The 288,358-nt window shown below is 35.2% G+C and overlaps 4 protein-coding genes across 6 annotated transcripts; 1 reads left to right on the plus strand and 3 right to left on the minus strand.

Annotated features, from left to right (window-relative positions):
* Positions 1-11,575: 11,575 nt before the first annotated feature.
* Positions 11,576-62,899, minus strand: LOC136031994 (alkaline phosphatase-like). The gene is made up of 9 exons (XM_065712057.1): positions 62,793-62,899; positions 60,363-60,413; positions 53,514-53,567; positions 49,874-50,100; positions 39,330-39,503; positions 26,419-26,610; positions 23,049-23,367; positions 19,687-19,878; positions 11,576-12,004 (listed from the first exon to the last, which is right to left on the minus strand). The coding sequence occupies exons 1-9, from the start codon at positions 62,851-62,853 to the stop codon at positions 11,604-11,606; spliced, it is 1,671 nt and encodes a 556-aa protein (XP_065568129.1). The 5' UTR covers positions 62,854-62,899; the 3' UTR covers positions 11,576-11,603.
* An 11,993-nt stretch (positions 62,900-74,892) lies between these two features.
* On the minus strand, positions 74,893-97,844 carry LOC136031995 (uncharacterized). Its single transcript, XM_065712058.1, has 4 exons — positions 97,715-97,844; positions 82,717-83,003; positions 81,151-81,534; positions 74,893-75,149 (listed from the first exon to the last, which is right to left on the minus strand). The coding sequence occupies exons 1-4, from the start codon at positions 97,762-97,764 to the stop codon at positions 75,091-75,093; spliced, it is 780 nt and encodes a 259-aa protein (XP_065568130.1). The 5' UTR covers positions 97,765-97,844; the 3' UTR covers positions 74,893-75,090.
* A 79-nt stretch (positions 97,845-97,923) lies between these two features.
* On the plus strand, positions 97,924-157,585 carry LOC136031997 (short coiled-coil protein B-like). 3 transcript variants are annotated; one of them, XM_065712061.1, is made up of 5 exons: positions 97,924-98,009; positions 108,269-108,354; positions 124,482-124,593; positions 134,575-134,658; positions 155,920-157,585. In XM_065712061.1, the coding sequence occupies exons 3-5, from the start codon at positions 124,503-124,505 to the stop codon at positions 156,066-156,068; spliced, it is 324 nt and encodes a 107-aa protein (XP_065568133.1). In that variant the 5' UTR covers positions 97,924-98,009; positions 108,269-108,354; positions 124,482-124,502; the 3' UTR covers positions 156,069-157,585. The 3 variants fall into 3 exon arrangements, with proteins under 3 accessions (XP_065568133.1, XP_065568131.1, XP_065568132.1); XM_065712059.1 differs by lacking the exons at positions 97,924-98,009; positions 108,269-108,354 and adding an exon at positions 114,059-114,316; XM_065712060.1 differs by lacking the exons at positions 97,924-98,009; positions 108,269-108,354 and adding an exon at positions 114,059-114,310.
* A 49,241-nt stretch (positions 157,586-206,826) lies between these two features.
* LOC136031998 (neurogenic differentiation factor 6-A-like) lies at positions 206,827-207,736 on the minus strand. Its single transcript, XM_065712063.1, has one exon. The coding sequence runs from the start codon at positions 207,612-207,614 to the stop codon at positions 207,009-207,011; it is 606 nt and encodes a 201-aa protein (XP_065568135.1). The 5' UTR covers positions 207,615-207,736; the 3' UTR covers positions 206,827-207,008.
* Positions 207,737-288,358: the final 80,622 nt, after the last annotated feature.

Raw genomic sequence — 288,358 nt, forward strand, 5'->3', positions numbered from 1 at the left:
TTTTCAACTAAAAGCTGATTCTGACTTGTTACATTTTTTAAAACTATAGGTATGTCTCTTAAACTAAAATAGCATTAGGCGTACATAATAAATTCAGCTGGTTTCTTTTGAAAACTTTGTTTTAGATAAACATATAAAAATCGAAGGAACACAACGAAATCTACAGTTCTAAGGCACGCGACAGCGAGAATCACAACGAATCAGAAACAAAAATGACACAAAACGAAACATGTGGTTAGAAGACATGCGACTGTTGTTGCATGTCTTCTCATCATAATAAGGATTTTAAAACAAAAGTGACGCACAACAAAATTTGTGGTTAGACGAACGATGGAGTCGCAATTTTTCACTGTAACGTGCTATGGCACAGAATCCGGTACTAACCTACAAAGAAGCCATAAGCTACGCAAGAGTTAATTATAAGTCATTGGGACTCTTGAACGTGGAGCCCTCCACAGTTTGTACTTATCGGTTATATAATAGACACTATACAATCTTCACCGCGAATGTTGCGAGAATGACACAAGAAATTGGTCAAGCAACTTCTTTATACCACACAATTAGCTTTGGTTTGGTTGAAAAAAATTGTAGATATACTTTATTTAAGTATTTAGTTTGTATTTTAGTTTGGTTTGATTTATGCAAACAAATTTGGGCTATATATTTGCACATTAGGGGGAAGGGTAAAGCATAGCATATATTAAATACAGCAATGGTTAGTTTAAGCATTTAATATATGTTATGCTTTACCCCCATCCCCTCCGCCTAATGTGCAAATACATAGCTCAAATTTGTTTTTAAACTATTATATATTCATCATATTTTGTTTCACTTCATTAGCATTAATCGAGCTTCACTTCCCGAGTGTCTATTATATAACCGATAAGTACCTGTAATATTTCTTTTTTCTTCACTTTCATTTTTGATGGATCTGATTTTTGCTGTCGCTTTTTTTTTCTAACAACAAAATTCTTTTTTTCACTTCGTTTTTGACACGTTTTGATACTAGTTTTCTCGCGATTGCTTGTAATTCGCACCGCTACTAATCTTTTAATCCATACTTCCTTGTTCTCTCTGTTTCATATCTTTTAGCAAAATATTTCTTTGTTCGTCACTTTGGTTTTTGAGTAGTTTTAATTCTTGCTGCCGCTTGTCTTCGAACCGTATGTCTCTTTGTTATTCACTTTTGTTTTCGACCCGTTGTAATTTTTGTGAACGGAAGTATTTTGACAGTATATATTTGTAGTTTATTTTCGATTATCATTGCTTTTCGACATTTTTTAATACCCTTTACCTTAGCTGGTCAGGTTGGTCTTGTCACGTTTGATGGTCTAGATTCTTCAATTGTCCTCCAGGCATTATGAAACTAGTTAAAACACCTTTTGTAAAAAGACTAATTAAACTTGGTATTTTATACTAAACTATATTCCTTTTGTGATGCTGTTTCCGTCATAGATATAAAACGAAACTTTCACTCCTGAGAGGGGAATGAAATGATTTAATTTATTTTCTTGAAATGTACTCATAAATATGACGTCGATCATAGGATTTCTCTTGTTAATCATATGTTTCTTGCGTATTTTGCCTACATCATAGACACTGACAAAAAGACAACTACAGCTGAGGCATTTATGACGTATGTATGCTTTTCGAATATATTCGTAAAAATGATGTCACTCATATAAATATTTTTCCAAAATTAAGGCTTCCAACGAATTTTCTCAAACTTCTAACCTATATGGATCGTTTTTTAGGCCAGAAAATCCCAGGGTTGCCAATTTTCCAAAAAAAACTATTGAGCAGTTTTCGAGAAAAGTAAATAAATACATACACAATTATTGCTTGTTTATATATATATATATATATATATATATATATACTAGCTGTTGGGGTGGCGCTTCACGCCACCCCAACACCTAGTTGGTGGGGGCGCTTCGCGCCCCCCACGCGCGTAAATCGTTACGCGCCATATTAGTTACGCGCCATTGTAGTTTTGTCCCTGTGTCCCACCTGTGAATAGATATATATATATATATATATATATATACTAGCTGTTGGGGTGGCGCTTCGCGCCACCCCAACACCTAGTTGGTGGGGGCGCTTCGCGCCCCCCCCAAGCCCCCCCGCGCGCGTAAGTCGTTACGCGCCATAATAGTTACGCGCCATTGTAGTTGTGTCCCTATGTCCCACCTGTGAATATAGATATATATATATATATATGGTTTTAACTACGTAAAACTTGCGAATATACAACATTCTTTGCTGTCCCATTGTCTTTGCATATAAATAGATTGTCAGGTTTACCGACTCTTGAACATACAACATATAATGGTCCATGGGAAAACAATCTGTATTCAGATCTATACCTCATGATTCTAATGATTGCCCTTGAGCTTTGTTGATGGTGATTGCTAATCGACCATTCCCTGTCCCGGTGTCCCGGTCGTCATTTACATCCCCCTGTTTCCCCCGGTGTCCCCGTTGTAGTTGTGTCCCTGTGTCCCGGTCGTCATTTATATTCCCTGTGTCCCGGGTCCCGGTCATCATTTGTATCCCGGTGTCCCGGTCTGTATATACATTCGTTTTTTAGTTTTGTTTTTCTCCTTTATTTTTTTCCTTTTTTTTTCTTTTTTAGCTTATTTAGATTTTTAGATTTTTTAGTTTTTTTTATTAGTTTTTAGTTTTTATTTCTTTTTAGTTTTTTTGTCCCGGTCGTCATTTATATCCCCCTGTTTCCCCCGGTGTCCCCGTTGTAGTTGTGTCTTTGTGTCCCGGTCGTTATTTATATTCCCTGTGTCCCGGTCGTCATTTGTATCCCGGTGTACCGGTCTGTATATACATTCGTTTTTTAGTTTTGTTTTTCTCCTTTATTTTTTTCCTTTTTTTTTCTTTTTTAGTTTATTTAGATTTTTAGGTTTTTTAGTTTTTTTATTAGTTTTTAGTTTTTTTTTTCTTTTTAGTTTTTTTGTAGTTTTTACCTTCTTTTTAGTTTTGTTAATTTTTTTTTTTACTTGTGTCCTGGTCGTCATTTATACTCCCTGTGTCCCGGTGCTTTGTTGATTGCTAATCGAACATTCCTTTTGTCCTGGTCGCTTTCTCTTTGAGTGTCGTCATTTATTTTTTTCTTTTTTAGTTCTTTTAGTTTTTACCTTTTTTAGTTTTTTTTTAGTTTTTAGTTTTTTTAGTTTTTTACCCTTTTTTAGTTTTTTTAGTTTTTTTAGTTTTTTAGCTTTTTTATTTTTTTTATTAGTTTTTAGTTTTTTTGTAGTTTTTGCCTTTTTTTTAGTTTTTTTAGTTTTTTAGCTTTTTTATTAGTTTTTAGTTTTTTTTGTAGTTTTTGCCTTTTTTTAGTTTTTTTAGTTTTTTAGCTTTTTTATTTTTTTTATTAGTTTTTAGTTTTTTTTGTAGTTTTTGCCTTTTTTTAGTTTTTTCAGTTTTGACGTCACCTGATCCAGTTTTTTCAGGTGACGTCACCTGATCCACGATCCACATATCCACAGACAACTTATTTTTATATATATAGATAGTTTTTTTTTTTTTACTTATGTCCTGGTCGTCATTTATACTCCCTGTGTCCCGGTGCTTTGTTGATTGCTAATCGAACATTCCTTTTGTCCTGGTCGCTTTCTCTTTGAGTGTCGTCATTTATTTTTTTCTTTTTTAGTTCTTTTAGTTTTTACCTTTTTTAGTTTTTTTTTAGTTTTTAGTTTTTTTAGTTTTTTACCTTTTTTTAGTTTTTTTAGTTTTTTAGCTTTTTTATTTTTTTTATTAGTTTTTAGTTTTTTTGTAGTTTTTGCCTTTTTTTTTAGTTTTTTGTCCTGGTCGCTTTCTCTTTGAGTGTCGTCATTTATTAGTTTTTTCCTTTTTTTTTTAGTTTTTTATTGGTTTTTACCTTTATTTTAGCTTATTTTTCAGTTTTTTCCTTTTTTTTAGTTTTTTTTTATTTTTTATTTTTTTTAGTTTTTTACATTTTTTTAGTTTTTTTAGTTTTTTTAGTTTTTTAGCTTTTTTACTTTTTTTATTAGTTTTTAGTTTTTTTTTGTAGTTTTTGCCTTTTTTTTAGTTTTTTCAGTTTTTTTTTTAGTTTTTTATTGGTTTTTACCTTTATAGTTTTTATTAGTTTTTAGTTTTTTTTGTAGTTTTTGCCTTTTTTTAGTTTTTTCAGTTTTGACGTCACCTAATCCAGTTTTTTCAGGTGACGTCACCTGACACATCCATCCATCCATCCACAGACAACTTATTTTTATATATATAGATATATATATATATATATATATATATATATATATATATATATATATATATATATATATATATATATATATATATATATATATATATATATATATATATATATATATATATATATATATATATATATATATATATATATATATATATATATATATATGTATATATATGTATATATATGTATATATATGTATATATATATATATATGTATATATGTATATATATATATATATATATATATATATATATGTATATATGTATATATATATATATATGTATATATATATATATATATATATATATATATATATATATATGTATATATATGTATATATATATATATATATATATATATATATATATATATATATATATATATATATATATATATATATATATATATATACTAGCTGTTGGGGTGGCGCTTCGCGCCACCCCAACACCTAGTTGGTGGGGGCGCTTCGCGCCCCCCCCCAAGCCCCCCCGCGCGCGTAAGTCGTTACGCGCCATAATAGTTACGCGCCATTGTAGTTGTGTCCCTATGTCCCACCTGTGAATATAGATAGATATATATATATATATATGGTTTTAACTACGTAAAACTTGCGAATATACAACATTCTTTGCTGTCCCATTGTCTTTGCATATAAATAGATTGTCAGGTTTACCGACTCTTGAACATGCAACATATAATGGTCCATGGGAAAACAATCTGTATTCAGATCTATACCTCATGATTCTAATGATTGCCCTTGAGCTTTGTTGATGGTGATTGCTAATCGACCATTCCCTGTCCCGGTGTCCCGGTCGTCATTTACATCCCCCTGTTTCCTCCGGTGTCCCCGTTGTAGTTGTGTCCCTGTGTCCCGGTCGTCATTTATATTCCCTGTGTCCCGGTCGTCATTTGTATCCCGGTGTACCGGTCTGTATATACATTCGTTTTTTAGTTTTGTTTTTCTCCTTTATTTTTTTCCTTTTTTTTTCTTTTTTAGTTTATTTAGATTTTTAGATTTTTTAGTTTTTTTATTAGTTTTTAGTTTTTTTTTCTTTTTAGTTTTTTTGTAGTTTTTACCTTCTTTTTAGTTTTGTTAATTTTTTTTTTACTTATGTCCTGGTCGTCATTTATACTCCCTATGTCCCGGTGCTTTGTTGATTGCTAATCGAACATTCCTTTTGTCCTGGTCGCTTTCTCTTTGAGTGTCGTCATTTATTTTTTTCTTTTTTAGTTCTTTTAGTTTTTACCTTTTTTAGTTTTTTTTAGTTTTTTAGATGAAAATTTTTTTTAGTTTTTTCCTTTTTTTCTTTTTAGTTTTTATTGGTTTTTACCTTTATGTTAGCTTATTTTTCAGTTTTTTCCTTTTTTTTTAGTTTTTTTTTTATTTTTTATTTTTTTTAGTTTTTTACCTTTTTTTAGTTTTTTTAGTTTTTTTAGTTTTTTTAGTTTTTTAGCTTTTTTACTTTTTTTATTAGTTTTTAGTTTTTTTGTAGTTTTTGCCTTTTTTTAGTTTTTTCAGTTTTTTTTTAGTTTTTTATTGGTTTTTACCTTTATTTTAGCTTATTTTTCAGTTTTTTCCTTTTTTTTAGTTTTTTTTAGTTTTTAGTTTTTTTAGTTTTTTACCTTTTTTTAGTTTTTTTAGTTTTTTAGCTTTTTTATTTTTTTTATTAGTTTTTAGTTTTTTTGTAGTTTTTGCCTTTTTTTTAGTTTTTTTAGTTTTTTAGCTTTTTTATTAGTTTTTAGTTTTTTTTGTAGTTTTTGCCTTTTTTTAGTTTGACAACTTATTTTTATATATATAGATAGTTTTTTTTTTTTACTTATGTCCTGGTCGTCATTTATACTCCCTGTGTCCCGGTGCTTTGTTGATTGCTAATCGAACATTCCTTTTGTCCTGGTCGCTTTCTCTTTGAGTGTCGTCATTTATTAGTTTTTTCCTTTTTTTTTCTTTTTAGTTTTTTATTGGTTTTTACCTTTATTTTAGCTTATTTTTCAGTTTTTTCCTTTTTTTTAGTTTTTTTTTATTTTTTATTTTTTTTAGTTTTTTACCTTTTTTTAGTTTTTTTAGTTTTTTTAGTTTTTTAGCTTTTTTACTTTTTTTTATTAGTTTTTAGTTTTTTTTTTGTAGTTTTTGCCTTTTTTTAGTTTTTTCAGTTTTTTTTTAGTTTTTTATTGGTTTTTACCTTTATAGTTTTTTTAGTTTTTTAGCTTTTTTATTTTTTTTATTAGTTTTTAGTTTTTTTTGTAGTTTTTGCCTTTTTTTAGTTTTTTCAGTTTTGACGTCACCTGATCCAGTTTTTTCAGGTGACGTCACCTGACCCATCCACACATCCACAGACAGACAACTTATTTTTATATATATAGATATATATATATATATATATATATATATATATATATATATATATATATATATATATATATATATATATATATATATATATTTATGTATTACTTTCCTCTTCACAGTAGCCTGAATATATTTTTCTTGCAATCTTTACCAGCTGAAATTAGAAACCCAACAACCGAAAAAAACTGACAAAAAGAGGTTTGATAGTTGGATAAGGATGTTTGAATCAATCAAGCCGTTATTATTCTTAATGGTTCCTAACTGCAGGATGAAGATTTGGAGCTTTTTCTAAGGGATTGCTCGGTGCTTTCTAATTTCAAGGTAAAAGATTTACAGGGGATTAATTTGTAGCTTCCTAAAATTCTTCAATGTTGTAACCCAATGACAATAACTCCAATCGGTGTGTACACCCATAAATGCTTAGAAAGAAGAAGTTTTTGTGTTAGTTTTATTGAATAGATTAAATATAAAAAAAAACAATTTTTTTAGCTGAAAGTAAGGAGCGACATTAAAACTTAAAACGAACAGATATTACTCCGTATATGAAATGGGTTGTCCCCTCCGCAATCCCTCGCTCTTTACGCTAAAGCTTTTAATTGTTTTAAAAAGTAGAATTGTGGCAAAGAGTCAAACTTTAGCGTAAAGAGCGAGGGATTGCGGAGGGGACAACCCATTTCATATACGGAGTAATTTCTGTTCGTTTTAAGTTTTAATGTCGCTCCTTACTTTCAGCTAAAAAAAATTAGTTTTTTTTATTTAATTTCTGAACGTTTTTGAATTAATGCATGTTTGGTTTTGGCTCTCCGCACATAAATTATTAAAATGAAATTTGTATATTAATTCTTTTTTTGGCTAAATGGCTTTCTCTTAGTTTTGATCAGACGATTTTGAGAAATAAGGGGTGGAGAAGGAGGCCTAGTTGCCCTCCAAATTTTTGGTTACTTAAAAAGGCAACTAGAACTTTTAATTTTTAACGAACGTTTTTATTAGTAAGAAATATACGTAACTTAAGAATAAACTTACGTAACAAACTTTCATAACCTTATATTTTTATTATGTATACGAGGGGGTTTGTACCCTCGTTAATACCTCGCTCTTTACATTAAATCGTAAGTTTTGTCCCAATTCTTTAAGAATGACCCCTGAATCAGAAAGGCCGTAGAATAAATAATTGAAATTACTAAAAATACTTTAGCATAAAGAGCAAGGTATTTATCTCCTCCTAAATACCTCGCTCTTTATGCTAAAGAATTTTTAGAACCCCTCATACGCGTAATAATCTCTGTTCGTTTTAAGTTTCAATGCTACTTCTTCCTTTCATTTGAAAAAGGAATTTTTCTTCCCCCATGACAGATTCATCCAAGGAAAGATCCTCCAACATAGCCCCCTCTCTTCAGCCCCACTCCCAAACAAAATAAAATCCCCCTGAAAACGTCTATACACTTCCCAATAACCATTACTATATGTAAACACTGGTCAAAGTTTGTAACTTGCAGCCCCTCCCCCAGGGATTGTGGGGGAGTAAGTCATCCCCAAAGACATAGTTCTTATGGTTTTCGACTATGCTGAACAAAATGGCTATCTCAAAATTTTGATCCGTTGAATTTGGGAAAAAATGAGCGTGGGAGGGGGCCTAGATGCCCTCCAATTTTTTGGTCACTTAAAAAGGGCACTAGAACTTTTCATTTCCGTTAGAATGAGCCCTCTTGCGACATTCTAGGACCACTTGGTCGATACGATGACCCCTGGGGAAAAAAAAAAAACAAAAAAAAAACAAACAAACAAATAAACACGCACCCGTGATTTGTCTTCTGGCAAAAAATACAAAATTCCACATTTTTGTAGATAGGAGCTTGAAACTACAGTAGGATTCTCTGATACGCTGAATCTGATGGTGTCATTTACGTTAAGATCCTACGACTTTTAGGGGTTGTTTCCCCCTATTTTCCTAAATAAGGCAAATTACTTTTGATGGGTAAGACTAAACTTGATGAAACTTGTATATTTAAAATTAGCATTAAAATGCGATTCTTTTGATGTAGCTATTGATATCAAAATTCAATTTTTTAGAGTTTTGGTTACTATTGAGCCGGGTCGCTCCTTACTACAGTTCGTTACCACGAACTGTTTGATAAGGCATTTTTTCCTTTGTACTCCGTTTTTGTGTGCTTTGTAATTTGTTTCGCTGGTGATTTACTCATTTTGTATACATTTTTTGTGTGTGGTCCCAAAGCTTTTGAAATACACTTATCTCTCTATCTATACTCAACTAAAAATAATGTCATTTTAAACTTGATTTTTAGTAAAGTAAGTTTTTTTTTATTCTTTTGCGTAGTTTTAGGGCACTAATTCACGAATTGAATAGGCAAAAAACAAACTGAATGTCAATGCAACTTAATCAAGAAAAGATTGCACAAAAAAGACTTTTCTAGTGTGAGACAGGGCACAGGGGATGACAATTTGGAGGGGGACATTTTCTGCAGGGTGGGGGGTTTAAACGGGGAAGGGGGAATACACCGGATACAAGTTTTATGTTTAAAATCCGCTTCACAAACAGAAACTTGACCCCCTGGTACTCCTTACATTAAAATAACAGAAAACCCTAAAACATGCTACAGTCTACCGGTACAAGGTGAAAATTCTGGGATTGTTCAGAGGAATAGGATTTAGTCAACTTGTCAATATAATTGCCTAAAAGAATTCTCACACTATGAAAGTTGAACAATTTCTATTCAGCTCCTTTTATTTCTAGTACTTATTGTTTACACTTGCTAAGAAGAAATACAGTTTTGAAGTCTTATCTTGGTAGATTAAGTAAAAAAAAAAACAAGTTTTTTAAATGAAACTAAGGAGCGACATTAAAACTTAAAACGAACAGAAATTACTCCGTATATGAAAGGGGCTTTTCCTTCTCAACGCCCCGCTCTTTACGCTAAAGTTTGACTCTTTCTCTTAACTCAACATTTTCAAAGAGTAAAAAACTTTAGCGTAAAGAGCCGGGCGTTGATTAACCGAATATTTTTTCTTCCTGAAAAGGAAAGCAATTGACATATTGACATTTGACATATCTAAATAGAATACTTCAGAGATTGGTTAATCACGTAAAATTCTGACTTTGGCGCCATTGGCACTACCTGGCATCTATATAAATAGGCTGTGAGACGACAGTGGCCACACATTGTTATAAAATTATCCGTGTTTCGTTTTGTCATTTTGCTTCCTTCATTTTTTGTCCTAAAGTAAAGGTTTTCTTAAGGTTATTTGTATCTTTTATTCATTTATTATTAACTTTTACCTAAATCCTCTGCTTAAGAGAACCCTTTTTGTTCGTAAGGATATATAAAATCAGAAACTTTCCTACCACAACGAGACTGTAAAGTAAAGGTTTTCTTAAGGTTATTTGTATCTTTTATTCATTTATTATTAACTTTTGCCTAAATCCTCTGCTTAAGAGAACCCTTTTTGTTCGTAAGGATATATAAAATCAGAAACTTTCCTTCGAGACTGTATAATTTAATATAGTTATAAACTTACTTGTGGTATTTTTTTGTCCCCCGTTATGACAGGAATACTATGGAGAAATTCAATATGTTCATATACATCAGCCGTATTAAACAGCTTACTTTATCTAGTATCATTATAATGACACTCTGTATGAAGATATTCCCAATTCTTCAATTTTAAAAGCCCCCTAAAATCACAGCAAGAAAGCCTAAATTTTGCGGTTTTAATTTTGGACACCGACTGCACTCTTTTTTTCTTTTTCTTGTCATTTACTGTTTATTCTTAATTAAGAATTCCTTTAAGGAGAACCACAGCTGCGCAAAGTCTCCGACCCCCAGCTCTTTAATATTTTATGACAGTAGAGATCGAGGCCCCTTCTTAGTCAAGCCACCATATGTAATCGAGTGGAAGACTCAAATCCTAGGGTGCCCTACCTCAAGCCAAATTAAAAAAGCAAGATGTTAGTTTCACACTAGATTTGGACATTATCTTATAACAACCCGGCCTTTCAAGTCTTTGACATTACCAAAGGGTACACAGAGCGTCTATGTTTTTATATCACTTTCTTTTATAGCCTGTCTCAGCCTCCAAGAAGAGCTCCCTTCCTCGAAGTGCCTCATCCCTAGGTGTGTTATTGGAGGGAGGAGAGTTCCTTCTTATTGGAGTCATATAAAAGGGCAAGCTAAGTTACTGAGCTCATACCCCGAGGATAGAGGATCTCTCTTTTGCTATGCTTATTTTTCTCCTACATTCTCATAGTGTCCTCCCACTCTTGGTTGGTCCTATGACCTAGAATAGAGATAAACTTTTTATTCCCGTTGTAATTGAGGAGAAAAAAGATTAAAATGCAGAGAAAAAAGAAAGCATATAGTAATTTTTCCTGGCGAGTGTTCTTAATGAATAATTTTCAATCCGAATTTCCCTTACCCTCTTGGCTAAAATTGGGGCGATAGCCTGGAAATATGATTGTTTTATATGAAAACAAAAAGGGAGAAGAAACGAGCTGGAAAAAAAGCAATGTTTTTGCTATACAAGCTGGTCAGAAAGGGATTTTCATATTTATCTGGTAAATGCGATTTTAGTAACTTTTTTGGATTTATTCCTGCATTCAAAAGTAAAATAATGGTTGGCCTGATGTGATTGTTTGTACTTTTTGCCGAAATAAGCTTACCTTAAATAATTTTGGTCCCCTTTGTGACCTGTTTCTCAGAGAGTTAATGTTGACTGTAAATCAGGCTATTATAGGCAGCTGAATGTGATTCCGGATGAAAATACAAGCTCTTCTGAATATAAGCCATCTTCTTTTCCCGGCGTATGCCATTCGTAACGATCAACACTTACCATGGGTATGACACATAAGCAGATAATATTTCTAAAATCCAAGATGGACTATATTCATTTTTGCTTTCCTCGGGAAAATGCAGATTAAGCACGAATTGGAGCAACTACGATGATAATGAGTAGGGTAAGAAAAACGCACTTGCGAAAATGTAATGATAAGAAATTTATGAGTACAACTTTACGACAAAAACAATAATATATAAAATAATGTTGTAATGAGCACTGAAAATTAAGGAGGTACCATTGTTAGTACCTGCATCACAAAAGTGCAATCCTGGACCCATACAACCAGCATAACCAATGACATGAGCAATGTAGTTTTGTTCATAAACACCCTGGAAAAGATGTGCTTGAGGACCTCTTGCATATATTGTCACATCTTCACCTCCATGACTCTCAGATGTATCAGGTGCAGTTGCGATGGGTTTGTAATTTTTGTTTTCTCGGTCATCATTAGTTATATCAACTCGAGAGCCGTTTTCTAAAGGTCGACGATATCCAGGTCCATTGGCGTAAGAAATAGTTGGCCAAGGCAGCAGATCGATATCGGAATACGATGCAATACCTTAAAGCAATTCTTAACGTTAGGACAAATTAACATTGGACTGAAATAATTTTGAACATTTTCTAGCATAAATCTTGACAATATACACTTGGAAAGAAGTACCCAAATTAAAAGACACTAAAGCCACGACAGATTCTGGGAGGCAAAAAATATTTGGTCTTAACCACGCCATCCATAGAGCATTTCAACCTTACAATGCCAAAAAATATTTTCTTCGTCTGTTTCACTAAAAGTGCCAAGAATATTTTTGTTTTAGCTTTGGCATAACAGTATTTGACTTGTAGTTAAATATTTAATGCAATGAATGATCTAAACTCAGCTAAAACAGATTTTAACATTTTTCACGAGATGATGGTTTCGGTAGTTTAACACATCAAGACCACTTCTTCATCTTGAATGCACTATAGATTAGTAGAATGGCACAAGCAAATTCAACTGAAGTCAAAAGCATACTAGTTTAGACAATTTAGGCTGTTGTTATTATGACAAGCGAAATTTATTAAAGATTTAAGGATAAAAGGAAATTGTAAAGGGGGAAATATCTTCTTTCAGTGCGCTGATAGAGTTTAAAAAATCGGCGTGCTAATAGAGTCAATAGATTTTATTGTAATTACTGTTGATAAATTACAAGCCCTCTAGCTTAAATTGGTCGTCAATTAAAACCATCTATTTTAGCATCTGGCCCTCTTTATCTTAAATCTGTTGCAAAAATAAAACACATTTGCTAAGGGAAAAAAATGGGAAATAACTAAAATATTTGCAATTTTGGAGCCAATTCGGTTCTTAATCTCTTGATAAAGTACTACTATAATTTTCCTTTCTTTTTAGTCGACTTCCTTTACATAGCTATCGAAAGCAATATATTGCTATAGATAGATAGATAAGTGCATTTCGAAAGACCATGGGCCATATACAATATGTGATTGTTCAAGACAATTTTATATTGACATGCCCACATGCACAGGCCTAGATACATGGGGGAGGAAGGAAGAGACGTATTACCCCGTACGGTTTAGGCCCTTTTTCGCCTATTTATACTTGTAGAGCATTCCCAAAGATGTAACTAACCTAAATAACTATATGAAGCGGGGGGGGGAGGGATGGAAAGGGTCAACTGACTTTACGGACTGGGTGCTTACTTTACCGACTCGATCAAAATAGAGATTTCAGTAAAATAGTGAAACTTCGCGTTGCGATTCTTTGGAATTCTGTAAAATAGAGGAAATGTAAAGGCTTTTTTCCTGGGGAGATAATCCAAAATTAAATAAAGTGCATCCTGATCCCGTTATTTTTAATATTTTGAGGGTATCCTAAGGACCAAAGTTAAGAGGAGACTTACTTCAGTTGCATACACTCGCTATAGTTAAAAAGCTGCTTTTTTGAAAAGAAAAAAAGCTTTTAGCTTTTAGCCTAGCTTTCTAGCCTAGTCAAAACTGCACAATAGCTTCAATGTCTGACTATCATTTGAAAAATTTCGTAACCCAGGGCCAAGATAACACTAAAACTGTCAAAATAAAAAAAAATAGTATATTTACATTTAGCAGTCTTGGCTTGCATTCAACAACGATGTCATTTCTAGTGTATCGATTAGCAACGTATTAGTCACCAACAAAATTTAATTTTTGATTTTAACGATTTTACTGGTGTCACATAGCTAATACATTTCAAAGTGCAACATTATATAACTTTATTATTTTTATTGATGTATTTTTGTTTTGCAAGCAAATAGTATGCATTACACAGACGCCATAAACAAACAAGAGCTAAGAGCTCATTTGGCACTTGTGACGAGGTCGGAAGATCCAAGAGCTCATATGGCATGAGCTCTAGAAAAATTCTAAGAATCAATAGATTAATTTAAAAGGAAAATCAGAGGCTTAATGCCGGTCGGGATTTAAAATAAGAGCTCTGAGACACGAGGTCCTTCTAAATATCAAAATTCATTAAGATCCGATCACCCACTCGTAAGTTAAAAATACCTCACTTTTTTCTAATTTTTCCTCTCCCTTCAGCCCCCCAGATGGTCAAATCGGGGAAAATAACTTTATCAAGTCAATTTGTGCAGGTCCCTGACACGCCTACCAATTCATATCGTCCAGAAGCACCACACTCACCAACGCGCTGGACCCCCCCTAACTCCCCCAAAGAGAGCGGATCCATTTGAATTATATCAATCACGTGTCTAGAAATTGTGCTTATTCTTCCCATCACGTTTCATCACGATCTTTCCACTCTAATCGTTTTCCAAGATTTCTGTTTCCCCCCTCCAACCCCTATGTCCTCGGATCCAATTCGAATTAAAAATAGAGCATCTGAGATATAAGATCTTTATATATATCAAGTGTCATTAAGATCTGATCGCCTATTCGTAAGATAAAGATACCTCGATTTTCACTTTTTCCAAGATTTCCGATTTCCCCCTGCAACTCCCCCACATTTCACCGGGTCTGGTCAGAATTTAAAATGAGAGTTCTAAAGCTCAAGATCCTTCCAAATATCAAATTTCATTAAGAACTAATCACCCGTTCGTAAGTTACAAATACCTCATTTTTCTAATTTTTCCGAATTACTCCCCCCCCAAACCTCCCAAAGAGAACGGATCCGGCCCGGTTATGTCAGTAACCTATCTTGGACTTGTGCTTATTCTTCCCATCAAGTTTCATCCTGAGTTCTCCGCTTTAAGCGTTTTTCAAGATTTCCGCCCTCCCCCCCAACGCCCCCCAATGACACTGGATCTCCGGTCAGGATTTAAAAGAAGAGATCTGAGTTGCGAGGCCATTCTAAATATGAAATTTCATTAAGGTCCGATAACTCTTTCGTAAGTTAAAAATACTTAATTTTTTTCTATTTTTTCAGAATTAAGCCTCCCCCCAACTCCCCCATAGAGAGCAAATCTGTTCCGGTTATATCAATCACGTATCTGGAACTTCTGCTTATTTTTTCCACCAAATTTCATCCCGATCCCTCCACTCTAAGCGTTTTCCAAGATTTTAGGCTCCCCCCAACTCTCCCCAATGTCACCGGATTCGGTCGGGATTCAAAATAAAAGCTCTGAAACACAATATCAATCTAAATATCAAATTTCATTAAGATCCGATCACCCGTTCGCAAGTTAAAAATACTTCGATTTTTTCTAATTTTTCCGAATTAACGGTCCCGTCACTCCCCCAGATGGTCGAATCGGGGAAACGACTATTTCAAATTTAATCTAGTCCCATCCCTGATACACCTGTCAAATTTAATTGTCCTAGCTTATCTGGGAGTGCCTACACTTGCAAAACCGCGACAGACCAACAGACAGACCGACAAAATTTGCGATCGTTAAATGTCACATGGTGAATACCAAGTGCCATAAAAAGCGTCACTATCACACGACCAAACAGCGCAAAGTAATTATCCTGTTTTGTAAATTTTCCCATCTAATAAATGTTTTTCTTCTAACATACGTTTTAAAGATAGCAGAATAATGAAAGCCAAAGAGCATAGTATGATCCAGTAAATATTCAATGAGGTTTTAAAGAATATTAAGGAATTATTCGGTATTCGACTCAAGAGTTAAACAGTTTTTTTTCGACTTTTAGTATTAATGTTTGAATCAAATTTAGATTTTTTTACACAAAATACAAGTCCCCAGATAATCATACATTCTAAAATACCTAAGGCATTAGATTAAGGTTTTTTATTGCTTTTCTCGACTAAGTCATAATAAACCGAGTAGGCAAGCTAAGCAAAATATCAGTAAAAATGTCTAGCCTGCACAGAATATTGCCAAAAATAAGGCTCCTTCATGTTTTAGCAAATTTTTAACTCAGTAGGATATCTGTTTTCTCTTACAAAGTTTAACAGTCAGAAAGGGGAAGAAATAGGCATTGAGTTAAGATCAGTTCTTTGGCAGTCGACTCTGAAATCTAAAGATAAACCCAAAACTATTTCGTAATTAAAAAAAAATGAATAATAACTATTCATGCGGCAAACACAACGGGTTGTTCCCACAATCAGGTAAATAGAGTAAACAAACCTAAAAATATGAGGTAGCGTGGCCCTAGTTTTTTCATTACTGTAGCATACACGTCCCAACGGGGCTTTATTGCTAATATTCTTAGCATTTTTATTTATCTATTTATTTTTATTATCACTTTACGCATGACTGGGTGGTGTTAGGGTGCCAGGCTGATACACAAATTTTTTTCTTAGATGAGAATTTTTTTTATCTTATAGTTTATTGTGTCATGAATGCCCGATTTGTTTGTATGTTAAACTTGTCCGTTTAACTGTGCTTTTTCATACCCTACTTTACGATTTCTTTTCTCTGATGGGTTCTTTTCTTTTATACTTATCTGAAAATACAAGAACCTGAACCTGAATTATTATTAAACTTAGAAAAAGAGCATAATTCGACAAATTTTTTAAATTTTAATTGAAAAAATCACGAAACCAATATCTATGTGCATCTCAATATACAAAGTGACAGAATAATATATTTTACAAAGAAAAACTCAACAACTGTGCCATGATTGTTGAGCTTTTTAATTAGAGTGATGGTTTTCCCAAATAGACCCAATAAAATGTAACTGAGTTGAAGATCACAAAATTGCTTTCATACCAAAACACCGAAAATTTAGCTTTTAAAATATGTTCATGATGTTTTTGACATCCTCCTATCATGCCAAAATCTCCGTCATTTTTTTTTTATTTAAAGTTTACCAGCATTTTGAAACTAGGAACTTTGTGCACCACTCATTAATATTTTCCAATTTCACCTTTGTTTGATTTCCATTTTCCAATAATAAGTTCAGGGGAATTCGTTGACTTTTGCAGCTGAACTTTTGTTGACAAATACATGAGCCTAAAGTTATTAGTTCATGCAACCTGATCCAATACTGCTAAACTTCTAAATTTGAATAAATGTGTGTACCTGCTTAGACAACACACTATACACTTTTTCAAATAAACACGTGTCTAATTCTCAAAAGTTAAGAAAACTTTGCCTACTCTACACAAACTATGATTACTTCTCTGATCGCTGTTATTATCAGGTCGTAGGCATGCTCCCAGGTGGAAAATTCCCTCCTGCAGATAATCCCCCTGAAAATTCACTCCTGCGGAGAAATCCCCCCTTCGGACCCCCCCCCCCCTATGCGAAATTGAGCAGCCGAAGAGAAAGCATGACAAATAAAAGTAATGAAGAATAGAAGGAATTTTGAAACATTCTACCTATGTTCCAAATACAAGCTGAATATAGGGTGTAGAATTTTAAAAAGTATTTAATTTCACATTCTCATTTATTTTGATTTTTTATCATGTTTTTGGGGGTACAGTTATCATAGCAGGGTGAGATAAATGTTAAAGAGATTAACTTGAAAATAGGACATTAGTAGCAACTGTAGAAGAGCTGCCTTACGATAAAAGTGCACAGAGATAACAGGCTGGGACTAAAAAATACAAGTAATTATTCCCGTCGACTTGGTTTGGTACCGACCAGAGACGTCACAGGGCAAAATATTTTGGGGGGGACAATGGATTTTAGCGACTGGCTGGTCATCTTTACCGACTGAATTGGTTGATATTCCTATGAAATTTACTTCATTTTTGTTCTCTACCTACTGAGACTGATCTTCTTTGATTTATTTTACGTCATATATTTCCATTAGACCATTCGCCTTAATAAAAAAGAAAAAGAAAAAAATCTCCCACCCCCATACGTAAGATCCCTGCCAACAACTATAATACATGATACCAGTTCACCCCCCTGCGATCGGGAATGTGTCCACTAGGCAAAGATCAGAAACTTTTCTCGTCTGAAGTACCTATAAGGGGCATTTTTCTAATCTAATTTAAATAATAATGATCCAAAATCTTGAGTCACAACAAACATATTTAAAATTGACAGAGTTCATAATTCCAAATAATTACACAATAGTTTAAATAAAGAAAGTTTTCAAAAAGTCATCCAGCCCTGTTCACGAAAAGTATTCCGCATTTTCGGCTAGGCGTGCATCAGAAAGTTTTCCTGTCCGAAGTGCCTTTACTTTAAGGACTAGGTGAACTTTCAGGAACGAATGCGTAACCATACGGCATTATTTGTTCTGAAGCTAGGAAGTTCATATATAGTTTTTTGATAATTTGAAATCAATTGGCTATCTTAGAATTTTAACTATCAGCCATGTGGCAAAATCGTAATTTGGCACCAAAAAAGGCAAAAAACGCCACTTTTCCGTGTCATAATCTTGTTGTTCCCTTTGAAGAAGCTCTAGCTTTCTATGTCTTTCTATGTCAAATGAACACTTTTTCGATCTTCTAGGACGATAGGTTCGGTACGATCAATTAGCCATATTGGACACATAAATCCGACAACAAAAAACACGCATCCATGATTTTTCTTCTGTGAAAAAAGAAAAATGCATAATTTCACATTTTTGTAGACAGGAGCTTGAAACTTCCACAGTAGGGCTATCCTGAATCAATATACTAATCTAACGGTTCGATTTTCATTAAGATCACTTGTCCTTTTGGAAATGTTGTCCCCGTTTTTTGAAAATCCGGCAAACTTTCTCAGGCTCGTAGCGGTTGATGTGTAAAATTAAAATAATGAACTTTGTATGCTTGGAATCAGTATTAAAATTCAGTTCTTTTCATGCATTATTGTTATCAAAATTCCTAATTTAGAGCCTGGTTTACTATTGGCCTGAGTCACTCCTTACTTACAGTTTTTTTTTTTTTTTTACCACGAACTGAGTGATCCTACACCATATATTCTACCAGTACTTCGGAATGTAGGTAGAATATCCCAAACCCCCTTCTTTTATCTATTCTTTTTATTTGTCTTAATTCCCCTTTGGTTGTACAATTTTACATATGGGGAGAATTTCCCAGGGTATTTTTTACAGGGGTAATTTTCTATAGGGGAATAAAATGGGGGGACATTCCGTAGGGGAATTTTTCGTGTACGCCGAATTTTCATAATTGTTATGAAACAGAAGCCAGTTGGATTATTATCCCAGTACTGGATTATTATTTATTTTTGTTTGTGTGGAAATTTGCGTTATGAATTGAACTGCTTTATTTCAATTCAATTTATATAGCAATAAAAATTGCTTTCCGTCACTATAATTGAAGCAAGAGTCAAACTTTGTTAATTTAAATGCCCTGAATTAAAAAAAAGGTATACCAATAGCAGTTTTCTGTGTGCTGGTCACGATCATGGGCAACTTGAATTCCACCAACAAGTAAAAGTAAAAAAGAAAGTAGGAATAATGAACCATTGAATAAAGTTTAACTATTATAAATTACTCATCAGCGTGGTTCGAATCCAACAATTCCTTTTTGCTAGGTATCTCAGGACCAAGATATAACAAAAAAAGGTACCAAAAGTCAATATAAACCGGTAAGACTACATTTATTGTTGACCTATTGTTGATTGACCTATTGTTGATGACATATTGTATGATTGACTACATTGTTGTTAATCTAGTGAAGTGTTGACTTTATCACTTTCTCCGATGTGTAGTACAACAATATTCCACGACGAACTAGAGTATAAACACTCTACTAGCGAGTAAGAAGTCAATAACAAGAATCTGACTCATATATGACATTTTACATAAATATGTTATTTAAAAATTGCTGTTTTAACGTTAGAAAATATACTATGGTATGAGGGAAAGAACAATCCAAAAATATACCAAAAATTGAGTTTCCTCTTTCGGGATAGCCATTGATAGTCATGGTATGCGAGTGATCAGCAGTTACAATAATCAACGTATCTTGTTCATTCGTTTTAGTGGATGCATAAATAACTGCCTTTTCAAATTCAAGTAGTTCCTCAAACGCAGCCTTTGCTCTTCCATCATGATGAGCTTGGTCAATCCTTCCACCTTTAAAAAGAAGAAAAATAAAGCAGGTTTCTATCTCTTGAAGTGTTAAATAAGAGAGGAAAAATGTATTCAATAGCAGGTAAGGAGTTTACTCACAGACGGGGTGAGAAGTAATTTCCAAGGATAATTTTTAATTGCAGAAGAGTCTAATTGCTGGGAAGGTGTACCTTTCTCATAACACCTCTGGAGTGATGAAGCTTGACTGAGAAAAAACAACAATTTTTAGCTTTGTCAAAGAGAGGCATTCTTGGGCAAAATGTTATTGGAAACGAGAGTTCTTTTTTAGTTCAAAAAACTAATTTTGTTACTTTCCGTAAAATGAAAAAATCTATTTTTTTATAGTTAATATATTGACTCATTTTTTGTTTTCAGGATTCTTAGTAAAATAGTATTGTTTATTTGATTTAGCTGTTTTTTATGAAGCAAAAGATGACTACTAGACAAAACATTACAAGATTTAACAGTTTTGCAGCTTTCTGCAGGGGTGTTAGCTACCCAATCTGTTGCTGGTTAATCTATAACACTTATTACTACTAGTAGTATAGTATAGGGGGGTTCTGCTGCACTTATCAACTCCATTAAATTTACCCCTTTTCAAACCAACATAAGCGATTTACAAAGGAAAAATCTACATTTTCAAGCATTTCCCAACATAAGTTTTACCATCAAAACAAGTGATGTGACAAAATAAAAATCTTTAAAAATATAAGAAATGGATATGATTTTTTAAATGTTTTTTTTTTATACAGTAGTACAGGTTATTAGAATTATTAAATATAGAAGTATTATTAATATACAAAACACCATATTTTTGATAATTTTCTATACTACTTCTTCGATTTTCAATTTAATTATAAGATCGATATCTAAATAATCTATATCATCTTTATTTTTACTTTCGATAACCTTTAAGTCATAGCTTTATCTTATTTTTAAAAATTCTTTTCAAGACTAGCTGCTTAAGAACCAATATCTAAATCTTCTTTCCTAATAGTTCGATTACATTTATTTTCCATTCTCATTTAGCTTAATAGTTTCTCAGTTTATTAATTCATAGTCTTATTAAACAAAGTTTTTGAATCGGAAATTATTTGCATAATAAAACGATTTCTGTCTAACTTTTAACAAGTCTCCGATGGCAAAAATGGCTAGAGCACTTGACTCCGAAGAGGCAGGTCTCAGGTTCAATATTGGAAGCCTGCAACATTTTTAGTCATTCTATATGTCAAATAAAAACACAAAAACATTGCAAAAACTATTGGAACAGGTCATCATGGTCCAGTTGGTAACGCGAATGTTCTGATCCCTTAGTGGCAATTCAGTGCAGTTTGACTTTCACTACTCCCTTGGTAGCAGTTGATGATGTTGATTAGATCTTGCCTGATTAAATTATACAATGTTGGGTTAATGAATATAATTTTCTAGATTTCACGTGCCGGTAATTTAAGCTAGGAAAGGAGAACTTATTAAAATAACTTACAAATAAAAAAGTTCCGAACTTATTTTGAGCCCAAATAATTTTTTCAAAATTTTCTCTTATGTTTTGGGTCCCCTGGGTGTTACATCCTTCATAAATTGCACCTCTATCAGAATCAAAAAGTTATTGGATTACACCCTTTTTTACAAATATTTTTTACGAAATATTCTTATGAAAAGGAAAGTTTTAATTTCACGGATCTGATCTTTCTAGAATGAAAACTGTCTCGGTTTCTTATTTTGCAATTCTTCTTTCATCAAGTATAAAGCCTCTCATAACATGAACACTCGTTTAATACTTTTGAAACACCTCAACTGTGTTGCATTTTCAGGTTTTGCCCACTAAAATTATACATTTTCTTATACTTTTTATGCCTTTTCTACGCTCTTTATGTCTTCATTTTCTCTGTAGGTCAGAAACTGCATGAAGCTTTTTCACTTTTACGCCGTATAGGTAGCCTTCATATTGACAATGCTTGAAAGCAAAAATTTATTCCATTTCTTTCCTTCATGAGCTTCATAGTCAACATTAGACAGGTTTCATCTTCTGAGCAACACTGAAAGGACTGTTTATTCTTTTAGTATCAAAGTGTTTGCATCCATTCTTTATCCATTCTTTTTCCAGTTTTCATCCATTCTTGAAGGTTGTATACTCAATACTGGGATTTTAGCAGCCAACAAGCAATGTATCAGCTAAACTGATTTTCGAGGAGATCGTTTACACTAAGAGGAGTGTCATGAATATAATCGTAATGAGTAACGTAAAATTACTTTTAGCAGTTACAATTATTCTCAAACTCAAAAATCAAGCTTGGTGAAGCTAAATGATTATAACTGTAGAAAATTTTCTTCAAGTTCTAGATTCAATAATGCTTACCAGGGATGGCTTTCAATGAATATCTTTTTTTTAACCAGTTGTTAAAATTGAAATTTCATAAAAGCAGTACAATCATTGCACAACATATATCTAATTAACATATAGTACACAAAAGAACATTTTAAACTCTTTTTAAAAGAATTTTGTACACATTTGCTTGACTTCTTCACCTTCCACTGTCCTAGTGAATGATATAGATGGAAAGGTCAATCTTCTTTATTACTCTTGATTATTAAGAATAATTGTTTCTTCGGGAGTTCAATGACATCAGCAATGACTTTCGTAGTTCAAAGATGACTTTCGTAATTATTAAAAATTCAAAGATGTTAGCCACCCAAGTTCTTTTGAAGGACGTTCTGGTTGGTTAACCGTGACCAAGATTGAATTAAGCAAACTTTGGTTTTTCTTCGATCTAGGTTAAAAGGTTAGCCTACGTAAATCGTTGTTCTGAATTGCTGTAGATTTAACTGATTGCAAGAAATTAGTAAAAGTCTAAACCTTTAAAGTTGCAAAATCTTACTGTAAATGGGATTTAAGCAGAAGCGTCGTTTGGAGGGTGGGGGGCCAGGGGGGTAGTTACCCCCAATAGTTTGAAAAAAATACTATACAGCCCATGCCCCTTGACCATTCAGATATGAACCCCTCTTACCTCCCCCCCTCACAATAAATATGCTGGATATTCACCCATGGCATTATGAGTGTCCCTCTGGTAAGTTAAAATTTATTTTGGTAAAATATCCTTGTCAATACTGAGCTGCAATGGAGCTGACAGGCAGCACTGATGAGATTAAGAAATCAAAATGATATAAACATTTACCTTCAACGAGCAAAACAAAACCATTTGGCTCTCTGGACAATATGTCAATTGCTGCTTGTGTCATTTCTTCTAAGCTTGGTTCGTCCATTTCCCCCTTGTCAATTGAATACTCTAAATGACTACGTGAAAATAAACCAAGAAGGTAATCAGTAGACTGTGTATTTACGTTCAATAATTCTGTTCGGTTTCTTACATAGGTGTATCTGACACCTTCAGCTTCCCTCATCTCCTCCCATAAAGAGGTCAAATCAACTTCATCATTCCTTGAGCCACCTTCACTCGCAGGGATAAAGGCACGTCTTCCACCGCCTAATATTACCTGTAAAAAAAAGAGATGTGAATAAACGGAGAAATTCTGGTATCAAACAGTTCGTGATAACGAACTGCAAACTCTAAGAAACAGAGTCTTGATAACAATAGACACATCAAAGGAATCGGATTTCGATGAAACTACGTGAAATTCATCAAATTTTATGATACCCATCCTAAATTACCAGCCTGAGAAAATTTGCCCAATTTTTGAAAAGAGGGGGAACACCCCCAAAATATCAGGTGATCTTAATGAAAATCACTTTATCAGATACAGCATACAAAGAACCCTAATGTAGAGGTTTCAAGATTCTATGTAAGAAAAATGTGGAATTTTGCATTTTTACCCAGAAGAAAGATCACGGATGCGAATTTATTTGATTGTTTCTTTTCCAGGGGTGATCATGTCGAAAATTTCAGTGCTGTTTATTGTGTGCATGTGTGTCCGTATGATTGTGTGTGCTTGTGTCTGTGCATGTGTGAGTGTGCATGTGCGTTTGTGTATTTGTGCTTGTATGTGTGCGTGTGTGTGCGTGTATTTGTGTGTGTGCGTGTGTGTATGTGTATTTGTGCGTGTATATGTGTTTGTGTGTGTGTGTGTATGTGTGTGTGTGTGTGTGTATTTATGTGTGTGTGTGTATGTGTGTGTGTGTGTGCGTGTGTGTGTTTGTATATATATATATATATATATATATATATATATATATATATATATATATATATATATATATATATATATATATATATATATATATATATATATATATATATATATATATATATATATACAAACACACACACGCACACATACATACACACACATACATACACACACACATACACACACACACACACACACAGACACACACAACAACAACAACGACAACAACAAGAACAAACTAGAATGGTACGAGAAACTACTAAAATACTGTTTTGGAGAGGTGAGTGAGTATAATATATTTCATAATAATCATCAAGTGGACTTGCGCTCTTATATCGAAAAAGATCCAGATTAGCCCAATAAATTCTTGAAAGAATGTTTTGGAGATGCGAATGTGACTCCCCCCAATATTTCAATGAACATCATCCCAGCTTAGCCGGGTACCTTTGAATAAAATGATTTTGCTAGGGCTGAACATTTCTGTCCCGGGACTCTTGAAGATATGCTGAGTGAGATGGGTGATTTCAAACTGTACTCCGACCCTCTTATAGATATTGATATAGAAAAAGGACAGAGTGGTAGTAGTGCAGTAGAGGAAACCTCTGCAACGCCCACTGTATTGCCAGACTTTAATTTGTCAAACTCTGCCTTGTACAATACATATTGTTTATACGGCCGTATTTGGAGATCCATTCAATACATTGATAACGGTGGATATTACCTCAGATTTAATTGATATTTTACACTCCTAATTAGGCAAGATAAACACAAATGATGCTCTGATCTTTCGGAGGTTAGAGAGAACTGAAAAATTAAAGGGTTGAGAACATCATAGGAAACAGTTAGAGGAAATGGGGGGTTAGAAGGAACGGTTGTCATGATAGCTTCAGGTCAACTAACTTTTGGCTTCATTGTTTATTGTAATTTTTGTTTGATTTTGGTACCATTTCTTCATTCTTTTTGATATCACCTAGTTTTAGTTTAGCCTATATATTTTCCTTGACCTAATTTCAAGTGCCAGGTGCATCATTATCTCCTCGATCAACTCCCCGAGGGCTAAGGTTCCGAGAGAAAATGACGTGAGCGTTGATTATAAATTTGCATGATTTTATCTAGATCTTGAATAAAAGGAGCAGTAGTTTTCAATGCGTGATTGATCCGTTTGAATTTTTCTATAACAATCTTGGTAAAAATACTTTCTATAGCTTTAGCAACTTCAACACCTCTCTTTGGCCGCAATGGAATAGTACATTTACAGCGAGTAAAGACACAGATTGCAAGTAGAACATATTTTTAGGGTATATTGTTACGCCTTCGAATCTAAAGTTAAGAGATCTGCTTGCATTATATGCACTGAGAAAAGGCTTTAGTTTTAGTTTTATGCACTGAGATTTGCCCCCCAAAAGCTTGTTTACGCTACACTACTGTCATCTGCAGCAGCTCATTGCTGGCAATTTTAGTACTTATTTTTAACACTTATTGACACTTATCGACACTTAGTTTTAAGATTGTTTAATGTGTGTTTATGGTTTATAATGTGTTGCGTAATGTTTTTATATTCACCTAGTAGCATATTTGTTAAATAGTTACTTCTATTCACTACCACTTGCACCCCTCTTGTGTCCCATTAAAAATACTGTAGCTACGCCCCTGTATTTACCTAATTTATGTGTTTATCTTTTTGAAATAGCCTTTTGTTGTGTATTTATGTTTAAGCGAGAAATTTACTCTTTTACTCTCTTTAAACGAGCAGTAACTGTGCAAGTATTTGTGTAGGGGTTTGCTCCAAAACGGCTCCATAGTTTTTTCGGAAAATTAGGGCCCTGAGATTTTCTGGCCTGGACAAAATCACCTTGATAGGTCAGGAGTTTGGGAAAAATTGTTGAAAGATCTAATTTCGGAAAAAACACAACCCCCTTATATAAAAAGGAAGTTAGAGGAAGAAACAGTAGCCTCTTTGACTTCCCTCCGATTACTTTGTTTACTAAGGTTAGCACTATGGGCGCTGGGCCTTCAAAAGTAAAAAGGTCCGTTACGATGGGCCTAAGCCTATGGCCCTCATTTTTTTTACCTCCTTCTGCTTGCTTCATTTGCTCCTGTGTGGAGCTAATGTCTTCCACCTTTGTATGGCGTAATTACAATGCCATTCAAGTATTTTTTTTTAGTGAGTCGTCTATTGAATTTATGTGGTCTATAGTGATTCACAGGGTTCCAAGGATATTCTACAAAATTTCAACCTTTTTGTCTTGATTTGTTCAATTTTTTTTTCAGTGTTTACGCGCTCATAGAAACAGACGTGTACACAATTAGTCAAATATTTGTGGACGAAGAAAACACACCACTATTCGCCTAATCTCCTCTGCTAGACTTTAGAAAAGATATTTTTAGTTTCCCTCTTGCCTTAAAATTCTTTCCAGTGTTGTTTTTAATAAGCTGTTCTGCTATATCATCACACACAGTTGGATCTGCTCCGTTCCATAGCACGTCTCTATCTGATTCCCAGTTACGATTGGCTACATGAGCATACGCACCAGCAGGTGTCGCATGAGTAATCCGGGTTGTCGTAACAATACCAGTGGCCTTGCCTACATCCTGAAAAAAAAAATAGTTATTTAGTTAATATTATATAAACAAAATAATTTTTAAACGAAAGTAAGGATCAACATTAAAACTTAAAACGAAGAGAAATTATTCTATATATGAAAGAAACTGTCCCTTCTCATTTTCTCTTCCTTCACGCTTAACTTTCAGTAGTTTAAAAAAGTTTTTTTTATCATAGGCAGCGCAATAGCCTGAAATAAACTGAAACTTCCAGGACTTGATGAGAGGGATGCTCTACTGACCAAAAGGCAATATGCTAATACTACTGCTGCTGCTGGTACTACCGCTACTACTGTTAATGTTATTATTAGTAATATCAATACTACTATTGTGTCCTGTGACTACTATGAAAACTATGCCTAAGGGTATTAAGGTGAAATTTTCAAGGAATTTTGTGGGGGAAGGTGAACTGAATCACAACACGCCGTCATGTATGAAGTTTTTCAGAAGGGTATAACAGCAACATCTTAGGAACAGTTTCGTGAGTGAAGTTGAAACTAACAGGGCTTGTTGTGAGGGGCGTTGAACTAACCAAAAGAAAATATTTGCATCCTAATGCTACTACTTCTACTCATAGTACTACTACTATTACTATTATTACTATTTCTGACTACAACTGCCACTAAAGCTTAGGTTATTAAGATTAATTCTACTGCGACTACTACTACAACTACTGCTATTAAAACTAAGGTTATTAAGGCGAAAAATTTGGAATATATACAAGCAGTATGGAACTAAATCGAAAAACAATATGCCCACAACGGTTGTAAAGCGGACGTATCAGAAATGCTTCAGGAAAGGTTGATGGTATTGAGCTGAAACTTTCAGCGTCTGTTGAAGGGGATGCTAAGGAAACCAAGGGTGCTATGCGTATACTGCTACTAATGCTGCTACAACTATTGCTACTACGCAGGCTAAGGGTATTAAGGTGAAGCTTTTAAGGAATATTTAGGCGGACTTTGAACTAAATCAAAACAAACCATGAGCATGTGGACTTTCAAAATGGTGACGAAGCAATATCTCAAGAACAGCTTATATTATTAAGTTAAACCTTTAAGGGTGATTTATGGGAAATTCTGAACTAACCAGAAGGCCCCATGTATATACTTTTAATGCTAACACTACAGCTACTGTAGCTAATGAAGCTAAGGGCATTAAGGTGGAACTTTTAGGGAATGTTTAGGGGGAATTTCAATTAAACGTAAAAATTTTATGTATGCAGGTTTTCAAAAGACTATAAAAGCAACATCATAGGCAACACCATCTATAATAACTATAAATATCTTTAAAGTTTTAAAGGAGCTAATTTGATTAAAAAGTAAAAGTTTTGGTACTTGTGTATTATTCAGATCACACTCAATAAGTGAAGTTAGGTTCTTTCGTGAAACAAACTACGATGCGAAAATCCGGTCTCGTAGCCACAAAGACAGAACTCAATTTAGTTTGCTACGCATAGTGATAGAAGATAGTGTCTGAACATGGATTTAAAAATGAAGATTTGGGATTTGTCAAAGACTGAAAAAGAGGCAATAGGCTAGGTTAGGTTCTGAGCACACATTCTGGGTACATAATTCTAAGTTGTAATTTTACAGTCTTCCTAATAAAGTGTTATATTTTCATCATATTTTGTTTTATTTCATTAGCTTTATTCAAAGTTTGGGCTATATTTTTTGTACATTAGAGGGTGGGGGGTGCATTATATCAAAAACCTAACCTAACCTAATCACCTCTATATATAAAATATTTAATTAAAATGTACCTGCATTGTAGTTTGTTTCACGAAAGAACCTAACTTCACTTATTGAGTGTGATCTGAATAATGCACAAGTACCAAAGTTTTTGTGCTTTTTTTAAGAGTAAAAAGAGACTGGAGGGGGCAAGCAGCCTTTCCATCAGGCCCGTTCATTTTCCAAACACATCCAGTCAATATTTTAAGACAGCCATTTTGTTTCACATAGTAGAACGGTCTTGAAACCACATACTTCTAGGATATTGGGCTTGTCATCCCCCACAATTATGCATTTGGCCTATTATGCTTTAAAACTAAATATTCCTTCAAAAATAAATTAAAAGGTATTGCATTTAAGGGTGTCAATAAGCCACCTCAGCTATATATCGAAAACGACTGGGGGTATTAAGTTGAAACTTTCGGGGCTACTACTATTACTACTTCTACTCCTGCATTTTAAATAAACAAAAAGAGTCTAAGTGTATCCAGGCTGTTAAAGAACGTAAATAGAATCTTTTGGGAAAGATAGTAAGTTTAATTTTTCAGGTCAACTTCAGGAGGTATGAAATTAAATTAAAAAATAGTGTTTGTGTCAGGAATAAGAATTGTGGAAAAAGTTTCTCCAGTATACAAAAGCCAAAAGTCTTGGTTTTATCTCTAAACGACATTTTTGAAATGTAAATCGTATTTATCCACTAGGTGAAACTGGTATCCAGGTAGCTTGGCTGATATTTAGGTAGTTACCACTGAACATTTTCCTCGTCAACAAAAACTTTCCCTGTATTTCACGAGATAAAAAAATAATTTAATGACATATGACCCAAACATAATCCTATACCTCACCTCATCTGCGAGCTGGTAGATGACATGGAGCGTTTTTAATGGCCAGAATCTTTTATGTCAAAAGGAGGATGTTCCGTTCACCCTTTTTAATAAAAATCTTACCAGTAGGGACATTTCCTTTCTCAAATAAAGCTTTCATTCCAAAAAAATGCAAATATCTCTAATTTCTTCCTATACACGCTTTAAATCCTTACCATTCGAATTAAATGGTTTTATTTCTTTATCGTTAAAACGTTTTTCCTTCATTATTCTCAATGAGTGAGAAAAAATCTTTTTTATCATATTCAGACATGTTGCAGTTTGCACCTCAATGATAACAATCAGTTTCTTCACGATTCTCGTCTAACAATAAAAGAGCCGCATCAAAGATAATTCCACAAGATGAATTTTTCAACCCAATGCATTCTGAATCAATCAGCCTGTAAATGATGAATTCATGCATGAGTGAACTGTCAGCGTCACGCAGCGACCGTGGACCAGCAGAGCGTCACCATAGGGACCACCAGAGGGTCAAATAGTAGTAGTAAGCCACCAAATTGTCGCCACAGGGGTTGCCAGAGCGGCGCCAGAGTGTCGAGCCAAGGGACCACCGCGAAGAGAACAATTCACTCCAAAATCATATTCCAAGACCAAAAATCTTCTTTGACCAGTTTTTCCATTAGTGGACCATAAAAAGCATATGAAAACAACTCTAGATTTGAAATCATACGTTAATGGAACGATTGAAAGAGAAAGCAAATTATTCCGCTTGAGATGAACACGGAATATTTGAAAATATAAATCATACAGCCCAAAAACAATGTGACCAGGCTCTTGTTTAGGTAACTAAATAAAAAAAAACAAGTTTTTTTTAACTGAAAGTAAGGAGCGACATTAAAACTTAAAACAAACAGAAATTACTTCTTATATGAAAGGGGCGGGTCCCTCCTCAACGCCCCGCTCTTTACGCTAAAGTTTGACACTTTCTCTCAACTTTACTTTTTAAAACAGTAAAAAACTGTGACAGATTAATGCCCTATCTCAAAACAACGTAAAATCTTAGATAGCATAATGCCGTTGGAAACTGCCCACTTCTATCTACTTATGGCTCATATGATAGACAGCGCAATAGTTCTGCCTAAGTAAAGAGTGGTGTGGGCACCATGTATTATTATTATTATTTTTATTTTTTTCAGAACAGAGTACTTTGCATTGAAGGAGTTGTCGTAGAAACTTTGAAAAGGGCCCATTCGATTGGAAATCAAAAGGGCTAGCGCCCTTAATGATAGTCGGAAGTGATTGGAGGACAATTAACCCCCCTCACGCTCCCATTATTTCCTCAAACACATCCAATAAAAATTTTGAGATACCTATTTTGTTCAACCTAGTTGAAGGGTCCAGAGATTATGTCTTTGATGATGACAAACCCCTTTAAACCCTCAGAGTAAGGGTTTTAAGTTATGCGCTGGAGGCATATAAGGCTTATATAGAAAGAGTTATCGTATATACTTGGGAAGGGGTTCATTGGATTGCCGATCAGAAGTCTTACTGCCCTTTATGACATTCAGAATGATGAGAAGGTGGACACCCCCCCCCCCCTACATCTCGTATTGTCCCTAAATGCATTTGATAGAAACTTTGAGATGGCTATTTGTTGTCGTAGAAACTACGAAAAAGGCTCATTCAATTGGAAGAATAGTCGAAAGTGATTGGAGCACAACTAAACCCCCTCCCACGCCCACCATTTGCCAAACATATCCAATCAAAGTTTTGAGGTGGCCATTTTGTTCAACGTAAATGAAAGGTCCAGAAATCATGTCTTTAAGGATCGGCAACCACCACATCCCTCAGGGCAAGGGTTGTAAGTTATGCCCTGGGGGCATAAGCAGTGAGGGGTCAGTCTTTTTAAAGAGATACATAGGGGGGTATACTATTGGAGCTACTAATCGACCAAGAAGTTATTGCGTATACCTGGGTATTGCACAATACTATAGAGTACTTGTTTGTTATGTAATGATAAAGTAAACCTGATTTTTACGTAATGAGTGCTTGTTTGTTTACATATGCAACTGTTTTCTTCAAGATGTGGGTGATTGTTACAAAATAGGGAATGTTTGTTAATATTTTCATATACAAATATTCTCTTCAAGATTTCTTTTGTTGTTACGTAATAGGGGATTCCACGACATACATATCCCACCATTCCAGGACACACATATCCCACCACTGCACGACACACATATCCCACCATTCCAAGACACACTAATTCCTCCATTCTGACGACAGCCAGCAGGTGTTATGGATTATGCGCACCTGTATGTGACGTAATACTATAGTACATCTATACGTTATGTAATAAGACTTGTTAGAGCTCAGGGCCCGCTAGTCAATTGAGGAACCCTTCCTTGTAACTGAAAATGGCGTAATCTGACATTACATGTTAGAGCTCAAGGCCCGTGGGGGACCCCTGCTTGTAACTGAGGACGGCGCACATATAACACTTTAAGAGATGTTTTTTCTTTGGGATTTCATTTTTCTTTCAAGACAATTTTTTCTTAGAGATTTCATTTTTTTTCGAGGTTTTTTTTTTTCTTCGAGACATTTTCATCAGGATTTTGCTCTCAGGGAACCTTTATAAACCAAAGAATTTTTTCCGCTTTAAAATTGATTGTAACACCAGAGATTTCTCCAGCGACCAGACCAGTGCCTTTTACAGCTGAACCAATCTATTCATAATATTTTGTTTTTGGAAATACCTTCTACGAAATAACCTATTCCCCACTCAGAGAATTCTATGTACAGTTTCTAGAACAATTAAGCTATTAATTCAATCTTTCTAATCCTTTCCACTCGAGAGCACGCAAGCATCCAAGTGCTACTTACTATTAATCTATTAGGCACACCTGTTTGTTAAGTAATGGTTCAGACGGTGTTATTGTTATACATCTGACACACACGTAAATGTTACATCATAGTATTTTCATCCCGTTTCATACTGAAATCAATATTATACAATGAATTTAAAACACTAAAAGGGCATTTAAATGGAAATAGAATTTATAACATTTCTTGAATGGGCATCCCCCTTATCTCCACTGATTTGTTGTCAAATTGCCTGCCCCGTGACATTCTGTTATATATATTACAATTCCTAAGGCGTTCAAAGATATTTTCACGACAGAAATATTTTCTGGCAATTCCCAGTCTGTGACACTCAGTGACTGGCATACAGTACTCTCTGGCGCGTATTATCACACATATGGCATTTTTTTCAGGCATTTTTGTGCAAAAATTATTGTTTACACTTGAACCGATCGTCATAACTAAATGAAAAATCCCCAGTAGCGTTTCTTCTGATGACTCCTGACTATGAGGCCACCGTGGCACAATGTACCCGCCCGATGACACCCTCTGGCTCAAACTATCACACCTAAGAGAATTTAAACCTTTTCTCCATAAAAATAAGGATATTCAACTTTTTTCCCAAAAAGATAACTTTATAAACTAAAAATGACCATTGTTTTTATTTGAACAGCGGGAACCTGCCCTTTCATTGTTAGATTGTGATTTTCCTTGACATTTCACGCCCCCTTCTCCTTATTTCCAATGATTTTGTACAAAATTCTCCTGTATTTTTAAAAGGATATAGAATTTAAAACATTTTCTTGAATAAGCCCTTTCCTTATTCTAACAACATTTAAAATCCAGAATAATCCTTAGAAATCAAGATCACTACATAGGAATCCAAAATAATACTGCGTGGAAACCCTTACTTTTAATCAATAAATATAGATTCGTTGGGAGGAGATGGAGACTTATTAGAGCTGAATTCGAGGGGGGCACAAGACATTTGACTTAATTCTATATTTTGTTCATTCTTTGTTGGTATTATTTTCTGGGAATTCCCAGCCTCTGACACTAAATTGCTGGCACACAGCACCCTCTGGCATGCATTATCACACATACGGCATTTTTTCAGGCATTTTTCTGCAAAAATATCTGTTTACACTAGAATTGATCTTTCAACTTAATGAAAAATCCCCAATAGCGTTTCTTCTGATGACTCCTGGCAATTGAGGCCAACGTGGCACCATGTACCCGCCCAATGACACCCTCTGGCGCACATTATCACAGTTAAGGGATTTTCAACCTTTTTCCAATAGAAATAAATATATTAACTAAAAATGACAGTTGTTTTTATTTGAACAGCGAGAACTTGCAATTTCATTGTTAGATTGCGATGTTCCTCGACATTTCACGCCCCCTTCACCTTATTTCCAGTGATTTTGTAAATAAATTCCCCTTTTTATTTAAAAAGGACATAGAATTTAAAACATTTTCTTGAATAAGCCATTTCCTTATTCCCATAACATGTACCAATGCACAGAAATCCAGACCAACCTGTAGAAATCAAGAACAAACTGAATAAGTCTAGACCAGCCCACAGAGATAAAGTCAAAGCCATAGAAATAAAGAGATCAATATGTGGAAATCTAAAGTAACCCCATAGAAATCAAGACTAATACATAGAAATCCAGACCAACTAGCAAAAATCAAGAATATGTAGAAATCCAGAACAATCCTTAGAAATCCACACCAATACATAGAAATTAAGACCAAACCATATAGATCAAGACCAAATCATAGAAATGAAGACCAAACTATAGAAATCAAGGCCAACCTCTAACAAACCATGACCAATGCATAGAAATCATGACGAATTCATTAACATTAAGATCAATATGTAGAAATAAAGGCCAGCCTCTAAAAATCCGGAAAAATTCACAAAATTCAAGACCGAACCGTAGAAATCAAGAGCAACCCCAAAGAAATAATTACCAATGCATAGAAATCAAGTCGATCTTTTTCAGGAATTTCCCTGAAAAACATCCTTTTACAAAAGAATCGATTGTGTAAAATTAATGAAAAATCCCCAACAGCGTTTCCTCTGGTGACTTCTAGCAATTGAGGCCACCATATCACAATATACCCGCCCGATGAAATCCTCTGGTGCACAGTATCACACCCAGGGGACTTACAATTTTTTCCCCAGAAAAATGCCTTTATAAACTAAAAATGACCATTGTTTATATTTGAACAGCGGGAACTTGCCATTTCATTTTTAGATTGCGATGTTACTTGAGATTTCAAGCCCCCTTCCCCTTACTTCCAGTGATGGTGTAAAAAATTTCCCCTATTGTTAAAAACGACGTAGAATTCAAAACATTTTCTTGAATAAGCCTTTTCCTTATTCCAAAAACATGTAGAAATCCAGAGCAATCCTTAAAAATTAAGACTAATACATAGAAATCCTAATTTGTATGTATTGGTCTTGATTTCTAAGGATGTTTCTGGATTTCTACATATTGATTACTTGATTTTCGCGAGTTCGACTGGATTTCTGTGATGTGGTTATAATTTCTATGGGGTTGCTTTAGATTTCAATATATTGACCTCTTGATTTCTTCAGTTTGATCTCGATTTTTATCAATTTCTACGTATTTCTAGGGCCTGGTAATGATTCTTATGTATTCGTCTTGATTTTTAGATGTTGCCCTTGATTTATTCGGATGGGTCTTGAGTTTTAGAGGTTGACTTTCACTTCCAGAGTTTGGTCTTGATTCTTATGGTTTGGTCTGGATTTCTATGCATTGGTCATGATTATCCAGTTTGGTCTTGATTTCTATGGTTTAGTCTTGATTTCTTAGTATTGGTCATGATTTCTGAGGGTTGTTCTGGATTCCTAAATACTAATATCTTTATTTTTGCGACTTCGTCTGATTTCTATGCACTGGTTATTATTTCTATGGGGTTGCTCTGGATATAGTTTGGTCTTGATTTTTATTAACTTGTCTGGATTTTTAGAGGCTGGCCTTTATTTTTACATATTGTCTTGATTTTTATGAATTCGGCTGGATTTCTATGCATTGGTTATGATTTTTTAGAGGTTTACATGAATTTCGACAGTTTGGTCTTGATTTATAGGGTTTATATGTCAATTAAACTGACAATCCAAGGACATTTGTTTTTTTTTTGCTTTTCTTTAAAAGACTTCTTTTGTGGAAAAAGCTTTTTAAATAAATCTCAGTAAAGCGTATTGTGTTCTCCTTTATACCACAATGTCTTTCATGAGATCCCTGTTTTATATTGGCTATTTGCATAATTTCCGGTCATCACCTTTGGGGCTGTACTTAACGCATTTTTCACAAAGGTGTATTTTTTAGACCTTTTGAACATTTAAATTTTCATTCTGATGCCATGTAAAGCTACGGGGATGTCCAATGGCACCTGCGGTACTGAATGGTGGAATGTTATGCTTTTGTCCGTTTTTCCTTTAAAAAGGAACAGGAATTTTTAATTTTGATCTAATAGCCCCCTCCCCTCAGCATATACGACCATTCGTCCTATATTATAAGGTCATAAAAAGAATACATGAGGACATGTCCCTCTTTACTATGTCAACATTACTGCATTCACTGTGTTAGACAACATGGCCTTCTCTCTCAATGCTGGCTGATATCCCCTCTAAACGCCAGTGGCCTTTTTAAATCCCACCCATATATGCCCGTTTTAAAATAGCCTCCAATCCCCAAATTTCATTTCCACAAGTATCAAACAGTTCGTTGAAACGAACTGTAAGTGAGGAGCGACTCGAAATAGTAACCAAAACTTTGAAAATAGAATTTTGATAACAATTGATCAAACAGTTCGTGGTAACGAATTGTAGTAAGGAGCGATCCGGCTCAATAGTAACCAAAACTCTAAAAAATTGAATTTTGATATAAATAGCTACATCAAAAGAATCGCATTTTAATGCTGATTTTAAATATATAAGTTTCATCAAGTTTAGTCTTAGCCATCAAAAGTTACGAGCCTGAGAAAATTTGCCTTATTTAGGAAAATAGGGGGAAACACCCCCTAAAAGTCGTAGGATCTTAACGAAAATGACACCATCAGATTCAGCGTATCAGAGAACCCTACTGTAGAAGTTTCAAGCTCCTATCTACAAAAATGTGGAATTTTGCATTTTTTGCCAGAAGACAAATCACGGGTGCGTGTTTATTTGTTTGTTTTTTTGTTTGTTTTTTTTTTTTTTTCCCCAGGGGTCATCGTATCGACCAAGTGGTCCTAGAATGTCAAAAGAGGGCTCATTCTAACGGAAATGAAAAGTTCTAGTGCCCTTTTTAAGTGACCGAAAAAATTGGAGGGCATCTAGGCCCCCTCCCACGCTCATTTTTTTCCCAAAGTCAACGGATCAAAATTTTGAGATAGCCATTTTGTTTGGCATAGTCGAAAATCTTAATAACTATGTTTTTGGGGATGACTTACTCCCCCACACTCCCTGGGGGAGGGGTTGCAAGTTACAAACTTCAACCAGTGTTTACATATAATAATGGTTATTGGGAAGTGTACAGACGTTTTCAGGGGGATTTTTTTGGTTTTGGGGGTAGGGTTGAGGGAGGGGGCTATGTGGGAGGATCTTTCCTTGGAGAAATATGCCATGGGGGAAAAAATTCAATGAAAAGGGCGCAGGATTTTCTAGCATTACTATAAAAAAAAAAAATGAAAAAATAAACATGAAAACGTTTTTTCAAATGAAAGTAAGGAATAGCATTGAAATTTAAAACAAACAGAGATTATTACGCATATGTAGGGTTCTAAAAATACTTTAGCATAAAGAGCGAGGTATTTAGGAGGAGATAAATACCTCACTCTTTATGCTAAAATATTTTTAGTGATTTCAACTATTTATTCTACGGCCTATTTGATTCAGGGGTCATTCTTAAAGAATTGGAACAAAACTTACGATTTAGTGTAAAGAGCGAGGTATTAACGAGGGTACAAACCCCCTCGTACACATAATAAAAATATAAGAATATAAAAGTTTGTTACGTAAGTTAATTCTTAAGTTACGTATATTTTTTACTAATAAAAACGTTCGTTGAATATTAAAAGTTCTAGTAGCCTTTTTAAGTAACCGAAAAATTGGAGGGCAGCTAGGCCTCCTTCCCCACCCCGTATTTCTCAAAATCGTCTGATCAAAACTAAGAGAAAGCCATTTAGCCAAAAAAAAATTAATATACTAATTTCATTTCAATAATTTATGTGCGGAGAGCCAAAATCAAACATGCATTAATTCAAAAACGTTCAGAAATTAAATAAAAAAAACTAGTTTTTTTAACTGAAAGTAAGGAGCGACATTAAAACTTAAAACGAGCAGAAATTACTCCGTATATGAAATGGGTTGTCTCCTCCGCAGTTCCACGCTCTTTACGCTAAAGTTTTTAGTTGTTTTAAAAAGTAGAATTGTGGCAAAGAGTCAAACTTTAGCGTAAAGAGCGAGGGACTGCGGAGGAGACAACCCATTTCATATACGGAGTAATTTCTGCTCGTTTTAAGTTTTAATGTCGCTCCTTACTTTCAGTTAAAAAAACTAGTTTTTTTTATTTAATACATCAAAAGAATTGGCTTTAATACACAAAATTAATTAAGTTTAATTTTGCTCACCAAAAGCTACAAGCCTGAAAAAATGTATGCGACTTACGAAAAAAGGGAGAAAAGACCCCCCCCCCCTTCCAAAACGCTAAGAGATCTAAAAACGCTAAAATCACACCATCAGATTGAACACATCAGAGAACCTTAGTGCCAAGGCTTCGAGTTCTTGTCTACAAAAAGGTAGAATTTGATGTTTTTTCCACCAGAAGAAAGATCACGGATTTGTGTTTATTTATTTTTTCTTTTTTTTCAGTGGTGATCACATTCAACCAATGGTCCTCGAAGATTCGGAGAGGGCTCATTCGAAAAGAAATAAAAAGTTCTAGTGCCCTTTTTAAGTCACCAAAAAGATTGGACGGCATCTAGCCCCGGTCCCACTCCCATTTTTCCCCCAAAGAAATTCAATAAAAATTTATGAGACAGCCATTTTATTCAGCATAGTTGAAAGGTCTAATAACTATGCCTTTGGGGATCACGAAACCCCCTTAGCCCCAGGATTAAGGGCTGTAAGTTATACAGTTTACCTCATTTTCACAAACAGTATTTGTTTTTAGGAAATATACGGTTTTTGATTTTTTTGGGGGAGAGGGTGATTTTTTGTGGGGGATTTTCCAAGGGGAAAATTTCGCGTGGAGAAGAAAGTTTCCGGGGGAAGCTTTCCAAGGGAAATTTTGTATGAGGGGTGAATTTTCTGGTATGACTTGAATAATGGTCGGAAATTAAAAGCAACAAACAGGTTTTTCGATTGAGAGTAAGGAGTAACCATAAAACTTAAAACGTAAATTAGTTCATATAGGAAGGAGGTTCCCCTTCCTCGACCCTCGATCTTTACGCTAAAGTTTGAAATTTTGTCACAATTCTTTAAAAAGACTTCTAAAAATAAGGGCCGTTAAATATGGAAGAGAAATATTTTTAAAGAATATTAAGGTTTTAGCGCAAAGAGAGAGAGTCTATGGAGGGTAGCCCCCTCCCTCATGTACGAAATGATTTCTGTTTGTTTTAAGCTTTACTGCTGCTCCTTACTTTCAGTTGAAAAAACTAGTTTTTTTGTTTAATAAAACATAGAAGTAACTAACAAATTCTTTGAAAAAACAAATTCGAATATTTTATAAGTATCTAGACTTTTAGTGTGAAATTGCAGACAAGTAGAATAATAATATCGAAAAATATTAAGTAACAAACTTGCTTCTTAGTTTAATCAGTGAATAGAGCTCAGTCAGCTGAAGGATCTTTCATGGCTTTTATACTAAAATGAAATATTTTGTATTTCCTTAAAAAATAAACTTAAAATGTTCCATATAGGGGGTATCTGCGTTTAATTTTTTTTCCTACGACAATGTCTTAGTTAGACGTTTCCTTTTGATATCAGAGCCACTACGGATGCTTTAGCAATCATATGAAATTCCGATCATATGCTTTGATCCTTATCTTTACTAACTGACTAATGCAATTATCACAGATATTATTAAAGGAAATTTGCATTTTTTATAAACCATGACAAGATCAAAGTTTTCCTCTCAGCTGGAATACGAAATGTGCTAAATTTTTAAATGAGAAGAAAGCAAAATATTTCCATTAAAATGAAGATTTTTACGGAGCGAGAATGACAATCCTCTTGCAAAATATATAGACTTATTTATACTAGCTACAAAACCTTGAATACCTGGGCCCACTTCATGATTGAATCCACATGGTTTTCTGGCTGATTCTGAGTGCTGCAGTTATTTTCTATGACATTAGCATCGATACCAATTGTGTCAATATCTGTTTTGACACCACAAAGAAACGCCGTTGCAGAACATGCAGAATCCGCTACTTGGGAGTCAACACAGTATGTCTGCAAATACAAAACACAGATTAAGAATAGATTAAAAAAAAGCATTTGACCAATAGGCACTAAGCTTGCATACCACGAAGTAAGTAAAACTACATTAACATCGGATATTGAATGAATAAGAAGTAAAGGAGAACAAACGAAAAAGAGCTGTTTGTTGTGTTAAACTAATCATAGGTAGCGCAGTAGCACTGCAAGAGTGATGTGGGCAAAATGTATTATCTATTTTTTTTCACCAAGGCACTTTGCGTAGAAGGAATTATCGGAAAAGCTTCGAAACAGGCTCATTCGATTAGAAATTGAAAGTTCTAGTGCCCTTTTTACAGTCGAAAGTGAATGGAGGGGAAGCAGCCCCACCCACACCCATATTTCCCCCAAAACTGCCAATCAAAGTAAGCCATTTTGCTCAGCATAGTTGAAAGGCCCAGAAATTAGGCCTTTGAGGATACCCCCCCCCCAGACAGAGCCCTTAGGACAAGGGTTGTAAATTATGCCTTGGGTGCATTTACAGTTTTTATGGAAAGGGTGATTGCATAAACTTCGGGAGGGGCGCTTTGGATTAGAAATCAGAAGTTCTAGTGCCTTTTTTAAGACTCAAGGCTTTTAATAGTCAAAAGTGATGGAGGGGAACTAGCCGCCCCCCTGACATCCTCTTTTGCCCAAATTCATCCGATCAAAATTGTGAGGTAGTCATTTTCTTCACAATAGTCCAAAGAACATATAAAAATGTCTTCAAATGAATAAAAACCTTCCAGAGCCCAGGGCCTTATGTTTTAAGCTATACCCTGGGGCATGTAAGTTGTTTATGGAAAAGATGGTCGTATAAACTTTGGATCGGATGGAACTCATTTGATTGGAAGTCCCAAGCTCTGGTGCCCTTTTTAAGAGTCAAAAGTAAATAGAGGGAACCGGCCCCCTCGCCCTAGTTTGTCATTCCCCAAAACATATCCAATTAAAAACTTCAAAAGAGCTTTTTTGCTTGGCATTGTTGAAAGGTCCAGTAATTATATCTTTGGGGATGTCAACCTCCCACAGTCCTCATGGCAAGGACTGTAAGTTAGGCGATTTGTTTACTATTTACGTATAGTATATATCACAGGCAACGCTGTACCGTTGCCTGTAGTAGTCATACGGCTCCAATGTTTTATTATTTATCATTATCTATGAAGTGCCCGGAGGCACTTCATATGGTAGGGGTGGTCGTATAAATTTCAGAGGGAACTTATTCGATTGGAAATTGGAAGTTCTATTGCCCTTTGTAAAGAGTCAAAAGGATCGGAAGGCAAGTGGCTTCCCACGCCCTTATTTCCCCAAATGTATCCGATAAAAATTTTGACTCGGCCAATTACAGAATGATAGCCTTGAAGTTGTAAATGGTTTGTGATAAAAATAACAGAAACTCCAGGGTTGACACAACCCCTCAGAGCCTGGGGACAGATTCTGTAAGTTAAGCAACGGGGGATATAAGATTTATATGTTAGGAGTGGCCGTATAAGCTTCAGAGGCGGACCATTTGATTTAAAATTGAAAGTTCTAGTTACCGTTTTAAGAGTCAAAAGTGGATGGAGTGCATATGCCCCCTCCCTCACAAGCACCCTCTTATCTCCAAACACATTTCATCGAAACTTTTGAGATTTCCTTTTCGTTTGAAATAGTCCAACGATAAGACTTAAAAAAAAATCTGGGGTTAAGATACCGCGCCAGAGCCTGGGGGAAGGGTTGTAACCTATGTCCAGGGTTATATAAAGTTTTTACGGACAAGGTAAACTTCGGAGGGAATTAAAATGACTAGAAATCAAAAGTATTAGTTCCATTTTTGAGAGTCAAAAGTAATCTGATTGCAACTAATCCACCCCCCTTGCCAATCATCTTTTCCCCCAAATTCGTCCGATCTATTGTTTGAGATTTTCATTTTGTCAAAAATAAACCAAAGATCATATATCAAAAACTCAAGAGTTTACACAACCTCTGAATGAAACCCGAGCGGTTTCATCCAGAGGTGTACCGTTGTTTGATTAAAAACTGAAAGATCTAGTTACCGTTTTAAGAGTCAAAATCGAATGGAGTGCATCTGCCCCCTCCATTACAAGCACCCCCTTATCTCTAAAGGCATTTCATCAAAACTTTTGAGATATCCACTTCATCTGAAATAGTCCCACAATCAGAAAAAAAATTCGGGGTTAACATACCCTCCCCCGGGACCCTGGGGGAAGGGTTGTAACTTATGCCCGAGGGCATATAAGGTTTTTATGGACAAGGTAAACTTCGGAGGGAACTCAAATGACTAGAAATCAAAAGTATTAGTTCCTTTTTTGAGAGTCAAAAGTAATCTGATTGCAACTGGCCCCCCCCCAACAACCGTCTTTTCCCCAAATGCGTCCTATTTAATGTTGAGATTTTCATTTTGTCAAAAATAGACCAAAGATCATATAACAAAAACTCAAGTGGTTTACACAACCCCTGGTTTTCTCTGCACTGCCAGACCCCCCCCCCCTCCAAAAAATCCTGTTAACGACATTTATTCTAAAAATTATGGTAACTCACCCTGAGTCCTCTATGGCCCAACTCCCCCTCCCTCACGCAGAAAATATTAACGATATTCTTTTCCCAAAATTACAGGAAATTAGTTTATTAGCTCTTTCTAAAACTGTTCAAGACGCCTAAATTCTTCGCTACAAACATGGCAAAAGCATAAGGCCTACGGCGTATTTGGCGATTTACTAAAATGAATTATATTACAAATATTTTCTTTTGTACTTAATTACAAAATTGAAAATAAAACGAAATTTTCAGTGAAAGCAGACCAGACCAAAAGGCCAACTAGACCCTGCTGCCTTCACTATTCCCGAAGTTTTGGGGATTTCCCCAAAAATCTTGCAAAAAGGAAGCGACAAAACCGCTTAGGCCTAGAAGTGTCAAAGCTTTAAATCTGGGCCTGAGTAAAACAAAATGTTGAACTAGTGAGCTTTCAGCAATTAATATTATTATATATCGAATGTTCAGTTTAATTCTAATAATTCTTGCCAGGACTGTTAATTTATTTTGGAATAAAAAATTATTCTGAAATAGAGAATTTTGAAAAACTTGAAACTTTGGCAATAAAAAACGAACAAAAATCAATTTAAAAAAAAACTTTCCAAAAAAAAGTTTTTAAAGAAAATTAAAGGCCATATTTTTTCAACTGAAAGAAGGAGCATCATTAAAAATTACAACGAACACAAATTATTCCTTATACGAGGGGTCTGCCCCCTTATCAATCCTTCGCTCTCTGCACTAAAGTTTTTTAGTACTTTAGTAAAACCTCTTAATCCAATTAAACTATCCTTCTGTTTCAGGAGTCGTTATTAAGGGACTGAGACAAAAAGTCAAACTTAAGATCCTCATTTAGGAAATAATTTCTGTTTGTTTTAATTTTTAATGCTGCTCATCACTTTCAGTTAAAAAACTTGTTTTTTATTTAATTTCACCATAAACAAAAATTGGCGGCATTGAAAAAAAAAGGACAAAACCGAAGTGTTGCTCAGGCGACGCAAACAGTTGCAAAAAAAAAAAAAAAAAAAAAAAAAAAAAAAAAAAAAAAAAAAAAAAAAACAGCTATAGCTTACACCTAATTTGTTTAAGATTGAATGTTTTTTGAAAAGCTACTGTTTCACTTTTGCTTGCTGAAAGATTTAGTTTGAGTTTTAGTTCTTCAAATCACATAGAGCAAGTTAAAAAAGTATGAAAAATGCTGCAGCTTTCGATTTTTGATTTTGTGGATGGAGTGATATCCGAGTAAGTGACTTCCCTTAATTTTTCCATAAGTTAGAATAATTAAATGAAACAGTAATGCAGCTTCCAATTTTCTATTCGTGGGTTATTTTGTCTTGTTGAAAATAATCCTTGTACCTCTTACTTTTTCAATTATCCTGGAATTAAAATTGTTGACGGTAAAGCATTTGGGGAAATCCAACCCTAAAAGCATAGAAGCGAATGCAGGAGAGGCGAAAACTAGAAAGCACTGGAGATCTGGTTTTAGGATATTGCACGAGACTAAAATTTTTCCTTTAGTAGTTTTAATTTACAGAAGCCTTTTTGACAATCAATTTAAAAAACTTTCCACAAAACGAGTTTTTCAAAGAAAAAACATCTATAGCTAATACTATTAGCTATAGCTGTTTTTTGCTTTACTGTTTGCGTTGCCCGAGCAATCCTTCGATTTTGTCCTGTTTTTTAGTTTTCCAGTGCCACCAATTTTAGTTTATGGTAAAATTAACTAAAAAAGAACTTTTTAGCTGAGAGTAATAAGTGACATTAAAAATTAAAACAAACAAAATTATTCCCTAAATGAGGATCTACAGTTTGACTTTTTGCCTCAGTTCTTTAACAACGACTCCTGAAACAGAAGGGTGGTTTTATTGGATTAAGATGCTTTACTGAAGTACAAAAAGCTTTAGGGCAGCGAGCGAGGGATTTAGCAGGGGGTCGCCACCCTCATATACAGAATAATTTCTGTTAGTTCTAATTTTTAATGTTACTCCTTAAATCAGTTGAGAAAACTTGTTTTTTTTTTATTTGATTTCTGATCGTTTTCAAATTAAAGCCTACTACTACGTGGAAAATCCACCCATGAAAAAATCCTCCTTCGAAAACTTACTTCTGAAGAGCAATTCTCACGTAAAATCCCCCTAAGAAAATTTTGCCCCTGATGATGCCCTCCTCGCTGAAAATCCCCCTCCCCTGGAAAACAATCTGCGGGAAGTTTCACCTGAAAATTCTCCTTAATTTCACTTGAAAAATAAAGTTATATTTTATTGATTTCTGATCATTTTTGAAACTATACCAGAAATCCCCTCATCCCCCTCCGTAGAAAACTTCCCGGGAAAAATTCCCCTCAGTGGAAAGTTCCTCCCACAAAAAATTCCGTATATAGAATTTCTACCGTGTAAAATCTCACCCCACGGAAAAATCCCCCTAAAAAATACCCTCCCCGCTGAAACTTTCTTCAGGACGATTCCCCCCGAAACATTCTCTCAAAATGTAAACTGGAGTAGCCATAGAGAAATTAAGACAATTAAAAAGAAATTCGTATATAAATTCTGACAAATTTCCCTGAAAATCATCCCCGGAACCTTTCATCCCATTGGAAAACATTCCATCTCCTGCGTAAAATTACCCCCGTGAATACCCGTATATTAACCAATAACAAAAACTATATGTAAACAATACAACTGCAGAGCTTACGGCCCTTTCTCCAGAACCCGTGAGGGGGAATATCATCCCCAAACACATAGCTATTGGACATTTGAACTAAGCTAAAAAAAAACGGTTATCTCAAACTTTGATCAGATTTCTTTGAGGAATAGGGGGCGTTGGGGACCTAGCCCTTTAGTCATTTTGGTGACTTAAAAGGGCACTGCAATTATAAATTTCCATTGAATGAGCCCTCTCCCAACCCTTTACTAGGTCAATACGATAACCCCTGGAAAAAAAAGGACAAAAAAGACAAATAAACACAAATTCATGATCTTTCTCCAGGCAAACAAAAAACTAAATTCAACATTTTGTAAATAGAAGCTTAAAACCCTGCTATAGGATTTTCAAATATGTTAAATCTGACTATGAATTTTCATTAAGATCACTTGGCTTTTTGAAGTTGTTTCCCCCTTTTTCGAAAATCAGGCAAATTTTCTCGGGCTCGTAGTGCTTCATGTTTAAAATTAAATTAAATGAATTTTAAACATTTTGGATCATTTTAAAAAGGCAATTCTTTTGATGTATCATTTGTTACAAAAATTCCTTTTTTAGAGTTTCAGCAACTATTGGGCCGAGTCACTCCCTACTTACAGTTTGTTGCCAGCAACTGTTTGAAAGTGGAATTGGTCCGACTTCCGCGGTCTTAGAAAAAGTGTGTGCTTCAGACTGGGTTGATAAATATGACATTGCATTTCGGAGTCTTATAGTCTTCATCAGAGATAATTATCTGAAGCTGTTGCGTCAAACTTTCGTTTTTCGATCCTGGTTCAACAGCAAAGCAGACAGTTGCCAGTTTTAAGTGAATTTATACTATATCCAAGGGTATTAACATAAAAAAATATGGTTTTAAAATAATGAAGATAAATTTCTGAATAGAGATCCAAACAATTCTTCAAGTGCGGCCAACTTTAGTTATTAGACATTTCTTTTCATGATTTCGGTTGGAATCCTTGTTTTAATTTCCGACGTTTGTAATCTCTTCCAAGTTCGCCTGTTTTAGAACTCCTTGATGACCTCTGTGGTGGTACAGTACGATTAATCTCTGCTTGGTAACACTTGACCTACAGTTCTATCTTTGCAGTAGCCACCCACTGCAGGAGCAAAAATTTATTCCAGTGATCAGATTGTGTGAAAGAGTCTCCAAAATAATCAAAACAAAAAGAAGAAAGACAAAGAAAAATACTTGGTGAGGTGACCAAAGAATATAACATCAGTTTTTCGTAAAAAAGAAAAAAATCCAACTTGAGATACACCATTTTGAAAATTTTGATGAGTTTTAAATTTCCTTGATGTTACGCGTCGGACTGACAAATTGGATAATGACTGTATACAAAAACTATTTAATTGCTGTCTCGATACAAAAAGGATGTAAATCCAGGCTGAGCTTCATTCTGTCTTACTAACAACTTTTAGCTGAAAGACAGGCAGGGAGAAACTTCTTTGAATTAGAAACATGCAGGATTTTCGATTCGTAAGGTCAGAGGAAAGAAGTGACCCCATGACCTTTTCACGTCCACCTTCTCTACTTCGACTATTTCTAAAAACATAGGTATATTTGACCAGGATTCTGCACCTTGTTTGAGCTGGAATCCCTTAATGATTTTCAATCCATTTGATTACAAAACCAAAAAGGGTCATTGGCTGCTCAAATACCCCCACCCTTCCCACCACAAACGTTTTGGATGAAGGTTATACAGGTTACTGCTTGTTTGAAAAGAAACTATAGAAGGTTTTTCAATTTGAAAGAAGAGAAAACCAATTTGGGCCCAGGGCCACTCCAACAGCCCCTCCTTTTCCGCCATTAACCTTTAAGCAGGAAAGTAGGCGTATAATACCTTGTTTTAACGAGGATAATACAAAAATTTCCAATAAGTATCATTGGAGATATAATGTTGGCTTGTGGCCCCTCCAAAAACCCTTGTACCACCAGCTTCTTAGTAGAAACCTAGGTATGTTGCACTTTGCAAGGATTTCGATGCGTAGGATTGGAAGCCACAGTTGACCAGGGACACCTCAAGCATCGCTCTCGCAGCCAAACGTTTTGGCACAAAAGTAGTAATGTTACTCCTTTGTTGAACCAGAACAATACCAACAACCTTCTTACTTACCAAAACTTTTAACAGATAAGTAAGAATCTCGTCTTTCAGCTTAATTGTTACAGGGCAAGTATCTTGAGGCAAAGCGATAAGAGAAGGGCAATTTTCAGAGGCGTATGCTCCTCCTTCGACCTTATCACGAAATTGCTCAGACCCACTTAGAGTTTTAGTGGCAAGACCTTGAGCATAGAGCACTAAGGGTAAACATGTGAAGACGCATACACAACTTCCAAGCCCCGGCTAATTACTGCAAGATTGTCCTCTGATTCACTTAAAATTTGATAGCAAAATAGCAAAAGCCAAAAAAATATTAACCAACATGGTTTATACTGCTCTTTTTAACACTACATCACGGTCCTTAAAATTTCAACAACATGAAGCCTTACCAGGCTTCAAAATTTCAGCAATTACAGATTCCCAAACTATGAAAATTTGAAACCTGATAGCGCCTGACCTGTAAAGGCCAGCAGTCTAAACATATTTAGGCCAAGTTTATGTGGCTATAGAAATCGCACAACGGATTTTAGGCGAATCTTTTCACTTTTGATAACTCGGTCAAGTCACCAATAAACGACCACGGATGAAACTAATCTTATACATTCAATCCCGGGCAAACAGTTCAATTTTTGGTTCCTACTTTGGTCTACCATACTATAGTCTACCGTTTGTCCTCTTTGGTAGTGATGGGTTTTGAGCCTTTTCCATCTGTGTACCTATTATTGGTCTTAGGCAAATTTTAGCCAACAAATCTTTTTTTTATCTTATTACGGAGACTGACTTACAAGAAATAGTCATACAGCAAGTTTGAAAACAGGCAAGAAACGTTAGATTCTTGTACTGTGTACATATTGTTTATTTCCAATTTGTATTGAGGCTAAGAAAAGGAAGTTTATTGAGCCAAAATGTTCTTGCCATCAACCTGACAAAAATGATGTGCTTTGCGTTTGAGGATATAGCATCACAGCCTCAATTTCTGTGTGTTGTATATTTTCAAAGCTAGTACCAATAAGTGTGGGTCAGGAAATAGAGAATAAATCTGTTTTAAGCAGAAACAGTGAAACCGTCTTTTAAAAATGTGTCATGATTTTTCTGAAGAAAACGCTTTTCTTAAGGCAACAATTTCAAAGCTGGAAGAAATTCGCAACTATAGCTTTTGATCGATAGCGAAAAAAACCAAACCAAAGGATTGTTCCCGCTTGGAGAAGCCAACTTTAAGTTTCTAAAACACTACGTTACCCAATCTCTTAAATCTAGTCCTACAAGACAGTAATAAAACAATTTTGCCGATTTAACATTGTTGTCAATGCTATCACGTTGTCTAAGCTACTTTATTGACTGAAACAAGCAATCAGAAATCTCCAGTTTTAGATATCTTGGAATTCCCAGGGTTCAAAATTAGTAAGCTGCTTCGCCGATTTCCGGGTGGCAAAGAACCGACTTACGTTTTGTCACAACATCTGGCAGAACTGGGAGCCACAGGTTGGATTCTGCAACCTAGATAGACATCTTACACACTACAGCTAGAGAGGCAACTTACACGTCTCTAATATCAGGATAATACAGAAAATAATATAGAAAATTTAATCGATACTTAGAAGCTCTTTCCCCAGCCTTATCACATTCATCATCGTTTAAATAAAAATTACACACCCATCAATAGTCCATGGGCGTTAAGAATCTTGGGTGGGGTCTTGCATCCTGAGCCCCCTGCTACCCCAAGTTCGTATATTTATGCACGTTTCAGTATGTACTGACAATCGTTCAAGGGCAGAAGGCTCAGCTACTAAGCGTAGCGAGGAAGGAGAAAAGGTCATTCTATACGTAGGATGGTGAAAGGCCCAGTTGAGCAAGGAGAGGAGACAAAAGCCGGCCAAATCGACATTTTTGCACTTCAATTTATCTTAGTGCTATCAGGACCAATTTTTAAAAGTTACATGTATATTAGCATTTGCTTTTGAGCCGCTAAGCATTGACGCCTCTACGCCTTTGTGGTAGGTTCCTAGGTTTGACAAAAAAAAAAAAAAAAAAAAAAAAAAAAAAAAAAAAAAAAAAAAAAAAAAAAAAAAAAAAAAACAGATCCATTGCACCTCAGTGCAAAAAAAAGAATTTTACAGGTTTTTCAAGATGAGGTGGTTAAAACCTCTTATTTCAGGTTTTGGAACAAGGTGATTCCAGTAGTTCACCTTTCATTTCGATCCGCCACCCTTTTTTGGAGTTTCAAGTTCTTTTTCAAAATTAGTGAAAATTAGCTTGACAAAATCTGTTACTATTAAGATATACCTATGTAATAGTTTTCATTCCTGAATCATCTTTAAATGAAAAATTTTACCCACTTGATATTTTTTTCTAAATGTATTTTTAAATATTCTGTTACTATGGGCTGCACCTCACTCTTTACTAGGTTGCAGCTGCTGTTGAAACTACAATATATAAAAACCAAGTGTCTACCTTTTTTTCTGTCCACTTAATTTGTTACTACATGTTAAACTATCCAAGAAGTGTGAAAATTAATGCAGATAAACTTTGGAACCATTTGAATTAACATAGGGTATACAAAATTGGAAAATATAAACTAACAAAAAAACAGTAAGAGTTTCTGAATATTACTTGATATAACTTTACAATTGATAAAAATATGGACTATCACAAAATCAATGATAATAATAGAAAAAACATAAAATTATTGATATAAATAGCAAAAATACGCCCTAATTTATTAGGTTTACTAGTGATTATGAACCAATTATAAATAGATTTAATTCATTACCTAACGTAACAATATCTATAAGTATATGTTATATATAGAGCTAAGATCAGACCGTCTATTTAAAGAACTATTTTTCTCTTTGTGTTTGACGTTCAGTTCCAGAAACAGTTAATGGTGTTTAGAGATTATTTGTATCTTTATGTATTCATTTATTTCTAGATTTGTGAAAAACACATTAACCAGTAAGAAATATGTCGCTGTTGTATTTTTGTGAGTTAATGACTTTTCCTCAAATAAAATGAAAGAAAATCTACAGAATCTTGATGAAACAATACCTTTGAAAGCGCTGTAAACGGAAACTTTTCAAATTCGAGTTCTGTTTCCTCTCCAGGTTTTCCTTCAAGTTGTCCTTTGTAAATTCGACTTGCCACAATTGTTGGATTTGACATTCCATCGCCCAAAAATAATATTATGTTTTTTGCAGCTCTTTCAATGGGTCTATTTGTTATAGACAGTTGCTCCGCAAGAGTATCTTGACCTTGTTTTCTCCAAAATTCAGCATCTGGAATACCCAGTTCAAAGGTTAAAATTTAATTTCTGCAATGAATACTTTTATTTTCGTTTTTCGACAAATGCACAAGAAAATACGCTGTCTTCTATAGAATTTCAGCAGGTGGTGTCAGTAACAAAAGATTTAGAAATGAAACTAATATCCTTAAGGCACTGTACAGTAAAACTGTTTTGTAACATTGATCTTGTGTTAGAAAATTCGTTCTTAATACATTAGGGGGAAATTTTCACTCATTGAATATAGATTTCAAAGGATTGCAGCCCTCCCACATATATATAGAAATAATTCATTTTTACAAAACTTGAAAAAAAAATGTGATAAAATTTGTAATTGTTGGTCTGCATTTGGGCGTTTTATTTCTCATTCGGGATGCATTGCTAGATAAGTGAAATCCAAGTCGAACCCACGTTCGACAAATACAAAACGTCCAGAGGTCTCAATAATTTTTTTTACCAGCGTCTCAATTGTCCCAATAGTTTTCTGTTCTTTAAGCAAACTACATTTTACCCGGAACATAAATAATCATTTTTTAAGCTTATATGTTCTTTAGAATCTGGGTTGACAAAACATGTAAACCCTAAACTTGAATTTGTCTAAGCCAATATCATATTTGGAAAATGTTTTGCTTTTAACAGAACTAGCGTCTATATTTCTGTCCCCTTGGTAGTATTATTAGTAAAGATGGTGGGAGCAGTGAAGATGTTAAAAGTAGAATAGCTAAAGCTCAGGGTGTTTTTTCACAGTTAAAAAAAGTTTGGAAGAATAGAAAGATAAGCCTACAAACCAAGATTAGAATATTGGAAGCTACAGTGATGACAGTGGTCAAATATGGCTCTGAAGCATGGACACTCCGAAAAGCAGATGAAAATTTACTAGATGTTTTCCAGAGAAATTGCCTACGGATTGTTCTGGGTACCCGGCTGACTGACCGTATTTCAAACAGTAGGTTGTACGAAAAGTGTGGTTCAATCCCGCTTTCTGGGGCTATAATGAAAGAAAGGTTGAGATGGCTAGGCCACGTTCTACGGATGAAGGATGACAGATTACCGAAGATTGTCCTTTTTGGCCAACCGTCTGGGGCTACACGGAAAGCAGGTCGTCCTTGTCTGGGTTGGGAGGATGTCATAAATAAGGATTTAAAGGAAATGGGAACTTCCTGGGAGGGTGTAAAGAGGGAGGCTTTAAATAGATTAGGTTGGAGGAGGAGCGTGCGTAGCTGTGTTGGCCTCAGGCGGCTTGGTGCTGCAGTGAGTTATTATTAGTATTATTATTATTATTAGTGTAACTAGTCCTTGTCTAGTCTTTCTGTCTCTTTCTAGTCTCTGTCCTAGTCTTTCTGTCATCTAGTGTAAAGTCAATTCCAGAAACCATCTAATTTTGATGATTCTGTCCCTTCTGGGAAATCATTTTCGTTTTACGAAATTACTCATCAAGATGTAAAAAAAAAACTATATTGAAATTTAAAACTAATTCTATTGCAAATGATTTAGAATTTTCTACTCGAATTGTCAACCAAGTAGCATCAGGTAATTCTTCTCTCCTTTCCCATATTTTAATTTATCTTTAGTTAACAGAATATTCCCTGATTTGCTTAAAAAGGCAAATGTTTTTGCTTTATATAAAAGTGGGAGTTCCACTGACCCTTCCAATTATAGAGGTATATCTATCGTTTCTATTTTAGCAAAGTTCTTGAAAAATTTTCAAATAGGCAACTTCGTAATTTTCTTTTGGATCATAAAATCTTGCACACATCTCAATATGGATTCATCAACGGTAGGTCAAATGAGTTGGCACTATATGATCTTTTGCTTGAGGCAAATGATGCTCTTGACGGTGGTCAGAGTGCCTTGGCGATTTTTATTGATGTTCCCAAGGCATTTGGTACTGTCGATCACCGTTTGCTTCTTATAAAATTAAAAAAAAATATGTGTTTTCATCAAGTTCTCTTGTTTTTGTTTTTAAATCGTATCTTTCTGATGGGAAGCTAGAATGTTTTGACCGTGGAAGTGTTATTTGGTCTAATCGTTTTCCTATATCATGCGGCGTTCCTCAAGGCTCTATCTTAGGACGTATCTTGTTCCTTTTTTTTATAAATGATTGGCCAGAATTTTTACCGCTGTTCAGAAATTTTTATGTTTTCTGGTGACATGGTACTTTTCGGAGTCCATTCTGATTTGGCTAGTTTATTTTTAAACCTTAATGAGACACTTCCAGCTGCATCTGATAGGTATCCTAGAAATCTACTTGTTCTTAATAAAAAGAAATGCCAATATATGTCGTTTTCACGTACAGGCACAGTTCAAAGCGGTTCTTTTTCTGTTTATTTGAATAGTGTAGAACATGAACGTGTTCGCCATTTTAGTATCTTGGTATTTTTATGGATGAAAATTCATCTTTCCAATTACACACTAAAATCTTGTCGCTGAAGATCAAGAAATACATGGATTCATTCACGATTGCGCTTTCATTTCCCTAAAAATAATTTGAAGATAGTTCATTTTTCTCTTGTTCACCCGTGTTTCCTTTATTGTGCTCCAGCTTGGTCATCTCCATGGGGCCTGTCCAGCCAAAAAATTCAAGGGAATTCTCTGTAACTTTCCATTGTCTTAATTTGGTATGAAATAGAAACAACTGCACAAGTAATAGGGAAGAATAAATTTAACTGACAGATTGCATTTTTTTACCTAATTAATTTGCAAATAAGTGCTAATGGAACTATCAAGGTAATTTTAAATAGAATCAACAAAGAATAATAAATGAATTATGAATTAGAGAATCTGTTAAGTCTCTTTTTCAAATAGCAAAAAAGCAAAAAACGGTAACTTGTGTAAAATTAAAAACCCTCTTCAACAGAAATACTGATTTCACAGCTAAATGTCAACTGAAAACTTTTATGTAATGGTAAAATGGAGAACAACTATGAGACTAATTTGACGGTAAATATACGAGTTAATAGCTATTTGACTATTAATTGGAATAATAATAGTGTAAAAATGAGGAATCCGAAAATAGAGTCAAAATAATTTACCAAATGGGCAATCAACACATCTGGGTCACTTTGTCCCAGGAGGGAAGCTTGCCTCCTCCTGGAGGCATGTATCAGGGACTTTTTTACCATACGTCAAATAGCCCACTCGGTATTTCGGTTTGGTCCGATGCGGAGTCATAAATGACACAAAGAGCAGATAAACACCTTTGATTGGTATACTCACTTAAAAAGGACACTATCTTAGAATTTTCGAGAATAAACCCCTCTCCCAATCTCAAATTATCACTTTTCTATTTGAAAAGCCTGAGAAAAAAAATAAGACAAAAACTGCTCATTACATGGTCAACCCATTTGTGAAGCCTATGATAATCCACAATACAAGGAAAGTATGTTTTGTCATTCCTTTGTCCCTTACCTTCAACTACATTTTTCCCGTTGATTGATCTTCTGGAAAGCAGGCGTCCATGATCTGGAATTAGAGAGGGTAAGTGAAAATAAAAAATTACGAAAGAAATAAAGATTAGTAAAAAATACAATCGACCTATGATGAACTATCAATAACGTTGTTGAAGAGTATTCTTGGAGTTATTTTGAACCACATGTTCATATTTTCAGTTTATGTATCATTCAGGTATATTTCAATTGCCCAGGTGATTCTGTTCCACAAGACAGGTGATAAATCTTATGAAAGTAATTATCGTCCTATTGAAATTTTATCGCCATTATCTAAAGTGTTTGAAAAAAAAAATTCATAAGAAAGGATTTCTAATTATTTGGATCAAATAATTTTTTCTTAGTAAATACCAGATTCGATTTAGGGCAAGTCATTTGACAGAACACTCAGATGCAGCTCTTCTATTAGAAATTAATTAAATCAGTCATGGAAATTACGTATGTTTTTGCAAACTTAAATGTCTAAAAGCCTGATGCATCCTATGAGCCAGGTAGGAGAAACCCTCTGAACTTTTTTCCAAGACGTTGTTCTATTGTTTATTTATTTAAATTTAATCAATCTTGTCAATGACCTAGGTTTGAAGATTAACGACAATTGTTTGGATTCGAGAAAACCTCTGTAATCTGATGACAATGATGTTTGAGGGTCAACGTCATTTGTTTTGGTAGGACTTACGCAAGAGTTTGTTCTGATTCCAAAAAGTCTCATTGATAGAAACATCGGACATTTCCTGTTACCTGTCTTGTGCAAGAGTATGTTGACCCTCTTACCGGGTGATGGACTGGTTAGCTCTTTGTTTCTCCAAGCTATATTTTTTTTAAGAATAGTTATGAGGAAGAGTTCAGAACGATAACATCATGAATATATATTTTTGTTCAAAGAAAACATGTTTTGCTATTGGGTATGAGTGGTTTTACTCTGTTGGATGGTGAAGGTGCTAGTGGCAGTGACATGAATCCAATGTTCCAGCGGCAGTGAAATTACCCAATGTTCCAGTAGAAATTACTAGGGGTTGTCGGCTAACCCTTGAATAGGTTAAGATGTTTTCAATATATGTGCTATCATTGAGCAAGTTCAAGTTGGAGGAACAGTTATGTTTCGCAGCAAAAGTGAATAAAATGCATTTACATAGACCACAAGAGAGATTAAATGCACTGGTGAAATATATTGAAGACAATGAGTTGAATAAGAATATGAAAAAAGATTGAGATATCCATGTTGCTATTCTATTTTTGGAAAAAAAATGTTTTTTCTTCTTGGATATTTTAGTAGGTAACGCATCCTCTTTTTACGGAACCAATAGGCGACGAGAGTGTACTTTACTTTTTCTTTCATAATTTTCTTGTCTAACCTTTCGAAGAATGCTTCTAAACTTAAATGTTTCAGAAGAGGGTTGTCTAAAAATGATATAGAAGAAGTGGGGCAACAATCTAAATTTAAGTAGGGGGCATGATAAAATTAGGCTTAAGCTATTTGGAAAAACTAAATTTCATCTTCATTTCACACAATCCCCAGCCAGGAAGAGGTTCCTCTCCAAAAGAAAGCAAGGGTAGGAACAGGTCCAAGCATGCAATGCAATGAGAATGCGGCACCCTCAAGATTTTTGGGCTCTTTGAGACCAGCGGTCCCCTTGCAAGGCGAGAATGCTGCCCCTTCGACCACATGCAAGATGGGGTTGCCAGAACCTCTATACCATACAGCCATGGTGAAGTTGACAGTCCAATAGTAAGTAAAATTAATGATATTCTTTTATATTTTTCGAAAATAGCAGGAACCTAAGCACTCATTATGCCTGACTTATTTACTATGTGAACAGCGTCCTAATGACAAAAAAAGTGACTTAATATTTTAATTTTGGTGTCTTACACATGGCAGGATTCTGAAAAGTTTTAATGATTTACCACGATGATAGAGCGTCGGACCCCTCTTGTTTGGAAGACCTAAACCTCCTAAAAAAAGGTGACAATCTTTTAAACAAGATGTCAGGAGCTTTGAGGAGTCCGTGCCCTAAAAAAATTGACTTTTCATCATGTTTTAATGCTAGAAACTTCATGTATTTCGGTATGGTGAATCCATTCTTTTAGAGAATAATTCTTACGTTGTCGTTACGTAGATTCGCTTAGAGATATATGAACAGCATTTTACAGCGTTTTACTCTTGAAAAGGTCTCATTTTCCCCCGGAGGAAGGGCGTTTTAGGTCCTTGGTCCTCAAATTAATAATTACACTTTTTTAGCCTATTGTATTGTTTTTTTAGGATAAGGTAACAATATATTTCATTTCAGAATATTATCATAAATGTTTCAAGGGAATAAAAAATTCGTGTTCTTTTTCCAGATCCCAAAAAACGATGATGACGAATGGATTAACAAATCGATAGAGGATTTCTTTGGTACATCATTTGATGGAATAATGGGCGTAAGAAGGGGGGGGGCTGGTTGCCCTCCAATCACCTTTGACTCTTCAAAAAAGCTCTAGAACTGTCAATTTCTGATCAAATAAGCTCCTTTCGAAGTTTCAACGACAACTCCTTTCAGACGAAGTGCCTTAGTAAAAAAGAAGTTAAATAATACATTTGTGCCCACATCGCTCTTTACTTAGGCAGCTCTATTGTGCTGCCGGTGATTACCTTCAGGAATTTCTTAGGGGGGAGTTTGAATAAAATCAAATCACACTAGATGTAAAATCATTGTCCGGTATCCGATAAAGCTCCTCTATCAACATAATCGAACGCTTGCTCAGAGTCTATAAAACTAAGGACTAAAGGTGTTTGATAACTTAGGCACATCTCAATTATTAACCTAATAATTGACCTAATAATTATTAACCCTTTTTCAAAAATCATATTCATTACCTTCAGTAACTTATGTCTAGCCTCAGAGCCACCCTATTTAAGAAACTCATTTACCACAGTGTCAGCACCTGGAGCCTTAATATTTTTTAATCCTTTTAGTACTGTCACCAATTCTTCCTCACAAAACAAATCTTCCTTCACATGCAAGGTGAAACATCTTACATCTGTAAGATGTTTTGCTTGAAGTTTTCAGGGCCACTACTACTATTGCAGCGCAACCACTACAAACTGCGACAGCTTGCGACTGTGACTGCAACTGCTTGCTACTGCTACTACAGCCACTTAAGACTACTTCTAGGGAATGTTGAGGAGGATTTTGAACAAAGTCAAAACATGCATAGTGATAGTCAAAAAGGCGCATCGGCGATATCTCAGGAATGGTGCATCATTAATGTCTCAGGAACGGCTGAGGGCATTTAGTTGAAATTTTCAGGGCATGTTCAAAAAGGTGCACCTGGGCATATTTATATTGATTTCAGGAACGGCTTCGGGTTTTACGTTGAAACTTTCATAAAATACTAAGGGGGAAATTAAACAAAATCAACACAGACAATATGCATCTAGGTTGTCAAAACGGCACGTCTGCAATATCACATGTATAGTGAAGGTATTAAGTTGAAAATGTCGGAGAATATTGAGGGTGACAATAAACGTAATCAACTTAGGCTACAACTATGCGCATTCCGGTTTTGAAAAGGGAGTGTGTGCAGTGTATCAGGATTGGCTTATGGTGTTAAGTTCAAACTAAAAAGGTATGTGGAAATAATTAAAAAAATACTATTTTTTATATATATATATATATATATATATATATATATATATATATATATATATATATATATATATATATATATATATATATATATATATATATATATATATATATATATCCATTTATATTTACCATTTTATATCCATCTATATAAAATGATATGTGCAAAAGGTGAAATATCTCGGAGCAGTTAAGGGTATTAAGTTAAACTTTTGGAGAATGTTGAGGTAGATTTGGCACTTGAGTAAATAAAAGCATGCGCATCCTTGTTGTCAAAAGGTCGTATCTGCAAACTTTCAGGAATTGCTAATGGCATTTAGTTGAAACTTTCCAGGAACGTTGAGGAGGATGTTGAGATAAATCAAAAGACACTAAAGAGAAAAAATAAATTGGAATTGAATATTTTAATTTCTTAATCTGAAAACGTAAAAGCTGGATAGATATTCAGTATATTAACCAATAAAAAACTTTGGAAACAAAAAACGAACAAAATTAATTAAAAAGAAAAATAAATGTGAAAAAGAAGTTTTCCAAAGAAAAGTAAAGGGCCATGTTAAACTTAAGGTCAGCAAAAATAAAATCTTACAATAATTCCACCCCAAAATGACCAGAAATTATAATCAAAGAATAAATAAAACCTAACACGAACAAAAATTAAAATAAATGATTATATCAAGCATAAAGATGATAAAAGATACTGATATAGATGAATAAATAAAAAATCTTAAAACTAGTAAAAATAAAATGAATATTCTAGTCAAACTCAAAACGAACCAACATTTCTTCGAGCAGGAGTTTAGTTACTTCTCTTTTCCCTCTACTTAAACCGTAGAAGTTCCAAAGCCTTTTGTATCATTTGTGCTTTACTGAGAACATATTCTACTGTACGCATTTTTGTTATATTTACAATTTTGAAAAACAAAAAATTAAAGTAAAAAAAACATCTTTAATTGCTGGGTTTCCAGGAGTTAATACTAGGATATAAATTCAATATTCAGTTTATTTTCTTAAGTTCCTTCCAGTCATCTTGATTATAATAGTGATTTATTCTTTATTTGTCGTCGATGTTTTGATTACAAAACAGACAATTGAAAATACAAATAGTTATCAATAAAACACAAATATCAAAATACGTTTTCGAACTTTTCTAGTTAGAGCAGAGTGAAGGGGGTACCGATTAAACTCCAGCTAGAAGGGATTTTTGTTCGTTTTGAGTTTGAACAGAGTATTCAATTTAGTTTTTATTGGTTATAAGATTTATTTGTTCACCTATGTCAGCATCAGTTATCTTTACGTTCGATATGATTATTAATTTTAATATCTGCTCGTTTTGGGTTTCCTTTACTGTTTAATTATAATTTCTAGTTGTCACGAGTTTGAATTATTATAAAACTTTATTTCTGATGGCCTTAAGTTTAAGAAGGATCTTTACTTTTGTTTGGGAAACTTCCTTTTCAGAATGTTTTTTTTTATAATTAATAGAAAACGACCTTTTTTGGTATTCTCAAAAAAATTACTCCTCCATATATAAAAAATACATTTTGCCTCAGTTAAATTTTCATGAATTTACATAACTAGACTAGGCTAGAACGAGCCGGTAGAAATAGCCTGGTTGTGTTAGGCAGCAAAGGATTTATAAAATTTATTAAGGGAACTGGGAGGAGAAGTATACAGGATGGGAGTCGTAAACCTCAGTTTTAGGGTTTTGCACCATGGAGGCTATGATGGTATTCTTTTCATGTTTCCTTGCCTTTCAACTCCAGAAATGGCATCAAGGAACCATTTTAGGTACCACATGGAATTTCATGATGGTGTTTTCAAGGGAAATTTTATAAAAAGCACGCAGACAGAAAAAATAGCTTTCAAATGACCCCTTAAACGGCTCGCTACTGTGTTCTAATGCTCCACTGGCGGTGAGAAAAAAGGAAAAACAAAGACAGAGAACAAGGAACGAATCAGCACTTTCTATGCAACAAGGGATTTTAATTATTGCTCGAAATGGGAGCTGTAGTTTCCTTGTATTGTGTTTCTGACATTTGCAATTCTAATGGTGTACTTTCATTTTGATCCGACACAATTTTCAGGCACTTTCTTGGAATTCATGTAAATTTGTTTTCAGTATGACATTTTACTGTTAAGAGTAATCGAAATAATAGTTACCATTCTTAAATAAACTGCATATAGCAATTTTTATTACTAGCACATTCTTAGACTTTCAGTTACTATGGGCTGGAGTTCGCTTTGGGTCATTTTTGGGTATCGTAAACCGATCCAGCCAAAATTAGTTTCAAACTGGTTTTTCTGATTTGGGATCTACTTCGCCAAAGAACTCGTCGTTTCAAGCTAATCGACGACAAAAAATTTTTGACCCGTTTTGGGTATTATGAATCTTATAGTCTTTTGGTCTGGAAAGAGGAATGATTAAAAATATTCTAATACTCTTGTTCTGGTATCGCTTGTGCGATGGTTGGCTGAGAAATTCATGTTACATTTCAATTTTCTGCGCAAGTCTCTCAGAAATCATATCGAAATTGAAGATAAATCAGAAAAATAAACTTTTGTTCTGAGGTCAGAAGAGATGGACAAATTGATAGTTATGATATAAAAAAATATATTCCACAATACATATCAAACATTAAGTCCCCGCTAGCATTTTTGAGGTTTTAATATTTTATTTTTATGCTTAGGTATATGTTTCAGAAGTCCATATTTAATTTTCACCGAGTAATCACCCGCTCATTATTGCTGCTGAGGTCACACAACCACATATTTTATTTTTTTTTAACTTCAAAAAAATATTCCCGAAAAAATTATGTAAATAGTAAGCAAATTTAAAAAGTACTAAATTTCACTTACCTTAAATCAACATTAGAGAGGTTTTGTTGAAATACATATTGCTTCCCAAGTTGGGTAGTATTTAGTAGCATTGGTAACTCGTTATTTACAAATTGTAACGAGAAAATGTTTGATGAGTAATTAGCAATAGGAAAAAAATATACTGAAGCACCCCTATACTTTAAAATATATACATGGTGCGAGACAGCTGATCCCCGTTATAAATTTAAGCCCAAGACCCTGCGCGAAAAATCAATATTTTAGGTAGGAAAGAGAGCAATGAAGAGCAAAGTTATAAGTAAGAAAGAATAAAAAAAATATGAGGAATCATACACAATCATTCTACTTACTGTATTCATTTTGTTCTGCTTGTCTTACACGAGGTTTGTGATAGCTATCACCTGAAAAAGGAGGGGGCAGCATTAAGGTTAAGGCATTTTTTTTGCAGAAATAAACGATCAATCAACATTTAAAGAGCTACTTCATACAATTTTGTAACATTAAACGTTCGGTTTATATTCGTTTTGTCTTGTTCAGTTTGGGTGACAGCAGTTCTGGAAGTGATTTATAATGTGAGTTTTATTTATTTGTTCTTTTTATAATTTTTTCTGCCTTCTCATTTTTTATGGCTTTATTGAAAGAAAACTGTTTTTTCTTACTGAAAGCGTTTTTTTTCTTTTTTCCGCTGCTTAAGGCTCCCGGACATGGGGCCGAAACATTTAATTTTTTTTATTATCTGATGTTTTGTTTTTGTTTTATTTAAATTAAACCTTTTCTTTTTTAATTTTTCGTAAAACAAGAACAGCCACTTTACTTGAATTTAGCTTAACTCCCAAAGCGTTTTCCACTTTTGTTGGCCCGTAAATTGTGTAAATCTGATCGTGAGGACGGAAAAAAGCAGATGGCAAGAAACAGAGAGGATGAGAGATAGATAGATTGAGAGAGAGAGAGAGAGAGAGAGAGAGAGAGAGAGAAAGAGAGAGAGAGAGAGAGAGAGAGAGGGAGGGAGATAGAGAGTGAAAGAAATAGCCAGCGAGGGAACATTCAGAGGTTATTCTTATGCACGAATAATGAAAATTAATCAGAGCATTTTCTGAGAACATTTTTCTCTGGAATTCAACTACATAAAAATGTAAAATATGAAATATACCCAAAAATGTAGTGACACAAATACATAAACAAAAAGAATCAAATCCATTATTTCATTTAAGAAACCATAAGAAAATAATCTATTAATGGCAAAACGATAATCCAGGTCATACAATTTTAAGCGAATCTGACATGATTATTTTGAGGAGCCATTTAAATAATCGCAATAATTGTGTATGTTTCTTTAAAAATTTCCTCCAAAACGGCATTACATTATTACTTTTTTTTTAATTGGCGTACTACATTGGATTGAATGTAATGGCGGAAGAGTTAAATCAGATTCATCAAAAATTAGATTCTGATGAAACCTATAATATGTCTATTTTTTTATTATCATGGGTAGTAAAATATAGTAGATGATTATAACTAGCTTGTAAACTAAATTCATTTAGGGCTGTAATTTTGAAAAAAAAAAAACAGTTTTCATAGGAATGACACCGTAAATACTTGGAATGGCTATGATAAACTTTCCGGAAGATAGGTGGGTACTTAAGTGTTATAGCGACCACACTTTGTTCTTGATCTGCAATGAAACCGGTTTTATGCGTCCACTCGGAGATAATCAGCTTAGCCTGAGCGAGATAAACGGTATCTATGCAGACATAGTTTAAATAAGTATTTGATAATATAGACAAGGTTAGGTTAGATATTTAATATAATACGTTCTGGGCGGCCTGCTTTCCATATTTTTCTGTTAATAAAGTTTTATACTTTCATCGTATTTTGGCATATTTTAATATTATTAACCTAACTTCACTTTTTTGGTGTGGTCCCTATGTTACCGATGGGTGTCCGTGCTAAATATTTTCAATTTGATTGTCAAAAGTATAGAATATGCATGGCAATAGAAAAGACACCATATTAAGACCTGGTCACTGTCCCGTTTCCAATTTCTAATCACGAAATAGATTTACTCCCATTGACAAATTTAGTACATACAGGAAAAGCCTCAACACTGTTTTAGGAGTAGCTGGATGCACCTCTTAGAAGGGGTGAGAGGGGTCTGACCTACCAAAGAGTTCAACTTACACTTAGTAGATTTTTTTTTCTTTTTCACACTTTAATCTTTTGTTAGATATTTTTACTCTTTACGAAATATTCGATTAACATATTTGTTTTGTTTCACAGAAAATAAGGAATGAACAGAGAACTTATAGGATTTAGAAGTTCAGCCATCAACTTATAACTATTAAAAGATTACTGAAATTTGTAAAGAAATTAAAGCTCCTAGATATGTTATTTATCGAGTTATCAACTGATTGCAGCGGATCGCATGTTTTTACTGCACTTGTTACTAACGTTTCTTCTTTTGTTGCAATCATTTATTATTTAACGGCTGTCACTATTCGCTACCACCGAAGAAAGTGCTGCTGTTACTTCTTGCTTAACTTGACTTAATGCTCTTCCTCAGCAGGGACGCCGGCGTAGACGAACTGGTTAACTGGTGGTAGCGTGTAACTGCTTTCAATTTTAGTTTAGATTTAGAAGTTTGAATAATTAATTTAAAAACAAAAGTAACTACCTTTTCTATAACGATTATTTGGTAGGAAGAACAATAATTCAAGTAATGTTTAAAAAGCTACTACATCTAGAATAAACCTCTCTCTCTTCCACTTCAATTTATGCATTACCTTCTGCTGTGAGCACTAGGAATAAAATTCCGAAAGCTGCTTTCAAACCGGAAACGTACATCCCAGGAGCTTGAGACAAACTACCGAAAACAATACAACTAGATAAAAAATCATTTTGATTTATTGAAGTATCACGTATAAAAGAGTCTAAATTCCAAAGTCTCCTAAGCTTAGGACTATTATTCCTAAAGTGAAAATAAATAAAGCACCTTTTGATCACGCAATTACCTATTGTATAAATATGAGACAAATTACCCAAAATAGTACAACTAGACAAAAAATAATTTTGCTTTATTGGAGTATCACGCATAAAAGAGTCTAAAGTCCAAAATTTCCTAAGCTTAGAACTATTACTCCTAAAATGAAACTAAGCGAAGCATCTTTTAATAGAGACCACGCAATTACCTTTTCTAATAATACGCAGTTTCAAGGTGACTTAGCTCGTTATTGCATCGTCAGCTTATAATAATAAGCTTATCAGCTAATAAGCCAAAGCTTATTTCCTCTTTAAACTGAATTAAGACTTATAACTTAGCTTGTTTTGCATCAATTCAGGACTTTGCTTATTTTTAAACCGAGTCAGTCGGCAGCTCCAACTTAGTTCATGTTTTACTAGTTAAGAACTCGGTGAATAAAGACTAAACACTTCAACAAAGCAAAAACATCATCTGCTGGGAGTTTCAGGATAAATTGGAGGTCATGGAAGCGTGAACAGAACTATAACGTGATCCAGGTCAAAATGAAGCATAAAAATAGAAAATTTTATTTTCAAGCAAAATCTGTAATCAGTAAACACTTAGAAAACAAGCAACACATTTCGCACTTTAAGATAAAAATTTAATCACTTATGTGTGGTTTCCTTCCACCACTTTTAAATGAATAAATATTTGCCCTTCATATCAAGTCCAAATAAAATCAATTTTTTCCCAAGACAAATTCTATGTATTTTAGTCTGAGATAAGACAAAAATGCTTGATTAGCTTCACAGGAATACTTAACGGACCTAAAGAAGAGAGCAAAATTAAAGACACGAACAGCACACAATACAATACCTTGAAAGAATTTAAAGTTCAATTTAGTAAACCGATACTAAATTTGAACATTATGCTGAAGATGCTTAGTGATATCTAAGCTAGTTTTAACAATAAGGTACTAAGTTTGTCCAACTTGACTCGCTCGTTTTAATGATTATCGCCCGATTACTCTCACAAATTTGTTTTAATATTCTGAGGCTTTGTTTTAAGCTTCCGTATATATAAAATTGCTTCATTCACTTTGGAATAATTTCCAAAGTTATCTTGACACGTCAATTAGCTTTTATATCCTAGAGTGTTTTTTTCTAGACTGGCTCGATTGTTTTTTGTTTTTTTTTTTCAGCACAGATAGACAGGTCTTGTTCTTCTAAGAGCTAAATTCCCAACATTTTGTCCATTTAAAAATATCCTAGCTTGGAAGCTTAACTTTTTAGAAATCAAATAACCATGAATACCTGATTTTATTTTATTTTTGCGATAATCTATGCAAAACTTTTCTATCTCTGACAACTTTTTTGAGGGAATAAAACCAGAAATCCTGATTTTGAAACAGAAGTTTCGATTTCTAAAATGTTCAATTTTATTGCTTACTTTTTCAGACGTTTAATGCCATGAAAAGTAAGCAAGAAGTTACTCACCCTTCTATATTCAAAAATGAACCATACACTAAGGAAGAAAGGTTCACACGATGAACTGTTTCACGGATGTCCCCTAACCCCAGGAAATACTGCACAGTCGTAATATACGTGAAAATAATAAGGATACATAGTTTGAGATTACTTCGTACAGACAGAACTTATTTCAGAAACCTTTATTCGCAAAATTTTGAAAAACAAATTTGTGAGAGTAATTGGGCGATAATCATTAAAACGAGTGGGTCAACTTGGACAAACTTAGTACCCTATTGTTAAAACTAGCTTAGATATCACTAAGCATCTTCAGCATAATGTTCAAATTTAGTATCGGTTTACTAACTTGAACTTTAAATGCTTTCAAGGTATTTTATTGCGTGCTGTTTGTGTCTTTAATTTTGCTCTCTTCTTTAGGTCCGTAAAGTATTCATGTGAAGTTAATCAAGCATTTGTCTTATCTCAGACTAAAATACATAAAATTTGGCTTGGGAAAAAATTGATTTTATTTGGACTTGATATGAAGGGAAAATATTTATTCATTTAAAAGTGGTGGAAGGAAACCACACAAAAGTGATTAGATTTTTATCCTAATGTGCGAAATGTGTTGCTTATTTTCTAAGTGTTTACTGATTACAGATTTTGCTTGAAAATAAAATTTTCTATTTTTATGCTTCATTTTGACCTGGATCACATTATAGCTTTGTTCACGCTTCCATGACCTCCGATTTACCCTGAAACTGCCAGCGGATGATGTTTTTGCTTTGTTAAAGTGTTTAGTCTTTATTCACCGGTAGAAGACATTTGATTAACTGAGACCGAAAACACTTATCGTTTGTTAAGTCACAATTTAAGTCCAGATGACCCAACAGCGAGAATTCCTCCAAATTGACTCCTTTGTACATCTTACAAGCTGCTGAGCCGCTGTGTTAAATTGAATTTCGGATGCTTGGTCCCTATAATTTGCCGAGAGATACACATTTACTACAGTTAAATCATTAATTACCATCGCGACAATATATTCCGAGGACTTAACGGTGGTTGCTGGAAGCCACAGGGAAGATCACGGGATTTTCACCGGTTTACTGGAGAAATGAATTTACAACCATTCAGCAAATTCAAAAGACCAGCTTTATCTTGAGAAAGGAAATGCTCCTGAAGACATAGGACATTATACTGCTTGGATAGGCATTCTAATAAAAGAGACTTTTTCAGAGACACCGGCACAAATGTTCCATGACTATAGAAAGTTTTGTTTCACAGATCATCTTGGCACTTTGCAGGTTTATGTTCTGTACCTTTTTTATATTCTTTTATATTCGACTGAACAGTAATTGCGCCTAGTGGCCTTACTAGAGACAAAACATATCTTATTCTGACATAAAAACGATTAAGAACTCAAATAACCTTGTTGAGCGCAGTGCGAACAGACATCGGTATTTGGACAGGCTGCCGCTACGTGACCATCAAACTTTCGGCACTTGAAGCATCTTCACGGAAGGAAACGGAAGTGTTTCATCGGAAATTTCTCCTAACCAAGCTTCGAATAATTAGCCAGGGCTAGTTTTAGTCAGCCTTGGCTAGAAGTAAGTTTGATGCACGGGATTTGCCGCAGCTTTCTACTGTTTCACATTTAGGAATCAAGCTAATTGGACAATTCTCGATCTCCACTGGGACTCACCCGAGCAATCCCAAGAATTATTTTGTCTTGATTTATACGGTAGCGTTGACATCTCCTTTATCATGCAACGTTTTCTTTGCATTGATTATGTCGTCTTTGCCAAAGTGTCTTTACATAGAGCGACTGACATAGTTCAACACCGGGTCGAAAACAAGTTTCTCACTCATATTTCACAAATCCATAAGCACAGGCGTTCGAAACACTTACTCAGACCTAGTTTCTCCCATGCCGGTTGGCGCATAAGGGGACAACGGTGCCTCTCCACGAAGACCTCTGAAGAGCTTGCGGCCACAGGTAATGCAAAGAAGTACCCACCAGCATAGCCTCCCTCTTTCGGCATCGGCCAAGTGACGCTTTTTGCTGTCCACTCCTTCTAATGCCGGGGGAACCCAGCACAAAACATTATGAAAGAGCCTGACCTAATACCGCCATCTGCTACTTCGAATTCTCCCAACTATCAATTGTTGCTTTTTTTCACGTATGACGGTGTTCGTAGTCCTATCAGACCAGTGGATACCCAGAATACGCCGTAGGCAAATTGTTTTCAAAACTTTGTATTCGTTTTTCAAGCTGTTTTTTTTTTAGAGCCCATGTTTCGTCATTCGAGGGAACGGTAATAATAGATGGAAGATCTTCATTGTGCTAACAGAAACCTCCAAGGGGGGTCCAATTAGCAAGGAAAGTGTCAATTCCCGTTACCTAAAACGGAAACTCTCTCGGCAGATACTAACTGCCCCTCTTCTGCTTGTCTAATCAAACACTGATAATGTACTCTAGCCTTCTTATGTAGGTCGGTAAATATATGTCCAGATTATACGTCACCATAATCTTTACTGCGAAACAGTATATTTCTTCATATAAAAAGAATTTACTGAATTAATAATGTTCATACAATATCCTTCTTGTGTAGGCCAGCAAATATTGGTAAGGATTATACGTCACTACAATCCTTATTGCAAAACATCGATTTCTTCATATTAAAACTCACTGATTTATTAATGTCGGTACGATGTCTAATTTAGATCTTTATATTTTGAACTCTGAATTGATACTGATTATGCCCCACTGTCAAAGTTTCAAGATGTTCCATCGGTCTGAAATGCCTCTCACAGCTTGTTGGAAAGAAAGCCAATGGATTGGGGCTAGAGTCAAAACTTTCTTAAGAGAACATGGGTGAGCACTTGAAACTGCTTGAAAAACATACATGCACGCAAAAGTACTTTAAGTGACCAGTCACAATTCAATACAGATCCTCGAGACTTTTACGCGCCTTTTTGAAGGCATACACTTCACAATCACAACCATGTATATTTAGTTGAGATGGAGTGACACGGAATGACTGGGGTAAATAGAATCAGTTATGTCTGCAAAAATTCAAACCAAGTTTCTTAAGTCAACCATTCTTTTTCTATATCTTTACAAATCACTGTACTGTCACCATTCACTGTACTGTCTGGGCTACATATCAACTTTTTTTCCAAGTCACTTCCAGTAAAACTGACATAAATGGCTAGTTGTTTGTCAGCAGACACGTCTGTTGTTTCTTCCAGCATCACAGGAAAACCAGCAGAAAACTGTAATACAAACCAAGCTTTCTTTGAAGTATGCGCAAAGTGCTTGTTGCGTCACATTCATCATTTTCATTTGCCCATAGTTAGCCTACTTAATAGGTCTGATCCTGGCGATGACTTTGTTAAACTTGCGAGGTTATCGAATTGACTATAGGGCAAATGTTTCTCTGCTAAGGAGCAAACAATTTTGCTTTCTGCTTTTAAAAAGCGACCTTTAACTAATCTATCCTGAGAATGAGGCCTTTGGAAATAATTAGATCTTCAAAATTATTCAGTTCTGTACTGTCCAAAACAACGAGGTACACACAAAACACTAACTGAGCATTAAATATCTAAACAAAAGAGACTCAATGAAAAAAAGAGAAGGATTGCTCTGAACTAAACTGCTTTTGAAGATGGAAGCTTATAGCTTCCATCTTCAAAGTGAAGAAGTTTTACATTATAAATGAAGTTTTACTTTTTAAGTTTTACATTATAGCCTATCGCATACATCCAGACATAAAATTCAAGCAGACGAAATTAGGATAATAAAAACAAAATGAAATAGTAAATAAGATAGCTCTAAAATAAAATAATATGGTCATATATTGTCACCTTCTATAGTCACTTGCTGGCTAGGGTATCACTACAGTCAATATTCACTGAACTTGATCAAATATCACTTACATTGCTATTGGTAGGGGGTTGTTCACCTGCAGCAATTGACTGCATTAAAAAACAGGAATCAAAATATACGCTTTGTCATACAGCAATTAAATACATATACAACACGATTATAATAAATAATAGTTTTACATTATAGCCTATCGCATACATCCAGACATAAAATTCAAGCAGACGAAATTAGTATAATAAAAACAAATGAAATAGTAAATAAGATAGCTCTAAAATAAAATAATATGGGAGGGGACATCTGGGCCTACAATATTAAAATAATGTCTTAACAAAATTAAGTAAGTTTGTGCTTAGTCATCCATTCAAAATCAAGGGAAAATGGTGGAGAGATACTAGTTATCTGTCTCAGAAGAGTCTAACCTAGGTCTCTGTAGTCTAGTTTTAGCTCCTTCTGGGCTGGGTATAGACTCCTTTCCTTTAAGTTTTCTTTCTGCCTTGCCAGGGCTGTTGGTAGCTGCTGTCATTATGGGAAGGCCTGAATCATCTGTATTTACGTTTTCAACTGAGTTAGTCAGGCTGCATATTACATTTCAAAAACGTTTTGCAGCTAAATGAGAAAGCAGTTTGCAAATAAATGTAATAACCCGAGTTAGATCGGAGATCTGCTTTGTAGCACCTTCAAACATGGTCATGTACTTCATGTTGAGATCCTCAACTGGAGGTTGATTAGGAGTCATTGGAGGGAAAGAGTCTGTGTATACCATGGGAGCATGTTCTGTATGAGTTGTAAGTCCTTTTCTGCAAAACCTCAGCAGCAGTTCTCATGGGGGCATTATTGGTGAATGAGTAAATAACAATAGCTTTCTTTTCCATGAGTATTGGACACTCCTTGCTTGGAGTTAGCAGCATGCTTTCCATTGCAGTTTGGGCACTAACCTGCTCTTCCTTTACTGTCTTGGATTCGGAACATTCTTCATGCAACCATTTAGGTCAGGAATAGCAGGACTACTAACTCCCCTGTCTGTCATAACAACAACAAAAAAATAAAATACCAATAAAATAGAAATAAACATCGAAAACAACAAAGTCGAATATTTAATAGAAATACAAGCAGAGGTGAGGGGGCCTCAGACACTAGTAGGCTAGCCTATATAAAGCAAGCAAAATAAATCAGAAGAAGGCACTGCACTAAGTATCCAAGCAGGGTATAAATGGGTTGATAAGCACTCTCAAACCTAGTCAAGCCAAAATTGAACCGCACAGCTAGTGTACAGGCGTCAGGGACCCCAAAGGAAGAGCCCCTTGTTATTTAATCAACAAGCCATGTCATAGAGCTATCCCAACTAGGGAAAATGGCGACATTAAATATTTTGATATATTTGAAATTCTGTTCGTCTTTTCTTCACTCGCTTCAAAATGTTTTGATTTTAAGACAGCAATTCATCTTTGTCCAAAAAATCCCATTATTTTAGATTGATTACAAGAGTCAAACATAAATAAAAATAAACAAAAAACATTGCCACAAAATATATAATTAGAGAAATCAAATGTAGTAATTCCAGGAAAATACAGCAGAAAAAGTGAAAAATTAGTGGAAAGTAGTTAGATAAGTAGATTTTAAAATTTCAAAGTTGGAAAGTAAGTATTCTCGTAGCTAAATATGTAGAAGCGGAGACAAAGTGTTTTATTGTCGACACAACCCAGCGTTGAATGGGTCTAAGTCACCCATTATATTGTGTTTGACGGAGAGGTAACAATATGACCAATTACATAAAGTAAGATGAAGTAGTCATTAAAAAGAGAAAAACTTCTGCACGAATACGGTATAGTAGCATACCGGGTATAAGAGCAGCGTAAAATAAGGTCTTGCACATATTTGTGAATGTTTTTTAAATCTAGACTCGTGTTGAACGTCGATGCAGCCAAGCACCAGCTCTAAAAATTGAAAGTCAAATTTAGGCAAGATCAATCACAAAGTGAAATACTTCCAACGCAAACAATACTAGTTCCAGATCCACATTTCTTAATAAAATTGTCATGTCACTGTTGACACTTAACATTTTTATATTCTCGAGGGAAAGTCATTGCAATGAGCAATATATTTTTCAGTTGTTAGACTAGAAAAACAGTTTCTAAAACTCCCTGGATCGCTGACTTTCATTTTGTGCCATTTATTTTAACATTGGGATATAAGCATTTATACTTCTTATTTGTTCATTGACAAGAAATAGGTCAAGCCGAAATGAATGCAATACAAAAGTTTATTGCAGTTTACTGACCCAAAAAATGAAACAACTCAGATTATAATATTTTACGAACATATTTTCCCAACAAATAAGTCGAATTGGAGGTTGAGATAGAAAAGTAGTTAAGAAACTCAACTGTTTTGAGATCGTCTGTTTTGAGGTTAAAATATACTTCTTCAACATGAAAATTGTTGAGTCTAAACTCGGAGCCAGTTTTGGGGTTTAGGCTAGAGATTGAGAAACAAAGATAGTGCAGTAATATCCTTTATCATCAATTTTATACACAAAAGACAATATCCAGCGTACAGGATATTATCAACTCTGGATTGGCCATCAATGTGATGTTGAATTAGGGCGCTCTGGCAAATGAAAGAAATGGCACTCTGATCTTTGGACGGTTTAGGATAGGGGGCGGGGGGAGTTAGCCTCAATCCTTTTCTCCGCAGATTCTGTTCGTTTTAAGTTTCACTTGATTGTTGACATCAATTTCTGTTCTTTCCAGGTTTCATCTACCCATAAATAGTAGTATTTGTTATTTTTATGTTTAATATGATGATTCACTTTGATTTCTGTTCGTTTTAGACATATCTATTGACAAATAAACTAACATCATTTTTATACAATCCTAATAAGGGGAGGGGGGTTAATGCCAGAATCTCACTCTGCCTCTCACTCAATTGAACTACCTGTATTGGCTATTTCTACAATTAGCCATGACTTGATACCCACAACTATTATATTTTAAGTCAAAAATCAACGGACTCGGTTCATAGGTTCACTTATTCGTTCGAAGGCATTTCTTTTCGTTTTAAGTTTGAAATCTTATATGACTTCATTTCTGCTCGTTTTACCTTTGAATATAAGTAAATAAGGTTGAAGTAATAAGGTTTAAAATAGGATGACTTACAAGGCAATTTTTTTTAAACTTAATTTGAAAGCATTTTTCTAAGCTAAGGTAAAGTAAGCAGAACCGGACAAACACCGAATCTACATTAGCTCTTGGGAGAAATATAACTTTATTCTTTCTTGAGCACTCGTGTCATCTGGTATGTAAATGCCACGGAAAGAGGATTCAACTTCCCACCCTCTGATCTCAATTTTGATGAGCAAGGAAACATTTAATTAAGAGCTTGAATCAGGTAGAGAGGAAATGACGCTCCAAAACCATTGAAATTATGGAATTAAACTGAAAGTACAAAAAAAATAGTCACTGGAGACTCGTTTTGCAAATATATAGTCTGGTTTTTAGAAATTTAAATTATCTTTTGTTATTGTTGCAAGAAGAAATATTTGAACACTCAGAGTGAAAAGAAAATGATTTAATAACTTAAGTAAACAGGGGTACTTGGCTAAGAATAAGGGTGACCTATACTGTATCTGAACATTCAGCACCCCCAGATTTATGTGACAAAACATCTTGAATAGAAAAACTACATGTCGCTTAAAAATGCTCTCGGACAGAGTCATTACACTCTCAGAATTTCCAAGCTATTGAAGAACATGGGACTTATATTCGAATTGCTTGAAATTATACTTACTTACACTTCGGTAACATTCTACTTCATTGCCTTCTTGCTATCTCAGAAAGGGTTTAGGTTAGGAAAATGATACTTTCAGGGATGAATAAAGTATGTACCATGAAGGTATTCTGAAGCAACTACTTCCACCCCTTCTCCCTCTAGAGGGCCCTGACCTTTGATGACCTTTAAAAATATGTGTGTTATAAAAGTGAAACCTTGCAAAATAGATCTTCTGCTTAATTGAAGTACAACAAAATTGTTTTCAGCTTCATAACTTTGCTCAATTCCATTTTATAAGGTTTTAAATATATGCAAAAGCATTTCCTAAATTTTGAAAAAAAAAACATTGATATGGCTCAAAATTCTACTTAAATAACAGGAATTGCATTTTCAGAACTAAAGGCAGAGAAAAAGCAACTAGTAACTGAAAATTAAGGTAAAATGTTGTTTTGTCAAAATTTCAATAGGTACAGACCTGTCATGTAGGCAAATTTATGGGCCCTCTAGAGGGAGAAGGAGTGAAGGTGGGTACTTTAAAATACATTCCCGGGACGTCCTTTAGTCTGTAAACCCATCCCCGAAAGTTTCATTTTCCTAACATAAACCCTTTCCGAGATAGCAAGAAGTCAATTAACTAGAATTTTACCCTTCATTCTTACTTACATACTCTTGTTCTTACTTAATCTTTGCTCTAATAACTAAGTGAACTATTTCATAAGAAAATTCTTAATAATTTTTAATAAGCAAAATGGCCTTTTGTCTTGTTTCCTGGAAATTTAGTCTCACAAAATTTCATCCTTTTCCAGTCCATGTAAGGCAACTATACTTCAATTTTTTTCGGGAGTGGCGTCATTTACATAGGTGTTGAGGGTAGGGTACCCCATAAACTCCCTCTAGAGAGAGAAGTGGGGCTTAGCCCCCGCTGTATTTCTGTATGATGTTTTATAATTAAGTCAGGAACTTTTTTTTCTATATGCTTTTTGTCGTATTGGTTTATTCGTTATTTTTTTATTAAGCCTTATTTCGTTGATAGGGGTTTCCAGACCTGAAATTAAAATACTCGGGCTTTATTATTTTATATAATCCGCCGTCTATAACAGAATTTTTACACGTTGTAACGTATTTCTATTATTTTTATTTGCTTACTTCCCTGAATTCCTAGGATAGTAAAAAGAAACAAGTTGCAAAATATATATTAGTAGGCAATTGGACATGGTTTTTTTTTATAAGAAAAAGAAAAAAAACAACCTACCAGAAAAAACTCCTTGAAAATGCTTGAAACTTTTGAACTATGTAAAACCGGTGAAACCTTGTAACAAGACACAAAGAAGGCTTCCTTTTTTGATACGTTCCACTTTCCAAGTTTTGATTAGGGGACTTGATTCAGGATTTGCAAAGTACAATTTACAAAGGATTGATTCAATTGCTTCGTAGAAGATATTTTACGAGCTTCTTTTTACTCACAACTCGACATTTAGTTTAAGTCCACTACAATATTAGAAAAGAGATTATTAATTTAGAACATATTATTGACATCAATCTCAATTTTTCTTTTATCAAAGGATTTATTTAGTTACACACAAGGAAGTTCCTCACGTGTCTCTGCTTTTTTTTTTTTAGAGGTTAGTTCCAAACTTAAAAAAAAACTTGTCGAAAAAAAACTTTTTAAATGAACTGGCACATTTCTGACATGAGACTGCGAAACATTTCTAGAGACTAGAGACTTACTACTAACAACTCACTACACCAAGCTACCTTGGGCTTACACAGCTGCGCACGCTCTTCTTCCATCCCAATCTATTCAAAGCTACCCTCTTTATGCCCTCCCAACAAGTTAGAATTTCTTTGAATCGTTTCTTACGACCTCTTCCCGCCCCATTTGAAGACTAGCTGCTTTTCGTTTGGCCCTAGATAGATGGCCAAAAAGTACGATCTTCGGCAATTTATTATCCTTTATCCGCAAAATATGTCTAACAAATCCTCTACCGTTTTCTGAGGCACCCATGTCCACTGTCCACACAGCTATCATGACTGTAGCTTCCAATATTCCAATCTTGGTTCATAGGATTTATCTTCCTTTTCTTCCAAACTATGAAAAAACACACTAGGTCTCGTTATTCTACTTTTTATACTTTCACTACATCCACCTCCTTTACTAATATTACTACCCAACTACCCAAGTGTGTAACAAATCGTCTTGTTACCCATCAAAACATCTTCACCTTCAATTATTCCTAGTCTAAGCGATAGAACCAGGCAGGAAAAATTCAATTCTACTTAAGGACTTCATAGCATCTTCAAGGTAAAAACTAAACTTAAAAAGACAACTAGACCTGATACTAACCACCAATATTGAACTACTCGGTAATCGATATGAAATTTCATATGCCAATATTTTACCTTCTCACCCAGCACATTATTGATCATGATATTCTAGCACAACACTTTCTTAAATAGCAATTTTATTCAAATAAATATACTTTACTAGCCAAAGAACTGTCTGTTTTTCCAGCCATGCCCGTTTTGTGGGCTTTTTGCCACATCCCTCAGCTTGCTTTGTTTATTTAGTCCAAAAAAGACAAATATGGTTAGCTTATTTGTAAAAATGTCTGATAAACGTAATGCATTGATCGACAGTAAATTAGAAGTTGGATAAGGAGGACTAAGGGGAGAGGCCAAAAGCTTTTTTACCCTTGAAATCACTGGAAGATGAGCATGACACAAATAAAAAACAGGTTGTACGGAGCGAAGGGTTAAACGCCCAAATACCCCTTTGCTTGCAGGGTTAAAGGAGTTAATTGTGCTTTATATTTAAATTATATTCAAGAAAACATAAAATTTATAACACTGCAACATCAAAAAAAAGGAAGAGTTGAAAAGTGCAAGCAATAATGTAACCTGAGCTAAAATCTCATTATTTTGGAATGTTTATGCTGGGATGCCAGCCATTATAAGAACAAAGCACCAACTCAACAAAAATAAATGCCGGTAAAAGCTCACAATTAAATACCAATGCTATAAGCGATGTTTCTCAGCTGTCTATTGGGTTGTCTAATTTCACCTGAAAAAGGAAAGAAAACAATACAATACGAAAAAATAATAACAATAAAATAAAAATATATTACAAGTCCCAAAAGGGTATTGTAACCTTTTATATTAAATCTAAATATTATTACTAACATACACACAATATGAGCAATGTACAATAAAATTGGGCAGTTTGATAAATATACTATATGATCCTGACATATTTCAACATATTCTAACTCTTAAAAAATCAAGAACATCATGGTTAATCACTACGCTTAGATTAAACTGTCTGATCATTGTAAGCATTTCTTATATTGTCTATGTATAGCATATAATGACTAATTAATATCTTAGTCCTTAAAATATCCAAGATTAGATTTACGACTCCAACATTAGCCTTGTTGTGCACCTAGTATTGCAGTTGCTTCTCCAGAAATTTCTCGTTAAGCAGCCTTTCAGACTGGTAATCTTTGATCTGCTTGAGTCAAGGCATTTAAATTATATCAAATATACAACTTTTTCAAATGCTTGAAGGAATTCACAAAACTGTAATCAACCGTGCAAAAAAACAAGTGCTTTTAGGATTATTTAGAGAATTTTCGCTAGATAAACTATTTTTTATAGCTACTGCTTAAAACTACTTTAAGTTATAGCTTTAGAATGATTCAAGGAGAGCACAGAAAATATGTGTTCCTGAAAACAAGCAACCTACTCAAACTACGTTATTGTGATCATATCTCGGGGATAAAAACTTAATTTATGGAAACAACACAAAATATTGGATTTATTTTATACTGGACATCTGAAATTTGTAAATGAATAAAACTTATGGACTACGGATGTTTGTATTGAAGCCTCCGCATGAAAGATAAACCACACTTTTTTTTTCAAAATGGAAAATGCTATTTCAGGAAGGCAGAAAAAATGTGTTTTATGCACTACAATGCAATACTACATAATACTGAAATTGGGAATACTTATTAAAAAGCAAAAAATAGGTTTTGTCGAGAAATGTTTGATTTTTCCGGTTGATTAAAATTTTCACTATGATGAGAGATTGTCAGGATATTCTGGAGCGCCGAGTTACTGGTGAAACTCTCGTATTAGTTTGTACCAAAATTCACGGGGACACGGGACCCGCCCAGCGACGGTATAAGTAGGGTATTGATTCTGGCATATACACCTAGTGGGTTTGTTTTCACTGGAATTCTTTGTGCGTTATATTTGGCAGCATATTTTGCAGCTGAAATCTTGGCAATAGTTCGAGATGTATGGATTTTTCATGAAATCACCTCCCCTATCCCCGGTGTGGGGTCTGTTTACTTTCTTGAAATTTTCCCTTGCATTTGCATTTTCACTTACATATATAACATATATATATATATAAACATAGTTTTTTATTGTTTTAAAAAGTAAAACTGTGACAAAGAGTCAAACCTTAGCATAAAGAGCGGGGCGTCTTTACAGCTCCTTTCATTTACGGAATAACTTCTGTTCGTTTTAAGTTTTAATGTCGATCCTTACTTTAGTTAAAAAAATTGTTTTTTAATTTACTTTCTCATTGTTTTTTTTTAATAATGCTGGAAAATCCAGCGCCCCCTTCATAGAAATTCTCTTCCTCCATGGAAAGATCCTCCCACGTAACTCCACGTAAAGTTTTTATCGGACGATTTTGAGAATAAAAGGGGCGGGGGAGGGGGCCTAGTTGCCCTCAAATTTTTTTTTACTTAAAAAGGCCATTAGAACTTTTGATTTTATTTACGAACGTTTTAATTAGTAATAAATATACGTAGCTTACGAATTAACTTACGTAACCGAACTTCTATATCCATATATTCTTATTACGTACATGAGGGGGCTCGCTCACCCCCTCGTCAATACCTCTCTCTTTACACTATTAAATAAAAAAACAAGTTTTTTAAATGAAAGTAAGGAGCGACATTAAAACTTAAAAAGAACAGAAATTACTCCGTATATGAAAGGGGCTTTTCCTTCTCAACGCCCCGCTCTTTACGCTAAAGTTTGACTCTTTCTCTTAACTCTACATTTTAAAACAGTAAAAAACTTTAGCGTAAAGAGCGGGGCGTTGAGAAGGAAAAGCCCCTTTCATATACGGAGTAATTTCTGTTCGTTTTAAATGTCGCTCCTTACTTTCATTTAAAAAACTTGTTTTTTTTTTAATTTCTGAACGTTTTTGAATCAATGCATGTTTTGATTTTGGCTCTCCGCAGAGGAATAATTAAAACGAAATTTGTATATTTATTTTTTTTTGGCTAAATGGCTTTCTCATAATTTTGAGAAAAATGAGCGGGGGAGGAAATCTAGTTGCCCTCCGATTTTCGGTTAATTGAAAAGACAACAAGAACTTTTAACTTTTAACGAATCTTTTTATAAGTAAGAGATATACGTAACTTATAAATTAGCTTACGTAAAGCACTTTTGTATTCTCATGTTTTTATTACATATATGAGGGGGTTCGCCCCCTCGTCAGTACCTCGTTCTTTACACTAAAGCTTAAATTTTGTCCCAATTCATTAAGAATGACCCCTGAATCACAAAAGCCGCAGAATAAATAGTTGAAATTACTAAAAATACTTTAGCGTAAAGAGCGAGGTAATAGGAGGAGGTGAGCCCCTCATATGGGTAATAATTTCTGTTCGTTTTAAGTTTTAATGCTGCTGCTTACTTCCAGCTGGAAAAAGTTTTTCACATTTATTTTTTCATTGTTTTCTTTTAAGTAATGCTAGTAAATCCTACACTTTCTTCATGGAAATTTTCATCCCCCATGAAAAATTCCTCGATGGAAAGTTCCCCAGCATATCCCCTCTTCTCAACCCCTGCCTCCAACCAAAAAATCCTCCTGAAAACGCCTGTACACTTCCCAATAACCATTACTATATGTAAGCACTGGTGAAAGTTTTGAACTTGTAACCCCTCCCACGGGGACTGTGGGGGAGTAAGTCGTCCCCAAAGACATAGTTATAAGGTTTTTCGACTACGGTGAATAATATGGCTATCTCAGAATTTTGATCCGTTGACTTTGGGAAAATAATTAGCGTGGGAGGGGGCCTAGGTGCCCTCCAATTTTTTTGGTCACTTAAAAAGGGCACTAGAACTTTTCATTTCCGTTAGAATGAGCCCTCTCGCAACATTCCAGGACAACTGGGTCAATATGATCACTCCTGGGGAAAAAAAGAAGAAAAAAAACAAACAAACAAATAAACACGCATCCATGATCTGACTTCTGGCAAAAAATATAAAATTCCACATTTTTGTAGATAGGAGCTTGAAACTTCTACGGTAGGGTTCTCTGACACGCTAAATCTGATGGTGTGATTTTCGTTAAGATTCTATGACTTTTAGGGGGCGTTTTCCCCTATTTTCTAAAATAACGCAAATATTCTCAGGCTCGTAACTTTTGATGGGTAAGACTAAACTTGATGAAACTTATATATTTAAAATCAGCATTAAAATGAGATTCTTTTGATGTAGCTATTGGTACCAATATTCCATTTTTTAGAGTTTTGGTTACTACTGAGCCGGGTCGCTCCTTACTACAGTTCGTTACCACGAACTGTTTGAAAGTTCGAATTTTGTTCCAATTCCTTAAAAATGACCCCTGAATCACAAAGGCCGTTTAATTAGAATAAATAGCTCTTTTGAGATTACTAAAAATGGTTCAGCGTAAAGAGCGAGGTATTGAGGAGGAAACGAGCCCTCTCATATATGGAATAGTTTCTGTCCGTTTTAAGTTTTAATGTTGCTTCTTACTTTCAGTTGAAAAAACTTGTTTTTTATTTAATTTCTCATTGTTTTTTTTTAAATAATGCTGGAAAATCCACTCTCTTCCTCCATGATAAATTCCTCCCACACAACCCCCCCCCCCTACCACCAGAAAAGTTAAACTCCTGAAAACGTCTGCATACTTCCCAAAAATCAATGCTATATGTAGGCCTAAACAATAGGCAAAGTTCATAACTTGCAACTCTTTCCCCGGGGCAGTGGGGGATTAAGTCGTCCTCAAAGACATAGTTATTAGGTTTTTTGACTATTCTGAACAAAATGGCTGTCTCAAAATTTTTATCCGGTGACTCTGGAAAAAAAATGAGCGTGGGAGGGGACCTAGTTGCCCTCCAATTTTTTCGGTCACTTAAAATGGCACCAGACCTTTTAATTTCCGTTAGAATGAGCCCTATCGCGACATTCTAGGACCACTGGGTCGATACGATTACCCCGGGGAAGACAAAAAACAAAACAAAACAAAACAAATTAACACGCATCCGTGATCTTTCTTCTGGCGAAAAAATACAAAATTCCACGTTTTTGCAGATAGGAGCTTGAAACTTCTACAGTAGGATTCACAGACACACTGAACCTGATGGTGTGATTTTCATTAAGATTCTATGACTCTTAGGGGGAGTTTCCCCCTTTTTCGAAAATAAGGCAAATTTTCTCAGGCTCGTAACTTTTGATGGGTAAGACTAAACCTGATAAACTAATACATTTAAAACCAGCATCAAAATCCGATTCTTTTGATGTATTTATTGGTATCAAATTCAATTTCTAGAGTTTCGGTTACTTTTGAACCAGGGCGCTCCTTACAATAGTTCATTACCACGGACTGTTTGATTTTACCTCCGTCATAGACACTAAAAACGGTACAACTACTCCTGTGGCAAAAATGACGTATGTAAGCTCTCGAAATGTGCTCATAAAAGTGACGTCCAGAGGCGCCATTTGGGCAAAATCTTGGGGTGGGCATGGGGCACCCCCATAACCCCCCCCCCCGTACCACCAGAAAAGTTATACCCCTGAAAACGTCTGCATACTTCCCAAAAAAAATGCTATATGTAGGCCTAAACAATCGGCAAAGTTCATAACTTGCAACTCTTTCCACGGGGCAGTTGGGGATTAAGTCGTTCTCAAAGACATAGTTATTAGGTTTTTTGACTATTCTGAACAAAATGGCTGTCTCAAAATTTGTATCCGGTGACTCTGGAAAAAAGAGCGTGGGAGGGGACCTAGTTGCCCTCCAATTTTTTCGGTCACTTAAAAATGGCACCATACCTTTTAATTTCCGTTAGAATGAAACCTATCGCGACATTCTAGGACCACTGGGTCGATACGATTACCCCGGGGAAGACAAAAAACAAAACAAAACAAAACAAATTAACACGCATCCGTGATCTTTCTTCTGGCAAAAAAATACAAAATTCCACGTTTTTGCAGATAGGAGCTTGAAACTTCTACAGTGGGATTCACAGATACACTGAACCTGATGGTGTGATTTTCATTAAGATTCTATGACTCTTAGGGGGAGTTTCCCCCTTTTTCGAAAATAAGGCAAATTTTCTCAGGCTCGTAACTTTTGATGGGTAAGACTAAACCTGATAAACTTATACATTTAAAATCAGCATCAAAATCCGATTCTTTTGATGTATTTATTGGTATCAAATTCCATTTCTAGAGTTTCGGCTACTATTGAACCAGGGCGCTCCTTACAATAGTTCATTACCACGGACTGTTTGATTTTACCTCCGTCATAGACACTAAAAACGGTACAACTACTCCTGTGGCAAAAATGACGTATGTAAGCTCTCGAAATGTGCTCATAAAAGTGATGTCCAGAGGCGCCATTTGGGCAAAATCTTGGGGTGGGCATGGGGTATTTGACAGAACTTGATACTTTTATTATGAATCTAACCTACTTTCAAAGTCTGCAATGATTAATAGCAAATAGCGTAATTACCCCAACGGTCGTCAGGTAATTAAGCTCTTTGGCAAATAGGCGTGCAGTTAGTTCAAGTCATTTGAACAGAATGGATTATGATGGACAAGTTATATATAGCAGTGCTGCCAGATAATGAACATGGGGAATTCAGGCGACCCCAATCAGAATTAGAAAATTACTTAGAAACACGTCTGTTCTAATACAATGACTGCAAAAACATCCCACAGGCCCTTAACAAATGAAGTCTTGCGAATGCACTTGTTTTAAAAACTATCTTTAAAAGAGTTGGGTCTATAATCACCTGCTTTAACTCTTGAACATCTCCGAAAGCTAATGAATTCCAAGTTGGGCAAATAATATAAAGCTTCTATGCTCAGTAATGTTAAATTGGCACAATCATCGCAGCGAAATTCTTTTATTGACCTTCCAACTGAATTCGTTATCATTTTATCAGTCATCTGATCGTCCAGGCAAGTTCTGGAAAGATTCATGGCCTCAATCATTTCTAAGGTTGATATAGAGGCAATCCCACAGATTGAAAAACTTTTACACCCAGAAATGTCTAAAATTTGTAAATTTTTTAATGTGTTTCCAATTATAGCCAGAACATCATCGATTGATTCCTCGAAGTTGGTCAGGCTAGCGCTCCTCAGAACGCTGCATCTGGATAAGAATGAGCACATTCCTTAAAGAAAAGTAAACCTTTTAGCACAACTAGTAATAAATAAGAGGCAAACTTATCCGTAGTATTTTGTGTCCTAACAAGAAATGTTAGAACAAAGAAATACTACAAATAAGTTTGCTTTTTATTTCTATTTAAAAAGTCAATAACTAGCACACTCTCGAGATAGTTTGTCAGCACCAACTCTGTAAGCGTTGTAATAATATCTTAGAAAATGTATGTTTATACTCCGTCCCCCATACTATGCACGCTAGGTTGACGGGTCTTCACTATTTCCAGTGTCTCAGTTGATTCTCAAAATTTTCAGGAATTAATCTTTTCTCTAAAAACCGAAATTTATTTTATGCTTGTCAAAAGAACAAATTTTTAAATTAAACTTCAGCATTGATGTTTCGTTGTACTTTGAAGCTAAGAAAAAGCTGCCCGTGTTATAAAGAAAAAAGAAACGAATTTGTCCGTTAAAAGACAAACTGAATTAAAATAATTTTGCAGCTTTTAAAATTCTCCGTCCAGATTCCTATTTTGGGACGTTAAGCCTTTGCAATTCCTCGAGTAGATATGATATAAAAAAAAAATATTCAAAAGCTGGGCCAACAATGGTATCAAACTCAGATAAAATCGTATATCTTTATGTCAGATATGATTATTCATTTTAATTTCTGTTCTTTCAGGGATTTCGATTGATCATTGGTTGTAATTTATGGTTATTCTAAGTTAAAATTATTATGTGGCTTTATTTCTGCTCTAGACCATGGTTAAAATTCATAATAGCACAGATGAATACAATCACAATACAACCAGAAAATGAATATTGAGGGTAAAAAATAAAGTGTTCATAACAGTCTAATTCTTAAAAAGAGCGCAGTTTAGGCAAAGTATTGGGAATTCTACACACTTCTGTGCTATTCCTCTTTTTTTTCAAGTTTTTCCCTATTAGTGGTGGAAAGGCAAACAGACTTTAGACGGAATTATTTTTTATTTCCTGGCAAGATCTGCATCATCATTAATTCCTTGATGATGCACCAATAGCATCTTAATTCAAAATTGCCAGCTGTAAACATTACAAACTGAAATACAGCTGGCCAAGACAGATCACAGCAGTATGAAAAATAAGACGAAATTTCTTGTATCACTTTCTGTGTATGTGTATGTTTTAATATATATAAAAGGCAAATGAAATCGAACCTGATACAGTTGGTGAGCCATGACAATGGTTGACGGCGAAACTCTGAAGTCTCTTCGAAAACGGAATGAGCTTCAGAAGGTCTGCATCGGTTGCTTCAAAGTTACTTAAATCAATACAAGTCATGTATGGGTTGAGTAAGGCAAAAACTTGAGAAAGTGTTACATTGTAGAAGCCGGATATCTGCAACTTTTCCAAAACTGACTGTTTCAAACGACTTGGCAGACATGAGAGATTTTCATTGCTGATCCGTTTCAATTTAACATTGTCGACAGTCACTCTAATAGCTCTAAATTAAATAGAAAAAATATTATGGTACTAGCAGTAAAGAGCCAGCTAGAGCAAAATGGACCTTTCTTATGCAGTTTGTTTACAATAGTCGCCTTGAAGTTTCATTACAGATTTAAAAACAGATCTCTTATCACTGCCACTTTTCTGATTAATCATGGATGTTATAATGTCCCTGCAATATATGAGAGCTCTAATTTGATATATTTTGATTTGCGAGTAAATCAACAAAAACATCATATATTACTTACTGCAGCCATTGCGTGCACAATTCGCATTTGTCAATTGGCATCAAATGGTAAAAGAAAAATAATAATAACAAAAATTATACGTAACAAAACTACCAGGATTACTTTAATAAGCTACCACAAAAAAAAATCATCAAATATGAGTTTGTCTTTTTTTGTAGACCTGAGAAATTGTTCGCACGTGTTGGCACCAAATTCGTTACGAGTATTCTTCAGACTTAACCCTGTATTTCACAAAATAAACATTATGAGAGGACCCAGGACTTAATAAACATACCATTCGACCAAGATGCTATCCTGAACATTACATAGCTATAACTTAGGAAAACACTATCAATAAACACTATTCATAGAAACAACAAAGCCCAAGTCATGACGAAAATAAGAAAACAAAAACATACAAACTAAACTACTAAAGACTCTCTCTACAAAAAAAAATCTTTCGTTTTCAACTTAAATGAAAGATTTGAAACGAATTCTTTGATTTCTTCTAGTAGTTCTTCTACTTCTCTATATTAATAATAATATTCATTGTCTTGTTGAAGATATTTTCAGCCTTCTTTGTAAATTTTACTTTAGGACATAGGAACAACTTAGAGAATAGGAGTCTATGCGCCATTGTAGTATTAGCAAAGAGTAATGTCACTAGTTGTATTGCGAGAGCAACACTTTGGTTTTGTCGTGTTTTTTTTTATTCCTAGCACCCCGATTTCAGTTTAGTCCTAGGAAGTGATAAGGGTCTAACCTCTGAGCTTTGCGGAAAGTGTGAACCTTAGACCGAATTGATGAATATGACGTTGCATTTTGGAAGCATTGTAGAATTCTTGCCTGGGGCCAAAAATCTATCGTTTCTACCCATTTCTGTTCGTGATTTCAGCTGGATTTATCATTGGGTTTTACGCACTTGGGATTGCGGTAGAGAAATTAGGAGATATGTCTCTTAAACTTTACAAATTCTCTCATTGCTAGAGAAATTAAAGTTTATCCTTTGCTCCTTTCTAAGTGATCGACTTTAGAAACTTGGCCTACGGCAAAAAAGTCAACTTTTGAACTAAGACAGATAGATTTTTTTTCGACAGTAATCGATAGCTCTTGATGAGCTGAACAAAGTATATGTCATCCATTTTTGATAGAAAAATTCCTTCATGAAATATACCAGTTTGAAAGTTTAAAGGGGTTAACAACTTCAGTAGTAAGGTACACACTGAAACCAGAAATAGGCCGATACCAATTGTGAGACATAGAGGGGGGTTTTAAGCAGCAGTCGGTTGTTAGCTAATAATCATCTTCGGCAATGAGGGGTTCGCAACTTTTGCTAGTTGGTGTACCTATTATTTGTGTCTGATGTATTTGATGGTAAAACCAATTTAGTTCTAGTGGTAAGACATGTATGGGACATGTCAGTAATAATTGGCTGTTAGGCTACAATCATATTCAGCGATGAGGGGTTTGCAACTTTTGATAGTTGCAATGAGTGGTTTGCAACTTTTGCAAGTTGTTGTACCTAGTATTTATTTTAAGATCCTTACAGATTAACAACTTCAGCGTGTAATTGAAGCAAGGAAACAAAACCAAAGTGTTGCTCTCGGAACACTTTACTCGGCGAAGCCGAACAAAGGTTGCCGCAACACCTCACGTTACCCATGCAACGTAATCTAGTTTATTCCTGTTGTTCCCAAATTTACTTTATTGTGGAAAAATGATGATGGGTGTGTCGGGGATATCTGATCGACCTTGAATTTTCGGGAATCATTCCCTAAGCCAAAACAGCCTCATATTTTTAGGTGATGGGGAAGGGCATTAAAGAGTTTGAAAATGGGCGGAAAAACTTTCCGTCTCTGTTCGGCTTGAACCCCATATTCGCATTAACTTCGGTAAGGGCGATGTTAATTTACAACACAATCTTAATTTGGGCCCCCAAAATAGGGTTGAAAAAAATGAAATTTGTTTTGTGCTTGGCTTGAAACTAATAACCGTAAGTCCCTCGGCCAAGGGGATCCCAATGCAAACCAGATAAAATTGAATAAAAATTCCGGCCTGCCAAAAAACTGGGCCCAAAAAACTTTCTTCTTTAAGCAGCAGGAAACTTCCGTACGGTATACAAGTTCCTGGGCCAAGGGGATCCAAATGCAAAACCAGATTTTAAGATTAGGACACGAGTTCACCTAAAATAAAACTGAAAATAGGCCAAAAAATTTGTGTTAGATTGGAGTGAAACGTTTATCTCTGATTTCTTGGGCCAGGGGGGCCCAATACACAAAAACACAAACTGGAAAGAAATTGATTGGCGTAAAATGGACTGAAAAAGGGGTAAAAAAAACTTTTTTTCGGAAAAACTTGAAACTTACACTTTCACGGGCCAAGGGAATCCTCATGTACAAATGAAAATGTTAAGGTTAGGGGCATGGGTTCCCCTAAAACGAGGATTGAAAATAGGCTAACCAATTTTTCCCGATTGGATTGAAACACGTATCCGTAATCCTTTAGCTGAGGGATCCTAATTCACAGAAAAAGTTAAAAAACTATTTTTTAGTTCAGAAATTGAACAAAAAGAGCGTCCAAAATTTTTCTTGAACAGCTTGAAACTTATATCCTGATAGTGTGGAGAAGATCTTTAGAAATATACACGATAAGAGCCACCTCTTTTCATCCTATACTGATTTGCTTACTCCATCCAATACTCGGGTTTATACAGGATCATTGCATTACCAGTATTAAGAAATATCTTGCAAAACGTAGCCTAATAACATCAGAGACCATCGCAAGCTAACTGTCTCAACTGGACAGTTGGAGAAAATTTGGTCGATCAAGGAAGCTTTAATCATAGTTACACGTGTTGGGAGGCATATTGTTGGTAAAACTCAAGAGGTAAACAAATTTGAAAGAAAATCCATCGTCACTTGGGATGCAAGATTAAGTTCTAGCTCAAACCACCCATTATGATAAGCTCAAACGGATGAATTCGTATTGTCTTGAAAAGCTCATTATGGAACTGAACAAATGAAGGAATGGATTCACTTAGAGATCAATAAACACTACCAATATTAAGGTGATTCCCTTAGGATTTAATATCAATAAATGGGGACTCCAAGAACCCTTCCTGATGCCTTGACAGATCACTTCAATGAGCAGGAGAAAATAACCAATGAGCAAAAAGAACTAAAAATGAGCAATATATGCGTAGGCCACATCATATCTATTTAGTGTATATTATCATAATTTCAATTAGTAGCTTGTAGCTTGTAGCTTTTGTAGCATTATTTCAATTTGGCCCATCGTAGTTTGTACGAAAATCGTAACTGAGCTGGTAGTAGTGTCTGTCTCTGATTAAATCTTAATAAATTCCCACATCATTTGTCTCTTACTCTAAAGAAAATCCAATTCATCTCTCTTTGACTTTGTAAAAACCTAAATCACATATTTCAGATACCAGTTGTGAGCTGGTAATACTTTATGTCTGACTGAATCTTGATGAAGTCTATTTACCTATTCCAGGCCACTTGTGGGTTGGTAGTAGTGTCTGTTTCTGACTGAGCCTTGATAAATTCCTAATTCATATGTCTCTAACTCTAAAAAGAACCCAATTCATCTCTCTCAGACTTTGGTAAAAACCTAATTCACCTTTTCCAAATTCTAGAATACCACTTGTTAGACGTTAGTAGTGTCTGTGTCTGACTGAATCTTGGTATCTTTCCTCTTCATATGTCTCTAACTCGAAAAAGAATCCGATTCACCGCTCTCAGACTTTCGTAAAAACCTAATTCACCTATATCAGACTTTAGTAAAACACTTGTGAGATGATAGTAGTGTATTTGTCTGAATAGATCTTGATAAATTCCCACTTCATAAATCTTTAAATTTAAAAATAATCTGATTCATCTCTCTCAGACTTTGATAAAAACCTAATTCACCTTTTTCAGAATCTAGTATACCACTTGTGAGCTGGTAGAAGTGTCTGTGTCTGACTGAATCTTGACAAATTCCCACTTCGTATATCTCAAACTCTAGAAAGAATCCCATTCATCTCTCTAAGACTTTGGTAAGAACCTGATTCACCTATTTTAGACTCTAGTATACCACTTGTGAGCTGGTAGTAGTGTTTGTTCTCAGAATGAATCTTGATAAATTTCCACTTCAGTTGTCTTTAACTCTAAAAAGCATCCAATTCATATTTCTCAAACTTTGGTAGAAACCTCATTCATCTATTTTAGAAATAAATAGCTCAAAAGACCACATGGCCTTTTCTTCAGAAAAACCAAAAACAAGAATAACAACAGATAATTATTTTCATAAGACAGTGGCATTCTAATTAGAATCAATAATTTGGCTTTATGTCCAAGGACCGTCCTCAGCAAAACGTAAATATATCAAATAAAAAAGATTTACAACAACAAACAACCAATAAAACTAAAATAAAGAGATTTTAAGTCCCGTCGTAGCTTGTACGAGAACCATACCTGAGCTGGTACTAGTGTCTGTCTCCGACTAAATCTTAATAAATTCCCCACTTCTTATGTCTCTTATTCTAAAAAGAATCCAATTCATCTCTCTCAGGCTTTGTAAAAACCTATATCACATATTTCAGTTACCACTTATGAGCTGGCAATAGTTTATGTCTGACTGAATCTTGATAAATTCCCACTTCATATGTCTCTAAGTCTAAAAAGAATCCAATTCATCTCTCTCAGACTTTGTAAAAACCTAAATCACATATTTCAGATACCACTTGTGAGCTGGTAATACACTTCATATGTCTCTAACTCTAAAAACAATCCGATTCACCGCTTTCACACTTTTGTAAAAACCTAATTCACCTATATCACATTTTAGTACAACACTTGTGATATGAGTTAGTACAATTTAGTACAATATCCGATTCGTCTCTCTCAGACTTTGGTAAAAACTTAACTCACATATTTCACGCTCTAGTCTACCTCTTGTGAACCGGTAGTAGTGTTTCATATGTCTCTAACTCAAAAATGAATCTGATTCATCTCTCTCAGACTTTAGTGAAAACCTAGTTCATCTATTTTAGACTCTAGTATACCACTTGGGAGCTGGTAGTAGTGTCTGTGTCTGACTGAATCTTGATGAATTCCCATTTAATATGTCTATAAAACTCTAAAAATAATCTGGCTCTGAGGCTCTAACTCTAAAAGAATCTGATTCATCTCTCTCAGAATTTGGTGAAAAAAATAATTCACCTATTTTAGACTCTAGTATACAACGCGTGAGCTGGTAGTAATGTTTGTGTCTTAACTGAATCTATATAAATTCCCACTTCATATGTCTCTAACTCTAAAAAAATCCAATTCATGTTTTTCAGATTTTGGTAAAAACCTAATTTGCCTATTTCAGACCCTAGTACACCACTTGTGAGATGATAGTAGTGTCTTTGTCAGACTGAACCTTGATAAATTCCCACTTCATATATCTATAACTATAAAAAACATCTGATTCATCTCTCTCTGACTTTGGTAAAAACCTAATTCGCCTATTTCAGACGCTAGTATACTACTTGTGAGCTGGTAGTAATGTCTGTGTCTATTTCATACTCTAGTATACCACTTCTGAGCTGGAATTAGTGTTTGTGTTTGACTGAATCTTGATAAATTCCCACTTTATATGTCTCTAACTCTAAAAAGACTTCAATTCATCTCTCTCAGACTTTGGTAAAAACCTAATTCACCTATTTCAGACTCCAGTATACCACTTGTGAGCTGGTAGTAGCTTCTCTGTCTGACAGAATCTTGATAAATTCCCAATTTGTATGTCTCTAAATCTAAAAAGAAACCAGTTCATCTCTCTTAGACTTTAGTAGACACCTAATTCGCATATTTAAGACTCTAGTATAACACTTATGAGCTGGCAGTAGTGTTTTTGTATGAATGAATTCTGATAAATTCCCACTTCATATGTCTCTAACTCTAAAAAGAATCCGATTCGTCTCTCTCAGACTTTGGTAAAAACTTAACTCACATATTTAACGCTCTAGTCTACCTCTTGTGAACTGGTAGTAGTGTTTCATATGTCTCTAGCTCAAAAATGAATCTGATTCATCTCTCTCAGACTTTAGTGAGAACCTAGTTCATCTATTTTAAACTCTAGTATACCACTTGGGAGCTGGTAGTAGTGTCTGTGTCTGACTGAATCTTGATGAATTCCCATTTAATATGTCTATAAAACTCTAAAAATAATCTGGCTCTGAGGCTCTAACTCTAAAAGAATCTGATTCATCTCTCTCAGAATTTGGTGAAAAAAATAATTCACCTATTTTAGACTCTAGTATACAACGCGTGAGCTGGTAGTAATGTTTGTGTCTTAACTGAATCTATATAAATTCCCACTTCATATGTCTCTAACTCTAAAAAAATCCAATTCATGTTTTTCAGATTTTGGTAAAAACCTAATTTGCCTATTTCAGACCCTAGTACACCACTTGTGAGGTGGTAGTAGTGTCTATGTCTGACTGAATCTTGATAAATTCTCACTTAGTTTGTCTCTAGCTCTAAAAAGAATCCGATTCATCACTCTCAGATTTTGGTAAAAACCAAATTCACCTATTTCAGACTTCAGTTTACCACTTGTGAGCGGATAGTAGTGTCTGTGTCTGACTGAATCTTAATAATCCCCCACTTCATATGTCTCTAACTCTAAGAAAAATCCGATTAATTGTTTTCAGACTTTGGTAAAAACCTAATTCACCTATTTCAGACTCTAGTATACCACTTGCGAGCTGGTAGTAGTGTCTGTGTCTGAGTGAATCTTGTGTCATCTAATGTCATTTTAATACATGAAAAAAAGTTGAAAAATTTCAAAGTTAAAAAAAAACTAAGTAAAAAACTAAAAATGTCACTACAAACATTATTTTTCTAATAGTAAAAATCATGACTAACATATATCATCTTAACTTTGTATTTCAGAAATATCACGTATGAATTTCTTTTGTTGGAAGTATTTTTAATCTCATTTTAAGATATGTAAAAAAAAGTTTAAAAATTTCTATATCCCCCAGAAAAGTTGAAAAAATTTCTAAGTAAAAAAATAAAAATTCTAAGTTCAAAAAAATCATAAGTCAAAAAAGGGGGGGGGCAAAAAGTTGGGGGAGAGATTATCGGTCCGAAGGAGGGTTGGACATGGATTACCATAAGTCCCTCCAAACGAAGTGTTGATATAAGCACTCATACCCATGAATATGATCAATTTTAAATCAAATGAAACGGTTTACTTTATCGTGTCAAAAACGAGTTTTCAAGATTCATTGCACCAGCTCATATTAAGTAGTATGACCTGAATCTAGAAATTATGTTCCTGTTTGAATGTGGTCTATACATGTCATCCATAATACATTAATAAAGTAAAGACTGTAATCTTTAGAGCCCCAGGCTTAAAGTTCGGATCTTGAATAGTCTACAACATATAATACTACAAACATATAAGATTTTATAGAAGAGGCGGTTGTATAAACTTCGGAAGAGGCTCATTCAATTTGAAACCAAAAGCTCATTCAATTTGTCCAAAGGTCATATTACTATGCATCCAGGGCTGACCCCCCCCCCTAGCCTGGGGGAAAGGATTGTAAGTTATGAAGTAACCCATTGATGATATATAAGGTTTTATGGAAAGGGTGGTTGCAGAAACATCAGAGGAGGCTCATTCGATTTGGAACCAAATGTTCTAGTTCCCCTTTTTAGATTCAAGAGTGACGAGAGGGCAACCAGCCCCCTCGCCCACGCCTTTTTTCTACGATAGCTTCCAATAAAAATTATGAGATAGCCATTATGTTCAAAATAGTCCAAAGGTCAAATAACTTTGCTTCCGGGTTTGACACTACTCTCCAGCCCCAAGGCGAGAGGAGTAGGTTATGCAAGTTGCTCATGGCTAACATAGAAGGTTTTAATGGAAGAGGTGGTTGTGTAAACTTTGGAAGTGGCTCACTCGATTGAAAATGAGAAGTTGTAGGGTCATTTTTAAGAGTCCAAGTGACCCTGGAAGGCAACCAGCTCCCCCACTACCTTTTTCCCCAAATGCATCCAATTAAAATTTCAATGTAATCCAAAGTCAAATTAGTAATCAAAAGAAAAAATTAACTAGTCTCTGGGATGGAAAAAACCCCCCACACTCCCCTGGGCAAGGCCTTTAAGGTATGCAAATTATCCATTGTTAACATATAAGGTTCTATGGAAGGGGTGATCGTATATCCTTTGGAGGAGGCTCATTCAATCTGAAACAGAAAGTCCCCTTTATAAGAGTCAAAAGTGATTAGAGGGCACCTACTCCCCCCATGCCCTTTTCCTCCAAATGCTTCCAATCAAAATTTTAAGATAACCATTTTGTTCAAAATAGTCCGAAATTTTAATAGCTAGGCTTCCAGATTTGACAACCTCCAGCCCCCAAAGTAAGGGCTGTAAATTATGGAAGCTGCTCATTGTTAATATATAAGGTGTTTTGGTTGTAGAAACTTCAGAGGGGGCTTATTCGATTGGAAATCAGAGGAGATAGTTCCCTTTTTATGCGTCAAAAAGGATCAGAGGGCAGCCAGCCCCTCCCCCACGGCCCGTTTTCCCCAAATAGATCAGACCAAAATTTTGAAAAGGCTATATTGTTCAAAATAATCCAAAAGGAAAATAACTATTCGTCTGGGGTTGACAACCTCCCTCCTCTACCACAGCTCCTGCAGCAAGGGCTGTAAGTTATCCAAGTTGACCGTTGTTAAACTTAGGAGGGAGCTCATTCGATTGGAAATCGAAAGTTCTAGTTCCCTTCTTAAGAGTTCACAGTAATTAAAGGGCATCCCTCACACCCTTTGTTCCCCAAATACATACAATCAAATTTTTGAAATAGCCATTTTGTTCAAAATAGTCCGAAGGTCAAATAACTATGCTTCTGGAGTTAACCTCCGGCCCCCAGGGCAAGTTTTGTAAGTTATGCAAGTTCCTTATTATTAACAATAATATTGTTATTTTTAACAGTCCAAAGGTCAAATAAGTATGTTTCAGGAGTTAACCCCCAGCCCCCAGGCAAGTTTTGCCAGTTATGCAAGGTGCTTATTGTAAACATATAAGGTGTTTAAGGAAGGGGTGGCTGCATAAACTTTGGAGGAGGCCCATTCGATCGAAAATCGTAAGTTTGAATGCGCTTTTAAAGAGCCCAAGTGATCGAAAGGCAACCAGCCCCTTAGCCTTTTTTCCCCAAATGCATCAGATACAAATTTTGATCAGATCAAATGCATAAGCTCACTCGACTGGAAATCGAAAGTTTTAGTTCCCTTTCCAGGTTTCCAAAGTGATCAAAGGGCAACAAACCCCCCTTCGTCCATGCCCTTTTTCTCCAAATATATCCAATGAAGATTTTGAGATAGTCACTTTGTTCAAAATGGTACAACGTCAAATAACTATGCTTCCAGGGGTGGACCCCCCCCCCACAGCCTCCAGGACAAGGGCTTTAAGTCATGCAAGTTGCCCATTGTTGACATATAAGAATTTTTATTGGATAAGAAGGTATATTTGATCCTGAGTCTCCAAAAAGTCCTAGGGCATTAAAGTCAAACATTAAGAAAATGTTGAGAGGGATGCCAAATACAATCAAAACACGCTATGTGGTTGCTTGTTGTGAAAAAGGAAATATCAGCAATACCTAAAGAACGACTGAGAGCATTCAGTTGAAACTTTTAAGATATGTTGAGAAGATATTGAAGAGACATTTGATCACAACCAGCCTCCCTGTCTCCTCCTTGTCCTTTTTAGATGCCTAATCTGCTCAACAATGGTCAAAAATTTTGGAATTGTCATTGTGTTCTAGTTAGTCAAAAGGTCTAATAGCTATACCATCAGGGACGCCATTCTACAAAGTGTTTGACATTAATGCTTTTATATGGAACAAGGCTATTAAATTCTGAAATTGAAAGAAACAGGTATATAAAAGTAGCTTCTTCGCGAATCAGAAAAATATCCAAAAAAGACACTTAGGCATGTAGAATAGCAATAGGACAATGACCTTCTTGGCCAAAATCCTTCAGCCTACTAATTTCTGCTGTTGCAAATTCCATTTTAGATCCTAAAAGGGGTTCCAAGCTGAGGTGATGGATATTTGTTCCACAACATCACTGCATACCAGGCATGGTATTACCGGTACTCCCCTTTACTTATATGGTGGCATGTGGTTCCTTGGGTTTGTCAGTAGTGAAACTAAGATAAGAGCATAACATTCAGTTCATGTTTCTCAACTCAGTTGCCAAATTTTCTGAATACAAGGATTAAAAAAAAAAATGTCTTCTTTATTAGCCTACTCAAATTCCATAGCTTAAAGAAATTATTTCTTCAAATATTAAATAGTACTTTGCATATTTCTTTGTATTAATTTTTCTGCTGAAATTGCCAATTCGGTTCTCTATCAAATTTATGCATCAAAAGTGACTTGTCTTATTTTCAGTAAGGCATGTTTCACTTTTTGTTCTTTCTCTTTTTATTCCATTTTGAATCTTCAACTTATATTTAATCCAATTTTCTCATGGTAGAATTACTGCTGCAAGAGAGAAATTAAATACATTGAATTAGATACATGCAACAGTCAATGCCCCATTCAATATTTTTTCTAAATGTAATGATCATCAGTGTTGCAGTTGCATTCCCGCCTCCCTCTCCCCTAATGGGGCCAGGTAAGCCTCAGGTTATATAAAAAAAAAGTTTGGTAGTCTTGCAGGTTGGCATTTTTTTTCTTTTTGCTTTATTTCTTATGAATAGTTGCCTCAAAATGTTAAATAAAGCCAATTAAAAAAACACACAATGAGCAAATTTTGTGTATATGTAACGAAATTGCAAATTTAGTGATTATCATATTTATAAAAACCACTGAACTGGGAATCAAATAGTATATATATATATATATATACTATTATATATAGTCATATCAAATATATTATATATATAGTCAATATCAAATAGTATATATATATATAAATATATATATATATATATATATATATATATATATATATATATATATATATATATATATATATATATATATATATATATATATATATATATATATATATATCTGATGCCTATCATAGGCAGCACAATAGCACTGCAGAGGTAAACAGCAATGTGGGGAGAATGTATTATTTGTTGCTGTTTTTTTGGGGGGGGTAGACCAGGGCACTTAATATCTAAGGGGTTGTAGTAGAAACTTCAAAAAGGTCTCATTCAATTTGAAAGTATTTCACTAGTGCCTTTTTCAGGGGAAAGTGATTGGAGTGCAAATAACCATCCTCCAACGCCTACCATCTCCCCAAACAGATTCAATCAAAATTTTGAGATAGCCATTTTGTTCAACATAGTTGAAGATCTGGAAATTATGCCTTTAAGGATGACACCTCCCAGAGCCCTCAGGGTAAGGGTTGTAAGTTATGGCCAAGGGGATTTAAGGTTTATATTAAAAGGGTGATCATATAAACTTTGAAGGGGGCTGATTAGATTAGTAATCGGAAATTATAGTGCCCTCTTTAAGACTCAGTGATCAGAGGGTGGATACCTCCCCCCCCTACCTCGTATTTTCCAAAATGTATCTGATAGAAATTTTGAGATGGCCATTTGTTGTCGAAAAAATTTCAAAAGAGGCTCATTCAATATGAAATTAAAGGGGCTAGTGCCTTTTTTAATAGTTGAAAGTGATAAGAGGGCAACTAACCCCCGCTCCCACTATTCCCCCAAATACATCCAATCATAGTTTTGAGATCACCTTTTTCTTCAGTGCTGTTAAGGGGTCCGAAAATTATGTCTTTGGGGGTGACAACCCCCCACAGCCCTCAGGACAAGGGTTGTAAGTAATGTCCTGGGGGCATATAACGTTTTTATATTAAATGTGGTCATATAAACTTCAGAGGGGGATCATTGGATTGGTAATCAAAAGTTCTAGTACCCTTTTTAAGATTCTAAATGATTGCAGTTTGGATACCCCCTCCTTCACCTTGTATTTTCCTGAAATCTATCTTATAGAAATTTGGATGATTGCCATTTGTTGTCATAGAAACTTCTGAAGAAGCTCATTAAATTGAAAATTGAGAGTGCTAGCACCTCTTTCAATAGTAGAAAGTGATAAGAGGGCAACTAGCCCCCCCCCCCCCCCACGCTCACCATTTCCCCAAACACATCCAGTCAAAAATTTGAGATAGCTGTTTTGTTCATTGCAGCGTAAAGGTCTGGAAACTATGTATTTCAGTATGACAACCCCCCCCCCCACAACCCTTAGGGCAATGATTATAAGTTACGCCCCTGGAGGCATATAAATTTTTTATAGAAAGGGTGGTCATAATTAACTTCACAGGGGGGGACTCATTGGGTTGTTAATCAGAAGTTCTTGTGTCCTTTAAAGGTTCAAAGTGATCTGAGGGCAGATATCCCTTCCCCCAAACTTCATATTTTCCTTAAATGCATCTAATATGAATTTTGAGATGGCCATTTATTGTTTTAGAAACTTCAAAACAGGCTCATTAAATTGTAAATAGAAAGGGTCTGTGTTAATATTCACAATTCACTGGAGGGTAATAAGCCCCCCCAGGCCTATCAATTCCCAAAACAGATCAAATAAAAATTTTGAAATTGCCATTTTGTTCAGGATAGTTGAAAGGCCTGGAAATTATGTCTCTGAGGATGACAACCCCCCCCCCCACACTACAGACCTCAGTGCAAGGGTTGTGGCTTATGTCCCAAGGGCATATAGGGTTTTTATGGAAAGGATAGTCTTATAAACTCCAGAGGGGGTTCATTGGATTGGGAATCAGATGTTCTAGTTCCTTTTTTAAGAGTCAAAGTGATCCAGTACACTCACCCCCCTCCCATGTTGTACTTTCCACAGCTGTATCCAATAAAAAATCTTGAGATAGCCATTTATTCAAAAATAGTCCAAAGATCATATTATCAGGCCTTTGAGATGGACAGAATCCCCTAGAGTCTGGGGGTAAGTGTTGTAAGTTATTCCCAGGGTCATATAAGGTGTTTGTGGAAGGGGTGGGCATGTGAACTTTAGAAGAGGCTCATTTGATTTAAAACATATAGTTATAGTTCCTTTTTACAAGTCAAACATGATCAAGACCAACTAGCCCCCCTCCTTGACATCCTTTTTTCCCAAAACGTATTTAATGGAAATTACAAAATAGTCATTTTGTTACCATTAGTCCAAAAAATCATATAATAATTTCCTTAAAGTGGACACAATCCCCCAGAGCCCATTGACAAGCATTGTAAGTTATGCCCTGGGCAAATAAGGTTTTTTATGGAATGGGTACCACCCACCTAAAAAGACTATGTCAATGAAAAAAACAAACAGAAATTAATTTAAAAACTTTTTTCCATAAGACAAATTTTTCAAAGAAAAGTAAAAAGCTCCATTAAGCCAAGAATGCACAAAAATTAAGTCAAACAATCTTCAAAGCATAAAACTACCACAAATCACTATCAATAAATAGATGAAACTCAAAACAAACAGAAATTACAATAAATAGCCAAGTCAAACTCAAAACTAGCAAAAATAAACAGGAGTACCCCCATGCCTACTTTAGACCAGAGCAAAATTTGTGCTTTACTGAAAAAAAAAAAAAACAACAACAAACAAATGACTGAGTATTGTCAGTTTAATTGACATATACCCACATTTGTTCATCACTTTTGGCACATCAGTTGCATTCTGTATAGTGCTTCTACTATCTCTGAATTTTTGGGGATTTCCCTGAAAATCTTGCATAAGCAGAGAAGCAAAAATGCTTGGGCCCAGAAGAATCAAAGCTTTAAATCCAGTCCTGGGTCCAAATGAGCTTCAAACTGAATTTCTGAGTAAAATGACTATTATATTTGGCAAGAGCATAAAAGAAGGCATTGAGTGATATATTCACCTTATTTGTAGGTCAGTAGTGTAAACTGCCCTAATTGTACCAAAACGTTTTGTATGAAAAATGCATTACATAGGCTATATAAATTCCAGAGAAATATTTTCCCCACTAGGGGGGGGGATAAAGTTAAGTGATGCACTTTTAGGATGATATAACTAGGCTATGTAGCCTGTTTTAAATTTTCTTCTAAGTGGGTTTCAAAATTTTATGGTGCTTCCTTCAAGAGAGGCCCACCACCAAATTAGATCCAAAGCCCATATTTTGGAATTTTACCAGAATTTTTCAGGCACTACAACTTTACCCTCATTTCTTTTACAAAGGCTTGGGTCTGCTGGTGACAGGTGAAGAATAGGCCTAACCCTAGGTCCACCTATTAATGAAAGAATATTACTGCTAGGCTACAATTGCAGCTGTAAAAAAACGTATCAGTTAGGGATATAGGCTATCTGGATGGTAAGGAAGGGGTGTACTTTGTCATGGTAATGAGCATTAGGCCTAGGCTATATTCTTATTTTCCTTTAGCTTTATTATTTTCTTAGAAGTGGAGACATAGTGTATAGATACCAAACAGCTTACATCAATTGTAAGGATGTTGGAACTTTAGCTTCTAAGTTTTCATGTTCCATTATTTTACCATCTGCCCCGTGTTCGTTTACTTGTCTGATTACTAATCTGACTAATCCAAGCGTTTTATGAGACACAAATGACGTCAGAGGCTAGTCGGATTATCCCCTCGAACGCTCAGGATTACTTGTCCGTGACGTCAATGCTACATATTATTTTAAATGGATTAACATGTGAAATCATTAAGTCTAGAGAAAAGACAAGGAAACTGTAAATAATGGAAATAATCTTAGCTTTTCAGTGACCTGTAAGTAATCTTATGCATATTCCCTAGTATCTAAAGGGTTTTTGGTGTTCTAGGCCTGCCTTGCATAGGCTAAGCTTCATAAGGAGTCAGAAGAAAAGTTTTTTTGTTATTAAAACGGTTGGTTCTTAGGGAGGCAGCTATCACATTGGTGAGTTAGTCAAATGTTACTATATCAAACATGCCTAGTTTCAAAACCATCCTATAATTTTTAGTTGAAAAAAATTTAGAATGATTAGGCCAATACCTATAGCCTTTTATATAGTCTGTATTTGTTGAGATTGCTATTTAAACTGGATTTTTAAGGTAAAGTAGGGGTAAAATTTTACTTTAGCTACTTTTGGCTATCTTTGAAAGAGGTTAGGCTAGAAAAATGAAACTTTCAGGGATATGTCTACAGGCTAAAGTATGTCCCAGGAAGGTATTTTGGAGTACCTACTTCTACTTCTTTTCCCTCTAGAGGGTCCTGAAATTTTTGGGTGCCTTATTTTTTGGTTATCAGTTTCTTTTTCTCTGGCCTTTGTTCTTAATTATTCTGGCCTTAGGCAACTCCTTTTGATTGAGCAGAACTTTAAGCCATAACACTGGTTTTTTCTAATTTTAGAAATAATCTTTTATGCCACCTCATTATAAGTTAAATATATGGCTTATATTATTTATTCTCCATGAATTTTTGTTTTATTTGATTTCATTGATGTCAGTTGCTTTCTGTTGAAAATACATTTATTTTTTTACATCCAGCTTCTTCTTTTGTGAAAAAATTTGAACTGTTTTTCTTTTTACATGTTGTATAAAATGTAAAGGAATACCTGGCCCTTCATTTCCAAGATTCAATTAAAAGTATTTGGGGCATCTTACATCAAAATTCATCTGAAACATTTTAATGGTTTTTTTTATGACATAGGACACCATTAAAGTTTTGCATTTGCTTTGCTAAAAATTATCTTAAAAAGTGCCAAGTTTAGAGAGTTATGTTAATATTCTTCTTGCTGATGAGTATAATTATTTTTAAAATTCCTCCTGTTTAAAGTATTTTAGAGAGATGCTGAGCCAACCATGGGTATATTGTTGTCACAAATGATTTTTCTCAAATGGGCTTGTGGAAAACAAATACCTTAAATTACCTTAAATTACCTTAAATCGCAGCTTGGAGTGATATAAGGATTATCCATCCTTGTGATGCTCCATGAGAAAAAAAAAGAATTCGTTTGGTGTAGATTGTGGCTGTTAGATTAGACTCTTGTGGAGGACTCTGCAGCTTCCCAATTGTAAAGGAACTCCTGGCAGAGCCATTCCCTATCAAGGTGGGACTTGAACATGTCAATTGAAGTAGCAGAAACTGTTTCCTCAGAGAGCTGGTTCCACATATTGATGATTCTTTGGCTGAAGAAGTGGCTTCTATGTCTACTCGTGGAACGCTGCATGGAGAGCTTCAAAGAATGTCCTCTAGTACCAGAATGCAAGGGCTGTGCAAAGAGACTGGGAAGGGTATTCTTAGAGAGGATTTTTTTGGTTAAAATAATGTCACCCCTTTTCTGTCGGTATGTCAGCGTTGGCAGCTTCAAACGACGTAGTCTATCTTCGTATGGAAATTTATTCATGTTGGCAACCATCTTAGTGGCACGACGCTGGACATCCTCAAGCAACTTCCTATCTATATAATATAACTTCCATATAACTTCCTATATAATATACAACTTCCTATCTATATAATCTTCCTATATATAATAGAACATATAATTTCTCTTTTGTTATTATTTCAAGACTAGAATATCACAAAACTAAGCATTCATATTGCTGATTGTACCTTAAGTAAATACAATCCCTGATGGTGTTTTGTTGGTACCTGTTCAAAAATTTATTTGTCTTAATAAAATACATATTGTTTGTGGGACAGCAATGAAAAATGGGAGCAACTATGACTTGAGTTGTTTTTTTTTCAATATTTTCTTTTTCCAAATAATTTTTGTTCTCTGGTGACATTTGTGTTCCTTCCTAAGTGGCTGGCACTCTAGGTTGAGAATCCTTTGTCCAAAGGGCACAGGTTTAATTCCTGGTATTACCAGTTTATTTGGTTTGGGACAGGGATCAGTGATGTGACTCTGTTAGCTCAGCTAGAATTGGCCCAACTTTAAAAGGTTACCTAAAGAAATGTGGGGACAGTAAGCAGGAAGGGCATGCAAAAGCACAGGATGGCTGGCCCCTAGCTTCCTATTGCACTGCCTGGCTAAAGGACCACCTGGTCCTTTACTGGTCTTCTGACTTAGGCATTTAAGCTTTCTTTTAAACTTATTAAACATAAGTACAAATGAAGAAATGTCAGTAGGGTAGTTGTTCCTTTTCAATGAATTGTTGATGTATAGACAAGAGTGTGGGTCAGGAGAGATTGCTGGTAAATGTTTTGCAAGGTTTAAAAATTTAGGCAATTGCTCAGGTTGGCAACTGAGCACAAAAGTACAATTTTGTGAATGGTATTCTTTGTGACTGTTATACTTATGTAATGTCAAGTATTTTATAGTTAATCTTTATTGTTTTGCTTTAATTGCAATGGCCCTAGGACTTTAGTGTAATTAAACCAACTTACATCCATCCATTTTCTTCAAACAGATAGGAGTTCTATATACCCTAGCTTCAATAAATTTATATACAATTTTGAGACCAAGGGTTACAAAGTAGGTCAAAACTTGCAAATGGAACTGTGGTGCAACTAATTAATTTGTAAGGAATGTATATCAATTTAAAGAATTAAAAAAAAAATTTAGAATTCAAACAAGACAATTAAATAAATAAAAGTATCCCTTTACAATCATTTAATGAATTGTCACAAATGTAGGTCACTCTTAAGATTGAAATGAACAAAGCTTCAATTATGAATCTGTTTTCTTTCAACAGACTGAAGGGGCAAACCTCCAAGCTTTGATAAATTCAATCTCACTTTTGGGCTCTTTTCAATGGGAACTTTCTTTGTATTTTTTTTTTTTTACCAACTAAAAACAGTAGGGAAAGCATCAGGTATAATTGACTTAAGAGACTTGACAACGTTTAGAAAAAGCTACATGCAACCTGATCTAAATAAGGATGCTATTGTAGAGTATCAAAGAGAAGCCTACAGAAATATCCCAAATACAGTAAATTCATATTACAAAGAACAATAACAGGTTCATAGAATACCATTGAAGTGGTAAAGATACAAGAAAATTGCAAAAATTGAGATTATAAGATTAACAAGAAACTATGAAAATTGCAAGTACAGTACTAGCCTCCTTTCAACAGGACAAATAAGGGGATTCACACCCCAAAGCTCTGACTATTTTCAACTACACCTTTAGGAGCCAAAAAAAATTAAATACATTTTTTCACATATGTCAAATATGACTGTTGACTCAGGAGTTTAGGGTCAGGGATTCAATACTCTGTGGTGCCACAAATGGAAGGACCTTTGCTGTCATAAGCATTGTTAATCCTAGCACACACTCATATATAACATTCTGTAAAATCATAAACATCTTAAACAGCAAAAATAAAAGACTTTTTTTTATTTTTGATAAATATTATTTGAAAAAGGACACTACAAGGCAAATATCAGGTTCATCAGTATGCTAAATTTGATGTAACAATGATAAAATTTGTTAAATCTTTTCTGGGATCAAATGTGTTAACTATAGATAACACACACATTGCAATATCTATTTGTCCATCCATCTGTTTGATTGAGATTCTGAGACTATGACCCTAGGTCAAAAAGGCTAAGGCTTTTAAAGTTTTTTTCATTGACCTTAGGTCAAATAGGGAAAGAGGAGGGGGTTCTATACACAAAAAGTAGAATTTTTTGTTGATTTGCTGTAGTTAGTGAAAGGAGTATCAAATTTAAATGAAGGATGGAATAAATGTACATAGAAAAATATCACCAAATTGGATCCAACTAGAATTTATCAGATTTGTTTAGTATAATTTCAAGAATGGGTAAGGTGCTGTCTCTGATAGTTGACCAAGTTTAAAAAAATATTTTAGATCAAAAAGCTTAAAAATAAAATTGTGTCTGATACACAATATAGTTAAATATATGTAGTTAAAGGAAAAGCTACCATATTTTTCATCCCTGGGAAATTAGTTTTAAGCCCTGTCCTGATTAGAAGAGGTACCTCACATCAGGTTACTCAAAAATAATTCTAAAGGAGCTAGACCATGGTTAAAATGCTAATACTGCACTGATATTTAGTCAATTATACTGCTATTTCAGCTTATTTGCATTGTGATGTTAACAATGGGTTTGCAGCTTTAATGTGATGATTGCTTGAAGACAGGATTATCACCCTATTTAGGGTAGATCAATTTTATTTGAAAGAAAATCATTTGGTAAAATTCTAGTTGATTGACTTCTTGCTATCTCAGAAAGGGGTTAGGTTAGGAAAATAAAACTTTCAGGGATGCATCTACAGGCTAAAGTATGTCCTTGGAAGATACCCTGAAGTACCTACCTCTACTCCTTCTCTCTCTAGAGGGCCCTGACCTTCAAAATATGTGCTATAAAAGTGAAATCTTGCAAAATAGATCTTCTGTTGAATGAAGTACAACAAAATTGTTTTCACCTTCACAACTTTGCTCAATCCAAATTTATAAGGTTTCAAAGATATGCCAATACATTTCCTAAATTTTGAAAAAAAAACATTGATATGGCTCAGAATTCTACTCATAACAGGAATTGCATTTTCAGAACTAAAGGCAGAGAAAAAGCAACTGGTAACTAAAACTTAAGATAAAATGTTGTTTTGTCAAAATTTCAATTTTGACAAACCTGTTAAACTTGTCAAACCCGTCAGAAGGCGAATTTCAGGGCTCTCTAGAGGGAGAAGGAGTGGAGGTGGGTACTCTAGAATTCCTTCCCATGATATACTTTAGCCTGTAGACCCACCCCTGAAAGTTTCAATTTCCTAACCTTACCCCTTTCTGAGATAACAAGTCACTCAACTAGAATACTATCAATCACTTTATTAAACAACTATCAAAAAACTGCTGATCAGCTATTACTCTGCTTAGAGATAATCCCTTATTAGGGCATGAGAAATTTTGTGTTTTGTCTTTGTTTAAAACAGCTTAATTTTTTTTGCTTCAACAATAACAGAACAAGAAGTCAATGATCATTGTATTTAGCAGTTATCATAAAATTAAAGCTCTATGATCACTGATCAAGGTGAAGATCTACATCCTTAATAATAATCATCTAAAATCTGCTGACCAAAAATAAATTTTTTTTTTAACTGAGATATTCTTAGCCACTTACACTGGAAGTTTTTTTGTCACACATTTTTGGAATTTGAAATCTCTCTAGAAACAGATCTTTCCTCCTTATGCTCTAGTCTTCCTTATGCTTTGGATATGGATCGCCACTATCTTTCTTTAGTTTCTTCTGAAAAATCTCAGATAAATGCTGCAATTTCGTAGAATTTTTTCGTGGCGTTTTTGACGTCGTAACCCTGCGATAATTACAGATGAAATTCTAGTCCGGACTGAGAATTCTTCGAAGAATTCCAGATATGCGAAATTATACTTGGGATTTCGGACACGCTCGTAATCCTGACCGTTCGAGGGTTTAATCCGAGTAACCTCTGAGTTGCGTTTTATTCACTTTTCAAGTTGACTGAAACCAGCATTCCGACGTTTTATTTGCGATTCCGAGTTAACTTTTAGTGTTCGATTTGTAAAAGTTGACTGAAAGTTAATGAAAAGTTGACTTTTAACAACTTTTACATTTTGTACGTTCGTCTCAAGTTAACTCGGAAAGAAGGCAGAAGTTTCAATTATAGCTAATCACTTTTGTGTACCAGTTTGGTGAGTTATTGAGCTTGATTTTATGTTGTTGGGTAGGTTGCACTAAAATAGACTTAAAAACTATCATGAAAAGAGAAATCACCAATGCAACAGCACTAACACCAAAAAAAAAAAAAGAGAGATAGAAGGAGAAAAGGAAGACTGTTTTCCTAAATTAGTGATTAATATAGACCAGCACTTGAATGAGGCCTTAACCCTACTCATCCATACAATCACATAGGTCAAACAGCATAGCCACACACAATCAACCATAAAGAATAATCTATGGACAGGCAGTCATGTCGTCAATAAGTATAAGTCGTCATTTACCAAACAATAGAAAAAATAATATAGACAAATAATTCAGAGGCAACACCTAACATAAGGGCTCATCAGGAGAATACACTGGCCTATATATGGTTTCGTCACTCTAAATTCTCTACCCAGCACAGTGTTGTGGCTACCACAGAATATCCATGGCATCCCCGCGTCAGGTGTCACCCCCAAAATATATGCCTATGAAAGAAAAAAAAACAGCAAATGTAAAACAACCAAGTAAAACCAAAACAAGCTTATCCTGTTAATATATCCCTCTCTTTAGCAACAATGGGTAAACTAAATATTATAAATTTTTACCAAATCACAAATATTAACACATTGCAAAAAACCTGAATGAACTAAACAATTATAGAATTCATCTTTACCATGTGGCTAATTTTTAAGAAAATCCGCTCAATTAGAAACACAATTCAAAATAAATGGCGCTGCGACAACATTTGTCGAATCTCCGAAATTAGTTGAAAATTTCTTTAAGTATTTCTAGATAATTCTTTTGATATTTATTTAAAAGTTCGTTATAATGAAAACTAAATTTTTTAACTTGCCAAGTTAATTTATTTGCAGAAAAACCTCTTGATATAAATTTTTGGCTTAAGATTTTACATCTATTTTTTAAAATCAGTATAATTACTAAAAATCCTTGCATAACGAAGTAACTGTGAGAAAAACGCTGAATATGTGATATTTGAGTGTATATTACTTTCAGGGAATGGGAAACTAATCACTTCAAAATCAAAATCATCCGTTTTATTATACATTTTAAAACTTAATTTATTATTATCACAAATATTAATATTTAAATCTAAGAAATGATCTTCATGACCAGCGCCATGACTAGGCTCAAGAATAAGCTCTGATGGATATATATTTTTAGAAATATCAATGAAATCCTTAATATTTAAGACCAAAATATCATCTAAATATCTTTTATTATTTGACAAAGCATGTTTTAAATTAATTGGATTATTCTTATCCATCATATATTTATATTCTAGTTGACTTAAAAACAATTCAGCTATGAATGGGCTGGCATTCCCCCCCCATGGGAATTCCCACAATTTGCTTGTACAAATCACCCCCAAATCTTATATAAGTATTGTATAAAACAAATTCCAATAACTCAAAAATCATATCTAAGCTGTAACATCTCAAGTTAACTGTAGTATTAAAGCAATTTGTCCATATAGCTTTTTTATTATAACTCTCTATTTTTAAGAACCTTTTACTAGATAAGAGGAAAGATTTCTTGATAACCGTTTTTAAATTATCAAACACTACATTAAGTGATAAATTAGTATACATTGTCGCAAAATCGAAAGACTCAATTCTTTTAGCTGAAACCATTGTTAAAGAATCTATCACCTGCAGTGAATTATTAACACTCCAATATGGATTAAAATTCGAAAATTTTTTAATACCAGAACAATAGGTTTTAAGTTTATTTACAATTTCCTTTAAAATTAAAGAAAGGTCAGTAGCAGCAATGCGGGTTGGACATTTAGCTGCTCCAGCAATAAACCGTGGTTTAGGGGGATTCTTATGAAATTTTACAGTCGAATATAGGAAAGGGAACTTTTTATCATTGTCATTTATTTTAATATTAAAATTTTTAAAAAGTATTTCTTCAGTCTTTTCAATTAAATTCTCATCCTCTATATTTACCTTTTCGTAAACATTAGTTGTGCATAACTCCCTTTTTAAGATATCACAATACAGCTTCTGACAAATTATGACAAAATTATTATTAGCTTTATCCACTGGCACAATTACAAATTCATTCTTTAGATTAACAATTGCTTGTTTAATCTTCGCATTATAAAATAATGATTTAGTGTTACTATTTTTTAAGTTAGAATATATTTTATTTCTTATTCTACTAATAATTAAATTCTTCCAACTTTGAAAACTCTCTTTATTTTTATTCTCTTTCTTACACCACTTATCAATAAATGAATCAAAATCATTTTCCAAGCCATCAAGAACACTCGATGGTTTCAGATGATGAGAAAGACGGAAATTAGCCCCTTTATTCATTATAATTTGAAGATCATCTTGCTTTATTATTGACAAGTCCCCTGTTATAACATGTTTGTAAGTAGGATTTACAAATGGGCCAAGTTGCTTACAATTACAAACCGGTTTCCAATTTATATCACTATCTAGTCTTTTTAGTATTAAATTATAATTAAAAATAATTTGCCCAATAGTTTTTGAAAATTTTGTAAGTTAAAACTGGACTATCATTATAATTCAAATTACTAGGAAGGGCCTGTTTCACATGCCGCTGATTTAAAATTTCTGGTAAATTAATATCTTCAATCTGCTTACAAGTAAAATTAATAGGTAAATATAATCTGTTATCCTTATTACTAATCTTATCGAACTTTTTCTTTTTTGAAATAAATTTCGTTTTAGTTAGAATGCAAATTGTATCACATATTACTTTAAAATTATAATCAAGAGCTGTATTATTCTTAACAATCCAGAAAAGTTTGATTAAATTCCTCTTGGATAAATTATTTAGACATTTTATTACAGAAATCATACCCCTAGATTCAAGTAGCTGGCATAGATCTATAGAAAGCATATGTACATCTAATTCATTTTTTCTATTATTTTTCCTATGTCCTCTCGATCGTTTTTTACGTTTAGTAGGACAAGTAAAACGTTTAGTAGGACAAGTCTGTTATTCCTAAGGCAATGACTCCTGTCTGTTAACACTAAATTCCTAAGGCAATGGCAATTGAAACAAAACAGTGAAGATTAACTTTAAAATACTTGATAATACATAAATATAACAGTCACAAAGAAAAACCATTTGCAAAATTTTACTTTTGTGCTCAGTTGCCAACCTGAGCAATTGTCTCAAATTTTTAAACCTTGCAAAACGTTCACAAGCCATTTCTTATGACCTACACACTTGTCTATACATCAACAATTCATTGAAAAGGAAGGCCCACCTTACTGGCATTCTTTCCTTTGTACTTATATTTAATGGGATTAAAAGAAAGCATCTATGGCTAAGTCAATAGCCCAGTAAAGAACCAGGTGGTCCTTTAGCCAGGAAGCTAGGGACCAGTCATCCTATGCTTTACAAGCCCTTCCTGCTTACTGACCCTAGATTTCTCTAGGTAACCTTTCAAGGTTGGGACAGTTCTGGCTCAACCTACATAGTCACATCACTAACCTTTGTCCCAAACCAAATAAACTGGTAATGCCAGGAATTAAACCTGTGCCCTTTGGACAAAGTATTCTCAACCTAGAGTGCCAGCCACTTAAGCAGGAACACAAATGTAACCAGAAAAAAATTATTTGAAAAAAGAAAATTTTGAAAAAAACAACTCAAGTCATAGTTCCTACCATATTTCACTGCTGTCCCATAAACAATATCTATTTTATTTAGACAAATTAATTTTGAGAGATGTATCAACAAAACTCCCATCAGGGATTGTATTTACTTAAAATACAAATAGCAATATGAATGCTCAGTTTTGTGATATTCTAGTCTTGAAATAATAAAACAAGAAAAATTATATGTTCTATTTGTTTTCCACCAGCTCACTTGAGCAAAATCATTTGTGACAAAAATATACCCATGGTTGGCTTAGAATCCCTTTAAAATACTTTAAACAGAAGGAATTTTAAAAACAATTATACTGATCAGCAAGAAGAATATTAAAATAGCTCTCTAAACTTGGCACTTTTTAAGACAATTTTTTAGCTGTGCAAAAAACTTTAATAATGTCCTAATGTATTCTAAAAAAAATATTAAAATATGTCAGTAGTATTTTGATAGAAGCTGCCTCAAAAACTTTTATTTAAAATATATGAAATGAAGGGCCAAGCATTCCTTTACATTTTATGCAGCATGTAAAAAGAAAAACATTTCAAATTTTTTTTCACAAAAGAAGATTGATTTAAAAAAATAAATGTATTTTTAACAGAAAGCAACTGACATGAATGAAATGAAATAAAACAGAAATTCATGGAGAATAAATAATTTCAGCCATATATTTAACCTACAATCAGGTGGCATAAAATATTATTTCTAAATTTAGAAAAACCCAGTGTTATTGCTTAAAGTTCTGTTAAATCAACAGGAATTGTCTTTTCAGAACTAAGGCCAGAGAGAAAGAAACTGATAACCAAAAATTGATGTAGCCAAAAATTTCAGGACCCTCTAGAGGAGAAAGAAGTGGAGGTAGGTACTTTAAACACTTTCCTGGGACATACTTCAGTTAATTTATAGCAAACAGTATTACTGGCTTTTGTATAAAGTGAATATACCACTTGATGCGTTTTTTTTATGCTCTTTGCAAATAAATAATTGCTTCTATTGGAAATTCAGATTTAAGCACTTTTTGACCTCTTAAAAATGACCTAAATATAGGGTATAAAAAAGGCTTAAAATATTTGTCTCAGACTTTAAAACACTGGGCTCAAACTTACCATTTCATTATGAATCCATTTTTTAATGTTACACTATCCACAAGCAGTGATTTTCCACAATTAAATTGGATATATAAATTTTATCAATGTTATGGTGCTTTCCTCTTCCTTGACAGCAAATTTTTAATAAAAGCATGCATTTTTGGTCAAAATATGAAAGCTGGCTATTACAAATGCCAGTTATACTGTTTGCTGTAAATTTAATTATATTAAATGCAGTAATGGTTAGTTTACATATTTAATATATACTATGCTTTACCCCCACCCCCCTGATGTGCAAATACATAGCCCAAATTTGTTTCTAAACTATTACAGATTTGTGATTTCTAATATCTTATTATTTTGTAAAAAATGACCAAAAACGTATGCTTTAATTGAAATTTTGGCAACAAGGAAGATGAAAACGCCATAACATTCAGTGCTTGTGGATAATATATCATTAAAAAAATGGATTTATAATGAAACAGTAAGTTTGAGTCCAATGCTATAAAGTTTGAGATCAATGTTTTAAGCCTTTTTATACTCCATATTTAGGTCATTTTTAAGAGGTCAAAAAGTGCTTAAAATATGAATTTCCAGTAGAAATAATTATTATATTTGTAAAGAGCATAAAAAAAACGCATCAAGTGGTATATTCACTTTATACAAAAGCCAGTAATACCGTTTGTAGCATTTGACTATTTATAGTTTATTTATAAACCCAAGCACCTAGAACAAATACAAAATATAAGCACAAACAAGCAATGTTAGGCACAACATAAGCATAAACAAGCGGGTTAGTCCATAATGCTGCATCTCCCTTCTTTTCATGAAAGGCGGTCTGCCTACAAATCCGGCCTATTAGGTGGTCTAACCACTCTGCCGCTGCGGGTTTGCGGCATCACCTTTGATGTAGTGGTAGGGGATTTAGTCCCTGTGGCTGGGCAGTCGGGAGCGGCATTTTCAGGCGTAGGCACGATGGTTGGTGGGACAAGGGGTGGGTCAAAAGGTTCACCTTCTTCTCTTGGTAACGGAACATTTCTTGGCGAGGTTTCGATGTCTGTGCGGATTGGCTGGGGTGATTCGGTTAAGATGGGCTGGGATATGTCATTGCTTTCGTCCTGTTTGGTGGGCGGGATTCTGACCTCTTCCTTGGCTACTGGAAAGGAACGGCGGGAGATATGGACTCTATTTCGTCGCAGCCTGGAACCGTCTTCTGTCTCCACTACGTATGATCTGGGGTTCTCATGGCATGATATGATTTTCGCTTTTGTCCAGGGGCCGTTTGTTTTCTTCTGGATAAAAACTTGGTCTTCCAGTTGAGGTTCACGTAGCGGTTTCGCAGTCTTATCGTGATAGCGTTTCTGTCTTTCCTGTTCCTTCGATCTGTGTTTTAGGAAGGTCTGAAGGGGTGTGACTCTTGGTTTTAGCTGGTTGTATGTTGATGGTAGGACTGACCGTAGCTGGAGGCTCATGAGGAGTTGAGCAGGTGAGGCATGGCCGTCAACTGGCTGTTTCTATATTCTAGAAGTGCAATATGTGGGTCGTTTCCACTTTCTTTCGCTTTGGCTAGTATCCGTTTGCAGGTTTGTACTGATTTCTCCACCAGACCGTTTGATCTCGGATAGATGGGGCTGGAGGTTTTCAGACTAATTCCCCACTCTTGCGCAAAATCTCGGAACTCTTTTGAGAAAAGTTGTGAGCCGTTGTCTGAAGTTATCAGCTGAGGGATTCCGAAACGTGCGAAGTTGGCTTTCAGTTTGTCGATGATTACGGTTGATGTCAAAGTATCTGCTATAATAGTCGGCAGTGATGAGATAGCAGGTCTTGTTCCAGTCGAAAAGGTCAATGCCAATGTGTTGCCATGGGAGTGAGGGCGGCTGGTTGCTAATCAACGGTTCCTTTTGATTATTTGCTGCAAATTTAGCACATGTTTCACATTTATGGACGAAGGACTCAATGTCAGCGTTCATCCCTGGCCAGTACACAATCATCCGGGCGCGCTGTTTGGTTTTGTCGATCCCAAGGTGTGCTGAGTGTAGCTGATGAATTATGTTGGTTCTGAGAGGATGGGGTACGACGATTCGTTGACCTCTCAAAACTAACCCATCGTGGATTGCTAGTTCGTCTTTGATATTCCAGAATCGAACGGCATCTGTTGGGCACGACTGGCGTGTACCGGGCCATCCTTTGAGTATGAGTTCTTTGACTGCCTTGAGTTGAGTGTCTTTTTCTGTCTCGCGGCGTATTTCGTCTAGTTTGGAGTCGCTCACTGGCAAGGATTTCATCACTGTATGCACAAAAACTTCGATGTCATTCTGCATTTTGGTATCAACGTCTGGCAGGTGTAGTCGAGAGAGTGCATCTGGGACTGGGATATCTGACCCCGGGCTATAGTGTACTTCGATGTCGTATGGCTGGATCTGAATCATCCTTCGCTGTAGTCGTGCTGGTGCCGTATGGAGTGGTCGTGATAAGATGGTCTCTAATGGGCGATGATCTGTTGTCACGATGGTTTTTCTTCCATAGATGTAGTGATGGAAGTGCTTGCACCCAAACACGATCGCATACAGTTCCTTCTCTAGTTGAGAATAGTTCTGTTCAGTCGTGCTAAGGGCCCTAGATGCAAATCCTACGATCTTCCCATTTGAGGAGAGCTCAGTTCCAAGTCCATGCTTTGAAGCGTCAACCTTGAGTTCGATAACTTTGCATTTATGGTCGAAGAAAGCTAGATTTTCTGAAATGCAGCTCTTGATCTCTTTCATACTTGCTTCGTGATCGGTTTCCCATCTGAAATCGGTGGCTTTAGTAAGATCTCTCAGTGGCTTATTTTTCGAGGATAGGTCGGGTATGTATTTCGATAGGAAGTTGAGCATTCCTAATAGTGTCTGTAGCTCTTCTTTGGACTGTGGGCTTGGCATGTCTTGTATAGCCCTAATATTTTCTGGGTCTGGTTTTATCCCGTCTCTGCTAATGATATGTCCAAAGTACTTGACTTTGTCTTTGGAAAATTCGCATTTTTCACTGTTGAAGCGGATTCCTTTTTCTCTGGCTCTTCTAAGAACGGCGGATAGTCTCTGGTCGTGCTCCTCGCGGTTCTTTCCATATACCAGAATATCATCTACAAGTATTCTGATACCTTTCAATCCTTCAAACGCCTCTTTCATTTATCTCTGGAACTCGTCTTGCGCAGACACTAGGCCGAAGGGGTATCTCTTCCATCTGTATCGGCCGTAGATAGTGCTGAAGGTTGTATAGTAGGAGGATCGCGTGGAAAGTAGGAGTATCCAGTAGCCTGAGCGGGCATCAAGCCTGCTGAATAATGCTGCTCCATCCAGTTCAGCAACGGCATCGTCGAAAGATGGGACCGGATAGTAGGGGCGTTTTATCGCCTTGTTCAGGTCAACAGGATCGATGCATAGTCTCACATAACCATCTTTTTTTTCCACCATGACCATGGCATTAACCCAGTCTGTTGGCTCAGTGACCTTTTCGATGATATCGAGACTTTCTAGGCGTTAAAACTCGGTCTTGAGCTTCTGCTTTAGGGCTAGCGGTATTTTCCTAGCTGGATGTACTGTGGGCGTTGCATTGTCTTTTAAGTATATTTCACACTCTGTTTCGAGTTTGCCTATACCCTTGAAAACATCACTATATTCGCTGACTGGTGATTCTTCAATGTTCAGAACAAGCTTGATCAGGTTCATGTCTTTGCTTGCTTTGAACCCAATTATAGGTGTGGTGTTTGACTCAAACACATAAAAGGTGAGTTGCTGTGTAGGCCCATTTTTGTAGCGACAAGGAATGTTGCAGACTCCTACATAGGGTATTGTCGATCCACAGTAGCTGGTGAGGCGTTGCGTGGCTTTGGCGACAGCTTGTCCAGGTACTGTGAAGGTAGGATGTTGACCTGAACACCCGTATCGATCTTGAAATCAATGTGGATCTGCCCACAAACAGAAATCTCAGCAAAGATTTCATCCTTGCTGGAGTCCTTGTTGATGGCATACAGGAACACCTCTGTTTCTTCCTGGTTGTACAGGTTACTGGTGAATGCTGGAGTGTTTGTGGCCTCATTTCCAACGATATTCACCGCCTTACTTTTGCAGACTTTTGCAAAATGGTTCTGTTTTTTACACTTGGCACATGTTTTCCCTTTTGCAGGACACACATGCTGGGGTGAGTAATTTCCGCCACAAAAGTAACACTCTGTCTTTTTAAGTGAGAAGCTGGAGCGACTCTTTGCAACAGCATCCACTTCTTGTTTTATTTCCTTTTGTTCGAATGTCTTTAGTTGTGCTTGGGTTGACTCGTGAGCTCGACATATTGTGACAGCTTGGGCCAGAGTAAGGCTGTCAACGACGGCTAATAGTTTTTCACGTAGTTTAGGATTTCTGACTCCACTAACTATTTTGTCTCTTACCATCTCACTTTCACTTAAGTATCCACATGGTTTAACTAGAATCTTGAACTCTGTTATGTATTTGTCAGTACTTTCTGTGTCGTTCTGGTCTCTTTTCTGAAAAACATAGCGGGAGAACACTTGATTCTTTTTGGGGGCAGCATAGTCTCTAAACATCTTGAAGTAGATCTCGATTTTGTCCTTCTCTTCATCCGCAAGCTCAAAAGTGCTGAAGATTTCTCTGCCTTGTGCACCAACCCAGATTAAGAGGAAGGCACATGCTACTTTCTCAGACTTGTCAGCAAGGGGGCCTTGGCACATGAGCTTTGCGTGGTTTTCGAATGCGGTCCATTCTGAGTCGAGGTTGTCTGCATTTCAGTTTATTGACGGGTGGGTGATCTCCATGACGTCTGACACCATGTAGCATTTGACTATTTATAGTTTATTTATAAACCCAAGCACCTAGAACAAATACAAAATATAAGCACAAACAAGCAATGCTAGGCACAACATAAGCATAAACAAGCGGGTTAGTCCATAATGCTGCACTGTTTGCTATAAATTTACCCATACTCTAGCCTCTAGACACATCCCTGAAAGTTTCATTTTCTTAACCTATCCTCTTTCAAAGATAGCCAAAAGTAGCTAAAGTAAAATTTTACCCCTACTTCATGTTAAAAATCCAGTTTAGACAGCAATCTCAATGAATATATGTTATACATTATGGGCATTGACCTAACCATTCTAATTTTTTTCAACTAAAAATTATAGTTTGGTTTAGAAACTAGGCCTGTTTGATTTGGTAATATTTAAATAACTAACCAATGTGATAGCTGCCCTCCTAAGAACCAACGTTTTTAACAACATAAAAATTTTCTTCTGATTCCTTATTAAGCTTAGCCTATGCAAGATGGGCCTAGAACACCAAAAACCCTTTAAATCCTAAGGAATATGCATAAGATTACTTACAGGTCACTGAAAAGCTAAGATTATTTCCAATATTAACAGTTTCCCTGTCTTGTTTTTAAACAAAACGATTTCACATATCTAAATTTTTTGCTACTGAAGCGTTCGATTCGCAATTCTGTGTTGACTTTCTAGGTCAACTTCTTACTAAATAAAACGGCAGCAGAGAAAAAAGTCAACTTTTAAGTTAACTTTTATGAGTCGAATCAAACGCAACTCTGATGTCATATGCGTCTCATAAAACGCTTGGATTAGTTAGATAAGTAATTGGACAAGTAAAAGAACACAGGGAAGAATTTCTATTTGTATATTTCAGAAGAAGTAATTTCAATCATTAAATAATTTGGCTCACTGCTGACCTGTGAGTGTACGTCTCCTGTTTGGTAGTTTTCTTGTCAAGTGGGGTGTTTTGGTAGAGTTTATTAATAGTTAAGAAATTATTTTGGACCAGAGACAAGTTAGTCTAACTTTCAGTAAAATTCTATTTAATTGACTTCTTGCTATCTCGGAAAGGGTTTAGGTTAAGAAAATGGAACTTTCAAGGATGAATCTACAGATTAAAGTATGCCCCGAAAAGGTTTTTTGAAGCAACTATCTCCACTCCTTCTCCCTCTAGAGGGCCCTGACCTTTGATGACCTTTAAAATTATGTGTGTTATAAAAGTGAAACCTTGCAACATAGCTCTTCTGCTTAATTGAAGTACAACAAAATTGTTTTCAGCTTCATAACTTTTCTCAATTTCATTGTATAAGGTTTTAAAGATATGCAAATACATTTCCTAAATTTTGAAAGAAAAACATTGATATGGCTCAAAATTCTACTCAAATAACAGTAATTGCATTTTCAGAACTAAAGGCAGAGAAAAAGCAACTAGTAACTGAAAATTAAGGTAAAATGGGGTTTTGTCAAAATTTCAATAGGTATACACCTGTCATGTAGGCAAATTTCAGGGTCCTCTAGAGGGAGAAGGAGTGGAGGTGGGCAGTTTAAAATACCTTCCCAGTACATACTTTCGCCTGTAGACCCATCTCTGAAAGTTTCATTTTCCTAACCTAAACCCTTTCTGAGAAAGCAAGAAGTTAATTAACTAGAATTTTACTAAACTTTCTCCTGATCTTCAAAACTGAATGTTCCTGTTAAAAATTATTTTTTCCTGCTCTATCTTGTCCTTTAAATGCTCTGTGGAAACATGGACTGCTTTTCTCTCTCAACCCAGAGGGCTTTTGATTTAATTTACCTGCACACCTAGCCAGTCTACCTTTATTGTTTCAGATATGAGAATGGAGCTTGGTCAGTTGCATAGAAATTCCTCCTGTAAAGACAGCATTGTTCTATAGGCCAATAACAGGAGAGTAGTAGGCTATACAATTCTGAAAACAACTTTGAATATCCTTAAATAGCCTGCTTACTATGGGCACATTAAGGGGGGATTAGGGTCCTTTTAGAGAGAGAAGATGTAGAGCTGGGTATTTCAAAATTCCTTCCTGGGAGATAATTTAGTTTTTAGATCCATGCCTGAAAGTTTCATTTTCCCAACCTAACCTCTTTCCAGTAAAATTCTAGTTGATTGACTTTTGGCTATCTCAGAAAGGGGTTATGTTAGGAAAATGAAACTTTCAGGGATGGGTCTAAAGGTGAAAATATGTCCCAGGAAGGTATTTTGAAGTACCCAGCTCCACTCCTTCTCCCTCAAGAATGCCCTGAAATTTGTCTGCATCACAGGTTTATACCTATTGAAATTTTGACAAAACATCATTTTATGTCAATTTTCAGTTACCAGTTGCCTTTTCTCTGCCTTTAGTTCTAAAAAATGCAATTCTGGTTATTAGAGTAGAATTCTGAGCCATATCAATGTTGTTTTTTTTTTTTTTATTTAGGAAATGTATTTGCATATCTTTAAAACCTTATAAATTACGATTGAGCAAAGTTGTAAAGCTGAAAACAATTTGGTTGTACTTCATTCAAGCAGAAGATCTATTTTGCAAGGTTTCACTTTTATAACACATATTTTTAAAGGTCATTGAGGGTCAGGGCCCTCTAGAGAGAGAGAAGGGGTAGAGGTGGGTATTTCAAAATACCTTCCTGGGACATACTTTAGTCTTTAGCCTCATCCCAGAAAGTTTCACTTTCCTAACCTAACACCTTTCTGAGATAGCCAAAAGTCAATCAACTAGAATTTTACCCTCTTTCCAAGATAGCAAAAAGTAGCTTGTCTTGAATTTATTTATTTATTTAAGAATTAACAATGCTTCTTGACTACTATGGTCCCTGCGTTGGCCCTGCAGTGCATTCCTGCAGCATGATTTGATCTCTCGGTCCCATATTACCAAGCTAAGGTCAAATCCACTGTGCCACCGCAGGACTGTGTCTTGAATTTTACCTTTCATTAAAGTCATTTCAAAATTTATATTGTTTGCTTCTCAGCAGCTCTAACTGTACAGTAATACTATCCTACCATTAAAGGTAAGGGTTTAGAATAGTGGCTTTACAAAGGAGACATGCTACAACAAAAAGAGAGACTTTTAGATTGCTAATTTTGATACTTTTGTGTGCATTTTTTACAGTTGATCCCCAGTACACAATCATAAAAATAAGCATAAAATTAGAAATCTAAAAACGTCTCTTTTGGTTTTAGCATATTTTCTTCTAGACAGCTGCTATTCTACATCTTTACCTTTTTTTTTGTTTTGTTAACTACTGACAGTGACAAAAGATATTAAGAAGCAAATTAACAGAAGATTGAAGAAGTACAGGAAGCATCCATCCCCAGAAAACAAACAAAAATTTTCAAAGAGCAGGAACAAACTTAAAAATTTGACATGCAATTTGTATACAGGCTTTGAATCTAAGCTTGCAGATGAAGCTAAGACAAACCCAAAGAAATCCTGTCAATATGCCTTTAGCCAATACCATAATAGATAGGGCATCAGGAAACTGCTAACAGGGGAAGGTGAAGAGATAGCTGACATCAATAAGCTTGCAAACTCACTAAATCACCAATTTGTGTCTATTTTTTTTTACTACTGAACCCATTGGCCCTTTACCTCCTTCACCAGAATACATTGTAAAAACCCCAGTGGATAGCATCACTCTATTGCTCACAGAGTTTCTCAGACATCTACAGATGTTAGATACTTTACAAGTCACCAGGACTTGATAACCTACACCCCAGGCTATTAAAAGAAACTACAACAATTATAGCAGAACTGCTTAGGAAAATTTTCCAGAAATCACTTACTTCTAGGGAGCTGCCAGCCGACAGGAAAAAGCCAACATTACACCAGTTTTCAAGAAATGTAACCATTCAAAGCCTAACAATTATTGGCCAATTAGCCTGAACTCAGTTGTTGTCAAAATATTCAAGTGCATAGTCAATGATTCAATCCTTAAGCATTTGTCCACCAACAAGATCTTGTCACCCAAGATCTTGTTTTGATACTTCCAGTCTTCAGTTTACTATAGTGTAATCAATAAGATTAGCTGTCTTGCCATCATGTGGATACCATGTTAACTTATAGGCCATTTTATGATAAAATACTGTATTGGTCATAACTGAATTGTTATAGCTACAAAAATGCTGCAGTCTTGTTTTCTTTTCCTACACCAAGTTTGCCTAGACTAGGATACCATCTATCCCTATTTCTACTTACCTAGGCATTAAAATCTTCTAATAAAAACACTATATTTCCACCTTGAATCCTTTCTATTTGATCCTGCTATTGTAAGTAAAATTCATCTGAGTCACTACTGTCTTTTGTCTGTTTGTTCTACAGGAGCATATTCTACTAGGACTGATACCCTGTATTTATCAATCAGAATATCAATACAATAGTTATTTTTTAACGTCACAACATTCCAAGTTATAATTTTCGTATTCTTTAAATCGCCAAATTTATTTTGGTACCAGGAAAATCAATGGTTCCAGAACCATTGCAGGGCGGGGACCAATACATCTTCTCAGGTCTATACCAAAGTGCTTGATGTGGCTTAGAGCCAGTCAGCAAGAAGTCACTGAGACATTCAGTTGAATGGAGGCTTTGTGCAATCCTGGTCCCATCTTGGTTGCAATATAGTTTCAGCACTTGGTGATGCTCCTCTGTCAACAAGATTTGAAATCCTGCATAGAAAGTTTCAAGCCTATTACCTCTGTCTCATTATATATTCCTGCCTACAAATATAATGCTTCTATGAAGAGGTAACCCATAGTCAATAAATCAGCTAGGAATAGTTTTTTTCCTAGTCACGCCCACCAGAGCAGACCCATCTCAGAAGAATTGTCCATTAATCAGAATCCTATGCAAATGATGTATTGGTTACAAGGCTATAATTTCCCTGAGTGGCGCCACTCCTCAAGTAGGAATGAAGCTGAGTTTAAGGTTCCCAGTCTTGCAGGTACCCTAACAGGGTCAAGGCAGCCCATAGCAGGGGCCAATGGATCTGGATCTTACGCCCTGGTGTAGTTGTCCTCATATAGAGGATCCTACCATGATTGTTTTTGCATCACCATGCCATTGAATGCAATGCTAGGATAAGTTTTGTAATTCACAGGGCTTGTCTGCATGCCAATGGACCTGCTAAGTGTGCATTTGAGGGACTTTCTTTCTCCTCCGCCTGTATTTATGACCCCTGGCAAGGGTGTCAGTTTCCATCATGGACCGTAGGTACAAGGTTTCCTCTTGTGCCTCTTTTCATGTAAATTTTGTGTAAATCTGGGTAAAATATCCTTTTATTTCCAGGAAGAATTTAGGCCTTAACATGAGGAGTTTAAGAGAAAATTTGTATGCAAATAGAGAGAATAAAAATAGAAAAGTAGAAACAATGGATAAGCATCCATTTCACCTTTCACTGCTATTTCCAAACATAGGCTGCTAATTGCTACCTTGTCAAAAAAGAGTGCATACAACCCTAGGCTATGTAGGTTACACAAATTTGATGGTTTTACAGGTTTGTGCTATTTTTGGGATTATTTCTTTCTCAACAGCTTGTCTCATAAAGTCCATTTGAAACAAATCCCCACAAGATCTGGAAATTTGTGTCTAATCTAGGGCAGTGTTTAGACACAAAGAAATATGTGTCTAACCTAGGGCTCTTTTTTGGGGGGGGGGCATTTGTAAGGGTAGCAGTTCGAATATTTTGAAATAGTGTTAAAAGATGCATCAAGTGGAATGTTTTTCCTCTAGTTAAAAATTAATAAAAAGGACAGCTAAACCCTGTTTAATAATTCTTAGATTGCTCCAAGCTGCAATTTAAGGCAATTATGCTCTTATTCAAAACTCCTTTTAAATATAATGGCCACTACCTTCGCCCTTTGCCCCTTAATAACTTATAGCCCTAAGTAATATATTGATTTTTTGTTTTTTCATTGCTAACAAAGGTCAGTAAAATTGGTGCAAACAGTATTACTGGCTTTCATATAAAGTGACTATACCACTCGATGCCTTTTTTAATGCTGTTTACAAATACAATAATCGCTTCTACCGCAAATTCAGATTTAAGCAGTTTTTGACCTCTTAAAAATGACCTAAATATAGGGTATAAAAAAATTTAATAGTTTAGAAATAAATTTGGGCTATATATTTGCACATGAGGGGGATGGGGGTAAAGCATTTCATATATTAAATACGTAAACTAACCATTGCTGTTTTTTTTTTTTTTTTTTGTGCACATCGAATTTTAATGAGAACAGAAATCACCAGTGCAACAGCACAAACACATTAAAAAAAATACAGCAATGGTTAGTTTACGTATTTAATATATGCTATGCTTTACCCCCACCCCCCTGATGTGCAAATATATAGCCCAAATTTGTTTCTAAACTATTACAGATTTGTAATGACCCCATATATAGGTCATTTTTAAGAGGTCAAGAAGTGCTTAGATCTGAATTTGCGGTAGAAGCGATTATTTGTAAAGAACATAAAAAACGGCATCGAGTGGTATATTCACTTTATATGAAAGCCAGCAATACTGTTTGCACCAATTTTACCCAAAGGTCTGTGTTTTTTCAAACAGGCTCAAACTTTTTAAGCATTTGTTCAAAGGTATCCCTTTCCTTGTTCATTATCTTATTTTTCCTTTTTTTTTACTTTCATCACATTTATCTTGGAATATAAGAAAGACTATTACCTGGAGTCAGGTTTCGCCTGAACCAAAAATTGCAAGAGCTACCACAAGAATTTTTACAAAGTTGTTTGTCCTTTGTAAACATTCATGTCACTGACTGATACACTTCTCAAGGTTTTTTCTTGAAAGAAAAGTTTCTATTCAACTATGTTATTCAACTTCAGGGTCAAGGGGTTGCACACATGTGCAGTTTGGTTTTCCTTTTGTTTGTTAAAATTGTATATGGTAACCAGGCTATTGTTTGAATTGGGCCAAAGACTAGGGATATATCCATTGAATTTCATGCACCTTATGCTGCATACGTGTTTCTAAAGAAGTAAAATTTTCACAATCTGAAGCTTCGAAAACACTTTTTCACTGGCGAAATTGAAGATAAGTATCCTTCTTGTTCAAATTTACCTCTGTTCTTGCTTCCATTGACATGTTTATGCTTGTTGCGGTTTTACTTATGAGATTTGTTTCAGTATCACAAGGGCTATTCGCCTAATTTAGCCTAACTTCCCTGGATAGAATTTGCCACAGATAGCAGTAAATAATTGTTTGGCCATCTTCTGGCCAATGTGTAGGATAGCAGGCAGAACCATTTTAATCCTTGTGGAGTCAATTATAACCTTTTGTAGCACAGTGGATTGGTGCACTGCTTGGCAATACGGGGCCCAGGGTTCGATCCCCGCCTCAGCAAGGTTGGGCGACAAGCTTGCTACTTGCTCCTGTAAAAAAAAAACCAGCAACTGAAACGTTGATTCGACGCCCTATGCGCCAGCAATGGCTCTGGAGGATCTTTATTATTATTATTATTATTGGAGTCAATTATCTTTACATATCCTGGATCTGTAAGCATAAATAATCCCAAAACATCATGGTCTTTTAGGGTACTAGCCAATTTAATTTTTTGATGTACCTTTTTGTCTGACATGAAAAATATTAAAGAAAATAGGATGAAAAATATTGCCTAGGGGTTAAAGATTGGAAGCAATCAAGTATACGTCAAGACTGATGTAGTAAATCTGGTACAACCAGTCATTGTCAGTGCCTGGATGCACTTAAGCTGAAGTTCAAGTTCCTTATTATTCTTTAACAGAAAGAATAGTAGGTTCACAAATGCTATAAATGGTTACGGGAAGCATTTGATTTGAAAGGCTGTTTTCTTATCAAACAGTTCGTGGTAACGAACTGTAGTAAGGAGCGACCCGGCTCAATAGTAACCAAAACTCTAAAAAATTGAATTTTGATATCAATAGCTACATCAAAAGAATTGCATTTTAATGCTGATTTTAAATATATAAGTTTCATCAAGTTTAGTCTTACCCATAAAAAGTTACGAGCCTGAGAAAATTTGCCTTATTTATGAAAATAGGGGGAAACACCCCCTAAAAGTCATAGAATCTTAACGAAAATGACACCATCAGATTCAGCGTATCAGAGAACCCTACTGTAGAAGTTTCAAGCTTCTATCTACAAAAATGTGGAATTTTTATTTTTTGCCAGAAGACAAATCACGGGTGCGTGTTTATTTGTTTTTTGTTTTTTGTTTTTTTTTCTTTTTTTTTTTTTTTCCCAGGGGTCATCGTATCGACCAAGTGGTCCTAGAATGTCGCAAGAGGGCTCATTCTAACGGAAATGAAAAGTTCTAGTGCCCTTTTTAAGTGAACAAAAAAATTGGAGGGCATCTAGGCCCCCTCCCACGCTCATTTTTTTCCCAAAGTAAACGGATCAAAATTTTGAGATAGCCATTTTGTTCAGCATAGTCGAAAACCGTAATAACTATGTATTTGGGGATGATTTACTCCCCCACAATCCCTGGGGGAGGGGCTGCAAGTTACAAACTTTGACCAGTGTTTACATATTGTAATGGTTATTGGGAAGTGTACAGACGTTTTCAGGGGGATTTTATTTTGTTTGGGGGGTGGGGCTGAGGGGAGGGGGCTATGTTTGAGGATCTTTCCTTGGAGGAATCTGTCATGGGGGAAGAAAAATTCAAGGAAAAGGGCGCATGATTTTCTAGCATTATTATAAGAAAACAATGAAAAATAAACATGAAAACGTTTTTTCAAATGAAAGCAAGGAGTAGCATTGAAACTTAAAACGAACAGAGATTATTACACATATGAGGGGTTCTAAAAATACTTTAGCATAAAGAGCGAGGTATTTAGGAGGAGATAAATACCTCGCTCTTTATGCTAAAGTATTTTTAGTAATTTCAACTATTTATTCTACGGCCTTTCTGATTCAGGGGGTCATTCTTAAAGAATTAGGACAAAGCTTAAGAATTAGTGTAAAGAGCGAGGTATTAACGAGGATACAAACCCCCTTGTATACATAATAAAAATATAAGATTATGAAAGTTTGTTACGTAAGTTGCTAATTTATAAGTTACGTATATTTTTTACTAATAAAAACGTTCGTTAAAAATTAAAAGTTCTAGTTGCCTTTTTAAGCAACCGAAAAACTGGAGGGCAACTAGGCCTCCTTCTCCACCCCTTATTTCTCAAAATCGTCTGGTTAAAACTAAGAGAAAGCTATTTAGCCAAAAAAAGAATTAATATACAAATTTCATTTTAATAATTTATGTGCGGAGAGCCAAAACCAAACATGCATTAATTCAAAAACGTTCAGAAATTCAATAAAAAAAAACTAATTTTTTTAGCTGAAAGTAAGGAGCGACATTTAAACTTAAAACGAACAGAAATTACTCCGTATATAAAATGGTTTGTCCCCTCCGCAATCCCTCGCTCTTTACGCTAAAGTTTGACTCTTTGCCACAATTCTACTTTTTAAAACAATTAAAAGCTTTAGCGTAAAGAGCGAGGGATTGCGGAGGGGACAACCCATTTTATATACGGAGTAACTTATTTCTCTGGTCAACTTCAGAAGCTATAAAATTAAAAAATAGTGTTTGTGTCAGGTTAAAGAATTGTTGAAAAAGTTCCTCCAACACATAAATAGCAGCCCATACTTTGGATTCTTATAGAAAATTAAATAAAAAAAAAAGTTTGTTTTAACTGAAAGTAAGGAGCAACATTAAAACTTAAAATGAACAGAAATTACTTTGTATATGAAAGTGCTGCTTCCTCATTGACGCCCCACTCTTTATGCTAAAGTTTGACTCTCTCTCAACTCTACTTTTTAAAGCAGTAAAAAACTTTAGCGTAAAGAGCAGGATGTTGATGAGAAAGCAGCCTCTTTCATATACAAAGTAAATTTTTAATGGTTATTGGGAAGTGTACAGACGTTTTCAGGGGGATTTTATTTTGTTTGGGGGGTGGGGCTGAGGGGAGGGGGCTATGTTTGAGGATCTTTCCTTGGAGGAATCTGTCATGGGGGAAGAAAAATTCAAGGAAAAGGGCGCATGATTTTCTAGCATTATTATAAGAAAACAATGAAAAATAAACATGAAAACGTTTTTTCAAATGAAAGGAAGGAGTAGCATTGAAACTTAAAACGAACAGAGATTATTACACATATGAGGGGTTCTAAAAATACTTTAGCATAAAGAGCGAGGTATTTAGGAGGAGATAAATACCTCGCTCTTTATGCTAAAGTATTTTTAGTAATTTCAACTATTTATTCTACGGCCTTTCTGATTCAGGGGGTCATTCTTAAAGAATTAGGACAAAGCTTAAGATTTAGTGTAAAGAGCGAGGTATTAACGAGGATACAAACCCCCTTGTATACATAATAAAAATATAAGATTATGAAAGTTTGTTACGTAAATTGCTAATTTATAAGTTACGTATATTTTTTACTAATAAAAGCGTTCGTTAAAAATTAAAAGTTCTAGTTGCCTTTTTAAGCAACCGAAAAACTGGAGGGCAACTAGGCCTCCTTCTCCACCCCTTATTTCTCAAAATCGTCTGGTTAAAACTAAGAGAAAGCTATTTAGCCAAAAAAAGAATTAATATACAAATTTCATTTTAATAATTTATGTGCGGAGAGCCAAAACCAAACATGCATTAATTCAAAAACGTTCAGAAAATAAATAAAAAAAAACTAATTTTTTTAGCTGAAAGTAAGGAGCGACATTAAAACTTAAAACGAACAGAAATTACTCCATATATAAAATGGGTTGTCCCCTCCGTAATCCCTCGCTCTTTACGCTAAAGTTTGACTCTTTGCCACAATTCTACTTTTTAAAACAATTAAAAGCTTTAGCGTAAAGAGCGAGGGATTGCGGAGGGGACAACCCATTTTATATACGGAGTAATTTCTGTTCGTTTTAAGTTTTAACGCCGCTCCTTACTTTCAGCTAAAAAAAAATTAGTTTTTTTTTATTTAATTTTACTACAGCCTCGGATTGATATTTTCTTACTGTAATATGAAAGTTTTTTTTTTCTAATAAAATTCTGTTTATGGTTATTTTGTTACCGTCTAGTTAAGGTTTTACTTCATGATTGTTTTTCTCTTTATAGATAAGTCTAAGTGGGTCAAATATGAATCACCCAAGTTTGAATCAAGAGGATCCTGACTCAAATAAAGTAGAATCATATTTAGCTAATATTCCATTAGTTGATGCTGATGCTGGTAAGTGAAAAAAAAAAAACACTACCATACAGAAATCTGTTTTAGGAATTTAAAAAACCAAAAGTGGCATGTTGCAAGTATTCCTTTGAAAACCCGTCTTTGTTTACTCAAGATGTAAAGAATAACAAAATTATTGCAACATATATGATACAATTTTACAAAGCAATGGCTTTAATTTGCAAACTATGCTATAATCAGAAAGTGCTGTAATCTTTGTTTAATTTTGCTCCTTTTTCAGTCTTGTTTGAATGGTTACTTATGTATACACAGGTACATGGAAATCCAACCCGTAGGGGTAACAGTTATGCCTTCTTGTTGTTTTTTTTTGGGGGGGGGACATGCAAAAACTTCATTTTGGGCTGCAATTTCATTTTTCTGAAGCATCATTTGGAGCAATATATGGGAAAAACGGAAGATTATCCCTTATGTGCTGGTATAGTAGGTATTACCACTCATCTTTACCTGTTTCTGTCCATAATGTCATATCAACGACCAAGGACAATGTGTTGCCTTTTTCTGATCGCTCTATAAGTCCTAACAAAATAGACTTGATGCTTTTCTGGTAGAGAAGCCTTTCTTTGACACCCCTCCTGTCCCTCAAGTAAAAGACTGTCTACAACCTTATTTAGTGACAATAAGTTTTCAATAGCTTCTATTTTTAGTTTATTCAGGAATATAAAACATGATAGATTTCCTATCATGGAGTAAACAACACAGCACTCGTAAAGGATTCTGATTATTGGATAATTTTCTGGGCTTTGTTTGTTTTGATGGGCGTTTTCGGGCTGAAAACCTCTTCCTAGCTAATTTATCTACTATGGGCTGCCTCCCCGTAGTAGCATCATATTTGTAGGCATGAATATATAATGAGTCGGAGGTAATAGGCTTGGGACTGTCTGTGCAGGATTTCGACTCTTGTTGATAGAAGAGCATCGCCAAGTACTGAAAACCATGTTGTGACCAAGATGGGCCCAGGATTGCACAAAGCCTCCAACCTACTGGAGGTCCCAGGGACTTCTTGCTGTCCGGTTCTAAGCTGGCTTAAGCGCTTCGGTGTAGACTTGAGAAGATATGTTGGTCCCCATCCTGCACTGGTATCCGGGATCACTGCTTTTCTTGAGGCCAAAATAATTTCAAAGATTTAAAGAACATGAAAATTGGAACTTGGAATGTTACGACGTTAAAAAATGACTATCGCATCGACATTTTGACTGACGAATTCAGACGGTTTGAACTGGATTTATTAGGAGTTTCAGAAACTCATATCCCAGGAGTAGGAAGCATGAAATTAGGTGACATAGAATTTGTTTACTCAGGCAGGAAGGATGGGGTACATAGACAGGGAGTAGGGCTCATGATGAATAAGGAAGCTGCTAAGTCTTGTTTAGGCTGGGAAGGTATTAATAATAGAATACTAATTGCTCATTGTATGACTAAAAAGTTTAGGGTATCAGTTGTAGTAGTATATGCCCCCATTGAACCAACTGATGGAGATACTAGTGACTCAGATGAATTTTACTTACAGTTACAGGTGCAAATAGACAGGGTACCAGGTTGAAATATGGTGTTTTTGTTAGGATATTTTAATGCCCAGGTTGGTAGAAATAGGTATAGATGGTATCCTAGCCTAGGTAAATTTGGTGTAGGAAAAGAAAACAGTAATGGCTATAGGCTTTTGCAATTTTGTAGGTATAACAACCTAGTTATAACCAATACAATGTTTGGTCACAAAATAGCCCATAAGTTGACATGGTATTCACGTGATGGTAAGACAGCAAACCTTATTGATTATGTTATTGTAAACAGAAGTCTAGCAGGATCAATACAAGATACTAGGGCGTATAGGAGTGCCGTTATTGATGTTAAAAGTAAAGATCACCATCTAGTAGTGTCTAAGGTTAATTTAAAGCTGAAATTTCGGAAGGGTAACTCCCTCCCGGAAAGTTATGATGTTGGTAGACTTCAGGATGAAAATTTGAGAAAAAAATTCCAGGAACAGTTGAGTACTAAACCTGAGGGTTTAAAATTTGACAATGTGGAAGATGGATGGAATAATTTCAGAAAAACAATTTGTGAAGTTGCTGATGGTGTCCTAGGGAAGAGTGCTAAGACTGCAACTAGGAATATTAGTGAAAAAGCTTTAGGTTTAATAGAGAGTAGAAGGGGTTTGTATAAGAATTATCTGAGTGATAGGTCGTATGAAAACAAAAGGAATGTAAAGAAAATGGAGAAAGCATTAAAATATGAACTAAGGAGATGTGAAGTGGAGGCGATGGATAAAATTGCTGAGGATCTGGAAGATGCGGCTAGACGGCATAATAGTAAAATATTATACTGGCATTTTAATAAATTGAAAGGGAGTAGCCAATCCGGACTAGTCCCAGTTAAAGATAGAAATGGGGCCACAATTAGTGATAAGGAAAAAGTTAAAGAAAGATGGGTGGAACATTTTGAGAATGTGGTAAACCGAGATACAGTTGCAGGAAAAGATATAGATGAAAATGAAAAAGTTTGTGATACCTTGGATGTGAAGGAAGATTTGTTTAGTGAGGAAGAATTAGCGACAGTACTAAAAGGATTAAAAATAATAAGGCCCCAGGTGCTGATAGTATGATTAATGAGTTTCTTAAATATGGTGGCTCTGAGGTTAGGAATAAGCTACTGAAGATTATGAACATGATTTTTGAAAAAGGGGAAGTACCCAATGATTTTAGGAAAATCTTAATTTAACCACTGTATAAGAAAGGTGACAAGAGTGAGTGTCGTAATTATCGAGGCATTAGTCTGGTCTCTGTAGGTAGCAAATTACTGAGTAATATGATACTTTTTAGACTGAGACATGCTGTAGACAAAGTTTTAAGGGAAGAACAATGTGGTTTTAGAAAAGGTAGAGGATGTGTCGACCATGTTTTTACTCTTAGGTTAATAATTGAGAAGTCCCTTCGTTGTCAAACACCTTTGGTCCTTAGTTTTATCGATTATGAGCAAGCTTTCGATTCTGTTGATAGAACAGCGTTAACAAAGGTCTTATCGTTATATGGTATACCAGAAAAATACATTAGAGTGATTTGCGCTATGTACAAGAAAAATACTGCTGCGGTTAAGGTAGGAAATGAGGTTAGCAACTGGTTTTGTATTAATCAGGAGTTAAGCAGGGTTGTGTTCTATCCCCCTTTATATGGATCATTTTGATGGACTTCGTCTTAAGGAGCACAGGAAAGGCAATTGGAGACCATGGAATCAAATGGGGAGGAAGAACGCTCCTGGACTTAGATTATGCTGATGATTTAAGCATATTGGATGAAAGTGTGAGCAAAATGAATGAATTTTTAGAGGTTTTACGAGTTCAGGGTGCTAAAATAGGCTTGAAAATTAATGTTAAGAAGACTAAGTCACCAAGGCTAGGAATAAGTGAAGATGAACAGGTGACATTAGGTAACAAAAAGATTGATCAGGTTGGGAGCTTCAGTTACCTTGGTAGTATTATTAGTAAAGATGGTGGGAGTAGTGAAGATGTTAAAAGTAGAATAGCTAAAGCTCAGGGTGTTTTTTCACAGTTAAAAAAAGTTTGGAAGAATAGAAAGATAAGTCTACAAACCAAGATTAGAATATTGGAAGCTACAGTGATGACAGTTGTCAAATATGGCTCTGAAGCATGGGCACTACGAAAAGCAGATGAAAATTTACTAGATGTTTTCCAGAGAAATTGCCTACGGATTGTTCTGGGTACCCGGCTGACTGACCGTATTTCAAACAGTAGGTTGTACGAAAAGTGTGGTTCAATCCCGCTTTCTGGGGCTATAATGAAAGAAAGGTTGAGATGGCTAGGCCACGTTCTACGGATGAAGGATGACAGATTACCGAAGATTGTCCTTTTTGGCCAACCGTCTGGGGCTACACGGAAAGCAGGTCGTCCTTGTCTGGGTTGGGAGGATGTCATAAATAAAGATTTAAAGGAAATGGGAACTTACTGGGAGGGTGTAAAGAGGGAGGCTCTAAATAGATTAGGTTGGAGGAGGAGCGTGTTGGCCTCAGGCGGCTTGGTGCTGCAGTGAGTTATTAGTAGTAGTAGTAGATTTCCTTATATTTCCTGGCAATTCCTTGAGTTTTGCTATTAGAGCTCTAATTGTTTATCTGAAGGAATTAGTATTAAATCAGCCCTTTATTTTTCTGATAAAGCATTTTTGGCTGTACTCTACAAGTTTATTCTTCAAACTTCTTTTCATTATTCTGCTAAACTGTAATTTTAGCTTCCAGAATTTCAGCAGTGAACATATGAGTATTAGTAAATATACCTAGTCTCTTTAGTAGATTTTGTTTGTTAAACGCAGGAATCGTATTTTTTGTGTTAATCAGAATATAAGTGGTAACCAGCATTCCCCAGCCATTATACTCGGTTCACAATTTGGTAAGTCTGATTGTAAGTTTACTGTACTGTATGTAATATTATTTTATTGCTCTATTTTTTCACGAAATTTATACGAGATTAATCTCCATGTGTGCTAACTTTGACTTCATTCTATTTGGCTAATATATTTGATTTAGATGACCATCAAAAGATTTTTGATCCATCAAAATCTAGATTTATGGGTATCTATTCATTACTTGGCATGTATTTGGGGCTTGATATGATCATGAATTAATGGAATATTGAAAGAAGTGATATCAGTTTTTTAAGACTGTGAAAGTCTAATTTTTTAGTTGCATTGTTCTAGTTGCAGGATCACTAAAATACAATAATATGTGGGCGCCAGTAGGGGGTAGGGGTGAGTAACTCCCTCCCCCCACAAAAAAAAGTCATTAAAACTGTATAACAATTCGAAAGTGAGACATATTTCCATTAGGTCTTTGTAAAACAAAGCTTATGGCAGCACTCCGCCCTCTCACTATGGGGGAAATATTTATGGCACTCATGCAATAATGGTATTTGGTACTTCATTTGTACTTGCAGTAGGGCCAGGTGTTTCTGCCTTACCCAGCATCTGAACAAAGCCTCTGAATGGTGGTTTCCCTTGATAGTCAGTCTTGTGCCAATTCTTTAGCAAATAAAAGCCAGTATTTGTCCCATCTGCGGTCAAATTTGCAGCAACTTCCAGCTGGCTCCAGATCTTGTCTAACTAGCGTCCAGCAAATTTTTAACACACACCATGTTGGTAGGGGCTTGGCAAGCAGTATTTGTTTAATGAGGTATCTTTCAGGGCTATGTAAAGTGTATGAAAGCCAGCAGAGCTTGATGATGCCTAAGATTCTGTCAACATTGTAACATTTGTTCTGGATTCTATTGTTTGATCTGACATCCAGTTGCATTAGATCAAACGCAGGTAACAGTGGTCAAAGACCTCTGGAGCGTGCCTCTGAGTTGTTTTAATGGACAAGGATTCAGCTCCATAAAGAAAAAATGTCCTCTCTGTCAGCTATCAAATGCTCATTCTCTTACACTAATCTTTTGAGAAACTCATAGATGCTCGCGGAATTTAGCAAAGACTGCTTGAGCCTTAGATATTCTTCTGTTGACGTCTTGATCACATCATCCTTTCAAATCCACCTCAGATTGCAGCTAGACAAGGCTGTCAACCTCTTTAAGTAGAAGACCATAAATAGTCTGTTTCTTGTAATGTTTAGATCAAGAACTTCGGCTCAGTCAAGGTTTATCAAGGTGACGTTTCAACCAACTACTATTCTTTCAAATCTCCAGAGAGCATGCTCAATGATCCAATCAATAAAATAATTAAAAAGACCAGAGAGAGTGCACGGCCTTGTTTGGCACCCTATTCTATATCAAGTCATGACAACTCTTCGCCATAGATTCTGACTCAGGATTCAAGTCCTTGGTTATAAGCTTCCAGGATGTTAACAAATTCCTGCAGCATGCTATCTTCAAGGAGAATCCTCTACAAAGTTCGCAGTTCAACTGAAGCAAAGGCAGCAACATAATCTTTGAAAAATGGTGAGTGGAAGATTTTTACCTTTTGCATTGTGCATTTATCAAATGAAGGGAGAAAATCTGATCCGAGATCTTCTATTGGACTGGAATCTGGAATGGTTTTCCCGTGTTTGCCTATTTCTTCCCGTTTGGAATCTCTGTAATAGAACGATGGCAAATAATGTGGCTGTGATGTCAATGAGGGTTAAAACAGATAATTTGTTTGCTTATTTAGAAAAGAGAGTTCTGTCCATCTTGAATTTTGTTGGTTCTGACTTGGGGTTTGACTACATGTTATTGGAATTATATTAAAAAACAACAACAAAAACAAACCCTTAATGTTACTTTAGACGGAAAAACCTTCTGATTTACACCTAGTGGACGCGTTCTTGATTCTTGATCACAATTGGTGTACTGGCATCATGTACTATAGATGTCGGTTCTAGACAAAATCTACAGGAAGTAACTCCTCTTACTTCTTAATCCCATCCTGTATCTCGGTGCACTTCTAACGTAGGTTAACACTTCTACAGTTGTCACTAATTTCATATTTCCAAATTATTTTCTTTAACCTTTATCTTATCCCGCTATGATAACTCAACCCCCCGAAGAAAAGAAACACAAAGAAAAGCATCAAAGAAATAAAAATATAAAATAAACACTATATGACATTCTATGCCATTTATTTTACCTATATTTTGGAATATAGGTAGAATATTCCAAAGTCTCGTCTTTTCCTCATTCTTTTTATTTGTCATTTATTTCCCTTTAGCTCCTCAGTTTTACATGTGTGGGGAATTTCCAAGGGATGATTATCTGCGGAGAGGGGCGGGGGCTCTTGGGGATTGGATATTTTTCCTCGCAGGAGGAGGGGGGTCAGCCGTCAGTTTCAAGCTGATTTGAAAAAAGCTTTGTTTGGCCTATCTTAGGGTGTCATGAATAGATAAATGCCTCACCTATTAGTACACAAGTTTTTTGTCTCATGTCTTTTGTCTTCATTGAGATTGATTTGTCCCTGTCATTTGCCTTAAGCTAGTTGGAGAGAACAAAATATGTTGATCCAATTCCTGGTGTCACATATCGACACAGTCAAGCTGTAACTTGTTTTGTGTTTATATACTACCTGATGATTGGCGTCTCTTTATTGGGTGTCCTGAATCTTTTTGTCTTTTCGTCTGTAATTTTCAAGAACATTCAAAGTCAAGTGCTCTTGTCCTTTTGGTCTGGGTCGAAAGAATATTTTGATTCCTGGCTGATCGGAAAAAAGGTTTTTGGCCCTTTATCAGTTGTCTTTGGCCTAGAGATGCACTGATCTAAGGTTCTATCGTTTGAGAAAAAAATAGTAGGCCCCTTTTTGGCATTTTTCTATTCACGTCGCTCTTTTCACATCACTTTTTATTCAGGATCTCATTGGGCTTATAGTGCAAAAACTTTTAGGTTGGTCGGAAAAAAAAATATTATAAGCCTTGTCATCTCCCAATGCAAAAGTTGATGTCCCGAGTTCAACATTGAGGTCTACTCGACCACCGACATATCCTGATAGTTAGAATTCTATCACATAACCGTTCATGAGACATTGTAGATGCAATATTTTGATTAGCTGGATACACATAGTGTTCTTTTCGATTTGCATAGCCACTTCACCTTGAGTACATTCCAAGTCTCACAGGGGTTATAGTCCCCAAACTCATTGGCTGATCTGAGACAAAATATCCCCCTCCCTGCTGCCTCATTACCAAAGTCAAGGTTCTCCAAGCGCAACACAGAAGTTTATGTTTGCCTTGTCCCCTTGCTTTCCCCAATACTGCCTGAAAGCTATAGCACCATCCCCAAGCTGTCTCCGAGACATTGTATATGTGCTATTTTGGAAAGCTGAAAGCATTTAATCATCTTCGATGTAACTCCATTCCCTCCCCCGAATCCAAAATTTGAGGTCCATCTGCCCCTCCCTCCCATAAAAAAAAAACTCACTGTAAGCCTCAATTTGATCCCCCAAGCCATTGCCGAGATACTTCAGATGTGCCCCTTTAGGCATTTGAATAATTGTGTCTTTTGATTTACTCTGTTTCATCCTCAAGTCAAAATTGGAGGTCCGCGTGCCTCTCCCCAACACTCCCTGAAAGCATAAATTGAATTGTTCCAAGCTATTGGTGATACATTGCCGAGAACGTATTTTGAAAATTGGGATGGACGTAGGGTCTTTTCAATAATTTAGGTCCGTGTACATAGTATACCCTTAGGAGACCGTATGTGCCCACCTTTTCTGCTAAGACTTATCTTCCAACAGTTGGTAATTTATTTAATTTTGGACAATTGTCCCTGGGGATACAGGAGTGGTGTCGATTCTGTGAGAATTACCCTCTTGGCATTTCTGTACAAAATGCCCATCTAATAATTTGGATATGAATGGGAGGAGGCAAGGGTGTGGTAGGGGACTAGTTACCCTCTCATCACTTTTGGCCCTTAAATAGAACACAGAATTTTCAATTTCCGATAAAATGATCCCCCACTCAAGTTTCTATAACCACGGCTTCCATATGAAGATGTCGGGAAACACAGGTACAATGAAGACACGTGTCTTTTTATTAAGGTAACACCAGTGGATTGCCTCAAGTTGAACTTTATAAACTATGTAAAATGTTATATCATCAAAAAACTTATTAATTCAGTTAATAAGTCATTCTTTAGCACTAACAAATATGATCAATTTGGCATTTCATTTCTTCTTCCTTTTAAGAGCAAGTGAATGATATCATAATTTTTTGGATAGAATGTTTTTTTTTTATAAAAAAGAAGCAATTAACTATCATTCTGATGCGAATCCTATGAAAACACATGGTCTTCCTGATTTTCTATTTCAATTCTTATTCCTCCTCTCATGGCTAATGATTACACTGACCCTTACACTATTATTCTTACACTGACCCTTCAAGACTATTACTTTGTGAAATTTTTTGGCCACTTCATAACAATTCACAAACAAAAACGCTTAAAAACCTGAAAAGTTCTTGTATATGTATATATTCTATAAAACTTATATCAAATAGTTGATGGTAATGAAACTCTTAAGTAAGGATTGACTCGGTCCAATAGTAACCGAAACTAAAGAATGCAATTTATCTAATAATAGACACATCAAAACAATTTGCCTTTCCGCTTTAAGTTTTAATGGCGCTACTTACTTTCAGTTAAAATAACTTGTTTTTTTATTTGATCGAAATCTAGAGCGGAATTGCCAAAAAAACAAAAACACTGAGAAATATCTTGTCTCTCAGTATCCATCCCGGGACACTTCAGACGTTTTTTAAAGTGAAGTACATAGAGATGCAGAAAAACCTTGATTTCTAGGGTTGAAAATCGATTTTTTTTTTTTTTTTTTTTTTTTTTTATTATTATTCTTGAACTCTCCACACATCGGAAATGTGTTGATCTTTCCTTAATTTTTCTTTTAAATATAATCTACCTATGATTCTGAGTAGATAACTGCTAGCTTGTGTGTCATTTTCTTTCGCCTTTATTGACCGCGTTGTATGGTATTGATGAATGGAAATATTGTATGGTCTAGTCTAAAACTAGAGGTGATTCCGGTGTTTTCTTTAGACCAGTATTTAGATTCAAGAAAAAAAAAATAATCATTAAAAACAACAAGATGCAGCTGTTGAATGTGGCTTCGTTTTGTCTTTCTTCGTCAGCGAGTCTTAGAGTTAAATTTGCCAAAGATTTTTTTTTTTTTTTTTTTTTTTTTTTTTTTTTTTTTTTTTTTTTTTTTTTTTTTACAAAAAAGTTCTTTCATATTTTTTTATGAAGTAGTTACACTCCTTCAAATGCACGCAATATATTAAGACCTGATACACTTAATATGACTCTTTGAATGCAGTAGCTCACTTTCCTTGACAGTTTCGATTCGCTCTTTGTTTTCTTGGATAAATATTTATAAACAGATCAGTTGTATTAATTTTATCCAATCGGAACATTGTCTGATAAATGCAAAGGCTTAATATCCAAGCGTCATATATTTAAGTTTACTTTTTGGTTCTTTAATTTTCATTTCGTTGTAGATGGCGAACCTGTGCCTGAAGTAGATTTAGAAGAAAAAGCAAGGCTCATTGCTCAAGTCATGGAGTTACAAAATACTTTGGATGGTAAGCTTAATAACTTGTTTTTAACATTATTTACTTATTCAAGTCTTCGATACGTACAAACCAAGTTTTTCCTTTTATTTGATTTTCTCTTTCATATTATTGACTGAATTAAGTAAAAATTTAGTATTCTGGGAAGGGGCCGAAAACAGAGGCCCTTTTCATGGGTATATCCGTGAGTCATGCATGATATATATATATATATATATATATATATATATATATATATATATATATATATATATATATATATATATATATATATATATATATATATATATATATGTATATATATATATATATATATATATATATATATATATATATATATATATATATATATATATATATATATATATATATTAAACAAGTGACCATATTAACCAAGTGACATATAGCAATCGCAAATTCTGTTGATCTGTCGGTCGGTCTGTCTGTCTCTCCAGGTTTTGCCAGTTAAGGCACTTCCAGATAAGCTAGGACGATGAAATTTGGCAGGCGTATCAGGGACCAGACCAGATTAGTTTAGAAATAGTCGTTTTTCCGATTCGACCATCGGGGAGTGGGGGGGGGGAATGGGGGACCGTTAATTCAGAAATATTAGAAAAAATGAGGTATTTTTAACTTACGAACGGGTGATCGGATCTTAATGAAATTAGATATTTGGAGGGATATCGTGTCTCAGAGCTCTTATTTTAAATCCCAACTGTTTCCAGTGTCATTCGGGGGAGTTGGAGGGGGAAACCTAACATCTTTGAAAACGCTTAGAATCGAGGGATCGGGATGAAAATTGGTGGGAAATTTAAGCACAAGTCCTAGATACATGATTGACATAACTGGAATGGATCCGCTCTCTTTGGGGGAGTTGGGGGGAGGGTTAATTCTGAAAAATTAGAAAAAAGCGAGGTATTTTTAACTTACAAAGGAGTCATCAGATCTTAATGAAATTTCATATTTAGAAGGACCTCGTAATTCAGATCTCTTATTTTAAGTCCCGACCGGATCCAGTGTCATTGGGGGGAGTTGCAGCGGGGGAACCGGAAATTCTAGTGTCACTGGGTCGGGCAATTCGGAAAAATTAGAAAAAGTGAGGTATTTGTAACTTACGAACGAGTGATCAGATCTTAATGAAATTTGACATTTAATTGAATCTTGTGCTTTGGAGCTCTTATTCTTAACCCTGACCAGATTGGGGGAGTTGGAGGGGGAAACCGGAAATCTTGGAAAACGTGAAAATTGAGGTATCTTTATCTTACGAATGGGTGATCGGATCTTAATGATACTTGATATATAGAAAGATTTCAATTCGAATTGGATCCGGGGACATACGGGGTTGGGGGGGGATACAGCAATATTGGAAAACGCTCAGAGTGGAGAGATCGGAATGAAACTTGATGGGAAAAATAAGCACAAGTTTTAGATACGTCATTGCCATAGTTGGAATGGAACGGGTCTCTTTGGGGGAGTTGAGGGTGGGCTGTGTTAATTCCGAAAAATTAGAAAAATTGAGGTATTTTTAATTTAAGAACAGGTGACCGAATCTTAATGAAATTTGATATTTAGAATAAACTCATGTCTCAGAGCTATTATTTTAAATCCCGACCAGATCTGGTGACATTGGGGGAGTTGGAGGAGGGGACTGGAAATCTTGGAAAATGCTTAGAGTGAAGAGATCGGGATGAAACTTGGTGGGTAGAATAAGCAAATGTCGTAGATACGTGATTGACGTAACCGGACTAGATCCGCTCTCTTTGGGGTAATTAGGAGGGGGTCCAGTGCTTTGGCGAGTTGTGTACTTCTGGACGTGCTAGGACGATGAAAATTGGAAGGACGTGTCAGGGACCTGCACAAATTGACTTGATAAAGTCGTTTTCCTCGATTAGACCATCTGGGGGGGGGGCTGAAGGAAGAGGGAAAACTAGAAAAAATTAGGTATTTTTAACTTACGAGTGGGTGATCGGATCTTAATGAATTTTGATATTTAGAAGGACCTCGTGTCTCAGAGCTCTTATTTTAAATCCCGACCGGCATTAAGCCTCTGATTTTTCCTCTTAAATCAATCTATTGATTCTTAAAATTTTGCTAGAGCTCATGCCATATGAGCTCTTAGCTCTTCCAGCCTCGTCACAAGTGCCATATGAGCTCTTAGCTCTTGTTCAAAGAGACCTTTTAAAATACTGGCTGAATTACAGGCTCATATGAGCTCTATATTGTACAAAATAGAAAACATACTTAAAAAACGAGGAAAACGAGAGGAGATGTAATAACAATGGGAGCTCAAATTTGGTTCTTTATTTTTATACTTTAAGTCAAAAAACCATATACTAGAAACCAAACACCAGATTACAGAACACAAACAGAAAAAGGGGGAAAATGAAAAGTAATATATTAATAATGGAAACTCAAATTTGTTTCTTTTTTTATTCTTAAAAAAAATAAAGTTTAAACTTTGGTTTGACTTAAAAAGACAATTTGACACTAAACTTACAGAAACTCATGAAATGTATACCATGACAAGATTAAAATACTACATAATGGCTGGTAAAAAAAAAACAACAACAGGGTTGTGATTTTAAACAACGGTTTTTGATCTACGATTTAAATGCTTTGATCAACCAACAGGAAAGGAAAGGGAGCTGGAAATTCTTTTAAACAGCCTAATCTCTAAATTTCCCCCTGTCTGTACATCCGTATAGGGGGAGATTAACTATTTTGGAAGGAATTTGCCTCACTAACGGAAATAATGAATTCATGAAGTTCTTTTATTAACCAAAGGGGGAAACGCTACCGTTGTCTGAACTTTCTGGAAAACAACTCTTTTATCTTCGTTAATTTCAATACGCATAGCTCTCTTTTGGGAGCATGACTCCACTAGCCACACAGCAGGGAAGTGTAAGGAAAGTTTCATCCATATCTTTGGATGCCATGTCCCATTCAACATTCAGATGTAATTCAATATTGTTTCCCATAATCAACCGTTGACTTAGAACTGGGTTCACCATCATACATTGACAAGGTTCATTGAAGAAGTTCCCCATGTGTTGTCAGATAACATGACTTCTAAGATTTATACAAGATTCATGTGGTATGCCCAAGCTTCTGACCATCAGCAAATTGACCATCGCAAATATGATTGCCTCTTGATTCACTTTCCACCTGTGACTGACGCTAAGGAAGCATTTTTTTTTTGCTGACGTTTATAAAAAAAAAAAAAATGTATCCTGGTTCTCACAGAATCCTCTCGCCATTTCGTGCCTCATTCTTCTTTCTATGATAGTGAATCCGTTAAGCCTTTTATTCAGGATTAATTGCTTTGCGTAAATAGCTTACTACTAAGTCTACATGAGGGCTGTAATTGTATTTACATTTGTATGACAAGTGTATTTGGGAACTCCTGACAGTCCTAGCTCCTTGACTCTTTCAATATTCTGTGGACGGACCACGTGATCTCCGTCGCCTTTCTTCTCCCGAAAACTTCTGTCTTCTATTAATCCTAGCTTTTGCCGACTTACTTCGGTTTTACCTTCGCTCTGTGAATTTGTCGAAAGAATGATCTTTTCCAGAATTGGATGGTTTGTTGAGATTAATAACATCCTTCCAAAAGAAGTAACAAACTAAAAAATAGCTGTTAATTCCATTTACCACATTATCCGCCTTAAACTAAGGTAAGCATTTTGCTTAAAAGTGACATGTCGATTGTGGCTATTCTGTTTGATTTGTCATCCTCCTGTGGTAATCCGTTCCTTGATAGACTGTTTAAGGCTCCTATTAAGCTTGGATATTCTCAAAGCTTTTGCTGTTTTCATGAATGCTTTTCTAACTGAAAGAAGCTTCTTTTTTCAGGTAAAGACGTAAACGGTAAGGTTACTCCTGTTACTAGGAATTTCCCTCAGGGAGTAATCTTGAGTCCTCCTCTTTTCAATCTTTATGCAACCAAGTCCAAAATGTCACGCTCACTATTTGGGCTTTAAGCTGAGGATTTAGTAATATGAAAGTCTTTGAGGAATTTCAATTTATTGTAAAGACTCAGTCAGCAAGATTTAATTCTAATCGACAGCTTGTGTTTACCTTCTGGTTTCTGAATTTCAATCAACAATACTTATGCTATCAGGTTTACTTCTCAAAGGAAGGTTCTTCTCACAACTACCAGTCAGAGATAGGAAAGGGCCACGATTAATGATAAGAAAAGTATTAAAGAGAGATGGGCAGTTTATTTTGACAGTTTGGAAGTGAAGGAAGATCTATTTTGCAAAGAGTTAGTGACAGTACTAAAAGGATTTAAAAAATAAGGCCTCAGACGCTGATAGCTTTGTAAGTGACTTCTTGAAATACGGTGGTTGCAAAGTTTGAGCTAAATTACTGAAGATTATGAACATGATTTTTGAAAGGGAAGAGTACCTGGTGATGTTAGGAAAACTTTGATAGAACCCCTTTATAAGGAAGATGATAATAGTGAGATAGTTAATTGTTGGGATATTGAGTTGGTTCCTGCAGGGAGCAAATTACTTAGAATGGAGATACTTCTTAGACTAAGAGATGCTGTAAATAAAGTTTTGAGAGAAGAGCAGTATAGTTTTGAAAAGGACAGGTGATGCGTCCACCAGATTAACACTCTAAGATAAAATACTGAAAATTGTCACAATCATCTGACCGCTTTATTCTTTAGTTTTATAGAGGCAATTGATTCAGCCGCTAGAAGAGCTACAGTGAAGGTCCATCCTTTTTTGGTATACTAGAAACAACATATCCATATAGTTGATGCAAAATGTCAAGGTGGACATAAAATCCAACAATCGCTCCATTCTCTTTCATTTTACGGAAACTAGTAGGGCGATCCATTGAATCTATGATTTCTAGGCGTTTATCCCTCTCCCCGGAAAATACCTCCCGGAAATGATCCCTCCCCCCGTAGAAAACTGGGTTTTCCAATTTGAGAATTTTATTCGAGTTGTCTTTTTTTTTTAGTTTCGTTGTGAAATACTAAGGAAAGGGAAACCGAGGAATTTACGCATCATAAGTATCTTAAAAACTTAGGAAAAAATCGCAAATCCATTTTTGTTGAAAAGACTTCCATATGAACTTTAAAAAATTAAAAAAAAAAAAAAGAAGAAACAGTAGGTAGGCGAGAAGTCATCAAAATTAAGCAAATAACATATGGCACCAAAAAGTTTAAGAAGGCTTATCTTCTTTGAAAGCATAGTTGGCTTTGGGAACAAACGAATTTTTATTGTTTAGGTTTTTACAGACGAAAGCATTGTCAAATTCTACGAGTTAGTTTTTCTTATCTACCAAGTTCAAAATTACAACAAATCACCATTAATAAGTAAATCAAATCCAAAACGAACGGGAATTACAATACATAACCTAGTCTAACTAAAAAAAAGCAAAAATTAAAAGGAGTAGGGCTGAAACCCCCATGTCTTCTCTAGATCAGAACGTAATTTGCAGTTTACTAAAATAGAAAAAAAAAACCGTTGATTGTCAGTTTTATATACAGATTCTGATGTTTATTCCTTGGGAACTAGAACTTCCAATTTTCAACTAAATAAGCCTCCTTAAAGTTAAACATCCATCCCTTCCATAAAAAACTTAAATGCCCTCGGGGAATAGCTTAAAACTTTTTCCCCCAGGCTCTTAGGGTTTGTTTCAACCCCAAAAGCCGTGTTATGTGATATTTGGACCGTTTTCAATAAAATGGCTACCTCGAAATGTCTATTAGATACACTTCGAGAAAACATGATGTGTTTGTTTGTAGGGGAGGGGGGATAGCTGCCATCCGATCATTTTGACTCTTAAAAAGGGCACTAGAACTTCAGATTACCAATCCAATGAGCCCCCTCCAAAGTTTATACGACGACGTTTTCATAAAATAACTTATTTTCCCTCAGAGCATAACTTTCAACCCTTGCCCCGAGTACTGTGGAGTGGGGTTGCAATCCTCAAAGATATAATTTCCGTGCTTTTCAACTACGCTGAACAAAATGGCTCCCTCAAAATTTTGATCCGAAATATTTGGGAAATGATGGGTGTGGGAGGGGTGGGGCTATTTGCCCTCCAATCACTTTCAACTATACAATGGGCACTAGTTCTCTCAATTTCCGATCGAATGAGCCCTTTTTGATGTTTTGACAACAACTCATTCTATAAGAAGTGTCCTGGTTAAAATAATAATTAATAAATAATACTTTGTGGCAACATCGTTCTTCACTTAGGATGCGCTATTGCGCTGCCTATGTTAGTCTATCTCATAGAAATTTTTAAACGTTTTTTTTTATATTAGACTCCATCATTTTCTATTTTCCTATATACTCCGCGAGTGTTGGGGTATTTTCTGGGGGGGATGGTAAACGCGACCACCGAATTTATGAGTCAGTGTCACTTCAGCAGAACTTTATGTCCAAAAACAGCAGGTTATAGATTCCGTTGGGCTTGTAGTTGAGGATTTGAGGGCTAGTGGAAACAATGTCAAGCTTCTTGTCCCTCATACGATCACCAATCAACAGCCCCGTTGGCTTTTGCATCTACTGGAATTCTTCATTCTGTTAGTGGAAGTGGAATACATTAAAAGTTCGCATTGGCTCACGTGGAGAGTGCCAGCATTGTAGGATAATGGATGTCTTTATATCTCTGCCGTACAAATTTGAACTTTTTCATTATTTCAATCACATTGAAATTGAAAATGCTACTTTTGTAGCTGATAGTAGAATATCAGATGTATAGACTGGTGATTAGCGTGTCTAGGCAATGTATACAGTTTTTCGATCATCTTGGCCTACCGTACACATTCTGCAGAACTCCCAACTGCAGAACTCATTGAAAATTGTATAGGCGTCGTATCATTTGTTTTGGTGGAAAAAATAGCCTCCTATTTTGTATGATATTAATTTTAGTGGTCTGAGAATAAACTGCTGTTCAATTTTGTTCATTAATAAAGCTTTGCAAACAAAAGTCGTTTTTTTTTTCACTAGATTGTTTTCTTAATCAATTGATTTCTGCATAAGAACAGTCGTCACCAACAACTAGGGCTGGTGTGTTATCCGGATTTACCGCATTATGGTCTTGTAGCGAAAAGTCAGCTTTAAGTTTGTTGCAGCATAGATTTTGCTTCATCTTCTCAATTCTGCTAGTATTGTCAGTTTAAAATTTTCGTTCGTTGTATAATAATCGTCCAATTGAAGAAGATTCACTCGTCACGAGAGCCCAAGGGAGTGACATTTTCTTTAACTGCCAAATATTTTTTTTTCGCATTCTAACCAATGGTTTGCGTAGCGCAGGTACCAATCTACTGGTTTTCAGCCTTCGGCCGGGAGTACCATTCAGCGTTTCCTGTTTTGTTTTTGTTTTGTTTTTTCAGATTTTGCCAGGCACCTATTTAGAACTGGGTCAACTCTGACTGAGCTAGTGTTGTAACGGGTAAAATTGGTCTCTTTAAAATTCGGTATTTTACGAATTTTACCGCAATATTACGGACCTCTGTAAAATTGGTATTTACCGATTTTACGTACCGATATTTTGCCGGTATTTCACGTGGTGGTCGGCGTTTATCCCCACTCCCCCGCAGAAAATACCTCTTCCCGGAAAATACCTCCCTGGGAAATAAGGCTTTCCAAATTTGAGAATTTTATTTTAGTTTTTTCCGTAGGGGGAAGGAATTTTGGTACTTGCGTGTTGTACGCCACTTACTCAAGTTTATGCTGTGTAAAATCGAGAACAAACCGGTTTCTTCGTTAGTTTCTTTCAGCTTAATGTGAGACAAGACAAAGTCAAGTGACATAATAGATGGGAAATATATAATTTGGGATATATTTTCACATGAGGGGCGTGGGGGGGAGGGTAAAGTGTTTGGACAATTTGAAGTCAGAAAACGATTGTTACTTCATAATATGCAAAATAATTGTACCTAACACTAATGTTGGTGCACTCCTTACAAAGTAAAGGTTTATTTTTTACAATGCCATAGCACCGTACAGAGGCGAATTTACGAACAAAAGATAAACATACCACAATGCCATAGTTTGGTTTTACAAGTACATTCTGGCTTTTAACAGAATTGGCCATGAAATAGTTTTTTCGTCCAGCCCAGAATTTGTTTTCTTTATGTGGTTAGTGTAATGTTCACTGTGTTTTTATCGCTGTATGATTCACTGTCCAAGTTTTCTATATGTTCAATTAAGACTCTAGAAGCAGAGGCACCATTTGGGGGGGGGGGGGGGTTCAGGGGTGGTCAAATGATTAATTATTGTAAACTTTGAAAGCAGGTAAGATACATAATGAAATTCTCGAGTTCTGTCAAATGCCCATTTCCAAGATGATTACGCGACACGAAGTGAATCGGGGGGGGGGGGGGGCAAGATGGAGTTTATGGCCACCCCAAGATTTGGTCCAAATGGCGCCTCTGTCTAGAAGGCAATATTTTCTAAGCGTAATTATATTGTTAAGAAGTTATTGTCATATTGCGTAGATTTTACACCACCCTTTGGTCTGGCATCTCAGTCACTGGATCTTTTAACTCTTTTGAATGTTATAAAATGACCTTTTCCGTGTTGTTGCTTGATTTATGACATAAAACATACAACAGATAATTAGTTATTGAATGTTATTCGACCGACAAGCCTGTAATAAGAGCTCCCGAATTTGCTACTTTATAATGGTGATAGATGTCAATAATCATGATCGATTCAGTTTTGCATAATATTGGCTGCTTGATTGGCTTGGTTTTTATTTTGCATATATTATTGAACCTTAATTGTGATAATAACTCACGTTTTAGGTTTAAAGTTTAAGCTGTTGTCTGCATTTGTTTTTTGTATTAGTTATTGTTCAAGAACGGATTTGTGCATTACACAGGCCGTGAGCCGTTACCTTATGTTGCGGCCCGTTAAACTTTTTGCGAAAAGGCATAATATCGTAATGCCCTGAAATTATATTATATTATTTTTAGTTTTAAAGACTAGCGATTACAATTTACCGGGAGGAAACATAATTGCTTCTCATCATTTTTCAGAAAGGAGTAAACAAACATTTAAATAGAAACACATATTCAGCAACTTATACTATAGCTCTTGTTGATTGAGTCTTGTCATATAGGAAGAAAGGGTGACGGCTGAACTTCCTGGCCGCGCAATGTCCGATCTTGGACAAGGATGAAAATATTCAATAGAAATGAATGCATTTTTAACTATGTAGTTATTAAAGTTATAAAAATAAGCACTCTTGTATTACTCTTATAAAGCGTGTCTTCTCTCTAAAAAATGATTGACCATAAACCCTCTCCAACATACGAAAACCGCGCAGCATTCGACCTGATAGCAAAATTATCTTTTCCATGAAATCTCAAAATTTTACAGGTCGTCTACCGTGCATTATTGGTCTATGGGGAATGTTCTATGTTGGGACTCTACACGATCCTTTGTTACTTGCCAACTGATAATTATGTTTTATCCCAATTATGTTAGCACTTTGAGCGGATTTATTCTAGGAGCGAAGATATTGCATTCCATCTGGTTGCTCCACTATCACTAAACACCGAAGAAAAAGTGTTCACTTGATATAATTAATCAATTTTCGAGCAGTAAGACAATTTTGACACAGGTCACGATTTGACTAATTTAAAAAAATGTTTTTCAAGAAACAGTTTTTCTCAAGAAAGGAAAGACCTATGTTAAAACCTAAAACGATCAGAAATAAAGTAATATAATAGCTGAAATTTAAGACGAATAGAAGCTCAAATAAACAATCACATCAAACATAAAAATAACAGACACCAATATAGATGACTACATGAAGCATATGAAGAACAGAAATAAAAAAGAATAATCAACTCAAACTTAAAACGAACTTACATTTCCACAAGCTTATATTGGGGCTAACCTCCCCCTAAAGTTTCTAAAAGCCAGAGCTTCTTTTATGCTATAACAAACACATAGGGGTTACGAACACTGTAATTTTGTTTGTCAAAACATCAACAACAACAAAATCACGATTTTAATCGTAATTACGGGAAAGAAAAACAAGATCCTTTGGATGCTTACATTTGGTAATTTCAGTTCAATTTTATTACTTTAAAGGGACACTTTCTTTGTTTACCTTTACCTTTCGTTTTGAAAAACATTCGAACATTGATGACTATATAATACTTCGAAACAAAAGTCAGTGGAAGAAACATCAATTTTGGGGCCTTTTTTTGGGCGTTACGATTAAAAACTGCCAAATTAGTTCCGAATTAGTTTTCTGCATAGAGGTTCGGTTCACCTAGTCGAGCGATGTGTCAATGGAATTCAAGAACCAATTGGAAACACAAAATGTTTAGTCCAGTTTTTGAACGCAACGAATCATTTAGTTTTTTGGACTCAGATGATCAATACCATTCAATGCCAAGCACTCCTTTTGGTTTAGACTGGACAAAGGTATTACGAGTCCTGACCAGTCCAGAAAATAAGTTGTTGGCTTATTTGCAGACCAAACAAATTTTAATTTTCAACTTTTTTTTGTGCATAGAGGTCCCTTTGGCTCAAGCACTTGTCGATATAAGCTTTGAGCTTTTATTGTAAAAGTACTTAGACCTTCTCCAGGTGAAGCAATATTTCGATTACAAAAATCTTTTGCCCGTTCTTCGCTTACCCAAACATAAAATTAGAATTCTCCTTGCTCCTTCCTTCCCTAGTATTCCCAGAAAGCTTCATCTCAACCCCCAAGACATGGAAGACATCCTATTTTAACAACCGTGTTGCATATAATGCCTTTTGATTTGCCTCTTTGCTTAACCCTCAATAGAGTCGATGTCCTGTAGGTACAAACAGTTTTGGGTGCACCGAAAATAAAAGAAAAATTTGTCCTCTCGTCTTCTCCTCCTAAAACAAACCTTAAAAAATTGAAGTCCCCCCCCCTGTACATGTAAAGTTTCAGATTGATTTCCCAAGGTGTTCGAGACGTGTTGCGTACATGCTAATTAAAATAACCTGGGTACGTGTAGTATCTTTGTATTTCTCTTGGCCCCGCTCCCCAAATCAAATCTAGAGGTCAACTCGGCTCTTCTTATTCTCCCTGAAAGTTTCAACTTAATCCCACATGATGCAGTCGGCATCTCTGTATTCAAATGTCCCGAAAAAACACGCTTATCTAAATAGCGCCACAACCAATGCTACTTCCAGAGACAAGTGCACCCCCCCCCCTTTGCCCTCCTGTCACGAAACTTCAACAGTGACTCTTTCTCGTAATTTCTTATTTTGAACCAAAAAGTAAATATAATCATCTTTAACTTAGGTATTCAAATTAAAAAAGCGAAGTATTTGATGTCGGGTCTTAGTGTTATCTTTATATGAAACTAGCTGTTGGGGTGGCGCTTCACGCCACCCCGACACCTAGCTGGTGGGGCGCTTCGCCCCCCCCCCCCCCAAGTCCCCCCGCGCGCGTAAGTCGTTACGCGCCATATTAGTTTTTTTGTAGTTTTTACCTTTTTTAGTTTTTTTCTTCTTTTGTATTAATGCTAAAGCCAAGGTTCAAACCTGGAGCCTCTCGGACCTAGAACCTGAAACATAACGCTTTACCAACTCAGCTACTTCGACTTGAATACATTCGTTTTGAGCAGCTTCCTCGGGTGTTGCCATTGTAGGTTCTTCAGTCATTTTACAATTAGAAATTTCTCTTTCAACGGTCTTCTTACAATTAAAAATTTGTCTTTGAACGATATTCTTAAATACCTGTGTCCTGGTCGTCATTTATATTCCCTGTGTCCTGGTCGTCATTTGTGTCCCGGTATCCCAGTCTGTAATTTCTCTTTGAGTGTCCCGGTCGTTATTTATATTCCCTCTGTCCCGGTCGTCATTTGTGTCCCGGTCTGTAATTTCTCTTTGAGTGTTTTTTCTTTTTAGCATTTTTTAGTTTTTTACATTTTTTCTTTTTTCAGTTTTCTTTTTCTTCTTTATTTTTCAGCTTCACTATGAAATACATATTGCCGAACCTTTGTTTTTTTAACTAAAATCTGGTAGGTATTGATGACCTTATCCAAGTCAAAATCCCAAACCCAATCATCATCGCTATCATTTTCAGTTTTGATATGTTTTGACTCTCGCTGTCCAGGTGGATCTTCATCTTACTGCGCGGTTTTGCGTTCTTTAGCCTCAAGCCTGTTTCCTTGCTGTTCTTTTGATTCCTCGGCACGCTTTCTTTTCTGACTTTCTCTATCAGCAGCAAGTTTTTTGGCATAGACTCTTTGAGCATCTTCATCGGCTTTTGCCATTGTAAGTTCATCAGTCATTTTAAACTTAAACATTAATAGATTTCTACGTGAACATATATGTCTTATCATGACGTCACCGTCATAGCAAAAATGACGACAACTAACTTCATGACGTCAGTCGACACAGAAACATGACGTCACCTGACAGACAGACAGACAACTTATTTTTATATATATAGATATAGTAGCACACTAATAATTTGTATATTGTAAATTGCAATTGTAATTTGTATAATAAAATCAAATCTAGAGGTCAACTCGGCTCTTCTTATTCTCCCTGAAAGTTTCAACTTGATCCCACATGATACAGTCGGCATCTCTGTATTCAAATGCCCCGAAAAAAACACGTTTCTCTAAATAGTGCCACAACCAATTCTACTTCCTGAGACAAGTGCACACACCCCCTTTGCCCCCTGTCACGAAACTGTGACAGTGACTTTTTCTCGTAATTTCTTATTTTGAACCTTAAAGTAAATATAATCATCTTTAACTTAGGTATCAAACAGTTCGGGGTAACGAACTGTAGTAAGGAGCGACCCGGCTCAATAGTAACCGAAACTCCAAAAAATAGAATTTTGATACCAATAGTTACATCAAAATAATGGCATTTTAATGCTGATTTTAAATATATAACTTTCATCAAGATTAGTCTTACCTATCAAAAGTTACAAGCCTGAGAAAATTTGCCTCATTTTAGAAAATAGGGGACCCCCCCCCCTTAATGTTATACAATCTTAACGAAAATCACACCATCAGATTCAGCGTATCAGAGAACCTTACTGTAGAAGTTTCAAGCTCCTATCTACAAAAATGTGGAATTTCGCATTTTTTGCCAGAAGACAAATAACGGATGCGTGTTTATTTGTTTTTTTGTTGTTGTTTTTTTCAGAGATGATTGTATCGACCCAGTGGTACTAGAATGTCGCGAGAGGGCTCATTCTAACGGAAATTAAAAGTTCTAGTGCCCTTTTTAATTGACCAAAAAAATTGGAGGGCACCTAGGCCCCCTCCCACGCTCATTTATTTCCCCAAAGTCACCGGATCAAAATTCTGAAATAGCCATTTTATTCACCATAGTCGACAAACCTAATAACTGTGTCTTTGGGGACGACTTACTCCCCCGCAGTCCCCGTGGGAGGGGTTGCAAGTTACAAACTTTGACCTGTGTTCAAACAGTTCGTGGTAACGAACTGTAGTAAGGAGCGACCCGGCTCAATAGTAACCAAAACTCTAAAAAATGGAATTTTGATACCAATAGCTATATCAAAAGAATCGCATTTTAATGCTGGTTTTAAATATATAAGTTTCATCAAGTTTAGTCTTACCCATCAAAAGGTACGAGCCTGAGAAAATTTGCGTTGTTTTAGAAAATAGGGGGAAACACCCCCTAAAAGTCATAGAATCTTAACGAAAATCACACCATCAGATTCAGCGTATCAGAGAACTCTATTGTAGAAGTTTCGAGCTCCTATCTACAAAAATGTGGAATTTTGCATTTTTTGCCAGAAGGCAGATCACGGATGCGTGTTTGTTTGTTTTTTTTTCCCAGGGGTGATCGTATCGACCCAGTTGTCCTAGAATGTTGGAAGAGGGCTCATTCTAACGGAAATGAAAAGTTCTAGTGCCCTTTTTAAGTGACCAAAAAAATTGGAGGGCACCTAGGCCCCCTCCCACGCTAATTATTTTCCCAAAGTCAACGGATCAAAATTCTGAGATAGCCATTTTATTCAGCGTAGTCGAAAAACCTTATAACTATGTCTTTGGGGACGACTTACTCCCCCACAGTCCCCGTGGGAGGGGCAACAAGTTACAAACTTTGACCTGTGCTTACATATAGTAATGGTTATTGGGAAGTATACAGGCGTTTTCAGGAGGATTTTTTTGGTTGGGGGAGGGGTTGAGAAGAGGGGGATATGCTGGGGGAACTTTCCATCGAGATTTTATCATGGGAGAAGAAAACTTCCATGAAGGGAGAGCAGGATTTACTAGCATTATTTAAAAAAAAAAAAAAAATAAATGTGAAAAAGCTTTTTCAGCTGGAAGTAAGGAACAGCAATAAAACTTAAAACAAACAGAAATTATTACCCATATAAGGGGCTCACCTCCTTATGATACCTAGCTCTTTACGCTAAAGTATTTTTAGTAATTTCAACTATTTATTCTACGGCTTTTGTGATTCAGGGGTCATTCTTAATGAATTGGGATATAATTTAAGCTTTAGTGTAAAGAGCGAGGTACTGACGATGGGGCGAATCCCCTCATATATGTAATAAAAACATGAGAATACAAAAGTTCTTTACGTAAGCTAATTTATAAGTTACGTAAATCTTTTACCAATAAAAAGATTCGTAAAAAATTAAAAGTTCTAGTTGCCTTTTTAATTAACCAAAAAATCGGAGGGCAACTAGGCTTCGCCCCCGCTCTTTTTTTCTCAAAATCATTCGATCAAAATTATGTGAAAGCCATTTAGCCCCCCCCCCAAAAAAAAAAATATGCAAATTTCGTTTTGATTATTCCTCTGCGGAGAGCCAAAATCAAAACATGCATTGATTCAAAAACGTTCAGAAATTAAATAAAAAAAAACGAGTTTTTTTAACTGAAAGTAAGGAGCGACATTAAAAGTTAAAACGCACAGAAATTACTTCGTATATGAAAGAGGCTGCTTCCTCATCAACGCCTCGCTCTTTACGCTAAAGTTTTTTACTGTTTTAAAAAGAATAATTGAGAGAAAGAGTCAAACTTTAGCGTAAAGAGCGGGGCGTTGATGAGGAAGCAGCCTCTTTCATATACGAAGTAATTTCTGTGCGTTTTAAGTTTTAATGTCGCTCCTTACTTTCAGTTAAAAAAAACTCGTTTTTTTTTATTTAATTACATATAGTAATGGTTACTGGGAAGTGTACGGAAGTTTTCAGGGGTATTTTTTTGGTTTGGGAGGGAGAGTTGAGGTGGGGGGTTACGTGGGAGGATCTTTACATGGAAAAACTTCTCATGGGGGAAGAGACTTTCAATGAAGGGGGCGCAGGATTTTTTAGCATTATTTAAAAGAACAATGAAAAAATAAATATGAAAAGTTTTTTTCTGCTGAAAGTGAGGAGCAGCATTAAAACTTAAAACGAGCAGAAATTATTGCGCATATGAGGGGTTTACCTCCTCGTAATACCTCGCTCTTTACGCTAAAGTATTTTTAGTAATTTCAACTATTTATTCTACGGCCTTTGTGATTCAATGGTCATTCTTAAGGAATTGCAAATTTCGTTTTAATTATTTATGTACGGAGAGCCAAGATCAAAACATGCATTAATTAAAAAACGTCCAGAAATTGAATATAAAAAAAAAACAAGTTTTTTTAAATGAAAGTAAGGAGCGACATTAAAACTTAAAACGAACAGAAATTACTGCGTATATGAAAGGGGCTTTTCCTCCTCAACGCCCCGCTCCTTACGCTAAAGGTTTTTTACTGTTTTAAGAAGTAGAGTTAAGAGAAAGAGTCAAACTTTAGCGTAAAGAGCGGGGCGTTGAGGAGGAAAAGCCCTTTCATATACGGAGTAATTTCTGTTTGTTTTAAGTTTTAATTTCGCTCCTTACTTTCATTTAAAAAAACTTGTTTTTTTTTATTTAATTCAAATTAAAGAAGCGAAGTATTTGATGTCGGGCCTTAGTGTTATCTTTATATGAAATATAGTAACACACTAATAATTTGTTATCTTTGACTCTAGTAAGTGATAAATGCATAAGAAGAATCAGTTACTTTTACTGCATGCAATATTGATGTTGTTTGGTTATTGCTCGTATTGGCTTGTAAGCTTCTCTATTATTTTTTGCTGATCTGCCGTTACAAATTTTGGAGCTGTATCTAGAACGCGAAATGATTGTTGGATGATGGCGTAGCTGCATCTTGACAGCTTTCTTTTCTTACCTTAACAGGCAGAGGCAGAGAGCCACTAGTTGGCACCCCCCCTCAGTTGAAATACAGGTTTTTCAAAAGTCTTGTCAAAACTAAGATAGATCGGCATAGTTCAAGCATCCACAGAATCAGATCAGTTTTCTTTAGTATACCATTGCTTTACTATGGTACTATATGGCTCATTTTTCACTTGGTCATTTTCCCTTAATTTCGGAAAATCGGCTCCAAATCCCCCCCCCACCAAGATTATGACTCATTATGCCCCTGACCCTAGCCCATCTTTGTTTATGGATTTAGTTATTATGTCGCTATTTTTCTTCTCTTATTTTTCACTAAAACCCATCTTTGTTTATGGATTTAGTTATTATGTCGCTATTTTTCTTCTCTTTTTTGAGCTCTGTTTCTATTAAAGTTTTTCTGAATTTAGTATTTGCAAATCCCTTTTCAAAACTGTTAAGAGAAATGTATGATTTAGAATAGACAAAGCTGGTGCTAGAAATGGCGAAAAAAGGAATTACAACTAATTACTTTCATGATGGTTAATAGTATGTTTGATATATATTTACTTTACTTTAAGGAATGTCAAGAATATAGCACTGAGATGTTTGTCTTTGTTTTTACCAATTCTGAATTTAAGATTTGGAATAATAATAATAATTTTTGCTTTAAACCCGAAAGCAAAGATTATTATATTTATTGTTTTTTGATCAGTTTGACAAGCGTTCATCAAAAGTGTACTATTATATAATAAATCAAGAGCCTTCGCCTGTTAAGTCAGTGTTATCAAAGTCGGTTGACCATGCTTCAGAAACACTAGAGATTTTGTTGCTCGTCTTGCCTAATAGTGGAATTAGTAATTACTTTGCTTCTGGCGCCTATTCTGTTGCCAAAAGCCCTAAAAAACGTATTCCATGGTCTTCATTCTGCTACTGCAAAAAGACCAGAAATAATTACAATAACGGGAGTTTAGGTCGATAAAACTAAGGAAAACAGATCCAAGTCATTGACAGATCCAGTGTCAGATCCAGTGTCATTGGGGGGGGGGGACCGGAAATCTTGGAAAACGCTAAAAGCGGAGAGATCAGGATGAAACTTGGCGGAAAGAATAAGCACAAGTCCAAGGTAGGTGGCTGACATAACCAGACCGGATCCGCTCTCTTTGGTGGAGTTGGGGGGGGGGAGTATTTCGGAAAAAATTAGGTATTTGTAACTTACGAACGGGTGATCAGATCTTAATGAAATTTGATATCTAAAAGGATATTGTACTTTAGAACTCTCATTTTAAATTCCGACAAGATCCGGTGATATTGGGGGGAGTTGGAGAGGGAACCAGGAATCTTGGAAAATGCTTATAAATGTCGCAGATATGTGATTGACGTAACCGGACTGGATCCGCTCTCTTTGGGGGAGTTTGGAGGTGGGGTTCAGTGCTTTGGCGAGTTTGGTGCTTCTGGACGTGCTAGGACGTTGAAAATTGGAAGGCATGTCAGGGAGCTGCAGAAATTGACTTGATAAAGTTGTTTTCCCCGATTCGACTATCTGGGGGGCTGAAGGGAGAGGAAAAATTAGAAAAATAGGTATTTTTAACTTACGTGTGGGTAATCGGATCTTAATGAATTTTGATATTTAGAAGGACCTCGGGACTCAGAGCTCTTATTTTAAATCCTGACCGGTATTAAGCCTCTGGTTTTCCTTTTAAAGCAATCTATTGATTCTTAGAATTTTGCTAGAGCTCATACCATATGAGCTCTTGGCTCTTGGCTCTTCCGACATCGTCACAAGTGCCATATGAGCTCTTAGCTCTTGTTTATTTTATGTTTTCTTTGATGTCTAGTGTTATCTTTCTTTCAGGTTCAGTTTTATTTGAATAATAATGAAACTGATAGACAGGGTATAGACACACGTCTATACCCTACTACAATCCAATCACCTTTAATTTATTTTACATTTTCTTCCAAGTCTAATTTTATCTTCCTTTCGAATCTGATTTTATTCTAACGATAATGGAAGGTGGTCCCCTCCCTCTAAGAAAGGATCATTATGCATGTCCACTGCTCACTTACACTGTTTTAACTAACTGACAAATTCAACGGAAAAAAAATTGTCCTTATTGCACAATTTATTCCTTTCGAGTCATTCTGACGAAATTCAAGCCTCTCAATTAAATACTAAAAATTCTGCAACGGGGAAGTCACCATATATATATAAGAAAACAGCATGTGTTCAACACATTATCCCTCCATTCATATCTTAATCCACTAAAACACCATAAAGCCAGAAATTAACACACTCTGATCCATTGAAGAAATTTAATATGGCGAATATTAAACCTCTCGAGTCAATAAGGGAAGCTAAAAAATGAGAAAACCCAGCAACATTAAATTCAGTAAAATTCAATTTACGCATATGAAAATGCTGTGTGTCCAAGGAGTTTGATTTCTTTTCGAATCAGTATTACGAAACTCGACCCTCACGTGTCAAGTGGGAAACTTAACAAGGGTAAAGTCAAAGCACCTGAATTCTAGAACTAATCTCTTCATGCCTCAAGAATCACAGCTTTTTTTCAAAATCCCACAATTTTTCAAGTTATTTTCATAATTTGACAAAGCAAAGCCTTCGCATTCATGGGATCTTAACAGGAGAGTAATGCCTTAATTCATATTTTCACAATTCTCATTTCGTTTTTCACCACAAAACCTTTTCTTTTCAAGAAACTCAGCAAATTTCTCATTTTCTTTCTTCTTATCGTTAGAATTTTCAGATTCCTCTATAACTGAACCTTTCAAATTTCAAGATCCGTGCCCTTTTTCAATATTTCTGAGTTCTTATTTCAATTTTTGATGACAAGCCCCTTTCCAATTCAAGAATCGTAAACAAATTTTACATTTTCCTACTTCGAAAGAATTTTGAATTTATAGATCTGTATAACTAATCTATTCATATTTCAAGAATAAATTCTTTTTTGTAGTTCCACAATTCTTCGTTATTTTCCCAATTTGACAACACTGGTTTTTGTATTTAAAGAATCTTAACAAATTTCACTTTTCAATATTATCGCACCTTTTTTCAAAATTTCATATTTCTTATTTTGATTTTTTACGACAAAACTCTAACCTATTAAGAATCTTAACAAATTTCGCATCTTTACACTATTCTTAACGTCACCGCAGAAAGCTTTCTCCAGAATTTCAAGAATCTGAAAAACGTTATATTTCTAGAGTCAATGCGGGAAGCTCAGCAAAGATAAACTCAGCAAAATCCAACGTAAATATGCGATGACAGCATATACTAAAAAAAAAAAAATCTCTTAACACATATCATAACCTAGAAAAAACATAAAATCTGAAATTAACACACCACAATCCATTAAAGGAACCTAATATGGTGAAATCGCGTGAACCAAAAATATGTGAAGAAAAAAAAAGTCAGAATTTTTGGAAAAAATACAAAAAGACAAAATTACTTAAAAAAAACTTGAAAATAGTGGAAACTTTAGCACGCAAATCAAAAAAGAAGAAATTGCTTGAACAAAAATACGAAATTGCTTGAACAATAGTTAGAAATGGCGAGAACTGAGAAAAAAAAATAATAATTTGAAAACAAATTTGAAAATACAAGATTACTTGAAAAAAAGAAAATTGTGAAAACTTTGGAACAAAAGGAAGAAATTACTTAAACAATAATATAAAAAGATAAAACCATTTCAACAAAAAACTAAAGACATTGTTACTTGAGCAAAAACGTGGGAAAGACAAAATTACTTCAAAAAACTTGAAAAATGCGAAACTACTTGAATAAAATTGAAAAAACACGAAATTAATTGATAAAAAATTGAAAAAGGCGAAATTAATTGATAAACAATTGAAAAAGACGAAATTACCTGAACAAAAATTTGAAAAAGATGAAATTTTATGAGCAAACACTGAAAGTGGAAAAAACTTTTTGATGAAAAATGAAAGTCAGAAAACTTTACGACAAAGATTGAAAACCTGTGCGCTTCCACCACAAAATTGGGAATCTTTGAAATCTTTGCGACACAAATCGAACAAAAACAAAATAAGCTGGACAAATATTGAAAATCTCTGAAACCATTTTGACATATATTGAAAATCAATCATTTTCTTTGACACAACCCGACTTTATTCGTTGAATATGTGTGTTCTTACATGATTTTAGAGTTACACTTGTCAAACAGTAGAAAATTTAAATTAGGAGTGCTTAATTTAAAAGTCAAATTTCAGCAATAATTTGTTCCGTAGGGATATTGCAATTTTTTTGCCTCTTTGGTTGAATTTACATGGTCTAGTTAGATGAAGATTTTTTTTTGGTGACTCTACATTGAATAGTAGCATGACCTGGGTCACATTGCATAAAGAGGGGTAGTTTGAGTTGCTAGAAAATAAGACTTTTAATCGTTGTGGTGGGAAAGAAGGCTGAAAATCAAAGAACTCCAACCCCACTTGCAGATGTCTAATGCTTTGGCATTGTTATGCCCCTTCAAAATCTGTCCTGTCTAAATGACCAGAAATGATCATGCAATCAATTATAAAAGGATTTCTTTTATAGTTGGAATTTTACTCTGGTGTGTCTGAGAGTACTGCTGTTATTGTTACTATTATTTTATTTGGTTTGATTATTTAAAAATATAGCCGCAGTTCCACAACCATAACCGTTAAAACTTTAGTTATAAAATATTATAAAAAGTAGTTATAAAATAAAATAGCAGTTATAAAATATAAAATGAAATATCAGTTATAAAAAGAGCTATAAAAATATTACAAAATATAAGAGTTAGAGTTAGAGTCGTCTCTTTGAAAATCAAAGATTTGCGAATCGAAACTACAAACATTCTAGAAGTTATCGTTGGTGTCTTGGTTTTTGTAGTTTTACAGTCTTGGTAAAAATTATCTTACTAATGGTGTACGAAATAATTTCATAGAACTTATTCTTCTTTCTTTGTGATTTAGGTTTATATTTATTTTTTTGATTTGTCTCTGCTAATTTAGCCTTGAACACCGCAAAAATAGGTGATGGTCAATCTGAACCCGCGTTATGTAAGTCTATATTCTTTCTTTTTACTTCTTTTTTTTACTGAGTTTATTGGCTTTTTAACTCATTTCAGATTTATCACGGCGCGTCGATACGGTCAAAGAGGAAAATATGTGTTTGAAGTCTGAGAATCAAGTACTCGGCCAGTATATAGAAAATCTCATGTCAGCTTCCTCTGTTTTCCAGTCTACTACACCCAAACCAAGAAATCTAAAAATGTAGCTAACTTAATGTCTTATTATTGTGAGATTTGCACCATTATTTTTTATTGCAATGCTTTTCATAGTTCGTTCACTCTAGGTGATTTTATATATTTTATCGCCACGGCTTTTGTCCGCCACGTTTGATTGCAAGTAAACTATGAAAGTTTAAACAATGTCCTCGCAATTAAATAATTTTGTTTCTTTTCGGCTGTGGGTATTAAATATATACTAAAATAACTATTTGGACTGTGAAAAATTAGGCTACTTTAAATAAATAGTATTTTTATTGCTTTACGCTCTATGAGCTTAGTTCAAATAGCTTACGTTTTTTAATGCACCAAACCCAAACTAGGAAGATATTCGTAGTTGCTGTCACGATTCTGCTATACTATGCTCGATTATGTTGTAATTCAAAAAGGGGTGCAGACTAATTTACATTGAAGAATGTAATTGCATAACACTCGGTCAAAACATTAGTTACACCGGCAAAATCATCTGTGTGTAGAATTAGTTATTTTACTAGACCAGTTATAATGTTAGGATGCCTTAAAATAACATAATTAATTTTATGTAGGACCATGGGTGGACAAAAAAAGACTATGGGCTGATGTCTTTTTTTCAAAGTCCCATAAATATTTTTTTTCGCAAGAAGTCTGATTTTAAGACCAGGGGTGCACAAAAAGATACTATGCCAATCTTCTTTTTTTTAGAACAATTTTATTAGAAATAAACATTTCTTAACAATAGCACAACATAAGCTAAGCTTGCAAGGCTGTGCTAAATTCAAGGAGAATAAAGAGAGAATATGGAAAATGAGAGAATTTGGAGAATGAGACCATATACCGAAACCAACAACAATAAAAAAACATAAAAAATACATTACCTTGCGTTACCCCAAGACAACAAACAATAACTACCAAAAAAATACATGAATATTACAAATGAATAACCTATGGCAAATTTATTTTAATTAATCTGTTTCAAAAGTATACCTACCGAGCAACTCCACACGTAATTCAGACTTAAACTGGCCAAAGCTACCTATTTCCTTGATATCTATACTCAGTTTATTCCAGAGTTTTGAAGCTCTGTAAATAAGTGAGAAAGAAGACCTACTTGAAACTAATCGAGGAACCTAATCACTAATTTGCGGAAGTTCTATAAATGTTTTGTTTTGTTTTTTTGTCGCAAGTTGCTCAACAAAGAGAAGGCTTCAAGAAGTTGCAAAAAGACGGCAAAAAAAGGAAAGGAATAAAGCCTTGCTTTATTTTAGTATATTTTATGGGGTGTAGTCAGTATTGACTGAACCGCGCAGTCGATTGACTTTTATAGCAAATAGCAACAAGCTTAAAAATAAAAGGTCCAAAAGGGAAACTGGAGACATAAAAAAATGGAAGAAAAACTTGTATAAGATTTAATCGAAGTATCAAGGATTTACCTCCAAGTTTTTGAGTCTGATTAAACAAACGAGCGTTAAAATTTATGTATGTGCTTATTTTTGTTTGTAGAATTCATTAAATATTTATTTCTTCTGTATTCTATTGATAAAACTTCAGAGCTGAAAAGGACGAAATTTTAAATCTTTAATTTGTTGCAATCGTTTACTTCACATTCCAATAGTTTTTTTGTGACTGCAGTGTGACTATTAGTGGACCGCGTAAAGCTCGAAAGCTTTACTTTGTGTAGTACAATTACCCAGATGGGAACTGTGACAGAGAAGTTTTGCTACGCATAGCGTATGCAGGTGGAGGATTTTCTCAGCTGAAGAATATTTGGAGATGCGGATACTACTCTCAGAAGTTGAAATTGCGATTGTTTAGGAGTAATGTACTTTTATATGGATGAAAGTCCAAGAGCCTTTCAAAGAATGCTGAGAAAAGACTACTTGGCTTCAAGAATAATTGCCTGTATAGAATCTTTACGGTACGTTGGACTGATAAAGTAACAAATGCCCGAAAAATCATACCGAAAAACCATTTTCGGGATCATACCGAAAAACATTGGTGACCGACGAGATCAGAATGAGAAGACGGAAGTATTGGGAGCATATGACCGCATGAGTGAAGGACGCCTCCCACATGATTTATGGTTGTGCACCCCACCCGGCATTCGAAGGAGTGGAAGACAACGCAGCACATTTAGTAGATCCCTGGAAAAATTGGCAGCGAGTCTCCAAACCACTTTGAATGAAATTTGGTCTTTGGCACAAGATCGGTCAAGTCAGAGGTCAACCGTCGCTCCCCTATGCGCCCCCAGGCGTAGGAGGATGTAAGTAAGTAAAGTAAGTATGGCTAACCTAAATAGTTGACAGATTATTTAAACTTACCTTTGCTCTGAACTAAATCTCTACAAAAACACAAGGAAGTTCTGAGTTTGAACAAGAGGTCCTTTGATATCTGTTTTTCTTATTTTTATCTTAGTTGAACGTACCTTTTCGCAAAGAGGGAAAACCAGGATGTTCTCCGAGATTAGTTTGAAGATGTCCTAGAAAATTCGTGGAGAAAATATCTTTTAGGTCCGTGTATTAGAGTGCAAGAAATTGTGGGTATTCCAATTTCATCCTCCAAAACGTCCAGGCCATGTAAAATTGAGTGTGAGAATATTAGGATACTACAGTTGTCATGGAAGGTTTATCGAATGCTAAGTTTTGGGTCAATCATGCAACCAGTGGTAATGTAACAGTATTAGATATGACAAAATATTTTGTGGGTTGAAATTTTGACACAATCGAAATTTGATGGCTGCAAAACTTAGAATAGGTTGGGTTAAAATAACTGTTTCACAAACAGATGCAAAATAGAATTTTTAGTCTTCAAAAAAGTAAATGCCTGAACTGCCCTCTGTGTGGGTAGGCCTGATAGGCAGATAGTACAAAAATGGGGAGGGGGATAAAATACCTGGGTTCCAAGCTTCAAAATACTTCATCCAATATTTTTAGCGTGGAGATTTCTGGTTGATTGCTAAGAACTTAAATTGGAAAATATTTTGCTTTTTCTTATTTTATTTTTTTTTTTTACTTTCTATAGTTGATGCTATTTTTTAGTAGAAGATTCGTTAAAAAATACTTGCTACCATTTTGTTTGTAATTAATAAAAAAAAATGCACAGTTCAATTACAAAAGACCATACAACACCGCCTGAATTCCTGTCATCCGTTTTCTAGTTGAAGCTTAACGAATGGATTGCACCATGCTGTATGCGTTTCGAGAAAAATCTGGTTTTAACCCTAAAAATAATTATGACAGAATACAGGATAATTTTACTGAACATAAGGCCATTTTCACATAAGATGGGAGGGTTTTGCAGTTTTGAATGTAAATGAATAGACAAAAATGCGGGTAAACTCTTCACAATTTCTAATATTCTAATTGTCTGATTAGTTATGAATGAAATATGACATATTTTATTTTCATTATCTAATTTTAGAATTGGGATCTAAACAAATACTATCATGGTTGCAGCAGTAGCTGTGGCCTAGTAAAGAGCGCACGGCCCATAGTAACCGAAATTAAAAAGCGACTTTTGAAAAGCTTGACTAGGACGGAAATTTTCCATTTAGTTTTATTAGGAAATGGTACTTTTCATTCAAGTATACCTAAAATTTGTAGTTATGAGAACCAATCTTGAGAATTTCGAGAAAGAACGTAAAACCTGAAAGCTTAAAATCCCGCACCTGCTGATATCCAGACACCTTTTTTAAATTTTGAATAGACGTTATCCCAAAAATATTGATAAGCTATAACAACTTGAAAGCTCCTCGTGGATAACCGTTGGAATATCCCTTATGCTACCCAGTTTTTTAATTACATTAGTCAACATTACATCCTCAACATGAGTGGAAGTGACTTTCTTTTAGGAATGGAGGATCCGAGTTCAGTCTGCTTGTGGTAACTATAATTTCAATTGAAATAATCAAAAACCAAATTGTGAGATAAATTGAACTGATATCATTAGCTGATCCAAATTCTTTCAGTAAATTCTTTTATTGTTGCAAAGTTAGCAGATTCAGATCGTACATCGTGTTTGCGAATGAAAAATTTTTTTTATTAAAAATAACCCAATAATTTGTTAAAAAGACATGATATATAATTGATAATATTTTCGTGATTACATTACCAGAACAAAGTCTAATGTTGCCTCTTTGTTTGCTCATGAAAAATCTATAAAGCAAGTTTGTAACCGAGGCATATTGGTAACATCTGATGCAGGCCCCTGTTGCAGTTAGTAGAGTAGCACTATAGCTTGTCTTAACAGTCATGTGTTGATCCTTTGGAGTGATAGCAGGTGATTTTCAGATGCACCATCATAGAGACGGTCACTTAATACGGGACTTCCCTCTTAACGCATTAGTGCATATCATAGGTTGTGCTAAGAGTAGAACCTCAAGCCTTCAATGTATTATTATTGTTTTTATTTCTCTGGTAACTTTGTATAGAAGGAACGGTTTTGGGGACTTGGAGCTCTTTGCATTGATTTTGCCAGGAAATAGGCGAAAAAACTTTTTGTCCCTAACCGTGTGATGATGACATCTTTAAGTTCGTATACAGCATATATGAACTTAGGCAATGGCAAGTAGACTTTAGCTGTACCTAGAATTTTACTTTACGTCGGTTTGTATCACGTCTTGAAAGTCATTAGCCAAAAGCTAATAGCAATAAGAAAGCGGAACTTCTAGATGAGTAATTAGAAAACATCGAAAATAAATTTGTAAAATTTTCTGGGAAAGCCTTTTGCGCTTAATCAGGGATATAATCTTCATCTCCATACCGAATTTTTAATTTTCAGATAGGTTGCTTTTGATGATTATGGTGGTTTTAGGCTATGATTATGGTGTTTTTATGAATTTATACCTTATCCTTGTATGAAAAGAATTGTTTAAGTATGAAATAATATACATTATTCAACTTAGGCAACTTGCTATGCATCACGCTGCATTTGTTAATAAGATTCAAATACAGTCAATTTCTTGAACACAAATGAAACAGTTTTATCTGGGAAAAGAGCCGAAATGAGAAAAAGAATACCACCTATGGTGTTCTAATTGGCTTTATGTAGTATTTTTTGTTGTGAAGCTTAGATTCTCCATCATCCCCTACAAGCTATCACCGTTACTTGTTAAAAATAACAAGAATAAATTATCTACTTTACTTTCCAATAAGTGATTCCATTTATAACGCCAAAATGAAATCCTTTTTGAGAGAGAAGAGGCATTTTTTGATATGATATTTTATTGTAGTGAACAACTCCTCATAGTTTAAGTTTAACCCTAATTAGGCAAGTGGAAAAAAGTAAAAACTAAATTGTACTCCCTGTAAAAAGAAAGAAAAAATTCTTAGGTTATAACAACCAATAAGTTAATCACAAAACTAAGAATGAGGTTAGCATTTATTAAAACATATTGGTATTTCCATAACGATGCATATACTGCACAAAATTATGTACGGTGAACATATTGCGTCGTTAGGAGTTATTAGACGGGTTTGCGTGCATTTCTTTGCATGCAAACTATATAATTTGCCTCAAGCCATGTCACAAAACTTAAAAGTGGAATTTTAATTTAAAAATGGAATTCTATCGATGGAGATATGTCTAGATTAATGTGTTTTATATAGAAACGTGTGGGCTGTGTATCTATCCTGATTCAGAACACTGTATTTGTCATCATTTCTGTATAACCTTGCAACTTCAAACTGTAAGTTGTCAGAAAAGGAGTTGCGCTTATTTTATTTTGATTTTGGACGATCGTATGGTTTTATAGAATTTATATAACTAATTGGTTTTTAAGGTCATCTATACCACCATGACTTATTACTAATCGATGCCTTATTGACACATATTGTTTTAAGGATTTGTAGCTACCAGAGATCGAGATAAACGGGAAAGTCAATCGGATTGAACCATTAATTGACATCAAGATAATTTGTATATTAATCTAAGAAACTTGAAAATTACACTGTTTCATACATATTCTATCTTCTTTTTAAAATGGATTTGTTTAATAGCTTGCAGATTATTATTACTTGTATTGCACTAGCTCAGCACTAACTGTCATTTCTTGTGAGATATGTGATTAGAAGGTTGGTCGGCTCATCTTAATACAGTGTTTACACTGCAGCTATAAACTGGTGTTTTCGTGCTTGTGTGAATTATATTCTGTCGCAGGAGCTATTATCCCAGCTGGAAGTTCTTAAGACTATTAAAGCACTTCATTCGAAGGACCTCTTAGTCAACCGTAAAGTAAAATATTGTTCGCTTAATTAAAGACTACTTTAAATAGCTTTACCGTTTCACTGGTATCTGATTTATTGAATAATAACTCTTATTTCGTATCATCAGTGCCATATTATTTTTCCAAGATATTGCTTATTCAGCACGACATAGTAAAGAAAAAATTCTCATGAAGAGCGCTTAAAAAGGAACCTGAAATAAGAATGAAAATATGATATAAATATGAAGGCTTCCTGCTGACATTCTCCCTCTAGTACTGGGCTCTCTTCCAGGTCAGTTCTATACATCATGTCAACAAATAAGTAACCAAAGGAGGCCACAAGATATAAGTTGGGTGTATTTCTTTTATGATTTATATAAATACTTCTCATATATATATATATATATATATATATATATATATATATATATATATATATATATATATATATATCTATATATATAAAAATAAGTTGTCTGTGGATGGATGGATGGATGGATGTGTCAGGTGACGTCACCTGAAAAAACTGGATCAGGTGACGTCAAAACTGAAAAAACTAAAAAAAGGCAAAAACTACAAAAAAAACTAAAAACTAATAAAAAAAATAAAAAAGCTAAAAAACTAAAAAAACTATAAAGGTAAAAACCAATAAAAAACTAAAAAAAAAACTGAAAAAACTAAAAAAGGCAAAAACTACAAAAAAAACTAAAAACTAATAAAAAAAGTAAAAAAGCTAAAAAACTAAAAAAACTAAAAAAAGGTAAAAAACTAAAAAAAATAAAAAATAAAAAAAACTAAAAAAAAGGAAAAAACTGAAAAATAAGCTAAAATAAAGGTAAAAACCAATAAAAAACTAAAAAAAAAAAGGAAAAAACTAATAAATGACGACACTCAAAGAGAAAAAAAAGGCAAAAACTACAAAAAAAACTAAAAACTAATAAAAAAAATAAAAAAGCTAAAAAACTAAAAAAACTAAAAAAAGGCAAAAACTACAAAAAAAACTAAAAACTAATAAAAAAGCTAAAAAACTAAAAAAACTAAAAAAAAGGCAAAAACTACAAAAAAACTAAAAACTAATAAAAAAAATAAAAAAGCTAAAAAACTAAAAAAAACTAAAAAAACTAAAAAAAGGTAAAAAACTAAAAAAACTAAAAACAAAAAAAAACTAAAAAAGGTAAAAACTAAAAGAACTAAAAAAGAAAAAAATAAATGACGACACTCAAAGAGAAAGCGACCAGGACAAAAGGAATGTTCGATTAGCAATCAACAAAGCACCGGGACACAGGGAGTATAAATGACGACCCGGGGGAAACAGGGGGATATAAATGACGACCGGGACAAAAAAACTAAAAAGAAAAAAAAACTAAAAACTAATAAAAAAACTAAAAAATCTAAAAATCTAAATAAGCTAAAAAAGAAAAAAAAAGGAAAAAAATACAAATGACGACCGGGACACAGGGAATATAAATGACGACCGGGACACAGGGACACAACTACAACGGGGACACCGGGGGAAACAGGGGGATATAAATGACGACCGGGACAAAAAAACTAAAAAGAAAAAAAAACTAAAAACTAATAAAAAAACTAAAAAATCTAAAAATCTAAATAAGCTAAAAAAGAAAAAAAAAGGAAAAAAATAAAGGAGAAAAACAAAACTAAAAAACGAATGTATATACAGACCGGGACACCGGGATACAAATGACGACCGGGACCCGGGACACAGGGAATATAAATGACGACCGGGACACAGGGACACAACTACAACGGGGACACCGGGGGAAACAGGGGGATGTAAATGACGACCGGGACACCGGGACAGGGAATGGTCGATTAGCAATCACCATCAACAAAGCTCAAGGGCAATCATTAGAATCATGAGGTATAGATCTGAATACAGATTGTTTTCCCATGGACCATTATATGTTGCATGTTCAAGAGTCGGTAAACCTGACAATCTATTTATATGCAAAGACAATGGGACAGCAAAGAATGTTGTATATTCGCAAGTTTTACGTAGTTAAAACCATATATATATATATCTATCTATATTCACAGGTGGGACATAGGGACACAACTACAATGGCGCGTAACTATTATGGCGCGTAACGACTTACGCGCGCGGGGGGGCTTGGGGGGGGCGCGAAGCGCCCCCACCAACTAGGTGTTGGGGTGGCGCGAAGCGCCACCCCAACAGCTAGTATATATATATATATATATATGTATATATATATATATATATATATATATATATATATATATATATATATATATATATATATATATATATATATATATATATATATATACGAATATGACAATGCTAAGGTGCAATGACGATTTAGGAAATTTTGACAATAAAATGTGCTTTTTGAGGTATTTATCCCCCCCCCCTACCGCCAATAAAATCATCCATCACCCTCCTTCATAATAGCTGATACGCACTTACCCAAACTTGCTTGTAATTCTACGAAATATGAAGCAAATTAGTTCAGTTAAATAAAGCTTCAAAATAAATGTCAGAAGTATTTTTTACAATAAGAAGGGAGGCATCATCCTGCAGCCCTCTCATTCAACCTTAATGTAAATCAAGAGAAATTAAAGATTAATTCCTACTCTGCCTCCATACCCCTTCCTACATTCATCTGAAGACTCATTAAGATTTAAATAATTTGGAGATTGAAATGGAATCTTTTAGGCATCTAGAAGCCCCCCCCCCTCCTGAAGAAGGACCCATCGTCCCTCCTTTATATTAGCTATTGTTCAATTATACACTTTTCTTCGTTCTTTTTATTTGTCTTAATTTTCATTTTGGCTGCTCAATTTTACATTAGGGAAGATTTTCCGCGGGGGAAATAAGCCGACCGTTGTTGACATTTGTCCTTTTTCTTGGAACATTCAATTACTTTTACTGCAGTTGGGAATATAAATTCAGGTAATAAAGAAGAAGAAGAAGGTTTATTAATTTCACAACAACAAATCAATTAACAAACAAAGCCACTACTAGAAGATTAAATATCCTGTATATAAGATGAATTCTTCAATATTATGTTTATACTTGAAAATAGTTTCTCAAAAAATAAATAGTTGGAACATTGGAACAATATCCAAATGCATATATAACTATAACAATACTTCGTAAGATTTATTTGGAAGTGGAACTGGTGAAGGGAAATAATATTTCTTGATTTTTTGTCCTTGATTTTCTTAAAATTTTTATCGGTTCAAACATCAGAGTTTAAACGGTTGAGATATGTGGGACACCTCCTCCGCATGGGCGATCAGAGACTCCCAAAAGCGGATTTACACTGGCAACTACCAGGAAGTCGTAGTCGGGGAAGGCCCAGAATTACACTGTGCTGGTCCTGCCAGAGGGATCGACACAATCGGCACGCCGAAATTCAACTAGAATAGGAAAAAAAGCTGAAGGCTTCCTTGATGCCCTGGGTGCCTCTGGTGACACATGTGGTCCTAGGGTCTAAGGTAAGATAGGTTATCGGTTTAAAAATGCCTTTAAGTGTTGGTAAATAAGCTAAAAACTAATAATTGATACTAGAATCCTGGGCCGTATACAGTTTTGAAACTGGACTACCTAAATTATAGCGATGGTGTATTCTTTTTTTAAGATCAAGCATTGTAAACAACGATCGGGAGAAAGGAAATCAATTTTAAGTCACATTATCCAATTCGTATTGATGGAAATTCAATTTAAATCATTTTAAAAATTATTGAAGATCTGGATTATATATATTCATACCAAGACTATTTGGATTTGAAATTTAATCAAATAATGGTTTTTCGACCTATTGTAAATGCACAACATTTAAGCCCATGGCATCATTTTGCTCATCGCAAAAAAACAAACACGTCAAGCCGTTTCATCTACATGTTCAAAGGTATTTAACTATTCCCATCAAAATTTAAATCTAAATTAAAAGATAATATTTGGTCTTTGGGGGTGGTAGAGCCTGTCGTGCTAGCCCTGTTCTGTCTCAAGAAGTCGCAAAAGGGTTTTGGGGAGCTCTAGCTTAAAGCGGTCATCATATTCGGTGTCATGGTGGCGAAGCATCAAGACCCCTCTGGAAAGAAGAAGTTTTCTGGAGTAAAGGAGTAATATCGGCTGTCTAACACTTGAGGATCGCATTCGATCGAGGCGGACGCTCTTCTCATTACACCGGCGTAGTTTATAGAAATAAATCTTTCCCTTGGAAGGGCAGTGCTGTAACCACCCTTTACGAAATGCAGGACAAAATGTACCAAAGGTAAACACAAGTCTATTAATGGGTTTTCTAAAAAAAAAAAAATTGTACCCTATGAGATCCTTCGAATAATATCCAAAACAGGCATTACCTGAAGCATTTAGAGGTTTTTGCTACCTGCTATTTGTCTTCGTTCCACTCGCCATTCTCTTCTTTGTTACTTTCAAAAGTAAAAGTAAGAACTAAATCACGTCTAGGGGTGCTGGGAAAGTAGAACAAAGGGAACAAATTGAACAAAAGGGACAATGTGGACACACCAAAGTAAATTATTTTTTATTTAAGAATTAACGACGCTTCTTGACTACTAAGGTCCCTGCGTCGGCCCTGCAGTGCATTCCTGCAGCGTGATTCGATCTCTGGGTCCCGTATTACCAAGCTAAGGTCAAATCCACTGCACCACCACAGGACACACCAAAGTAAAGTTACTGAAGTTCCACAGCTTAAAATCTTATGCTTCGTGATTTCAAGGCCATGTTCCATACTTAGTACTTTTTGATCTGTATCCAGGAATTTAAAGTTAAAATTGCAGGAGACATATACTTCGATGTTGTATGTTTTTCTGTATTGTCGAGGGAGAATGCCAAGATCGAACAAGATTAAAATTGAGGAAGCGAGAGAAGTCTATTCTTGTTTTATTCTTTTTCGATACGAAGCTTACAGAACAAGTTTACTAGTTTAAGTAGGGTAGGCACGGTTAGGACTCTAGAAGACATTTTTAAGTAGGGTAGGCACGGTTAGGACTCCGCAAGACATTGTAAATTTTTGCAAGTGGTATTTGATTTTTTATTTTTTGGTTTTTCCGGATAAGACATCCCTATGTTGCTTAAAAATAAACTTGAGCACAGCCTACATCTTTTAAACATGTTAAGACAGGATTGTAGATGAAGACACCGCCTGCTACTTTCATTCCAGGACATAAGGAAATACTGATGTAAATTAGAACCCAGATAAACGAGAACCACTTGGGTGTCTTTTATGGACATGAAATGTTTTTCGGCCTATAAATTTTTAATTGTAGACAGTAATGCTAATTAGCTGAAATGCCGCTTCACCGCCCCATTGAGAATCTGACAATCAAGAATAGAATATCGTGTTCAAGTCGAACTGATGTTTTATTAACAGATGAAACAACTCATTAAAGAAACAAAACTAGATGTTATTAAAAGAAATACTTATTAAACGTGAATTTAAATGGGTTTTTGTTCAAATCCTAATTGTAATGTATGCCATCTAAACTAAAAGAAAGCCTTTGGTGCTCTCTGGTGCGATATCTTTTGCCTGTCAAAAAATCTGGAAAGATTTGGTGGGGCAGATACCGAGGAAAGCAGTTATCATTTGCACATGGTTACCGTCAGAAAGCCATCTGTGTTTTAAGTTGGTGCACGATTATCATTTCATATGCTGTTAACAAATTTTTTTACTAACCTTACTTGCCACCCCATTCGTTGCTTAGTCTATTCAACTCGTATACATCTGAGTCTTCACGAGGAGCAGGGCAAAATTTTGTTGCAAAAATATTTTTCTCAAATGTTACGCCATTTTACCTTTTTGTATATTGTTGATTTTCCGGGGGAGTTTCGTTGTGTGGTCTCCTCACTCCTTGGACATTTTTGGTTCTCCAATCTCATAATTCGGATGAGATACAGAATAAATTGCAAGGGCTCGCAAACGTTTTAACCTTGAGCAGGCACGTATGTAAACATTTATTTGGAAAGGTCAAAAATTCCAGGCCAGCTCGACAGAAACTTCAAAAGGGGAAAATTACAAGAGGAATAGTTTTGACAACAATATATATGCATCAAAAGAATTCGTTTTCTTGTGCTGATTCCAAAGATATAAAGTTCATTAAGTCCAGTGTTGCTCAACAAAAGCTATGAGCCTGAGAAAATTTATCAGATTTTCGAAAAAGGGGTTGAACACCCCCAAAAAGTGAAGCGATTTGATTGAAAATCTCACATTCAGCATATTAGAAAAACGTATTGCCGAGGATTCAGACTATTGTGTAAAAAATGCGGACTTTGGCATTTTATCCCAGGTGAAAGGTTGCCAATGCGTGTTTATTATCATTTTTTTTCTCACAGGGATAATCGCATCGAACCAGTAATCTTCGAAGATCGGGAGAGGGCTTCTTTGATTGTAAATAAAAGTTCCAGTGTCTATCTTAAGTGACCAAAAAGATTGAGGGGCAGCTAGCCCCTCCTCCCACACCCTTTTTTTTCGCCAAAGACATTTGATCAAAATTTTGACATAGCCATTTGATTTAACATAGTTAAAATGTCTGATAACTAAGACTTTGGGGATGGCATGACCCCCCTCCCCATAGTCCCTGGGGAAAGGGGTGTAATTTACGCAATTTGCCCATCGTTCACATATAGCATTTGTTATTGGGAAGTTTATCGAAATTTTCAGTGAGATATTTTCTGAGAGGGGATACATTTTCCAGGGGAGTAATTTTCCATGGGGAGAAGGTTTTCGGAGAAAATTTTCCAGGGAAAATTTTACACGGGGGAGGGAAGGAATTTTCCTGGCATTATTTAAAAAATGGTAAGAGATAAAATAGAATAAAAACAAGTTTCTTTCAACTGAGAATAAGGAATAACATAAAAAATTAAAACGAACAGAAATTATTTCATATATGAAGGGGACTGCCCCTTCCTCAGTTTTGAATTAGAAGTATTTTAAAGAACTTCAAGATTTTAGCGTAAAGAGCGAAAATTGAGGAAGGGGAAGCGTTCCTCGTATAATGAATAATTTCTGTTTTTTTTTTTTTTATTTTTAATGTTGCTCCTTACTTTCAGTTGAAAAAACTTGCTTGTTTGATTTACATATGCCTTAAAACAAAAAGAGAGCTGACAATCGTGTCAGTATTTTTTCAATGCAGTCTCAAGACCAGGTGCGTCTTCAGGGGGAGAGCCCAAACCCCTCGAAGTATTCAGACTTCGATAAAATTATCAAATATTGTTATGGAACTATTTAATAATAAAAATAATAAATATAATGCAAGGATGACAAACGGCAAGGAAAATGGATTATAAGCCTATATGAAACCCTGAGAAATAAAACAATAACGATATTGAAAACGAGAACACAGAGTAATTCTATATATTTATTACAATAATAAATGCTCTATGGTTAGAATTAACTACCGATACGACTAATTCCAAGTGTGAGAATTTTATCAAAGAAAAATCTTGTAAACAAAGTAATTGTATGCCTGGATTTTTCCCGCAAAATTTCCCCACGTGGAAAATCATCTCTTGGAAAATCCCCCAATTTAGCAGCCAAAGAGAAAGCATGATAGATAAAAAAAATTAAGAAAAAGAGAATTTTTGAATATCCTACCTATTTTCCAAAATATAGGCTGAATGTAATAAGAATGTCCTATGGTAGTATTTTGGTATTTAAATTTGTGGTATTTAAATTTTATTTATGTCAATTGTTTTTTCGTGTTTTTGAGGGCTGAGTTATCACAGCAGAGTAATATAAATGTTAAAGAAAATAATCTGAAAATGCGAAATAAACGGCAACTGTAGAAGAGTTATCCTATGAATTGAAGTACACATAGATAACAGGTTCGGAAAAAGAAGTACGAGTAGTTACTTCCCGTGTAATTGGTCTGGTGACCAAAAACGTCTCTAAACCCAAAAGTTTGAGGGGGGGAATGATTTTACCGACTGGCTGGTCATTTTTACCGACTGATTTTTGAGTTTTATTCATATTCAAATTGCTTAATTTTTTGTTCTTTATCGACTGACATCGATCATGTTCATTTAATTTGAGTCACGCATCTCCATCATCCCTTTGTCTTAACAAAAAACAAACTGGTCCAGTAAACCTGTTTTACTGACTAGAACTTTCCCCCTACATGACACATTTGCCGACGACTATAGTACAGGATATCAGTTTAGCTCTTTCGATCGAGAACGTGTCCACCAGGCATAGGCTACATCAGAAACTTTTCCTGTCTTGAGTAGAGGGGAGTGGGGCAAGTTGTGACAGTATTAACATTTTTTTTTTACCAAGCCATGCTTGGCATTATTTCACCATAAAAACATTTTATTAAAGATCACGCATTGTCTTCCAAAAACACATTTTTTTTTATGTTGGTACACACTAAGCAATAAAAAATGGAATTTTTTTTACTGGACAACTTAAAGTGTACTGACTTACCCCACATTGGGTTAAGTTGATAACAGTTTGGGGCAAGTTGATACTATGGTAAGGGCGATTTATATTTTGAAATGATCACAATAATTAGACGGTTATAAATCAAGATACGAACGTTTTTATTGAGTACAATTGAAATTAAATATTACAAAGTTATTTCAGAAATAGCTCTTCCCTTTGATAGCCTAAACTTTTTCATGTCATTTACTAATCTGAATAACTGCATTGTTTCCATATTTGAGTTGCAGTTTCTAAATTGGTAGGGTGTCTTATCATCTCTATACGCGATATTTGCCGGTCTCTTACATACAATACACCATATCCAATCCTAACTAAGTTTCGACTTGGAATAGGATTTCAGACAAAAAAAAACACAGAGCATCTTCTTCTCCCTCAGATTACGTTTCTTTTTCTGGTTTTTGTCTTTTCGGTATCAGTTTCTTCTCTTTCGTAGATTACAACAATTTATTTCAATGCTAAAAATCACACCTATGGATTTTTGCTTTGTCAATCTTGGATAGTTTCTTTATTTCTTTTTCATGAAATTCTGTTTGAATTTTTCCTTTACAGGCGTGCTCATAAAAATTACCGACTTCAGAGGCTGTTATTTTTCTCTTATTCGGTTTTCTTTCGTCAGCTTTGGGAAACATGTAAATGTCTACTGGACTGACATTGCTTTTATAGTGCTGGCACCTGATGAGGTTGGCTGGAGGACCGGGATCGAAGTTGATGAACCAAGAGAAGAGCTATGTGTGTCAATGACTGTTCCAGTGATCGAAATATCTTCATTAGCCGGTACTGGCCTGTCAGTGACAAAGCTTGGCAAAAATTTATCTTTGTAAATACTTGTCGGTTGTATGGTACAATATCAGAGCCTTATAGCGTTAGGAAAAGCAGTTTTGGCTATTCCATTAATATCGCAAGGTTGCAACAGTCTTACCTGGATTACTTGTCTTTCAGTCATCTACTGCAGCAAAATAAAACTTTTAAACGGCCCAAAGACAGATACGCCCAACAGTGCTAAGTGGTGAGAAATATGTGGTGTCAACGACAACATCACAATACCATTGTCCCTACAAAAGTGTCAACAAAGATTTAAGAACCATGCTTGTCTAACAATACCAGACATGGATTGTCTTTTGATAGTCAAACAGGGTTATGAAAGCGTTTCATGAACTTGTAAAAGAAAATCAACTGTCATCCACCCTGTTGTGTATGATATACCAATGCAACCAGAGCCCATTTGCAGTAAAGTGCTTCTGAAAAACACCCTGGGAAATGTGAACATCAGCGAACGCGTTTTCCGGTTGCATTTACGGCCATCACCATAGTCTGGCCCCTCTCAGCCGATGTAGTCTTTCCAATTTGGCGCGTCCCTTTTTCGGCTACAATTTTATTTGCTCGATGGATATTCTGAACACCTCTCCTAGTAACATTCCAAATATCTTTAAACTTGTATTGATCAATAACGTACTTTAGGAGGTTGAAAACCATATTAACAATTGACTTGTTGAAGCTTGTGGCTCGGCTGAGAATTGAACCTTGTCGTGTGGCTGATTATGTTTGATCCAGGTGTCGGGGACTGATAATTTTGTGTGGTCAGCCATAGCTACCTCATAGACTAGTACTTTAATTTTATGAGGGGTCATCCCGTAGTATATTTTTGATGAATGTGAGACGTATTCTCTAAGCTGTTCTTCTAGTTCATTAATAAGTATTTGCCTCGGCTTAGCATAACCCATTGTAAGTTCCTCGCCATCTGATTTATCTTTTTTAACAGTTTCACATACTTTTTCAAATGCTCGGTATCGAATTTTTGCCTCTTTATGTCTTCCTCTCGTACATTCGCACCGTCATTTGAATTGAAGAAACATAAAAGCACCTTGAAAATTATGCTAGGGCACGTTGATACACCGTATCAATCTACTCCCAACCCGGCGTAGCCACTTGCCTCCAGTGACCTCGTGCTATGTAAACTAACATAATATCAAAACTATAATAGCTTATTTAATCATATCTAAATTAAATTACACGCTAAATAAAGTGAGATAGTATTTGAGGGGTTCCGTCAAAAGTAGCACTTCTTTTTCCCTCAAACACGATATAAAAATATTATTTTTCATTTTGTGAAATCCCAAGTTTTCCATCAAGCAGTAACTAACTGTTTCATAAATCTGGAACTACCTATGAAGGTGCGTCGCTGTACCGTGACTGGTTTTCAATGGCCCGCTTGAGGCTACGCATGCGTTTCGATTTTGAATAATTTTTGTATCAACTAGCCCTTCTCAACTAGCCCCGCTCTTTCCTATCTTAAGGGGCATTTTGTTTCTAATTTAACTTGAAAAATAAGGAGCCATGCTCTCAGAACCAAACAAATTTAAAAGTGACAGAGCTGCTTATTCCAAATAAGCAAGTAATAGTTTAAGTAAAGAAAGATTTCAAAAATTCATCGAATCCCGTTCACAAAAATAATATTAGGTATCGTTCACTTGGTGTTCATCGGACAGTTTTCCGAAAGTACCTTTTGGCCTACTTGTATGGATTACGTGACTTTCAAGAACGAATGTTCAACCGTTTGATATTACTTTCTCCGCAACTGGGAAGCTCAATCTATATATATATATAAATAAGTTGTCTGTCTGTGTGTCTGTCTGTCAGGTGACGTTTTGTTTCTGTGTCGACTGACGTCATGAAGTTAGTTGTCGTCATTTTTGCTATGACGGTGACGTCATTAAAGATATTTAAGACATATATGTTCACGTAGAAATCTATTAATGTTTAAGTTTAAAATGACTGATGAACTTACAATGGCAAAAGCCGATGAAGATGCTCAAAGAGTCTATGCCAAAAAATTTGCTGCTGATAGAGAAAGTCAGAAAAGAAAGCGTGCCGAGGAATCAAAAGAACAGCAAGGAAACAGGCTTGAGGCTAAAGAACGCAAAACCGCGCAGTTAGATGAAGATCCACCTGGACAGCGAGAGTCAAAACATATCAAAACTGAAAATGATAGCGATGATGATTGGGTTTGGGATTTTGACTTGGATAAGGTCATCAATGCCTACCAGATTTTAGTTAAAAAAACAAAGGTTCGGCGATATGTATTTCATAGTGAAGCTGAAAAATAAAGAAGAAAAAGAAAACTGAAAAAAGAAAAAATGTAAAAAACTAAAAAATACTAAAAAGAAAAAACACTCAAAGAGAAATTACAGACCGGGACACAAATGACGACCGGGACAGAGGGAATATAAATAACGACCGGGACACTCAAAGAGAAATTACAGACTGGGATACCGGGACACAAATGACGACCGGGACACAGGGAATATAAATGACGACCAGGACACAGGTATTTAAGAATATTGTTCAAAGACAAATTTTTAATTGTAAGAAGACCGTTGAAAGAGAAATTTCTAATTGTAAAATGACTGAAGAACCTACAATGGCAACGGTACCACCATCGAAGTAGATAACCAGTGGGTTGTTCCATATTCCCCATTATTATCAAAAACAGAGCCCTGAATCCACCGGATACAAAATTAACAGCTTTTTTTCGCTTTGCAAAAATGATTCTTTTGCAAAAAAACTGCTGTATACTGAAGTGCCTTCGTATTACACGTGGAATACTAAAAATAAAGTATTTGAACGTCGAAAACAGGGTAAGTCAGTCGACGGCCAGCCTACCATCTTCAAAGATACCACGATAGGAAGACTCTACACCGTTCACCCCAATCAACATGAATGCTTCTTTCTACGCCTGCTTTTGGTGAATGTACCCGGTCCGACATCCTTTGAGTATTTGAGAACTGTAAATGGTACTATACATGACACTTACCGTAGTGCATGCCAAGCTCTGAATTTATTGGAGAATGACCAACACTGGGATAACTACATCAATGACGCGTGCGAAACGTCAACCCCAAGTCAAATTCGTGCATTGTTTGGTATCATTTTAACAACTTGCTCTCCATCAGCTCCTACAGAGTTATGGGGAAAATATAAGTCAAAAATGTCCGAAGATATACTCCATCGAAAACAGTTAGAGACGTCAGATATGACTTTTGATTTTACATCAGAAATTTATAACTACACTTTAGTTATTATAGAAGATTTGTGCGTACGTATGGCAAACAAACCTCTTCAGGATTTGGGAATGCCTTCACCTAACCGTATCGCTGCTGTTTCGACATGTGTAGAATTGGATCGTGAACAAAGTTACAGTACGAGTGATCTATTGTCGTATGTACAAAATAACATTTCCAAGTTAACGTCGGAACAAAAAGACATTTATGATACGATAGACTCAATTTCAGGACGTATACAACTACCTGCTGATTTCTGTAATTTAGTGACGTCCAAAAATGAATTGATTGAAAAAGTATTTCCGAATATTCTAAAAAATTATAAAAATAATAAATGGCTAAGTGAAAGAGCGATTCTCGCACCCAAAAATATAGACGTCCACGAAATCAACAATATTGTTTTGACCAAGAATCGAGACCACGCAGTCCTTTACAAGTCAGTCGACACAGTTTTGGAACCAAATGAAGCGGTTAATTATCCATCTGAATTTTTAAATTCCATAGATCTTTCAGGGTTTCCACCACACGTGCTACAACTAAAAATAGGCGTACCAATAATACTTTTAAGAAATATCAACCCACCAAAGCTTTGCAATGGCACGCGACTTGCCGTAAAAAAAAACAATGGAAAACCTAATAGAGGCCACAATCTTGACAGGGCCTTTTGAAGGTGAGGCTGTTCTTATTCCTCGCATTCCTATGATTCCAACGAATCTGCGTTTTCAATTTAAAAGATTGCAATTCCCGATTCGATTAGCATTTGCAATCACCATTAACAAAGCTCAAGGTCAATCATTAGAAAAATGTGGTATAGATCTTAATACTGATTGTTTTTCCCATGGACATTTGTACGTTGCATGTTCGAGGGTCGGTAAACCTGACAATCTATTTATATGCAGCGACAATTGGACAGCGAAGAATGTTGTATATTCGCAAGTTTTACGCAGTTAATTTGTATTGTATCCATCTATCTATCTATCTATATAAAAACGAGTTGTGTGTATGCATGTTTGTTTGTTTGTAAAAAGAGCGTTTGCATATGACGTCATTATTAGTACATACGGCTTTGTATATGCACAGACAATGGGAAAGCCAAGAATGTTGTATATTCGCAATTTTTACGTAGTTTAACTCCTGCAGACGAAATGAATGCTTGCCTGAAAAATTCTAATTTATGGGCACGCGTAAAAATATTAAAATTAACTACAAATATGCGTGCCCGATTGCAAAACGATCAAACATTTTCAGATCAATTGCTGGCAATTGGAAACGGAAAGCTCCCAGTAGTGGGAAAGCCAAAAATGTTGCATATTCGCAATTTTTACTTAATTTGAAACACATATATAAATCTTTCTATATTCACAGGTGGGACACAGGGACACAACTACAATGGCGCGTAACTAATATGGCGCGTAACGACTTACGCGCACGGGGGGGGGGGTTGGGGTTGCGCGAAGCGCCCCACCAACTAGGTGTTGGGGTGGCACGAAGCGCCACCCCAACAGCTAGTGTATATTTATTTTTTATACTTTTTAAACGAGGGGCTATCCCAGTATTTTTAATCGACTGCAACTTTGTTTTTTATTGGTCAAAATCGTAATCTGGTGCCATAAAATGGGAGCAAATGCGACTTTCCAGTGGCACAAACTTTTTAACAGCTTTAAGTGGGCCTGAGAACTTTTAGTTCGAATGAGTCCTCTTCCAATCTTCTAGGACCATCAGATCGATACGATCATCCTTGGGGGAAAAACAAATAATCACACATCATTGATTTTTTCTTCTAGGAAAAATTGCCAAAATTCCACCTTTTTGTAGATTAACCAATCTAATGGTGTGGTTTTTGTGATATCTCTGGCTTTTTGAGGGTATTTTCCCCATTTTTTCAAATTTAGGCAAATTTTCTTAAGCTCATAGCGTTTGATGTGTAACATTCAACTTATTGAACTTTATATATTTGGAATCAGCATGAAAGGAAAATTCTCTTGGTGTATTAATTGTTATCGAAATTCCTTTTTTTAGTAAGGTCCGAATCGCTCCTTACTTAACACTAACTATTTACTACTCCTTTCTACTGTGTTACCACAAAGTGTTCGGTTCTACACCATATATTATAAATGTGTTATGGAATATTGCAGAATCGCTACTTTTTTCATGTTTTTTTTTATTTGTCTTAATCTCTCTTTGATGGCTCAGTTTTACATGTGAAGAGAATTTTCTAGAGAGGAATTGTTTGGGGGGACTACGCCAGATTCTACTGAAGCATATTTTTAGAAGAATTCTTGAAAAATCTCATTACATTGTAGATTATGATGTAATTATGTAAATTATGAGAAAAATCTCATAATTTACATTGGATGTTCTTTTACAAAAAGGTCTGAAATTTGAATTTATAATATACTTTATGTGAAGGTATTTTAATAGCAATATTTGCTCGACACTATTGTCTTTTTAATTTTGAAGCTCGCCAAAATAATTCCATGCATCAAATATTCCTCTCACCCTCACAAATTGTTAACTCTATGAAAATTTCTTTGGAGGAGGAGGGAGAGCTTTGAAATCTCAAAAGTTATTTTTTGAGCCATAATTCTAACGGTTTTATTAGAAGGTTCTTTGACAGATATTTTTCTTGTTTACGGACTAGTGCACCACCACATGGTATTACAAACTTAATAGATAGTCTTGGGCTAATTTTGTATTAGTTGACTATCTGGCAATTTCTACTCGATTGTATTTTGGTTTTCTTCCCGTCATTAGTGTTGTTCTGCGCCGCAAAACTGTAAAACCCACTGTTTCGCTGAAGTGTCATTTCATCTTTACTTAGAAACGACAATTAAAATTTTAAGTTCCGTTTGATTGAACCCTATACCGAGATTCCACAACTGCTGACTTAATATGATCAAACCTGAGAAAAAAGTTTTTAGTTATCGAAAAAATCCAAATTTTCGAAAGTGATCCTTGGCCCCAAAATCCCTTATAGTGTGTCCACCCTTGGCTCGAGCTAGGAAATCCTGTAAAGTCAATGCCTCGAAGCATGTCCATGTGGTTAGTAAGCTGCATAATGAATTCCCATAATTTTTCTTTCCTGGTTTTCTAAATCATTTTCGCACGCAATTCATACACAGTAAATGAATTTCCGAATAACAACAATTGCTTCTTCAATTATCTGTAAAAATAAAAGAGTAAAAATTCATTTTTACTGTTAATTGCAACATAAAACCGCATGATTTGACCATATTAATAAAAAAGAGAGAAAAAAAAACTGAACTGACTTTGCTAGATTTCTCAGCACGGGTATTCGAAAATTGTTACTCTGCAACATATTAGAATATGGGTATCTAGTCAAAAATCCCATAAAAGAAGCGTCCTGTGGTGGCGCAGTGGATTTGACCTTAGCTTGGTAATACGGGACCCAGAGATCGAATCACGCTGCAGGAATGCACTGCAGGGCCGACGCAAGGACCTTAGTAGTCAAGAAGCGTCGTTAATTCTTAAAAAAAAAAAAAAAAATCCCATAAAAGAATATAGCATTATCTGAACACAAAGAGTATAAGATTTTGATTTAAGCCCGGCGAAGCTGCTGGGCACCTGGTCCTAAATATATATATATATATATATATATATATATATATATATATATATATATATATATATATATATATATATATATATATATATATATATATATATATATATATATATATATAGTTGTTTGTCTGTCTGTCCGCATATGACGTCTGAATTATTTCATCATATACCAATTCAAAAACGAATGTATTCAAGCCGAAGTAGCTGAGTTGGTTAAGCGTTGTGTTCCAGGTTCTAGGTCCGACAGGTTCCAGGTTCGAACCTTGGCTTTAAAAAAAAACTAAAAAAAAACTATAAACTGAAAAAGAAAAAAACTAAAAAAAGGAAAAAACTGAAAAATAAAGGAAAAAAGAAAACTAAAAGAAATAAAAATAAAAAAAAATAAAAAAGGTAAATGTTTTCAAGCCGAATTAAATTTAAGCGAGGTCAGTGCGAAAAAAGCTCATTACTGGGCGTTGACGATGAGATGTAGTTTTTAACGTGTAGACTATTGACATATAGACTACCCCAACAGCTAGTATATATATATATATATATATATATATATATATATATATATATATATATATATATATATATATATATATATATATATATATATATATATACACATATATATATATATATATATATATATATATATATATATATATATATATATATATATATATATATATATATATATATATATATATATATATATATATATATATATATATATATATATATATATATATATATATATATACTGGCTGTTGGAGTGGCGCTTCGCGCCACCCCAACACGTAGTTGGTGGGGGCGCTTACTGACATGGATGAGCGGAAAAAACCCCTAAAAGTCATGGAATCTTAACAAAAACCACACCATCAGATTGAACATATTAGAAAACCCTGCTATAGAAGTTACGAGCTTCTTTCTACAAAAATGACGAATTTCGTATTTTTTTTCCCAGAAGGCAGATCACGAATGCGTCTTTATTTGTTTTTTTTTTTTTTTTTTTTTTTTAGTGTTTGAATTGTTTGTTTGGAAGGGTAGAAGATGTGTCGACTAAATTTTCACTCCTGGATTAATAATTGGGAAGTGTCTGAGTCATCAAACACCTTAGTTTTATGGTTCTATAGGTTATGAACAAGTGTTTGATTCAACTGCTAGAAGAGCCTTGACGAAGGTTTTATTGTTATATGGTATACCGGACAAATACATTAATGTGATTAGCACTGTATACGAGAATAATGCTGCCGCGGTTAAGGTATGAAACAAGGTTCGTTGCTGGTTTCGTATTAAATTAAGAGTTAATCAGGATTGTGTTCTATCCTCATTTATTTGGATTATTTTAATAATTTTTGTTTTAAGGAGCACAACAAAAGTAATGGGAGGACATAGAAACAAATGGTAGTCAAACTTCCCTGGACTTAGATTATGCTGATAGTCTAAGCATCCTAGACAAAAGTTTGAGCAAAATAAATGAGTTTTTATAGGTTTTGCCGGTTCAGGGTGCTAGAAAAAGGTTTGAAAATACTAGGATAACTAAGTCACTAAGGCTAAGAATAAGTGAAGATGAAAAGATGACGTGGGGTAACAAATAATTGATCAGGTGGACAATTTCACTTACCTAGGTAGTATTATTTGCCAAGACAGTGGGTGCAGTGAGAATATTAAAAGTAGAATAGCCAAGGCTCAAGATATTATTTCACATTTGAAATATTTGGAAGAATAAGAAGATAAGTCTGAAAACTAAAGATTAGAATATTGGAAGCTTCAGTGATGGCATTTTTTAAGTATGGTTCTGAAGTATGGGCCCTCCAAAAAACGGAGGAAGATTTGCTATATGTTTTCCAGAGAAATTGCATGCGAATTTTTTACCGTATTTTGCATCAGGAAGGTGTACCCAGGCTGTCTCAGAAACAGCTTGGGGATAAGAGTTGTAAATTTTCCAGGTGCTGGAGGGCCAAGTCGACATTTCATTTTGTTTTGGGGGACGACAGAGTGAAAGTGAAAGAAACTATGGGTCAAGGTTATCAAAATATTATATCTAGAACATACATGGGATGACAAGGGGAGATAGAGCTGAATCTTTCAAATTATTAAATAAAAAAAAAAACAAGTTTTTTTAACTGAAAGTAAGGAACGACATTAAAACTTAAAACGAACAGAAATTACTTCGTATATGAAAGAGGCTGCTTCCTCATCAACGCCCCGCTCTTTACGCTAAAGTTTGACTCTGTCTATCAAATCTTCTTTTTAAAACAATAAAAAACTTTAGCGTAAAGAGCGGGGCGTTGATGAGGAAGCAGCCTCTTTCATATACAAAGTAATTTCTGTTCGTTTTAAGTTTTAATGTCGCTCCTTACTTTCAGTTAAAAAAACTTGTTTTTTTTTATTTAATTTCTGAACGTTTTTGAATCAATGCATGTTTTGATTTTGGCTCTCCGCAGAGGAATAATTAAAACGAAATTTGCATTTTTTTTTTTTTTTTGGCTAAATGGCTTTCTCATAGTTTTGATCGAATGATTTTGAGAAAAAAAGAGCGGGGGAGGAAGCCTAGTTGCCCTCCGATTTTTTTGGTTAATTAAAAAGGCAACTAGAACTTTTAATTTTTTACGAATATTTTTATTAGTAAGAGATTTACGTAACTTATAAATTAGCTTACGTAAAGAACTTTTGTATTCTCATATTTTTATTACATATATGAGGGGGTTCGCCCCCTTGTCAGATCCTCGCTCTTTACACTAAAGCTTAAATTTTGTCCCAATTCATTACGAATGACCCCAGAATCACAAAAGCCGTAGAATAAATAGTTGAAATTACTAAAAATACTTTAACGTAAAGAGCGAGGTATTAGGAGGAGGTGAGCCCCTCAAATGGGTAATAATTTCTGTTTGTTTTAAGTTTTAATGCTGTTCCTTACTTCCAGCTGAAAGTACTTTTTCATATTTATTTTTTCATTGTGTTTTTAAATAATGCTAGTAAATCCTACGCTCCCTTCATGGAGATTTTCATCCCCCATGACAAATTATCGATGGAAAGTTCCCCCAGCATATCCCCCTCTTCTCAACCCCTCCCCTAACCAAAAAAATCCTCCTGAAAACGCCTGTACACTTCCCAATAACCATTACTATATGTAAGCATTGGTCAAAGTTTGTAACTTGTTGCCCCTCCCATGGGGACTGTGGGGGAGTAAGTCGTCCCTAAAGACATAGTTATAAGGTTTTTCGACTACCCTGAATAAAATGGCTATCTCAGAATTTTGATCTGTTGACTTTGGTAAAATAATTAGCGTGGGAGGGGGCCTAGGTGCCCTCCAATTTTTTTGGTCACTTAAAAAGGGCACTAGAACTTTTTATTTCCGTTAGAATGAGCCCTCTTGCAACATTCTAGGACAACTGGGTCGATACGATCACCCCTGGGAAAAGGAAAAAAAACAAAACAAAAAAACAAAAAAACAAATAAACACGCATCCGTGATCTGCTTTCTGGCAAAAAATACAAAATTCCACATTTTTGTAGATAGGAGCTTGAAACTTCTACAGTAGGGTTCTCTGATACGCTGGATCTGATGGTGTGATTTTCGTTAAGATTCTATGACTTCTAGGGGGCGTTTCCCCCTATTTTCTAAAATAACGCAAATTTTCTCAGGCTCGTAACTTTTGATGGGTAAGACTAAACTTGATGAAACTTATATATTTAAAATCAGCATTAAAATGCGATTCTTTTGATGTAGGTATTGGTATCAAAATTCCATTTTTTAGAGTTTCTGTTACTATTGAGCCGGGTCGCTCCTTACTACAGTTCGTTAGCACGAACTGTTTGATTGGGAGTTAGCAAGGGAGCTTAATATTTTTGTCCAGAGCAAGGGGATTTAGGGGTCAAAAACTGTGTGGTAGTATCATCTCCAAGAAAATATATTGGCCCGGGCATACTTCTGTAGTATCTTGGAGATTACTGGTGGAGTCGAATTAAGTCTTTCAGGACTTAATCTTTCCAGACGGACAGCGGAATTCAATTTAGAAAAGCGAAAAAATGTTTTTGTCCCTTAATATTGAATCGTCCAAGAAAAGACCGACAATTTTTCCTTGAACGTTTGAAGCTCAGATTCAAGAATTGGAAAACTTTTAATCGTTCAGTAAACGATTAAACTAAGCCTTTTTACGATCGGCAACGATCTTTCACTATTTTAATATAAAAGGAAATGTTCAAAATTTATTTTGCTTTCAGTGAAGTGCAAATGGCGCTCTCACCTTTAGAAGGTTTAGGGGGTGAGAGGTATACTCTTCTTTTTGTTAATTTCTGTTCGTTTTAAGTTTGACTTGATTCTTCATAAGGATTCGTTTATTTATCTATAGCTGCAATATCTGTTATCCTTGTGTTTGGTGTGATTATTTATTTTAATTTCTCCTGCTAACCCTCCATCTTAGATTAGTCCTTTGTCTAGGTCTATCACCGCTCCCTGATTGTTAAGGGCTTGTCACGAGCGAAGGCATGTTAAATTTCCAAATGGTGTCACTTCAATTTTACTTTTTCTTTATATGCTTCGGAGACCCAGAGTAAACTGAAGACATGACGAAGTTTTTGCCTAAATTACCCTGAACTGATCCTTAAGAGTGATTCGGACTGTGTAAGTCGGAAATATACTCGCTTACAACCTTTTTGTTTGTAGGTTTTATCACCACTTAAGCTTCCGTAGAACCCTAAAGCCAGCAAATCCCTTTGACTCGTCAAAATGAAATGTTTGGGGCTATGAAACCCAAAAGGAAGATACGGATGTCGGATGACATCATAGAGCCGATTGATATTTTTTTTATTATTATCAAACAGTTCGTGGTAACGAACTGTAGTAAGGAGCGACCCGGCTCAATAGTAACCAAAACTCTAAAAAATGGAATTTTGATACCAATAGCTACATCAAAAGAATCGCATTTTAATGCTGGTTTTAAATATATAAGTTTCATCAAGTTTAGTCTTACCCATCAAAAGTTACGAGCCTGAGAAAATTTGCGTTATTTTAGAAAATAGGGGGAAACGCCCCCTAGAAGTCATAGAATCTTAACGAAAATCACACCATCAGATTCAGCGTATCAGAGAACCCTACTGTAGAAGTTTCAAGCTCCTATCTATTGTTTTTTTTTGTTTTTTTGTTTGTTTTTTTTTTTCCCAGGGGTGATCGTATCGACCCAGTTGTCCTAGAATGTTGCAAAAGGGCTCATTCTAACGGAAATGAAAAGTTCTAGTGCCCTTTTTAAGTGACCAAAAAAATTGGAGGGCACCTAGGCCCCCTCCCACGCTAATTATTTTCCCAAAGTCAACGGATCAAAATTCTGAGATAGCCATTTTATTCAGTGTAGTCGAAAAACCTTATAATTATGTCTTTGGGGACGACTTACTCCCCCACAGTCCCCGTGGGAGGGGCAACAAGTTACAAACTTTGACCTGTGCTTACATATAGTAATGGTTATTGGGAAGTATACAGGCGTTTTCAGGAGGATTTTTTTGGTTTGGGGGAGGGGTTGAGAAGAGGGGGATATGCTGGGGGAACTTTCCTTCGAGAATTTGTAATGGGAGAAGAAAATTTCCATGAAGGGAGAGCAGGATTTACTAGCATTATTTAAAAAAAAAAAACAATTAAAAAATAAAAGTGAAAAAGCTTTTTCAGCTGGAAGTAAGGAACAGCAATAAAACTTAAAACAAACAGAAATTATTACCCATATGAGGGGCTCACCTCCTTCTAATACCTCGCTCTTTACGCTAAAGTATTTTCGGTAATTTCAACTACTTATTCTACGGCTTTTGTGATTCAGGGGTTCATTCTTAATGAATTGGGATAAAATTTAAGCTTTAGTGTAAAGAGCGAGGTACTGACGATGGGGCGAATCCCCTCATATATGTAATAAAAACATGAGAATACAAAAGTTCTTTACGTAAGCTAATTTATAAGTTACGTAAATCTATTACCAATAAAAAGATTCGTAAAAAATTAAAAGTTCTAGTTGCCTTTTTAATTAACCAAAAAATCGGGGGGCAACTAGGCTTCGTCCCCCGCTCTTTTTTTCTCAAAATCATTCGATCAAAATTATGAGAAAGCCATTGAGCCAAAAAAAAATATGCAAATTTCGTTTTGATTATTCCTCTGCGGAGAGCCAAAATCAAAACATGCATTGATTCAAAAGTTTTTTACTGTTTTAGAAAGAAGAATTGAGAGAAAGAGTCAAACTTTAGCGTAAAGAGCGGGGCGTTGATGAGGAAGCAGCCTCTTTCATATACGAAGTAATTTCTGTACGTTTTAAGTTTTGATGTCACTCCTTACTTTCAGTTGAAAAAACTTGTTTTTTTTATTTAATAGCCTAAAAGGAGCCTCGAAAAACAGTTTACAAAGCTGGAAAACATGCAAAAGGTCATGACCAGGATTAGTGCTAATGAGGCTTGCACCAGTGACTTGAGATATCAACTGGCAGAACATCTGGACCATCTGAATCATTAAAAATAAGAATAAAAAAATAAGGCTTTGTTTTTTGAAAAAATAGAGAACGTGCTAAACGTTGGAGGGAACACTTTCAAGAGCTTTAAAGTATCACTAACCATTTTCAGATTCTACCAGCTTTTAGTAGTATCCTCACGTGATTAATATAATGTCAACTCTAATCGCCCAATCTGTCCAATGTTTTTCAAGTGCTGATGACCATCAGGATAATTAAAAAGCTTCAGTGCTGAAAAGCTTCATGGTCTTCTTAAGGATCAAACAACGATATTTGCAAACAATTGAAAGGAGTTCGTACTCTTGCTACATAGCAGAAAAGGTGACAAGGTTGTTTTTGGCAATTAGAAGGAAGAACCGTTATGAACAATGAGGTTGAAACACTGTGTCAAGTTGTTGTAATCCTGAAAAGTGATTATAATGGTGAAGGGACATATATGTATGTGGCGGGCGATGATGCCTCAAGATTGACTTTGTAATACAAAGTCAAAGAGGGTTGCCCACTGTCTCGATCTTTCTCAGTTATGCTATAGATTGGATGGTGACGAACACCCTAATCATACCTAATTTCTTTTCCTACACCAAATTTACCTAGGCTAGGTTACCATCTATCTCTATTTCTACTGACATGGGCGTTAAAATCTAATAAAAGCGCCATGTTTCTACCTGGGACCCTGTCTATTTGCTTCTGCGAGCGTAAGTAAAATTCATCTGAATCACGAGTATCTCCGTCAATCGGCTCTACATGGGAATATACTACTGTAACTGATACCTTCAGCTTTTTAGTCATAAAATGAGTGATTTATTAATACCATTATTAATACCTTCCCAGCCTAAACAAGACTTAGCAGCTTCCTTATTCATCGTGAGCCCTACTCCTTGTCTTTGTACCCTCTCCTTTCTGCCTGTGTGAACAAATTCTATATCACCTAATCTCATGCTTCCTATCCCTTGAATATGAGTTTCTGAAATTCATAATAAGTTCATTTTGAATCGTCTCAATTCGTCCGTCAAAATTTCGATGCGATAGTTTTTTTGTACATTCAAAACATTCCAAGTTCCAATTTTCATGTTTTTTAAATCATTGAGATGATTTTGGCCTCAGGAAAAGCAATTGTCCCGAATGCCAATGCAGGACTGGGACCAACGCATCTTCTCGAATTTATACCGAAGCGCTTAAGCCGACTTAGAACCGGACAGCAAGAAATTCGTGGGACCTCCTGTATAAAGGGAAGGTTTGCTATTAATACTACCAAGGTAAGTGAAGCGGCTCACCTGATCAATCTTAGCCTTCTTAACATTAATTTTCAAATATTATTTTATAATTTAATTTTCATAATTACGCACTCATTCTTATCACCTTTCTTATACGATTTTTCAAAAATCGTTAGGTACTTCCTCTTTTTTAAAAATCATATTCATAATCTTCAATAACTTATTTGTAACCACGGAGCCACCATATTAAAGAAACTCATTTACCACACAATCATCATCTGGAGCCTTATTATTTTTTAATCCTTTTAGTACTGTCGCTAATTCTTCCTCACAAAACAAATCTTCCTTCATATTCAACTTTTTCATTTTCCTTTATATCTCACAAAACAAATCTTCCTTCATATCCAACTTTTTCATTTTCCTTTATATCTTTTCCTGTAATTGTTTCTCGGTTTAGCACATTCTCAGAATGTTCCACCCATCTCTCTTTAACTCTTTCCTTATCACTAATTGTTGCCCTGTTCCTATCTTTAACTGGGACAAGTCCGGACCAACTATTCCCTCTCAATTTATTAACATACCAGTACAACATTTTACCATTATGCCGTCTATATGCATCTTCCAGATCCTCGGCAATTTTATCCATGGCTTCCACTTCACACATCCTAGTTCATATTTTAATGCTTTCTCTACTTCCTTTATATTCGTTTTGTTTTCATATGATCTGTCGCTCAGAAAATTCTTTTACAAACCCCTTCTTCTCTCAATTAAACATAAAGTTTTTTCACTAATATTCCTAATATTCCGCAGTCTTAACTTTCTTCCCTAAGACACCATCAGCGACTTCACAATTTATTTTTCTAAAATTATTCCAACTATCTTCTATATTGTCAAATTTTAAACTCTAAAGTTTAGCAAACAATTAGCAATTGTTCCTAGAAAGTTTCTCTCAAATTCTTATCCTGGAGTCTACCTACATTCTTGTATTGATCCTGCCAGTCTTCGGTTTTCTATAACATAACCTATAAGGTTTGCTGTCTTGCTATCAGGTGAGTACCATGTCAACTTATGGGCCATTTTATGACCAAACACCGTATTGGTTATAACTAGATTGTTATAACTATAAAATTGCAAAACTCTGTAGCCTTTATTGTTTTCTTACACCAAATTTACCTAGGCTAGGATACCATTTATCCCTATTTCTACCGACCTGGGTGTTGAAATCTCCTAGTAAAAATACCATATTTCTACCTGGGACCCTGTCTTTTTGCTCCTTCAACTGTAAGTAAAATTCATCTTGGTCACTAGTATCTCCATCAGTCGGTTCAATAGGGGCATATACTACTATAGCTGATACCCTGAACTTTTTAGTCATAAAATGAGCAATTAGTATTCTGTTATCAACACCTTCCCAGCCTAAACAAGACTTAGCAACTTCCTTGTTCACCCTGAGCCCTACTCCCTATCTATGTAACCCATTCTTCCTGTCTGAGTAAACAAATTCTATATCACCTAATTTCATGCTTTCTACCCCTGGGACACGACTTTCTGTAACTCCTAATAAGTCCAGTTCGAATCGTCTGAATTTGTCAATCAAATTGTCAATACTATAGTCTCTTTTTAATGTCGTAACATTCCAAGTTCCAATTTTCATGTTCTTTAAATCATTGAAATTATTTTGGCCTCAGAAAAAGCAATGATCCCCGATACCAGTGCAGAACGGGGATCAACATATCTTCTCAAGTCCACAAAGCCGGCTTAGAACCGGACAGCAAGAAGTCTCTGGAACCTCCAGTATGAATGGAGGCTTGGTGCAATCTAGGGTCCATCTTGTCACTTCATGGTTTTCAGCACTTGGCGATGCTCTTCTATCATTAAGAGTCGAAATCCTGCATAGACGGTCTCAAGCCTATTACCTCTGACTCATTATACATTCATGCCTGCAAATTTTATACTACTACGGGGAGGCAGAGGTTTTTCAGCCCACAAACATCCGTCAAAACAGATCAAGCCCAGAAGAATTAGCCATTAATCAGAATCCCTTACGAATGCTGTGTCGCTACTAGGCTATAATTTCTTTGAGGGGCGCCACTCCTCAAATGGGAATAGAGTTGGCAGCCCATTGCAGAGGCCTTTGTCCATAGATCTGGATCTTATGCTGTTCCGCAGTTGTCCTCCTAAAGAGGATCCTCCCACGATGGTGTTCTTCGTTATCATGCAATTTAACCTGTTACTGGGAGAAGGTTTGTAACTCATGGGATGCTTGGATACGCCGGTGGGCCCTGTTGAGTGTTCATTTGAGGGGCCTTCTTCCTCCTTCACCTGTATTTATGGCCCCGGACGAGGGTATCCCAGTTTCTACTATGGACCCCAGGGTCAAGGCTTCCCCTTGGTCTGTGCCACCTATGGAGGTACCCTACATATCTATAGGGCGTTCCCCTATTGCCACATGGGGACACGCAGGACACAGTAGACTCAGTTTAGTTAGACCTCTATAGTTAGAATTCCATCCTGAATCTAAATTTAACATGTGTTTGAGTCGGAAATAAACTTTACCCCACCCCTATATATACCAATTCAGGGTACATATTTGTAAATTAGGGGGGGAGTAGAGTTCAAACTTACCTCTTAAGTCAAAATTGCATCCTGAATCCAAATTTAACATTCACTTGTATCAAAAATTAACTTTTGAGTTAAAAATGATAAAGACCCCACTACACAATAGACTCAATCCGAAGACTGTTTCTGATCTTATGTATGTCAGAATAGCAATTCCCGACCAAGCTCCTTAGAAATCTAGGATACCCTTGTAAGGAAAGCAAGGAAGTGGAAAAAGTAAACTTCCAAGTTAACTATTTTCCTAAATTGATTATGTTTATCTCGCAGTAGAAGTATCTAATATCTTATGTCTTATATCTGAATAAAAAGTAAGTTTTATATAAGCCCTAAACGATTATCTCTTTGAGTTGTTTGTCTAGATTTTGCTAAATAAAATGTAATCTTTGCTTGTTATTTTCTTCGAAGTATCCTAAATTACATCCAAATCAATTACAAGTGAAAAAAAATTAAGGCACACCTTTTCAGAACTTGAGCAAATGCACACTATGCATAATCAGTTTCATCCCTCCACATTCTCGAGGATTTTTTTTTTTTTTTTTTTAAGGTGAAAGAAGATCAATTTTATGTTTTATTTAATTTTCTTGCGTGAAAACAAAGTGTCATTCAAAATTACTCGAGAAAAAGGCTGAGTTGCACCCGAATCAACTTGATTTTTTATTGATTTATTTGATGCAAAAGCGAAAAAGGTTCCAAATCATTAATATCTAGAAAGGAGGAGGAGTGGTTTTCAAAGTTCTTAATTAAGATAGAAAAAAGGTACCTTTTAAATTAGGATGAAATTTTTTTTCACCCCCCCCCCCCTTTTAACTTCACCCTGCCTTGAAAGAGACTTTTTCAAAATTTACGAAAAAGTTACGTTTAAAGAGTTTGGACGTTATGAAATTTTTTGGTCTAGTGGCAACCCTGGTTCCAATCCGGGTTTTTAACCTGTTGTTAAAATAGGTTCTGACTCACAGCTTAGATATACAATACAGTTATGAAAACTCGATTTATTTTTGGGTCACAGTCAGCGGTAGCGATACTAGCGGCTGGAGACAGGAAACTGGCAGTCTGGATCTAAAAGATCGGAGCAGTTGGACAAACAAAACAAAATTGCGTTCCCGCCTATGGTGATGTAGTACGATCTAGGAGGCGTAGAATTCAGAGCTCTGTACCAAAAGCTTCTCATGGGCAAGACAGGAGCTTTCTAAAGTGTATTGTATATCTAAGCTGTGTTCTGACCATAATTGTAATAGCTAACCAAGAGTCGCTGCTGATCAAATAAGTGATACTCCTATTCTAATACGCGATCTTGGCAGTGCCGATAGAATGATTAAATTGAACTGTCCGACTGGAGGACCTTAAATACCTGTAGATCAAGTGATGGATGTTTAAAAAACACCTTAGCCGAAGAGTCCATGAGCCAGAAAAGATGAGACTATGACAAACCAGTCACACTTGACTCAAATCACCATAGAAGGAGAGCCACTAGAATTTTTTGAAAATAAAAAATGGCTAAGATCTATGCTAAATCTTGAAAGAGGGTTGGAGAGAGGAGTAATTGAGGCAAAAGTAAGGAAGTGTTCGGCTGTTTGTATATCTTGTTACATGAATGATACCAGGAAGTAGTTGAATATCGTCAGCTTATTTGGTGCAGACCAATAAAAATGGTCATTCAGCGTTGATATGGGCCAGATAAGAATGTAAATAATAATCAAGGTAAATGCTTGCCCTTCGTCAACAAATTCTGAAATCCGACCAATTAATCTCAGACTGGGTAGGACTAAATAATTTTTGTCATGTGCCTTTTAAATTAAAAAAAAATGACAAAAATAATCGTAGGCCCAATTATCCCATTAGCGTACACGAATAAAGAATCATCAAATTTGTTCTTGGTGTCGGCTGTTCTAGCGTCTGTTTATCACTTCAACTACTAGTCTAATAGCTACAAATTACTATATCTACTTTTCAAAAGAAAGATGATTGCCATGAGCTATCGTTATGGTGATCACTTATCCGTCACTTGCCTTTCGATAATTGCTTGATCATTACGAGCATTTAGGTTTGTTGGCATTTTTGATTTAGCATATTAACTACTTTATTATACGGTTCATTATTCACAATAATTTGCTTAAGTATAGCATCAATTTCATTAGATTTTTACGGCATTAACAAAGTAAAAAAAGAAACAAACTGACCCGGCCAACTGATTACAAATTATACAGCTTATTCAAAGGTTGCAATGATGCCTTGCGTGGGAACTGGTGTCGCACAAGATAAAAGAAATGCCGGCTCGTACCATGAGCTTTGGTTCCCCTCAAAAATTTTGGTGATTTCCTTAATAGAAACGGAAGGCAAACTCGGAGACTTGACTGAAATATGACTTATGAAAGGAATACAACTCGGCTCTGCCAATTCAGAAGAAGCATGTTAAACTTCTAATTTCCATAGAAGAGTAGGAAAATCAAGAAAAATTGTTTATTGTTGTTTCCAAATTATTCTTCGTGCAAAGTAATCTAAATTTTGCCTCGCATTCAAGGTAAGGTGACCAGGGCCGTATCCAGGATTTCTGTTGGGAGGTTGGGGGGTGGGTACACAAAATAAAATTTTTAAAACGCATCAAAAATTTCTTTAATTACATTTTAATTTCAAAACCTCCAAATTTCATCTAGTTTTGCATTTAAAAAAAGAGATACAAAAAATATTTTGCAAAAATCAGACCACTCGAACCAATTTTAAAACCAAATAAGACAAAAGAAAAATGATTGAACGAGTTGATTGAGCGCATATAGGGAATTGATTATAGCATATCGTTTAATATAGTGAATTATAAATGTAGCTTTGACAAAAGGTGCAATTTGGAATTGCATACTTTTCTTCTTAAATATAAAAATTCATTTTCGTAATTATTTTTCTTCTTAATCATCTTCGTAAAACATTTTTTTGTTATTTATACACCACAAATTTATTTGCAGATTTTATTTCCACAATTGTATGTAATTTATGCAGCCTCAAATGAATAAGCTTAGTTAAATGCAGCTTAAGATAAATATATATTTTAACCGTTTATTTTTATGACCTGCAAGCATCATCAATTGCCTGTCTCGAAATTTTCATTTGATGGCTTTATCTCACCTTTTGGGCCAAAATTGTCTCTTTACGACAGAAAATGGTAGAAAATACCACTCGACCATGGCCCGATCTTTTGTTTTACTTTAACAGATGAGAAGAATTTTAAATTTCCTTTCTAACGATCATCTGGAATTATCCTGGCGAATATGGCAGGATTATCTGGGAGGAATACTCCGGGAGATTTTTCCTGGGGGGAGATAATTTTTTGTGGGGGAGGGGGAAATTCTGGATTTGAAAGGCTTTGCACATAGCTCTTTGCTTTAAATAAATTGTTTTATATTATTTATTGTCATATCAAAATACGAAGAACTTTTATAAAAAAAAAACAAATAGGCTACAAAATCTGCTACAATTTCACATTTTTATACATAGGTTATATTTTGTAAATAGGCTATAGTTACAGATAATTTTAGGGATGATTATCGTTCTTGAAGCATTGTTACATGAATACTAAACTTGAATGTAAGAAAGGGGAGAAGTATCCCCGTCGATGTGTAAGAGAGCCTACAGTTCGTGGGACCGAATCTTTGTCAATAGAAACCGAAACTCTAAAATGGGTTGTGATATTTTATTTTGAAAAGCCAATACGCTATATGAGCTCTTTTTCTCGAAGCATTGCTTTGTAACAGTTAAGTTTTGATTTAATTTGTTGGATTTGAGGGGGCAATGTCCTTTTTTGCATTTAGGGTAACCTTGATAATGCTTTTAAAAAAGCACTGAGATTATGCTATTAAAAAAGTTGTTTCAGACTATAGCTAAGAGCGACATTAAAACCTATAACGAACACGAATCATTCCGTAAATAAGGCGTGCTGCCCTTTCCACAATCCCCTTTCTTATGCTTAATTTTGACCTCCTCCCCTGTCTATATTTTACGCCTTTTGTCCCCCTTTTTTTTTTAGAACGGTGGCTCAAACACAGGGGCCGTTGAATCGGAACGAGAAGTATTTCTGAAACGCCATAAAATTTCAGCGTAAAGAGTGGAGAGTTGACAAGCGGCCCCCCTCATATGCAGAATTTTTTTAACTTTTAGCGTGCTCGTTATTCTCATTTGAGGAAAAATACTTTTTTTTAAAATACTCGTTAAAGTGACTTCAGGCAATCTGTTTCTCCTCATGAAAACCCATTAAACCAAAAATGGCTCCTAATTTTTCGAGGACTAAAATTATGTGGTATATTCAAGGCTTTGTACTATTATGAAAAGAATATGTTTTTTTTTCAAACTATATTCTCCTCCGTCACTTGGAAGGGGAGGAACGTATTTTTTCTAGGGATTCCCTTGAAAAATCTTATAAGCGCCCTACCCAAAGATCATTGTCACTTTTGATCTTTCCCTGTTTATTGTATGGTTTCAGTGCGTTTTTGCTATTTCTGTTCTATATGATCCAACAGATCGATTTAATACGAGGAGCTCTGCGTTTCTTCCTATCCACCATGCATGAGCCATGTTACGTCAGATAGCAAAATGCTTCTACCCGAGAAGAAGGTAGCAGCCAATTTTTTGTTGAGAGACAAACCACTGCCTCTAGAAGAAGACCCCAGGATTTATCTTAAACCTAATTCTTTTTTATCCATTTCATTTTGAGAAGGCGTAAATCAGTAAATTAATTTGATGCGCAATAAATTATTCCGGATAACCTGCTTTTAGTAACATTGCCCTGCTAACGAATTCTGGCAAATATATTTATCCCATCCTGGGGCAGAAGAATATGATTTTATATGATGAATGCCCTTCTGTCTCTTGGCTAGCCTTTAAGGAGAATCCAGAATCTCATTAAGATGTTCAGAACTATGTAGAAATTGACACATTATTTCATAGCAACTTGAAAGACAAGTTTTACTGGCATAAATAAGTGTAACAATAAAAAAGGGAAAACCATCTCATCAGTCTATGATCTGAATTCACATGTAATTTGAAGAACAAAAAAAATTATGAGCTTTCTGCGCACAGCTTTCCTGTGTATTTTTGAGTTTGTGATGTAGGACATTTATTGCACATACGAACTAGCTCTCCACCAACGGCAAATAAGGTTTTGGTTGCTCTACCCCTTTTGTACCAAATGTTGCTCCACATTGCTTGATGTTAAGTTGCTTCATTAAGTTGCTTTGATCATTGCTTTGATGTTAATTCATTGATTCATTGATGTAATTCATTGATGTTTTCATTGCTTTGATGTTAAGTTGCTTCATCCACGTTGCTCCACATTGCTTGATGTTAAGTTGCTTCATTAATTCCCAAGTAACTTCCTAGTCAGCAATAAAAATAAACTGTAAATATAATATAGAAAATAGTCTACACATTAAAAAATACATCGCATCGTCAAAACCCAGTAATAAACTCTTTTCGTACTGACCTCGCTTAAATTTAATTTTACCTAGTTTCAGTACAGGCAGTACAGCCCTCCTTGATGGGCGTTTTAACTCAATATCGGAGGACCGAAAATTAGACTTAATCAAACACTGTGTCCCAGTGCCCAAAGCGCCACACGGGGGAAGCATATTGTAAATTAGATTTTATGAAACTACAATAAATACGAAGAATCTGAGAGGAGAATATTCTAATTCTTGCCAATGATTTACAGTTGAGGTCCCTCTTTGCTAGCACCAAGATAAGGGCTTCTCATTTCAGGATGCTAGCAGAGTTGATCCCAAGTAGTCTCATTTATATCAATTAAATAAAAAAAACAAGTTTTTTTAAATGAAAGTAAGGAGAGACATTAAAACTTAAAACGAACAGAAATTACTCCGTATATGTTAGGGGCTTTTCCTCCTCAGCGCCCCGCTCTTTACGCTAATGTTTGACTCTTCCTCTTAACTCTACTTCTTAAAACAGTAAAAAACTTTAGTGTAAATAGCGGGGCGTTGAGGAGGAAAAGCCCCTTTCATATACGGAGTAATTTCGGTTCGTTTTAAGTTTTAATGTCGCTCCTTACTTTCAGTTAAAAAAACTAGTTTTTTCTATTTAATTTCTGGACGTTTTTTATTAATGCATGTTTTGATCTTGGCTCTCCGAACATAAATAATTAAAACGAAATTTGCATATTAATTTTTTTTTTGGCTAAATGGCTTTCTCAAAGTTTTAATCGGGAGATTTTGAGGAAAAAGGAGCGAAGGAGGAAGCCTAGTTGCCCTCCAATTTTTTGATTACTTAAAAAGGCAACTACAACTTTTGATTTTTTACGAACATTTTCATTAGTAAAAAACATACGTAATTAAACGAATTAACTTACGCAACGAACTTCTATATTCGTATGTTTTATTGCGTATTTAAGGTGGTTCACCCCTCGTCGATACCTCGCTCTTTACACTAAAGCTTAAATTCTGTCCCAATTCCTTAAGAATGACCTTTGAATCACAAAGGCCGTAGAATAAATAGTTGAAATTACTTAAAATACTTTAGCGTAAAGAGCGAGGCATTACGAGGAGGTAAACCCTTCATATACGTAATAATTTCTGCTTGCTTTAAGTTTTAATGCTACTCCTCACTTTCAGTAGAAAAAAACTTTTCATATTTATTTTTTTCATTGTTTTTTTTTTAAATAATGCTAAAAAATCCTGCGCCCCCTTCATTGAAAGTCTCTTCCCAATTGAGAAGTTTTTCCATGGAAAAATTTTCCCACCTACCCCCCCCCCCCCCCACCTCAACTCTCCCTCCCAAACCAAAAAATACCCCGAAAACATCCGTACATTCCCCAGTAACCATTACTATATGTAAACAAAGGTCAAAGTTTGTAACTTGCAACCCCTCCCACGGGGACTGCGGGGGAGTAAGTCGTCCCCAAAGACATAATTATTAGATTTCAACTATGCTGAATAAAATCGCTATCTCAGAATTTTGATCTGGTGACTTTGGGGAAAAATGAGCGTGGGAGGGGGCCTAGGTGCCCTCCAATTTTTTCGGTCACTTAAAAAGGCCACTAGAACTTTTAATTTCCGTTAGAATGAGCCCTCTCGCGACATTCTAGGACCACTGGGTCGATACGATTACCCCTGGGGAAAAAACAAAAAAACAAAAACAAACAAATAAACACGCATCCGTGATTTGACTTCTGGCAAAAAAAAAATGCGAAATTCCACATTTTTGTAGATAGAAGCTTGAAACTTCCACAATAAGGTTCTCTGATACGCAGAATCTGAAGGTGTGATTTTCGTTAAGATTGTATGACTTTTAGGGGGTGTTTTCCCCTATTTTCTAATATGAGACAAATTTTATCAGGCTCGTAACTTTTGATAGGTAAGACTAATCTTGATGAAAGATATACATTTCAAACCAGCATTAAAATGCGAATTTTTTATGTAACTATCGGTATCAAAATTCCATTTTTTAGAGTTTCGGTTACTATTGAGCCGGGTCGCCTTGCTATAATTTCATCTTAACAGTTAAGATTTTTAATTCGTTATGTTTGAGTAATAGACTGTCATATATATATGATATATATGTGATATATATACATATATATATGATATATATATATATATATATATATATATATATATATATATATATATATATATATATATATATATATATATATATATATATATATATATATATAAATATACATATATATATATATATATATGTATATATATATATATATATATATATATATATATATATATATATATATATATATATATATATATATATATATATATATATATATATATATATATATATATATATATATATATATATATAAGCGCGCGTAATTCGTTACGCGCCATTGTAGTTGTGTCCCTGTGTCCCACCTGTGAATATAGATTGATATATGTATATATATTTTTAACTACGTAAAACTTGCGAATATACAACATTCTTGGCTGTCCCATTGTCTGTGCATATAAATAGATTGTCAGGTTTACCGACTCTTGAACATGCAACATATAATTGTCCATGGGAAAAACAATCTGTATTCAGATCTATACCTCATTATTCTAATGATTGCTCTTGAGCTTTGTTGATGGTGATTGCTAATCGAACATTCCCTGTGTCCCCGTCGTCATGTAAATATCCTCCTGTGCCCCCAGCGTCCCCGTTGTTGTTGTTTCCCTGTGTCCCGGTCGTCATTTGTGCCCCGGTGTCCCAGTCTGTAATTTCTCTTTGATTGTCGTGGTCGTCATTTATATTTCCTGCGTCCGGGTGTCCCGGTCATCATTTTTGTCCCGGTCGTCATTTGTTTTCCGGTGTCCCGGTCTGTAATTTCTCTTTGAGTGTCCTGGTCGTCATTTATACTCCCTGTGTCCCGGTCGTCATTTGTGTCCCGGGGCTTTGTTGATGGTGATTGCTAATCGAACATTCCTTGTGTCTTGGTCGCTTTCTCTTTGAGTGTCCCGGTCGTCATTTACATTCCCTACTAGCTGTTGGGGTGGCGCTTCGTGCCACCCCAATTTCTATTCGAACAATCCCTGTGTCCCGGTCGTCATTTATATTCCCTGTGTCCCGGTCGTGATTTGTTTCCGGGTGTCCCAGTCTGTAATTTCTCTTTGAGGTTCCCGGTCGTCATTTATATTTCCTGTGTCCCGGTCGTCATTTGTGTCCCGGTGTCCCGGCATGTAATTTCATCAGTTGACAAACATGACGTCAGTCGACAAACAACTTCATGACGCATACAGCTCAATCCTTATAATGACGTCAGTCGACAAACATGACGTCAGTCGACACACAAACATGACGTCACTCGACACACACACACAGACAACTTATTTATATATATATATATATATATACTAGCTGTTGGGGTGGCGCTTCGCGCCACCCCAACACCTAGTTGGTGGGGGCGCTTCGCGCCCCCCCAAGCCCCCCCGCGCGCGTAAGTCGTTACGCGCCATAATAGTTACGCGCCATTGTAGTTGTGTCCCTATGTCCCACCTGTGAATATAGATATATATATATATATATATATATATATATATATATATATATATATATATATATATATATATATATATATATATATATATATATATGGTTTTAACTACGTAAAACTTGCGAATATACAACATTCTTTGCTGTCCCATTGTCTTTGCATATAAATAGATTGTCAGGTTTACCGACTCTTGAACATGCAACATATAATGGTCCATGGGAAAACAATCTGTATTCAGATCTATACCTCATGATTCTAATGATTGCCCTTGAGCTTTGTTGATGGTGATTGCTAATCGACCATTCCCTGTCCCGGTGTCCCGGTCGTCATTTACATCCCCCTGTTTCCCCCGGTGTCCCCGTTGTAGTTGTGTCCCTGTGTCCCGGTCGTCATTTATATTCCCTGTGTCCCGGTCGTCATTTGTATCCCGGTGTCCCGGTCTGTATATACATTCGTATTTTAGTTTTGTTTTTCTCCTTTATTTTTTTCCTTTTTTTTTCTTTTTTAGCTTATTTAGATTTTTAGATTTTTTAGTTTTTTTATTAGTTTTTAGTTTTTTTTTCTTTTTAGTTTTTTTGTCCCGGTCGTCATTTATATCCCCCTGTTTCCCCCGGTGTCCCCGTTGTAGTTGTGTCCCTGTGTCCCGGTCGTCATTTATATTCCCTGTGTCCCGGTCGTCATTTGTATCCCGGTGTACCGGTCTGTATATACATTCGTTTTTTAGTTTTGTTTTTCTCCTTTATTTTTTTCCTTTTTTTTTTCTTTTTTAGTTTATTTAGATTTTTAGATTTTTTAGTTTTTTTATTAGTTTTTAGTTTTTTTTTCTTTTTAGTTTTTTTGTAGTTTTTAACTTCTTTTTAGTTTTGTTAATTTTTTTTTTTACTTATGTCCTGGTCGTCATTTATACTCCCTGTGTCCCGGTGCTTTGTTGATTGCTAATCGAACATTCCTTTTGTCCTGGTCGCTTTCTCTTTGAGTGTCGTCATTTATTTTTTTCTTTTTTAGTTCTTTTAGTTTTTACCTTTTTTAGTTTTTTTTAGTTTTTTAGATGAAAATTTTTTTAGTTTTTTCCTTTTTTTCTTTTTAGTTTTTTATTGGTTTTTACCTTTATGTTAGCTTATTTTTCAGTTTTTTCCTTTTTTTTATTTTTTTTTATTTTTTATTTTTTTTAGTTTTTTACCTTTTTTTAGTTTTTTTAGTTTTTTTAGTTTTTTTAGTTTTTTAGCTTTTTTACTTTTTTTATTAGTTTTTAGCTTTTTTGTAGTTTTTGCCTTTTTTAGTTTTTTCAGTTTTTTTTTTAGTTTTTTATTGGTTTTTACCTTTATTTTAGCTTATTTTTCAGTTTTTTCCTTTTTTTTAGTTTTTAGTTTTTTTAGTTTTTTACCTTTTTTTAGTTTTTTTAGTTTTTTTAGTTTTTTAGCTTTTTTATTTTTTTTATTAGTTTTTAGTTTTTTTTGTAGTTTTTGCCTTTTTTTAGTTTTTTTAGTTTTTTAGCTTTTTTATTAGTTTTTAGTTTTTTTTGTAGTTTTTGCCTTTTTTTTAGTTTTTTTAGTTTTTTAGCTTTTTTATTTTTTTTATTAGTTTTTAGTTTTTTTTTGTAGTTTTTGCCTTTTTTTAGTTTTTTCAGTTTTGACGTCACCTGATCCAGTTTTTTCAGGTGACGTCACCTGATCCACGATCCACAGATCCACAGACAACTTATTTTTATATATATAGATAGTTTTTTTTTTTTACTTATGTCCTGGTCGTCATTTATACTCCCTGTGTCCCGGTGCTTTGTTGATTGCTAATCGAACATTCCTTTTGTCCTGGTCGCTTTCTCTTTGAGTTTCGTCATTTATTTTTTTCTTTTTTAGTTCTTTTAGTTTTTACCTTTTTTAGTTTTTTTTTAGTTTTTTAGATGAAAATTTTTTTTAGTTTTTTCCTTTTTTTCTTTTTAGTTTTTTATTGGTTTTTACCTTTATTTTAGCTTATTTTTCAGTTTTTTCCTTTTTTTTAGTTTTTTTTTATTTTTTATTTTTTTTTAGTTTTTTACCTTTTTTTAGTTTTTTTAGTTTTTTTAGTTTTTTAGCTTTTTTACTTTTTTTATTAGTTTTTAGTTTTTTTTTTGTAGTTTTTGCCTTTTTTTGGTTTTTTCAGTTTTTTTTAGTTTTTTATTGGTTTTTACCTTTATTTTAGCTTATTTTTCAATTTTTTCCTTTTTTTTTAGTTTTTTTTAGTTTTTAGTTTTTTTCGTTTTTTACCTTTTTTTTAGTTTTTTTAGTTTTTTTAGTTTTTTAGCTTTTTTATTTTTTTTATTAGTTTTTAGTTTTTTTTGTAGTTTTTGCCTTTTTTTAGTTTTTTTAGTTTTTTAGCTTTTTTATTTTTTTTATTAGTTTTTAGTTTTTTTTGCAGTTTTTGCCTTTTTTTAGTTTTTTTAGTTTTTTAGCTTTTTTATTTTTTTTATTAGTTTTTAGTTTTTTTTGTAGTTTTTGCCTTTTTTAGTTTTTTCAGTTTTGACGTCACCTGATCCAGTTTTTTCAGGTGACGTCACCTGATCCATCCACAGACAGACAGACAACTTATTTTTATATATATAGAAGATATATATATATATATATATATATATATATATATATATATATATATATATATATATATATATACTAGCTGTTGGGGTGGCGCTTCGCGCCACCCCAACACCTAGTTGGTGGGGGCGCTTCGCGCCCCCCCCAAGCCCCCCCGCGCGCGTAAGTCGTTACGCGCCATAATAGTTACGCGCCATTGTAGTTGTGTCCCTATGTCCCACCTGTGAATATAGATATATATATATATATATGGTTTTAACTACGTAAAACTTGCGAATATACAACATTCTTTGCTGTCCCATTGTCTTTGCATATAAATAGATTGTCAGGTTATCCCCCTGTTTCCCCCGGTGTCCCCGTTGTAGTTGTGTCCCTGTGTCCCGGTCGTCATTTATATTCCCTGTGTCCCGCGTCCCGGTCATCATTTGTATCCCGGTGTCCCGGTCTGTATATACATTCGTTTTTTAGTTTTGTTTTTCTCCTTTATTTTTTTCCTTTTTTTTTCTTTTTTAGCTTATTTAGATTTTTAGATTTTTTAGTTTTTTTTATTAGTTTTTAGTTTTTATTTCTTTTTAGTTTTTTTGTCCCGGTCGTCATTTATATCCCCCTGTTTCCCCCGGTGTCCCCGTTGTAGTTGTGTCCCTGTGTCCCGGTCGTTATTTATATTCCCTGTGTCCCGGTCGTCATTTGTATCCCGGTGTACCGGTCTGTATATACATTCGTTTTTTAGTTTTGTTTTTCTCCTTAATTTTTTTCCTTTTTTTTTCTTTTTTAGTTTATTTAGATTTTTAGATTTTTTAGTTTTTTTATTAGTTTTTAGTTTTTTTTTCTTTTTAGTTTTTTTGTAGTTTTTACCTTCTTTTTAGTTTTGTTAATTTTTTTTTTTACTTGTGTCCTGGTCGTCATTTATACTCCCTGTGTCCCGGTGCTTTGTTGATTGCTAATCGAACATTCCTTTTGTCCTGGTCGCTTTCTCTTTGAGTGTCGTCATTTATTTTTTTCTTTTTTAGTTCTTTTAGTTTTTACCTTTTTTAGTTTTTTTTTAGTTTTTAGTTTTTTTAGTTTTTTACCTTTTTTTAGTTTTTTTAGTTTTTTAGCTTTTTTATTTTTTTTATTAGTTTTTAGTTTTTTTGTAGTTTTTGCCTTTTTTTTTAGTTTTTTGTCCTGGTCGCTTTCTCTTTGAGTGTCGTCATTTATTAGTTTTTTCCTTTTTTTTTTTAGTTTTTTATTGGTTTTTACCTTTATTTTAGCTTATTTTTCAGTTTTTTCCTTTTTTTTAGTTTTTTTTTTATTTTTTATTTTTTTTAGTTTTTTACCTTTTTTTAGTTTTTTTAGTTTTTTTAGTTTTTTAGCTTTTTTACTTTTTTTATTAGTTTTTAGTTTTTTTTTGTAGTTTTTGCCTTTTTTTAGTTTTTTCAGTTTTTTTTTTAGTTTTTTATTGGTTTTTACCTTTATAGTTTTTTTAGTTTTTTAGCTTTTTTATTTTTTTTATTAGTTTTTAGTTTTTTTTTGTAGTTTTTGCCTTTTTTTAGTTTTTTCAGTTTTGACGTCACCTAATCCAGTTTTTTCAGGTGACGTCACCTGACACATCCATCCACACATCCATCCATCCATCCATCCACAGACAACTTATTTTTATATATATAGATATATATATATATATATATATATATCTATATATATAAAAATAAGTTGTCTGTGTGTGGATCTGTGTGTGGATCAGGTGACGTCATGTTTGTCCACATATGACGTCTGAATTATTTCACACTAATACAAAAGAAGAAAAAAACTAAAAAAGGTAAAAACTACAAAAAAAAGTAAAAAGAAAAAAAAACTAAAAAAGCTAAAAAACTAAAAAAAACTAAAAAAAGGTAAAAATCTAATAACTAAAAAAAAACTGAAAAAAATAAAAAAAGGCAAAAACTACAAAAAAAATAAAAACTAATAAAAAAACTAAAAAAGCTAAAAAACTAAAAAAACTTAAAAAAAAACTAAAAAAAGGTAAAAAACTAAAAAAAAACTAAAAACTAAAAAAGAAAAAAACTAAAAAAAAGGAAAAAACTGAAAAATAAAAGAGAAAAAGAAAACTAAAAAAATATGAATAAATATATATAAAAATAAGTTGTTTGTGGGTTATGTCTGTCTGTCTGTCTGTCGAGTGACGTCGTGTTTGTCCGCATATGACGTCTGAATTATTTCACACTAATACAAAAGAAGAAAAAAAACTAAAAAAGGTAAAAACTACAAAAAAAAACTAAAAAGAAAAAAAAACTAAAAAAGCTAAAAAACTAAAAAAAACTAAAAAAAGGTAAAAAACTAAAAACTAAAAAAAACTGAAAAAACTAAAAAAAGGCAAAAACTAAAAAAAACTAAAAACTAATAAAAAAACTAAAAAAGCTAAAAAACTAAAAAAACTAAAAAAACTAATAAAAGGTAAAAAACAAAAAAAAACTAAAAACTAAAAAAGAAAAAACTAAAAAAAAGGAAAAAACTGAAAAATAAGAGAAAAAGAAAACTAAAAAAATATTAATAAATATAAAAAATATAAATATAAATATAATATAAATTAGCAATCAACAAAGCACCGAGACACAAATGACGACCGGGACACAGGGAGTATAAATGACGACCAGGACATAAGTAAAAAAAAAACTAAAAAAACTAAAAAAATGGTAAAAACTACAAAAAAACTAAAAACTAATAAAAAAACTAAAAAATCTAAAAATCTAAATAAACTAAAAAAGAAAAAAAAGAAAAAAGGAAAAAAATAAAGGAGAAAAACAAAACTAAAAAACGAATGTATATACAGACCGGGACACCGGGATACAAATGACGACCGGGACACAGGGAATATAAATGACGACCGGGACACAGGGACACAACTACAATGGGGACGCCGGGGGGCACAGGGGGATATAAATGACGACCGGGACACCGGGACACAAGGAATATAAATGACGCCCGGGACACTCAAAGAGAAATCACAGACTGGAACACCGGGACACAAATGACGACCGGGACACAGGGAATATAAATGACGACCGGGACACAGGGACATAACTACAAAGGGGACGCCGGGGTGCACAGGGGGATATATAAATGACGATGGCGACTCAGGGAATGGTCGATTAGCAATCACCATCAACAAAGCTCAAGGGCAATCATTAGAATCATGAGGTATAGATCTGAATACGGATTGTTTTCCCATGGACCATTATATGTTGCATGTTCAAGAGTCGGTAAACCTGACAATCTATTTATATGCACAGACAATGGGACAGCAAAGAATGTTGTATATTCGCAAGTTTTACGTAGTTAAAAACATATATATATATATATATATATATATATATATATATATATATATATATATATATATATATATATATATATATATATATCTATATTCACAGGTGGGACATAGGGACACAACTACAATGGCGCGTAACTAATATGGCGCGTAACGATATATATATATATATATATATATATATATATATATATATATATATATATATATATATATATATATATATATATATATGTATATATGCGTATTATGGATAAAAAAAAAAAAATCGTAACTTTTAAGATGAAATTATAGCAAGGCATTTACATATACCAAAGAATTAATAAAAATGAGACTACTTAAGATTATCTCTGCTAGTATTCTGAAATGAAGACATATCAAAGTTTATCTGCATTTCGAGTTCAGATCCTGATCCAAAGGTCCCTTCTTTGGGTATTTAACAGCCATTATGATACATACAAAACTGACAGGGTTTTAAATTCGCAGTTTCTTATGGTATAGTTGATTGATTCTTGATGTAAAGACAATTATAACAGGATATGCAGGATGTTGCTGTAAGAAATACCATTAGTTATTTACAAAACTTTTTTTTAACTGTACTCCGTCACTGCATAATTTTGCCAAAAATTTTCTTGAGAGTTCTACTTTTGAATGTACTTTTATATATATATATATATATTTTAATCATAAATTGTCAATATTTTGATAACATTTTTGCTTTGTTTAATCAATCTCGTTAACTTTTTATGTTAATAAATATTTTTAGATTATTTGTTTTTTGATGATTTATTATTCAAGTTGCAACAATATTGTATGTATAAATGCCCCCTGAAATCAGGTATAAAGGGTGATAAAGCCAAAAACGCAGCCAATGGAGGGGGAAGTTATTTTTTATAGTATTAATTTCCGGGGGGGGGATTCTTCAAGCAAATGCACGGCTACGTGAACCAATTATTTATGAAAAAATACTTACTGTTGCTTAAGTATGTTATTAGTATGCTTAAGTATGTTGCTTAGTATGTTACCAATTATTTATGAAAAAGTACTTAATGTTGCATAAGTATGTTCCATGTCAAAAAGCTAAGAAGCGCATTTAAATAAGAAAATATTTGGTCTGCATTAATATCCTTCTTTATATTATTCTGGAAGTTGTTTGGGGATGAGCCTCCTTCCCTATTTCTTTCGCGTTAATCACTCAGACTGAGAATCTTTGCATGATTCCAGTCAAACACGTTTCAACTTGCTTACCATCCTTTGGAGGTCAGAAAACGGTGGGGGATTTTAACAGGCTTTAGCCTCATTATGGTACTCCAACAGTACAGATCCGAGATTTGCAATAGCAAGCAATAGCAAGACTGCAACAGCAAACGGTCTAAAACTTCTTTAGAAAGTCTTTTTGACTGTAGCTATGGGCTTTTAGAATTTCAATAAGAGAAAGTAGGTGGAGGGACTACTGACCTACTTTGGCATCCAAACATGAAGATTGGATATGTTGAATAATACCTTTTCAAAAACGGTGCAATATTGCTAAAAAGCCAGCAGTGTGAGGGGCAAGGCAGAGCTGTAGAGGTGATCATGGGCCTGCTTTTCCCTCCAATAGCATATATTGACAATCCTTCCATTTTGTCCAGCATGCTTACCTTAAGTTTATATCTTGAAATTAAATGCAGCTTGGACTATTAATTCAACCAACATAGTATTAAACCAAATAGGTTTTCTATGTTTATAAGACACTGTCTCTTCAAATGAGCCTGGAAACACCCTTGCTCCGCCCAATCCCGAAGCACATCTTTTTTAATGTTTCAGATGGTGGCCTAGCTAGCAGGAGGGGGTAACCTTGTCCCCGAACACTATCATCTGTCTGGGCGCCGTTTAGAAACGTTGCGTGAAAGACTCACGTTTTTAGGGGGGAGTAAGAAAACGAATATTCCTCCTGGGCAAGAGTCAGGGGGTTACAACCCCCCGACATGCTAATCTGACCCATAAAGCGTAACAAAGATGGATATAGACAAATTTGTTATGCGTTTTTTATTTCATTTTTTTGTGTAATCCCCCCGAAAAAATCCTTGTGTAAAACACCCCCCCCCCCCATCAAAAAAAAACTTGTATACAGCCATGCTACCTGGCGTTAAAAAACCTTTCTAAGCCTCGGTTTCTAGAAAACTCTTGAAATGCCGCATTCTTCTTATCAATTTTTTTTTTGTAGAATGATCGACAGACACGTAATTCACTTTAAGAAACTTGTGGTTCAATAAATTTTCGGTGCTTCGATTGGTTTGAAATTTCGCACTGTAAAGCCAATCAGGTTGGGAATGGGGTGACTAGGTAGATTTAGCAAACGAAGAATCCTACTCGGCATTAAGCATTTTTTTATTTTTTTATTTTTAACAACTTCAATAACTTAAATATGCTTATGCGGTCCTATTCCATAATGACTTCTTTGCAAGAATCACCTATTGCAGATAATGATTTATGGAATAGGATGAATAGCCTAGGATGACGTATATCAGTGGCGATGGAAGAAAAAAAGACTGCTGATGTAATGAAAGTGCATTGATTTCCCTTGGCATTATATGAGAGGTAAGTTTTCTTTTTCCTAGAACCCTAGAAAAAATGGAATGGCAGATAATAGTGTAATTTGTCTGCAGTAGAATCTCCTTGATGTTGATTAAATTTGCGAACAAAACACCAACTATGCTAGAGACAATTCACCTTTTTGTGCCACGGTAACACGCATACACACACTCATACACAAAAGCTTTATTTATATTCAAATACTGTAAAGATAGCATAGAAAAAAAAAACTGGGAAGAAATTAAAATTTTGATCGTCATCAAAAATTGGAACTATACACGGGGAGGGAAAAGAGTGAAGCTTTGGATAGATTAGGTTGAAAAAAAGCGCAAGCGTCCGTGTTTGCCTCCGGGTGCTTTGTGCAGCTGTGAGTTGTTAGAAATAACAGTAGTAGGTCACCGCCGGAGCAGTAACAAATGATCTTATTGAATACACTATGCAAGATCAGAACAGTTAAAAGCTAATATAGGATCATTTCCCCTTCAGAAAGTAAGCGAGATGAAATCTAATCGACATTTTTAGACAGAAGAAATACTCTTCGCAACCTAGAAATGTTTTCTGCCTGCAAACTATTCTGTTAAAAAGTTGGAATTAGCTGTAAAAAACTAAGATAAAAAGGTATTGAGAGGATATCTCAGGAAGAAAAAGTAACCATTTTAGCTACGTTTTCAATGAAGTGATTTGCGCTTCTAAATAATTTGATGATAAAAGGCATCTAAAGGCTTAAATGAACAGTAACGCAGTGTATTTAAACGACGAATTCATCTATTAAAGTCACTCAACTGGCAGCATTACATAAATTATCATAACTAAACACTTTTATTGCACATGTTCACAGCACGGATCTTTAAAATGCACACTCCCTTACGTAAAATCTGAAGACTAGAGAAACACAAAATGCGTCTATACGTAATATCAAATGAAAGGGTTCAGAACCGTGACAAAAGTTCACTTAGAGCACTTATGTATGTTTGAGCCATCTGTAAAGTTTCAAACTTGGATAACTTTCTATCAGAACCTAGTGAAGGGACAACTTCTCGCAGTTTTTCAAAAGCATCATTAAGACTGTTCATTCTTCTTCGTTCTCTTGCATTAGCAGCTGAGCGTCTCCGACGCATAGTTTCTATGGGTGGTGGTTTCGGTGTTCTGGGAACTCGTTTTCTGACCCCTTGTCCACCTGTTCCCCTTGTCTTTCTTTGCTTTCTACCGCTTTCAGGTTTTTCCTCGTTATTCTGGTCGTATTTGGGAGTAAGATCAGTCCATTCTCCGATAGGAGAATAATCTTCATTATCTTGTTCACAGTACAGTTTTTCGTATGCAATAACGGAGTTGTTATTTATTTCATAATCGGCTAATCGAGAGCCACTAAGGTCTAATAAGTCTAAAACTGTATCTGTTTGATGTTCGTTTTGGACGACATGTAAAGGTATATAACTTACAGGTAAATGGTAATATTTTACATATCCATCGTCTGATAGTGCACTTTCATCGACTAAAAAATCGCTGGAGTCTTGGTCTGAATATGTTATATCCATTATGTTTGTCAGTCTCTTTCAATGCGAGTATCTTCAACGAAACCACGATAAATACTATTTTCTATATTGCACTGTGTTCATACCTTCTCAGCATTTAATCGAGAAAGCACCAATGTCCAGTATTTTGCTATATTCTGATTGGCTAGTAGATATCAGGCGGATAGATCCATAACTATCAGCCTGGACAATTAACAACAGCCTTGGGTGCAGTGAAGATGTTCAGCGTCTACTCAAGAAAACTTGGTTATCACAAGAGCGGAAACATGCCTCTCAGTAATTGGCGATCAACATTGCACCTACCCTCTAATAAAGGGTTCATTTGATTACATCATTTACCTCGTCGGTTGAATAGTTTCTACATTCTTACCAATGTGGCTCGAAAACAATTAGTAATTTCCGCCATAAATATAAGCGAAGTTTATTATCAATATTCAGAAATAAAATCAGTCGCAATCAAGCTTACAGTTTAAGACTCCCTCTAAATGGCATTCTCACTGAAACCTGCGGAACTGTTCAAAAATATTTCTTAGGTCAAAAGATCCAGAAGTAGCTCTTCAAAAAGTTTTGTTGCACAGCAACTTAAGCTTTGTTATATAATCAACTTAAAAGCTTTAAAATCTTGCATTTACCCAAGAAATGTGAATTTTAGTATTAACCTTTATTAAAACTCTGATTTAAATGTTTTTATCCTCTTGTCTTCAAGTTGATTCAAAGTATAAAAAAAAGAATACAAGACTTTATGTACTTGGCAATTGCTTTGTTCAGACTAATTAATCCTAACTTAACCTGCCGGTCTTCCATAAATATTTGGTTTGGCATATGAATATAGAGAAATAAAGAATTTAGGTGTATTCGATGTACCATCGGCTATTGACTAAAAAAACAATAAAATATGAAAGAAAAAATTACGTAAAATAATCCTTTCTCAAATTCAACGGGTTTCCTGTGACAAGAGACTTAGCTATTGGTTATTACTAATTTGTCACTTCCTAACTGACAATACCCTTAAGAGCTTTTTTGGTGCTTTATAGCAAGAAATGAGTCAAATGCGACCAATATATGGCTACAAAAACTAGGGCAACCTATCGCCAAGCTAAGGGCTGAGAAAAGTACATCTCTGAAGCAGTTTCAATGATTACAATAAGACTTGCGCAAATGAATTTATTTGGGAATGAGAAGGGACTTAAAAACGCAGAGAAAAATATAAACGACACGGGAACTTTAAGGGATCACAGGAAAAACCATAGAAATCTCAAGATTTCAGTGAGCCTCTGTCGTGAAGAGATTTGTTGCCAGTTACATTGTACAATAATGTTTCATCGTCAGAAAATTCTTTAGTTAATAGACTGGTAATTTTTACATTTTTAAGGAATTGAAGAGTAACTATATTAGCATCTCAACTACCTACAATAAATTAAAGTGTGTGTAATGCTTGAAATGCACACTGGAAAGCCAAATAATAATAATTATATTGGCAATATATCGACAACCAATTGGTATTTGTAACGACAGAGAAAAATGATGAAAAAAGCGAAAAATATTGAATTTGAAACTTCCTCGGTGAGAAACTCCGACGAGCTGAAGACAATATGATTGAGATTCTTAAAAGATTAATTGTTCTACGAGTGAACGATGTGATATAGTTCCGTTCCCAATTCTGTGGTTATCCACCAGGTCGTCCATGAATTGTTTACTCCATGCGAAGTTTCGGAGCTATTAGAGCAGAACTGAGAAACTCTCATTTGAAAACGTTATCGAGCGGAACACAGGATCGTTGACTTTAATTGAGAAGGCGCACCTCTAATAAAGCAACAATTAAAATTTACTTTTTTCTTTACTTGGTTAAGAACGGCCAGCATTACTTGTGTCACATCAAATTGTTGTTGATAATTCAACAACAATTGTTGTTAATAATGTGGTATAATTTCTAAAATCCTTTAGCAATTAAGACGGCTGCCTTCCCTTTGAGTCACGACCTTCCTTATAAACTATAGTTCGGGCTTTACGCAAGCTTAATCGACTGTTTACGGCGATTGATGTACTTACCCATTGCCTTTCAGTAAATGTAAAGTAAAACTTTTAAAGCTTCCAGTCTTACTGAAGACCTCTTATATTAAAGCCAATACACTTAAATTAGTATATTTATTCTCGAAGTACTGTGATAATAATGAAACTAGATTTATGTTGCTTTGTCAATGTGATTTTTTTAAGCAGCCATTGGTCGGCTTTACCGCCGAGAGTGTTGTTGGAGCAATTATTTCATTGTCATCAATTAATCGCTGTTGTTGTAATCCCCTTGAAATTTTAAAACTGTTGATCCCAAAAACAATTATTTTTCTTACTAAAGATAATAACAAATTCCTTTAAAATTGTCTCAAAAATAGCTGTTTTTTTTCTTGAAATCGGTTTTATTTTCTATTTTCTGAAACTAGTGACACTAATTTAGAGGGTGGACCATTCTCCCTTAGAATTTTTTGCCCACCCTATATTTCAAAACACACTTTTAATTGTATTTTAATAAAAAAAAAATTTTTGAGGTTTTTTAAAAAATTGAAAATAAACTACTACCCCCCATAGATTTTGAAAATTAATCTTGACCTCACCTCCTAAGAAAATCGTGAATTTGGCTCGCCACTGCATGGCACACACCTGGAGAGTCAGATGGAATTGGCACCCTTCAAAGAACTCCCGTTGTAAAGTGCCTTCGCTTTTTATTCACTGGTGTCTTAGCTTCAGACAGTTTATGATAACAAACTGCACTAAGGAACGACTTGCGCTAATAGTAACTGAAGCTTCTAAAAAGAAGTTCTGGTAACAATATATCTGTATTATCAACAGAGTTGGATTACCATGATGATTCTAAATATGAAAAATTCAATAGATTTGAATTTTTCAACAACATTTCCGAGCCTGAGAAAATGTGCCCAATTTTCGTGAAATGGGGAAAACATCCCCAAGAAATCAAGTATTTTTTTTGTGAAAATAATGTCATCAAATTCAGCATATGAAAAAAGGCTGTCGCAGAGATTTGATGCTTCTATCTACTAAATACGAAATTACGCATTTTTTCTGAGAAAAATGATCACTGATGCGTTTTATTTGTTTAATTAAATAAAAAAAAGTTTTCTTAACTGTAAGTAAAAAGCGATATTAAAACTTAAAACGAACAGAAATTACTCTGTATATGAAAGGGACTGTTCCCTTCTCAACCCCTCGCTCTTTACGCTAATGTTTGACTCTTTCTCTCAACTCTACTTTTAAAACAGTAAAAAGCTTTAGCGTAAAGAGCGGGACGTTGAGGAGGGAACAGCCCCTTTCATATACGGAGTAATTTCTGTAAGTTTTAAGTTTTAATATCGCTTTTTACTTTCAGTTAAAAAAAATTGTTTTTTTTTATTTAATTTCTGAACGTTTTTGAATTAATGCATGTTTTGATTTTGGCTCTCCGCAAATGAATAATTAAAACGATATTCGCATATTAATTTATTTTTATGGCTGAATGGCTTTCTCATAGTTTTGATTGAAAGATTTTGAGAAAAAAGGAGCGGGGGAGTAGGCCTAGTTACCCTCCAATTTCTTGGTTATTTAAAAAGGCAACTAGAACTTTTAATTTTTTACAAACTTTTTTATTAGTAAAAATATACGTAACTTACGAATTACCTTACGTGACAAACTTCTATATTCGTATGTTTTTATTATATATATGAAGGGTTTCACCCCCTCGTCAATGCCTCGTTCTTTACACTAAAGCTTAAACTTTGTCCCGATTCCTTAAGAATGATCCCTGAGTCACAAAGGCCGTAGAATAAATAGTTGAAATTAATAAAATTACTTTAATGTAAAGAGCAGGTTATTAGGAGGAGGTGACCCCCTCATATGCATAATAATTTCTGTTCGTTTTAGGTTTTAATGCTGCTCCTTACTTTCAGTTGAAAAAACTTTTCATATTTATTTTTTCATTGTTCTTTTAAAAAATACTAAGAAATCCTGCGCCCCTCCATGGAAATTTCTCCCCGCATAACCCCCTCCTCCCACCCAACCAAAAAAACCCCCCTGAAAGCGTCTGGACATATCCCAATAACCATTACTATATGTAATTAAATAAAAAAAAACAAATTTTTTTAGCTGAAAGTAAGGAGCGACATTAAAACTTAAAACGAACAGAAATTAATCCGTATATGAAATGATTTGTCCCCTCCGCAATCCCTCGCTCTTTACGCTAAAGCTTTTAATTGTTTTAAAAAGTAGAATTGTGGCAAAGAGTCAAACTTTAGCGTAAAGAGCGAGGGATTGCGGAGGGGACAACTCATTTCATATACGGATTAATTTCTGTTCGTTTTAAGTTTTAATGTCGCTCCTTACTTTCAGCTAAAAAAAATTAGTTTTTTTTTATTCAATTTCTGAACGTTTTTGAATTAATGCATGTTTGGTTTTGGCTCTCCGCACATAAATTATTAAAATGAAATTTGTATATTAATTCTTTTTTTGGCTAAATGGCTTTCTCTTAGTTTTGATCAGACGATATTGAGAAATAAGGGGTGGAGAAGGAGGCCTAGTTGCCCTCCAATTTTTCGGCTACTTAAAAAGGCAACTAGAACTTTTAATTTTTAACGAACGTTTTTATTAGTAAAAAATATACGTAGAATTAACTTACGTAACAAACTTTCATAACCTTATATTTTTATTATGTATACGAGGGGGTTTGTACCCTCGTTAATACCTCGCTCTTTACACTAAATCTTAAGTTTTGTCCCAATTCTTTAAGAATGACCCCTGAATCAGAAATGCCGTAGAATAAATAGTTGAAATTACTAAAAATACTTTAGCATAAAGAGCAAGGTATTTATCTCCTCCTAAATACCTCGCTCTTTATGCTAAAGTATTTTTAAACCCCTCATATGCGTAATAATCTCTGTTCGTTTTAAGTTTCAATGCTACTTCTTCCTTTCATTTGAGAAAAACGTTTTCATGTTTATTTTTCATTGTTTTCTTATAGTAATGCTAGAGAATCCTGCGCCCTTGTCATTGAATTTTTCTTCCCCCATGACAGATTCCTCCAAGGAAAGATCCTCCAACATAGCCCCCCTCCTCAGCCCCATCCCCAAACAAAATAAAATCCCCCTGACAACGTCTGTACACTTCCCAATAACCATTACTATATGTAAACACTGGTCAAAGTTTGTAACTTGCAGCCCCTCCCCCAGGGATTGTGGGGGAGTAAGTCATCCCCAAAGACATAGTTATTATGGTTTTCAACTATGCTGAACAAAATGGCTATCTCAAAATTTTGACCAGTGTTTACTTTTGACTTTGGGGAAAAAATGAGCGCGGGAGGGGGCCCAGATGGCCTCCAATTTTTTTGGTCACTTAAAAAGGGCACTAGAACTTTTCATTTCCGTTAGAATGAGCCCTCTTGCGAAATTCTAGGACCACTTGGTCGATACGATGACCACTGAAAAAAAAAAAAAAAAAAAAAAAAAAAAAAAAAAAAAAAAACACGCACCCGTGATTTGTCTTCTGGCAAAAAATACAAAATTCCACATTTTTGTAGATAGGAGCTTGAAACTTCTACAGTAGGGTTCTCTGATATGGTGAATCTGATGGTGTCATTTTCGTTAAGATCCTACGACTTTTAGGGGGTGTTTCCCCCTATTTTCCTAAATAATGCAAATTTTCTCAGGCTCGTAACTTTTGATGGGTAAGACTAAACTTGATCAAACTTATATATTTAAAATCAGCATTAAAATGCAATTCTTTTGATGTAGCTATTGATATCAAAATTAAATTTTTTAGAGTTTTGGTTACTATTGAGCCGGGTCGCTCCTTACTACAGTTCGTTACCTCAAACTCTTTGATTTTCTTAGGCTCGGGTTGTACCCGACCAATGGTCCAAAAAATTGGAATGTGGCTGATTTGAGTGGAAATTCAAAGTTCTAGTGCCCTATTTAAAATCCAAAAATACTGTACCACACCAAAGTGGTGTTTTCGGCCATTTTGTGGCACAAAAAAATCTGTCTCAAAGAGGGAGAAAAAGCTACTGGTTGATATTACTGAGATAGCCAATCGATTTAAAATATTGAAAAATTACTTATTGAAATCACCGGTATCAGAAACAATAATTCCGCACAGCGAAACATTCATTCCGAAAGATGCAAGTGGTCGCAACAAATTAAACGTTCAATATAGGCATTTGTCATAAAGCTTCATTTAAGTTGATTCATTTAGGCTTAATAAAGTTAAGTAAATCAATATATACTCGCTCATCAGCTAATAATGAGAAAAATTGGCGGATCTTAGTGTTTGAACAGCGGCTGCGGGCGTGCAGCCTCAAAAAGTGCATTTTCATACCCAAATTTTCTAATGTCTTGTGACCTTTCATATAGAAGGAGATTTGACTTGGGGGGAGAATTATCCTTCATTCCTGGGAATATTCTGAGATTAAGCGTTCAAGATGGGTGCTGCTGGGTGGTGAACTCTGCTCTTACTGCAAAGAGATTTTTTTTCCGTAGCATAGAAGATTTTCATTCAAGTACATCCCAGCAGAAGCAGCGGAGAGCTGGGAAGATTTATATAACACTACAAAATTTTTCAAGAGGGAGGAGGGGGGGGCAAATGCTACCAGGACCTTTGTTTTTACCGAAAAGCAAATAGGAATATATCCCGTTTTCTTGCCTATTTGCATTTTGTAATACCTCCCTTTTCCCTTGGGGCAACAACCCAGGAGACTCTTCCCCTTGACAAGGTCCATGGGAGATATCCCTGTAAATTTAAGCGTTTATTCTTAAGATATTGTACTGCATACATACGCACGTGTAAGGTCAATTTTGTAGCTCATTAACGTAATTAATCCCATTAATTTTAAAATGCACCGTTTTTTCACACAAGTAGGAAGAAAATAGTGATGTGAAATTATACATTTTTAGCATCTTAGAATCCATCTCCCCCACAAAAAGATTACTTGGGCTGTCCATAAAAAAATTCAGCTCTGTGAACCTAATTTTTTATGCAGAAATCTTATGAATTTCCAAGAAACTATTCTTTTCCAGGACAAATAGCGAGTTAATTCATATATTCTACCCGGTAACGGAAATGCTACGAGTTTCCCACCACATGCTTTTCCTCTGTTTTATTGGTCAAACTTAAAGCACCCACATGTTTCAAGGAGAATGAGTGGTTGAGCGATCAAGCACTTTCGTGCAAAGGCTGGGAAAGCGGGGTAAGCCTCTGAATTGTGTGTGTTTCTAACTTTTTATATTATTTGTTTGATCTAGTATTAAGCTTCGTTTTTCCCCTTTGATCAATGCTGTCAGATGTGGAGCAAAAAATTCAAACATTTACTATCATTTCTATAAAAAGTTATTTGTTTTTTCAATCTTCACTGTCCTAATTAAAAGTTCTATCCATTTTTATGCTTTCAAGCTTTTTAAGTATACTCACTGGAGTATACACTAGGGACATGCCCTTTTAGAAATTACCCCCCCCCCCCCTCCTCCGACCGTGTAGGTTAACCTTAAACTAGACGCATACTGGAATAACTCAAAAAGAAAAAAAAAGTGCTACAGTTCCTAACTGATGTGTCAAAGAGTGAATTTATTCTCATTGCATCGAATTGACGCCAATGACGTTTCCAATGAACACAACTACTTACCCTCAACACTGTGATGAATGAAACATGAAGCCCCGAACAGGCGGAAGCGTATACAAGAATTACCTTGGGGGGAAAGAAAACCTCGTTAGAAAACAAAACAACAGACAATTTATATGAAAATAATTGGAAACGGAGAGGTAAATGATCTAAATCAAGAATTAAGAGGTCATGAGCCAAGAGCCAGCCCCCTCCCCCTCTGTGCATGCCTTATCATTAGGATTTCTTAGCATTTGTTTTTAATGTAAAAATTCTGTCACTAGATTCATTTTTTACTTCTGTCGTTGGTGTTAAGACAGTTTCAAGGTACTCATGGTATTCCTATTCTTTTTTCCCAATAGACATCTTCACAAATTTGCAATTAAAAGTGAGGGTAACCCTTAAGAAAAATTAGGAATTTATGAAAGTTTTAATTATTCTAATACGAACTTTGAAAAATCAAGCTCAAAATAATGCTTTAGTTTAGCAGGACTTCTCCTACGAGATTAATTTTACGAAAAAGAAATAATTCACTTAGTTTTCACCGAAAGCTTGTACAATATATTAGTCAAGCTAACAGTTTGTTGTATTATTATTATTTTTAATGTTTGGCCAAGGATCCCTCTTAAACAAGTTTTTGTATAGGATATGGTTTTGGTTTACCTAGTTTACTAACAACCAATCTTCCCTGGCAAACTCGTCCACAGTCGTGTACATCTCTATATATTCAAAGCCTCATTTCTTCAATCTGCTGGTTTGAATTTTAAACGAGCGGGATTTATAAACTTGGCATACCACAAATTTGATCGTCCCCATGTTTACAAGTGCTATGATTGATCTGCAATTGATCACTTAACTGTTTCTACCTGCAGGTGTTGCGCTAACATGTGAAATCATCGAAAATAAATGAGCTAATACACGAGACTAGCATATTTTTAAACTCTTTTTTCATTAAAATGTGTCATCTAGATTTGAGCGACCCGTAAGAGGGGAGAGGGGAACCATTCTATCTTGTCCTCGAAAAACAGAAAATGTAAAAGCAGTTTTTTTTGCTTATTTAGTATAGCCTATACAAGTATTTCGGTATTTTTTCCCCTTTCTGGCTTCACTTTTTTTTCAAACTTTCAACTTCCTAATTTTTTAACGAGCTCCTGTCCCCCTCTATAGAAGTAGTTGTACACGAGTAATTATCTATAACAATGAGTGACCATTTAGAGCCAAACCTAATCAAGCGACGAATCGTTGAACAAGGTGTAAAACAGTAGGATTTGACAGGTTGTTTGACGTAGGCATTTGACAGGTCACTGTCATACTATCCCACTGGAACTCCAAAGCTTGGACTTGGATTGTTTTCGTACTGACCAGGGCTGATCTACTTTTGTATCGAGCAAGGATATAGCTCGTTTTCCCGCCAAGTCAGCATGGACTTGGCTTGTTTTTCACCGAGTCATTGTTCATATTATTTTTGCACCAAATCGGTAAAAAGCTCATTTTGATACCGAATCCTACCACATCTAGGGTGAGGCGTTTTTTGCACCTTATTACCGAAATCCTCCAACTCAGTCTTGGCTCGTCGTGCACGAAATAAGGACTGTGCTTGTTATTGCATTGAATAATCGAATTTCCGCAGCTTGTACTTTTTTGTACCCAATCAAAACTGAATTCATTTTTGTATCCAGTCAAGCCAGTGCTTCCACTCTCGAATCTCAAAATTCGGGGACAAGTTTTAAAAATTCGGGGAGTTTTCGGGGACAAGTCTTCAAGATTCGGGGGCAAGTTCAAAATGAAATTTTGTTGCCAAAAATTTTGGAGCCATAATTGGTTATAGCTTCATTTTCATGCTACAGTAGGGCTTTGGTCCGCGTAGTAAATCAAATTTTCAACAGAGTAGGTTTTAGAGCCAGAGTACGGGATTGGAACCCATAACTGAAAATGATTATTGCTGATATTACGGACAAAACCTCAAAACTGTGTTCAAACTAAAAAATAGGCTGAATTACACTCTGAAACTTTGTTGGTTTAGGCTTTATATTATCTTTGCTGTTTTATTCTCTTAGCCCGAAAACGAGACTTTTATGTCATTTATTTTCAGAAAGACGAGAAAAATAAAGTATAGAAAGGCAACAATCGCATACACAGCAATAACAAGTGGAGTTATTTCTCCAAATTAATGAATATTCTTCGGCAAGCAAACATGAACTTAAACCAGGAATTTAATAAAAAAAAATTCATCTGAAAGCAAGGAGCAACAGTAAAAATTAAAACGAATAGAAACAATAACATAAAATTGGTATTGCCTCCTCTGAACACCCGACTATTCACGCTGAAGTTTTTTAGTACTTAAGCTTCTCATTGTTCTGTTTAAACTACAATTATGTTTCGGGAGTCGTTCTTACAGAATCGAGATTAAATTCAAATTTAAGCGTAAAGAAAGAGGGGGCAATCTCCTTCATATTTATAATATATTTTGTTCATTTTAGTGTTGCTCCTTAGGTGTAATTTCAGACAGAAAAAAAACTTTTATTTTATTCCAAACGTTTTTTTTAATGCCAGAAAGTCCAGCTCCACCTCCAAGGAATAATTATTCCTCTCCCCGGAAAAATAGTCTAGACAATTCAATACCATTAAAAATTTATCTCGAACTATTACACTTAACATCTCCACGCGTAAAATTAGGTTTACAAAGAAAAGTATAAAATAAATAAAAAGAATTTTGTTTAGGAATTCAGGCCAATCCCCCCAGTGTAAAATTTCCCCTAAAAATTTTGTCCCCCTGAAATATGCTTCCAAATGGAAAATTCTCCCTGCGGAAAATCCTCCAGCAGAAAGTTCCACCCTTTACCCGAAAAAAGAATGCATACTTCCAAATAGCAGATATTATGCGTAAACAATGGGCAAATTATATATTTTCAAGGCCTTTCCCCTGGTTCTGTGGGAGGTCAAATTAACTCCAAAGCCAAAGTTATTGGGTCTCTCAACTATGCTGAACAAAATGGCTACGGTATCTCTAAATTTTGATCAAACGAGCTAGGGGGAAGGGCGCAGAAGGGGGCATAGTTGCCATCCTCATGGAAAAATACATCTTCTGGGAAAGTCCTCATTTTTGCAGATAGGAGCTTTAGCCCTATACAGTTGCGTTTTCTGATACGCTGAACCTGATGCTCTTATTGTCGTTAAGGATCTTTGAGATTTTTATGGAGTGTTTTCCCATTTTTTCAAAAATTTAGCAAATTTTCTCAGGCTTGTAGTCTTTGAAGAGTAAAACTGGACTTAAGTATCTTATATATTTCGTACCAGCATAATAAGTCAATCCTTTTGATATGTCTGTTGTTTTTTAGAGTTTCAATTACTATGAGCAAGGGCAGATCCAGGATTTTCTTTAGCGCATAAAAGGTTGCTCTGATAAACTTGACAACAAATAAATGCCTGCAATTTAAAGGGAACCTCGACCACTATACGCCGTAAGTAGGTAGTGGAAAGGGTCGTCATCTAATCCAAAACCTGGTTAGGGTTAAAGTTCTAATAAAGCTGTTGAAATTGAAATGGTGTAAAAATATTGATACAAAAATAGTAAGTTATAACAAGAGCAAAGAGCTTATATGACACTTGTGAAGAGGCCAGAAGAGCCAAGAGCTCATATGGTATGAGCTCTAACAAAATTCTAAAAATCAATAGATTTATTTAAAAGGAAAATCAGAGGCTTAATGCCGGTCGGGATTTAAAATAAGAGCTCTGAGTCACGATGTCCTTCTAAATATCAAAATTCATTAAGGTACGATCACTCCTTTCGCATGTTAAAAATACATAATTTTTTCTGATTTTTTAGAATTAACCTCCCCCATCTCCCCTAAAGAGAGTGGATCCGTTCCGGGTCAATCACGTATCTAGCCCTTATGCTTATTTTTATCACCAATTTTCACCCCGATCCCTCCATTCTAAGCGTTTACCAAGATTTTAGGTTCCCCTCCAACTCCCCCGATGTCACCGGATCTATTCGGTATTTAAAATAAGAGCTCTGAGACACGATATCCTTCCAAATATCAAATCAAACAGTTCGTGGTAACGAACTGTAGTAAGGAGCGACCCGGCTCAATAGTAACCAAAACTCTAAAGAATTGAATTTTGATATCAATAGCTACATCAAAAGAATCGCATTTTAATGCTGATTTTAAATATATAAGTTTCATTAAGTTTAGTCCTACCCATCAAAAGTTACGAGCCTGAGAAAATTTGACTTATTAATTAAAATAGGGGCAAACACCCCCTAAAAGTCGTAGGATCTTAACGAAAATGACACCATCAGATTCAGCGTATCAGAGAACCCTACTGTAGAAGTTTCAAGCTCCTATCTACAACAATGTGGAATTTTGTATTTTTTGCCAGAAGACAAATCACGGGTGCGTGTTTGTTTGTTTTTTTGTTGTTTTTTTTTCCCCAGGGGTCATCGTATCGACCAAGTGGTCCTAGAATGTCGCAAGAGGGCTCATTCTAACGGAAATGAAAATTTCTAGTGCCCTTTTTAAGTGACCAAAAAATTTGGAGGGCATCTAGGCCCCCTCCCACGCTCTTTTTTTTCCCAAAGTCAACGGATCAAAATTTTGAGATAGCCATTTTGTTCAGCATAGTCGAAAACCATAATAACTATGTCTTTGGGGATGACTTACTCCCCCACAATCCCTGGGGGAGGGGCTGCAAGTTACAAACTTTGACCAGTGTTTACATATAGTAATGGTTATTGGGAAGTGTACAGACGTTTTCAGGGGGATTTTATTTTATTTGGGGGTGGGGCTGAGGAGAGGAGGCTATGTTGGAGGATCTTTCCTTGGAGGAATCTGTCATGGGGGAAGAAAAATTCAATGAAAAGGGCGCAGGATTCTCTAGCATTACTATAAGAAAACAATGAAAAATAAACATGAAAACGTTTTTTCAAATGAAAGGAAGAAGTAGCATTGAAACTTAAAACGAACAGAGATTATTACGCATATGAGGGGTTCTAAAAATACTTTAGCATAAAGAGCGAGGTATTTAGGAGGAGATAAATACCTTGCTCTTTATGCTAAAGTATTTTTAGTAATTTCAACTATTTATTCTACGGCCTTTCTGATTCAGGGGTCATTCTTAAAGAATTGGGACAAAACTTACGATTTAGTGTAAAGAGCGAGGTATTAACGAGGGTACAAACCCCCTCGTATACATAATAAAAATATAAGGTTATGAAAGTTTGTTACGTAAGTTAATTCTTAAGTTACGCATATTTTTTACTAATAAAAACGTTCGTTAAAATTAGAAGTTCTAGTTGCCTTTTTAAGTAACCGAAAAACTACAGGGCAACTAGGCCTCCTTCCTCACCCCTTATTTCTCAAAATCATCTGATCAAAACTAAGAGAAAGCCATTTAGCCAAAAAAGGAATTAATATGCAAATTTCATTTTAATAATTTATGTGCGGAGAGCCAAAACCAAACATGCATTAATTCAAAAACGTTCAGAAATTAAATAAAAAAAAAAACTAATTTTTTTAGCTGAAAGTAAGGAGTGACATTAAAACTTAAAACGAACAGAAATTACTCCGTATATGAAATGGGTTGTCCCCTCCACAATCCCTCGCTCTTTACGCTAAAGTTTGACTTTTTGCCACAATTCTACTTTTTAAAACAATTAAAAGCTTTAGCGTAAAGAGCGAGGGATTGTGGAGGGGACAACCCATTTCATATACGGAGTAATTTCTGTTCGTTTTAAGTTTTAATGTCGCTCCTTACTTTCAGCTAAAAAAATTAGTTTTTTTTTTATTTAATTTCAATAAGGTCCGATCACTTCTTCCTAAGTTAAAAATACCTCATTTTTTCTAATTTTTCAGAATTATCCCTCCCCTCCCAGCTCCCCCAAAGAGAGCGGATCCGTTCCGGTTATGTCAGTCACGTATCTAGAACTTGTGATTATTTTTCCAACCAAGTTTCATTCCGATCCCTCCACTCTAAATGTTTTCCAAGATTTTAGATCCGCCCCCAACTCTCCGTGATGTCACCGGATCCGATAGGGATTGAAATAACAGCTCTGATACACAATATCCTCCCAGACATCAAATTTCATTAAGATCACCCGTTCGTAAGTTAAAAATACCTCATTTTTCTAATTTTTCCGATTTAACCGTCTACCCCACTCCCCCCCTCAGATGGTCGAATCTGGGAAACAAAAATTTACAATTTAATCTGGTCTGGTTCCTGATACGCCTGACAAAATTCATCGTCCTAGCTTACCTGGAAGTGCCTAAAGTAGCAAAACCGGGACAGAGAGACCGACAGAATTTGCAATCGCTATATGTCACTTGGTAGATACCAAGTGCCATAAAAACTTATTGAAAACCAGTTACTAAACAAATAACTTTCCTCCCAACCAAAAACAGAGCAAACGTTCCCAACCAAAAATCCACCACCTCACGCGGGGGGCGCGCGTCTCCGCTCCCCTTCCATGGAACTGCCACTGCTATTGAGCCACGTTGCTCCTTAGTAACAGTCTGTTACCATGAACTATCTCTGATGACTGCCATATTTACATAGAACCTTAAATGCTGAATAGAGACAAAATCATCAATCATTTGGTCTATTATCATATAAAATAAAAAAAATGAAAATCACTTCAAAGTATTCTGCTTTTGGTGTTCCGAAACCAAAATAGGAATGAGCGATTTTAAAACGATAAGCAGCTAGAAAAATTAGAAGAGTATGACAAAATTGGCTTACTATTAAATTGGAAGTCTAGAAATAATCGTAGCTTCTTCTTTGGCAGTTGCATCAGCCTTAACATATGACAACATTTTTGTCGTTACAATATTCACAATAAGAGAGGAGGAATCCGCATCCAATTGTTTCATTCCCATTTGGGTTTGCAAAATGGAGTTTTCAATACCATACGTTCGCCAGCGTACCATAGTATAAAGGTGCAAAACAGTATTAAAATTGTGGAACGAACAGTAAGCCTTCCAATAGCTCTATTTTCGGGTAGGTCAAGGGGAAAGAAAGAAATTCGAGGATTTTTCGGGGATTCGGGGAACGTCATTTTTTCGGGGATTTTTCTAGATTTTCTGGGAAATCCCCGAAAATTCGGGGAAGTGGAAGCACTGAGTCAAGCCTCAGCTAATTTATGCACTGAACTAAGACTGAAAACAGAACTGAGTCTATTTTCATACCAATGCATTCTGTAGCTTGAAACTTGCTTTCGAACCGAGTCTTGACCTAGCGCCCTCTGAAGTGAGTTATGAATTGGCTTGCGCTAGGATCTACTCAGGACTTAGCCTGTGTTTGCACTGGGTCACTTCACATCCTGGACCTAGCTCATTTTCGTAACTTATGCGTAAGTGCGAAATGCGTAACTTTTCGTAACAATAAGACTTATGCATCTTACACTGTCAAATGTAAGCTGTGAACATAGTAAAGCAAACGTAGGTTAAAAATAATTTACACATGGATTCCGAATCTTTAGCTCATTTAATTGCATGTTGTTGTAACTCAGATGGAAAACACAAACCTTGATACAATATTTGACCTGTTACCCTGTTGTTCGTTAAGTAATGTTTGAATAACATTGTTGCACTATTAACACGCAATGGAATTAAGGGGAATTGGAATCTTAAAAATCATTTTGCAACTCGGCGTCGCTCATCGTCTCAAATATAAAAATCCCATTAGCAAGCTTTCCCAACACTAACAGGAACTCCCAGAGCAATTTTTGTTAAAACTGATAAAGGATCTTAAATATGTCAACAGTTCAAAAAGTAAACGGGAGGCCAGCTTAAAATAAAGAAAGCGTATAATCTCGTACTAATTGTTAAGCAATGCGATGTCTATTCAATAGACATACAGCGTATATAATATGCATGCTGTGTCAGCAAGGTTTTCAAGCCGGGCAGGTAGCACAACATGGAACTCCTAAAATTGTCTGATTACTCGAATGATATGTTCTAAGAGCTGATTAACAGTTTTTATGGCACCTGGTATTAACCAAGTGACATAGCAGTCGCCAATTCTGTCGGTCTGTCTGTCGGTCCCGGTTTTGCTACTTTAGGCACTTCCAGGTAAGCTAGGACGATGAAATTTGGCAAGCGTATCAGGGACCGGACCAGATTAAATTAGAAATAGTCGTTTTCCCGATTTGACCATCTGGGGGGGAGTGGCGCCCCGGTTAATTCGCAAAAAATAGAAAAAATGAAGTATTTTTAACTTATCAGCGGGTGATTGGATCTTAATGAAATTTGATGTTTGGAATGATATTGTGTCTCAGAGCTCATATTTTAAATCCCGACCGGATCTGATGATATTGCGGGGAGTTGGAGGGGGGGAAACCTAAAATCTTGGATCTAAAATCTAAAAACCACTTAGAGTGGAGGGATCGGGATGAAACTTGAGTCCCGGTTTTGCTACTTTAGGCACTTCCAGGTAAGCTAGGACGATGAAATTTGGCAAGCGTATCAGGGACCGGACCAGATTAAATTAGAAATAGTCTTTTTCCCGATTTGACCATCTGGGGGGGAGTAGGGGCCGGTTAATTCGGAAAAAATAGAAAAAATGAAGTATTTTTAACTTATGAGCGGGTGATTGGATCTTAATGAAATTTGATGTTTGGAATGATATTGTGTCTCAGAGCTCTTATTTTAAATCCCGACTGGGTCTGATGACATTGGGGGAGTTGGAGGGGGGGGGGAAACCTAAAATCTTGGATCTAAAATCTAAAAACCACTTAGAGTGGAGGGATCGGGATGAAACTTGATGGGAAAAATAAGCGCAAGTCCCAGATTGATGATTGACATAATCGGAACTGATTTGCTCTCTTTGGGGTAGTTAAGGGGGGGGGGGGTAATTCTTAAAAATTAGAAAAATGAGGTATTTTCAACTTACGAACGGGTGATCGGATCTCAATGAAATTTGATGTTTAGAAGGATATCGTGTCTTAGAGCACTTATTTTAAATCCCGACCGGATCTGGTGATGGGGCGGGGAGTTGGGAGGGGGAAACTTAAAACTTGGAAAACACTTAGAGTGGAGGGATCGGGATGAAACATGGTGGGAAAAATAAACACGAGTCCTAGATAGATGATTGACATAAACGGAACGGATCCGCTCTCTTTTGGGTAGTTGGGGGGTGGGGGGGTATTTCTGAAAAATAAAAAAAATGAGGTATTTTTAACTTACGAACGGGTGATCGGATCTCAATGAAATTTGATATTTAGAAGGATATCGTGGCTCAGAGCTCTTATTTTAAACCCGACCGGATCTAGTGACATTGGGGGGGGGGAGTTGGGAGGGAGAAACCTAAAAATTGGAAAACACTTAGAGTGGGGAGGGATCGGGATGAAATTGGTGGAAAAAAAAAACACGAGTCCTAGATACATGATTGATATAACCAGAACGGATCCGCTCTCTTTGGGGTAGTGGGGGGGGGGTTAATTCTGAAAAATTAGAAAAAATGAGGTATTTTTAACTTACGAACGGGGGATTGGATCTCCATGAAATTTGATTTTTAGAAGGATATCATGTCTCAAAGCTCTTATTTTAAATCCTGACCGGATCTGGTGACATTGGGGGAAGTTTGGGGTAGGGAAACCTAAAATGATGGGAAACGCTTAGATTGGAGGGATTGGGATGAAACTTGGTTGGAAAAATAAGCAGAAGTCTTGCATACGTGATTTACATGATTGGAACGGATCCGCTCAATTGCGGGGGGGGGGGGTAATTCTGAAAAATAAGAAAAATGACGTATTTTGAACTTACGAAGGAGTGATCGGATCTTCGTGAAACTTCATATTTAGAAGGATGTCGTAACTCCGATATCTTATTTTAAATCTCAACCGGATCAAGCGTAATTGGGGGGGGGGCAGTTGGGGGGACTGGAAATCATAGAAAATACTTAAAGCGGTGAGATCAGGATGAAACTGGATGGGAAGAATAAAAACCTGTCTAAGATACGTGACTGACATAACCGGACCGGATCTGCTCTCTTTGGTGGAATTGGGGGGGGGGGTAATTTTGAAAATTTAGGTATTTGTAACTTACGAAAGGGTGACCAGATCTTAATGAAATTTGATATTTAGAAGGATCTTGTGCTTTAAAGCTCTAATTTCAAATTCCGACCAGATCCTGTGACATTCGGGGGAGTTGGAGGGGGGAACCGGAATTCTTGGAAAACATGACAATTGGAGTATATATATCTTACGAATAGATGATCGGATCGTAATGAAATTTGATTTTTAGAAGGAATTCATGTCTCAGAGCTCTTATTTCAAATCCCGACCAGATCTTTTGACATTGTGGGGATTTGGAGGGGGAAATCTTGGAAAAACACCTGGAGTGTAGGAATCGGGATGAAGCTTGGTGGATAGAATAAACAAATGTCCTTGATACGTGATTGACAGAATCGTACTGGATTCGCTCTCTTTGGGGGAGTTGGGGGGAGGGGTTCAGTGATTTGGCGAGTTCGGTGCTTCTGGACGTGCTAGGGCGATGAAAATTGGTAGGCGTGTCAGGGAGTTGCACAATTTGACTTGATAAAGTCGTTTTCCCAGATTCGACCATCTGGGGGGCAAAAGGGAGAGGAAAAATTAGAAAAAATTAGGTATTTATAACTTACGAGTGGGTGATCGGATCTTAATGAATTTTGATATTTAGAAGGACTTTGTGACTCAGAGCTCTTATTTTAAATCTTGACCGGCATTAAGCCTCTTATTTTCCTTTTTAAATCAATCTATTGATTCATAGAATTTTGTTAGAGCTCATACCATATGATCTCTTGGCTCTTAGCTCTTCTCGCCTCGTCACAAGTGCCATATGAGCTCTTAGCTCTTGTTTTGTTGTTGTTTTTGTTCAATGCCGGTTATGCTACAATATTATAAGGGACTACTCTTTTCTGGTCGCAAAAAAAATCTGTTCCGTTCAATGAAAAAAATAAAATTCACACTATCTATCCATGTACGTTTTATCAAATCTGGATATCTCAAGCGCAAAACAGCCAAATTTAAATGTTTTTTTCTAGGATTTCCGAGAAAAAAGGTGTCGTCTTTTAGTTTTCTGTCGTTAATCTGATCCAAGGATAAAGAAGTTAGACAAAACCGTCATATGTATTCTAAATAATTTAACCACACAAACTAAAGAAAAATTAAGAACAAGGCAGGGTTATCCTTGAAGCTATCCAATCCCCTTAACTAGTAGCGAACGTTAAAATAATTTTCCTTCTAATCCTCCAAAAATTTCAGATAAGCTACATTTATTGACCAATTTGTCTGTAGGGTAATAGCTCTTATCATTATAACCAGTCATTTTACTCTGAATGAAATCAATCCTAGATCGCCCTTTGACACCAAACTATTGAATTTCCCACTTAAGCCTAATACTCTCCTAAAATGTCTTAATTACAATCTTTCTGTTTGTTTTTTCTTTTTCCAACCATATGCATACAGTTTACCAAATGAATTTATCTACAATATCTCAGGAATAGCTGAGAGTATTAAGTTAAAACTGCCAAGACATGTTGAGAGGGATGTTAGAATTAAATTATAAGACACTAGGAACCTACAGGTTGTCGGAAAGGCGTATTTGCAGTACCTCAGGAATCAACAAGGGTATTAAATTGAAAGCTTCAGTACATATTAATGGAATTTTGAACTAACTCCAAGTTATCAAAGGGGCATGTCTGTAATATCTCATGAACGGTTAAAGGTATTAAGTTGAAATGTCCAAGGTATGTTACGATTAAAAGGTTTCTCAGGAATGGCCAAACGTGTTAAGTTGAAACTTTCTGGGCAAATCTATCCAATTCAAACCAGATTATGTGGATCCAGGTTGTCACGAAAGTGTATCTGCACTACCGGAGGAACATCTTTGGGAAATAAGTCTAAACATTTTGGGCATGTTGAGAAGGATATTCAACTCTATCAAAAGATACTATGCACATCCATGTTGTCAAAAGTGCATATCTGCAATATCTCAGGAACCATCAAGGGGTATCAAGTTGAAAGTTTCAGGACATTTTAAAAGGATTTTGAAGGAAGCAAGAGACGCTAGGTTTATACTGGTTTTCAAAGCGGCATGTCTGCAATGTATCATGAATGGCTAAGGGTTTTAAGTTGAAATGTTCAAGGTATGTTACGGCTAAATATCGCTTTGAGAACGGCTAAACGCGTTAAGTTGAAACTTTCAGGTTGTATTGCACTATATCAAAAGAAATTACGTCGATCAAAGTCGTCAAAAGGGTATATCTTCATTCCCAGAGGAACAACGAAATGAAATAAGCATAAACTTTTTGGGCATGTTGGGAAGCATGTTAAACTATATCAAATGACACTCTGTACATCCATGTTGTCAAAAGAGCGTATCTGCAATATCTCAGGAACAGCTAAAGGTAGAGTCGAAAATGTCAGATTATGTTAAATGGGACGTTGAGCTTGATCAAAAGACGCTATATGTATCCAGGTTGTCCAAAGGGTGTATCTGCAACATCTCAGGGAAGGCTAATAGTTTCAACTTGAAACTTTCAGAAAGTTTTGAGAAGGATACAGCTGTCATGTTTACAGCTGTAGCTGCAGCCATAATACGGTCCTGTGCGGAATTTTGAAAGATTTTGAAAACGAAAGACATTAAACGAATTTATCACAGTTTTTCTGCTGCATTGCCGTGAAAAATTTTAAGCTTCTCGTGCGAAAGTATGCTTACACTATTTTTGCTTTTTTTTCAACATTTGAGGAGAACTAAAATCATTCGACCAAAAGGTACAAAAAAAAAAAAACAGAAGGAGACGACTAAGTAAAGATTTAATAATTGCAAGCTACAACTTGAGGCTTTAATTCACGATATGGAAAGTAAAGACAAAATAAGGTATAAAGCTTTCTTATCTTTGTGCTATCGAATCAACCCAGAATTTTAAGCTTGATTGAGTGCGTGAGCGCGTTGAACCAGGAATGAAGATGAAGGGACAATCGCGAGCGCTCAAGATAAAAGTATTCGTAATAAGGTTTTTGTATTAAAATTAACTGAAATAATATTTACAGCTTTTGAATCATTTTCAAACGACGATTTTTCTAAATAAGCATTTTTTTCTCACGTTTGTAAACTTTCTGTTACCATGGGTTGGGGTTCGCTCTTGACAAGGTTGTTAAAGAGGATTAGTGGAGTAGCACTAAAAAGGAAAGGTTTCCTTTTTTAAAAATAAGGTTGTTGGATTTGACCATGTAGATTTGAATGGTACCCTTTTCATGTTTTCCAGCAATTATACCCCAAAAATTGCACCAAAATTTGTTATGCTCTTGCTTTTGATTGCGCAAAAAAAGAAAGCTCTTGATTATATATAAATGCTCTGCATAAATACGTCTCTCTGTCCCATTCATAAAATGCAGTATGGCACCAAAAGTGTAATTTTTAGTGCCATATGACACTTATTGACGGTGTTATCAAGACAAATTTATAAAAAGCACATAGATGTAAAAGGCTGTTAAATGCTGTTTAATAGCTGCTAAATTATATTTCAAACAGATCTCTTTGTCGCTGCAGTAGCCTCATAGTTCAGCTAGTATATAGAAGGCTTATGAAACATATTAAGAGAGCTGGGAGGGGAATATAGAAGAGCGGGATCGCGAGCCTTCGCCCTAGGGTTTTCAACCATGGAAATTGCGGTTGCTCTCTTTTCATTCTTCCTACCATTCTGGTTATGGCAGCCAAAGTGCACTTTTTGGCTGCCATACGGCTTTTTTAGGATGGTTATGATAGTTATCAATTCGAGTTTGGAAAATGGATTACAACAAAAATTTTGCTTTTGAATAAGCCCACAGACTGCTCTCTATAATGCTCCAGTTTCTTGCTAGAGGTGAAGAAAAAACACGATGACTCATCAGTGTTACACTTGCGAAAAAAGGGATTTTCCTTACTGTTCTAGGTTGGTGGTTGTAGTTATTCTGTTTAAGTTTCCAGCAATACCGATTCCGTTAGTGTACTTTTCATTCCCATCTAATGCCATTTTTGAGAGGTTTAAGGACCTTTTGTGAAATTCCTGTAAATTTAGTTTTAAGAATAACATATTACAATCAAAGTTAATTGAAATAATAGTCATCATTCCTGAATCAACTGCAAACGGAGAAATTCTCTCACTGCGCCGTTCTTTTCAAACGCATTTTTAAACTTTTGGTTACTACGGGCCGTGGTTTGCTCTTTACTAGGTTGCAGCTATTTCTGCAATGCTGATTCTAACGGTGCAAATTTTTAGCTTTTACCTTTAACAATATGTGTCATGAACCTTTAAGAGACAACAAATATGATATCAACCTCCTATGAAAAAGGCCACTTGCAAAATATTGAAGGAGGTCTTATTACTGAAGATGATGCACATTTTCTCTGACACTATTCAAATTGTGTCGTTTGGGTACATCTTAGGATTTATATGAAAAATGGATTATCATCCAAACAATTATTTGATAGGCCCATAAATTCTTTGATGACCTATTATGCTTTTAATAAAGTGGATAAGCGGCAAGCAATGACTTCGGTGCTTTTTGACAAGCTAGTCGGTTTTCCATCAAAACTACTTGAGAGGCAGTTATTAGCTATGCATTTTAAGTGACTGTCAGCAAAAGGAGTTCTAAAATACCATAAGAGCCTTAAAGCTTTGTTGTTAAAAATAAATTGCAGTCGCCGTGATGTTGAGTTATTGATATACGGAGACAAGGAGTCTTAATTGATCATCTTCTTTCAGACGAAAAATGTAGTTTATGACGTTTTTTCCCATTATATTGGTAGTAGCTTTTATATTGGACAAGAAAGAAAGGACATAACTAACTATATTTTATTTGCAGAAAGTAACGTGATGCATTACGGCAGAAGACATTCAACTTTGCTACGCTTTAAAATGTGAGTGCAACCCTTTGTAATTCTTGCGAAGACTTTTATTTGGACTGCGTTACAGAGCTCGGAAAAAGTCTTGATGAAGTGCTTTTTGCTATCTTGGAAAGAAGCTTACTTTGGAGAATACCAATTTCAGAAATACATTCCTGAAATACCTTTTCAGGTCTGAAAAGGTGTTTTTAAGCTTCTATTTCTACTGTTCCCTGTAAGGCTTAGAAAATTGCAAAGAAGTCAGGTCTTTGACTTTAAAAAGATTTTTTCCCTTAATGCTGTTTTAACTCACTTCTTCTTTGACTCTTGGTTTTGAAAACTTGTTTATAATAATTTGAGTAGGATTATAAGCCATATAAGTGTTTCTGTTTCAAATTTAAAACACATGGCTCCAGGTTATTAAAAACCAGGTTATTATAAATCAGAATTTAGCAAAGTTATGACATTGAAAACACTTTCTTCGGGCCTTGATTGTGCTGTAGATATACTTCTAAGAGTTCCACTTTCTTACCACAACGTTTTCCAAGTTCATCAAAGGTGAGACCCCCTTTGAGGGGGATAAAGAAAAGAGGTAGATTGTTCAAAAGATCTTCTGGAGGCATTATTTAGGCTCACCGTATACTCCTGAAAGCATTATTCACCTGAATCAACTACTTTCTGGGACAGCCTACATACAGAACTCTAGGACTTTAGGAATTTTCAAAAATAAAGCCTACTCTTTTTCATTATATGTTAAACTTTTGCAAAATTATTAAACCTCAAAGTATGAGGGGGAAAATCCTGATTCCTTCTCTTGAGGTGTCAAGATGAATGATCTCAACACTTACAGACAAAGGCATGAAAAAATTTCTGGGTAACGAGGGCCAAATCGGCTAGGTGCGGGGCCTCCATTGGAAGTTTTCCCAATAAAAATAAGTTTTTCCAATATATATATATATATATATATATATATATATGTCCGGTATAAAATACCGGGACACCAAGGGCTACGCGACAGACTTTTATAATATAAAAGCCTGTCAATGAGAATCAATATATTGTATTGATTATCATTTTCACTTGTATTCTATCCGAGCCTATTGTCCCAGTGAAGCAACAAGTATGAAGCAATAGGTAGCTTTAAACCGTCCTCCATGTCTCGTATTTTCGTGTAACCTTTAGCATGCTTGTTTATGCATCGCAATATTTCTTCCAAGAGATCCATTGAAATACGAGTGATCCCATAATTTAAAAGATGTGCAATGTGTTCTTTAACAGCTTCATCGGGGCATAAAAAGTACATTTGGCAATATGAGTGTGGTTCAAAATTACCTTCAGGGGTGTGTAATGGATGTTCTGCTAAGTTAATTTTGTGATAAATTTGTCCAGCTACTTTGAAGCTGAAAACATTGGAGGACATTTGAGAATGGAGGACTCCACAGTGAACACATACAACGTTGAAGGATCCAATGACATGTAATCAACACTTGCATAGTTGACGACATCTTTGTAGGTTTTTACTGGATTTTGCGCCACAGTTCCTTGGTGTCGAAGATTACGATGGCGTTGTTTTTCTAACGTAACAATAGTTTCTTCTTCACTTTCATTTTTGTCTCGTTTCGATTCTCACTGTCGCTTGTCTTCTAATATCACCGTTTTTTGTTCTTTGTTGCAATTTTTAACACTCTCTGATACTCGCTGTCACGTTTCTGCTAACCCTTCAAATCTTTCTTCTTCACTTTCATTATTGGCACGTTCTGATTCCCGCTGTTGCTTTTAATTCTCACTGTCGTTTATCTTCTAACTGCATGTCTCTTTGTTCTCGCTGTTTTATATCTTCTAACTACACATTTCTTTGTTCTTTATTTTTGTTTATCATTACTTCAGAGTTATTTTAATGCCCTTTACCTTAGCTGCTCGGATTAGTCTTGTCACTTCTGATGGGCTAGGTTGTTCATTTTTACCCATAAATTTACATTTCTCAGGATATTCTCTTGTCTTGTCTCATTTGATGGTCCAATTTGTTTATTTGGAGCTTACGTTTTTGTCCTCTTTTGTCCTTTTTTGTTCTCATTCTGAGATTACTTTAATTATTTTTGTCCTCTAGATATTCTGAAGCTGCTGAAAATGTTTTGAAATTTACATCACTGATAATTTTCAATTGATTTTAGCCTGGAAAGCGACCTCTCTCCAAAAGCAGTGCTTATTGGAATCGTCAAGAACAGGCTATTAAACGATGTCGAAAAAAATTTGTTCGTTTTGATGCCAGGGTGGGGCCCTTTAAAACACGGGGCACAATTGGACCCAATCGTTCCGATCGCCTTTTTTCCGGCCCTTGGGGTAAGGATGAACGAAAATAAAACATACAAAATCTGTTGCTAGAAGATACGTGACTATGAGCATCACAACGAATCACAAATGAAATCGTGAATGAAAATGATGCATACAGAAATCAGTGGTTAGCAGACGAGCAACAGCAAGAATCACATCGAGTTACGAATGAAAATGATGCGCAATGAAATCTGCGGTTAGAAGGTAAATAAAAAGTAAAGTATGATGAAAGAACGCGTCGTTTTAGCGCCGCTCAAAAAAGAAGTAAATAAAATTTAGGCTTATGCTGTTGATCGCCTCCTAAGAGAACACCAATTATATATATTCTACGATTTTGTGAAGAATAAACAGGAAGGGGTGATTGAATCTACGCAAGTTTTTTTTAATTAAATCGAAATTGCTGATTTGCCACCCTATGACTTAAAACTAAAGATAAATTCGATAATAGTACTAATGCGTAATTTAGATATTTTAGAGGGTATGAGCAGACGGCTAAAATCACAATGAATCGCAAACAAAAATGATTCACAACAAAATCTGCGGTCAGAAGACATGCGAAAACGAGCATTATCAATCAAATAGAAACCATCTGAGGGAACTCTATGGTGTTGCCTAGAGTAAAAAGCCATAAGGGCTCAATGTTCTATCATTATCTATTATTTTGTGCTTCCCAGAGGCGCTTCACCTGGGATGGGTGGTCGTATAAAGTTCGAATAGAGCTCATTCGATTGGGATTTGGAAGTTCTAGTGCTATTTCGAAGAATCAAAAGTGATCGGAGGACAACTAGCCCCCGGACGCCCTCTTTTACCCAAATGTGTCCAATCAAAATTTTAAGATAGTAATTTTGTTCATATAGTCCAAAGGTCAAATAACTACGTCTCCGGGGTTGATAAAAATCCCCAACCTCCGGGGAAGAGATATAAGTTATGCAAGTTGCCCATTGTTAACATATAAGGTTTTTATGGAAGGGGTGGTCTTAGACACTTCAGAGGACTCATTTGATTTGGAATCGAAAGTTCTTGTTCCCTTTTTAAGAGTCGAAACTAATCAGATGGCAATCAGAAAACCCCCTCTCCTCCCAAATACTTACGATCAAAATTTGTTTGACCACCTTCCCCTTCTTTGGCCCAGGGCAAGTCCCGTAGGCTATGCAAGTTGTTCATTGTTGACACGTAAGGTTTTTATGAAAGGAGTGGTCGTATAAACTTCAGAAGAGGCTCATTTTATTAGAAATCAGAAGTATTAATGCCCATTTTAAGAGTTTAAAAAGGTCAGAGGGCAGCCAGCTCCTCCTTGCCCTTTTTTCAAATTTATTTGATCAAAATTTGACCATTCCCCACAGCCCTACAGGGCAGGGCCTGTAAGTTTCTAAAGTTACCCATTGTTAACATATAAGGTCTTCGTGAAACAGGTGGTTACATAAACTGCGGATGGGGCTCATTCGACTGAAAAGTGAAAGTTCTTGTTTCCTTTTAAGAATCCAAAGTAATCGAAGGGCAACCATTCCCTCCCTTGATGCCCTATTCTCCCGAATACATCCTGCCAAAATTTGTAGAACACCATTTTTTTTCAAAATACTCCAGAAGTCAAATAACCATACTTCCAGGTTGGACAGCCCCTCCCACAAGCCTATGTGAGAAGGGCTGTAAGTTATCCCAGCTGTACATTGTTAACAGACAAGGTTCTTAGGAAAGGGTCGGTCGTTTAAACTTTGGAGGAGGTTCATTCAATTGGAAATCGAAAGGTCTAGTTCCCTTGTTAAGAGTCAAAAGTGGTCGGATGGCAAGCAGTGTGATTTTACGGATTGCTAAATCCCTCTCATTCATCCCCCTCTGACGATCTTCCCCCATCTGTTGAGAAAAGCCCTATGATGTTGAATTGGGCCCTCCTACAAGAGCCGAAATCCTCAAAACAATAAACACACTTTAGAACCATAAATCCCCTGGTGAAGATGGCCTTCCTCCTGAACTATACAAGAGATGCCCCAAAGTAACAGCTGAACAGATACATGGCATCCTTCAAGACGCATGGAAAACGAATTCCTTCCCAAAGGACTAGAGAACTTCAATTATACTATCCTTTTATAAGAAAAGAGACAAGACTGAATTTAGAAATTACCGAGGAATAAGTAAAGATATCGCGGTAAAAATATTCAGGATAATTCTCTTGAATCGTTTCAGAAGTGCCCGGGAGAAAAATACCCTCGAAAATCAAGCTGGCTTCAGACCAGGCAGAGGCTGCATTGATAATATTTTTGACACCCGACATATTATCTAATAGTTCCAAAGATATAACTCACCTCTGCCTTTGATATTCCTCAACCACACCGCGGCCTTCGACTCCGTTACTCGTCACAAACTCTGGAAAATCCTAGAGATCGATGGCTTGCCTGTAAAGTTTATTGAACTAATTCAGGCATATTACTTAAAGTCAACAAGCCGGATAAGAATCTATGGCGAGGAAACTGAAGAATTTCTAGTCGAAAGTGGAGTAAAGTAAGGCTGTGTTCTCTCTCCAATCCTGTTTAATTACTGTATAGACTGGGTGCTAGAAAATGCCATAATGCAACACAATAGTGCCGAAACTAGAAAAAATCTGGCCTTGACCGACTTGGATTACGCTGATTATGTCGGACTCCTCTCTGACCTTGATCATGCTCAAAAGATGCGAGATGATATTGTCAAATGGTCAAGTCTGACCGGACTTAAGCGCAGAGAAAACCAAATGTACGGTCATGAATCATCCGACCCGAATATCTTTCAGCCTGAATTTAACTCAGCTAGAAAGGGTTGAGTGCTTTACCTACTTAGACTCCATACTTCGCACTGATTGCTCTTCAGACTTAGACATCCAGCAAAGAATACATAAGGTGCAGTTTGTTTTCTCATCCCTCCGAAAGCCCCTTTGAAACCGCCGAGAAATTTCCATTCAGACTCAAAGTCGAATATATACGGCCATGGTCCGAACCATCCTACTCTGTGGATGAGAAACTTGGTCCTTGAAGCTTCAGCACAATAGAGCACTAGCTGTTTTCGTGCATGAATACTCACGCCAAATATTTAGAATTCGCAGGCAAGATCGTGTGTCTAACTCCGATATTCGCCAACTCTGTAAGATTAGAAGAGATGTCGCTACCACCGTTAAAAAGCGCCGCTTAGAATGGCTGGATCACGTCCTGCGAAGACCACCAGAATACCTCCCCGTTAAATCCTTCAAGTTGAGCCCCACGACTCTTGGAAGAGGCATCAAGGAGGGCAAAAGAAGAACTGGTGGACCCAGATCAAGTTTGACCTGGATCCCATTGGTGGCTTTAAGAAATTTGGACATAGATGGTCGGCCCAGTGGCTCCCGTTCGCAGAGCGATTGGCAGCAGATTATGAAACCTGGTCCAAAGAGGTCACAAGGAACCTGGATGCCGGGCGAGGCAGAAACGCCTGACTCCCACCACAAGTACAAGTAAGTACGTAAGTAACTAAGATGGCAACCCGCCCCCGTGCTCTTTTCCCAAAGAAATACAATGAAAACTATCATCTTATCATCAGAATATATTGCGCTTTTTAGACTTCTCCCTTACCTTACCCCTGATCAAAATTTTGAAAAAGTGATTTTGTTCAAAACAGTCAAAAGGTCTATTAACAATGCCTCCAGGGATGAAATTCCCCCAGAATCTCCAGGGTAAGGATTTTAAATTACATTATTTGGCCTTTTTTACATGCAGGATTTAACCTTAGGCAAAGGGGGGATGTTGGATTCTAGGTGCTTTCGAAAAGGCTAAGGGTATTAAGGTGAAACCTGGGGAATATTGTGGAGTATGTTAAACTAAATCTAAGGAAACTATGTGCATCCTATTTATCGAAAAGGTGAATCTAGAATAACACAAGAACAGTTGAAAGTTTAAAGTTTAAACTTTCAGGGCATGTTGAGGAGGATGTTGAAAAGTGGTTAGAGGGCAAACAGTCCCCCCTTCCCACACTCTCTTTTCAGCTGTCCTCTTTCCAAAGGAATATGATCGTAATTTTGAAAATACATTTTTGTTCGAAATAGTCGAAAAGTAAAATAACTATACCTTTGGGGATGATTTGACCCCAACAATTCCTGGGACAAGTGTAGTAAGTTACATAAGTTGTTGATTTTTTTATACAAGGGATGATTAAAGGGGTAAGGGGGTATGATCGATCATGAGTCTATTAAGGCAAAAGTTTTAGAAAATGTTGAAGAGCCTGTCAAACAAAATCAAAGCACACTATATGCCGGCTCAAAGGGCAAGAGTTCGTAAAGGACACAGCAGCAATATCTATGGATCGGCTAAGGGTATTAAGTTGAAACTTTAAAGGCATGTTGAGAGGGATGTTGACGCAGGAACGAAGGATAGCCACCCCCTTCCTCTTACCCTTTTAGGAGCTCCTCTTAATACTAGTGGAAGTCTAAAAAAAGTATTTTATTCAAAATAGTCATAGCTTCTGATAGCTATCCCTCTGGGGATGCCATGCCCCTACAGCCCCGGGCCAAGGAATGTAAATTATGTAATTTGTCCATATTTTACATGCAGGATTTATAACTAGGAAAGGAGGATTGTTTGATCCTGGGTGTGTCCCAAAAGGCTAAGGGTAATGAGGTAAAATTTCAAGTAAAGTTGAGGTGTATTTTGAGCTCAATTAAAAGAAACTATGGATCCAAGTTACCAAAAAAGTATATCTGCAATATCTTCGCAAAGGGTAGGTGCATTAATTTGAACCTTTCAAGGCTACTACTACTGTTGTGGTTGCAAATGAAACTTCTCGCGACTGAAACTTTGATTACTTATAACTAAGGAAACTTGCATTTGTTTACTATGACTGCTTGCATCTGCAACTATATCTTGCTTTGTCTACTTTGAGGGAATGTTGAGTGGGATGGTGAACTTTGAAACTTTGATGTTTGATATTTTGATGAAACTTTAATGTTGAAAAAAAAATTATGTTGAAATGGGCAATGTTGAAAAACTACAAGCTTTGGCAATAAAAAACGAATTTTTCCTGAAAAGAAGTTTTTTTTTTAGAAAAATAAAGATCAATATTAAACTTAAGATCAGCAGATATAAATAAAGCAAAAGACATACAGTTTTCAATAAAACACAAATGACACCGTATGTTAACTTTTAAAGTTAGGGGGAGGGAAGGGGACAGTAGCTAAACTGTTGCTAGTAGTGATTTTTGCTCGTTTTAAGTTTTTTTGAATATTTAGTTGAAAATCTATTTGTTTTAAGATTTATTTGTTCATTTATATTAGTACCTGTTTTTGTTTGTTTTCTGTGATGGTTGATTTAATTCCTGTTCCTTTTGGGTTTCATTTATTCTTTGATAGTAATTCCTGGTCGTTTAGAATTTGAATTATTATTGGAATTTATTTCTGCTGGCCTTAAGTTTAATATGGCTCCTTACATTTCTTTGTGAACCTTCTTTTTCAAAAAGTTTTTTTAAAATTATTCGTAAAGTAAAAAACAAAAATTAGAATGATGGAATGGATTATTTTAGCGCCACTCATAAAAAAGAAGTAAGTAAAATTAGTTAATGCTGGGATCTTCATTCGCCTCCTAGAAGAATAGAAATCCCATAAAAGTTATGACTTTGTCTTGTTTCCCTACTTTCAGAGAAGTTTTTGTTTCTTTAATATATAGCGTATCACGCTTTCCATTTTACAGTGCTTACCAATGGGACTTCAGAACAAATAAATTTGTGTATATGTTATTTATATTGGGTCACTTCTGTTTTGCAGTCTGAATGGACGATAGAGAAGAATTGTTAGCAATTCGTGAAAACAACGTTTCTCTGTTATTATTATACATACCATCTCAAAAGAAACCAAGTTAAACTAGATCTGCAAAATTAGATATTTTAATAGCCGAATTTCACAGATGAGAACTGAAAGAGCAGAAAGAATGTAAATCACGGGCAATACTGACAGTGCAGAAACCCGTAATGTTCCGCAAATGTCTTTACTATCTTATTAAAACTTAAGTCATAGACCGCACGGTGAGTGCGAGGGTTTATGGAAGTCAGGCTGGTATAGCTATTTTTGTTCCATTTTATTCGGCAGTTGAGTTTAAGTAGATTATTTGAAACAATGCCCTTTCGGCATCGGTTCTTAAGTCCTGTTTTTAGCACAAGGCGACAAATTTATGTGCTTCCGTAATTACAGTTACTGATTAGTACTCAATCAAAATGCATAATTTTGTCCCTCTTTCTGTGAAGCTTTTCTTAAAGACCCCACACCATGGCCACTTTTGGCTATTATTCATTCGACTTTGCTCATGACAGAAATTGTAGTAATTAAAAGATTCAAAGCCTTTGATAATTTGTTATAGTTGTCATATGCCACCAATGATGAATAAGTTTTTATCCAGATATAAAACTGGTGCAATCATTTCGCGGGATTTCAACGCTTTTTCAGCTGTTTCCTGTAGCAGTAGCTGAGTTACCTTCTCAAATAATGGAATGTCATTTTGTCATCCATTTATCATCTCATCATGCGTCAACCAACATGACGCCATACTAACCTCTATAGGGTTTTTTTTTTCTGACTTTCAACAAAAGGCTAAATTAGCCACTAAATTTAAGCCTTGTTGGCTATATTTAGCAGAGAGCATGTTTCAAAAGTAACTCTTGCATTAAAAATTAAATTTATTTATAGCCCTTCTCAAGCAAAAGGAGAATAAATAGCCCTAATGATGGAGGAACAAACCAAAAATAAAAACATTTAAGCAATAAACACAATAATTGACGAGACAGAAATTACAAACACTACATAAATAAGTATTACCAAGGAGCAATTAAATAAACGGCCCTGAAGCATAAACACGAAATATATAAATAACAAGAACATATAAATAACATATTTACGTAGGATAAAAAAAACAAACAAAAATATATATCAACGACTTTTTCGTAGGATTTAATGAGAAAACAAGATTTGTTTCAAATGAAAGTAAAGAACGACATTAAAACTCAGCACAAACATAGATTAGTCATTACGTGAGTGGGGCTGTTCCTACCGTAACCCCTTCTCTTTACGCTAAAGTTTTACAGTGCTGCACTCAGGGGCGGATCGAGGATTTTGTTAGCGAGGAGCGCAAAATATTTTACTCCGATAAACTTGCAAACAAAGAAATACCAGCGATTTAAAGGGGACCTCAACGATTATGCGCCGTAGGTAGGTTGGGGTAATGGTCGTAAATTTTGACCTAAAATCTGCCGAGGGTTAAAGTTCTAATGAATCTGTTGAAATTAAAATGATGTAAAAATATTGATACAAAAAAAAGCAAGTTATAGAAACTACCCCGCCATAAAATAATGAAGAGTTGTTCACCCTCTACGAAAAATATGGTGTTTAATATGGCAACATGATATTATTCCCAAATCTATCACTACCTTAGGGGGGCGCGCGCCCCCACCTGGATCCACCTCTGGCTGTGCTGGAAACATTTACAAGTGCAACAAATGTGTAACCGATTATCTTTTAAAAGATTTCAACTGAAAATTGTATTGTTTTATATAAATCCATATCAACAACTTTTCTATTCTTGAGATGATGAAAAACATTTTCTGTTCCATTCTAATTACCCTTGTGACTGAGGAGCCACCTAACGTTCTGGGGACACAAAATAAGGCTTAAAATTAAGGCTTAAGGCTTAAAGAGAAGGGGATTAAGGAGAAGTCCTCCTCAAATAAGAAATAATTTACGTTAGTTTCATAAGCTTTAGTGTCGCTCTGTATTTTCACGTGAAAAGGAAATCTAACTTTTGTTAGTTTTTATTGTTAGGGTTAACTAAATGTGATGGAGTTCGACCCGAATATAACAAGAGCTAACCTCCAACCCCCTCCCCTAAATTCAGTGCTTTAAGAGTTTAAATTTTGCAGACCAAAAATCATTTAGAAAAGAGTTCATTTAGTGTACTTTCAAAACGAAGAATCTGAACGTTCATTCAATTCATCCTTAGCACTTGTCATAGAAAATTCGAAAAATACGTGAAATGGTTTTGGGAGGCTTAGTTTCCCCACCCTTTCCCCATAAGGAAATTGGTTGGTGAGCACCCTAACAGATAATGTGCAATGGGTTTTTACAGTCGTTAATTTTATCGGATAGACTGTCCATAATTACGAGTAATTTCTGTGCGCTGCATTTATATTTAGCGACGAAGGTATACTGCACGTCAGTATTTTTAAGGGACAAAATGCATTAATATGGAAATATCCTTAGACGTAATCTCTTTTAATGCTTTTAAAGGATGGGAAATCTATGTTCTGTTGAATGAACCCTACGACTAAGGACTATAGTTTGTCACCTTCGTGACCAACATTCTCTGGAACGGTAAGAAATGTCATATTTTGTCGATAATGGGTTTAGGGGTCTCATAGGCCCCCATGTTGAGTTTCGTTGCATGGTTTCCTTTTGGACCCCACAGCTTTTGAGAAAGCTTAATTCCTGTGTCTAAAACCATTCAAATTTCCATGTGCTAATCGCTTCATGAGCAGCTTAGAAATCTTTACTTTTCACATATTTCGAATCAGCATGAATAATAAATAGTGACGAAGACCACACTGGCTTTCCATAACAAACAAATACAAAGTTGAAACTATAAGGAAAATCTTTTCAAGACAGTGGAAATCAATTCTGTGAATATTTCAGACCTATGTCCAAGGGCCATCTTCTGCGCAATACGAGAAAGAGAGAGAAAAAAAAATATGTATATATAAATAAACTTATATTAAAATGCAAAAATTAAGACTAATGATCTTTAAAACTTTTTTTTAAAACAGCCCTAGCATCCTTACTTCAACGAAGTTCAACTAACGAAGTTCCTGGTTGAATTTTGTTGAAGTAAGGATGCTAGGGCTGTTTAAAAAAAAGTTTTTAACATTATTAGTTTTAATTTTCGGATTTTAATCCAAGTTTATTCATATATACATATTTTTTTTCTCACTATTTCTCGTATTTTGCTGAAGACGGCCCTTGCACACAGGGTCGGAATACTCACAGAATTGATTTCCACTGTCTTGAAAAGATTTCCTCTATTGTTTCAACTTTGTATTTGTTTAGCATGAATAATAGATTTTTTTATAGCTTTTAATCAAAACTTCACTTGTTAGAGTTTCGGTTTCTATTGGTAAGGACCGCTTTCCACTTACAGTTTGTTGCTACGAACGGTTTGATCCAAGGCTCACTCTCTCCTCTAACTCAATACTTCACAATCAAGTTTACTATTCTAATAGCACTGCTTCAAAAATGCTAATCATCTCTGAAAAAAAGCATCTCTTTCAATACTTATTAAGAGGGGGGGGGGGTGAGATAATAGAAAAAAAACTTAGGGCTATGATTTCAATGGTTGTCAATATGTGTTCTTCGAACAAATCTTTTCTAAATAGGGATATCTCCCTATCACCGTACACCTGTACACCGGAACAGGTGCCAAGCGGATAATGATCCCTAAGAAACAAGAAGACATAAAAATAGAGGAAAAGGAGAGATATTCCAATTTGTACTTCAGAAAAAAAACAAAGCTCCAAGTAGCATTAGTTCCACTGCCTTTTCGTCCTGAGAGATCTCTCAGTGGCACTGATGATACCCTATCTTCACCACTTCAACTTTTGTACCGATAAGCACAAAATTATGTTTCTCTGTTATGTTACAGAGAAAAATCTTACCCTATCTCCACCTCTTCAACTTTTGTACCGGTAAGCACAAAATTATGTTTCTCTGTTATGTTACAGAGAAAAATCTTACCCTATCTCCACCTCTTCAATTTTTGTACCGGTAAGCACAAAATTATGTTTCTCTGTTATGTTACAGAGAAAAATCTTACCCTATCTCCACCTCTTCAACTTTTGTACCGGTAAGCACAAAATTATGTTTCTCTGTTATGTTACAGAGAAAAATCTTACCCTATCTCCACCTCTTCAACTTTTGTACCGGTAAGCACAAAATTATGTTTCTCTGTTATGTTACAGAGAAAAATCTTACCCTATCTCCACCTCTTCAACTTTTGTACCGGTAAGCACAAAATTATGTTTCTCTGTTATGTTACAGAGAAAAATCTTACCCTATCTCCACCTCTTCAACTTTTGTACCGGTAAGCACAAAATTATGTTTCTCTGTTATGTTACAGAGAAAAATCTTACCCTATCTCCACCTCTTCAACTTTTGTACCGGTAAGCACAAAATTATGTTTCTCTGTTATGTTACAGAGAAAAATCTTACCCTATCTCCACCTCTTCAACTTTTGTACCGGTAAGCACAAAATTATGTTTCTCTGTTATGTTACAGAGAAAAATCTTACCCTATCTCCACCTCTTCAACTTTTGTACCGGTAAGCACAAAATTATGTTTCTCTGTTATGTTACAGAGAAAAATCTTACCCTATCTCCACCTCTTCAATTTTTGTACCGGTAAGCACAAAATTATGTTTCTCTGTTATGTTACAGAGAAAAATCTTACCCTATCTCCACCTCTTCAACTTTTGTACCGGTAAGCACAAAATTATGTTTCTCTGTTATGTTACAGAGAAAAATCTTACCCTATCTCCACCTCTTCAACTTTTGTACCGGTAAGCACAAAATTATGTTTCTCTGTTATGTTACAGAGAAAAATCTTACCCTATCTCCACCTCTTCAACTTTTGTACCGGTAAGCACAAAAGTATGTTTCTCTGTTATGTTACAGAGAAAAATCTTACCCTATCTCCACCTCTTCAACTTTTGTACCGGTAAGCACAAAATTATGTTTCTCTGTTATGTTACAGAGAAAAATCTTACCCTATCTCCACCTCTTCAATTTTTGTACCGGTAAGCACAAAATTATGTTTCTCTGTTATGTTACAGAGAAAAATCTTACCCTATCTCCACCTCTTCAACTTTTGTACCGGTAAGCACAAAATTATGTTTCTCTGTTATGTTACAGAGAAAAATCTTACCCTATCTCCACCTCTTCAACTTTTGTACCGGTAAGCACAAAATTATATTTCTCTGTTATGTTACAGAGAAAAATCTTACCCTATCTCCACCTCTTCAACTTTTGTACCGGTAAGCACAAAATTATGTTTCTCTGTTATGTTACAGAGAAAAATCTTACCCTATCTCCACCTCTTCAACTTTTGTACCGGTAAGCACAAAATTATGTTTCTCTGTTATGTTACAGAGAAAAATCTTTCTGCAGCAAGTGAGCTTTCACCTCGCCACCTCCATACTACAGGTTTAATCCAAATACATCCCACGAATGAAGGGAGATGAGAGACAAACTCCACCCTCAACGAAAAAAAAAACCTTCTATATTTACCTGAAGGTTCACAGAGAATTAGAAAATTTAGGCATAAAAATGCACTTTCTTAGGCTTCAGGCACACTTCCCTCCAACCTATACGAAGATCCGCTAGATCCACAATAATAGCTGAAGCACAATTAAATATAATTGTAAATGATTTTGAATCAACAAAGTCAAATGAATCAACTTAGTTTAACGAAGCTTTTAAAAAATATAAATTTAACCGTTTCTTTTGCATGGAGTAACTGCATCTTTAGGAACGAATGCGCCACCTTGTGGTATTGCTGCCTCTGAAGCCTGGATGCTCATTGCCTTACTTTTGAAACTTCTAAATCGATGGGCTATCTCAGAATATCAACACCTTTTTTGAACTCTTGGGACAAAACTGTTGTTTTCTGCCACAAAATGGCAGAAAACCCCACTTGACTGTGGAATAATATTTTTTGGGGGTTACTTCAAGAGGCATTAGAATTTTTAGTTTCCGTTCAAAGCCTTTTTCTAATTTTCTAGGACCGCTGAATCTATACGATAAACCCTGGAAAAAATATAGATAGGGATTAAAAACATTGAGAGAAGGCATCTAAGGCATCTCTGATATGCCGAACTTGATAGTACATTTTCCAAATGGATGACTTGCCTTTCTGGGGATGTTTTATTCCTTTTTTGAAAAAGAGGTAAGTTTTCTCAGTTTGGTCTTTCTTGGGTAGCCTTAAATTTAGTGAATTACGATTAATTAGAAGCAACATAATAAACCGGTTGGATGGACGTATTGTTATCATTTTTTTTCTTGGCGATTTTGGTTTATATCAACACGAGTCACTCTTCATTTACAGTTTTTTACCACAAACGATAAGATAAGTTTTCATAAGATAAGTTTATTTTTGCCCGCTTATTAACATGTAAAAAGAAGCGGAGTAAATAAACGAAAAAACAAAAGAAAAAAAAATGCGAAAAACCATTCAACTTCTAAACGACGCCAATACAAAGCCCATAATTTCTCAAAACAATACTCGCATAAAAAAAATACAGAAAATACGAAGAAAATACATTTTTATTTTTTCAAATGTATGGCTTTCAATCACGAAGGCCTAGTCTAGATTTAAAGAAATATGCCGTTTCCATGAAGAGCTCGCAAACGGTTTTATGATTTAAATATGTGCCTTTCAATCAGGGATTCGTAGTATTGGTCCAAAGAAATATCGAGTAAAAGCTCACAAAATCAGTTCTTAATAGTACTTTTCATTGTGCTTTGCAACAAAATTATTGAAAATACGAAGAAAATACCCTTCTATGATTCAAAAGTGTACCATTCAATCAGCAAGGCCTAGTATAGCTCGATGGAATGGGCCTTCTCCATGAAAAGCTCACAAAAATAGTTCTGAACAGGACTTTTAATTGTGTTGTGGCACCAATATATAGAAAACACGAAGAAAATACACTTATATGATCCAAATGTGTGGCTTTTAATCAAGAAGGCCTAATCCTAGCCCGAAGAAATGGGCACTCCCTGTGAAAAGCTCACGAAAATAGCTCTTAATAAGACTTCTCGTTGTGTTTTGGCGCGAAATGATAGAAAATTTGAAGAAAATACGTTTCTAAGATTCAAATGTGTGATTTTTATGGCTCTATTATTTTCACCCTGTTTTGCAACAAAATCATAGAAAATACGAAAACTATACGTTACTATTCTTCAAGAATAACTTCGAAAACTTGTTATGAAAAACGTATCAAGTATAACATCACCTTGTGTACGAAGATAAAATGTTTGTCAAAAATTATTTCATTTTAAATGTTTTATTTTTTTAATTAGATGTCGCAATTTCATTTAAAATGACCACTTAAATAGCTCTCTATGATATCCCAGTGGCAGTAAAAAAGGCACATCATTGTCCTCTCTTTTAAACGTAATTTTTTGTCTATTTTTTTAAATGTTTTTTTTTTTATTTTTGGTTACTATGGACCGTAGTTTGTGTTTGTCCTTGGCTATGCTGCAGTTACCGCCGCAACCATGATGGCGAAAAAAGAAATGAATTATCTAGGCTTCTCTTGAAAACATCTCACTCTTGAGAGCTAAACACATCTACAGAATTGAAACCTGAACAGTTTTGCAAAAGATAGCTGTTTATAAAAATATAACTGGAAAATTTAACGGAAAATTCAAATAACGGCAGAGTCTGGATCGAACCTTTAACTGTTGCGTCTTTGATGAGGAGTCCCATAGAGACGAGATATATAGCGCAAGTGTGTTTGATCCTTTTTCTATTCAAACCTTGGCCCGTGAAGACCTTTACGAAATTACGAAATATATTTATCAAATCATTATTAGTAATAAACGATAAGTAACGAGCAAGCTCTGTTAATTGAAGTTGAAATTTCAAAAATAGAAGTATGATCTTCTGGCTTAGAATTGGATGTTTATACTGAATACAGATATGAAAAATTTACTAATTTTGAACCTACCGACGAAAAGCTGATATAATAAGAAAATTTGTAGCGTTTAGGAAAAGTGGAGAACACCCCTAAAAGGGCGTGTAACCTTGATGAGCATAACACTATTAAGTTCGATGTATCTGCCAAGCCTCATTTATTAGACTCTTCTATATTTTTTAATAAAATGGGAATCTCAAATTTTTATTTAATACCCTGATGGGGTTATGGGAGGCCCAGTAAGAAAAAGTTCATGTGTGGGGTCTAGTTGCCCTCCATTTGATTTTGACTATCCTAAAACGGCACTAGAACTCTTAATTTGCAATTGAATAAGCCCTCGCCCAAGTTCCCATGACCACCCCTTCCATACAAATTTTCCAGGGAAAAACAGAAATAAATACATTGAACGTTAACTAGAGCATCAGAGGTAGAATTTGAGTTTCAAGACTAACACCCCTCTTTTTGATACTCCGTCCCCTCTCCATAATTACAAGAATGCTGTTTCTACCATTTATATGTAAATTTAATTGTGCAATTTACGATGAAAACCATTACTTTTTCTCAATTAGAATCGGACTCTCAATGTATATTATTATAATTTTTTTTTAATCTACATTTTATATTTTTACTTCCTACGGGTCGTACGTCAATCCCTCTTTACTAGATGATCACTACCGCTGCAAAATTTAGCTGAAATAGATCTCTGCATTTATGGACTCCTAGTTTGTTGTAAATTAAACCTTGATGGTTTTTTACTTGCCTGTCTTTATCTTCTTTCTGGCAGTTTTTCGGAATTCGATTAAAGAGTTCTGCGAACTTTTTGCCTTGCGTATTGTCCGTTTTTCCCGAGTCTTCTGCCCTAGGCCAGGAACTCTAAAACTACAACTAAGTACAGTGTCACTGACCCTTTTATCAGTATTACAGAAAGGAAGTAAAAACTTTAAGGTATGTTGTCCTTTCTGTGTGTTTTATTTTTATCCCGCAAAGTTAGTATTATTTTTATTAGCACGTATTTTTCCTACATCAGTCTTGTGAAGTTGACCTCGCTTATATTTGTATTGTTATTCGTTTTTCGTGCCTTGTGTCTTTTCCATTCCGTCTGTTAAACTTTATTTTAAACTGAATAAAAATATTATCATTATTCATATATGTATATATACAGCCTCCTGACCCGCATAATGTAGATTCCATTCAAGTATATATATATATATATATTTATATATATATATATATATATATATATATATATATGGGAGGGTGTAAAGAGGGAGGCTTTAAATAGATTAGGTTGGAGGAGGAGCGTGCGTAGCTGTGTTGGCCTCAAGCGGCTTGGTGCTGCAGTGAGTTATTAGTAGTTATTAGTAGTAGTAGTAATATATATATATATATATATATATATATATATATATATATATATATATATATATATATATATATATATATATATATATATATATATATATATATATATATATATATATATATATATATGTATGTATTGACTTATTTCAAATTAATTTTATTGTATTCTAAATAAATCGTTTATTTGCGCACAATTTAGGTTTGAAAATGACAAAGATTTGAAATTTCAAAAACTGCTTGGAGCAAATTTAATTAACAATAAAGACAACCATAGTCCCAAAGGAGTAATTAATGACTAATTTACACTAGTCAGATGTCTGAAGCACGCTGATTTTGATATAAAGATACGAGGCAACACAATATTACTGCAATCACAAAAAGAAGTATTTTCTAGTGTTATTATTATGATTGCTACAAGTACTACTAGTATTATTGAAAGGGACTTCTTCCACTGCCTTTATAGCTTTTTATTCTAACTGTTGCGATTACAAATGTATTACGGCTATTATAGTTACATAATTACAATTATTGTTCCTATTATTAGCATTAATTCAATCTGAGCATTTAGCATTATGCCATGCTGAACCGTCTTAGTAAAGAAAGGGCGGTAGAATTATTATTTCCATAGCCTTTAGTTACAAAGTGTACGCATATTGGATATGGTTCAGATTGTAAAGCATGTTTGAGTACGTAATTAAGCGTATACAAAAAGTCGTCGTTAGGTCCAATGATTTAATTTGTTTGGTGTATAGATGAATGATCTTAGGATTAAGTTAAGAATAAACCATAAGCAATTAGAAGTTACAATTAAGCAGTTCATGGTAATTAACTGTAGGTGAAGACCAACCCGAGCCCACTGTTAAAGAAACTCTAAAGAAGGGATTTTAATAACAATCTATCGTTGTTATAAAGGATCTACTTTTCACAGTGGTTCCCAATACAAAAAAAAAAAAAAAAAAAAAAAAACATTAAGTTTGAAGTTAGCTATCAAAGATGCACAAGAAAGTTTGCATATTTCTAGAAAAGGTGAGAAGGACAGTCTAGAAGGGGGACAAATTTTATTAGATCATTTCAAACCAATTGTGCTACAGAATCGGGAAGAGGCACATTCAAACAAAAATTAAAAGTTCTAGCGTTTTATCAATTAGCCAAAAGGACTCCGGCACAACAGAATGGCGTTTGCTACCATTTGGCTGCCCAGACCCATTATTTTGCCCAAAGAGGGCTGTTCCTAAATTTGGAGAACCCACCAACAACTAGGTGATGATTTGTGTTCTTACCAGAACACAAATCATCAATAGACAAAGTCATGAAGCTGCTCCAAAGGCCTAAAAATTTTGATTCCACCCTTGCTCAACACGCTTAGGATAACTCTCACCATCTAGGCCATATCCAGGAGGAGGGGGGAGAGTAAAAGATTTCCCCGAAATGTTTTTCTGACTCGTAAAAACGTAAAAAATAGATATAAAGAAATTTCTCATGTATTTTTGATTTTTTTTTGTGTGTCAACCCTCCCCCCGTAAAAATCTCTTTACCCCTTCCCCCCTGAAAAGAATCCAGGATATGGCCCCGCTTACTATGTAGTTTTATTCGATAAAACTTGTTCTAATCCTTCTAATTAGGGCCTCATGAGTAGTATGCTATCAATTGGTCCGAGCTGGCTCATACCCCGATATACTATTAGAGTCTTTAATCCCTCATATACTTTCAATAGGTACAAGTGCAGCCCTATCCCAATGTGCTATTGGAGTTGGTAGCCCCTTGTATCCAACTATACTTCTACGACTGGCATAACATTTTCCGGAAACATTACAATGAGTTTACAATGAGTCCACCTCCAGGACCCCATGCTCCCCTCCAGGGGTCCTTGAAGCACTCCTCCTACTTTTTGACCCCTCCATTTTTTTAACTTCGATTTCTTTTTTCTTGGGATTTGACGTTACTTGCTACATGCTTTTTTCAACGATTGATGTTGCATGCTAGAAACAGACTTGAATCAAGGAACGGGTACCTGCAGCCGACCTACCGCAGCCGGGGTACCTGAAGCCAACCTGGTTCATTTAAATTTGTTTATGCTCACTTAGCATGGCGGGCCACGCTAAGTGAAATTAAACAAACCTAGCTTGAAAACAATTAACTCCTTGTAACTTAGCTGTCGGTCGCTAAAACACTCGGAATTTACCAGGTATCTGAGTTTGTTGTCATTAAAAGTGTTTTATTAATTCTTTGGTACTCACCCAACAGCAGGTTGGATACAGGTACCTGGACTGCTGCAGGCTGGCTGCAGGTACCCGGTTCCTTGATTCAAACCTGTTTCTAGCATGTAACACCAATCTTTTCCCTAAACAAGGCCAGTTGCTAAACAAATCCTTTATTTAACTCTGAAATTTTTACCAGTTTAACAGCCTATTGTCCTATTCCGCCCTTCCAAAACATATTAACTTGACAGAACCATTTCCTAATAGCCTGTCAAACTTAAGCAGAAATCCTTTCAAATCGTCTATGTCAATCTTATTTTCTACCATGCAATGTCAAACATTTCCTTGAAACAAGCCAAATGCAAAGACAAGTCCTTGTTTTAAATACCTATGGTTCAATGGTTCCCTTCCAAAAATATTTACTTGACAGAATCATTTGTTAATAACCTGTCAAATTGTCTATGTCAACCTCATTACCAGCAAACTATGCCAAATTCTAATACGAACTTGTTAAAATCGCTTTAATTTTCAAAATCAATGAATGTTTCTCAGGGTACATTCTATGATTCAAGTTTGTTTCTAGAGTGTAAAAACAAATATTTCTCTAAAACAGACCAGTTGCTAGACAAAACCTTGGTTTAAATCTGAAATTCTTACCAATTTAACAACCTATTGACCTAAGGGATCCTTCCATAAATTTCCACTTAACAGAAGGATTTTCTAATAGCCTATCAAATTTATGCAAAATCTATTTCAAATTGTCTTTGCCAACCTCATTTTCTAGCCTGCAACGTCAAACAATTCCTTAAAACAAGCCAATTACAACAAAAATCCTTGATTTAACAAGCTGTTGTCCTATGATCCCCTTCCAAAAATATTCACTTGACACAACAATTTTCTAATAGCCTGTCAAATTTAAGCAGAAATCATTTCAAACTGTCTTATGTTAAGCTCAGTTGTAAAATGCAACATCCTATAAATTTTGGCCAGGAAAAATGCAGTGTTCTTCAACGAGCGGATGTTAGACTAAGGACATTTAATGAAATGTGGTCAAAGTACCAAAGAACGTTCAAAAGCTGGATTCTTTTTTTTTACCATTGTGACTAGGTTTAGTGTGTTTTTTGTGCAGGTATGTTTGTAAATGGGAAGGGGTGGTTTGCCTATAGATGAACATAGAAGACACTTTGAAGCACGTTCTTTGGTTCAAGGAGTTTATGTGGGAAACATTCCAGTGAGAGCTTCTGCTTTAACTGGAGGCCATTACATTTTTGAATGATAAATGGGATCAAGAAGATATAGTCAAGACTATATTAATTTTCATCTGCAACCATCAAGGTGTATCCCCCAGCCTTTATTGTCACAAGAAGAAGCTAGTGCTATTAAACAAGAGGATGCTAGACCAAGGACATTTAATGGAAAGCGGTCAATGGATTTTATTGTTATCAAAGAACTTGCAAAAGCTGGATTCTTTTTTGTTGTTCACGGTGACAAAGTTCAGTGCGTTTTTTGAGCAGGTGTGGTTGGAAACTGGGAAGAAGAGGATGTGCCTATAGATGAACGTACAAAACCCTTCGATACATGTCTTTTTTCAAGGAGTTGGCGTGGGAGACATTCGAATGAAACCATCCACTTTGACTGGAGGTTATAACATTTGTGAGCGTGACATGTGACTGCATTCCTGTGTGTAAAAACAAATTCTGCCCCCCCCCCCCCAAAAAAAAGAATATAATACTAAAAAAATCTATGTCCCCTCCCCAAAAAATCTAAGTAACAAATAAAAAATCAAAGCTCAAAAATGGAAGGGGAAAAAAGTGGGAGGAGGGCTCTGGGGGCCCCTAGAAGGGATGTCGGGCCCTGGAGGTGAAAATGGGGCCCTGAAGGGTGATGTGGGTACCCAAACTAGTTGTAATGTTTTCCTCGTAGAAGTATAGCTGGATAAAAGGGGATAGCAACTCCAATATCACATTGGGATAGGGTTGCGCTTGTATCCATTGAAGGACTCCAATAGTGCATTGGGGTATTGGCCCGCTTGGACCAATTGATAGCATACTCCCTCAATGTTTGATGCTTTTACTTAGTTACCCTTTTACTATTCTTTGGAAAGGACCTATTTTAATTTCGTGTTTTGGTTTTGAGGGTTGAGTTATTTTTATTTTGTCCTTAGGACCTTTATCTGTACATTTTATCTATTTATCTTTTATTTTCTATCTGTATGCTTTTATCTGTACATTTGTATTTTATCTGCACTCTTCATTTACTTTTATGCACCGAGGAGGGTGTTGCGATGGTCCGACCAAATATATACATATTGTTCCTTTCTTTTTTCACTGACTGGAAATATCCCTGTTTTATGATCTTCACAATTTGCTTCATTTTTGCCGGGGGGTCGAGGCCTTAAATGTCCATTATTTAGCTTGAAATTTCCGTAGAAAGAGCTTCACATAAATATAGAGTGGGGTTTTTACCTCAAATCTCCTTTCGTCTGGAGTAATAAATATGAGCTAAGCCGGAATTTGGGTTCTGAAGGAGTTGACGGCACCTCTCCTATTGTTGAAATGGTAGGTTTTACCCCGAAACAGTATGTTTCGAAAATTGTAAAATTGTGTCAAGAAGTTGATCTTAAGGGGAAAGCGCATAGGTTTTATGGGATGATAATTTTCCTCTTATTTTGGAAAGATAAATTTTATTTTGAAAAGTAAATACCTCTGATTGAGCCTTACTTCTCAAAGCATTGTTATAGAAAAGTCAAACATTAGTGTGTTGTTCACGGGAGTAAAAGGCTAGCAGCCCCCCTTTTCTTCATGCATATGATAATGCTGAATATGATCATAGGCAGCGTAATAGCGCTGCATAAGTAAAGAGCGAAGTGGGCACAATGTATTATTTTTTCCTGACCAAGGCACTTCATATAGAAGGAGTTGAGGTAGAAAATTCAAAAGGAGCTCATTCGATTGGAAATTAGAAGTTCTAGTATTTTTGTAAGAGTTCAATGTGATAGGAGGGCAACTAGCCTCCCCCCCCCTGCAACGCCCTATTTTCCCCAAACGCATCTGATTGAAATTGGGAGATTGGTATTTTGTTCAGAATCAGAGATGCCAATTCACAAAATGTAGGGGGGCAAGGATTTTTTTATAAAGGTAAAAAAAAGTACAACATCGAGCAAATATACCTAAAACAAGGGGTAACCATAGATCTTAATTTTCTTAATTAGTAGTTACCGCAACAACCATGATTTATTAGGTTGCAGCTACCACTGCAATAACGATTAAATTATTTCAAAAAAATAATTTTTCGATTTATTTACAAAAGGCATCACATTTAGCAATTTCCTTTAACGTGAGCCATTAAACAGCTCTCTATGATATTTCAGTGCCCCGCTAGCTGCAGAGAAGGAGAAACGAAAAAAAGATGCTTTTGATGCAGAATATGTGGTTAAATGCATTTCCATTGTTTTTCAAGCCAATGGATTTTCCTTCACCGGGAAACAGTTTTCTTTACAGGGTTTTCGTACAAGGCGGTTCTAATGGTGCACTTTGTGTTTCAATATAACATTATATTTAGGAGTTTTTTGATAAAAGTGCTAATTAATAGCTGTGAAAAAAAGAAGCACAAGGGTGACAAATGAAAACGACCAGTTAGAAAGTCTCGCTGCTTTAATATAGCACACAACTAAAATAGAAAATAGCTATGAAATAGAAATAATAAAGTATTTTTCAAAGTCCATAGAGTGGGAAAATTACCCCCTCCCTGCCCTCCTAATTGGAGTGCCTGTCAAAATAGTCTAAAGATCATATAAGATCCTCCAGGGTTGGCTAAACCTCCCAGAGTCCAGGGCAAGGGTTGTAAGCTATGCCCCCAGGACATATATAAAAAACTAGTGGAAGGTCGTGTTACCTTTGGAGGGGGCTCATTTGATTGGAAATCAAAAGTTCTACTGCCTTTTTTAAGAGTCAAATGAAAATGAAGGGCAACCTGCTCTCCCACGCTCATCATTTACCAAAACACGCCCAATCAACATTTTGAGACAGTTATTCTGTTAAACATTGTTGCAAGGTCCAGTAATAAAGTCCTTAGGGATGTCAAACCCCCCCACCTCTCCCAAAGCCCTGAGAGAAATTGAAGTTCGATTTAGGTAATTCGTCCATTCATTACCCATAGTAAAGGTTATTGAGAAAGGTGGGCATGTTTGACCTTCAACTTCCAAAAAGACGAAGGGTATTCAGATGAGCCTCTCTGAGAATGTTGAGGGGAGTGTTGAACTAAATCAAAGCAATTTATGTGCATACTGGTTGTAAAAAAGAGCGTAACTCAAGAATGACTGAGTAGGCCTATATTGATATGTAACTAAGGAGATGATCAATTGACTAATAAGGCAATATTTGCGCAATATTACTACTATCACTACAACTACGACTACTACTGCTGCTACCACCACCACTACTACTGCTACTACTACTATCATTACTACCGCTAAAACTACTGCTTCTGTAGCGAGTACTACCAAGGCTGAGGATATTGAAATGAACATCTGAGAAAATGTTGAGGGGAAAGATGAACTAAATCAGAACTTATCTTGTGCATACAAAAAGGCGTATCAGCAATATTGTTGGAACGGCCTGCCATGCCAAGATGAAGCTTCTGAGGTAACATGAGGAGGATGTTCAACTGACCAAAAGGCATCATAGACCTGCAAGTAGTGTTAGTAATACTGCTGCTACTACCGTTACTACTTCTGCTAATGCAACGCTATTACTTCTGCTGCTGCTCCTACTACTACCATTAATGCTATGATACTAGTACTTTTAATGCTACGCGTATGAAAGTGAAAATTTCATAGAATATTGAGTGAGAACTTAAACTAAATCAAAACACAATACGTGCATACAGACTGTCAAAAGAGCGTATCTCAAAAATGAGTGTGGTTATTAATCGGGACCTTTCAGGGAATGCTTAAAGGGGAAGATCATTGACCGAAAGGTAATATGTGCATGCTATTACTAACACCACTACCACTGATACTTTTACTGCTACTCCTACTACCGATATTACTGCTGCTAAACTACTCCAACTATTCTTTCAATTGCAACTACTTGGAAGGTCCAGAGTATTAAGATGAAAAGAGCATCGAAAGGGGGTCAAAAGAGCACATCAGCAATATTTTTGGAACGGGTTACCGCATTAAGATGAAACTTCTGGGGTATCATGGGAGGGATGTTCAACTGACAAAAGGCAACAGGTACATGCTACTGCTGTTACTGATACTGCTGCTACTACTAACAAATACTAATATTGCACTACTACTGCTACTACTTCTCCTACTGCCACCACTACTATTATGATACTAGTACTATTAAGGCTAAGTGAATGAAGGTAAAAATCTGAAAAAATATTGATGTGAAGTTTGAACTATATCAAAAGACACTATGTGCACGCATATTATCAAAAGGACGTATCTCAAGAATAGATTTGGGGATTTAGTTGGAACTTTCAGAGAATGCTTAAAGGGGACGATCAAATGACTAGAAGGCAATATTTGTGCGCTACTACTACTACTACTACCACCGCTGCATTTACTACTACTACATTTACCAGTGCTACATTTACTACCAATGCTACTGCTACTACTACTTCTATTGCAACTACTTGTAAGGCTAAGAGCATTAAGATGAAAGTTTCAGGAAGTATATGAATATATACGTTATAAAAAGGACGTATCAGCAATGTCATAGCAACGGACATTTTTTCTTAAGTTGAAATCTTCAGGACTTGATGAGAGGGATGTTCTACTGTCCAAAAGGCAATATGTTAATACATTTGCTGCTACTATTACTAGTGCTATTACTATTAATACTACTACTACCAACACTAACAATACTACTGTGACTACTATTACAATATGCCTATGGGTATGAAAGTGAAATTCTCAGGGAATATTGAGGGTGAGGGCGAACTGATTTGCAACACGCTGTCTCTGTGCAGGTTGTTAAAAAGGCGTGTCAGCAATGTTTTATGATTGAAAAAAAAATACTTAAAGTTTTTAACTCTTTAACTTTAATAAATTAAAAATTATCAAGACTTTAAGGAATAAATATCAATATATATGTAATAAACTGTCAATTCACACATTTTTTTTCTGGTCTTAATAAGGCATGGGGGTTGTTAGCCCTACTCATGTTAATGTTTGGTTGTTTTGAGTACGATTCATTTACTTATTGTAATTTCTCTTCGTTTTGGGCTTTATTTATTTAATGATGGTGATTCGTGGTAGTTTTACTCGTGGAAGATTGACGATTGATATTTATTGGATTGAATAAATATCAATATATATGTAATAAACTGTCAATTCACATTCATTTTTTTTCTGGTCTTAATAAGGCATGGGGGTTGTTAGCCCTACTCCTGTTAATGTTTGCTTGTTTTGAGTTCGACTCATTTATTTATTGTAATTTCTGTTCATTTTGGGCTTTATTTATTTAATGATGGTGATTCGTGGTAGTTTTATTCTTGGAAGATTATTTGACTTAATATCTGCCCATTTTATATTTAATGGAGCTCTTGAGTTTTCTTTGAAAAACTCTTTTGTGGAAATTTTTTAATTAACACTAAGAAAAAGAGAACTTGAATAGAAACATGCTCAGAAAAGACGGGCATTAGCACTTAGGAAAAATAGGATTAATTCTTCATAACACTTGTTCTTTACGCTAAAGTTTGACTTTTTGTTTCTCAATATATCTACAATGAATATTGTAACACAAGAGCAATAAAAGATTTAAGCTTTTCCATTTATCATGATGCCTTGCGAAGCCCTTATTAATTTCCTTTTGGTTTGCAAAATAAGATTGCCAGTTCAATCTTCGCATTGACGTGTAACAATATAAGTGTGAATACACCAGGAAGGCACCAAGGGGGAGTCATATTTTTCAAATTGTCACATAATATTTACTTTTATTATTGCTCCCCTTCAATTTTCTTTCTTTGCCCCCCCCCCTAAAAAATCCTGGGTATGTACCAGACTACGCTACAAAATGAAATAAATGAAGGATAAATTAAACGTAAACTCGTCAAGGTCTAACTCTTTATAGCCTTAAAGATTTCGGGATATTTCTTTAATTTCAGAAACTGTTTAGTCAAATTATAAAGTGAATTTTTTTTGTTTCCTCCCCAAAATCTTTAATATTCCCCCTCCCCTTAAAAAAATCCCTGCTGCTTCAAAGGACTACATTGCAAAAAGAAATAGAAAGAAGAATGAAATAAATGTAAAATCGTCTTGGATAAACACGCAATCAAACAGTTCGTGGTGAAGAACTGTTCAAACAGATCCTGGTACCGAACTGTAAGTAAGGAGTGACTCGGCTCAAAAGTAACCGAAACTATATAGACCTATATACTATAGAAGAGTATATACAACTACAAATAAGAAAGTATATAGAATAGTAACCAATAGATATAGCAAAAGAATCAAATGATTATGCTATTTCAAATATATAAATTTCGTTAAGTTTAGTTTTACACATTAAAGGTTACGAGCCTGAGAAAATTTATTTCATTTTTAAAAGGGGGGAAAACACTCCCTAAAACTAATATAATTTTAATGAAAATCACACCACCAGATTCAGCATATCAGAAAACCCGAGTGTAGGGGTTTCAAGCTCCTATCTGCAAAAATGTCGAATTTTGCTGTTTTGTTTGCCAGAAGAAAGATCACGGATGCATGTTTATTTGTTTTTTATTTGTTTGTTTTTTTCCAGGGGTGATTTTATCTTTTTCCGAAAAACAGCATTTTCCACAACGCTGTAGTAGCTCATGTTATTAACATCAGGAATTTTTCCTATCTGCAATTAACAAAAAAATTAAAATAAAATCAATATTTTTACAAAAAATTGTTTCCATTATAAAAAGCACATAGTTATGTAAAATGCAGTATTTTTTGGGGGGAGGGGGAAGGTAAAAAAAAATGATTCGCCAAAGAAACTAGTATAATTTCTAAAAATGTTAAACAAAATAATTTTATTTGACTGCAAATTGCAAAAATATTAATAATTAAGAACAAATTCTAGCCCATAATAAAATAAATCATCATATGCTTTATTTTAGGTTCGAACTAGTGACCCCGCGATTATGAAACCTACGCTCTACCGACTGAGCCACCGAGGCTTTTATATTATGAAAGAACATTCTTTTTGAGACAATATTGAAAAATAGTACGCTTGCGTGGATAAAATTCCATAAAATATTTCACAGTATCCGGATTGCAGCGGTAGCTAGTAACCTAGTAAGAGACGATCATGTACAATGCTAGGAAATGCAATAACCCATATCTCCGAAAGAAGAATCAGATCAAAACAAGAATTACACTGCTAGAACTGCCTTGTCCAAAACCCCTACAGAGGAAACTTACCATCCCTTGATTTGAATAGCGAGGAAAATATATTGGCTTGAAAATCAAGAAAACTGGATGCAACCACAATATCTTGCATGTACGGCCTCTTTTTTATTTCTTTCTTTTTTCTTTTTCTCCTCAGATAGTTTGGCACTGGAACATCGTAGAGAGTTGTTTAAAGGCTCTTTTTAAAGGAAATTGATGGGGTTAAAAAAAAAATTATTTTTAAGATATAATCGATTTTTGCGAAAAATACATTCTTCTATAGCACTGTAGTAGCTTATGTTATTAACATTAGAAATTTCTCATCTCTACGTGCTTTTGTGATTAAATAAATCTGGGTTGCAGCGGCAGCTATCAACCTAGTAAGGTTGATAAGGTTGAGACGATCATGTCAAATACTAGGAAATTTAATAGCTCATAAATCTTGAAAATAGTGTTAGAACGAAACAAGAAGTACACCATTAGAACTACCTAGTCTGAAACTCCTAAATAGGAAACTTATTCTATAATAAAGAACGATTTATTAAAGCAACAATATGTAGCAATTTGATTTTTACATAAGATATCGATCTGAAAACTACTAAAGAACAAATAAAAGCATATATTCGAGCTGCTTAGCTGCCTGATTCTCTGAGGTCTTATAATTTAAAACACGAGACAGAATACGGATGGAAACAAAGGTGACAAGAAATTCCTTCGCGCCAGATTTGAACTAGTGACCTATGGATATCCATTTAACCTTTACATTACACCGCTCTATCCAGGATGCAGTGGTAGCCATCAACTTAGTAGAATACGATCATGGCCCTTAAAAAACTACAATAGCCCATGACTACTAAAAATACGGTCAGATCAAAACAAGATCAGTTGCCGAGGTTTTCCGTTCGTTAGTAGCCTGAGCGATAACTGGCTCTTCTGCAAAAGTACAAACTAAAAAGTTTTACGGCCTCTTGAAGGGAATTCCAAGCGATTTCCAGTTAACTCACCTGATATCCCGCCTTGGTGTTTTTGACGGTTCTAGGCTAGGGAAATCCACTGACGCAGGGATATCTCTGACGTAGTGTCAATAGCCGAAGCATTATGACATAGTATAAAAGTACGATATGAAAGCCTAAGCGGTGTCAAGTTCAAGGTGATTCCCCGTTGTTGTAACATTTGCCGGTCCCCTGAACATCTGCAATCGTCTTGTTCCAGTGTAACACCAAAATGTGCGCAATGTGCCGGTCCCCATGTCTCAAATAGAGACTCGCCTTGCAATTTGTCACCTATGTGCGCAAATTGTGGAGGCAATCATGTTTCGTATAGCTTCACACGTCCTAACTGAAAGCAATTATAAGTCGTAATTTGCCTAAAGAAACATTAAGGAACGACAAGAAGTGTGGCTGCAAGCACATTATTCTGCATAGATGGCATCTTTTTTTCGGTTGTTTTCCCTCCTCAGCTACCTCGGTACTGGAAAATCATAGAGAGCTGCTTAATAACTCATTTTAAAGGAAGTTGCTACATCTAGTACCTTTTGTAATTAAAAAGAAAATAGTTTTTAAAATAGAATCAATTTTATAACAAAAAACGAACTCTAGCCTATACTAACTGAAATATTTAGCATAAAGAACAACTTCAGAGATTGATGAATATACTAAGAATTGTCTCTTACTATTTCCACTAAGATAACGCCACAGGCTTTTTTCTGTCTGTAATCCGGGTAGCAGTGGCAGGTAGTAACCTTGCAAAACTTAATAGCCCATAATTATATTAAAGCACAAACTATTGACATTTGTAATTAATATATTTAAATAAAAAGCCCGGGCTGTAGTGGTAGCTAGCAACCTAGCAAGAGGCGATCACTTCTTTTAGTAATTAAATAAAAAAAACAAGTTTTTTTAACGAACTTAAAACGAACAGAAATTACTTCGTATATGAAAGAGGCTGCTTCCTCATCAACGCCCCGCTCTTTACGCTAAACTTTGACTCTTTCTCTCAATTCTTCTTTTTAAAACAGTAAAAACTTCAGCGTAAAGAGCGGGGCGTTGATGAGGAAGCAGCCTATTTCATATACGAAGTGATTTCTGTTCGTTTTAAGTTTTAATGTCGCTCCTTACTTTCAGTTAAAAAAAACTTGTTTTTTTTTTATTTAATTTTTGAACGTTTTTGAATCAATGCATGTTTTGATTTTGGCTCTCCGCAGAGGAATAATTAAAACGAAATTTGCATATTTTTTTTTTTTTTTTTTTTTTGGCTAAATGGCTTTCTCATAATTTTGATCGAATGATTTTGAGAAAAAAAGAGCGGGGGGGGGGAAGCCTAGTTGCCCTCCGATTTTTTGGTTAATTAAAAAGGCAACTAGAACTTTTAATTTTTTACGAATATTTTTATTAGTAAAAGATTTACGTAACTTATAAATTAGCTTACGTAAAGAACTTTTGTATTCTCATATTTTTATTACATATATGAGGGGGTTCGCCCCCTTGTCAGATCCTCGCTCTTCACACTAAAGCTTAAATTTTGTCCCAATTCATTAAAAATGACCCCAGAATCACAAAAGCCGTAGAATAAATAGTTGAAATTACTAAAAATGCTTTAGCGTAAAGAGTGAGGTATTAGGAGGAGGTGAGCCCCTCATATGGGTAATAATTTCTGTTTGTTTTAAGTTTTAATGCTGTTCCTTACTTCCAGCTGAAAGAACTTTTTCATATTTATTTTTTCATTGTTTTTTTTTAATAATGCTAGTAAATCCTACGCTCCCTTCATGGAGATTTTCTTCCCCCATAACAAATTATCGATGAAAAGTTCCCCCAGCATATCCCCCTCTTCTCAACCCCTCCCCCCAACCAAAAAAATCCTCCTGAAAACACCTGTACACTTCCCAATAACCATTACTATATGTAAGCACAGGTCAAAGTTTGTAACTTGTTGCCCCTCCCACGGGGACTGTGGGGGAGTAAGTCGTCCCCAAAGACATAGTTATAAGGTTTTTCGTCTACGCTGAATAAAATGGCTATCTCAGAATTTTGATCCGTTGACTTTGGTAAAATAATTAGCGTGGGAGGGGGCCTAGGTGCCCTCCAATTTTTTTGGCCACTTAAAAAGGGCACTAGAACTTTTCATTTCCGTTAGAATAAGCCCTCTTGCAACATTCTAGGACAACTGGGTCGATACGATCACCCCTGGGAAAAAAAAAATAAAAAAAAATAAACACGCATCCGTGATCTGCCTTCTGTCAAAAAATAAAAAAATTCCACATTTTTGCAGATAGGAGCTTGAAACTTCTACAGTAGGGTTCTCTGGTACGCTGAATCTGATGGTGTGATTTTCGTTAAGATTCTATGACTTCTAGGGGGCGTTTCCTCCTATTTTCTAAAATAACGCGAATTTTCTCAGGCTCTTAACTTTTGATGGGTAAGACTAAACTTGATGAAACTTATATATTTAAAATCAGTATTAAAATGCAATTCTTTTGATGTAGGTATTGGTATCAAAATTCCATTTTTTAGAGTTTTGGTTACTATTGAGCCGGTTCGCTCCTTACTACAGTTCGTTACCACGAACTGTTTGAAAATAATTTTATAGTAAAACACGTATGTTAAAGAACAAACTTTAGCTCATAGTAACTGACATATTAAAATAAATAATAATATACATGATAATGCAACGCACTTATCTTTTGGCAGGAATTTAAATAAAGAACGAACTTCAGCCCTTAATAATTAAATGTTAAAATAATTATGCATGATCTGGGTTGCAGTGGTAGCTAGCAACCTTGTAAGATACGATCACATCCAATACTTCTAAAAATAGAGTCATATCAATTTTATAATGAAGAACTAACTCTTGTCTATGTTAAGATGTATAGGCAACTTAATAATAATTAAAAGGAATTAATAGCCCGTTGTAAAATAAATCAGAATATGCTTTATTTTAGGCTCAAACTCATGACCCTGTGGTTATGAAACCTACACTCTACTAACTTAGCCACCGAGGCTTTTACATTATGAAAGATTATTCATTTTGAGACAATATTGAAAAAGTTACATAAAAGATGGATATTGTTTATGATAAATGGAGTTAGTCAAAAGGATTTCATGTAGTAGTCATTAATAGAAGTTTTTTTAGACTTTGAAGTGACAAATGTCTAGAAATTGCCCAAGGTAAGAATTAATATGCGACTTCAGAGTATCAAACAGTTCGTGGTAACGAACTGTAGTAAGGAGCGACCCGGCTCAATAGTAAACGAAACTCTAAATAACGGAATTTCGATGCTAAAATATACATCAAAAGAATCGAATTTTCATGCTGATTTTAAATATATAAGTTTCATCAAATTTGGTCTTTGTCATCAAAAGTTACGAGCCTGAGAAAATTTGTCATATTTTCAAAATAGGGGGAAACACCCCCTAAAAGTCACACAATCTTAACGAAAATCACACCATCGCATTCGGCCTATCAGAAAACCCTATAGCAAAATTTTCAAGCTCCTATCTACAAAAATGTGGAATTTCGTATTTTTTGCCAGAAGACAAATCACGGGTGCGTGTTTATTTGTTTGGTTTTTTTTTTGTTTTTTTTTTTCTTTTCCCCAGGGGTCATCGTGTCGACCAATTGGTCCTAGAATGTTGCAAGAGGGCTCATTCTAACGGAAATGAAAAGTTCTAGTGCCCTTTTTAAGTGACCAAAAAAATTGGAGGGCACCTCGGCCCCCTCCCACGCTCATGTTTTCTCCAAAGTCAACAGATCGAAATTTTGAGATAGCCATTTTTGTTCCGCATAGTCAAAAACCATAATAACTATGTCTTTGAGAATGACTTACTCCCCCACAGTCCCTGGGGGAGGGACTGCAAGTTACAAACTTCGACCAGTGTTTACATATAATAATGGTTATTGGGAAGTGTACAGTCGTTTTCAGGGGATTTTTTTTGGTTTTGGGGGTGGGGTTGAGGGTAGGGGGCTATGTGGGAGGATCTTTCCCTGGTGAAATATGTCATGGGGAACAGAAATTCAATGAAAAGGGCGCAGGATTTTCTAAAATTACTATAAAAAAAAAACAATGAAAAAATAAACATGGAAAAGTTTTTTTCAATTGAAAGCAAGGAGTAGCATTGAAACTTAAAACGAACAGAGATTATTACGCATATGAGGGGTTCTAAAAATACTTTAGCATAAAGAGCGAGGTATTTAGGAGGAGAAAAATACCTCGCTCTTTATGATATAGTATTTTTAGTAATTTCAACTATTTATTCTACGGCCTTTCTGATTCAGGGGTCATTCTTAAAGAATCGGCACAAAACTTACGATTTAGTGTAAAGAGCGAGGTATTAACGAGGGTACAAACCCCCTCATATACATAATAAAAATTTAAGAATATAAGAGTTTGTTACGTATGTTAATTCTTAAGTTACGTATATTTTTTACTAATAAAAAAATTCGTTAAAAATTAAAATTTGTAGTTGCCTTTTTGTGTAACCTAAAAATTGCATGGCAACTAGGCCTCCTTCCCCATCCCTTATTTCTCAAAATCGTCTGATCAGAACTAAGAGAAAGCCATTTAGCCAAAAAAGGAATTAAAATGTAAATTTCATTTTAATAATTTATGTGTGGAGCGCCAAAATCAAACATGCATTAATTTAAAAACGTTCAGAAATTACATAAAAAGAACTAATTTTTCTAAGTGAAAGTAAGGAGCGACATTAAAACTTAAAACGAACAGAAATTACTCCGTATATGAAATGGGTTGTCCCCTCCGCAATCCTTCGCTCTTTACGCTAAAGTTTGACTCTTTACCACAATTTTGCTTTTTAAAACAATTAAAAGCTTTAGCATAAAGAGCAAGGGATTGCAGAGGGGACAACCCATTTCATATACGGAGTAATTTCTGTTCGTTTTAAGTTTTAATGTCGCTCCTTACTTTCAGTTAGAAAAACTAGTTTTTTCATGTAATTACATAATGCATCGATGTTGCTCATTATAAATGTTATACAAGAAATGGATGAAAATGATTATAAATGGTGTTAGTAAAGAAAATATCATGAAGTAGTTTTTAATAGTAGTTTTGTTTAGACTTCAAATTGACACATGTGTAAAAATTGCCTGTGGCAGAAATTGAACCTGCGACCTTCAGAGTAGAATTGCAGCAAGCTATCTACTGCACCAAGCAGACTTAAAATGACACAATTTTAAAATAATTTATGTTATACATAATTAAAATAAGTAGCGAGCTCAATAGTAACCCAAAAACTCTAAAACCTGGAATTTTAATATCATTTAATATCATCACTTGATATTTTAATATCAATAGATACATAAAAAAATCAGCCTGTTACGTTGATTACAAATATATAAGATTCCTCAAGTTTAGTGTTACCCATCAAAAGTTACAAGCCTGTGAAAATTTACGTGATTCTTGTAATAGGAGGGAAACAACCCCTAAATTCCAAGGAACCTTAATGAAAATCACACCACCAGATTCAGCGTACAAGAGCACCATACCGTAGAATTTTAAAGCTCCTATATACAAAAAATATGGAATTTTGCTACTTTTGCCAGAAGAAAGATCACGAATGTGTGTTTTTTTTATTTATTTTTTTTTCCAGGGTGATCGTATCGAAGTAATAGTCCTAGAAGATCGGGAGAGGGTGCATTCGAACGGAAATTAAAAGTTTTAGTGCCCTATTGAAATGACCAAACAGATTGGAGGGTAACTAACCCCCCTTTCAAACCCCCCTTTGCCCCTCAAAATTATCTGACCAAAATTTTTAGATAACTATTTTGTTCACTATAGTTGAAAGATCAAATAACTATGTCCTTAGCTGCAAAATGACCCTCCATAGTCCGTGGGGAGAGGCTTATAAGCTATGAACTTTGCCCATTGCTTGCATATAGTATTTGTTATCGGGAAGTATACAGACATTTTTCGGTAGGAATTTTGTGATTGGGGTGGATTTCCATAGGAAGAATCTTCTTTAGGGAGGAAAATTTCTGAGAGTAGGGGGGAGGGTACATTTTCCAGAGGAGATTTTATACTTGGGTGACTTGGCAGAATTACTATACGAAATTCTTTTTAACTGTCTTACATTCTCTATGCTAACTCAATTTGAGTGAAGATACTCCGGGGGAATTTTTCGGGGACTAGAGTCTTTTTCAAATGAAAGTATGCTAAAGAGAATTATTCAGGCTGAGTCGTTCACAAGAAATTTCAGGGGGGATTTTCAGCATGGATGGAACTGCCTGGAGAGAATTTGACGGGAGGGGCACAGTTTTCATAGGAAGACATTCTTACAGAGGAGTTTCCCGTGAGGCATTGAGGGGGGTATATTTCATAAAGGGTGAGCCAAATTTTCCTGCTGTACTTGAAAAACGGTCAGAAATTAAATACAAAAAAAAGTTTTTTTAACTGAAGGTAAGGAGCAACATTAAACCTCAAAACGAACAGAAATTATTCCGCATATGAAGGGTTGTTCCCTCCTCAATACCTTGCTCTTTATGCTTAATTTTGACTGTTTGTCTCAATTTTATAAGAAAGGCTAATAAAACACAGGGGTCGTTTCCTTAGAATAGGAAGCTTTTTAAAATTTCTAACAACTAGAGCGTAAAGAGGAAGGTATTGAAAAGCCTTCTTATCCGGAATATTTTTTTCATTTTAGGTTTTGATGATGCTCCTTACTTTCAGTTAAAGAAACCTTTTTTTTTTTAATTTAAAAGCCGTAAACGCCGGGAATATTTTCTTAAGAGACATGAATACTGCATCGTAGCTGCATCGAGCCACAATGCAGCCACGAGCTCCTATGCCCATATGCACTGTAAAGGTTCTTTGAATAGAACATTTGCAATCTCAGAAAAAAATTTTGTAGCGTAATTATCGAATTATAAATTATAATTGCAGATAATTGCACGAAAACTCTCAAAAGAAAATATAAATGAGAAGATTGAAAAAAAAAACTGAAATTTCTCATGTGCCAAGGAAGTTCGTTCTGGCGAGACATCCAAGCCACAAGAATAAGCGGAACCGATGATTGGGAAATCTTTTCAACTAAAGTCAAATTCCCACAATAAACGAAAAATGGCAAAAATATGCATCGCCCACTAATCTGTGAGAACGAAGAAACCGCAGATTTAACTGCTTTGTCGGAAATTAATTAAAAAAAATAGCCCACTTTCAGACAAATAGCTGAAAAATGACTGATTTTTATCTACCTTTAAGTAGCAGGATCGGCTTCAGTCAGTAGGTGACTCAAAAGCATTTAGATTTAATCTCTGTCATTAGTGCCACCGATTTTGGAAGGCCTGTATCTCACAATTAGTAAATTCTGAATCATTACCTTCGAAGGACTCAATGAAATTTATTGCAGAGGAGTTTCGCAGTCATTTTTTAAACTGCGGTCTTTTTAAAAAATGTTTCACTAATAGATAAAAGTAATTTATCAGTTACCCATTGTGGATTTCATGACTCTTAATTAGGCCTAACAGAATTCTACTACGCATACTGGTGGATATAGATATGGACGAAAAAGGATTCAATTGAGGTATCACAATTTGAAACAGACTAACTAATATTAACGAAATTCAAGATTTTCAAGCGCATTAAAAAAAAAAAATTTTCAAACAAAAGTAAAGATTCATGATAAAAATTAAAATAAAATAGGAGAGATTATCCTATAACTAAGAAGGGTTACTGCTGACATGTTGATAGGGTCGGCAATTTCCCTCAACTCTTAAGCTTTAATTTCATTCTTTCCTTTCATTTGAAAAACATCATTTTGCTTCTGGTTGTTTTCAAAATTACATTTTGGGTTGTAATAAATAGGAGGGGACTGTCACTGCCCTCTCCCCTCTTTTTTCTTCATACAGAAATTTTTTCATTTTGTAAAACAAACAAAATATTGCGTGAACAAGAATACAATACAATACAATTTGTATTTCAAGAATAAGGGCTCACTCAGATATGTTTGGTTTACATAATGAGAGAGATCTTTTTCAAAGAATATGGTATGCTACCGCCTCCATCAAACGCTTTTTAAGCAGAAGTTCAACTTTTTACAATAGTCTTTCAAAACTGCGTCATTATCTTTGAAAACTGCTGCTTTTCATTAAAAACAACCTGTGACACAATAAGAGGGGACCTATCATATACTCTGTATCCATTTTGCATTCTCAGTCCAGATAGGTTCCTCAAATTCTGGTGTAGACACTTCGGCGCAGAAGTTAAAATTATCTAGCATTGTTTACTTCGTGTCATGTATTAACTCCATTTCTATTCCTTTTACATTGAGTACGACTGAGAGGAGTTCTGGGTTGAAAATTTTGATTTGTTTTCTTGTTTCCACTGGTTCTAAATTTTCCTGTTTCTTCGGCCGTCATGTGCTTCTTTCTCATTGAGATAAAGGGGGTAAACTCCTCTGCCATCGATTTTGACCTGGAGGAGCGCTCTTATTTGAAGTTCGAAAATTTGGGTTTGCAAATGAGCTTTTCGGGTACTTAAGCCCCTAGAGCCCCTATTTGGGGGGGGGGGTCTGGGAATTTTCATTGAAAAATTCCCTATTTTGGTATTATGGAAAAAAAAATCGAAAAGATTAACAAAGTTCTCCTTCCCAGGCTTTGTAAAACACATATTGCATCCTTTAGATATTGGACATATTGCAAATATTTCGGTTATATGACTAATATTCAGCAAAATATAATACAGAAGTAGACTAAAGCAAACCGATAAAAATTTAAGTCACTAAAAAAAAACTCCGATAAGACAACGATTAACTAAAAACCGAAAAATAACAACTGACATAGCCTTAGGTTCTTTGCCTCATTAAAGTCAGCTAAGACTTATATGAGAGGTTATATGATTCATGTCATACCTTTTTATTGAAAAATTGAATTTTTTGGCAGCTATCCTTGAATATTTTTTGGATACAGACTACAATTTTCATTGAAAAATTCCCTATTTTGGTATTATGGAAAAAAAAAATCGAAAAGATTAACAAAGTTCTCCTTCCCAGGCTTTGTAAAACACATATTGCATCCTTTAGATATTGGACATATTGCAAATATTTCGGTTATATGACTAATATTCAGCAAAATACAATACAGAAGTAAACTAAAGCAAACCGATAAAAATTTAAGTCACTAAAAAAAAACTCCGATAAGACAACGATTAACTAAAAACCGAAAAATAACAACTGACATAGCCTTAGGTTCTTTGCCTCATTAAAGTCAGCTAAGACTTATATAAGAGGTTATATGATTCATGTCATACCTTTTTATTGAAAAATTGAATTTTTTGGCAGCTATCCTTGGATATTTTTTGGATACAGACTACAATTTTCATTGAAAAATTCCCTATTTTGGTATTATGGAAAAAAAAAATCGAAAAGATTAACAAAGTTCTCCTTCCCAGGCTTTGTAAAACACATATTGCATCCTTTAGATATTGGACATATTGCAAATATTCGGTTATATGACTAATATTCAGCAAAATATAATACAGAAGTAAACTAAAGCAAACCGATAAAAATTTAAGTCACTAAAAAAAACTCCGATAAGACAACGATTAACTAAAAACCGAAAAATAACAACTGACATAGCCTTAGGTTCTCTGCCTCATTAAAGTCAGCTAAGACTTATATGAGAGGTTATATGATTCATGTCATACCTTTTTATTGAAAAATTGAATTTTTTGGCAGCTATCCTTGGATATTTTTTGGATACAGACTCAATCTGATTGGATACTTATTTTATTAGGCCTAATATAATGTTAAATCTACTAAAGCATTAAATTAAATTTGTATACATTGGGAAAAGCCAAACACTTACACAGGTATTTTGTGTTTATGGGGGTGGGAGGGGGGTCATTCTAATTTAAATAAGAACTGTCCAGAGATTTTGCCTATGTCCTTGGGCTTAGTGTGTAGCCAACTTACTCATGCTTCAGTTTAAGGATTTACGTCAAATTATTCTTATCCATATCAAGTGCCTCGCAGAAAATTTGTTTATTTCCCAGTTCATTGAATGAATAGAAAACAGTTTTGTTTTCCTCAAAAGTATGGAATGGCGGGGATTTTACAAAGCGGTCGCTCAGTGCTGAATCAAAAGAAATTAAACTAACCTCAGAGTTGAGAGCTTTTGTTACTTCTTACCTCTGTTGCTGTTCTTTTGACTCTTAAAAAGCGAACTAGAGCTTTCAACAAACAATCAAATTAGCCCTCTTTCAAGTTTATACGAGCAACCTTTCCATAAGAACCATGCATACCCCCAAGGCATAGTTTAAAACGCTTGCCCCCGGGTCCTGGGGCTGTATCAATACCGGAGTTTTCTAATCTGACCTTTGAACTATTTTTAACAAAATGAGTATTTGAAAATTTTTATTGCATGGGTTGGGGAAAAGGGGCGTGGTGGAGGGCTAGTTGCCTTCGGATCTATTTTGATTCTTAAAAAGCTAATTAGAATTTTCAGTTTCTAATCAAATAAGTCCTCTCTGATGTTTAAACAAGCATTCCTTCCATAAGAACCATATATGCCCCCAGGGGCATATATGGTTCTTATGGCCTGATAACCCCCCTGAAGATATCAGGGGGATAATCACCCTCTGATATCTTTTGATTCTTACAAAGTGTTCTAGAACTTTCAATTTCAAATCAATTGAGTCATCTTTGAAGTTTGTACAAGCATCCGTTCCATAAGGACCATATATGCCCCAAGGGTATAACTTACAACTCCTGCCCCTGGGCACTGGGGGGTTGTTTCAACTCAGTAGTTTCCGTTATCTAATCTTTTAACTATTTTTAAAGAAATGACTGTCTTGGAATTTTAACTGTATGCATTTTGGAAAAAAAGGCATGGGGGACTAGTTTTCCTCCGATCTCTTTTGATTCTGAAACCGTGAACAAGAACTTTCAATTTCCAATCAAATGAGCTCTCTCTGAAGTTTATTTGAGCATCCCTTCCATAAGAACCATGTATGCCCCCAGGACATAACTTAAAATGCTTGCCCCCAGGTCCTGGGTGGCTAGTTGCCCTTCGATCACTTTTGACTCTTAAAATGGGCACTAGAACTTCTGTTTTCCAATCGAATGAGGTCCCTCTGTAGTCTATACAAAGGCCCCTTCCATAAGAAGTACCTCTGGGAAAAAAATAATAAAGTATTGGAGCCGTATGGCCTTTACTATAGGCAACACTATAGCGCTGCCTCTGATACTAACAGTTTTTTTCTAATAGTAACTAGCTATTTCTTATTAACATTTTTTTTTTCTTAGTGTTAACAAGACTTTTTTTCAAATTGCAACAAGTATTTTCTTAATACTAACAAGATTTGTCTCAAGAGTAACAGATTTTTTGTTAATGCTAACAAGTTTTCATCATAGTAACAAGTTTTTTCTTAATAATAACAAGTTTTTTTTTGTTAATAGTAACAAGCGTTTCCTTAATAGTAGCACATTTTTTTTTAATGGCGACAAATTTTTTCGTGATGCTAACAAGTATAAAAAAGCTTTTCTCTTAATAGTAATAACTTTTTGCTGAATAATGTTTTTTCTGAATAACATTTCTTAATACTAATGGTTTTTTTTATTAAAAAGTTAGAAAAAATGTAAAAAGATTGTATTTTAAGAGCCAGAGAATTTTCAACGGGTTTCTTTTTCCAAAGCTAGACACACAAATGAGATTTTTCTCGAAAAGTCAGAAAAACAAGCAAACAGTATTTTTTTTTTCCTAAGTAAGCGATACGTGAATCACTTTTAAGCTAGGTTTTTTTTCGTTAAGTAGCTTTCACGTTTTTATGTTAGGTTTCCCGCTTTAAAGTTTGATTAGTTTAGGTTAAGAAACTTTCACCCCTTTTAAATTAAGTAGTCCTACCATCTATTTGCGAGGGACAGTCCTTACTTCTTTCATGCATGATTCCAGCAGAAGAGATGACAGCGATTACTGGTTCAGGTTAGGTTTACCGCTTTTAAGGTTTAAGTTTTGAGAAAATGTGTACTTTCTTACCTTAAACAGCATCCTATACTTAAAAGTATCTCAAATAAGCTGTGGACTATGAACATTTCCGACGCATTTCCTTAAAATATACCGGATTTTGCTATTATTTTTAGAACTTTTTGAAAAAAATGTATATTCTTACATCAAAACGGCATGCTATACTTGAAAAGTATATCTCAAGTAACTTGTTTTACGTAAATTTTTCAGACGCATTTTCTTAAAATACGTCCGCTTTTATTACTATTTTTAGAACATTTTAAGAAATTTAGGTTTCAGATTCTAGCAAAAATGTACCGTCATGCCTTAAATGTCATCCTATACTTAAAAAAGTATATTTTACTTAGCCTATGTAACATGAACATTCCACACATTTGCTTAAAATAATTCCGATTTTATTATTATTGTTAGAACGTCTTCAGAAATTTAGGTTTCACATTGAAAAAAAATATATTTTTAAGGCTCAAAGCGTTATCCCATACTTACAAAGTATATCTCAGGTAACTTGTGGACCATGAATATTTCAGACGTATTTGTTTAAAATATGCCCAATTTTATTACTTTCGTAAGAACATTTTAAGAAAGCTTATGCTTTATTTTTGAGAAAAGATGTACCTTCATGCCTTTAAGTTTTGAGTTTCAAATGTGTGCGTTTCAATCAGGAAGGCAGAGTCTTGGCTCAAAGCAAATGGGCCTTATCCACGAAAAGCTAATTTAAATCTGCTTAGTACGACTTTTCACTATGTATTTAAAAGAAGCTATGCAAAATACGAAGAAAATACGATTCTATGATTCAAATATGTGCCTTTCGAACAGGAAGGAATAGTCTTGACTCTTGGGAATGGGCTATCTCCATTGAAAGCCCTCAAAAATATCTCTTAATATGGCTTTTCATCGTGTTCTGAAACAAAATTATACAAGATACAGAGAAAAGTACGATTCGTTATCCAAATGTGTGTCTTTCAATCAGAAAGGCCTAGTTTTAACTAAAAAAATGGGTGTTTTCCACGGAAAGCTCATAGAATACTGCTTAGTATGATTTTTTACCGTGTTTTGCAACGAAATTATACAAGATATGAAGAAAATACGATTCACGATTTAAATGTGTGCATTTCAACAAGGAAGGCCTCTCTAAAATAACCTCTCAAATCATTTGTATTACAGCGTCCTGCCTTCAAAATAAATATATTCCAGAAGTGAAAATATGTTCTCTAAGGCTATTAATATCCTCATATATTAAAACAAAACGCATTACCAATGGAACCTAATTTCCCTTAGATTTTGTATTGCACCGAAGTTCATTAGCATGAAAACTGTGTAAAAAGGGCTATTCTACAACATTACTGTTAAAAAATAATCACCGAAAGGATGAAAAAAAATTCAGAAGTACATTTTGTAAAAATCTACGTCCCTCATTTGGATCAATTAAACACTTCTTGGCTTTTACCATTTCTCTCATAGAGCCATCTGAAATAAGCCCTCAAATTGTTCATACCATGGTGCCTTCTGAAATACCCCCTCCCCCTACGATCAATTCTGGCAAAGGACCATCTAAAAAAATCATCACTCGAATTATTTCTAGGGTAGGACTATCCGAAATAACCATTCCGATCGTTTCTCCCACATGACCGTCTGAAATAACTACTTAATGCTAAAATCAAAATACAATTGCACAAACTGCGTCCTTGTGAAGATAGTTTTAATCAATTAATAACCAAAGGATTTTTAAATTTACCTAGAAAACCTTGTAAGGTTTTGATAGTGGCTATCAAAACCTTAAACCTTCACGCAGAAAGCTGAGTTGCCTTGGATTAATCCTGTGTCATAACTTGCATCATTCTTTGCTAATTTTTGGAGACCTTAGAAATGTATTGTTAAAAGCGTTATCGCAGACGGTCCTATGCTAAAAGCGATTTGGTGCGTTATTTAAGTCGGTATTAGGCTATAAACGATTTGAGGGTTTATTTCAGACGGTGTTTTTACAGAAATGATTTGAGGGTCATTATGAAAGATATGATAGGCAATAAACAAAAATCTCAAAGATCGATGTCGGGAAAAGCCTTAACTAGCCCACTAGCCAATTAAGATTTCAATGCCCCCCAACAGATAAGGCAGGGCATCGTAGTATACAGCGAGGCATTCGTTCGACGTCAGGATGCGTAAAGGTATGGGAAGGATGATTGTATCTATATAACAACTGCTGGAAATGACCAACTGAGACATGGGGTAGCCGTACCAAACACTATAGCGGAATAGACGGCAGCAGTAGGGGGACGACATCAGTGTAATTGCCTGCTCTGGGGCTACTTCAGTAGTATCCCCCCCTTACTGCTCATACAATGTCTTTTGATTTACCTCTACATTTCCCAAAAGTAAAATTTGAGATGCACTTAATCTGAACCTTAAGGCTCCCTGAAAGTTTCAACTTGGTCTCAAAGCCATTTGTGTGGTACTGTAGATACCTTTATAACTTGGTATTTATACTGTCTTTTGATTTATTCAAGTGCGCATGTTGTTTGGGGAATTTAACTTTTGTGAACAAATTAGGTCTTGTTGCAGATTAAATAAAAAAAACAAGTTTGAAAGTAAAGAGCGAGATTAAAACTTAAAACGAACAGAAATTACTCCGTATATGAAAGGGACTATTCCCTCCTCAACACCCCGCACTTTACGCTAAAGTTTGAATCTTTTTCTCAACTCTACTTTTTCGAACACTAAAAAACTTTAGTTTATATATATATATATATATATATATATATATATATATATATATATATATATATATATATATATATATATATATATATATATATATATATATATATACATATATATATATATATATATATATATATATATATATATATATATATATATATATATATATATACATATTTATATATATATATATATATATATATATATATATATATATATATATATATATATATACATATTTATACATATATATATATATATATATATATATATATATATATATATATATATATATATATATATATATATAATTAGAATTAAAATGCGATTCTTTTGATGTAACTATTGATATAAAAGTTCCGTTTTATATAGTTTCAGTTACTAATGAGCCGGGTCGCTCCTTACTACAGTTCGTTACCACGAAATGTTTGATTCCCAGCAAATTACCCGTAAAGACTCCTCCCAACCTCCTTCTCACCCAAACTCCCAACCTCCTCCTAACGCACATTGACTCTCTCAATTCAACATCTGAGGTTCACTTGACCTCTCCCCCTTCCGAAACTCCCTGATAGTTTCAATCCCTCAATCATTCCCCAAGATATTGTAAAGAATTTGAAATGTTATGTTCGTTTTTTTTTTTTTTTTCATTTATTCAGGCACGCATGTCATTTTCCCGAGTATGCCTTTGGTGGACTCTGGGAATAGTGACTAAGCGGACAATTTTTAGGAACTCCTATGTGATTGGACAGGTTTTTTACTAAAACCTATCTATGACCAGTGAGTAACTTAGATAATTCGGGACCATTGGCCATGGGGATTTGCGGATAATTAGGCCCCAAAAATATAATTAACCGAGACTTCAACATTTCTGAAAAAAAATATTAATGTCAAAATTTTGATCGAATATTAGTGTACCAGGGAACTGGGGGACGGAAAAGGGCACGGAAGAAAGTTTCGTTGCTGTCAAATCTCTTTGAGGGTATTACAAAGGAATGAACATCACTTCCTGTTTTGTCTTCACTACAGTGACAATAATGTATGCCAACTGTAGAAGTCAATTTTGTGGATGAGAAGACAGTTAAAATTTTCATTAGGTGTGAGCAATTTAAGGTAACCTATAAATAAGTACAATGAAGATACAGTGACTATATCAAAACTATAAACTTTTCTCGATATGAGGTATATATTATGTTTTATGTATCCAAGAAAGCGTTTCCGCTAGATATACAATTTGGAAGAAACAAAAGCTTTAAAAAAGTAGTCTCAAAGCTTTAAGATTTGTTACAGTTAGCGTATCATCATGATTGATCTAAATCATAATGTCAAGATGAGACAGCAGGTTATGTTAGTAACATATTATTTCATGCCTGGCAATTTTCTTCTTATCAAGAAGATAATGGTTTTGATTCTGTCACATCTATAAAATCTGCAAGATCATCTTATGCAGTAAAGAGTTATAGTTCCAAAATAGAAATTCCTCTTCCTTACTGCGAAAAAAAGTGTGATGAGCTAATGCATACTGTCCAGAAGATAGGATAGTGATAAAGTAACTTAATTCAGGACTTCACTTTATTCGTCACTTTTCTTAAAACTAATTCAGGAAAAAGAGAATATAACATAAAATATTTTAAAGAACTTACTGAACCAGAAAACTCTCTTATACATAATTAGTGTCTTAATACTTTATTATATATATTTTTTTTAAATGTGACGATAACTTACTAAGATCTAGAGACTAAACCTTAAATTATTCTACGCACATCTAAGGTGAGAACCCTTTTAAGCAGTCAAATGGTTCGTCTTAAAAGAAAAAGTTTATTATGAAAAGAAATTTATAGTGATTTTGAAAAATAGTCTGAAATCCCTCAAAAATGGCGTCGGATCAAAATGAAAAGTGTACCATTGGAATTAGCATGGGTGAAAACCTGAAACAGGGAAATTACAGTCCCCGTCCTTGAGCAACAGGAAAATCGTTTTTTTTTTTGCATCGATAGCACTGATCTGTCTCTTCTTTATTTTTATTATTTTTTTTCCAGGCCTAGTGGGTTACCAGAACATCATAGATAGATGATTAATGGCTCATTCAGAAGCTATTTCTCATTACTACGTTTCTATAAATTCTGGCTTCTGAAAGCGCCATATGGCACTAAGATGACGCTTTTTGTCCCAGTTCTCAAGCGGTGGCACTAGCAGACTACCAGAACATCGTAGACAGATTTTTTTATAATCTTAAAAACATAGGAAAACATAATTAGTTGGTTTATTTGTACTAGTTTTATTGATATATATTACATAGGCTGTGAAGTAATAATTTTTGTCCGTTTTAAGTTTCAACTTCGCTCTATACTTCCCTCGGAAAAACTGTGTTTTTTTTAAAAAAACTTAATGTTTCAAAGCACTGAAAACAATTAGCACTGTAAACAAGCTCACTTGCTACAAACTACTGATGCTTTGTGTAATTAAATAAAAAAAATTAGTTTTTTTAACGGAAAGTAAGGAGCGACATTTAAACTTAAAACGAACAGAAATTACTTCGTATATGAAAGAGGCTGCTTCCTCATCAACGTCCCGCTCTTTACGCTAAAGTTTGACTCTTTCTCTTAACTCTACTTTTTAAAACAGTAAAAAACTTTAGCGTAATGAGCGGGGCGTTGATGAGGAAGCATCTCCTTTCATATACGAAGTAATTTCTATGTGTTTTAAGTTTTAATATCGCTCCTTATTTTCCGTTAAAAAAACTTGTTTTTTTTTATATTTAATTTCTGAACGTTTTTGAATCAATGCATGTTTTGATTTTGGCTCTCCGCAGATGAATAATTGAAACAAAACTTGTATATTTTTTTTTGCTAAATGGCTTTCTCATAGTTTTGATTGAATGATTTTTAGAAAAAAAGAAGCGGGGGAGGAGGCCTAGTTGCCCTCCGATTTTGGTTACTTAAAAAGGCAACTAGAACTTTTAATTTTTTACGAATGTTTTTATTAGTAAAGATATACGTAACTTACAAATTAGCTTACGTAGAGAACTTCTGTATTCTCATGTTTTTATTACTTATACGAAGGGGTTCACCCCCTCGTCAGAACCTCGCTCTTTACACTAATGCTTAAATTTTGTTCCAATTTCTTAAGAATGACCCCTGAGTCACAAAAGCCTTAGAATAAGTAGTTGAAATTACTAAAAAATACTTTAGCTTTAAAAAGAGCGAGGTATTAGGAGGAGGTGAGTCCATCATATGCGTAATATTTTCTGTTCATTTTAAATTTTAATGCTTCTCCTTACTTTCAGTTGGAAAAACTGTTTCATATTTATTTTTTCATTGTATTTTTTTAAATAGTGCTTGATAATCCTGCGCTTCCTTCATGAAAATTTTCTTCCCCCATGACAAATTCCTCTCTGGAAAGTTCCCAAAACATATCCCCCTCTTCTCAACCCCCCCCCATCCTAAAAACCCACCTGAAAACGTCTATACACTTCCAAATAACCATTACTATATGTAAGCACTGGTCAAAGTTTGTAACTTGTGGCCCCTCCCATGGGGACTTTGGGGGAGTAAGTCGTTCTCAAAGACATAGTTATAAGGTTTTCTCAGAATGGCTATCTCAGAATTTTGATCCGTTGACTTTGGGAAAATAATTAGCGTGGGAGGGGGCCGAGGTGCTCTCCAATTTTTTTTTTTCACTTTAAAAGGGCACTAGAACTTTTCATTTTCGTTAGAATGAGCCCTCTCGCAAGATTCTAGGACCACTGGATCGATAAGATCACCCCTGGGAAAAAAAAACAAATAAACACACATCCGTGATCTGTCTTCTGGCAAAAAATACAAAATTCCACATTTTTGTAGATAGGAGCTTGAAACTTCTATAATAGGGTTCTCTGATACGCTGAATCTGATGATGTGATTTTCGTTAAGATTATATGACTTTTAGGGGTTGTTTTCCCCTATTTTCTAAAAAAAGGCAAATTTTCTCAGGCTCGTAACTTTCGATGGGTAAGACTAAACTTGATGAAACTTATATATTTCAAATTAGCATTAAAATGCGATTCTTTTGATGTAGTTATTGATATCAAAATTCCGTTTTTTAGAGTTTTGGTTACTATTGAGCCGGGTCGCTCCTTACTACAGTTCGTTACCACGAACTGTTTGACAGAAGTTATTGACACAGAAAAGTAACATTACCAACAGAAAAATACGAGTTAAATGATGCTCATAACCAGGATAATGCTTCCAAAGCACAGAAACAATCGAAAATGAGCAAAACAATGTACTAATCAATATTGCTTCGCTGGATTGTAAATTTAAGATTGCTGTTGTTGTTGTAAAAAAGAAGATGCTCAGCTTTCAACCTCTCCGTCACGAAAAATATAAATACATTTAGTTTAGAAGCAACACTACCATGATATATTTTATTTTATTTTTTGTGGGTGGTAGTCCCCCCCCCCTAATAGACGGAATAACTTCTGTTGTTCTCAGTTTTACTATTACTTCTAACTTCCAGCTGAAAAATTCAACATTTTGACGGCATTTTCACCCTTTTTCGAAAATAAGGCAAATTTTCTCATAATGAATATATAAGAAAAAACTATTCTTTTAATTACAATATTGCTGTCATTTTTCATCCAAGTCCGAAAATTCTGATTTAAGTTGCTCAAAACCCGTTTGTTTTAATCCTTTTTATTTTTACAGATAATAAACTTCAATTACGGATTGAACAAACTATCAAACAGTTCGTGGTAACAAACTGTATTAAGGAGCGACCCGGCTCAATAGAAACCGATCTCTAAAAAACATAATTTTGATAGTAATAGTTACATCAAAAGAATTGCATTTTAATGTCTATGGGGACGACTTACTCCCCCACAGTCCCGATGGGAGGGGCTGCAAGTTACAAACTCTGACCAGTATTTACACATAGTAATGGTTATTGGGAAGTGTACAGACACTTTCGGGGGGTTTTTGGTTGGGGGTTGAGGGGAGGGGGTTATACGGGGAAAACCTTCCATGGAGGAATTTGTCATGGAGGAAGAGAATTTCCATGAAGGGGTGCAGGATTTTTTAGCATTTTCTTAAAAAGCAATGAAAAAATAAATACGAAAAAGTTCCTTCAACTGAAAGTAAGGAGCAGCATAAAACTCAAAACGAACAGAAATTATTACGCTTAAGAGGTGTTAACCTCCTCCTAATAGCTCAATCTTTACGCTAGAGTAATTTTATTAATTTCACCTATTTATTCTACGACCTTTGTGATTCAGGGGTCATTCTTACGAATTGGGACAAAATTTAAGCTTTAGTGTAAAGAACGAGGTAATGACGAGGGGGTGAACCCCCTCATATACGTAATAAAAACATACGAATTTAGAAGTTTGTTACATAAGTTAATTCGTAAGTTACGTATGTTTTTACTAATAAAAGCGTTCGTAAAATTAAAGTTCTAGTTGCCTTTTCAAGTAACCAAAACATTGGAGGTTAACTAGGCCTACTCCCCCCTCCTTTACCTCAAAATCGTCCGATCGAAACTACGAGAAAGCCGTTTAGCCAAAAAAAATTTTAAAATGCAAGTTTTGTTTTCATTATTCATGTACGGAGAGCCAAAATCAAAACAAGCATTAATTCAAAATCGTTCAGAAATTAAATAAAAAAAAGTTTTTTTTAACTGAAAGTAAGGTGCGACATTAAAACTTAAAACGAACAGAAATTACTCTGAATATGAAAAGGGCTGTTCCCTCCTCAACGCCCCGCCCTTTGCGCTAAAGTTTTTTAATGTTTTAAAAAATAGAGTTGCGAGAAAGAGTCGAAATTAGTGTAAAGAGTGGGGTGTTGAAGAGGGAACAGCCCCTTTCATATACGGAGTAATTTCTGTTCGTCTTAAGTTTTAATGCTGCACCTTACTTTCAGTTAAAAAAAATGTTTTTTTATTTATTCAATCATAGGCAAAACACCAGGCAATGTTATGTAGTTTGCACAGACAACTGCTTTTTTTCAGAGTTCCAAAATTAAAGGAATGAAGGAGTTTTTTTTCAATGCGCGTTTCTATCAAATGGAACAGATGTAAAGCCAGCAAAATTTAAGCATTCAAATCGTTAAGCACTTGAACAATAACGTGGAGACTACTGTTAATTCTAAATACGCGAAGTGGCTAAGTTTTGATTGATAACTTTATTCATTTAAACTTTTGTTCAAGAACTTTTTGACAATATATTTTGCTGTGTGTTTATTCACAATCATGAAGAACAATGGACGTCGTGAGTTAAGATTGTATGCTGTGAGCAAGATAAACGTAATCTGCAGCTCAGTACTGGAGCATTGAAAAAGCTGTGTCTATCAAAAAGCTAGTCTAGTTGTGACGTTGCCGTTGTTATGAGACTAAAGTAATAACCTAAAAAGACAAGCTTTTAGCCTCCCTCTCCCAAAAAAAGATAAAAAAAAACTATGATCTAATGCGAAGGTTTTGAGTTGGGAGAAAAGTGACTTTTACATTGAAAACAATATGAGAAAACACTGATACAGTGCTTCCGCTTTATCGTTGAAATAGTCTTTTAAATGTTGGTGATTTTTGGTAGAGGATTGGTAGATTGCCTTTAGTTCGTTGGAATTTTCTTTAGGACTAAGTTTTACTTAGCATTTTGTATATGGAGCTCTTCGAGCGATTTGCAAAAAAGTATTATATTCTAAAAGTTTAGAAGGAAGGTTCTAAGAGAGGAAGAACAGCAAGATTTCGTCAAACAATTTTTGTCAAAGATGACTGAGTTTGTAAGGGAACTCTGGAAGCGGCTAGGAGCTTGAAAAAATATTGAATTTATTTAATTTTAAAACTTTGTGTAGTCACACTTTGTTTAGATTTTTAAATTATTTTGACTTCACTATCATCAGCCTCTGCTTTGTTTCACCCTATCAGACCTCGTACAATATACTGCTAAGATCAGGACAGTGACACAAAAATCTGGATGAATTCTGTCCACGAGGTCTGTATGTGTCAGCGTTAACTTGCGCGTATAAACTTTTTTTTGCCTCCATCCACAAACAGTTATTGAATAAGAAAGTGAAAATACAAATTGAACACTAAATGAACAACAAAGTGAAAATACAAATTGAAGGCAAATATTACAAATATTACGGTAGCGCAAATTTTTTAGCACAATGGCACTGCCTGAACAAAGATCAAAGTGGGCTTTGTGTACACTATCTATGTTTTTTTTCAGCAAGGCCCTTCGTATGGAAGGCAAATGGAACTAAAAAATTAATAGTTCTAGTGTCTTTTCAAAGCAGCAACCTTCCAATACCCCCTTGTTCTCCGAGACATTTGATAACAATTTGAGATATTGATTTTGTTTATCATAGTTGAAAAGTCCTATTGATTTTGTTCATCATAGTTGAAAAGTCCAATAGCTATGAACTCCACAACCCTTGGGGCAAGGGCTCTAAAATTATACACTTTGCCCATTGTTTATAAATAGCATGCCTTTTTTCGAAAGGGGGAGGGGGCATACTTGATCATTGGTCATAAAAAAGTTGAGAATACTAAAGTCTTAGCCCCCTTCCCATAACCCATTGTTCTCCAAAGACATTTGATAGCAATTTTGAGATTATTATTATTATTTAAGAATTAACGACGCTTCTTGACTACTAAGGTCACTGTGTCGGCCCTGCAGTGCATTCCTGCAGCGTGGTTCGATCTCTGGGTCCCGTATTACCAAGCTAAGGTCAAATCCACTGCGCCACCACAGGACGCAATTTTGAGATAGTCATTTAGTTCATCAAAGTTGAAAAGTTTATAGATGCACAATCTCAGTACCGGCCTAGAGTATTAAGTTGAAACTTTGAAAGCCTGATGAAGAAGATCTTCAATGGGTCAAAAGGAGTTAAGTAAACGCTTCTACTACTGCAGAACTACTTCTACTACTACTGCTACTACTACAACGATTACTACTACTGATACTAATAGTAGTACTACTGCCGCTACTACAGCTACTTCAGCTATTTCTACTGCAACTACTACTGAGGCTTGAGTATTAGTGAAGATACTGGGGAAATTTTAAGGAAGATATTGAATTAAATCAAACACAATATGTGCATGCAGTTGTCAAAAGGGTTTATCTGCAATATCTTAGGAACGGCTTAGATTATTGAGTTAGAACTTATAGGCTATATTGAAGGAATGTCGAACTAATCCAAAAGCACAATTTGCTTATTAATAGTACTGTTGCTACTATTTCTGCTGCTGCTACTATTTCCACTGCTAGTGGAACAACGAGCTCTACTACTATTCATACTGATGTCACTGCTACTAAGGCTAAAACTAAAAAGGTGAAAGTTTCAGTGAGATTGTGTTTCTATAATATCTCAGGAACAGCTTAGAGTATTACTTTGAAGCTTTCAGGGAAAATTTACGGGATGTACTTACTAGTAGTTAGGCACTAAGTGCTTACTACTACTATTACTACTACTACTACTACTACTACTGCGTCTACTACTACTGCTACTACTACTACTACTGTTACTACTACTACTACTGCTACTACCACTACTAATAGTACTTCTACTTCTATTGCTACCACTGATAATCATAATACAAATACTAGTGCTACTACTGCTACTACTACTATGGCTACTACCTCTAGTACTACTATTATTAATATTACTACTACTTCTACTACTACTACTTCTGCCACTAATACTGCTACTACTACTGCTACTAATACTACTGCTACTACTTTTGCCACTGAGGCCATGGATATTTTAAAACTTTCCAGGAATGTTTAGGCGGATGTTGTGCTAAATCAAATCTCACTACGTGCATGCAAGTTAGAGCACTCGAAACTTGTTAGAGCACTTCAGGGCAGAAAGAGGGGGACTAACCAATAGGCACTATGCGCTTGCTGCAATGGCATCTTCTACTGCTAATCTACTAATTGAACTAAGAGTAAGGATATTAATGCGAAATTTTAAGGAAATCCTTAGGAGGATGTTGAATTAAACTAAAAAAACACTATATGCTTCCATGTTGTAAGTACTCATACGACTACCACTGTTGATAAACCTTAGCTTATTAAGGGAAAACTTTCAAGGGATAGTAAGAGTTGTGATGAACTAAACCAAAACAAATCATAGTAATCTAGCTTGTTAAAACAGCTTATCAGTAATATCTTAAGGACAACTAAGAAATTCAGATGAAGCTTTCAGGGCACTCAGAGGAGGATGTTGAATTACATAATAAAACATTTTGTATATCCAGGTTACTTAAAGCGTGTATCTATAGCATCTCAGCAACGCCTTGGGGTACTAAGCTAAAAGTCTTATGCCCACTAATGTTACTGCTTCTGTTGCTACTTATTCTACATCTACTATTCAATCATTGAACTAAATCGAATAACCTGACACCACTCAGCGTCTTTTGATCAATCTAACTACTTGACTGTTTGGTCTCGAACCATGCAAGTTATTGTTTAGTTACGCTGTTTGTTAACATTTTTACCGACAAGACTCTGAAACTCTGCAGAGAGTGAACCACTATTTTTAATAGAAATTTTGCATTACGTCTTACGCATAATAAAACGTAATAAAAACAAAAAATACAGTTTTCATTAAAAAAGTAAAACTCCTCTTACTCCAGACTGATCGCCTTTTGACTCACCTTTTGACCGGAACTTTTTTGTTCCAGTTCAAGTGGTCCATTTTCTGATCTTCAAAGAACATTGGTTCAATGAGATCAACCCTAGGGGAAAAAGCAAATAAGAACAAGTTCTTGATCTTTCTTCTGGGAAAACATTTTGAGGCTCTTCCCCCCCCCTTTTTTTAATTCTACCCCATTTTCCTTCATGTTTTAGCTTTTGACGGCTAGTTTTGAATTTAATAAATTTTATAGATTTGGAATCAGCCAAAAAAAGCTAATTCTTTTAATTTATTTATTTTTATCGAATTCCTTTTTTTTTAGAAACAGTTACTCTTTGGTGCCTCCTTACTTAGGGTACAGTTTGTTGCCATGGATTATTTGAAAGCTGACTGAATTTAAAACTACCGAGCAAAAGTCATGATCCTGGGAAAATTGTCCCTTTTTGAAAAGCGGGAATCCCCGAAAGGGATTTCTTTCGGAGCAAAAGAAAACTTCTATTGCTGAAGTTTCATGCCCTTATCTTCAAAAATAAGGATTTTAGAATTGATGGATCTTTCTTTTTTAGAATTGATTGATGGAACTATACATCTTGAACTGATGGATCTTTCGACAATTAATATCATTATATATCAAATTTTCATTTTGATTCTGTTTATACTTTTCAAGACTGTTCAAGACACATATAGTTTTCAGTAAAGCGCCAATGGCGCACTAGGTTTTAGACTTTTACAGCGAGAGAAGGAGGCTATACCAAAACTCTTGTTTATAGTGATGTTCGTTCGTTTGAAGCTTAATTTGCATATTCAATTCGTATTTCGCTTTTATTTATTCATTTATATTAGTATTTATTATATACTTGTTTGCATTGATTGTTTATTTAATTTTTGTTCGTTTTGGGTTTCTTTTATGCTTCAATAACGAAGCATTTTTTCGTTTTAAGCTTGATTTGCATATTCAATTTAAGTATTACTCGCTTTAAGATTCATTTATTCATTTATGTCATTACTTGCTGTATTGTGTTTTTTTTGCTATGCTGGTTTATTCAATTTCTGCTCGTTCTGGGTTTCATTTATTCTTTGATAGTAATTTCTGGTCGTTTTGAGTTTGAACTTTAAGAGGTATTTGTATCTATTGGTCTTAAGTTTAAAGTGGCCTTTACTTTTCTTTGAAAAACTTCTTTTGCGGAACTTACAGCCCTCGCACCGTAAATCGAAGTTGCGGGGTAAATCACTAGATCCGAGTATGGAAGTAAACAAAGTGGCAAAGTAACAACAAGCAATTTCCGTAACTCAGAGCCATTCCCCGGGGCTAGGGAAGGGGGGTTAAACCCTGGAAGCTTAGTTATTTGGCATTTGAACTTTTTTGAACAAAATGGCAATCTCAATTTTGGCCTGCCGCCTTTTTTAAAAGTGTGTTGTAGGTTAGTTACCCATTGGTCACTTTTAACTCTTAAAAATAATTAGAAGTTTCAATTTTCGGTCTAATCATCCCCGTCCGAAATTGAAAAGACCACCCCTTCAACAAATAACTTATATTTTAGTAATAGGGAACTTACATAAATTACTGTCATTACCCCAGGGGGTATGGACGATTTCTCAACCCCTAAGTTATAGTAATTTCAATTTTGGACTATATTGAACATAATGACTATTTCAAAATTTTGATAAGATGCATTTGGCGGAAAAAGACACAAGGGGGAGGCGGGGCTTGCTAATTTTTATCACTTTCAACCCTCGAAAGGGGGATACTAGATTTCGTTTCCGGTTGAATGAACTTACTCCAAAATTTATATGACCAAGCTTTCCATAGAAGCTTTATATGTTAACGATGGGCTGCTAGTATACAATACGGCCCTTTCCCCAATGGCTGGGGAGGGATTTCAAACCCAGAACCGTAGCTGTTTGACATTTGGAGTTCTTAGAAAAGGACCCAATAAAACATCAAAGCCTTATGGACTTTATGACCTTAGTTTTCTATAGTCAAAAACTTAGTAACAGAAAAAAAATAATTGGAGAAAACTAAAGCAACTTTATATAGAAATAACCATTCACAAGCAGAATAATGAGCTATCCTCCCAATTGCGCCGCAAATGGGAGAAAATTAGAGGTACGGGTTTCGTGCTAAAGGGTGGACGGGGCTGGCTCTGCACAACCTTCCCGTGGTGGGCCTGTTTTAACTAATCGTAGTGCACAACTAAATAACGATAAAACCTAGAAACTTTATTGACTTTATGACCTTTAGTTTTCCATTGTCTAAAACTTAGTAAAAGAAACAAATTCATTTAAAAAACTAAAATAACTTTAAATAAGAGATAAGCAGCCACAAGTAGTACATAGAGCTATCCTCCCATTTGCACTGCAAACGGAAAGATATTAGGAGGTCGGGTTTAACGCTAGGGGTGAGCTGAGCTGCCTATAAAAAACCTTCCCGTGGTGGCGCTGTTTTCACTAATCGTAATTCACAACTAAAAAAACAATAAAATATCAAAACCTTATTGCCTTTATGACCTTTAGTTTTCTATTGTCTAAGCCTTAGTTACAGAGAAAAATTATCCGGGGGGAGGCGTTGTAATTTATGCCCTGGGGGCATATATGATTCTTATGAAAGGAATGCTCGTATATACTTCAGAGAGAGAGAGCTTATTTGTTTGGAAAGTAAAGTTTGTTCATTTCTGAAGTGTCAAAAGAAATCAGAGGGTAACTACCCCCCGCCACGGCCTTTTTTCTCAAATGTATAAGGTAAAAATTTTCGGATAGCTATTTTGTTAAAAAGGTTAAAAGGTCAGATAGCAATAACTCAGGTGTCGACACAATCCCGCAGGGCACGGGGTCAGTCGTTATAACTTATACCTTGGGGTATATATGGTTCTTATGGAAGGGATTCTCGTATAAACTTTGGAGAGGGCTCATTCTATTGGAAAATTAAAGTTCAAGTTCACTTCTTAAGAGTCAAAAGAGATCGAAGGGCAACTAGAGCCCCCCTGTCCCTTTGCCCTTTTCCCCCAAACCCGTCTGATAAAAACTTTGAGATAGCCATTTCTTTAAAATATGGTTCAAACATCAAATAACAGAAACGTCGGTGAAAACACAGCCCATCAGGGCCCGGGCAGCCGTTGTAAGTTATACCCTGGGGGCATATATCGTTCTTTTGGAAGGGATACTCGTATAAACTTCAGAGAGGGCTAATTTGATAGGACATTGGAAGTTCTAGTTCACTTTAAGAGTCAAAAGGGGCTGGGCGGCAGTAAGCCTTCTCCCCGCGCGCCCTCTTTTGCCCCAAATTTATCAGAAAAAATTTTGAGACAGCCATTTTGTCAAAATTGTTCAAAGTTCAGATAACAAAAAATCCAGTGTCGACACAATCCCTCAGAGCCTAGGGGCTGGCGTTGTAAGCTATGTCCTGGGGGTAAATATGGTTTTTATAGAAGGGCTGCGGCTATAAACTTCAGAGAGGGTTCATTCGGAAGAAAATTGAAAGTTCTAGTTCAATTTTAAAGAGTCAAAAGTGTTTGAGGGCCAATTAATCCCCCCACCACCACGCCCTATTTTCTCCAAACACATCCGACTAAAATTTGAAAAATTTGCTTAAAATTTTAAAATTTGCTTTTGTTAAAAATAGTACGAACATCAAATGATAGAAACTCCAAGGTTGACACCAACCCCAGAAACCGGGGGCAAGTATTTTAATCTACGCCTCTGGACATATAAGGTTTTTATGTAAGGAGAGGTCGTATAAACTTCAGAAGTGGCTCACTTCATTGGAAATTGAAAATTCTAGTTACCATTTTATGAGTCGAAAGGGATAGGAGTGCATTTACGCCCCCCCCCCCCCTACAGACACACCTTTTTTTTATCAGAATTTGAAATTACCAGTTTGTTTGAAGTAACTCAACGATCAGATAACAAAAACTTCGGGGTCAACATACCCCCCCCCCCCCTCCAGAGCCCAGTGAAAGGGCTGTAACTTTTGCTGGGGTGCATATAAGGTTCAAATGGAAGAGTTGGTCGTATAAAACTTTGAGGAGGAACAAATCGCTAGTTCCAGGACTCAAATGACACACACCCTAGCATTAAAACCGACCCCCACCCCTAATATCCTCCCATTTGCCACGAAAATGGGAGGATAGCTCTCTATAGCCTACTTACTGTGAGTTGTTATATCTTAAGATAAGTTATTTTAGTTTTTGTAATTATTTTGTTCCTGTTACGAAGTTTTAGACCATGAAAAACTAAAGGTCATAAAAGTAATAAGGTTTTGAAATTCTATTTTTTTTCGATGTGCACAAAGATTAGTGAAAACAAGGCCATCAAAGGAAGGTTGTGCACACCCAGCACCACCCACCCCTAACATTAAACAAGACCCCCCAATACCCTCCCATTTGCAGTGCAGATGGGAGGGTAGCTCTATGTGCTGCTTGTGAATAATTATCTTTTGTTTAAATTTATTTTAGTTCTCTAAATTAATTTTTTTTTCTGTTACTAAGTTTTAGACAATAGAAAACTCAAGGTTATAAAGGCAATAAGGTTTCTGGGTTTTATTATTTTTTCAGTTGTGCACTAGGATTAGTGAAAACAAGGCTCCAAGGGAAGGTTGTGCACAGCTAGCCCCGTCCACCTCTTAGCATTAAACCAGAACTCATAATATCCCCCCATTTGCAGCGCAAATGGGAGAATAACTCTATGTACTGCTTGTAAATGATTATCCCGTATATAAGGTTTTTTTTTTAATTAGTCTTACTCTGCTACTAAGTTTTAAACTATATAAAACTAAGGTCATAAAGACCATAAGCTTTTGATGTTTTATTGGGTCTTTTTTTCTAAAAACTTCCGTTTCCGATCAAAAACTAAAAATTAAATGCTTCCGATTAAAATGTTGAGTAAGCCATTTTGTTCAGAATTTTCAAATTGTCGAACAGCTACGGTTCCGGGTTAGAATTCCCCCCAGTCATTGGGGGAAAGGCCGTGAGTTACACTAGCAGCCTACCGCTAACACATAAAGCTTCTATGGAAA

Source organism: Artemia franciscana, chromosome 10, assembly GCF_032884065.1.
Source record: "Artemia franciscana chromosome 10, ASM3288406v1, whole genome shotgun sequence".
NCBI lineage: Eukaryota > Metazoa > Arthropoda > Branchiopoda > Anostraca > Artemiidae > Artemia > Artemia franciscana.

What these genes read in the sequence shown, in the direction of transcription:
- LOC136031994 (XM_065712057.1), bottom strand. Translation starts at nt 62,853, where the DNA reads ATGTACGTTTCCGGTTTGAAAGCAGCTTTCGGAATTTTATTCCTAGTG. An exon ending in CGTTTACAGCGCTTTCAAAG is followed by an intron (nt 39,504 to 49,873) that starts GTATTGTTTCAT and finishes TTGTATTTGCAG; the next exon opens with ACATACTGTGTTGACTCCCA. An exon ending in CAATCATGAAGTGGGCCCAG is followed by an intron (nt 26,611 to 39,329) that starts GTATTCAAGGTT and finishes TTTTTTTTTCAG; the next exon opens with GATGTAGGCAAGGCCACTGG.
- LOC136031995 (XM_065712058.1), bottom strand. Translation starts at nt 97,764, where the DNA reads ATGGAACATGAAAACTTAGAAGCTAAAGTTCCAACATCCTTACAATTG. An exon ending in CCAACATCCTTACAATTGAT is followed by an intron (nt 83,004 to 97,714) that starts GTAAGCTGTTTG and finishes TATTTAATTTAG; the next exon opens with AGCTATTAGAGTGACTGTCG. An exon ending in TGGCTCACCAACTGTATCAG is followed by an intron (nt 81,535 to 82,716) that starts GTTCGATTTCAT and finishes CTTTTCTTTAAG; the next exon opens with GAATGTGCTCATTCTTATCC.
- LOC136031997 (XM_065712061.1), top strand. Translation starts at nt 124,503, where the DNA reads ATGAATCACCCAAGTTTGAATCAAGAGGATCCTGACTCAAATAAAGTA. An exon ending in ATTAGTTGATGCTGATGCTG is followed by an intron (nt 124,594 to 134,574) that starts GTAAGTGAAAAA and finishes ATTTCGTTGTAG; the next exon opens with ATGGCGAACCTGTGCCTGAA. An exon ending in GTTACAAAATACTTTGGATG is followed by an intron (nt 134,659 to 155,919) that starts GTAAGCTTAATA and finishes AACTCATTTCAG; the next exon opens with ATTTATCACGGCGCGTCGAT.
- LOC136031998 (XM_065712063.1), bottom strand. Translation starts at nt 207,614, where the DNA reads ATGGATATAACATATTCAGACCAAGACTCCAGCGATTTTTTAGTCGAT.